This window comes from Aquarana catesbeiana, linkage group LG07 (genome assembly GCF_042186555.1).
Source record: "Aquarana catesbeiana isolate 2022-GZ linkage group LG07, ASM4218655v1, whole genome shotgun sequence".
Taxonomy (NCBI): Eukaryota; Metazoa; Chordata; class Amphibia; order Anura; family Ranidae; genus Aquarana; species Aquarana catesbeiana.
In genome coordinates this window covers 156,968,123-157,256,480 of record NC_133330.1, presented here as the reverse complement: position 1 = coordinate 157,256,480, position 288,358 = coordinate 156,968,123, and the positions used below count along the sequence as shown (strand labels likewise).

Genomic DNA, 288,358 nt, shown 5'->3' with positions numbered 1-288,358 from the left:
AAGTCGACCAGGTGGTTGTCCATTCCTTTTAGATGGTCTGTGGATATTGACTTCAGGTTTCTCTCGGCCCAAAAAAAGATGGCACTCGTTAGTCTGATTAAGGATGGATATCTTGTTCCCCTTGCTTGTTTAAATAAGAAACTACCACACTGTCTGAGAGGACTTGTACGTGGTGACTTTTCAGCTCTCTGGCAAATGCCTTTAGCTCTTCCCAGATCGCCTATAACTCCCTCCAGTTGGCTGATCTTTGGGACTGCACTTTCTCCCAGCACCCTTGGGCTACTCTTGACCCCCAGTGGGCCCCCCAGTCCAAAGCACTGTCGTCCATGGTGATACGGACGGACACTGGAAGAGACTATAATAGACCCCGCACAAGGTTCTCTTCGTCCCTCCACTACCACAGACACCTCCTGGTCTTTGGAGATAGGTGAAGGGCCGTGTCCAGCGAATCCTATGCTCCGTCCCAGCTGTTCAGGATATTGGCCTGGAGACACCTGAAATGGGCCCTTGCCCATGGTACTGCAGGGATTGTTACATAGTTACATAGCACGTAACTATGTAACAATCCCTGCAGTACCATGGGCACGGGCCCATTTCAGGTGTCTCCAGGTCAATATCCTGAACAGCTGGGACGGAGCGCAGGAATCGCTGGACACGACCTTCCGACCTTTGTTGCTGCCAGGAAACCCAGACCCGACATAGCTGAGCGGAGGGAATCTGCCAGATTGTTTTGAAAAAAGGCTGCAGTCGCCGTCACCTTTTTTACCCTCTCCTCTGTGAGATAGATCTTCTGCGTCACTGGGTTCACCAAGAAACCTAAGTACTGTAAGACCTGTGTCAGGGTTAGGTTCGACTTCTCCCTGTTTATCAACCACCCTAGTTTTCTTAGAAAGGAAATGGCCACCCGCAGATCTCCTTGTAATTGGAGCGCGGAGGGTGCAAAAAATAAAAGGTCGTCTAATTATAGAATGACTGATATCCCTTTCAGCCTCAAGGGCCAGTGCCTCCGCCAGGATTTTCGTAAAAATCCTGGGGGATGAGGACAGGTCGAATGGTAGCGCCCTGAATTGAAAATGTCAGACCTGCCTTCCCCACTGAATTGCCACCCTCAAAAATGTTTGAGATTCCTCGTGGATCGGGACGTGTAAATAGGCGTCCCTCAGATCGAGGGAGGCCATTAAACCATCTGGGGGAAGAATTGACTTCACCGAAAAGATTGTTTCCATCCGAAACTTCTTGTAGGTCACCCAGTTGTTTAGTGACTTCAAATTCAATATTAGGCGGAATTTGCCCAACAGTTTTCTTACTACAAAAATGTGAGAGTAGAAACCATGGTTACTTCTTGCTGTGGCACTGGGATAAGAACCTGCTGGTCTACCAAGTCGCCAATTTGTGACAACAGGGCTGAGGAACCCTGGGAAGCGTGGTTACGAACGTCCTTGCGGGCAGAGTGCCCTTGAACTGAATTCAATAGCCTTCCCTGATTATACTCAGTATAAATGTATTTGGGGTAGTCTTTTCCCACTGTGGGAGGAACTGCCCCAATCTCCCTCCCACAGGAACCAAGTCACTGGGATTTGGTGGTTTTCTTAGGAGAGGAATACAGGAGGACACCTTTCTGTTTTCCCCTTCCCCACTGTTTTTTAGAGGTTGACCCTTTGTGGTCTGCCCCTGAGATGGCCCTTGTCTTTGGGGACGAAAAAAACATTTCCCTGGGGCTTTTTTACTTCTAATAGGGAAAGCCTTTTTCTTGTCGAGAACTGCGTAAACCTCTATTTGGGATTTTTAAGGCAATGAAAAATATAAACTTATATATAAAAATACGTTTATTATACATATAAATTTAATTACATAAATACAATTAAATAGATAGATAGGACTTGATCATGATATCACATTGCAAAATTGTTTAAAAAGGTGCATTGCATAAAGAAAAAAGAAAAATTGGAAGAGAGTGATACATCATACTACACAGTACAATCCCCACAGACAGAAAACCGTGGCGTTGAGTAGTAGAATTCCAACGCGTTTCAACATGCTTATTTCAAAGAAAGTCTTCTTCAGGGAAATGTATCACAATCTAAAGAAATTCAAGACAACAATGTTATGAACTGTGTGGGACTATATACATATCTCCCATATAGTATGGCTACCACACCACTTACATCCTCCAAATGCACTTCGTGGGTAAATGGTATTTCCAGTGTCAAGGCGAGAGGTCTTAATCCTCCATTAGCTAGAACTGTCCTATGTCCTCTACAAGACAGCTGGATATAAAATTACAATCCCAGTACTGGCGTTCCCAGCATCAAGTATTTTTTTTTTTTTTTTTTTAATTCCACTTCAGCGAAAATTTTTCTGAGAGACGTTGTATCAACTTTGGAGATCAAAATGTATCCCCTCTCATTTTTCACATCATTGTGGCTTAATTTAAGCTTATCTTTAATAATTTTCCAAACATATATTTAATTTATCTGATTACAAAAAAACTTTAAAATATGTGACTACCACAATTCCCTGTCCCTTCTTTGTCCCCCTATAAGTTATCCCCAACTGCCCACCCTCCCCTCTCTTGTATCTGGTTTGCTTCTTCACATAATCCATATCATTTTAGCTCAATGCCTAATCCTTCTTTCATCTTATCTAAATATGTATCCGAGGTTTTATATAATTTCCATCCCTCCCAGAGACTATTACACTTGTTATTTCCTCTCTCTCTGCTTCTCAGCAGATCCATTTTACAATAATAATCTATTTTCTCGAACCATTCTCTTATATCTGGTTTTCCACTTTTTAGCCAATATTTTGGAATCAAACTCTTTGCAGCATTCAGGAGTCTCGGGACCATTGATCTCATATATTGTTTCTTTGTTTTTTTATGCTCATGAAACAAGCAGGTCCATATATTTTGTTCCATTCTCTCACCAGTTATTTCCCCTATATTTTTTAGAACTTCTTGCCAATAATCCGCTATTATTGGACATTCCCACCATAGATGTGTCATCGTTGCTCTTTGACCACATTTTCTCCAACACAGGGGTGATTTTTCTTGCTGGTATCTGTGGGTTCTTACTGGTGTCAAGTACCATCTTGCTACCAGCTTGTAGTTCATTTCAATGGTCCTCATATCCCAGGCATTATTGTATCCCATTTCTATCATTTTTTCTACTCTCTGGTCTTCAAATTTTAAATTAATTTCTCTCTCCCATTGTTTTATGTACTCAGGTCTTCCTTGTCCATCTAAATCAGATAGTATACCATATATTCTTGATATTCCATTTTTCAGTGGTGTTTTATTGAAACAGAGTTTTTCCAAAGGATTTAATTTCCCTTCTTCTCTGAGTGGATGTGGTATTGTGTTTACTAAGTGTCTTAATTGGCAATGATTCCATTCACTCATCCTCCACCCGTTAATTTCTTATAATTCCAGTCGTGTTTTGATCCTACCATTTATAGTGATATCCTTCAGTTGTGGATTACTTATTCCTTTTCCTGCAAATATTTCCTTCCCTGGAGTAAAGAAATTCGTTCCTGTCAGTGCTAATAACGGTGAATTGTATCTCAATTCACTCTTCAAGTGTACTGTATCCCAAATTTTGAAAACATTTTTAGTTATTTCGTGAGTTTCCGGGTCCATTACTCTAAACTTTCGTGGTATCCATATATTTTTGTGCAGTGTGGTTTTACTTATTGTGTTTTCCATTTCTACCCACTTTTTTTCACTATTTCCATTTGTCCACTCAATCATTCCTGTCAAAACTATTGCTTTGTAGTACCTACTTATGTCTGGAGTAGCTAATCCTCCGTGCTCTCTTTTCCTTGTGATTTGTGCAAATTTAATTCTCGTTTTTTTATTAAACCAAATATACTTTAACAATATTGTTTTAATTATTTTGAAAAAAACTCTGTGGAATCCTTACTGGCAACATCTGAAATTTGTAAATTATTTTTGGAAGGACCATCATTTTAAACATATTTACTCTTCCAATCCATGAAAGTGGTTGTATACTAATTTTTTTTATTTCTTCCTTAACCTCGTTGATTAGTGGGATATAATTTGCCGAATAGATTTTTTTAACCCTTGGGGTTAAATTAATTCCAAGATATTTTAGTTCTTTTACCCAAGTAAATGAAAATTCCTTTTGAAGAGACAGAACTTCCCTTTTCTCCAATCCGATATTTAATATTTCTTTTTTTATTGGGTTTATTTTGAAGTTTGACAATTCCCCATATTCTTTTATTTCTTTCAATATGTTTGGCAGTGTCACTCTTGGATTAGTTACATACATCAAGATGTCATCCGTGTATGCCACGATTTTTTGTTCTTTTTCTCCAATTCTCACCCCTCTTACATCTTGGTTGTTGCAAATTGTCGCTAGGAATGGTTCCAATGCCAGTACATAAAGTAATGGAGAAAGCGGGCAGCCTTGCCGTGTTCTATTCTGCATCACGATCAGAGAGAGTCTACCATTCACCTTTACCATTGCTGTTGGACCGTTATATAAATTTGTTACCCACTTCATCATTTTTGGTCCTAGTCCCAGATGGCGCAACGTGTCCATCATGAATCCCCAGTCTACCCTGTCAAATGCTTTTTCTGCATCTATTGACAGGAATAGAGCTGGGGATCCATTTTGCCCACTCCTGTGTAACATCAGTATTTTTTTTAAGCTATTGTCCCTTCCTTCTCTCCCCGGTACAAATCCAGTCTGGTCAGGATTAATCCAATGTGGGATTCGTTTTTTTTATTCTGGTGGCTAAAATTTTAGCATACAATTTTGTGTTCGCGTTCAACAAAGCAATAGGTCTGTAGCTTGAGCAGTTGGTTCTATCTTTCCCTTCCTTGGGTAATATTGTAATATGGGCTAATAGCGACTCTTGTCTTATTTCTTCTTCATCGCCTATGTTATTCAGATATTCTTGTAGCTTAGGGATCAGTTGTTCTTGAAATTTTTTATAGTATTTGACCGTGAACCTGTCTGGTCCTGGGCTTTTTCCTGCAAGAGTTTCTTTTAATGCCTGTTTTATCTCTTCTTGCGTTATTTTTTTTTCCAGCTCTTTTAATTGCTCAAGTTTTATTTTTGGTAAATTTGCTTTTTTTAAATAGTCTTGTATCTTCTTTTTTCTTATATCTTCCTCTATCTGTATTTCCTGTCTTTTTATCACATATAGTGAGCTGAAATATTTTTGAAATGTGGATGCGATATCTGTTGTCTTATTTACCACTTCTCCTTTCTCATTTTTAATCTTCTCGATAAAATTTAAAGACTTCTTTTTTTTATCATATTTGCAAGGTATTTTCCTGGTTTGTTGTCCCATTTGAATCTCTCTTGCAAGACTCTGTTATATTCCCTCCTTTCTTCTTGTTCCATCCATTCCTTTAGTTGATCTCTTTTTTGAATTAAAGGGGTTGTAAAGGTAAAAATTTTTTCACCTTAATGCATTCTATGCATTAAGGTGAAAAAACTTTTGACAATACCGCCGCCCCCAGCCCCCCCGTTTTACTTACCTGACGCCTCGAATCTTCGCTGCTCGTTCTCGTCATCTTCATTGCAGCTCAGCCTGGTTGCTGATTGGCTGCAGTGGATGGATTGAAAGCAGCGCAGCCATTGGCTCGCGCTGCTGTCAATCACATCCGATGACGCGGCGCGCCGGGGGGCGGGGCCGAGCGATACAGCGAGCGGCTATAGCCGCCGGCTGTATCACGGGAGCGTGCCCGCAAGCACTCACCACCATGCGGGAGCTCGCATTAAGGTGGTTAATGCTTGCGGGGAGGAGCTGAAACAGCCGCCAAGGGACCCCAGAAGACCAGGTTCGGGGCCACTCTGTGCAGAACGAGCTGCACAGTGAAGGTAAGTATAACATGTTTGTTATTTTTAAAAAAAAAAATAATTACCTTTACAACCCCTTTAATAACCGGTATATTTCATTGTCTGGTTGCTTTTTGTGGCTTTGCTCCAGTTCATATATTTCCTTTATAGTTTGTAGCGTATTTTTTCTTCTTTCCTGCATTTTTCCCACCCCAATAGCTATTAATTTACCCCTAATGACGGCTTTATGTGCCTCCTAAATTGTTGCTTTTGATAACTCTGGGGTGTCATTTTCCTTAAAATATCTTTTAATCTCTTCTATTATGATTTTTTCCGTCTCGCTGTCTTTGATTATCTCTTCATTTATTCTCCATGGGCCTTTCTCAGAGAATTCTCCTTGCATTTTGATTTTCAGCATTACTGGGCTATGAACCGAGGCTATTATTATTCCTATTTTTGTTTCTACTATTTCTTCCAAGTTTCTATGTTCGACCATGATGTAATCCAGCCTGGAGTATACTCCATGTACAGTTGAATAAAAAGTGTAATCTTTTGTACTTGGATGTTGTATTCGCCACGGATCAATTAGTTGATATTCATATAATTTTCTTTTTAATTTCTTTAGTTGTCTTACTTCTCTGTCTATTGCTGTGGAGGTACTATCCATTCTATGGTCCATGCTGAAGTTAAAGTCTCCAGCCAATATTAATTTGCCTTGTTTAAATTCCATTAAGACTTTTAATATATCTATCGGATATTTTTTGGGGTTTGTATTATGGCAGTCAACATTGGCAAGTGTATATTTTGCCCCCTGTATGGAACCTGTAAGAAAGAGGAAGCATCCCTCAGGGTCCACTTTTCTTCGTTCTATTTGAAAACGTAAATTTTTCCCTAATCCAATAGCCACCCCTTTAGCCCTTCTTATTGGTGAGTCTCCATAATACCATGTTGGTATGCTTCTTGAATAAATTTTAGTGTTTGAGTTTTGAGTAATGTGTGTCTCCTGCAGGAATATTATTTCCGCCTTGCTTTTATCTAGTTCTCGAAGAATTATGTTTCTCTTCCCTGGGGAGTTTAATCCTCGGACATTATAAGACAAAATTTTTATGCTATTCATATTTTCCATTTTTTTCCCCTTCTCCCTTCTCCTTTGAACCCCCGCGTCCTCCCAGGATCCCCCCCGCCGGTCCGAACAATGGACAGGGAGGGGGGACCCCCGAGCCGACGCGCGAGGAATCCCTGACCTTATTCCAAGGTAATTGAGCACTATAACAACCTATGCAAACCAGACCCCTCCCTCCCTCTCCCCTCCCCATCCCCTCCATACCCCCTCTCCCTCCCTCCCTCCCACCCCCCCGTCATCCCTGGTGTGGATGCTTTGACCCCATGGTCTCCAGAGCAGAGAGCACTTTTGTTTTACGGGGCTCAGCCTTGCCCCCTCTGCTCTACTAGGTCTGAGGTGGATATCTATAAGACGCACTGAGCCCTTCTCTCCTGTACTCAGGAAGGGTGGCCCCCTGACCACACCGTGAATCCCTATCTCCCCTCCCCGCCTCTGACTTATTTTATTTATTGATTAGCCTCTTTTTCTATTTCTCTTTTCATTCTCCCTTCCCCACAGCCCCCCCCCCCACTTTAGAGGCTATACATCTTATCTTTATAGACTTTAGCGCTGCTTTTCAAACGCTTATTTCAAACGCTACTTTTCAAACGCTTATTTCCTTTAGGACTATACTTCAAGAGTTCTATTCCTAGAGCTTAATTACAATTGAAGATCAACTCGTGACGCTGTTAGTTCTTGTCTGTTTGCTTTCTTGCCAATTTCTGGTAGTGGGATTTCTAATTTATTGCAAAAGTCCGGTATCTCTTCTATAAATCTTAGTCTAGCACTTCTTCCATTTTTCTTTGCTATCAGGCATGCTGGGAAGACCCAGTTATATTGAATTTCCTGCTCTTGAAGAATATTCAATAGGGGTCTTAACGTCCTTCTCCTTCTTAACGTTTCTTGGGACAGATCTTGAAAAAATTTGTATCCTAGCTTCTGCATATTCAATTGGTGGTTTTCTCTTCAGGTTCATCCAAATCTGATTTTTTTTCTCCCATCTTTTAGATCGGATTATTAGATCTCTTGGTGTCTCCGTTGGGAGCCCTAGGGGTCTTCTTAGTCGATGTGCTCTTTCTATTCTTATTATATTGGATTCTTCCTTTCCTAGAATAGAGTTGAAAAGTTGTTCATTTTTCCTATTAGATTTTCTACTTGTTCTGATTCAGTAAGGCCACGGATTCTCAGGTTTTTCCTTCTTTCTCTGTTTTCTTGGTTTTCTATTTTATAGGATTCTTCCTGTTGTTCCTTTTTTAATGTCTTTATTTCCCCTTTCAACTCTTTTATCATTTTTAAGTGCAAGTCTACTTTAGTCTCCACTTCTTCCACTCTTGAGAGAATATGTCCCATGTATTTATGTAATGTTGTCATCTCTGCCTTCAGGGAATTTTCAATAGCCGCAAACATTTTTTCCATGTCGGATTTTGTTGGTAACTGCAGTGCGTGTTGGCCTTCCTCCCTTCCTCCCTCTTCTCCCTCCATTTCTAGTTCTTGTTCCATTCTAGGTTCTGAAAGATGACTAGTTTCCGCTACTGTCTTATTCTGACCCTTTTTCTCCTTTTTATCCTTCTCCTTTATATCTGTCTGTCGGCCCTTTATACCCGGTTGTCTTTCTCCTTCCCCATTTCCTTGCAATACATATCTATTCATGGGACCAGGATTAGGGCCTAAACTTGCCCTGGGTGATTTGGCTACTGCTCCCGCACTTCTTGTCACTTTACCCCTCATCCCCTCAATTGAACAGGAAGAAAACCTCCAACCGCCACAAAAAAAAAAAAAACAGTCCCCTTCACCCCAGAGTCGTCTAGTCAATTATTTTAGCCGACAGTCTCTGGTCTTTATCCTTAGGTCACTCTATTGGAAGAGACAGCTCTTTATACAAAAAAAAAAAGAGATATATCCCAACATTCTATAGCATTCTATAGCAAACCGCAGCTTTCAATGGCGAACAAGAAATATCTTTCACTTTCTCATATGATAATAAGCGGTGAAATGTATATGTTTCAGTCCTTTTGTAAAAACTTAATTCATTTTGATGTATTCCATTAGCCCATTCTCTTCTCTTCCTTCCTTCCTTCCCTTCTCTTCTATGGATTCTTCCCTTTTAATATTGCAAGGTTACAAAATTACAATCTCCCGGTCTATTTTAAAAGTTTCTCTTTTCTCTGCCTTTACTTTCTCTTTCAAATTTCTCCTCCACCTCTTTCTTCTGCTTTCTCACTTCTTCTTCCTGCCTTCTCCTTTAACCACAAATACTTTATTTACTCATTATTTATTTCATTCTTTGCTCCTCACCTTTTTCCCTTTTTTTTTTTTTTTTATTCCCAGCACTTTTTTCACCACTTACTTGTTTTTCTCCCCCTTATTTTCAAACAAGACCAGTGAAAATAATGAGAGCATACTTATCTTATGGCAGTCAGGGGAAATTCAGAGGAGATACTGATAGGAGACACAAAAAAAGTCCGTCCACCAACACTTGCCGTTTACGATCCCGCTGCCTCCTCCGTGTGCTCAGGTCGAATGTTTCCGGGTCTATTTGGGACCTCTCGGGGCTACTCGCTGTCCTCTCTCTCACTTACCCGCTTATTTTCCGACCGCCGAATGCTTCTGATTGCCGTGAGCTCCACGTAGCCTGGCACAGCTCCACAGCCGGCAGCCGCCGACAGCGTCGCGAACGGACAGTCAGCGCCTCTAGCCACCGCCGATGGGGTGCGGGATCTCAGTCCCTCTTGCTCTCTCTCTCTCTTCAATCAGGTAGGGACATCCAGCTTGCAGAGTGATGTATAGAGGGAAGTAGAAGGAAGTAGGACAGCAAACACTGTAGGGGGGTAGGTGGGGGAAAGGCTGCTAATGCTCCTTCATCGGCTTGTCTTCCATCGCAGAGGCTGAGGGATAGATCGTGGACTCCTCACGGCGTGCAGTGCAGCGCCATTACCAGACTCCTCCCTCCAGCGCGCCTCCCTATGCTATTTTCCCCAGCAGCAAGTATTTGATAGCTGTATAAAGCAGGGTGAAAAAAGGGGGTAATGAGAAAAAAGACAAAAAACCATGATAAGGAAATTCTAGTATATAAATCCCAAATAGGTACACTTACTTGTAACAGGGAATATAAATCCAATCAACCCGGAGCAGTCTGCACATCCTGATAGCCCTCGGCTGATAACTGAGGGAAGGAGTGACACCATTTGCCGTCCCTGGTGTTCTTTTAAATAATGTGGGCGGGAATGGGCCGCTGCGTCAGCCAATGACCAGACGCGACCCAAAACCACAGCAAACAGGGCAATCCAGTGTGATGACGCTGTGCGTCCCATAACACAGACCACCGCTGCTGACACAGCGTATGCGCGTCATGGTGATGTGCGTCGCGGAGACGCACAGCAGACATGATGGGCAGGCCGCCATGATGAAAAAGGGCCGCGCCCATAGATGGAAACACCGGGATGGGTGACTCCGCGTCAAATCAAACACTAAAGGCGCGGTAGACGCGGTGTCACCATCCAAGAGGGCAGCACCCCCCACCCCATAGATGGAATAAGTAGTGGCCCAAATGTCCGTTTGACAGGATAATACATCCTGGTCAGCGGTGCGGCCTGGGGAAAGGTGGCTGGTGGAAGCAACCGGGGGGGTTTTCACAAATCCTGGGGCCTGTAGCACTTAATAGGGCTATCCCACTTAACCACTCGGGGGACACCCAGGTTGGGGAAGGCATAACCAAGGACTAATAACCCCCGACACAGGGTGCCCCTGCTCGAAACATAATTTCAAGCATTGGAGTAAAATTGCAGCGTTGTGCAAACAGGACACCGCGGCCCCCCTGTGTCGGGTAGGGGTAGGACAGATAGGGTAGATACCCTTCCCCACTGGGAAAACCAATGGGAAGAAATCATCTCACCCCCGCACCGGGAACCCTAGAGATGCATGGAGGATGACCTGGATGGGAGATAAAACAAACTACTGATTAGTGGCCATGATGGTCACTGAAAAGTAAAATAATGAAAAAGTGAGATAAATATATCAAATAGACAATAATAGTACTCCTTAAAACTCCACTTGAAATTGGCCTGAAGGACATATGGCCAGATCAAGTGGTGATGAGACACCAAAAAACCACACACACACATATATATATACAGATATATATACAGATATCTAAAAACCCTTGAAGTAATATATCTCATGTCTCAATACTTATTAGCAACCCAGGGGTTCACAAAGGAACCCCATGGGGCAGAGAGGTCAGAAAAATTATAGGGGTATTTAAGGCACATAAACATGGACATAGTCAGGGGGGACGAAAGATGACCTTTAGTCGGTTTTACCCGAACTAAAGCCATCCAAAAAGGGCCTAAAACCCTCTGTTTCATTTAAACCAGGGGGGGTGGTGGCCTTAAGGTATCTGATCCAGCGCATTTCTCGCTGGAGCAGAACCTTGTTCCAGTCACCCCCCCCGATTTGTATATGGAGTCTGTCCAGGACTGTAAAGTTAACATTGGGCATCCTGTAGTTGTGTTGTCTGGCTACATGCCTACCAAGTGGTAGGTAAAGATTGCCAATGCCCATGCTATGCATGTGTTTTTCAACTCTTTTGCCAAATTCTTGCCAGGTCATTCTGACATAGAAGGCCCCACATTGGCACTGCATAAGGTACATGACTCCCTGTGTCCTACAATTGGCAAAGTGACATAGCTGGAAATTCCTCCTCCCAATAACTCCGCACTGTGAGCAAGACCCACAGGGGTAAGTACCCCAGGTTTTACAGGGGTCTCTTCTTGCACTTCCCTTGTATTCACTCTGTGTGAGCATGTTCCCGATTAGGGATGAGCCGAACACCCCCCTGTTCGGTTCGCACCAGAACATGCGAACAGGCAATAAATTTGTTCGAACACGCGAACACCGTTAAAGTCTATGGGACACGAACATGAATAATCAAAAGTGCTAATTTTAAAGGCTTATATGCAAGTTATTGTCATAAAAAGAGTTTGGGGACCTGGGTCCTGCCCCAGGGGACATGGATCAATGCAAAAAAAAAGTTTTAAAAACGGACGTTTTTTCGGGAGCAGTGATTTTAATAATGCTTAAAGTCAAACAATAAAAGTGTAATATTCCTTTAAATTTCGTACCTGGGGGGTGTCTATAGTATGCCTGTAAAGGGGCGCATGTTTCCCGTGTTTAGAACAGTCTGACAGCAAAATGACATTTCAAAGGAAAAAAAGTCATTTAAAACTACTCGCGGCTATAATGAATTGCCGGTCCGACAATACACATAAAAGTTCATTGATAAAAACGGCATGGGAATTCCCCACAGGGGAACCCCGAACCAAAATTTAAAAAAAAAAATGATGTGGGGGGGTCCCCCTAGATTCAATACCAGGCCCTTCAGGTCTGGTATGGATATTAAGGGGAACCCCGGCCAAAATTAAAAAAAAAATTGGTGTGGGGTACCCCAAAAATCCATACCAGACCCTTATCCGAGCACGCAACCTGGCAGGCCGCAGGAAAAGAGGGGGGGACGAGAGAGCGCCAGGCCACATGCCCTCAACATTAGGAGGGTGCTTTGGGTTAGCTCACCAAAGCACCTTGTCCCCATGTTGATGGGGACAAGGGCCTCATCCCCACAACCCTTGCCCGGTGGTTGTGGGGGTCTGCAGGCAGGGGGCTTATCGGAATCTGGAAGCCCCCTTTAACAAGGGGATCCCCAGATCCCGGCCCTCCCCCCTGTGTGAAATGGTAAGGGGGTACTACCCCAAAAAAAGTCAAAAATGTTAAAAACGACAAGAGACAGTTTTTGACAATTCCTTTATTTAAATGCTTCTTATTTCTTCTATTTTCTATCTTCTATGTTCTATCTTCCTTCGGTTTCTTCCTCCATCTTCTTCTTCTTCTGGTTCTTGTTCTTCTGGTTCTTCTTGTTCTTCATCCGATCTTCTCATCCGGCATCTTCCTCAGCGGCGCCTTCTTCACTTCATCTTCTTTCCTCGGGCCGCTCCGCATTCACGATTGGATGGGAGGCTCCTGCTTTGTGACACTTCTCCTCTTCTGACGGTTCTTAAATAACAGAGGGCGGGTGACCCCCGCCCCCCTCTGACGTCATGGGGAATGCCACAGGGAAGTCCCCGTGCGTCAGAGGGGGCGAGGTCACCTGCCCTCCATTATTTAAGAACCGACAGAAGAGGAGAAGCGTCACACAGCGGGAGTCTCCCATCCAATCGTGGATGCGGAGCGGCCCGAGGAAAGAAGATGGAGTGAAGAAGGTACCGCTGAGGAAGATACCGGACGAGAAGACCGGATGAAGAACCAGAAGAACAAGAAGAACCAGAAGAACAAGAACCAGAAGAAGAAGAAGATGGAGGAAGAAACCAAAGGAAGATAGAAGATAGAAGAAAGAAGAAAGAAGAAAGAAGATAGAAGATAGAAGAAAGAAGAAGCATTTAAATAAAGGAATTGTCAAAAACTGTCTCTTGTCATTTTTAACATTTTTGACATTTTTTTGTGAAATGGTAGGGGTACTTTTGTACCCCCTTACCATTTCACACAGGGGGGAGGGCCTGGGATCTGGGGGTTCCCTTGTTAAAGGGGCTTTCAGATTCCAATACGCCCCCCGCCCGCAGACCCCCACAACCACCGGGCAAGGGTTGTGGGGATGAGGCCCTTGTCCCCATCAACATGGGGACAAAGTGTTTTAGGGGGCTACCCCCAAAGCACAATGTTGAGGGCATGTGGCCTGGTACGGTTCAGGAGGGGGGCGCTCTCTCGTCCCCCCTCTTTTCCTGCGGCCTGCCAGGTTGCGCGCTCGGATAAGGGTCTGGTATGGATTTTTGGGGGTACCCACACCATTTTTTTTTTAATTTTGGCGCGGGGTTCCCCTTAAAATCCATACCAGACCTGAATGGTCTGGTATAGATTTTGAGGGGGACCACACGCCAATTTTTTTTTAAATTTTGGCTGGGGTTCCCCTTAATATCAATGCCAGACCTGAAGGGCCTGGTATGAAATTTAGGGGGACCCACCACATAATTTTTTTTAACATTTTGGTTCGGGGTTCCCCTGTGGGGAATTCCCATGCCGTTTTTATCAATGAACTTTTATGTGTATTGTCGGACCGGCAATTCATTATAGCCGCGAGTAGTTTTAAATGATTTTTTTTCCTTTGAAATGTCATTTTGCTGTCAGACTGTTCTAAACACGGGAAACATGCGCCCCTTTACAGGCATACTATAGACACCCCCCAGGTACGAAATTTAAAGGAATATTACACTTTTATTGTTTGATTTTAAGCATTATTAAAATCACTGCTCCCGAAAAAACGTCCGTTTTTAAAACTTTTTTTTTGCATTGATCCATGTCCCCTGGGGCAGGACCCGGGTCCCCAAACACTTTTTATGACAATACCATGCATATAAGCCTCTAAAATTAGCACTTTAGGGCAGGTCACCGTCGATGTGGAATCACTTTACAATAGCATCCCGCATGAAGCAGGAATTGTTGCCATTGAACGGGTCCTTAAGCAACGGGCTACCACGGTTTGGAAGTTCAATGCTTTTGTGCTCCAGATGTTAGAATTCATTCTGAAGCATAACACCTTTTTGTTCAAGGGCTCCCACTTCCTGTGCACCCTCATACGCCAACCTGTACCTGGGGGAGTGGGAGAAGGATTTCTTACTGGGAGAAAGGTCATCTATCTACTCTCGCCACATTTGCATGTGGCAGAGATACATAGATGACATATTTATTATCTGGGATGGTCCAGAAACTGAACTCAGAGATTGTCTAAGTTGTATGAACCAAAATAGTTTCAACCTCTTCTTTACCATGACATACGACTCCGAAGAGGTCAACTTTTTGGATATTACCATTTCCAAAGACCATATCGGAGGACTCTCGAGTAGGCTATACAGAAAGGAGACAGCTGGTAACACGTTGCTACATGCAGACAGCTTCCATCCAGAGCCACTCAAGAAATCTATTCCATTCAGTCAGTTCTTGAGGCTTAAAAGGAACTGCAGCACATACGAAGATTTCCAACGAGAGTCTGACGAACTCACTACCAGACTAATGGATAGAGGGTATACAAAATCAGCTCTGAAAAAGGCCTTTAATCGTGTTAAAAACACAGACAGACGAAATTTAATTTTCAAAACAAAAAATCCAAGAAAAGAGGACACAATGACCAGAATCATTATGAGATTCTCCAATGAACATAACAAGATAAGGAAAATCATCTCCAAGCATTGGCCAATCCTCATGGAGGATCCTATCTTGGGTAGTTTGGTTACATCTAGGCCCCAAATCACATATAAAAAATCAGGTTCCATCGGGAACATGCTCACACAGAGTAAATACAAGGGAAGTGCAAGAAGAGACCCCTGTAAAACCTGGGGTACTTACCCCTGTGGGTCTTGCTCACAGTGTGGAGTTATTGGGAAGAGGACCACATTGTTATTGCCCAATGGGGAGAATTTCCAGCTACGTCACTTTGCCAATTGTAGGACACAGGGAGTCATGTACCTTATGCAATGCCAATGTGGGGCCTTCTATGTCGGAAGGACCCGGCAAGAATTTGGCAAAAGAGTTGAAAAACACATGCATAGCATGGGCATTGGCAATCTTTACCTACCACTTGGTAGGCATGTAGCCAGACAACACAACTACAGGATGCCCAATGTTAACGTTACAGTCCTGGACAGACTCCATATACCAATCAGGGAGGGTGACTGGAACAAGGTTCTGCTCCAGCGAGAAATGGATCAGATACCTTAGAGCCACCACCCCCCTGGTTAAATGAAACAGAGAGTTTTAGGCCCTTTTTGGATGGCTTTAGTTCGGGTAAAACCAACTAAAGGTCATATTTTGTCCCCTCTTACTATGTCCATGTTCATGTGCCTTAAATACCCCTATAATTTTTCTGACCTCTCTGCCCCATGTCTCATCACCACTTGATCTGGCCATATGTTCTTCAGGCCAATTTCAAGTGGAGTTTTAAGGAGTACTATTATTGTCTACTTGATATATTTATCTCACTTTTTCATTATTGTACTTTTCAGTGAACATCATGGCCACTAATCAGTAGTTTGTTTTATCTCGCATCCAGGTCATCCTCCATGCATCTCTAGGGTTCCCGGTGTGGGGGTGAGATGATTTCCTCCTGTTGGTTTCCCCAGTGGGGAAGGGTATCTACCCTATCTGTCCTATCCCTACCTGACACAGGGGGGCCGCGGTGTCCTGTTTGCACGCCGCTGCAATTTTACCCCAATGCCTGTAATTATGTTTTGAGCAGGGGCACCCTGTGTCGGGGGTTATAAGTCCTTGGTTATGCCTTCCCCACCTAGGGTGTCCCCCGAGTGGTTAAGTGGGATAGCCCTATTAAGTGCTACAGGCCCCAGGATTTGTGAAAACCCCCCCGGTTGCTTCCACCAGCCACCTTTCCCCAGGCCGCACCGCTGACCAGGATGTATTATCCTGTCAAACGGACATTTGGGCCACTACTTATTCCATCTATGGGGTGGGGGGTGCTGCCCTCTTGGATGGTGACAGCGCGTCTACCGCGCCTTTGGCGTTTGATTTGATGCAGAGTTACCCATCCCGGTGTTTCCATCTATGGGCGCGGCCCTTTTTCATCATGGCGGCCTGCCCATCATGTCTGCACGTTGCCGCAACACGCATGTGCTGTGTCAACGGCGGCGGTCTGTGTTATGGGACGCACAGCGTCATCATGCTGGATTGCCCTGTTTGCTGTGGTTTTGGGTCGCATTGCGTCATTGGCTGAAGCAGCGGCCCATTCCCGCCCACATTATTTAAAAGGACGCCAGGGACGGCAAATGGCGTCACTCCTTCCCTCGGTTATCAGCCGAGGGCTATCAGGGTGTGCAGACTGCTCCGGTTTGATTGGATTTATATTCCCTGTTACAAGTAAGTGTACCTATGTGGGATTTATATACTAGAATAGGAGAAGGGGGTCTTATTACCTCCTTTTCCTTATCATGGTTTTTTGTCTTTTTTCTCATTACCCCCTTTTTTCACCCTGCTTTATACAGCTATCAAATACTTGATGCTGGGAACGCCAATACTGGGATTGTAATTTTATATCCAGCTGTCTTGTAGAGGATATAGGACAGTTCTAGCCAATGGAGGATTAAGACCTCTCGCCTTGACACTGGAAATACCATTTACCCACGAAGTGCATTTGGAGGATGTAAGCGGTGTGGTAGCCATACTATATGGGAGATATGTATATAGTCTCACACAGTTCATAACATTGTTGTCTTGATTTTCTTTAGATTGTGATACATTTCCCTGAAGAAGACTTTCTTTGAAATAAGCATGTTGAAACGCGTTGGAATTCTACTACTCGACGCCACGGTTTTCTGTCTGTGGTGATTGTATTGTGTAGTGTGATGTATCACTCTCTTCCAATTTTTCTTTTTTCTTTATGCAATGCACCTTTTTAAACAATTTTGCAATGTGATATCATGATCAAGTCCTATCTATCTATTTAATTGTATTTATGTACTTAAATTTATATGTATAATAAACTTATTTTTATTTAAGTTTATAGTTTTCATTGCCTTAAAAATCCCAAATAGAGGTTTACGCAGTTCTCTTTAAGTATATACGGGATGATGGCAATGACACATCCATACCACTTGGGTCAATTATATTTTTGCCTTTTCTTGTCTGCAGTACGGTCTATAACTTTTTCTAGATCCTGCCCAAACAAGAGGTCTCCTTCAAATGTGATGCCACACAGCCTAACCTTTTGAGGCTGGGCTCCCCGACCAGGATTTTAACCATATAGCCCTACGAGAGGAATATATGAGGGCAGCGGTCTTTGCCGATAGCATGACCGACTCAGCAGATGTGTCTGCCATATAACCCGCCGCTTTGTGCAGCATGGGAAGGGAATAAAGACTTTCCTTCCTGGAGGTCCCACTTTACAAATGGCCTTGTAATTGGTCCAGCCAGACCTCCAAATTACGAACCACTATTGTTGTAGCCATTGCTGGTTTTGGATTTGTCATGGCTACTTCCCATGATCTTTTCAGCAGTACCTCCATCCTCTTGTCCATAGGTTCCCTAAGGACACCTCAAAGGCGAGGTCCATCGATTTGGCGCACTGGGAAAAGGCTGCGTCCACTTTGGGCACTTTGTTCCAAATACAGGCGGAATTCTCACTGAAAAGGAATCTCCTCTTCAGACTTTTTGGAAAAAAATCGTTTTTTCTCCAGTTCTTCACAGTGTGCTGTGTACCGAAAATACCCTGTTTTGGTCTTCTTTCGGGGTCTGATACATCTGGTCATGTAGGGACAAGGAGGCCTGCTCTTCTTTGATCTCTAGCATCTCGTAGATCACCCCAATAAGGCATCCACCTCCTCGAGTGAGAGCCTGTACCTAGGTGAACTTGTCCCTTGGCTCGAAATATCTTTGGATGATGCCGTCTCACTTGGCTCAACACCAGAAATCAATTCCTTGCATGCCCCCATTGCTTCCTTGTAAACCAATTTATCAATGCAGGTTTTACAAAGGGGTTTGTTCCACCCTTCCCTAAATTTGTTCATACATGACAGAAACCTCTTCTTCCCCCCTGACCTCTCTGGTTCTTTGTACTGAGCCTGAGATAAGAGAGGAGAGAAGAGAAGGGAGGCAAAAGGAAGGGAAAAAAACAAATACAAGCTGCCGTCAGAAAAAAAATCTTAGCCATTCAGTGGGTGTATACCTTCACCAAAACCTATGTGCACCCCCACCAGCGCTGACAGGATTCACGTGACTCTTTAGCCCGGATCCCGTCTCGAAGAGGGGGGGCTACAAAAAAGGGCTACATTTGAGTCCATCACCCCCCCAGCCCTGTAGGACATAGACACCCCAGTGTCCGCCTACCTGAGCTTGGCCGGCACCACTGCTACCTGGTTCAGCTGGATCCATGCTGTCCTCTGTTCCTTGCTGGAGCATCGCACTGTGGATCAGAATTGTCCTGTGGCTGGAGTTCTTTTAAAAGAACCGCCATGGCTCCGGTGTCCACCCGGAACCGGAAGTGGTGCGCCGGAAGTCCCTGCCCTCCTCCTGTGTCCTCACCCACCCGGACTCACGCCGGGATACCATAGTATCCGGCCAGCCATGCGGGGAAAGCCAGCCCTCCCCGGGCTATACTGGAGGAGGATGCTGGTACCAGCTCCTCTGCAGCCTGACCGGGGGACCCAGATGCCTGCCACCTTTCCCAGGTACTTTTTAGACCCCTTCCCCTTCTCCCATAGGCAGCTCCAAGGCTCAGGGGAAAGAGAGCTCAATCCATCCTTTTAAGGATCTGAATGGTGTTTCCTGCCTCCGGAGGTAGGGTCTATCTCTCTAGTGCTGTCCTGGACAGACGACTAGAGAAAATCAATATATGGTGCTGCGCTCCAAAATTAAAGTGCTACAGTATTAAATATAAAGTACTATATGTACTAGATCATATTCATGTGGAAATAATCATTAAATACATACATAAAAAGACAATGCATAATGAATCTACTATGCTAAATAATAAATGAGTGATAAGTATTCCATGTGAAATAGATAAAAAATTCCTTCAATATAGTGCGTGCACCAAAGACAATATAAATATATACGTAATGAAGTGCAAGTGCCAAAAAAGTTCACAGTGAATAGTATCTTCAAAGAAGGTGCTGGTGTTTAGAGTGCTGGATTTCAACTAGCATAAGTGACGATGTGACTTGGGTGATCCTTTTCTTCAGTGCAATTCCACCTAAAGGTGCAGTGGCTCCTTACCTTATCACTGTAAGGGAACAGCTTAAGAATAGCCAGGGGTTATCCAGATTCTAGGGTTCTGAAAACGATCTCCCTAAGTATTTCTTTATCAGTTACGATCTGTATGGAGCCTGGTGAATACTTCTTATATATATATGTGTTTTCTTTCTCTGGATAATTAGCAGTAGAATTCCTCTCAGGACAGCGCATCAGCAGATGGAGAAAGAAGGAAAAACAGGGGGACCCCAATAGTGAAGTATGTAGAACTAGTGTTTATTTTTTGACAGCAAACAATAGAGTACTCACATGAAGCAGTTTAAAACAAGATGAGACATAAACGAGCAGTGAGCTCGCGGCCTAACGTCACTTCCGGTGCCCGTCTATTGTGATGCTTATTGTCACGATCACGTGACTTCATCAGGGAATACATATGAGCACTGGAAGTGTCCTTAAATAGGTTTATTATAATGTGTTGACGAGCGGACATTTTCTTGAAGTCCTACCATTAAAAAAAAGTAGCGGCCATTTTCTAGTAGATGTTCCTAAGACTACAACAGCGACCATTTTCCTGTAGCTCATAATATGCAAACGGAAATGGCTGCAATAATTCTAGTGCAAAGCTTAAAACAAGTATTAAACACACAATCTGTGATGGAATAGATGTAGTTCTGATGTTAAATGTTGATAGAATAGCCAGTATCGCAGCAAGTGTAATATGGTCAGAGAAAAATGATTTCTTTTTTTTTATCCAAAAAGAAGATTTTTATTGAAAATTAAACACGTACAGTCCAAAGATCTACAGTCAAGTCATGTTTCAGCAAATGTATACGTTTCCACGTACCATGAGAACAGTGCCTCTGCGTTATTTATTTAATTTCCGTTCTAATACATTCACCATCACCAAATACCATACAACCAAATTCAAGTTCCACAGTGCCCCCTGCCCACTTTTCTGCATCAGCCCGACCCGCCCTTCTTAATCTAGAGTTGGTTCAGAGTGTATAATACATTTAGCCTGCACTGAGTCTCAAGAGTCTATCCATGACTAGGTCCTCCGGAGCCAGTCCCGGGGTTCCCAGCCATGGCTCCCACAGTTTTTGAATTTATTCAAGCATTACGTATGCTGGTATATAACTTTCTCTATTCACAATGTGTTACCTAGTTCAGTAATCCATTCCTTAACCGAAGGGGGTGACTCAGACCTCCAATGTAGCATTATCAATTTGCGAGCCATAAAAAGGGCCCTAGTGAGGGCTTCTCTGGTGAGAGGTTCCCACTCTAATTCGTCTAGCAGATTCAGAATACAGTGTCTAGGGTCCAAAGGGTCTGACACCTGAAACACTGTGTTCAAACTGTCTGTCACCCCCTTCCAATATACATGCAGTTTGGAGCAACGCCAGGGCATATGTATCAACTCCCCATGGTCCCTTTTGCATCTAGTACACATAGGTGTGGGTAACAGTCCAATGGTATGCAGCCTGTGAGGCGTGTATTATACTCTCAGAAGTGTATATAGTTGTGTCAACCTTTGTGTCACGTTCAAGGAACATATGGCTACTGACTGTAGGTCTTCCTCCCACTGAACCTCATCTAGGGGTCCTACGCCCACTACCCATTTTCTTTTAACTGTAAGGGGGTGTTTTGCTAGGTACTTACAGGGTAATGTATTATAGCTCTGGAAGATAAATCCTTTAGATGTCTCCGCTGTCTTAAGCTGAAAGAGAATGGGTGTAGAGTCCACCTGCCACTCAGAGGTCTTCGATTGGGCTATGAAAGCATGTCTGAGTTGCATGTAGTAAAACTGCATTTGTGTTGGTAACCTATATGTCTCCCTCAGGGTTTCAAAAGGCAGTAATTTTCCATTTCTAATAATTTGCGTCAGGTAGAAAATCTCAACAAGCCAGTTTTCCACAAAAGTAGTGGGGTCTTTGCCTTCAGACTTCTCGGGGAGACCGACAATGCGAACGTTGTTTCTGCATAAGCGATTTTCAGTATCCTCTGCTCTGTTATACGTGTCTTGGGCCATGCGGTGTGCTGCTCTGGCTTCTCGTGCAAGTGGTCTCTATGTCACTATGTCAGTTGTCCTCTATGTCACTCACTCTGCTCTCAACTGCTGTTGCTCTTTCTCTAACCTTTTGCAGGTCTTGTCTGAGAAATTACATCTCTCCTCTAAGGCCCCCAAGCTGATCTTTCATGATATTGACTGTAGCTGTCAACAGACAGTCGCCAGTCTGCCTGTGTAGACATGCCTGCATCTTCCCCTCTATTTGCTGCCCCTCACAGCCATAGCCCCAGAGCCTTGTAATTTCTGGGTGTAGTATAGCATATCTCTATACTGCTCCTTATCCGGTGGCTTCCGGGCTTTCCTGCTGCCTTCTCTGGGCTTGTCTGCTGTCCGCGGAGTGCATTGTGCCAGGGTCGCCGCGGCGGCGGCGCCATCTTGGGAGTCTGGTCCCGCCATCTCCAATGGGCCTCGGAGGGTCTTCCCCTGTGTGCAGAGTGCTGGCGGTGCTGGGTCTCAGTAGCCAGCTGGGGAGCCGAAAAAAACCGGGTCAAGGATGCCGGGGAAGGATCGATGGACGGATCAGGTAGGAGCTGTGAGAAGTGCGTCCTCTCACATGCCGGTCTTGGCCACGCCCCCGAGAAAAATGATTTCTAAATGTAAACCTATCTTTCAATGTGAACAATGGGCGAGGTAAAAAGTGCTGGGGACACCGAAAATGATGTCATTGCCTCAACATATCCCACACATACATACAGCGATGCCTAGGTAGATAGGTATGAGAGAAATATAACATATCGCATCCATAGAAAAAGAGGAGTAAAACAAATCTTAAATGAATATATTAAAATCTAAGAATATTTGTAGATAAAATTTTAACCCTAAAATTACTTAAAAATATTCTCTTAAAAATCACTTTTAAAACAGTTAAGGTCGAATTCAATATTCAATCCCCAAGGTGCAAAAGTGTCCTTTGGATAGCTGTCACCACCACAGTTGGCTTTACAATATTCCGAACGGCCAATTGATGTATCTGCGACTACACCCAAAGAAATGACTTTTTAGCCAAGCTTAGTTTTAAGCTTTGCACTAGAATTATTGCAGCCGTTTCCATTTGCTTATTATGAGCTACAGGAAAACGGCCGCGGTTGTAGTCTTAGGAACACCTACTAGAAAATGGCCACTATATTTTTTTTATGGTAGGACTTCAAGAAAATGACCACCTGTCAACACATTATAATAAACCTATTTAAGGACACTTCCAGTGCTCATATGTATGCCTGATGAAGTCACATGATCGTGACGATATGTGTCGGAATAGATGGGCACTGGAAGTGACATTAGGCCGCGAGCTCGCTGCTCCTTTATGTTTCATCTTGTTTCAAACTGCTTCATGTGAGTACTTTATTGTTTGCTGTCAAAAAATAAACACTAGTTCTACATACTTCACTATTGGGGTCCCCCGTTTTTCCTTCTTTCTCCATCTGCTAATGCGCTGTCCTGAGAGGAATTCTACTGCTAATTATCCAGAGAAAGAAAACACATATATAAGAAGTATTCACCAGGCTCCATACAGATCGTAACTGATAAGAACATACTTAGGGAGATCATTTTCAGAACCCTAGAATCTGGATAACCCCTGGCTATTCTTACGCTGTTACCTTACAGCGGTAAGGTAAGGAGCCACTGCACCTTTAGGTGGAATCAGGCCTGGATTTACTCCCTTTGCCGCCCCAAGGCCGGGTCCTTCAATGCCGCCCCCCCCCACCCCCACACACACACCACCATTCACGTCCTTTATCAATGACTGCTACAATAGATCAATTAAAAACATATCTCCACACACGAGAACACTGAAAATAACTGGCTTTAATTGTGCAGACTGAAAATACTTCAGGGTAAGTGCGCGAGGGGTAAGGATTTTTCGCTGGCAATTTTTCGGGGCAATGGCTGGTGTTAGTGCTTCAATCATCCCCAGCACCATGGTTGGTATGGTTTCAGGATGATTGAAACACATTATTTCTATTATTACATTGTAATATAAAATGAAATAGTTCAACTCACCATAATGCAGAATCATTGGGAGCCCTGAGCGTGTCACTAGCCACCATCGCTTGTCACTTGCCACTATGCCTGCCACCAGATGAGGATGTCACTTGCCACTATGCCTGCCACCAGATGGAGATGTCACTTGCCACTATGCCTGCCACCAGATGGAGATGTCACTTGCCACCATGCCTGCCACCAGATGGAGATGTCACTTGCCACTATGCCTGCCACCAGATGGAGATGTCACTTGCCACACTGCCTGCCACCAGATGGAGATGTCACTTGCCACGCTGCCTGCCACCAGATGGGAATGTCACTTGCCACGATACCTGCCACCAGATGGGGATGTCACTTGCCACGCTGCCTGCCACCAGATGGGGATGTCACTTGCCACGCTGCCTGCCACCAGGTGGAGATGTCACTTGCCACGCTGCCTGCCACCAGATGGGGATGTCACTTGCCATGCTGCCTGCCACCAGATGGGGATGTCACTTGCCACGCTGCCTGCCACCAGATGGAGATGTCACTTGCCACGCTGCCTGCCACCAGATGGGGATGTCACTTGCCACTATGCCTGCCACCAGATGGGGATGTCACTTGCCACGCTGCCTGCTAGCATCTTGGAGATTGCCACAGTTACCTGGCTGCCACTCAAAAAATAGCAGAGATGATGTCACGCTCTCTCTTCTGGGTCATGGCTGCACCTCTGTGTAGAGCAGCCTTTGCGGCCCTGTAAGTAGGCCTGGCCTCGGTGGCCTTGTGGGAAATCCGGCCCTGGGTGGAATTGCACTGAAGAAAAGGATCACCCAAGTCACATCGTCACTTATGCTAGTTGAAATCCAGCACTCTAAACATAAGCACCTTCTTTGAAGATACTATTCACTGTGAACTTTTTTGGCACTTGCACTTCATTACGTATATATTTATATTTTCTTTGGTGCACGCACTATATTGAAGGAATTTTTTATCTATTTCACATGGAATGCTTATCACTCATTTATTATTTAGCATAGTAGATTAATTATGCATTGTCTTTTTATGTATGTATTTAATGATTATTTCCACATGAATATGATCTAGTATTTAATACTGTAGCACTTTAAATTTGGGGGCCTAGTCATACTGAATAAAAAAGACTATGAGGACGAAATGGAAAATCTACTTAAAGCGGAGAACATCTATAAGAAACTCAAAGGGAACCCTAAATTGCAATATGAAAAGAAGTTGAAGGCTTTCGTAAAAAAGGGGAAAGATAAAGGAATATTAAACAAGAAAGGAGCTGGATATCTTCTACCAGAATCCACGAAGACCCCTGTGATATATTACATTCCGAAGATTCACAAGAGGATAGAAAAGCCGCCAGGAATACCAATTATTAGCGGGATCAACTCACTCTTCTCTCGCCTAGGATAGTACCTTGACCAATTCTTGAAACCATTGATACAAAAATGGAGATCATACCTTAGAGACAGCACCCAAATAATAACAGAACTCCAAAACATCACCGGGATTGAGAATTGCTACTTGCAAATTGGATATATTCTCGAGGGCCTCCAACTAGCTATGGAAAGTAACTTTTTCTGGTATGGAAGAAATGATTATGTTCAAATGAAAGTGGTGGCCATGGGGGCACGTTATGCCCCCAGTGTGGCCAACCATTTTATGAATATGTGGGAGGAAAAATAAATCTATGGCAAAAAAATACCCCAAATTAAACTGTACCAACAAATTGACTATCTAGATTTACAAATATTTAAGGAGGAAAGTGATCTATACACAAAAACATTTTTTAAAACCACGACCGCAGCGGGTATTTACCAACTTCAAGTTGGTACCACCCAAAGTGGAAAGGGAACATTCCCAAAGGCCAATTGATGAGATTGTGAAGAAACTGCCATAAACTAGAAGACTATGAAGCACAAGCTGATATTATGAGAACAAGATTCCAAGAAAAAGGTTATCAGGAAAAGAATCTAGTCAAATTGAAAACTCAGGTAAAGAAAATGGATAGGAACATGCTATTGGTTAAGAAAGATAACAGGAGAAAGCAGGAAAACTACATGGATGTGGCATACATTACTAGGTTTAATACCCAATATCAATCAATAGAACATATAATTAGAAAGTACTGGCCCATCCTGAAAGAAGACAGAATCCTATCCAGGATCCTACCAAAAAAAAAACACATTTGTGTATAGAAGAGCTCCCACACTCAGAAACCACATAGTTCATAACGTAATCAATCCCCCAAGACCTGTAAAACTATTTTCAGGAATGAAAGGATTCTACAGGTGCCAAAAATGTCTCCCATGCAGAGTAAGCAAAAAGCAGCCACGGAACAAAGAGTCATTCAAATCTAGGGTCAACAACAAGGAGTACTAAATAAAAGAGTTGATCACATGTAACAGTACCCATGTCACCTAAGTTGTTGAGTGCCCCTGTCACCTCCAATATGTGGGCAGGACCAACCGCCCTCTATGTGTGAGGATCAGGGAGCATATCAACAACATAAGGAAAGGGTTCCCGAAACATAGCCTTTCAAGGCATTTTAAGGAAGTACATGACAGGGACCCCACAGGACTGATTTTCTATAGGATAGATCAAACTAATGATCACTGGAAAGGCAGCAATAAAAAAGTCCTTGTCTTACAGAATGAGACAAGGTGGATAAATAGGTGGAGTCCCTGGTACTGGGGGGCCTTAACCTGGACATTGACCTCAACTGTTTTATATCAAACTTCTGAATATGATTATTATTATCATTATCCTTTACCCTATATCCACTTCCAAGCATAAAATTATAAAAATGTTTATTATTTTCTCTGAAACATCAGTGCCCAGTATCATAGCATACCCGAGATAAGATAGACAGGGTAGTGAAACCTTTTGTTTCTATCTATGAGTTTTCTTATAAGAGAAGAGTGAAGGTTTAAGAGTACTTGGTGACCACACTGGAGGGGTGGGAACCACGTATGATAATCTAAGGTCATATATTGAAATATACTGCTTTTATCTATTTGCAAAGTAAGTTTAAACCAACACCATACAAAATTAAAATGAAAGTAATAAACTAAAAAACACTAATATAGTATTATCTCAGAATATATTAAAACATACTGAGTAATGGAGGGTGCATTACTCCATTCCAGTACTACTGTAAGATTCTTTCCAGTATTAATATTGTTTTGAAATTGAATATGTATATCATGTATGTTTACTGGATAATATCTGATTTGTAACTAAGAGCGGGGTTGCGGGAGGTTGTTCTAAATTTGACCACCGGGGGGCGTTTTGGGGGTGGGAGTAACCAGGGTTGTAAAACGATCAGTATAGGTAAATACAAATGATGATTGTAACAACACTTTGTGATACAAAGGGAGTAACCTAGCAACCATAGGAAGCTAACATTAAGGGTGTATAGAGGAAACCTGTGGGCATCAGCTATTCCCAATTCTAAACCCGCCCCCATAAGGGTGGACCCTGCAGACCGCTTGCTATAACTAAACGTGAGGTGTACCAAGATGGCACCGCCTCAGACGACGTCCTATGATGAAACGCGTAAGTCGGAGCTTGGTACGCACTCACGTCACTTCCGGTTTGCGAAGTTCTGGTCCGTGGAACGCACACCGTCTGGAGCTTATTGTCAGCAACCAGGATATGTCAGCTGTTACACCTGTAACGGCACGGTATATTTGCCTTTAGTAAATCAACCTCCCCATCTCCACAGCTGGACCTCAGCTGCCAAATTTTAAAGGTTTGCTACAGGGTTAATCCTTTGTTACACCTAGAAGTTTTCAGCCTATTTTAGTGCTCCAGCACTGTAAAGTTGCCGCACAGGGTTTCCACAGCTAAACCTTATCTGCCATATTTCTAATGTTTGCTGCAGTGTAAACCCTGAATTAACTCTGTGAGTTTGTGGCTAATTTGTGCCCTGACCCTGTAAAGGTTCAGCCAGTATTTTTACTGACCCTGTAAAGTTCCCACAAAATATTTTTCCAGCTGTATCGAAAACCCTGTGCTGTACCTCGATGTTTAAGGCTAATGGGCTCCATTGGCAAAGCGGTATCTTACCACATCTGAGTATGCGGTAAGATACCGCACAGCATTTTTCAAAACGTTTTTTGGCATTCACTTAAAAACGCTACTAAAATATCACATGGATTATTTCATGAAGTCTGTATTTTATAAGCCTGCACTAATTTACCGGAGGTGGTAGCTGGCCTTCCTAACACTGTAAGTAGTTGATTGTTAAGGAGCAGGCGGCCGCCACATCCTTAACAACTGATGAGTCATTAGCTGTCAGCGTGCCCTAATGCAACGCATGTTAAAACATGAAGAGGCACATATGTGTTAATGCAAAACAACAGGACATCAAGGTCTAAATGATCCCTCCACACCACAATTACCATAATGTTCAACAATGCACTTTATATGCATTGCAGCCCAAAGCATTTTCCATTGTCCTGCAACATACAGTATCTCACAAAAGTAACGTATATTGTCCCACAAGATGCCAAATCTCTGCACAGGATGAGAGTGCAATTGTCACATTCTGGTGGCAGCAGTCGGATCCGAGAGTACTGCTGTAATAGTCGCCATAACTTATTCACCATGGAATGTGTCAGCGCAGAAGTTGTTTGGTAAAGAACAAAATAGGAGGTATGAAAGTTGGGTAACCATCCTGTTCTAGTTGTAGTCCATTGCTTTTGTGTAGGAAGGTCTGCATGTGTGTTGTTCTTGCAAATTACGATGGCTGAAAGTGTGAATTGCTGAAGTAGGGATGTTAAAACATCATTATAGGTGATAACTTCTACAAATAGAAATATGGCTGTACTATGGGGTCACCAGTACACTTGCCGTGGCTCACAGCAGGAGTCCAGTGCGTCCTGTTCATGGATTCAGGTGCGAATCAGGTCTGAATTTCTGCCTGAATTCACACCTTATTTCGGAGTCAGTGGCGCACAGGACCCTTTCCAAATGTGGACCACCGCCACCTAGGAGGTGTGTGAACTCCCCCCAATGAGGGCCGGTCACACTCTCCTGTCATGTGAATTGCATTCGGGAAAACCCGCATTCAATTTGCATAAGTGTGAACCCAGCCTCAGAGGAAAAACACCAATTCTTTGGTTCAGGTATGTGGATGATACGTGGGTCAAGGTTAGAGCATCAGAAATACAAACTTTTAGTGAATATGCAATAAAAAAAAATGGTTTACTTGAGAAGAAGCACCAAATAACAAATGTGTGTTCACCTACAGTATCTCACAAAAGTGAGATACACCCCTCACATTTTTGTAAATATTTTATTATATCTTTTCATGTGACTACTCTGAAGAAATTACACTTTGCTACAATGTAAAGTAGTGAGTGTACAGCTTGATTACCAGTGTAAATTTGCTGTCTCCTCAAAATAACTCAATAACTCAACAGCTATTAATGTCTAAACCGCTGGCAAGAAAAGTGAGTACACCCCTAAGTAAAAATGTCCTAATTGGGCCCAAAGTGTAAATATTTTGTGTGGCCACCATTATTTTCCAGCACTGCCTTAACCCTCTTGGGCATGGAGTTCACCAGAGCTTCACAGGTTGCCACTGGAGTCCTCTTCCACTCCTCTATGAGGACATCACTGAGCTGGTGGATGTTAGAGACCTTGCACTCCTCCACCTTCCATTTGAGGATGCCCCACAGATGCTCAATAGGGTTTAGGTCTGGAGACATGCTTGGCCAGTCCATCACCTTTACCCTCAGCTTCTTTAGCAAGGCAGTGGTTATCCTGGAGGTGTGTTTAGGGTCGTTATTATGTTGGAATACTGCCCTGCGGCCCATTTTTTGGAGGGAGGGGATCATGCTCTGCTTCAGTATGTCACAGTACATGTTGGCATTCATGGTTCCTTCAATGAACTGTAGCTCTCCAGTGTCTGCAGCACTTATGCAGCCCCAGACCATGACACTCCCACCACCATGCTTGACTGTAGACAAGACACACTTGTCTTTGTACTCCTCACCTGGTTGCCGCCACACACACTTGACACCATCTGAACCAAATAATTTTATCTTGGTCTCATCAGACCACAGGACATGGTTCCAGTAATCCACGTCCTTATGCCCCGTACACACGGTCGGATTTTCCGATGGAAAATGTCCGATCGGAGCGTGTTGTCGGAAATTCCGACCGTGTGTGGGCTCCATCGGACATTTTCCATCGGATTTTCCGACACACAAAGTTGGAGAGCAGGAGATAAACTTTTCCGACAACAAAATCCGTTGTCGGAAATTCCGATCGTGTGTACACAAATCCAACGGACAAAGTGCCACGCATGCTCAGAATAAATAAAGAGATGAAAGCTATTGGCCACTGCCCCGTTTATAGACCCGATGTACGTGTTTTACGCCACCGCGTTCAGAACGATCGGATTTTCCAACAACTTTGTGTGACCGTGTGTATGCAAGACAAGTTTGAGCCAACATCCGTCGGAAAAAATCCTAGGATTTTGTTGTCGGAATGTCCGAACAAAGTCTGACCGTGTGTACGGGGCATTAGTCTTCAGCAAACTGTTTGTTGGCTTTCTTGTGCATCATCTTTAGAATAGGCTTCCTTCTGGGACGACAGCAATGAAGACCAATTTGATGCAGTGTGCCACGTATGGTCTGAGCACTGACAGGCTAACCCCCCACCCCTTCAACCTCTGCAGCAATGCTGGCAGCACTCATACATCTATTTCCCAAAGACAATTTCTGGATATGACGCTAAGCACGTGCACTCAACTTCTTTGGTCAACCATGGCGAGGCCTGTTCTGAGTGGAATCTGTCCTGTTAAACCGCTGTATGGTCTTGGCCACCATGCTGCAGCTCAGTTTCAGGGTCTTGGCTATAGCCTAGGCCATCTCTATGTTGAGCAACAATTCTTTTTTTCAGATCCTCAGAGTTCTTTGCCATGAGGTGCCATGTTGAACTTCCAGTGACCAGTATTAGAGCGTGAGAGCGATAACACCAAATTTAACACACCTGCTCCCCATTCACACCTAAGACCTTGTAACACTAATGAGTCACATGACACCGGGGAGGGGAAATGGCTAATTGGGCCCAATTTGGACATTTTCACTTAGGGGTGTACTCACTTTTGTTACCAGCGGTTTAGACATTAATGGCTGTGTGTTGAGTTATTTTGAGGGGACAGCAAATTTACACTGTTATACAAGCTGTACACTCACTACTTTACAATGTAGCAAAGTGTAATTTCTTCAGTGTTGTCAAATGAAAAGATATAGTAAAATATTTACAAAAATGTAAGGGGTGTACTCACTTTTTGTGAAATACGGTACCTATGCTATAACACACCACAATGCATATATGCAAAAATGCTCTGTGCTTTACTGTGTGTTCTGAAAAAGTGAGTAGGCCCTAAACTATTGTGCAATGAGACCCTTTTAAAATGAATGGGCTGTCTTAGGTCTCATGCACAAAGGCCCATACACTGTGAAAAAAAAATACACTGTAAAAAAAAACAAATCCATTTTTTCTGTGCACAGGAGTCACAGGTGCTTCCTACAGCCACCAGTACAAATCAATGACAAGATGCGGCTGTACGCTAATAAACGTATATCCAGTTGTATATATTTCTTACAGGTATACATGCATACACGTTCAAATATACACTCCTGGATGCAGCCTGTCTATGTTTAGGAGCATACATCTGTTCATGTATGCATGTATATGATCGGATCTGTGTTTACCAATGTACAGCCATATCCTGTGATTGATTTCTACAGGCAGCTGTAAGCAAAACCTGTGACTCCTGGGCTTAGAAATATGGCCATTTTTTTCACAATGTATGGCCCTACCTGCCCCTGTGCATAAGCCCCAACACAAAGCACTTACACTAAAGCTGTCCATACATAAGTGGAAATTTGGCTGGTTCAGCAGGGGCCAGTCGAATTTCCATCCATGTATAGGCTTGCTGGTTATACAACCAGCCTGTCAGGTATTTCCCCAAATGATCAGGGCCGCCAGTCCTCACACCTGCTATCGTGCATCCAGGACAGAACTCCTCCGTGTGTTGTAAGGGGATCCCTCCAGCACCTGGCCCCAGGCCCGAAATCACCCCCCAGACTAGGGGGTACCCACAAGGAACACCGACAGCCTCCTCAGCACTCAATCTCCAGGTTCCTTCCAATTGCCCCCTGCTGGCATGACTCAAAGTATTTAAAGCAGAGCGCCACCCAAAAGAGGAAGCTCTGCTTGTTTGCCTCCTCCCTCCACTGCCACATTTGGCACCTTTCAGGGGGGGTACCTGCTTTTGACAGGTACCCGCTCCCACTTCCGGCTGACTTTGCTGCAGCGAACAAATTTAGGAGTTTGGCCCCCTCCTCCTTCCCTCACTGCCGGGCCATTCACAAAGTGTGCAGCAGGGAACTGGCTGTGAAGCAGTAAGGCTGGTTTCCCTTAACTGAGATGGCTACAGCAGCCCCCGAGAGCCAATTGAAAAATCGCCCTGGGTGTAGACACCGCTGGGTTCGTGGACAGGTAAGTGTCCTAAAATTAAAACTCAGCAGCTAAAGTATTTGTAGCTGCTGACTTTTAATTTTTTCTGAAGGAGCCCGGAACGCTGCTTTAAGAGGTGCCCACCCCCTGCCAGCCCACTTGCTGGGGATTGGCTGGGGCCCTCAATACTGCAGGCAGCTCCTCCTAACCTCCCACCCATTCTTCTGGAAGCTTCTCCAAAGTTCCATCAAGTAGGGGGTGTGGCCTGACACTGATGTGAGCAGGTGTGAGTGACTCATCTCAGGCTCCTTCATCCTAATAGCTGACCGATGTGTTTGTGTGGCATGTCCAGGGATCGAGCGGATGGTTGCCGGCAATACAGTACGGTGCAATGTGGAGTGGTGATCCGGGAGCTGGAGGCTGGGAGGTCAGTGGTGGCATGGAGTGCTGTTCGTCCTGCCTAGTCCGCCTGTACTGCTGGGTCCCCTGTGGCTGTCTGTGCCTGCCCGAGAGGCGGAGGAGTGGTCGGCTAGCCGAGACTGCTCGACTGGGATAAGAGTGTACCAACAACCCGGAGGCCTCTCTCGGCTCCTGTTGGCTTATCGCAGCTCCAGTCAGACTTTCTCGGCCATAGTCAGACATTATTGGCCTCCATCGGTTTATCCTGGATCCTGTATGCTGGCCCTGGTTCTGGGTAGACACACTGAACTTTGTTAAGTGTCTCAGCATTGTCAGCCATTTCAGTCTGTTGGTGAAGGCTAGCTGATCCCCTGTAGCATAGCTCCCAGCAGTCCCTGATTTCGAGGGACTGTCCCTGATTTGGAGCAATGTCCCTGATTTGGAGCAATGTCCCTCTGTCCCTCTTTCCTCCTCATTTGTCCCTCAATTTGGTCTGATCTATATAGCTGTATATAAAATGAACTTTTTAACTTTCAAAAAGTGTTTACCAGTGCTAAACCTTTTATCTAAATTCTAAATTGCTGCATCTGTCAATTTTAAAAGCCAATATAAAGGAAAAGTAGTGGTGGTAATAGCACTTGTGGATTTAATTAACCTTTTTTTAAAATTGTTTTCCCTTTAAGGGGGTGGCAGGGGGCATGTCCTATGCATACATACGTTTGCTAGTAGGTGTCCCTCATTCTTATCTCAAAATGTTGGGAGGTATGCCTATTGGACCTCTCCTGGCCATCCCTATATGACAACTGGCGGCACAGATAAGAAAACTTTTTTTTTTTTTTTAGAAAAATCTCTGGAACATTGTATTGTGAGATAAAGGAGGGAGAGGAATTGTTGTTTAGTGCAGGGGGAGTGGAGAGAGGAAAAAAAAAAAAATATATATATATATATATATATATATATATATATATATATATATATATTTGAAGCCTTAGTGAGGGGAATCTTTACCCCTATTGTTTTCCCTAAACAGGAAATAATGATGAGAAAAGAGGGGGACACAACAGCAGCACAGGATGTCACTATCTCACAATCGCAAAGGGTGGCTAAGGAAAAAAGTAAGGAAGCGGCAGCTAAACTGGGGAAATTGGCCCATAATCCATCTCAGAACACTGGGAAGGGACAACAACTAAAATTACCCTCATCACCCTCTTTGGCTCTAAGGGGATAAAGCCCACATAGTAAACCTGCCAAAACAGTGTCAGCACCCTGCACTGCAACTATAGCAGGACCACATGATCTCTCTACCCGGAAAATTGCATTGGCAGAGGAACCATCCTTGAGAGAAGTATTGTTGGCGGTCAATGGGTGTAAATTTGCCTTGTCAGAAATGACAGACTAACTGAAGGGCATTAAAGGAAATGTAATTTGTAATGCATGATCTACAAAAAGTGCATGAGCGCACTATGGAATTGGAGGGCAGAGTAAGTTGAGTTGAAGATGTATTAACACCTATGAAGCAGGAGATTGAACTTTTAAAGGGGACAGTCGAAAGGCAGAATGATAGATTGGAAGATTTAGAAAATCGGCTAAGGAGAAACAGCATATGACTAGTGGGTCTACCGGAGAGGAGTGAAGGAAACAATATGAGGGACTTTTTGGAAAAATGGATCCCAGAGGTTTTTGGGAAAGAGGAACTCTCTCCATTATTTGCATTAGAAAGGGCTCATAGAGTCCCGTTGAGAACCCCTCCTTCGGGTGGGATACCAAGACCTGTACTAAAGGAAACTTCTTTTTTTTTTAAGTATAGAGAAACAATATTGCAGAAGGCAAGAGAAATAAAGGACGTAAGACTTATTGATGTGAAAATGTAATTCTTTCTGGACTTCTCTGCAGAGGTACAGAGGAGGAGGGTGAAGTTTGTAGATATCAAGAGGCGTCTGCGGCAGTTAAAAATGCAATATGCTATGTTATATCTGTCATGACTGAAATTTGTGGCAAATGGTGCTGTTCATTTGTTTGATGCACCTGCTGCAGCCGCCTCTTGGTTGGAAAGAAATGAGCAGGCTATATAACATCAATCAAGGCCAGGTAAAATCTTTGAAATAGAGACACATGGTTTTTCTTTTTTTTCTGAATAGGAGCATCAGACTGGAGTTACAAGTTAGAAGGTGTGATTGTTTTGAAAGTCACAAGTGTTTAGGCACTGACACATGGTATTTTTATTAGGAAGACACTTTGATATTCACACAGGAAGTCTATGGGGTCACAATTTTATACCCCTTTTGGGGGGGGAGTCAGGATGGGGGCAAGGGAAGGGAGAGGAGGGAAAAAAAGGAGAAAAAAGGAAAGGAAGAAGAAAACAGACACAGTTACTTTGATGCGGAAAAGATACAGTGGAATTTAAATATGAGTGCACAGCGGGAAAATCATTCAACAAAATTAAAGTGTTACTAAACCCACAACAGTAAAATCAGTCTGTACATGCAGCATAGCATGCTTGTTAAACTCACTGTGGAACCTAAGAGGTTAATCCTCTGTATTGTGTAAAAAGGCTGTTTTATCCTGTATGCATAGATCCTCCCCCTTCTGCACTGTCTATCTGGGGAAGGCCAGCTAACACAGGCAGAGTAGCCGACCTACACATGCTCAGTTGTGTCTTTTATGCTGAAGAGAACAGTTACTTGTTCTCAGAGATAGCCAGGTCACATGATATTGACATCACACATTTGGGCGTGTATACAGGCTGCAGTGGAGATCTTCTCCACTGGGGAAACTCTGCAGTTTATCATGTAACCGTGGTATACAGATCATCCAAAAAGGTATATAGTGGCAGTATTTTATTGTAAAAAGGAGATTTATAAGCTGTGGGCACTGTGGGGTGGCGGATGAACTAATTTAATTTTACTGGGTTTAGTAACACTTTAAGGATACTGGATACAAAACACATGGGTTGGGTTAAAGGAACACGCCCCTTACTTACACAGGGTTGTTCACAATAGGCACATTAAAGGATCACTAAAGATGTGATGTGGTCTTCTGGGGTCCCTTGGCGGCTGTCTCGGCTCCCCCCCATGACTCAACACCTTCATGCGAGCTCCCTCGCATGGTGTTGAGTGCTTGCTGGCGCGCTCCCGTGATACAGCCGGTGGCCATAGCCACTCACTGTATCACTCGGCCCCGCCCCCTGGCGCGCCGCGTCATTGGATGTAATTGACAGCCGCGCAAGCCAATGGCTGCGCTGCTTTCAATCCATCCACTGTAACCAGTCAACGGCCAGGCTAAATGGCGAAGAGGATGTCGTGGGCGAGCACAGGACTTTTGAGGGGTCAGGTAAGTAAAATGGAGGGGCTGGGTGGGCCGGTATTGTCGGATGTTTTTTCACCTTAATGCATAGAATGCATTAAGGTGAAAAAACTTTTACCTTTACAACCCCTTTAATTAAATTTTTTTTGAGTAAAAATGAATGGAGGAGTGACGATTTGTTCATGGAATGTGAGGGGATTGGGTGATTCATTAAAAAAAGTTCTATTTAGGTATGCTTCAACTTTTGGAGTATCTGTCCTTTGCCTACAGGATATACATTTAACAAAAGAAACAGTTTCACGGCTAAGATGTAAAGGATACTCTCATCAATAACATTCAGTGTATACATCGTATTCAAGAGGAATGAGTGTAGCGGTGCCCCCGTAGGGTCTCTGAGTATAGTAGTTCCACCTATCACCCTGCTCAGCCAGACATTCACTTCCAGTCACACATTGCCAGACAATGAACAGTCCATACACTTATTTTTGTTGTTTTTATTGAGGAGATTTAACTTGGATGGGGAAAAGGGACATAAGATGCCCAGATAATCGATCTTGTTAGATTGAACAAACAATTTTGGATCTATATTGGCAGTCTCTAAAGCTCCTTACTCCTCCAGCACATTATTTGAGTCAACTCCACTCTCTCTACTGTGCAATCCTAGATTCCTGTCGCAGTTAGCACATGGTTAGGCCTCACTCTGAATACAATTGCAATAAAAAGTATGTGAACCCTTTTGGAATGATATGGATTTCTGCACAAATTGGTCATAAAATGTGACCTGATCTTCATCTAAGTCACAACAATAGACAATCACAGTCTGCTTAAACTAATAACACACAAAGAATTAAATGTTACCATGTTTTTATTGAACACACCATGTAAACATTCACAGTGCAGGTGGAAAATGTATGTGAATCCCTAGACTAATGAGATCTCTAAGAGCTAATTGGAGTGAGGTGTCAGCCAACTGGAGTCCAATCAATGAGATGAGATCGGAGGTGATGGTTACAGCTGCCCTGCCCTATAAAAAACACACACCAGTTCTGGGTTTGCTTTTCACAAGAAGCATTGCCTGATGTGAATGATGCCTCGCACAAAAGAGCTCTCAGAAGACCTACGATTAAGAATTGTTGACTTGCATAAAGCTGGAAAGGGTTATAAAAGTATTTCCAAAAGCCTTGCTGTTCATCAGTCCACGGTAAGACAAACTGTCTATAAATGGAGAATGAGGTGAAGAAGAATCCTAGAGTGTCAGCTAAAGACTTACAAAAGTCTCTGGCATATGCTAACATCCCTGTTAGCGAATCTACGATACATAAGACACTAAACAAAAAAAACAATCAACAACAGAATGTCTTAAACAGAAGAAAATACGCCTTCTGGAGTGGCCCAGTCAGAGTCCTGACCTCAACCTGATTGAGATGCTGTGGCATGACCTCAAGAAAGCGATTCACACCAGACATCCGAAAAATATTGCTGAACTGAAACAGTTCTGTAAAGAAGAATGGTTAAGAATTACTCCTGACCATTGTGCACATCTGATCTGCAACTACAGGAAATGTTTGGTTGAAGTTATTGTTGCCAAAGGAGGTTCAACCAGTTATTAAATCCAAGGGTTCACATACTTTTTCCACCTGTACTGTGAATGTTTACATGGTGTGTTCAATAAAAACATGGTAACATTTAATTCTTTGTGTGTTATTAGTTTAAGCAGACTGTGATTGTCTATTGTTGTGATGAAGATCAGATCACATTTTATGACCAATTTGTGCAGAAATCCATATCATTCCAAAAGGGTTCACATACTTTTTATTGCAACTGTAAGTCCCAACTGTTCAATATCCGCCATTTGCTGGCAGGGGTCTGCAGTCCCCTTTGGTGTAGCAACCAATAGCGATGAAAAAGTACTTTTGTGCTAACTGTAGCTTGGTGGACTACTAAACCCTCCTGGCTGCAGCAACTTGACTCTAACACCAGCGACATCACAGTTGCTCCCTCTGGCTTCACATCCACTCTTGGCATGTCTCTCCCAGAGCTTTTCACTGTGCCTGTCACTCACCGACCCCGGAATGGATCCCTCCCAGTGACTTTCCTGGAAATGCTCCCCGTTGTCCTCTTCCTCCTCCTGTTCAGGACACCCCTAGATAGCATTGTTTGAAGGGGTTCCTTCCCAGCTCCCGAGCTCCAGGCCAAAGGTCAGCCCCCCCCCCAGAAAGGGGGCTTTCTCCAAGGCCAGCCTAACACTCCATCACTAGTTCTTCCACCCGAACAACTCCTCCCCAGCAGGCTGACCATGAGTATATATAGGAGGCCTGTCCCCTGCCAATCCTAGTTAGGGATTGGTCAGGGCTCCCAGATACACTCCATGCCACTCCAATCCTCTGCCCTGCCTCTTTTCCAGAACCTTTCAGAAACAGAGGAGGCGCCAGAGAGATGAAGTGCATGTCAGTCACCTGCTGCTACTCTCAAAACCACTCCCAGCCCCAAGATCAAAACAAACAGGCCTAGCTCACAGCTAGGCCTTCCTAAATTTACCTGCACTGGCTGTCAAAAAAAACACAACACCTACCTCTAGCAACCTACCTAAGGTAGAGGGTGCTACACTAGCATCTTAATACATAGATCAATGAAGTTCTCCTGTAGGCAAATAAGGATAGATGGTGAGGGACGATACATATTTACATATTGTGTGCTGGCAGAGATGCTATGTACACTTATGAATGTGTATGTCCCTCCCCCTTTTAATTCAGAAGTAATTAAACATTTATTGGAATTTATGGCCGATAAACCAAGGGTACCAGTCCTGATAGTAGGGGATTCTAATATGGTGATGAACACTCAGGTGGATAAGTTCCCTCCGGGAAAGAGATCTGGGCAGAGTCCACACACGTCACTGTATAGGATATTTAACCACTTCAGCCCGGGAAGGATTTGCCCCCTTAATGACCAGGCCATTTTTTGCGATAAGGCACTGCATCACTTTAATGGTAATAGACATTAAATATGAGGCTAGAGGATTGTTGGACCAAATGGTGGGAGGGGAGAGAATGGAGAGTGAAACCATTTTGGTTACAGTTGATTACCCCCAAAAAACATATGATAGACACACGTCGGGAATTTCTGGGGCATAATAGAACAACAGCTACACAGGGCTTAGTTTGGGATACCCTTAAAGACTATCTAAGATGAATTATAATTCAACAAATCTCTAAGAGGAAAAAAATCTATTAAGGACTGGGTAATGAACGCAATGAGGAAAGTGACTGAAATAGAAAGTGTATATGCAGAAGACCTATCACAAGCTAATTTAGCTAAATGGACTGAAGCACAACAGATATATTGAACGTTAACTTTAAAAAAATCTGAAAATAGAAGGTTCTTTCTGAAGCAGGCCCACTATGAGGCGGGAGAAAATACCGGACACGTGCTGGCCCTTCTGGCAAAGTCTCAAAGTACTACCACAACTGCTTTAATGTCCATTAAGACTCATGCTGGAGGGGGTCACCATGTGTCCATCGGAAATAGGGAATGCCTTCAAAGAGTATTACTCTGATTTATACAAGTCTAAGGTAGGAGAGATAGAGAAATAGGAGAATTTTTCCAGGGTCTAACTATCACACACCTCTCAGAGCAAGTTAGGACATTGTTGGAATTACCCATTACCATTGAAGAACTATAGGAAGCAGTGTTGGATTCAGCTAACCATGAAACACCAGGGCCAGATGGATTACCAAATGAAATCTATAGGGAATATGGGGAGATAATGCTACCAGAGCTATTACAGGTATTAAACGAGGCAATGGAAAGGAAAAAAAACAGAATCTACGACAGAAGCTACGATCATAATAATTCCAAAAGAAGGGAAAGACCCTGTTCAACCTGCATCTTATAGACCAACCTCTCTGCTTTGTGTAGACGTTAAACTACTGGCAAAAGTTCTAGCCAGTAGATTAAGTAAAATAATTCATACTATAATGTATCCCGATCAGTATGGATTTAATCCTGGCAGATCAACATCGCTGAATATAAGGAGATTATTCCTAAATTTACAAATACCAGTAGAGAAGATGGGATCAAGTGTTGTATTGCCCCTCGATGCTATCAAAGCATTTGACAGCATTGAGTGGCATTATTTGTGGTCAGTGCTGTCAGCCTTTAACATTGGTCCTGTCTTTACAAAATTTCTCGCTGTTCCGGGGCACAAGGCAGGGGTGCCCACTGTTGCCCCTGCTTTTTGCCCTGGCGGTGGAACCCTTGGCCATAGCCATGAGAACAGCGGGAGGTGTAAGAGGCTTTAGGAGAGGGGCAGATGGAGAAAAGATTTTGCTTTATGCGGATGATATACTTTTGTTTTTGGGAGATGCAAATCACTTGCTAACTGCAGTGATGGATATTATAAAAAGATTTGGCATGTTCTCTGGGCTTTCCATCAGCTGGGAGAAATCTGTTCTCCTTCGGGTTTATGGATTGGAACAAAAGCTGTCTGAGAGTGCTAGACATCTGCAGGTAGTGGAGACTTTCAAATATTTGGGAATAAATATTACAGTAAACCCTAAGCTGTATATTCAAAAAAACTTAGAGCCCCTACTAAATTTTAGCCCCTAAATAAAATCTTAAGCGAGCGTGGCGTAAATCTAAATCCCTACAAGACCTTACCCTCTACAAATCTGCCCTTCTCAAATACAACTCCTGCCTCCACACTGCCAAACAAACCTACTACAACACTCTCATCAAAACCATCTCATCCAAACCTTGTCAACTCTTTACTACCCTTAATTCCTTACTTCACCCCCCACTGCCCCCACCCACCAACTTGCTGACTGCTCAGGAGATTGCTAACCATTTCAAAAGCAAAATCGACACAATTCGCAAAGAGATATCCAGCATCCAACTTCCTCCCCTACCCAACACATCAGGTCCAATACTGCACTCAATAATTTCCTCCTTCTGCCCTGTTACCACCGAGGAAGTTGATAAACTCCTCTCCATGGCCCACCTCACCACCGGTCCCCTGGACCCTGTCCATTCACAATTACTGAGACCACCTTCCTGCTCTATCCTAAACTCCCTAACCCACATCTTCAACTTCTCCCTCTCCTCTGGCACATCTCCCTCCCCATTCAAACATGCACTGGTTACACCCATAGTTAAAAAAACCTCACTAGACCCACCTGTTTGAATAATTTAAGACCCATCTCTCTGCTCCCATTTGCCTCCAAGCTCATCGAACGCCTTGTCCATGACCCAATGAGTTGCTACCTCACTCACAACAACCTTCTCGACCCCCTACAGTCCGGCTTCCGCCCACAACATTCCACTGAAACTGCCTTACTAAAACTCACCAATGACCTACTAACTGCTAAAACCAATGGCCAGTATTCCATACTCATACCCTTGGACCTCTCTGCTGCCTTCGACACAGTTTACCACCTGCTCCTCTTCAGCAAACTCCACTCCCTTGGCCTCCGTGATTCTGTGTTATCCTGGTTCTCCTCCTACCTATCTCAGTTCACTTGCAGTGTCACTTACAACTCCATCTTCTCCGCTCCTCTTCCTCTTTCTGTTGGGTACCCCAAGGCTCTGTCCTTGGATCCCTCCTATTCTCTCTCTATACCTCTTCCCTGGGCCAGTTGATAACCTCCCATGGCTTCCAATACCACCTCTACGCTGACGACACCCAGATGTATATCTCCACTCCTGAACTCACCCCCTCGATCTCCTCCACGGATCTCAAACCTACTGAATGTCATATCAGTATGGATGTCACACCGCTATCTCAAACTCAATCTTTCTAAAACTGAGCTTGTTATATTTCCTCCTTCCCAGTCCCCCCCCCCCCATGATTTTACCATTAAGATCAACAGCACAACCATTGGTCCCTCCACAGATGCCAGGGTGCTGGGTGTAATCCTTGACTCTGACCTCTCCTTCAACCCTCACATCCAATCACTGGCTAAATCTTGCCGCCTTAACCTCTGCAACTTCTCCAGAATTCGACCCTTCCTTACTAACAACACCACAAAGCAACTTATTCACTCCTTGGTTATTCCCGCCTCGACTACTGCAACGCTCTCCTTAATGGCCTACCCTTACGCAGGCTATCCCCCTTCAGTCTATTATGAATACTGCTGCTAGACTAATACTCCTCATTAACCGATCCATGACTGCTGCTCCTCTCTGCCAAGCCCTTCACTGGCTTCCCCTACCTCACCGTATAAAAATCAGAATACTAACCACAACATACAAGGCCATCCACAACATAGCCCCCAGCTACATCATCAACCTCATCTGCAGATATCACCCAAATCGTCCCCTCCACTCCTCCCAGGACCTCCTGCTTTCTAGCTCCCTTGTTACCTCCTCCCATGCTCGCCTTCAGGACTTCTCCAGAGCCTCTTCCATCCTCTGGAACTCCCTGCCCCGGTATGTTCGAACAGCCCCTAACCTGTCTACCTTTAAGCGATCCCTGAAAACGTATTTATTCAGGGAAGCCTATCCCACACCCACCTAAGAAGTGTACCCGATCCATCCCCATCAAATCATCCCCCGCAGCTATTACCTTCTGTACCACCACCCCCTCCCTTAGAATGTAAGCTCTACAAGCAGGAACCTTCTGTCCCTTCTGTATTCTGGGGTCCATGGCCGCCATACTTGTACAGCGCTGTTTTTACAAGACGTACATGTGAGTGTATTTCTTATTTTCATAAATTTTGATACTTGTTTTACGAAATTACGCTATGTGGCCTTTTTCCTCCTTGCTTTATATCATCACCATCTACTCCTCAATATTACCCTGAGGGACACACAAGTCCATGGCTTACCTCTAGATGTCCATCCTCACCATCTTTTCGGAACATCTACCATCACCCACCACCCAAGCCTTATTTGACCCATTTGGGTGTATGCCCTCTTGGGTCCACGAGTTCTGGTAAGCCTTCTCAAGTTCGGTGGCGGTGTGCTTTTCCTATTTTCACTTTTGATGTCACACATCTGAATTGTTTTTCACACGAAGTCACTACATTTATATGGACTGTTAATCTTTACGAGTCTTTTAAATATTGAGGACTTTTTCTTGTTTTTTCTCAGTTGGTGTTTCATTACCAGTTGGACTTCATTGTCCTTATATTGAACTTTTTTTATGTCAAGGTCCTTGCCAAGATCCTAGCTAACCGCCTTAACACAGTTTTTCTTTTCCTTATACATGAGGATAAAGCGGGTTTCATGCCGGGCAGGAATACCTCCTTTAATTTGAGGAGACTATTCATCAATCTGCAGACACAACATGACAATACAGGTACTAGAATGATAGTTGCACTAGATACAGCAAAGGCATTCGACTCCGTTGAATGGACCTATCTTTGGACATGCTTGGAATGATTCAGTATAGGACCTAGGTTTATAAAGTGGGTTCAACTACTATACCAGAGTCCTTAGTGGCCAGGGTTGTAGCGAATGGCTGGGCATCTGATCAGTTTCCCCTTACCAGAGGCACACGTCAGGGGTGTCCCCTCTCCCTCTTATTATACGCACTGGCAGCAGATCCTCTATCGGTGTCCTTGCGGTCCAACCCAGATATTGCAGGACTTTGGATAGGGCCCATAACAGAGACAGTCAGCACCTATGCCGATGACACATTGTTATACATTGACGGATTGACAGACGCACTCCAAAAGGCCTTAGCCACGATAGAACGATTTGGCTCCTTTTCAGGACTAAAAATCAACTGGGACAAATCACACATACTTCCACTAGATAGTTTCCCAGAGACCCGGGTGCAAGCTCAACTCCCTCTACAGAGAGTTGATCGTATTAAATATTTGGGTATACACGTTATCAGGACACCAGCGGACTACGTTAGACTAAATGTACAACCTCTCTTTGAGATGCTCAAGCACAAGACTCAAATTTGGGCCAGATTGCCGTTGGGGGTCATGGGGCGCATTAACCTTGTTAAAATGGTGTTGCTACCCAAAATCTTATATATACTCTGGCATTCCCCGGTATATCTGGTGCTTAGGCACTTCAAGGCGATGGATGTTATCCTTAAAACATTCATATGGGGGAAAAGTAGGCATAAACTTCCATGGCACAAATTGAAGAACCCTACTGATTTGGGAGGAACAGCACTACCTGACCTCAATATGTATTATATAGCAGCACAACTATCTCAACTGTTCCATATTGAGAAAACTGATAGAGCAAGATTCTTAACCTTTCTTTGCCCCAAATGGTCGAACGCAAAATCTTAACTTAACCAAAGATAGAATGTCTCTATTACATCACTACAGACGTATCTGGGACATATTGACCAAAATGCAATCACCATCACTACATGAACACACTCCCCTTTGGTTTAAGCTTGACCTACTAGAGTTTCGCTCCTTACCAGACTCTGAACTATGGAGATCCAGGGGCATATACTATCTGTGCCACTTGATCTCCAATGGTGATCTAAAACAATTCAACATGCTAAGAGACGAATTTGGACTCCCGACCTCGACATCTTTTCGTTATCTTCAGCTTCGTAACGCTTTCAGAACGCAATTCTCAGCGGGTTTTACCCCACTTGAAGTGAACCCCTTTGTGGCTGTAATATGTAGCTCAGATCCTAAAAAACTAATATCTACATTCTACAATATGTTGCTCACGCCCTCAGTGAGTAGGTCCGCTTATGCACTAAAGGGTAGGTGGAAGGAAAATGTTAGGGCGCTAGAAGACGAGGAATGGAGTGAAGCACTAGACCATTGCAAACTGGTATCTCCCAAATTGTCAGACTGCCTCACACAGCTATACATCACCCATTGGGCATACCTTACCTCAACTAGAGTGTCAAGGTACAGACAGGACCAAACCACCAACTGTCCTATGTGCATTCACGCTTCAGGCACATTCTACCATCTGATCTGGGATTGTCCCAGGATACAAGATTTTTGGGCACAACTAGTCCAATTCTTTCACAACACCATGGGCTCCCCCATCACACTAAACCCCAAACCGTGCCTACTAGGCATATACCCAGAACCAGGCATCAACAAATTAATTAAGATATTCCTAAATGAAATGCTGTTCTCTGCTAGGAAAACCATAGCGAAACAGTGGATGAGGCCTACCACACCTGAGTTTACAATGTGGCTATGGGAAGTAAATAATGGTTTAAAGTACAAAAAAATAATATATCAACATAGAGGTTGTCCTTCCAAATATGATAAAATTTGGGATAAGTGGTTACAAGCCCCGGAGACTATATAGTGAAGCCCCCCCTATACTTGTTCTTGTATACAAATTGCTGTGTTCCTAATATCACTCTCAGTGGAGTGGGAACCATGAGAAGGTTGCATATCTGCTGTACCATGCAAACTATGTTTCTATATTTTCTGCCATATTGTCCTGAATTACTTAACCCCCTATCATCTCTAACTGTAATTCCCTTTTTACATGGGATGCCTTTTTCCCATTTTGCCTCTGGATGTAATTATTGTCACTCTTATTGACATTTACTGTGATAATGTTCTTATTGTATACTTTTTTGACTGTATCAATAAAAGCCGGTTAAATGAAAAAAAATAAATAATTGGAAGCAGAGGGGAGTAGTAAGACTATCGCAATTATATGTAACGAAGGCGCTAAAGTCATTTCAGGAGGGGGCGTGGCCTGGACAGCAATGTGAGAGGACGTGTGTGACCGGAGCTCCGCTTGTGGCGATCCTTCTACCCTCATCCTGCACCTAAAATCGGCCTGTAACTCACCCAAACTCTGTATATCGGCGGCGCAGACATACCGGATCATGTCCCCTCCAAAGAGAAACACCGCTGCCTCCTCTTCCCTGGATAGATACCGGAGGATGGAGCGGGACACAGAGGAGCAAGATGGCGCCGCGCCAGCAACACACGCGGCACCCCCCTCAGATCCAACAGAAGACGGAACAGCTAAGGTACTGGAAGCTATTTCACTATGCCAGACTACCCTAACGTCTAAAATTGAGGAAGTTAAGGTGGACATATCTCTTATTAGACATGATATGACTAAACTAAGGGAGAGGGTCACTGAAGCTGAGACCAGGATAGGGCGGGCGGAGGACATTTTACATCCTTTGCAGCATTCTTATGAGGACTTGCAGAGACAGATGCAGCAACTTGCACAGAAGCATGATGACCTTGAGAACCGGTCTCGCAGATCCAATCTGCGATTTATTGGCCTGCCTGAGGGCGCGGAGGGTGCAGACCCTGCCACCTTCCTGGAGAAAATCCTGATAAACGCATATGGCAGAGATACCTTCTCTACTACTTTTGTGGTGGAGCGCGCTCACCGCATGCCGGCACCCCGTACCTTTATTGCAAAACTACTGAACTTTAAAGATCGTGACGCTGTACTTCGAATGGCCAGGCTCAAGGGCAACATTCCCTTTCAATCTGGATTCATATCAGCATTCCCGGATTTCTCTGCTGAGGTGCAGAGGCAGCGAGCACGTTTCACAGAGGTCAAACGTCGCCTACGTGCACACCACATTAAATATGCAATGCTGTTTCCAGCTCGCCTCCGTGTGGTTGGAGAAGATCGAGTGCACTTTTTTGAGGATCCTGCTATGGCCTCGGAATGGATAGATCAACAGGATGCTGCAAGAAATCGCCCAGCATGATAGCCCTATCGCCCTAATACTGATGTAAGTGCCTTCTTTTATTCTACAAGGACGTTTCCCTACCTCACCTATTATACCCACCGTCCTTTACCACATAAGACCCGCCTACACAACACCACCGCATGATCAGGAATACTTTGAATCTACAATGACTAAAGCCCAACACCTACATGCTACTTGGTCCCCCGGCCCAAAGTTGTTCTGATTGGACTTCCGTCACCATGACTTTCCAATTTTCAGAACGTCCGTTAGCCCATATTCAGGGCCGCCAAATTAACCTCAATAGATGGTTTTTGCAGCGGACATGTTGCAGTTGGTGTCGACACATAGTCTGGAACATGGAACTGATCGTCTCTTCCCATCGCTAAACCATCTCACCCAGACACAGGGGGTGCTTCAAGACCACACCATAACCCTGGACACCTCTCCTCATTTTTTTCTTTTTCCCCTTTTTTTTTGGTGAAAATACTTTAAGTTTTGATGCCACAGCGGAGCATAGGCTCAGGTTAATGCGACATACCCACGGTAATGGGTCGCAGAGGTTACACGTTCTCCATTGCTGGATTTCTATCCAGAATCTGTTCGCACCCAAAGGTTGCTGGTTATACCGCCACCGACGTTGCCAAATAGGCTCCTGCTGGTGGGGGCACGTTCAAAAGTGCAATACTTTTTTTTCTTGATTGCTACATGCGATTAATTTTTTGTCGCTGCACTAGTTTTGGGATGCATACCCCAGTCAAGTTTGGGAGGCTGAGGGTAGGGAGGGGGGTAGAGGGTAATGTTAAGTTAAGAAACATGTTTAATGTTATTTCATGTCTCAGGATGCTAATACATAGTTGTTTCCCTGCAAGGAAGGGGACAGAGTTATGTCTACCATGGTGCGGAGTGTGGTGGGGTGCATGCCCCCACAATATTTCACATTCATCCTTCCAATATTTGCCAATAGAGCATTATGGCTAATGTAAAATTTCTCTCCTGGAACGTCTGGGGGCTCCGGGATAAAATCAAACGCACAGCGATATTTAATATACTCAGGTCATACAGAGCGGACATTATAGTCCTCGTAGAAACGCATGCCACAGGACAACTTCAACGAGCGTCGAAGCGCCCCTGGATTGGCTGGGCGTTCCACTCCACCCACACTCTGTACTCCCGGGGAATTTTAATTCTCATAGCTAAAACTACCCCATTTGCAATAATATCGGTACGTACAGACCTACAGGGCAGATATATTTTCTTACACTGCACACTTAATGGAATACAGTACTTATTAATGGCATTTTATATCCCTCCCCCATACAATTCCACCTTAATCACAGAGGGATTATTATATATGACACAACACCCCAACATCCAAAGTATTTGGTTAGGGGACTTCAATATGGTACTTAACCCCCGTAAAGACAGACTACAAACACATCCAAACCCCCACCCCCCTGATACCACTAGATTTGGGCGCACACTAAGGGAATTTTCACTAACTGACACTTGGAGATACAAATATCCCAATACCACGTTATACTCCTGTTTTTCGGCGACACATTCTACTATGTCCCGGATCGATCTCATCCTAATATCAGACACCCTAATTCCCCTACTAACTGACTCAGGTTACCACACCAGATCCCGTTCAGACCACGCCCCATGCTGGGCCACGTTAAAGCTAGCCCCGAATAGTGGCCCCCCGTACCTGGCGCCTACACCCTTTTTGGCTGGCTACACTAAAGGACCAAGAGGACATTCACAGTGAATGGAAATACTACTTTAATACCAATAGGGACACAGCCCCTGTGGGTATGGGAAACATTTAAACTCCATGCACGCACTATGTTATCTTCCCGGATAAATAGAGCCAAAACCTCCTCCAAAGCTATATTGTGCCAGGCCTCTGACAAATTGGACTTGATCACTAGGGAGTTCCAAAATGATACTTCACAGGAAAGGGCGTCTGCACTCAAGCTCCAAACCCACCTTGTAGACCAGTTACACTTTGAAAAAGCTAAACAAAAACTTTTCTTTGTGAAGCAACGGATTTTTGAACAAGGTGAACGTGCGGGCAAATTATTAGCATACCTTGCTCGTCAGGATATGAGTCCACCAGTGGTGGTTACACTCCTTGGGCCAAACTCTGTCACATACTCAGACCCTCCAACAGTGGCAAAAGCCTTTCAAACATACTTTATGGACCTATACTCCTCGAAAGTACAAGTCACTACACAAGAGACCCAGACCTTTCTTAAAGACATCCCCTTTCCCCAATTGTCAGAATCTCAGGTCACTGAGCTAGAGGCCCCCCTTAACTTGGATGAAATAGCACTCGCCATAGCATCTCTGGCACCAGCAAAAGCCCCTGGAGGCGATGGTTTACCACTCGACTTTTACGCAGCCTACTCGGAAACTCTTATCCCCGAATTATTACTGCTGTTTAACCATATATTTGAAACCGAGACCCTACCTGAATCCCTTCGTCAAGCAGTAATCATAGTGATTCCCAAACCAGGCAAGGACCCCCACCACCTAGAATCCTACCGCCCAATCTCGCTCCTCCAAGCGGACATTAAAATACTAGCCAAAATTTTGTCCATGCGTCTTAACCAAAGTATTCTCTCCTTAATAAATTCGGATCAAACGGGGTTCATGCCTGGCATGAATACAGCCATGAACTTACGACGATTATACATGAACATTCAAGCTGATCATGAGAACGTGGGAGACAGGGCGGTGGTGGCGTTAGACGCCGCAAAAGCTTTTGATTCGGTGGAATGGGGGTACCTGTGGGAATGCCTTAAGGGGTTCGGATTCGGGCCCAAGTTTATTAAATGGGTAAAATTACTATACTACTCCCCCTTGGCTAGAGTGGTAGTTAATGGGCACACATCCGACCCCTTCCCCCTGGGATGCGGAACCAGACAGGGATGCCCGTTGTCCCCTCTACTCTATGCCCTGGCTGTGGAACCCCTGGCCATTTCACTCAGGTTAAGCCCAAATGTACGAGGACTGACCAAGGGACCCCTAACAGAAAAACTGAGTTTATATGCCGACGATATACTTCTATATCTAGAGGACACTGGCCCTTCTCTTCAAAGAGTTCTTGATATTATCGGGGAATTTGGGAAGCATTCAGGGCTAAATATGAACTGGTCCAAATCACAGATTCTCCCCCTTGACCACTCACCTCCCTCCCATCATGCGGCCTCCCTTCCACTACAAAGAGTGGCCTCAATTAAATATCTGGGCGTGACTATTACAAGAGATCTCCGTGAATTTATAGTAAATAACATCGAACCACTCTTCCCCCTTCTAAAATCTCGCACACAATCCTGGGCCAGGCTTCCTCTAGGAGTAATGGGGAGAATTAATTTATTTAAAATGGTACTTCTGCCAAAACTTTTGTACATATTTTGGAACTCCCCGGTGCTAATCCCACTAGAGATCTTTAAAAAGATGGATCAAATCATCAACTCTTTCATATGGGGGTCTAACAGGCACAAACTTGCTTGGAACACGATTAAAAATCCAACCTCGTCAGGTGGAGCGGCCATACCAGATCTACACACCTATTATATAGCTGCACAGCTTTCACATTTCTATCATATCCACAAGACTGATGAACTTAGATATCAAACATTGGTATGTGAAAGACCAAATGATAATATGCACTCCCCACTACAAGTCCTATTTAGGAATGTGAGCAGGAGACGAACAAATAAGGTACGGCACCCACTGTTACACCAGCATTGCTATGTATGGGGAAAAGCGATCAAAATGTCCAGTACCGACTTTTTCCACTCACACACACCCTTATGGCACAATCCCCTTCTGAGGGAACTACTGATCTTACAGGGGGCTAACAGGTGGGCTGCAAGGGGCATAGTGTTCCTCTTCCAGGTTATCACTATATTTGGGGTAAGACACTTCCAACCATTCTGCGAAGAGTTTGACCTTCCCTCTACTATGCAATTTAGCTATTTGCAACTAAAACACGCGCTTCAGGCGCAATTTACAAACGGCTTTCCCAATTCACAAACGCTCCCACTGATGGACATCATCACAGGCTCCTCTCCAGAAAAACTTATATCCAACCTGTACACCGCATTACGTACTAGAACCACTGCCAGAATAGTAGATATAGCAAAATTCAAATGGGAGGCAGACCTTGGCCAAATAGACAACACTGATTGGGAAAATATATTGGAAAATGTACGGAAAACCTCACCTAAATTATCCGAACGCCTGACTCAACTGTACATTATTCATAAGTCTTATCTCACACCTGCCAGAATAGCCAAATTCTCTCCAAGCCAGAATCTAAATTGCCCAAGATGTCTAGGCACTCCATGTTCCTTTTTCCACTTGATCTGGTCATGCCCAGTAATAACTGAATACTGGACGCAGATTATAAAATTCCTCCACGACCATATGGGTTCACCACTACAACTAGACCCCAGGCCGTGCTTACTGGGTCTACTCCCAGACACCTTGTCCAGGCCTCTGGAAACACTCCTCAGTGAAACACTGTTTAGTGCTAGGAAACTAATTGGCAAACACTGGTTGAGAACCACCTCTCCTTCTGTCCAGGACTGGTTGAGAGAGGTAAATGCGTCCCTGCCATATAAAAAAGTACTCTACATACACAGGGGTTGTCCTAAAAAGTACCATAAGATATGGAGCGCATGGCTAACCAACGATAATACCTGTACTACATGATCACTAATGTATAGCTGCAAGATTATGGAGGCTACGGTTTTCATTATTCTAGGAAGGTATTTTGGGGAAATGTCTAGTTTAATATGAACATTACAATGTAAATGGCTAACCTAGTTACAATGTCCAAGCTATGCACATACTAGCACCTCCTTAGTCCGGTGTAAACAATGATGGAAAAGCAAGTTAGAATATATGTAATGCTCATAACCATTGATGCTGCTGACATGAAACGTTTCTTTTATTTGTATGATGTGCTTTTTGACAACAATAAACATGTTCTTTTCAAAAAAAAAAAAAAAAAAGTCATTTCAGGAGCTAAAAGAGGAATTTGGGTTTTCAAATAATAATTTTTACCAGTACTTTCAGTTAAGACATGCATTAACAACACAATTTAAAGAAAAGAGGTTAGAATGGAGCAGAGCCTTCTTGCTGAGAATGGTTGGTAGATGCCACTTCCTTAAAAGGTCTGACCTCAAAAACTGTATAAAAATATAAGTTTAAAAATATTGGAAAAGGACTCTTAACTCCTTTTGGGAGGAAGATGTGGTTGAGTTAACAGATGCCCAATGGAATGGGATAGTAACTTCAATAGATCTGTTGTTCCTCTCAGCAGTCCAGAAACTTACACAACTTTACATAATTCACAGAGCATATTACACGCCAAAAAGATTATCTTGGTTTTGGAGACGTCAAGACGTCAAGATGCATCTTTTCCCAGGTCTAGAGCTGCAGTTGGGGATTTGATCCATGTGCTCTGGAGGTGCCCCAAGCTATATAGATATTGGGAAGGGGTGTTGAGTAAAATAAACTCAGTATTTGGATTAGAGCTATGAATGGAACCAATAATATGTATATTGGGATATATGGGGCAAAATGTGGAAACAGTGTCTACACGAATAGCAGTCTTGAGAAGCCCATATCTGGCTAGGAAGAAGATTACTTGGAAGTGGATAAAGCCCAGGCCACGCTCTATAATGGATTGGCTGAGAACAGTCAATAACACAATAATAAGGGAAAAACTAGCCTATATAAGAAGGGGAGGCATGGATTGATACCCCAGGACTGGTACCAGAATTTGAGAACATATAGAAAGGCTGTGGCTGTATTATACTAATTTTAACAGTAAAATAGGAAGGGGGTTGGGGAGGGGGAGATGGTAGGGGAGGGGGGGTTGGTGAGTGTAATCTAGATGTATGTATTTATGGGAATGGATTTGTTGTTTTTGTATGGAAATTTTTGCATATTGAAAAAAAGTAGAATAAAAATGAATTGAATTAAATAAATAAAAAAAGGTTCCAGCAAGTAGGGGGAGGTACCAGAGGTGCTGCCTGATTGAGTCATCCAACCTCCCTGAGTCACTCACCCTGACCAGATTCAACCCAGCCTGGCAAAAATTTTCCTACACTACAAAACTATGTACACCTAGCACTCTACACTAGAGGGTGCTACACTCCTTTCCTCCAGACTATACATATTAAAGTGGTTGTAAAGGCAGAAGGTTTTTTATCTTAATGCATTCTATGCATTAAGATAAAAAACCTTCTGTGTGCAGCAGCCCCTCTAATACTTATCTGAACCCCATCTTGATCCAGCTTTGTTGCAGGAGTGTTTCGGCTGCCTGGGACTTCCCTCCTCATTGGTTGAGACAGCACCGCAGTGCCATTGGCTCCCGCTGCTGCCAATCAAAGTCAGTAAGCCAATGAGGAGAGAAAGAAGGCCCGAGACGGGCCACAGCTCTGTGTCTGAATGGACAGAAGGAGCTGTGGCTCAGCTCATGTGCCCCATAGCAAACTGCTTGCTGTGGGTGCAGTCAACAGGAGGGAGGGGCCAGGAGCAACGAAGAGGGACCCGAGAAGAGCAGGATCTGGGCTGATCTGTGCAAAACCACTACACAGGGCAGGTAAGTATAGCATGCTTGTTATTTTTAACCCCCCAAAAAAAAACAGAGACTTTAGTATTACTTTAACCCTTATACACACTGGCCGAATGTCGGGAGACATGTCGGTTAAAAAAAATGGCCTACATTCGGCCTGTGTGTATGTCGATCTGTCTGACAGTAGCTGGCCGTTTGACCAGCTTCTGTCGGACGAGCATGCTCAGCCAATGGCAGAGAGAGCGCTGATCAGAGTGTTCAGGCAAGGGGGCGTCCCCCTGTCAGAAAAAAACAGCTCAGCAAGGGAGATTGCTGTACTAACGTAAAATGGTTAGTGCAGCGACTCTGACTGGAGCTAATTTTTTTTTTCGGTTGAACAAAACTTGTAGAGTGTACCAGGCATTAAACACATTGAACTGAAGTTCCACTGCTTTGACGAATCTTCCATTAATGCCAAATCATGTTCAATGTTACAGATACCTCCAGGGTTATCAATAGGGATGAGCCAAACCCCCCCCCCGGTTCGGTTTGCATCCAGAACATGCGAACGGACCGAATGTTTGCGCGAACATTCGAACACCGTTAAAGTCTATGGGACTCGAACGTGTGAAATCAGAAGTGCGAATTTTAAAGGCTAATATGCAAGTTATTGTCCTAAAAAGGGTTTGGGGACCCGGGTCCTGCCCCAGGGACATGTATCAATGCAAAGGAAAGTTTTAAAAACTGCCTTTTTTCTGGAGCAGTGATTTTAATGATGCTTAAAATGAAAAAATAAAAGTGAAATATTAATTTAAATATCGTAACTGGGGGGTGTCTATATTATGCCTGTAAAGTGGCGCGTGTTTACCTGCACAAAATGACATTTCTAAAGGAATAAAAGTCATTTAAAACTGCTTGTGGCTATAATGTAATGTTGGGTCTCGGCAATATGGATGAAAATGATTGAAAATTAAAATTATTGAGAAAAACGGCATGGGTAACCACCCCAGCCCATTACCAGGCCCTTTGGGTCTTGTATGGATATTAAGGGTAACCCACCACCCAAATTAAAAAAAGAAAAGGCGTGGGGCCCCCAGGCCCTATATACTCTGAACAGCAGTATACAGGCGGTCCCCGGGTTACAAACAAGATAGGGACTGTAGGTTTGTTAAGTTGAATCTGTTTGTAATTTGGAACAGGTACATTTTTTAAATGTAACTCCAGCCAAAAAATCTATTTTTAAGCTTTTTGGATAACATAGGGAAGGGTTATCATCACCCCTGTAACATTTGTTTTTCTGTCTGTGCCCCTGTTCAGAAGATTTCACCTCACTTTCTGTCCCAATGACAATTGGATTTTGAAAATTTGGGGTTTTTCGGGAAACAAGGATTGGTGATAAAGCATCAATGGAGACACCTTTTTCCCATATTAACTCTTAAAGGAGAGAATTTCCCTTCCTAGAGGTAGATCTCCTCTCACTTCCTCTTGTCTCCCTCCATTTGTAAGGAGTTGTTTGTAAGTCGGATGTTTGAAAGTAGGGGACCGCCTGTATATACTATACGGCCTGCCCTATATACTCTGCAGAAATTTGGGCCTTAGGTGTTGGTGGTACCAGAACACTGTAAGCCCTCACAGTTACTCTTGGTGGGCGCTAGAACGGACCCTGTTGTGAAATATTATATCAAGAATTGTAATTACATGCCCCTGTTGAACAGGGGCAGAAAAATTGGGCCTATAGTGGTGGTGGTGGTGCCACAACACTGTAAGCCCTCACAGTTACTCTTGGTGGGCGCTGGAACAGGCCCTGCTGTGAAATATTATATCAAGAATTGTAATTACATGCCCCTGTTAAACAGGGGCAGAAAAATTGGGCCTATAGTGGTGGTGGTGCTGCCACAACACTGTAAGCCCTCACAGTTACTCTTGGTGGGCGCTAGAACGGGCCCTGCTGTGAAATATTATATCAAGAATTGTAATTACATGCCCCTGTTGAACAGGGTCAGAAAAATTAGGCCTTAGGCAGGGGTGGTGGTGCCACAACACTGTAACCCCTCACAGATTCTGTTGAGCGCAGGAACGAGCCCTGCTGTGAAATATTAGATAAAAAATTGTAATTACGCGCCCCTGTTAAACAGGGGCAGAAAAATTGGGCCTTAGGCGGTGGTGGTGACACAACACTGTAAAGCCTCACAGATACTCTATTTGAGCGCAGGAACGAGCCCTGCTGCAAAATATTACAGCAAACATTGTAATTACATGCCCCTGTTAAACAGGGGCAGAAAAATTGGGCTTTAGGCACTGGTGGTGGTGCCCAGAACCAAAAATGTTCTTAGAAGCTATTAACATGAACATTGAGGAGGAATAGGATAGTCACTCGGCATAACAGGATAGTCACTCAGCATCAGCATAGCAGTCTTCAAGGAATCTGACATTCATAAAAAAATTAATCGGTTACATCAGCATCAGGTGCTTGGTAGCTGGTGATCCAAGACTGATTAATTTTTATGAAGGTGAGCCGATCAACCGAGTCTGTGGATAGGCGCACTCTGTGAACGGTTACAAAGCCTCCAGCAGCACTGAATGTGCGTTCAGATAGAACACTGGATGCAGGACAGGCCAGTAGCTCAATTGCATACTGTGCAAGCTCTGGCCAGTGATCCATCCTCAAGACCCAGAACCCAGTGGATTTTCGGTTGGAAAGGTCTCCAAGTCTGATCTTGCCCCAAGGTATTCCTGCACCATGTAAATCAGACGCTGGCGATGGTTGCTGGAACCGATCAGACCTTGGGGCTGCAGACTAAAAAATTGTCTGAACGCATCGGTCAGACGGCCACCTTCTCCACCACTCCTTCTGTGACTGACCAAAGCCTCAGCAACACGTTGCCCAGGAGGACCAGGAAATTGCAACCTCCCAGGCTCTGGAAACGCATTGCACAAACCTTTCTGCAAGGCCTCCCGAAGATGTTTCATCCTCTGCTCCCTCTGCGAAGGCTGGATAAGTTCCGCAACCTTACCCTTGTAACGTGGATCAAGAAGGGTTGCCAGCCAGTACCTCTCCTTGATATCACGAATCCGAGGGTCCTTTCGCAGGCTTTGCAGCATCAGGGAGGCCATGCAGCGTAGGTTTGCTGAGGCATTCGGTCTGGAGTCCTCTGGGTCACTAAGGACGACATGATCTGCAGCCACCTCCTCCGAGCCACATACAAGTCCATGGGTTTCTGGAGACTGAAAAAGATCCCTTGAAGACTGCTGCTGATGCTGAGTGCCAGGCTCCACCTCCATGCTGACACAATCCTCTTCCTCCTCCTCTTCCTGTGTGATAGGCAGGCCTGCAGGAATACTGTCTGGATAAAGGGGGCCTTGAGAGGTAAGGAAGTCCTCCTCTTCCTCCCTCTGTTCTGCCTCAAGTGCCTTGTCCATTATTCCACGCAGCGTGTGCTCCAACAGGAAGACAAGAGGGACAGTATCACTGATGCATGCACTGTCACTGCTCACCATCCTCGTGGCCTCCTCAAATGGTGACAGAACAATGCATGCATCCTTGATCATTAGCCACTGGCGTGACGAAAAAAAGCCAAACTCCCCTGACCCTGTCCAGGTGCCATACTCGCACAAGTACTCATTGATGGCCCTCTGCTGCATGTGCAGCCGCGGCAGCATTGCCAACGTTGAGTTCCACCTGTGGGCATGTCAGAGATGAGGCGGCTCTTGGGCAGGTTGCAGTTATTCTGAAGGTCAGCATTATATGACCGGCGGAAATGCCCACAGACTTTTCTGGCCTGCCTCAAGAGATCCTGTAAGTCCAGGTACCTGCACAAGAACTGCTGCACCACCAAATTAAGGACGTGAGCTAAACGGGGAACATGGGTCAAGTGTCCCTGTCGGAGGGTGGAGAGGAGGTTGGTGCCATTGTCGCAAACCACCATTCCTGCCTGAAACTGGCGTGGCGTCAACCACCTCTGAACCTGCCCCTGCAGAGCTGCCAGAATTTCTGCCCCAGTGTGGCTCCTGTCCCCTAAGCAGACGAACTCAAGAACCGCATGGCATCTTTTTGCCTGAGTGCTTGCGTAGCCCCTAGAACACCTACGTAGCACCGCTGGTTCCGAGGACAAATCTGCACAGGAAGAGGCCATAGAGGAAGAAGAAGAGGAGGGGTTGGAGGAGAGAGGTGTGGCAGAATCACCACTACCAGCATTTTGGAGGCATGGTGGTGGAACAAGCTCCAACATTACTGCACCCTGTCCTGCATCCTTCCCAGCTGCCAGCTGGGTTACCCAGTGCGCCGTGAAAGAAAGGTAATATCCCTGTCCATGCCTGCTGGACCATGAGTCAGCGGTAATATGCACCTTACTGCTGACCGCCCTGTCCAACAAGGCCAAGACATTGCCTTCCACATGCCGGTGGAGAGCCGGAATGGCCTTGCCTTCCGAGAAAAAAAATGGCGTTTGGGAACCCGCACATTCCACAAATTCTCAAAAGGGGGCAGAGTCTACCGGCTGAAAAGGCAGCAGTTGGAGTGCTAGCAATTTAGCCAAACTAGCATTCAGCCTCTAAGCATGTGGGACCGAATTTCTTTTGACGGTTTAGCAACTGGGGTAGGGAAATTTGCCTGCTACAATTGGATTTAGGTGTACCGCTAGCAGATTGCCCGCAAGTGCTTGGGACACCTAATTCTACACCTTCATTCCTCTCAGTGCAGGTCTCTGAGAGGACTGAAGGTATAGTGGGGTTGGAGATCCCAGCTGATAAGGAGCAAGGAGAGGTCCGCCTTGTTCTTTGGTGTGGGTCTTTTAAGTACTGTTGCCAACGGACTGCATGGGAGCTCGACATATGTCTGGTCAAGCATGTGGTGCCCATCTCAAAAAAGGCCCACACCAAAGAACTTTTGAAAAACCGCGCAGAGTCAGCAGCGCCCTGCACATGCGGAGCTCTGTGGTGTGATGCAATCGGTTGGCTGTCCTTAAGCTGGCCCCTGGAGGGCATCCTGCCTCGTTGGAGATGTGCCGTCTCCTCCTCCTCTCTTCTATCAGGCACCCACGTAGCGTCAGTGACCTCATCATCCCCTCCCTCCTCGCTACTGAAGCAAACCTGGCAGTATGCTGCAGCTGGGGGAACATGACTGCTAGTTTCTTGTCCTTCTTGGGCACCCTTTGTCTCTGGGCTTACATTACTGCCTTCATCCTCAACCTGGGTACCAACATCGGAGCCTTCAAAACGCTGCGCATCCTCCTGCAGCATGTACCCGGCACTGTGGTCGAACAGTTCGGTTGACTCCTCAGGACATGATGGTGGGGCTAGGGAAGGAGTGACTGGTGCCATTGAGCCGATGGAATAGGCCACTTTGGCAGCTGCATTGACAGCCAAACTTGTCCTAGCCTGGGCGACAGAGGATGAGGAGGATGAGGACGGCTTTGTGATCCACTCTACCATATCTTCTGCATGTTGTGGCTCAACACAGCCAGCTGTCGAAAAAAAGGACAAGCGCGCTGCACAGTCACGTGCTGAGGATGCACCGTGTCCATGACCAGCAATGCTGGCTGTAGACACAGAGCCTGCTTGCCCTCTTTTAGTGGCCTGTGAGCATCTGCCTTTCCTTGGTGGCCTTCCAGACATGCTGTAAAATTGGATTAGCAAAACACCACCTGAAGTTTACTAGAAAAATTACTCCAGTAATGGCTTGCAGTCAGGTATAGGCTTGGCTAGACTAGAATGCAGTGGATATATATGTAGGAGACTGTATAAATATCTTTACGCACTGCAGATCACTGAATCACCTGCCTGCCTGCCTGCCTGAAAGTGTTGTTGAAAACGTACACCAGGAATGGCCTGTAGTCAGGTATATGCTTGGCTAGACTAGAATGCAGTGGATATATATGAAGGAGACTGTTTATATATCTTTATGCACTGCAGATCACTGAATCACCTGCCTGGCCTGCCTGCCTAAAAGTGTCTTTGAATACGTACACCAGGAATGGCCTATAGTCAGGTATAGGCTTGGCTAGACTAGAATGCAGTGGATATACAGTCTGGTCCATAAATATTGGGACATCGACACAATTCTAATCTTTTTGGCTCTATACACCACCACAATGGATTTGAAATGAAACGAACAAGATGTGCTTTAACTGCAGACTTTCAGCTTTAATTTGAGGGTATTTACATCCAAATCAGGTGAACGGTGAAGGAATTACAACAGTTTGCATATGTGCCTCCCACTTTTTAAGGGACCAAAAGTAATTGGACAGATTAACAATCATCCATCAAACTTTCACTTTTTAATACTTGGTTACAAATCCTTTGCAGTCAATTACAGCCTGAAGTCTGGAACGCATAGACATCACCAGACGCTGGGTTTCATCCCTGGTGATGCTCTGCCAGGCCTCTACTGCAACTGTCTTCAGTTCCTCCTTGTTCTTGTGGCATTTTCCCTTCAGTTTTTTCTTGAGCAAGTGAAATGCATGCTCAATCGGATTCAGGTCGGGTGATTGACTTGGCCATTGCATACCATTTCTCTTCTTTCCCTTAAAAAACTCTTTGGTTGCTTTCACAGTATGCTTCGGGTCATTGTCCATCTGTACTGTGAAGCGCTGTCCAATGAGTTCTGAAGCATTTTGATGAATATGAGCAGATAATATTACCTGAAACACTTCAGAATTCATCCTGCTGCTTTTGTCAGCAGTCACATCATCAATAAATACAAGAGAACCAGTTCCATTGGCAGCCATACATGTCCATGCCATGACACTACCACCACCATGCTTCACTGATGAAGTGGTATGCTTTGGATCATGAGCAGTTCCTTTACTTCTCCATACTCTTCTCTTCCCATCACTCTGGTACAAGTTGATCTTGGTCTCATCTGTCCAAAGGATGTTGTTCCAGAACTGTGAAAGCTTTTTTAGATGTTGTTTGGTAAACTCTAATCTGGCCTTCCTGTTTTTGAGGCTCACCAATGGTTTACATCTTGTGGTGAACCCTCTGTATTCACTCTGGTGAAGTCTTCTCTTGATTGTTGACTTTGACACACATACACCTACTTCCTGGAGGGTGTTCTTGATCTGGCCAACTGTTGTGAAGGGTGTTTTCTTCACCAGGGAAAGAATTCTTCGGTCATCCACCACAGTAGTTTTCCGTAGTCTTCCGGGTCTTTTGGTGTTGCTGAGCTCACCGGTGCGTTCTTTCTTTTTAATGATGTTCCAAACAATTGATTTGGCCACACCTAATGTTTTTGCTATCTCTCTGATGGGTTTTTTTTGTTTTTTTAGCCTAATGATGGCTTGCTTCACTGATAGTGACAGCTCTTTGGATCTCATATTGAGAGTTGACAGCAACAGATTCCAAATGCAAATAGCACACTTGAAATGAACTCTGGACCTTTTATCTGCTCCTTGTAATTGGGATAATGAGGGAATAACACACACCTGGCCATGGAACAGCTGAGCAGCCACTTGTCCCATTACTTTTGGTCCCTTAAAAAGTGGGAGGCACATATACAAACTGTTGTAATTTCTACACCTTTCACCTGATTTGAATGTAAATACCCTCAAATTAAAGCTGAAAGTCTGCAGTTAAAGCACATCTTGTTCGTTTCAAGTAAAATTCATTGTGGTGGTGTATAGAGCCAAAAAGATTAGAACTGTGATGCTGTCCCAATATTTATGGACCTCACTGTATATGTAGGAGACAGTATATATATTTTATGCACTGCAGATCACTGAATCACCTGCCTGCCTGAAAGTGTATTTGAAAACATACACCAGCAAGGGCCTGCAGTCAGATATAGGCTTGGCTAGACTGGAATGCAGTGGATATATATATGTAGGAGACTGTATATATATTTTATGCACTGCAGATCACTGAATCACCTGCCTGGCTGCCTGCCTGAAAGTGTATTTGAATAGGTACACCAGGAACGGTCTGCAGTGAGATCTAGCTAAACTGGATACAGTGTTTATATATATATATATATATATATATATATATACAAAGCCGGGATATATATATATATATATATATATATATATATATATATATATATATATATATATATATACATACATACATATACTAAATACACTGCAGCTAACTGAATAAACTGCCTGCCTGAAGTATATTAGAGACAGTACACCAGGAAGGTCTGCATTAAATACACTGCAGCTAACTGAATCAACTGCCTGCTTAAAGTATATTAGGAACAGTACAGCAGGAACAGTCTGCAGTAATCTCTAGCTAAACTGGATACAGTGTGTGTATATATATATATATATATATATATATATATATATATATATATATATATTATATATACAAAGCCGGGATAGCTCACAGTTGGTGGAGAAGCAGGGGCAGTTTTTTTTTAAGGCGAGCATGGAGGAGATACTGAGACAGCTGGCTCTAGCAAATGCAAATCAGCAGCAGACAAATGCGGGTTTGCAAAAGAGCAAAAGAGCCTTGCAGATCAACAACAGAGCCTTGCAGCCCAGCAGCAGACAAATGCAACTTTGCAGCAGAGTCTGGAAGCTCAGCAGAAAGCTCACCTGCAGAGTCTGGAAGCTCAGCAACAAACCCAGCAGCAATCTGAGGCCCGCTTCATAGACCTGTTACAAAAGCAAGAGCAGAGACTCCAACAACAAATGGAGACATTAATGCAGCAACATCCACAGACCAGTGAGGCAAGTGGTTCTACTAATACCGCATCCTTTGGTGTGAGCCGTTTACTGACAAAAATGACTGGAGAGGATGATCCGGAGGTGTTTTTGACTACATTTGAAAGGACTGCTGAAAGGGAAAAGTGGCCTAAGGAGCAGTGGGCTGGACTGGTGGCCCCTCTGTTAACGGGGAAATCGCAGAAAGCCTATTATGACCTAGAGCCTGACCAAGCAAAAGACTATGTGGTGCTAAAAACGGAAATATTGGCACGGTTGGGTGTTACCCTGGCCGTCCGGGCTCAGCGTGTACATAACTGGACTTTCCGGCTTGGAAACCCCCCCAGGTCTCAAATGTATGATCTCATTCACCTGAGCAGGAAGTGGCTTCAGCCAGAGACTTTGACTGCACCAAACATTGTGGAACCTGTTGTTATGGATCATTTCCTGAGAGCTCTTCCTACTGCCATCCAAAAGTGGGTAAGCCATGGAGACCCAGAAACTGCAGATAAGCTTATGGATCTGGTTGAGATGTACTTGGCTACAGAGAACCTGACCGCCTCTTCCAGGGACTCACGGACTTTCCACCCTAAGACCAGACCATCCCCAGTGGCGGGTAAGATGACTCCAAGGGGTGAGGGTGGAGAGAGTGAGAGGGTGGGAGTTCTACCTAAAGTCTGGCGGGAGTAGCCGGGGAAGCCAAGGCCGCAAGAGGCAGCGAAAAAGATTATTTGCTACCGCTACCGGCAAGTGGGACATATTGCAGCCAATTACCCAGTTGTGGATGAACCTATGCAATGTGACTTTATAAGGGACAGACGTCAGTCGCTGTTTGCGACAGTTGCATGCACTGCCATTCGGGGACCTGAGAAACATTTATGTAAAATGTGTATTAATGGTAGAAATGTGGTTGTGTTGCTGGATTCAGGTAGCCTGGTGACATTGATAAAAGCTGAATTAGTTACTACAGAGGTCTCTGGGAATAACAAGGTGGCTGTTGTTTGTGTGCATGGGGACACCCGAGAGTATCCTGTGACTACAGTGGTTTTTGAGACCACCAAAGGTAACCTCTCTCATCAGGTGGGATTGGTGTCTCACTTACCACATGATGCCATTGTGGGAAGGGGTTTTCCAAAGTTCTGGGAACTCTGGGATTGTCCTGAGCCCCCCACTTCTGCCCCTATAGACCAGGAAGATGATGACCAGAATTCCTCTGAGAGTGGTGAGGAGTCTCCAGAATTCCCCTTAGTCAGTATTGGCGGGAGAAACTGGGGAGGAGCCAACATCCTCAGATGAAAACATGCCGTCCGTGGAGTTTTCGGATCTCGAGGTTCACAGGGAAAATTTTTCCACAGAACAGTTAAAAGACCCCACCCTAATAAAGGCTCGGGAAAATGTGGTGAAAATAGATGGCGTGTTAGTGAACCCAGATAAGACTTGCACTTACGCGTACTTCACTGTGGAAAGGGATCTGTTGTATCGAGTGGCTCAAAGGGCAGAAGAAACCATTGAGCAACTTGTGGTGCCCAAACCTTACAGGAAGCTGGTGTTAGAATTGGCCCATGGGCACATTCTTGGAGGTCATCTGGGGACAGAGAAAATCAGAGAGAGAGTATTGCAGAGATTCTATTGGCCTGGGGTCATGAAGGAAACAGAAAATTACTGTTCCTCCTGCCCTGTGTGTCAGAAATCGGCACCTATGCCACATTTCCGTAACCCGCTGGTATCTCTTCCTATCATTGAGGTCCCCTTTGAGAGGATCGCAATGGATTTGGTAGGTCCGATAATGAAGTCCGCTAGGGGGCATCAGTACATTTTAGTTATATTGGACTATGCCACCCGTTATCCGGAAGCGATTCCTCTTCAAAATACCTCGGCCAAAAGAACTCTCTTGTTTTTAGCCACGTGGGTATTTGTAAGAAACTGCTTACGGACCAAGGTGCACCCTTTATGTCCCGGGTTATGAAAGAACTATGCAAGTTGTTCAAAGTGACACAATTACATACATCTGTGTATCATCCCCAAACAGATGGGTTGGTTGAAAGATTCAACAAAACCCTAAAACAAATGTTAAAGAAGGTGGTGGATAAAGATGGAAAGAATTGGGACTGTCTAATACCATATTTGATGTTTGCCATTAGAGAGATACCCCAATCCTCTATGGGTTTCTCACCCTTTGAGTTACTCTATGGGAGACACCCAAGAGGGCTGTTGGATATCCCCAAGGAAACTTGGGAAAATGAGAGTTCTCCCCACAGGAGTGTGTTTGAGCATGTCGCCCTGATGCAAGATAGAATTGCACAGGTAATGCCAATCGTAAAGGAACATTTGGCCCAAGCGCAGTTAGCACAGCAGAGAGTGTACAACTCTACAGCAAAGACCCGTACTTTTTCCCTGGGGGATAGGGTATTGGTGCTAGTCCCTACGGTTGAAAGCAAATTCTTGGCCAAATGGCAAGGTCCATATGAAATAATTGAAAAAGTGGGTGAGGTAAACTACAGGGTCAGACAGCCAGGAAGGCGAAAGCCAGAACAGATGTATCACGTCAATCTGCTGAAAGCCTGGAGAGTAGGGATGAGCCGAACACCCCCCTGTTCGGTTCGCACCAGAACATGCGAACAGGAAAAAAGTTCGCTCGAACACGCGAACACCGTTAAAGTCTATGGGACACGAACATGAATAATCAAAAGTGCTAATTTTAAAGGCTTATATGCAAGTTATTGTCATAAAAAGTGTTTGGGGACCTGGGTCCTGCCCCAGGGGACATGGATCAATGCAAAAAAAAGTTTTAAAAACGGCCGTTTTTTCAGGAGCAGTGATTTTAATAATGCTTAAAGTCAAACAATAAAAGTGTAATATCCCTTTAAATTTCGTACCTGGGGGGTGTCTATAGTATGCCTGTAAAGGGGCGCATGTTTCCTGTGTTTAGAACAGTCTGACAGCAAAATGACATTTGGAAGGAAAAAACACATTTAAAACTACCCGCGGCTATTGCATTGCCGACAATACACATAGAAGTTCATTGATAAAAACGGCATGGGAATTCCCTCCAGGGAAACCCCGAACCAAAATTAAAAAAAAAAAAAATGACGTGGGGGGGTCCCCCTAAATTCCATACCAGGCCCTTCAGGTCTGGTATGGATATTAAGGGGAACCCCGGCCAAAATTTAAAAAAAAAATGACGTGGGGTTCCCCCTAAATTCCATACCAGACCCTTCAGGTCTGGTATGGATTTTAAGGGGAACCCCGCGCCAAAAAAAAAAAAAAAAACGGCGTGGGGTTCCCCCAAAAATCCATACCAGACCCTTATCCGAGCACGCAACCTGGCAGGCCGCAGGAAAAGAGGGGGGGACGAGAGTGCGGCCCCCCCCCCTCCTGAACCGTACCAGGCCACATGCCCTCAACATTGGGAGGGTGCTTTGGGGTAGCCCCCCAAAACACCTTGTCCCCATGTTGATGAGGACAAGGGCCTCATCCCCACAACCGTGGCCGGTGGTTGTGGGGGTCTGCGGGCGGGGGGCTTATCGGAATCTGGAAGCCCCCTTTAACAAGGGGACCCCCAGATCCCGGCCCCCCCCCTGTGTGAAATGGTAAGGGGGTACTTACCCCTACCATTTCACTAAAAAACTGTCAAAATAGTTAAAAATGACAAGAGACAGTTTTTGACAATTCCTTTATTTAAATGCTTCTTCTATCTTCCTTCATCTTCTTCTTCTTCTGGTTCTTCTGACTCTTCTGGTTCTTCCTCCGGCGTTCTCGTCCAGCATCTTCTCCGCGGCGTCTTCTATCTTCTTCTCCTCGGGCCGCTCCGCACCCATGGCATTGGGGGGGAGGCTCCCGCTCTTCTCTTCATCTTCTTCTTCATCCTCTTCTCTTCTTCATCTTCTTCATCTTCATCTTCTCTTCTTTTCTTCTGCGGGCCGCTCCGCATCCATGCATGGAGGGAGGCTCCCGCTGTGTGACGGCGTCTCCTCGTCTGACGGTTCTTAAATAACGGGGGGCGGGGCCACCCGGTGACCCCGCCCCCTCTGACGCACGGTGACTTGACGGGACTTCCCTGTGACGTCACGGGGAATGCCACAGGGAAGTCCCGTCATGTCCCGTGCGTCAGAGGGGGGCGGGGTCACCGGGTGGCCCCGCCCCCGTTGTTTAAGAACCGTCAGACGAGGAGACGCCGTCTCACAGCGGGAGCCTCCCTCCATGCATGGATGCGGAGCGGCCCGCAGAAGAAAAGAAGAGAAGATGAAGATGAAGAAGATGAAGAAGAGAAGAGGATGAAGAAGAAGATGAAGAGAAGAGCGGGAGCCTCCCCTCATGCCATGGGTGCGGAGCGGCCCGAGGAGAAGAAGATAGAAGACGCCGCGGAGAAGATGCTGGACGAGAACGCCGGAGGAAGAACCAGAAGAGCCAGAAGAACCAGAAGAAGATGAAGGAAGATAGAAGAAGCATTTAAATAAAGGAATTGTCAAAAACTGTCTCTTGTCATTTTTAACTATTTTGACAGTTTTTTAGTGAAATGGTAGGGGTAAGTACCCCCTTACCATTTCACACAGGGGGGGGGCCGGGATCTGGGGGTCCCCTTGTTAAAGGGGGCTTCCAGATTCCGATAAGCCCCCCGCCCGCAGACCCCCACAACCACCGGCCACGGTTGTGGGGATGAGGCCCTTGTCCTCATCAACATGGGGACAAGGTGTTTTGGGGGGCTACCCCAAAGCACCCTCCCAATGTTGAGGGCATGTGGCCTGGTACGGTTCAGGAGGGGGGGGGCCGCACTCTCGTCCCCCCCTCTTTTCCTGCGGCCTGCCAGGTTGCGTGCTCGGATAAGGGTCTGGTATGGATTTTTGGGGGAACCCCACAACGTTTTTTTTTTTTTTTTTGGTGCGGGGTTCCCCTTAAAATCCATACCAGACCTGAAGGGTCTGGTATGGAATTTAGGGGGAACCCCACGTCATTTTTTTTTTTTAATTTTGGCCGGGGTTCCCCTTAATATCCATACCAGACCTGAAGGGCCTGGTATGGAATTTAGGGGGACCCCCCCACGTCATTTTTTTTTTTTTTAATTTTGGTTCGGGGTTTCCCTGGGGGGAATTCCCATGCCGTTTTTATCAATGAACTTCTATGTGTATTGTCGGCAATGCAATAGCCGCGGGTAGTTTTAAATGTGTTTTTTCCTTCCAAATGTCATTTTGCTGTCAGACTGTTCTAAACACGGGAAACATGCGCCCCTTTACAGGCATACTATAGACACCCCCCAGGTACGAAATTTAAAGGGATATTACACTTTTATTGTTTGACTTTAAGCATTATTAAAATCACTGCTCCTGAAAAAACGTCCGTTTTTAAAACTTTTTTTTGCATTGATACATGTCCCCTGGGGCAGGACCCAGGTCCCCAAACACTTTTTATGACAATAACTTGCATATAAGCCTTTAAAATTAGCACTTTTGATTTCTCCCATAGACTTTTAAAGGGTGTTCCGCGGCATTCGAATTTGCCGCGAACACCCCAAATTGTTCGGTGTTCGGCGAACTTGCGAACAGCTAATGTTCGAGTCGAACATGAGTTCGACTCGAACTCGAAGCTCATCCCTACTGGAGAGATAGGGAATCCCTAGTTGCAGAGACTTTGTCACCGGTCCAGTCTGATTGCTTAGTTCCTGAGGTTGGAATCGCAGTCACCTTATCGAAACCCCAACAACAGGAGGTTAAAGAGTTTGTACTTCGCAACAAAGAGATTTTCTCTGAGCTGCTGGGACATACATCTGGCGTAGAGCATGATATTATCACCCCGCCAGGAGAAAGGGTAAAACTAAAACCTTATAGAATACCAGAGGCCCGACGGGAAGCAATACGTGGGGAGGTTCAAAGGATGCTGGAATTGGGTGTGATAGAGGAGTCCCAGAGTGACTGGTCCAGTCCTATCGTACTAGTGCCCAAACCTGATGGGAGCTGGCGATTTTGTAACGAGTTGGCCAAGGAGAAAACTGCATTTGTAACCCCAGATGGGGCGTTCCAATATAAGAAAATGCCATTTGGGTTACAGAATGCACCGGCAACATTTCAGTGGAAAATGGACAAGATTCTGAGGCCCCATCAGAAGTATGCTGCAGCTTACCTGGATGATGTGATTATCCATAGCACAGATTGGGTTTCACATCTGCCAAAAGTGCAAGCAGTCTTAGACTCTATCCAGGAAGCTGGGTTTACGGCCAAACCAAAGAAGTGTACCACTGGACAAGAGGAGGCCAAATATCTTGGGTACACTATTGGGAGGGGAGTGATAAAACCCCAAGTCAATAAATTTGAGGCCATACAGAGCTGGCCTTGTCCCAACAGCAAGAAGCAGGTACGAGCCTTTCTGGGAATCGCTGGCTATTATCGGCGATTCATTCCCCATTTTGCTTCTCAGGCTGTGCCCCTCACCAACCTGACAAAAGGGAAAGAGTTTGTTATGGTTAAATGGTCCCCAGAGGCTGAAGCAGCATTCCAGTCCTTAAAAACAGCCTTATGTAGCCAGCCAGTGTTGTACTCACCAGACTTTTCTAAGGATTTTGTTGTACAAACTGATGCATCAGGCGTTGGGTTAGGAGCAGTTTTGTCCCAGGTCTGGAACGGGGAAGAGCACCCGGTCATTTACCTCAGCAGGAAATTGAAGTCCCATGAGGTAAATTACGCCACGATTGAGAAGGAGTGTTTAGCGGTGAAGTGCGCTCTAGATTCCCTTCGGTACTATCTGCTAGGTAGGCACTTTGACCTGGTTACGGATCACGCTCCTTTAAAATGGATGGCTCAAAACAAGGAGACCAATAGAAGGGTAAATAGGTGGTTCCTGGCCCTACAGGAACTTTACAGTAAAGCATCGCCCTGAGGTTAAAATGGGGAATGTGGATGCTTTGTCTCGGGTACATGCGTGCCTGACTGCATGTGTTCCAACCCCAAGGTTGAAACAAGAGGGGGGGGTATGTGACAGCAGGCAGGTAAAATCACATGGTTGTATCCAGGATGGAAAATATGTATGCCCTAGATTCAGGCTTTATGCTGACTTATACCACTAGGGGGGAGTGCTGGGAGTCCTGCAGGGGAAGCGTTAATGAGCCCAGCTAAAGTAAGTGGGCTCATTAAGACCTATAGAAAACACCCCAGCATTCTTAGGGAGATGCTGCATCCTGGAACCAGTTCTGTATTTGTGTAGACTGGGCAGTGTGGTATCTGTCCTGTGCGGTGAGTCAACGCCTGTGTGGCAAACTTCTGAAATAGGGACTGGGGCAGCATAAGGCTGCACCTAGTTGTTAGATATGGAATCTACGTGTGTAGTAAGCGGTCAAGCTGACCAGGATTTCTTTTCATGTTTCTCTTTGTTTTGCTGTTATTTTTCAATGCATATAGTCTAAATAAACCGCACCTTTATTTTTTTTTTCACCTATAACGCTGTCTGCTGTGCCTGATTTTGTGTGGTGAACCCATCCAGGGGGTCACACACACCCGCTGCAGAGCTAACCCCTCACAATATATATATATATATATATATATATATATACACACATATACAAAGCCGGGATGTATGTGTGTATATATATATATATATATATATATATATATATATATATATATATATACACTAAATACACTGCAGCTAACTGAATGTATATTAGAAACAGTACAGCAGGAACGATCTGCAGTGAGATCTAGCTAACTGAATAAACTGCCTGCTCTAAGTAAATGAAATGACACACACTCTCTCTATCCACCAGCAACACACTACACAAGGCCGACGTGCAGGCGGCCTTATATAGTGTGGGGCATGGACCCTGCCTTTGGCCAATTATGGCTCTCTTTGCTGACGGCGCTGTGATTAGCCAAAGCATGGGGGTTTTAGTGCATGCTTGGCCAATCATCAGCCACCAATGCACTGCGATTACGCAGTGCATTATGAGGCGTGACGCGCCGCTCAAATTAGGCACCAACGCCCCATATTGTTCGATTTTCATTGAACAGCCGATGTTCGAGTCAAACTTCTGTTCGACTCAAACTCGAAGCTCATCCCTAGTTATCAACCCTAATACACACCTTTGTATCATCAGCAAAACAATAATGATCATCCATTTACTGTACATCCGCCCATATCCATGTCTATTCTGTAAAAGGATCAAGGCTGTGTCCTTTTCCGTTTAGATGGATTAAAACAGATGTAAATGAATGCTGCCCGTTTACATCCATTGAGTTTATGTCCATTTTCAGGCATGAAACATTTTTTTTTTTTTTTTTGTATAATCTTTATTTTAAAGATATTTCCGTGAAAAACATACAGAAAGACATTGCATAACAGTTAATACACATGAAGTATGTACGATTTACATAGGAGGGTGTTATGTGTCACATGAATGTACATAATACCTAGGATCTTACACATGTCAGGGGCAATATTGTAGGGGGATATTTATTGTCATCTAATCAATACTTATAAGTTCACACAACCATGGATCACCCCTATTGCACTCAGATGGTGGATCCCTGAACAAGACTATAACCATCAGTCAACTGTATGGGTTTAACTGGAACCCATAGTACCTAAGACCAGGCCGAACGCCAAGTCATCAATCTTGATGCAAACCATAACGTACTGTAATTATTCTTTTAATAAAAATAAGAATATAAAAAAAAAAATAAGAACAAAGGAAAAAAGAAAAGGAAATGTTACACCTCCTGTCATATTCAACCATATTGAACCGCTCTGGGCCTGCTAGTGCTCGTCTGTGCATCAGCCACCTATTGATAGTTACTTCAATATCTGTCAATATCAACCTCAAGACGCAAGGATCAATGGGGGCTCTGTATCTGAGAAGATCCTGTGACTGGCATCTTCCCCTGACTGGTATAGTGCATCCATGTGGCCCATATTGAATAAAATTTTTCGTATTTGTCTTTACACTTCGCCATCCATTCCTCTGCAGCCATAATATTATCAACCAACCCTATCCATTCGGTACGTGTGGGTATTTGAGGCTTTTTCCAATGTATAGGGATCAGCCTTCGGGCTGCATTAAGTAAATGTGGTAAGATTGACTTTCGATACTGGCCGAGAGGAATGGTAGGGAAGTGCAATAAGGATTCCAGTGGTGAGTCTGGAAGCTCCACATCCAAAATGAGTTTAATTTGAGCATGTATGTCTAACCAAAATGGTCGTAATTTGGGGCATTCCCACCAAATGTGGAGGAATGAACCCCGAAGCCCGCAATCCCTCCAGCATGCGGCGGAGAGAGACGGATAGATCTTAGTGAGCTTAGAGGGAACCCTGTACCACCTGGTTAAAACCTTATAGCTGTTCTCCTGCATTTTGGTGTCAACTGTGCTCGAGTGGGTAAGGCGGAAAAGATGATCTAGTTGGGGTTCTGTAAAGGTGTGGTTAAGGTCTTTCTCCCACTCCCTAATAAATCCCAATTTTTCCTCTTCCTGTGAAGATTGTAGTAGCTCATATAACACTGAGATTGCATGGGGGTGATAGAGGATGACATGCATAAACGTTCAAAGGGCGATGCCACCGTGGGAGAACGAACCCCCTGTGGTAATCTATCAAGAAAGTGTTTAAGCTGTCTATATCGCCATTCGTCCATTGGGAATGGGCCGAATATTTCCCTTAAGCCTGGTCAGCCTGGTCAGCACTGCCCGCATGTAAGTCCAATCAACCCTATCGAATGCCTTCTCGGCATCGGTAGAAAGCAAGAGACGGGGATGTGCTGTGGTCCATGACTCTGCCCAGTGTATCAGTTGGAGTGCTCTATTGGAGTTGTCCCTGGCTTCCCTACCCATTATGAATCCCGTCTCATCAGGGTGTATAAGTGACGGAAGGATCGGTTTGAGTCTATTGGCCAGAATTTTTGCGAGAATTTTGACATCGGTGTTTAAAAGGGATATCGGCCTATAGCTCCCTGGCATGGTATGATCTTTCCCTTCTTTTGGAAGGACTGTGATATGCGCCATCAGAGCTTCCTTAGGCATCACCGTACCGGAAGCCAAAGCCGTAAAATAGGCACACATGGGTTCCGAGAGTACTTCTTTTTTTTTAAAGGTAACTTTTTTATTGTTTTTATAAACAGTAACAATAATTGTTATGCAGGTTTACAGATCACAGCAAATGTTGCATTATTCAAGGTTCAATACAGTGGACAAGCACACAAACTGACATCATGCAGTAGTACATATAACACATTTCACAATACATTACATTGTCGGTATCAAATGTTAGGTGCTGGGAATTACATTATCACAACCAGTATTGTGTTCTCTCATTAAGCAGGGGGTATGGTACTCTCTGAACTCACCCATGAGTTCCAGATTTTAGTGAATTTTTTGGGGCATCCCCTTGCCTCATATGTCAGCTTATATAATGGTATAGCTTGGTTGACAATAGTGAGCCAGAGTTTCATGGTCGGGACCACGCTAGATTTCCAATGCATAGTTATTGTTTTTTTAGCATAGAACATCACTATACGTATGAATGATTGAACATGTTTGGATAACTCTTCATCATCAATATATCCCAACAGACATCTAAGAGGATTACAGATATTTGGTATATTGGCTATAGTGCTGATAAAGGCCGTAACCTCTGACCAAAATTGCCGTATCGGCGCGCATTCCCATATTAAATGGAAGAACGTGCCCTCAGCCGCCCCGCATCGAGGGCATAAGGAGTTGGGTGCTCTCTTCAGTTTAAATAATATTTGTGGAGTGAAGTAAGCTCTGTATAATAACTTGGTCTGGATTACTTTATCTCTAGAAGAGATGACAGAGGGGACCTGTACGGGTAAAATTTCCCCCCAAATCTCCTCCGTCAGCTCAGGTATGTCCAATTTCCACTTATGTTGAGTAGCATTAAGTCTGGCAGTAGTGGAGTGCAGCAAAGTCTTATAATAGGACGATATAAGTTTGTCATGAGAAGGGTCGGTCAGTAGAAGCTCAAGTTGTGAGGGTTGCATCTCCGTATTGCGAAGCCCAAATTGTGCCGCTGCAGTATGTCTGATCTGTAAATAATGGAAATATGCCGTGTGTGGGAGCCCAAAATCCCTCTGAAATTCCACAAAGGATCGGAATGTGTTATCTAAAAACAGGTGTGCTATAGTTTTAACCCCTTTCTTCGCCCAATATCCCCCGTCAGTTCTCTGGTTAAATTCTGGTAAATTTGGATTTCCCCATAATGGAGCGTTAGGAGACAAGACAGCTCTAGAGCTAGGGGGTAGTAGTTTAGATATTTTAAATATCTGTAGCGTCATGGCTAGAACCTTTACTCCCTCTCTCCCCCTTAGTGACATGCGGTGTATTAGATTTTGAAGGGATTCATATGAAGTGAGGATGGCTGCCTCAAGGGCAGTAGCCGCATTGTTGGCCTCTGGGAAGAACCACCAATGGGCATGTGCCAATTGTGAGGCAATATAATAAGTTTGGAGACATGGTAGCGCCAATCCCCCCTCTAGGGTGGGCAATTGTAGGGTATGTTTGGCAATCCTCACCACACCGCCCCTCCATATAAATTGGGTGATTATAGAGTCTATTTCCTTAAATTTGGCTTTTGTTATATAGATTGGTGAGTTGCCTAGAACGTAAAGGAATCTCGGGAGGTAAATCATTTTAAAGATATTTATTCTTCCTAGGAGCGTCAGTGGAAGATTATTCCAGGTTTTTAATGTGTTTTTTAATCTACTAATGAGGGGATCTAGATTAGTCTTGGCATAGGAAGAGATAGGTTGTTCAATCAGGACCCCTAAATATCTAAAGCTATGGACTATTTGTACTGGGCAATCGTGAGGTAGTCTTACTGGAGTCTCTCGATCAATCTGGAACAATAAGGATTTATCCCAGTTGACCTGAAAGCCTGAGAAAAGGCCAAACCGCCGGATGATTTCCAGCAGGGCTGGGAGTGACGACTGGGGGTCCTCCAAATATATCAACATATCGTCCGCATACAAGGACACTTTTTCTTCTAGGCCCCCAGTCGTCAGTCCCTTAACTTCCCCACTGGATCTCACCAATGCTGCCAGGGGTTCTATTGCTATTGCGAACAGGAGTGGTGACAGTGGACACCCTTGTCTTGTACCTCTCTTTATCTGAAAAGCTTTTGATACGGATGCATTTACTCTCAGTCTAGCAATAGGCTCGGAGTAAAGGAGGCGCACCCACTTTATAAAAGTAGGGCCAAACCCAAATTTGGCTAGAACTTCAAAAAGATATGGCCATTCAACTGAATCAAAGGCCTTGTGAGCATCTAAGGCCAGAACAGCTCGGGTACCAGTTTTATCGTGGATTGCTTGCAGATTAGTATACAGTCTACGTAGATTGATAGAGGTTGACCTTCCAGGTATGAATCCTGTTTGATCCGCCCCCACAATGGTTGTAATCACCGCATTCAATCGTTTAGCAAGTACTTTAGCTAAAATTTTAACGTCAGTGTTAATAAGTGAGATTGGTCGTTATGATTCGCATAAGAGGTGGTCTTTATGTGGCTTGGGGATTAATACTATCAGTGCTTCTGACATGGAGGGTGGCAATCGACCTGTTTTAATGGCAAAATTATACATCCTTAACAAATGAGGTATTAGTAGGTCCCTAAAGTGCATGTACCACTCAATAGGAAATCCATCAAGGCCTGGAGTTTTGTGTCTAGCAAAGGATTGTATTGCATCTCCTATTTCATCTACCGTCAATGGGGCGTCAAGTGTGACTGTCTGAAGCTCTGTTAATTTGGGGAGTGAAATTTCCGAGAGGTAATCGTCTAGTTCCACTATTGTATAGTGAGCTCTAGTTGTGTATAGGGTGGAATAGAACTCGACAAACGCTTCCATAATATCTTTGCTCTGTTCCACCACTATGCCCGCTGAATTTTTAATTCTGGGAATATTGCATGATTGGTATTCTGGTCTGGCTAGGTATGCTAATAACCGACTATTTTTATCTCCGAATTCGAATATACGTTGGCTCTGGTATAGGAGTTTTTTTTGTGTACGTTCCACTAATACCAAGTCCAGCTCTCTAGCCCTGTGTCGCCAAGTGGCGTATGTCGCAGAGGTAGGGTTATCAGAGTACGCAATCTCCGCGTCCCTGAGCCCACCCTCCGCGTCCACTAGTCTGGATTGTGATGCCCTGCGGGCCTGCCCAATCGCGGCTGCAAAGGAACCACGAGTGGTGGCCTTAAAGGCATCCCAGACCATCAGGGTGTCTGCACTATGTTTGTTATTTACCCAGTAAATTTTCATGTCGGCTGTACTCTGGTCCACCACGGCCTGATCCTCCAACCAGAGCGGGCTTAGTCTCCACACTCTGTACGAGGAGGGTGCGTCAAAGGCCAGGTCCACCATCAAAGGTGAGTGGTCCGACAATGCCCTAGGTAGATACTTAATTCCTGTTATTAAATGAAGTATATTAGAAGAAACCAGACATAGATCAATTCGTGATAGGGTATTATGGGAATCAGATTGACACGAATATTCCCTCACACCAGCATGCTTCCATCTCCAGGCCTCCACCAGGTCAAATTGAGTTAGATAGGATCCTAAGGGCGTTGGGGGCATTGTAGAACATCGGAATCTGTCCATAGAGTTATCTAGCACTGTATTATAATCCCCCGCTATGATTAGTGGGCCTTCAGCAATTTCGAGTATTGTTCCCATCACCTTTTCAAAAAATTTCCTCGTAAAGGGTGGCGGGATATAGATATTTATCATCGTATATGGTTTACCTAGAAATTCCATTACCAAGATGACAAAACAGCCATTTGGGTCAATTTTAATGCGTTTAATGGAGATTGGTGTTGATTTGGCAATGAGAATAGACGTCCCCCTGGCAAAGGAAGAATAGGTGGAGTGTAGAGCATAAGCTATTTTAGCTCTTTTAAGGGCCATAACTCTGGAGCCCTGGAGATGGGTTTCCTGGAGAAGGATCACATGCGGCCTGTGGCGTGCCAAGTAATCAAACATCACTGAACGCTTTATCTTAGAATTAAGCCCCCGAACATTCCATGATATCAGACGTAGAGTATTCATTTTTGAGTGTAATACATAAGATTGCGCGACCACCTCCCGAGGCACTCTAGAGCCACCCATCGTGTGGGACTCCAGGCTCCCCGAGAGGCGGGGGCGCAATTCCGAAAGCTTGTTTGAAAAATTTGCATATTATTCAGTACGTATACCTGAGCACCTTGATAATTTGTCTGATCCACAAACCTGCAAACATGTATCATAGAGTAGTAATAAGCATGTAACCATGGCATAAACGATGCCAACACCCAAAAGGTTTTCCAACCCTCCCATCCCACCCTAACCCTCCCGGCTCCCATATCCCAACTCATGAGAGCTTTGTACCCTAAATTGAAACTGCGTAGCAGGGGGTGTTTAGAACAGTCTCGTGGTCACCCTCCCGGGATATCACTAATCAGGGGGAGATTGTGAACACGAGCTACCACCCGTGCAAACTTCCCGGGCAGAATATTCGTCAGCCCGGCCTTAACAAAATATTCCTTTGGATGATGATAGAAATGTTTCAGTTCCGGCCCGCCTAACTGTAACCAGATTGGTCAGCCTGTAGAAGGATACTAATAGTTCCATCATGGGACGTACAGCATTGAACAGTTGTCTTGAACAGTTGTCTTCCTTCAGGTGGATAAGTGTTAGTATGGGAATGTCATTGTCCTGGGGTTTATTTGTAATCTTCATTGTGAGTATTAAAGATTAGTAGCTCAAAGGATGTCAATGAACAAAGAGCTCTGCTGTCATTGAACAATAGGGGGATGTATTGGTCATCGGGGGGGTGATCTCCGCGGCAGGTTCTTTTGTTCAAAAGGTCCCAGTGCGTCTGCCCAGTGAGCCGCTTCTTTCGGATCAGTGAAGAAATGGGCTTTGCCCTGATGAATGACCCGAAGGCGTGCAGGATACAGCATGCTGTATGGTAGTTGTAGATCACGTAAACGCTTCTTGACCGCTAGGAAAGTGGCACGCTGTTTCTGTGTGGCTACCGAGAAGTCAGGGAAGATGGTGATGCCGTTACCGTTGAAGAGTATATTCCCCTTCTCCCTGGCCGCTCTGATGATGGCTTCTCTATCCCTGAAATGCAGCATCTTAATGAGCATAGCGCGTGGGGGGGCCCCAGGGGGTAAGGGGCGCAATGGAACCCTATGGGCCCTCTCGATGGCAAACATGGTGGAAAATACATTGGCGCCAAATACTGACATCAGCCATTGCTCCATAAACTTTTCTGGGGCCTTGCCCTCTGCCCCTTCTGGAAAGCCTAGGAAGCGGAGGTTGTTGCGTCTTAGACGGTCTTCCATATCTGTAAGCTTATCAGCCATATAATCTTGGGCCTGGCGCAACTCCCTTACAGATCCCTGCAAAGGGCGCGTGTCATCCTCTAAATCTCCTATGCGCTGTTCCGCATTGTGCACTCTATGTCTCAGGTTTTGTACATCATGTTTCAGGAATGATAGATCAGTTTTAATTGAGTCCATCTGTGTGGTAAGGGAAGCATGGCTGTGTTGTATGGCCTCCATGATTTGTGAGAGAGAGGGTTCTGCAGGGCCTGCAGCCGTATCAGCATTAGGATCAGACACTGAGTCTCTGTCCTCTGGGGAGGGGGATAGCAGGGGGTCTTCAGGGCTGCTGCCAGGGATATATTGTGACTCACCCTTCCCTCGATGCTGCTGGATTATCAAAGAGGTGGATGGCTGACCTTGCTTCTGAGCGTGGAGCCGGCCGGCGCCATTTTGCTGCGGCGGGCATGGCTGTGATGGCGGACCGAGTCTCGAGGTTTCCTCCATGGCCGGACCGTATTTCACCATGATCAGAGGTGCTCTGGAGTCCTGGGAGGTTAATGAGCTGAAGGATGGTTGTGGATGGCGGCCGGGCTGGCAGGATGGCTGAAGGATCTGAGTGAGACGGACGGAGCTCAGGCTCTGCACGTCTTCACATCCCGGTCGTTGGCCACGCCCCTCCGAGAGTACTTCTGAGTACTTCTTATAGTATGCGTTAGTATAGCCATCAGGACCCGGGCTTTTCCCATTGGGGAGGTCTTTAATCACAGTCTTAATTTCCAAAAGGGAGATAGGTATATCCAGCTGTTTACTAATGGAAGCCGCCAGCTGCGGGCATTGGGCTTCTGTGAGGTATTGTGCAATGCGGTCAATCCGTTGGGTATCCGTTAGACCAGATACTGTGTTCGGGAGGTGATATAGCTGAGCATAGTATTCTTTAAAGGCGTGGGCTATTCTTGAGGCGTGCACAACCGGTGCGCCTGTTGTTGAAGTCAGTTTGTGTACATGGCCTGAGACCCGTTGGGGCCTGAGAGCTCTCGCCAATAGTCGCCCACACTTATTACCAAATACATAGAATTTGTGTGCTACATGCCTCATTCGTGTCCTGATCCTAGCATCCAGCAATCTGGATAAATCTTGCCTGAGGGCCTGCAATTCTGAAGTTACCGTAGGGGTTATATGTCGTTTGTGTATCAGTTCTGTTTTTTGAATCTTCTTTAATAGGTCCTGCAATTCCCCTTCTCTAGCCCTCTTTAATCTCGATCCCTGAGATATTAGCTCCCCTCAGATAACCGTTTTATGTCCTTCCCATACCGAGCCCATGCCCACCTCGCCTGTTTTATTCTCAGCAAAGTATAGAGAGATGGCATCTAGCACCTGTTTGTGTGCTACCGCATCATCCAAAATGCATTCATTTAGGCGCCAGCTCCACGTCCGAGCTTCCGCGGACAAGGGCCGCAGGGAGATGAAGACCGGAGCGTGGTCCGACAGTGTGATGGAGCCAATTGAAGCACCGGACAGGGAGTCCAGGGAGTATTGATCCATTAGTAGTAGGTCTATACGAGTGTAGACATTGTGTGTAGCTGAGAAGTAGCTATAGTCTCTATCTACTGGGTGTAATAGTCTCCAGCAGTCTACTAGATGGTGTGCTTGTAGTGATTTCCTGAAGTGTTTCAGAAAGGCAAAGGAGTGGGCCGAGCGACTAGAAGAAGTGTCTATCTGTGGGTCAGGACTGACGTTAAAATCTCCTCCCATTATAAGTTGGCCTAGGCATGAAACATTTTTGTTTATTCTTTTGTCACCTATGATTGGTTTCTGCAACAATGACAAAAAAAAAAAAAAAAAATATGATGCAAAAAGAGATATAGACTGAACTGAGCTGAAGTGCAAACTGATTTAAAACGGAGTTCCAGCCTCTACAAAAAAAGAAATTAGCTACAAATAATGTACAGTATCTCGCAAAAGTGAGTACACCTCTCACATTTTTGTAAATATTTTATTATATCTTTTCATGTAACAACACTTGAATGTAAAGTAGTGAGTGTACAGAGTGTATAACAGTGTAAATTTGCTGTTCCCTCAAAACAACTCAATACAAAGCCATTAATGCCTAAACCGCTGGCAACAAAAGTGAGTATACCCCAAAGTGAAAATGTCCAAATTGGGCCCAGTTAGCCATTTTCCCTCCCCGGTTTCATGTGACTCATTAGTGTTACAAGGTCTCAGGTGTGAATGGGGAGCAGGTGTGTTAAATTTGGTGTTATTACTCTCATGCAGGTCACTGGAAGTTCAACATGGCACCTCATGGCAAAGAACAGGACAGAATTAAAATTAGACTTGAGAAACTTAACATTAATAAATCACCGGGACCAGATGGCTTGCATCCGAGGGTACTTAGGGAACTCAGTCAAGTGATTGCCAGACCGTTGTTCCTAATTTTTACAGTCTACTGACTGGAATGGTACCAGCTGATTGGAAAAAAGCCAATGTAGCACCAATATTTAAAAAGGGCCCAAAATACATACCTGGGAATTACAGACCAGTTAGCCTAACATCAATAGTATGCAAACTCTTGGAGGGGATGATAAGGGACTATATACAAGATTTTAGTAATGAGAACGGTATCATTAGCAGTAATCAGCATGGATTCATGAAGAATCGTTCTTGCCAAACCAATCTACTAACCTTCTATGAGGAGGTGAGTTGCCATCTAGATAAAGGAAGGCCCGCAGACATGGTGTATCTGGATTTTGCAAAAGCATTTGACACAGTTCCCCATAAACGTTTACTGTACAAAATAAGGTCCCTTGGCATGGACCATAGGGTGAGTACATGGATTGAAAACTGGCTACAAGGGCGAGTTCAGAGGGTGGTGATAAATGGGGTGTACTCGGAATGGTCAGGGGTGGGTAGTGGGGTTCCCCAGGGTTCTGTGCTGGGACCAATCCTATTTAATTTGTTCATAAATGACCTGGAGGATGGTATAAACAGTTTAATCTCTGTATTTGCAGACGATACTAAGCTAAGCAGGGCAATAACTTCTCCGCAGGATGTGGAAACCTTGCAAAAAGATCTGAACAAATTAATGGGGTGGGCAACTACATGGCAAATGAGGTTGAATGTAAAATAATGCATTTGGGTGGCAAAAATATGAATGCAACCTATACACTGGGGGGAGAACCTCTGGGGGAATCTAGGATGGAAAAGGACCTGGGGGTCCCAGTAGATGATAGGCTCAGCAATGGCATGCAATGCCAAGCTTCTGCTAACAAAGCAAACAGAATATTGGCATGCATTAAAAAGGGGATCAACTCCAGAGATAAAACGATAATTCTCCCACTCTACAAGACTCTGGTCCGGCTGTACCTAGAGTATGCTGTCCAGTTCTAGAGTATGCTGTCAAGGAACGAGTACAAAGAAGGGCAACAAAGCTAATAAAGGGTCTGGAGGATCTTAGTTATGAGGAAAGGTTGCGAGCACTGAACGTATTCTCTCTGGAGAGGAGACGCTTGAGAGGGGATATGATTTCAATATACAAATACCGTACTGGTGGCCCTACAATAGAAATAAAACTTTTTCGCAGAAGAGAGTTTAACAAGACTAGTGGCCACTCATTAAAATTAGAAGAAAAGGGGTTTAGCCTTAAACTATGTAGAGGGTTCTTTACTGCAAGAGCGGCAAGGATATGGAATTCCCTTCCACAGGCGGTGGTCTCAGCGGGGAGCATCGATAGCTTCAAGAAACTATTAGATAAGCACCTGAATGACCACAACATACAGGGATATACAATGTAATACTGACACATAATCACACATAGGTTGGACTTGATAGACTTGTGTCTTTTTTCAACCTCACCTACTATGTAACTATGTAACTCTCTGAGGATCTGAAAAAAAGAATTGTTGCTCTACATAAAGATGGCCTAGGCTATAAGAAGATTGCTAAGACCCTGAAACTGAGCTACAGCATGGTGGCCAAGACCATACAGCGGTTTAACAGGACAGGTTCCACTTATAACTGGTCTCGCCATGATTGACCAAAGAAGTTGAGTGCAGGTGCTCAGCGTCATATCCAGAGGTTGTCTTTGGGAAATAGATGTATGAGCGCTGCCAGCATTGCTTCAGAGGTTGAAGGGGTGGGTGGTCAGCCTGTCAGTGTTCGGACCATACGCCGCACACTGCATCTAATTGGTCTGCATGGCTTTCATCCCAGAAGGAAGCCTCTTCTAAAGATGATGCACAAGAAAGCCCACAAACAGTCCAGGCCACTGCCATTAATAAACAGTCTAAAATAACCACGTTTGTTAATTGTAACACCAGGTATCTGGTCTATATTATTACATGCAAACTATGTCATATACAATATTTCGGGCGTACTACATGCAGATTGCGTAATCGCCTTTATGATCATCTGTATGACATACAGAAAGACGATAATACCAATGTAGCTAAGCATTGGAATATGGCACACCAGTAGGACATCTCTAGCTTAGGGATCCAGGTAGTTGAGAAGATAGTCATGTCAGCCAGAGGAGAAGACAAGTTTAGAATGTTATGCAGGAGAGAGGTATATTGGATTTTCTTTTTCAATAACATAAAGCCGGGGGGTATGAATCATGAATGGGATATTTCCAATTTTTACGAGTAGCACTATTTGTTTACCTAAGATTCTGACATTTTAGGCCCAGATATTCATGAGAATGTAGTGGCATTCAAAAAACATCTATTAGTCGTCTTGTCAATATATTGTTTGTCATTGGATTGGTCATCGGATTGGTTAGACTCTCTGGCTTTTGGTTTACTTTGTTTTAAGTAACATCCAAATGGGGACATCAGCCACATGATTTCAGGATAGATAGACAGACAGATGGTGTTTAAAGATCTGGGAAACTATTCTTTTTTGAATAACCATGTTCATTAAAGTCTCTTTATTCTCTTACTGGTCTTAGTTTTCATATGAAATGTATGTCTTGAAATGTGCTTTGTATGTCTATATGAAGTAAAATGTTTATCCACATCAAATTAAGATTATTACAATTATAATTACAGTGTTAATGATTGTAGTTTTGGGTTGCATATTCATTTGGTAACATCAAGCCAAAAGATAAAGACAGCTTTTCTGTTGTGCTGTGCTCTGAGAGTTCCGTTTATCTGCAGGAGTTTTAGAACAATTGTTAAGGGTCTTTTCCCTCATTTATGTATGCGTGAGAGTAATATTTCTACAATTTTTTCTCTTCTTTATGTACATACATGTTTTGAAGACTCTCACGTCAGGGTTCTCTGTCTAGAAACTCCCCAGATATTTCATCAAGGAATATATATATACATATATGTTCACATTCATTGAAAGTTTTTAAATGCCATTTTGTTCTTAAAATGACTTTTTAGGTGGGATGCTTTCCACTAGTTTAGGTTTTCATCATGTAATGTGTTGATTACCGTTGAAAATTAGGCTTACAATTTTTTTTTTTTTTTTCTGTGATTGCTTTATTCTTTTGCCTCAAGGAGCCATTTTGATGTCCATACAGAGGAGAAGCTCATCTGGCTCACTTTAACACTATTTGAGAGCATCACATCACCTGCAGTGGGTGTATACGACTTTCAATCAAGCCAATTTTTGGTGTTGTCTGTATATGCATATATATGTCTTTGTCAGTTTTTTAAAACCTAGCCATGAGTAAGTGCCTGCCTTGACTGTGTGAAATGCGTTAGCGGTTTTTATCCTTGTTGTATGGATTAATATCAATAAAGAATTTATATTTAATCGGAGTGCGGCCATCCGGACTTTTGTTCTGTTCTTTTCTTGAAAAAAAGAATTGTTGCTCTACATAAAGATGGCCTAGGCTATAAGAAGATTGCCAAGACCCTGAAATGAGCTGCAGCATGGTGGCCAAGACCATACAGCAGTTTAACAGGACAGGTTCCACTTAGAACAGGCCTCGCCATAGTCGAACAAAGAAGTTGAGTGCACGTGCTCAGCGTCATATCCAGAGGTTGTCTTTGGGAAATAGATGTATGAGTGCTGCCAGCATTGCTGCAGAGGTTGAAGGGGTGGGGGGTCAGCCTGTCAGTGTTCAGACCATATGCCGCACACTGCATCTAAATGGTCTGCATTGCTGTCATCCCAGAAGGAATCCCCTTCTAAAGGTGATGCACAAGAAAGCCCACAAACAGTTTGAAGACAAGCAGACTAAGGACATGGATTACTGGAACCATATCCTGTGTTCTGATGAGACCAAGATAAGCGTATTTGGTTCAGATGGTGTCAAGCGTGTGTGGCGGCAACCAGGTGAGGAGTACAAAGACAAGTGTGTCTTGCCTACAGTCAAGCATGGTGGTGGGAGTGTCATGGTCTGGGGCTGCATGAGTGCTGCCGGAACTGGGAGAACAGTTCATCGAGAGAACCATGAATGCCAACATGTACTGTGACTAGCGTTGTCATGATACCGATACTACTATCGTATCGGGACCGATACCGAGCATTTGCGCAAGTACTTTTACTTGCGCAAATACTCCCGATGCCTAGTCCGATACCTGGGAGAGATTAGGCGACCCGGCGCAATCGGAAGTCAGCGAGCAGAACAACGGAAGCTCCGTGTCGATGTCAGCAGTTGCACATCCCGACGCCCATCTTGGTACACCCTGCACTTGGCCGCAGTAAGCCAGCAGCGGACATCTTGTTACACCCAACCCATATAGTTTGGGCTGGGTGTAACAGGATGGCCGCTGCTGCTTTTATGCGGCAGAGTGCAAGAAATACCAAGATGGGCGTCGCAGCCAGCCTTTCCTCTCATGGCATTTCAGTGCCCATAAATGCCACCTATCAGTGCCCAATGCCCATAAGTGCTGCCTATCAATGCCATCTATCAGTGCCAGCCAACTATCAGTGCCAAAAATCAGTGCTGCATATCAGTACCCATCGGGGCCACCTAATCCTATCAGAGCTCATCAGTGCTGCTTAATCAGTGCCACCTATCAGTGCTGCATATCAGTGCCACCTAATCTGTATTGTGCTTTGAAAACTGTCACATGACATTAAAAAAAAAGTATCGGTACTTGTACTCGGTCTTAAAGAAGTGGTATCGGGACAACCCTAACTGTGACATACTGACGCAGAGCATGATCCCCTCCCTTTGGAGACCGGGCCGCAGGGCAGTATTCCAATGAGATTATGACCCCAAACACACCCCCAAGACAACCACTGCCTTGCTAAATAAGCTGAGGGTAAAGGTGATGGACTGGCCAAGCATGTCTCCAGACCTAAACCCTATTGAGCATCTGTAGGGCATCCTTAAATGGAAGGTGGAGGAGCGCAAGGTTTCTAACATCCACCAGCTCCATGATGTCATCATGGAGGAGTGGAAGAGGACTCCAGTGGCAACCTGTGAAGCTCTGGTGAACTCCATGCCCAAGAGGGTTAAGGCAGTGCTGGAAAATAATGGTGACCACACAAAATATTGACACTTTGGGCCCAATTTGCACATTTTCACTTAGGGGTGTACTTACTTTTGTTGCAAGCGGTTTAGACATTAATGGCTGTGTGTTAAGTTATTTTGAGGGGACAGCAAGTTTACACGGTTATACAAGCTGTACACTCACTACTTTACATTGTAGCAAAGTGTCATTTCTTCAGTGTTATCACGTGAAAAGATAGAATAAAATATTTACAAAAATGTGAGGGGTCTACTCACTTTTGTGAGATACTGTAGCTGCTGACTTTTAATATAAAGGACACTTACCTGTCTAGGGATCCCGCGATTTTGGCCCCCCTGAAGCCGTTTCGTCTATCGGCTTGGGTGCAGGCACTGCCATTGCAAGTAAGGGAAACCGGTAGTGAAGCCTTCAGGCTTCACTGCTGGTTTCCTGTTGCGCAGGGCTTTCTGAATGGCCCCGTCATCTTTTGGGACACACACACATGTCCCAGAAGGCAGCGGGGGGGGGGGGGGGGGCGTTTCAGATGCGGAAATGATGTACCTTGTCGCAATTGCGTTAGCACAGAAGTACACATTTATACACTTCAAAGCATACAAAACAAATAGAAAAAAAATATATCAAGAAACGAGGAAACGAGTGGTCTTTTGTTTATGACCTACGTGTATTTTCGCTTTAAACTGAACTGAAAACAGATGTGTGAGAGTCGGTTCACACTGAGGCAGCACGACTTGCAGCGCGACTGCCTCAGGCGACCTGCACACGACTTCATCGGCGACTTGCAAAACGACTTCTGTATAGAGGCCAATGCAAGTCGCCCCCAAAGTAGTACAGGAACCTTTTTCTGAGTCGTTCCTATTAGAACAATTCCATTGTACAGAATGGAGCGCGACTTGTCAGACGTCTAAGTCGCCTGACAAGTTGCCCCAGTGTGAACCGAGTCTAAACCGAATCCACTTTTTTTAAGGAAAAAACGTGACTGAATGGATGATGCCTGTGTGAAATGACTCTTATGCCCCATTCACACCTGAGCGTAGCAGTTTAGAGCATTTTTTAGATGTTTTGTCGTGCATATCTGTGCGTTTTCATGCAGCGTTTTTGAGCTTTGGTGTTTTTTTTAATTAGCCAATAGGAAAAATGATCATCTGTGTCAACATTTGTTGCTATGTTTTTAGATTTTTTCATCTGCTTCCTGAGTGAATATGCTCCAAAAACACCCAAATCTGCACGATTTGAGCGACAAAAAAGGGTCCAGAACTTGTTTGAGCTTTAGGCGTTGGGTTTCAGGCAACTTGGAGTAGAATTGTAAACAATCTCTAAAGAGAATAATGGATTTTTTTCTTCTCAAGCGTTTTGTAGTTTCAGGCTTCAAGCTACAAAAGCACTCAGGTGTGAATGGGGCATTAGGTCTCGAAAGTTAGGCCATAACATCGGGTATATTTTCATGCCTGGGATTCCAGGCACCTATACACATGAATGTTGTACATTGGTACTTGCGTACATACGTACTTCCAGAACAAAGACTTTCCACTCTGAAGAATAAGTCTGTACACTAAACGTGGCTTTCCACAAATCCTGGTATAAAGCCCATACAGCCAGTCATGTCTATAGGTGGCTGTTTGCAGCACCTGGGCTTCTCAGGCACACAAATACACCCCATTTTACGTTGTTTGCAGCCTAGCACACAAGGGATATCATATGCATTACAGAACATGGCATTGTGGTGTTAATGGGCCCTAAAAAGAGAAGCATCAATCCTATGAGAAAGCCTCAGAGCCCCCTAATAAGGATTCCGGCTTCAAGTCACGTGCTTTTTCTAAATCCCCCAAACCGCCCGCTTCTATTGTTGGGAATGACCAATTAGCACCAAAGGCACAAGCCCGGCTAACTCTGGATGCCCGGCCCACGGTGAGGGGGGGGGAGGTCCCTTCCCTTGCTCTGCTGTGACGTCGTTTCCGGCCCCCTAGTGCCCAAGCTACACACAGTTGCAGGAAGAAACAACAGCCGCCATTTTGTTTGTGTGTGAGGGATGGTTTCCGGGCTTGAAATGTATACGTACTGCGGTGCCTTTCCACTCACGAAAGATTAACAGAACAGTACGTGTGTGTTCTTTTAATCCACCTCGGAGCCGAATTGTGAGAGAAGAGAGGCCAGGGGAGATTGCAGAGCGCCATTCTCCTGCGGTAAGTCCTGGGACTGCCATCGTCCCTGGGAGCGATCCTTCTCCCTCTTCTGGCCATCCTCCTACATTGAAGCCATGTAAGGCCCCCAGATTGCAGGCAGACAACTTCCCCTGGCGATTGGACGATGCAATCAGTGAGCGGGGACTGGAGCCGGAGGATGAGCCGCTACTGTGCGCCGAGCTCAGCTCTGTCACCATCATAGACCCCAGGGAGCCATCCGCGGAATGGTGATGTACAGAGAGCTCTGCCATCTTCCTCACAGCTATTAATCTACGTGAAGGGGGGACATCGCCTGGCCTCAGGATCGTGCTGACAAAAGCCGAGCCCGTCCTTTTCTTAATGAGGCCTCTCATCGATGAACTGCACATAGAATCTGCTCTGTCCGGGAATACATGGTGCTCAATGGAAGGCTGTTTCTAGGGATCTGGAGTGCTGATCGTAAGAAAACGTCATGGCCGAAAATCTGCTCGATTCTGGGCCTCCTTCGGCCAAGAAGCCCAAGATGTCTTCTCCTGCTCTGTCTTCCAGTGATGGGCCAGGTAATATTGACCTATTGATGAACATCTTTTTGTGTATGGGGGGGGGGTGATTACAGGCCTTGCACATGATTGCTCTATATATACATCTAGTACATAGTCTATGACATGACATTTACAACGAGTAATATATTAAATCTGCAGCAGATGTGAATGGCAACCAATCAGCTTCTAGTTTCTGCTTTTTCAGTTATTCTATGAAAATGAGAGATAGAAGCTGATTGGTTCCTATGCACAGTTGAGTTTTGATAAAGTCCCCACAACGCCTTCATATCTGATGTTCAGTGGATCTGTCTGTTTGCACATCTTCTAAAGTCTCCACATATGACAAGCGCTATGTCAGGCTTATTTCTGTTCATACTATAAAGATTTTTTTTTTATTATTGATCACCCATATTCATAAAGGATTGGGCATTATCAGTACAACTGAATGAAAGCATCAATGTTTGATCCTGTATCTCCGAGATTTCAGAAGTGTGGTTTCTTTGTAGTCATTTTGTCTCTGTATTACTAGGCCATCAAGGAGAATGCTTTGTTTTGGTTAATCTTCCGAGTTAGTTTTTCTCAAAATGAAAGGCAATCAATGGAGGGAGCATGACACTGTCATTTGGCTTTGCAGTGGCATTTTGGTAAGGGATCTAATGGATTCCCTAACCAAATCTTCCATGATGTGTGCTCTTTTTCAGTTATTCAGAGCCAGACATGTCTAAAATGTCTTTATAACAGTGGTATTTGTAGTGCATAATCCTTTTCACTGGGGATTCTGCCTCTGTTTTCAGTGAAAGCTCAGTACTGAGAGCAGAGCCTGGATCTGTGTGATCAGCCCTGACCAGCTGCTTGTAACACACGATTCATGGCCCTGACCAGCTTCTCCTAGAACTGGACTTAGCCCTTTTCTATTGTGGGTTATTGTAACTTTCCCTTTTCTCTGCTGTAGATTTTTGTCATTATATGTGAATGTAGCAGGGAAGCATATCTGACCCCTTCCAGACATCTGTACTGCAATACTGATACAGCACACCTTTTTCACTCACTAGTGTGCACAGCCATTAAGGGACATTTTATCATCTGTCTGTTCTCGTTCCTTCTTAAAGTGACCCTGTCATCAGACTCCTGTATTAAAATAACAAAAAAAAAATCTGTGCTTGTCTTGGAATATCTCTACTTCACTGCTCGCTGGCTACTGCAGGAGTAACTAACTGCCACTTTTACTGGACTTGCTCTGGTAAAGGAAGCTGAAAAATAACAGACCTGCTGGCCGGATCACCAGGTAATACTGTTACAGGGCAGACTCAGAAAAACTAAGAATGCTCTGGTAATTCTAGTGACAGGCTGTTTCATATGTCATTTTTTTTATTGTGGCTACAGTGTCACTTTAAGTTTGATGCAAATGGCTGCACCATTATTTTACAGATTGTTGAAAAGGGTTGCATAATTATTGTATGGCATACAAAACTGAGACTACTATATTTTCTATAGGTGATTTTTTTTTTTTTTTTTTTTGCAATCTGATATACATCTTTATTACATTTTCAATGTGCTTTTGAACATGTGTTTGAATAGTTGGCCTGGGAATTTAACCACTGGTGAAGGTATGTTTATAAATATGGCGGACAAGTGGTTAAATCCAGCAGCTGTGAACCCGATACTGGCTTAAAAAGAGAAGTATGGGATTTAAAAAAAAAAAAAAGTATGCTCACCTAGGTAGATTCAGCACAGCTCTCAGCATTCTGTGAGCAAAGAGCCAGGGACTGTCAGTCACGGCTCTCTGCTCTGCCCCTCCAGCCCTCACTGGAGTACAGGGCTGTGGAGGGGGCGGGAGAGGCTGGCCCAGGCTCTTAGTGGATCGCTGAGAGTATGAGCCAGGCTTCTGGGCAGATCCTGATCATATGATTGGGATCTTTTCAGAGCTTGGACTGGCTCTGTGACGTCAGGCCTCTGCCAGCTTAAAACGGACCACAGGAGTGCACAATGAACTGCACTCCTGTGATACATAAACGTACAGCCAAAATAACTTTGGCTATACTCCTTTTTTACAAGGTGGAGAAGGGCTTTCTGATAAGTTATTGGGCTCTCAAAAGGGTGCCCCCCACCAGTGGTGCCAGTGGCTCTTGCAGTGTTTCCTGTTCCACCGAGGAGCCTATACCATGGGAAACTGCTTCCATGGAGTAGGCAACAGGAACTCCATGTAGTACGTCACCTCCAGGTATCCGCTCTTCCTTTTTTTTTTTTTCTTGGTTAATGTAAGCTATTCCAGCATAATCTGTGCTGCGTTGGAGGGCAGGGCAGACATTCAGTGTCTCCATAAAGAGGACCTGCTTACACTATTGCATAAGGGTCTTGTTAGCCCTATTGTGGTGGCAAAGTAATAAAGTGTTTAAAAATGGAATGAAATAAATATGATTAATTTAAAGCACCCCTCTAATTTCTGCACACACCCCATATAAAAAGCTCAACGTAGGGCAAGCACATGTATGTAATCAATAATTGCACCATACATGTGAGGTATCATTGCGAATGTCGGCGTGGGAGCCAAAATTCTAGGGCCGTAGCCCACAGTGGGCTTTAAAGAGGAAGTAAACCCTGATGGGTTTTACTTCCTCTTTGTTTCCCTGCAAATGTAAAGCATAATGGGCTACTATGCATCGCATAGTAGCCCATTATGTGTCACTTACCTGACACAGGAGCCTGCGATGTCACCTCTGTCTCCTCTTCCACGTAGCGTCCATCTTCCTTCCGAATATCGCGGCTCCGGCGCTGTGATTGGCCGGAGCTGCGATGATGTCACTTCCGCACATGCACGCAGAAGCCGCCACTAACGGCACTATCACTGTTAGAAACGGCACGCTCAGTACGCCTGCACGCCGTTGGGGGGGGGGGGGGGGGGGGGCGGGGGGGGGGGTACCTGGGGGGGCGGTCACTGCCAGGTGTTTTTCACTTTTAATGCATAGGATGCATTAAGGTGAAAAAACATGAGGGTTTACAAACCCTTTAATAAAGAGAGGAAAAAAAAAAACCTGTTATACATACCTGCTCTGTGCAGTGGTTTTGCACAAAGCAACCCAGATCCTCCTTTTCTTGAGTTCCCCGCCAGCGCTCTTGGCTCCTCCCTAGTGTCCCAGAGCAAGCAGCTTACAATGGGGGCACCCAAACAGGCTTGTTGACTAGCTGCGGCTCTGCGTCTCCATTCACACACAGCCGTGGCTCGGCCCTGCCCCCTCTCTCTCCTAATTGGCTTACTGGCTGTCTCAACCAATGAGCTGAGAGTCCCTTGGGGGGTGGGGGGGGGGGAGGCGGTAATGCTGCACAGAATGAATGAAGGTAAAATAAACCTTGGGAATTTACAACCACTTTAATAGGTGCTCAACATGAAAATATTTGGGATATGAGGGACGTCAGCTGACAGCAGGCTTTAGCCCACTCTTGGCTAAAAACCGGACACAGGAGTGCAGAACGAACTGTACACATGTGATCCATTGGAGACGTAGGGCCAAAAAAGCTTTGGCCTTCTCCTTTTAACACCAAAAAAATGATTATGCAAGAAGGACTTGTCAGTGACCTAAAATCAGCACCCTTACATTTTTTTTTTTTTTTTTTTTTAACCATTAACCCCTAAAGGCTTAAAATAGTATATAACGCACGAAAAAATAGAATTGGGATAGAGGGGACTTTTAAGGTGGCAAAACGAATAAAGCTAGAACATGTATAGTAAAGTTTTCTAGTACATTGTTTAAAAAAAAAAATAACAGTCTTAGTGAGAACTTTAAGATTCAACAAAATTATTCAAGGAACAAAAACTTTTTATTCTCGTTATTGAATAACGTTTTTGTACGGTGATACATTATATCCTTGAATAATTTTGTTGGATCTTTAAAGTTGTTTGTTAACCCGAAAAAAAAAAAAAAATCAGATTCTGGTCCCTTAAAGCAGATTACACAGCACAGTGCTTGTGCTGTGTAATCTGCCCCCTCTAAACTGTAAAAAAAAAAAAAAAAAAAAAAAAAACCTACCCAGATCTGCCACTTCCTGCATGCCCCTCTCTAAACTGACCACGATAACCAGGGCTACTCAGCCCTGAGCACCGTGGTCAAAGTGCGTACCTCCGTCAGACGTAGCTGTCCTCTCTGCTCTTCTCTCACCCCCCTCCTTCCTACATGTCAGCGTCTTCTTTGTCTGTCTCTGACTCGTCCCCCCGCCGTTACTATTAAAAATAAAAATCCTAAAATTGTCATTGCCAGCCCCTCTATTAGAGGCTGGCATACCACAGTATCTAAGTCCTTTGTAAAAACGACCACTCTATTTACCTCTTTAGAGCGGTCTTCAGGCCAGTCACGTGACTCGCGGCCACTTTACAGCTCCGAGACATCGCTTCTGCGGGAGGTCACGTGATCTCCTCGGCTGATGTCAGATGACGGCATTACTAATGCCTGCCAGATGTCTCCTTAACAGTGATGCCCATCCGTCCCACCCATAAGTACCCATCAGTGCCCGTCTGTGAGGGAGAAGACTTACTTTTTTACAAAATTTTATAACAGAAACAAAGAAAACCTTTTATTTTTTTATATTTTATTTTTTTCAAAATATTTTTTTTTTTTTTTTATTTGTTGCCTAAAAAATAACCCCAGCAGTGATCAAATGGCGCCAAAAGAAAGCTCTATTTGTGGCAACAAAATGATAAAAAATGTGTTTGGGTACAGTTTAACATCACCGCGCAATTGTCGTTCAAAGTGCGACAGCTGAAAATTGGCTTGGGCAGGAAAGGGGTGTAAGTGCTTGCTATTGAAGTGGTTAAAGTGTAGCTTGGTTTACAACCACCACTTGTACCTACAGGAAAGCTTATACTAAGGCTTACCTGTAGGTACTGTAAAGATCTCCTAAACCTGCATGATTTAGGAGATATTTACCATATACCCTCGCGCCAGTGTCATCAGCGCATGCGCACTGAAGAAACTGCCCGCTCGTGTTGTTTCTTCAGCAGCCGTGCCGTGACTGGCAGATCCCACGCGCGTGTGCGGGAGTGACGTCATCACGGCTCAGGCCAATCGCAGCACTGGAGCACACAAACCTGGAAGTAACTCCGGGAGACATGTCGCCGGTCACATCGGTGTGCGGGGCCACTGCAACAGCTTCAATCTAAGGTAATACTGGCTCATTATGCCTTTGTTTTACAGCAGGCATGTCCAAAGTCCATCCCGCGGCCCACTGGTAATTTGTGTGTGTGTGTGTCTATATATAGATAGAGATATATATATATATATCTCTATCTATCTCTATCTATCTCTATCCGTATTTATCGTTCTGGGAGGGATGAGTGCCGTCGGATTACATACAGGAGAATCTCCTGTTTGCTCGGCGGCCTCTATAATAAGAAGTCCCGTCTCCTGGGCTGGCATTGGATGACTGTTCTGTCTATTGTAGGAGGCGGGACTTTGTATTAAAGAGGCCACTGAGTAAACAGGAGATTCTCTGTTGACACTTGTCCCGCCCCCCCTCCCTGTCCCCTCTGAGGCTGCAGATGGGCAGCAATCAGGCTGCACTTACGGCAATGGTGAGGCTGCATTCAGTTCATGTCAGTGGTGGGGCTGCACTGATGGGCACTGACCCTTCACAGTTCTTTATTTAAAATGTAATTATTTTCCTACAACTTCCCTCTTAAAGTGAAAGTGTGTGTTATACTCCGATAAATACTGTATATCCAAATAACACGCCCAAGCTCATCCTTAGACTCTTCACCACACACAGCCACAAAGGCAAGAGAATTATTGTTGGGCAGTGTATTAGTTAATTTGCATTTAATTTTAATGGTTCAAAGAATGTCAGGCAAAATGGTCAGCCCTCACGCATGTTCACTTCATCAAATCTGGCCCTCTTTGAAAAAAGTTTGCACACCCCTGTCTTACAGGGTTTGTGATTGTTTTTTTTTGTTTTTTTTCAGGCTTGCAACCGCTTTAAGGTCTATAGTAAATATCATTTGTTAATGGTATTTGGTACTATTGACAAATCTTATTTAGAGGATAAGCTCACCTTTTTACAAAAAAATAATGTACCTTTTTTTTTTTTTTTTTTTTTGCCGCTGCGTATTTGGAAAGGGTCAGGGACTTTTTTTTTTTTTTTTAAATGCAAAACTGCTTTTTTTTGGTTCAATATACTTTAATGGAGAAGCTGCAAAAAAGCATGTACAGTAATGAGTTTTTGCAGCAATTTGTTTTTTTTGTTTTTTTTTTATCTGCCCAACAACAAATTGGCCAAAAACGCAAATCGCGTGTGCAAAAATCAAAACGCAGAGCCAAAAGCACAGCAGAATTAGAGCATTATGCTGGCCACACAGATCAATTTTCAGACGAGAATATTCAGATGAAAAATCTTTGTACAGTCGCTGAATGAAAGAATGTTTTGAAATTTTCACTTGTTTTTAACGTTCTGTTTTTAAAACGAATGAAATTTCTGAACGAAAACCACATACACTGTCTGAAAATTCCTTTGACCAAGAAGTTTTCTATTTCCAAATATGCCATCACTGTGGTTGAAAATGAACGTCGATTTGACCCCACTAACGGTTAGAAAATCGAACGAACGTTCTGAAAATGGCGACTTTTTTTTTTTTTTAAGGAAAACGTTTGTTTTTACATAAAAAAAAATTGATCTCTAAATCTGATGTTCACCAGATTCACCCTTTTAATAGTATATACAGTATATCTCTCCTAATAGTTTATACAGTATATCTCTTCTAATAGTATATACTATTAGAGGAGGTATACTGTATATCTCTTCTGTCTGTTCTCAGAATGGATTAGATATTTTGCTCCCTAAATATATAGTTGGTTATTTATATTTACTATTGTATAGAGATATTTAAGAATAAATTTCCTTTTTTTTAAGACTTTACACAGTAACTAAATTATACGCCACACTTTTTTAAAGGTTTTTAACCGATTAATCGAAAAAATAATCGGCCAACTAATTGATTATGAAAATAATCATTAGTTTGCAGCCCTAGTTTAGATTAAAGTATATTCATGTTTGTATGTGGCATGTTTGTTTCGATACCACATGTCTTCCAATTGGTGTATACAGAAGATTCTTCTTTTTTTTTTTTTTTTTTCTAATATAGGAAATGTGATCGTATATTCTACGCCAAAAATTGTGCATGGTTTTTCCAACATGGAAGGCCTCACATTTGCAGAACATAGAACACAGATATAAATTACCCCTTCTCTCTGGCAATCCACATAGTGCCTCATCTTATACCTAGAACCATTTGCTAGCCTCAAAACTGGACCTTCTAGGGTGGGCAGTAATCGTAGGACCCACTTTTTATGTTCCTTTTTCTACTTTGGAAATCCCTCATTTTATTCTCAAAGTGGCTGCGGACCAAATGATCCTAAACTATTTGCGCACTTTTACCCCCTTCCTGCCTAAGCCAATTTTCAGCTTTTAGCGCTGTCGCACTTTGAATGACAATTTTTTCATACAAAACATTTTCTTTTGGTGGTATTGGATCCCCACTGTTTTTATTTTTTTTTTTTTTTCATTTGTTTGCTGCTAAACAAAAGAAAAAAGACCAAACGTTTTGGGGAAAAGAAATTAAAAATGTCATAGTTTGTTAAATTTTGTAAACGGGTGATTTTTCTCATGCATTGATGGGTGGAACTGATGGGACTGCACTGATAAACAGGATTTCAACTAAAAAAACTGCCCTTGGAAAATATAGTGAATGAAAATGATTAAATAATGCTGTTATCACAAAGTGATAATCTGCTGCAAGATATTTTATTACAGACCAAGTCACATAATTATAAAACCAATATTGAACTAAAAAAAATCGGTATTGGTACTTATACTCGATCTTCAAGTGGTTTCGGTGTAGCCCTAATAGAGGCATTATATTAAACAATGAAACTAGTCAGGAAGCCATTCGTTTTGTTACCTCCACCTTTTTAAAATCTACTGATAGGAATGCGTTTATTCTGGGAGATAGCTGCCATCATTGGCCATGGCTAAAGGCAGTTCCCAAGGGACAATATTTGCGGTTAAGACTTAATTGCACAGAAATCAATGAAAATGGGGCACAGGCATTGTGCCTGAGGTCTGGTTCACACTGCTGCGATGTCAGAGTTCGGATGTGATTCGCACCGCACTGCAAATCACATGCGATTTCAGCCATGCAAATCGTATGGCTGAATTCGCATCAAACTCGCACAGTACCCTTTTTTTTTTTTTTTTTTTTTTTTTTCCGCAGCAGAATTGATTTGCATAGGTGTGATTCCTGTCTGAGTTTGCAGATCGCACTGCGATATGCGAACTGATTTGGGAGTGTCATTAACTTTTAACTGACACTCCCAGCAGTTTGCATAGGGCAGTGTGAACTGCCTCCGGAAAACCTGTTCCTGGTGGAACCCGCAGTGGATTCGCAGGGTTCCTGCATCGCAGCAGTGTGAACCGACCCTTAAGAAATTTGTGGAAAAAGGTTATTCAATAGATTTACTTAAAGCGGTTGTGTACCTGCTGACACTTTTTTTTTTTTTTTTTTACCCCTGTAAGGCAAAAGGCATAATGAGCTAGTATGCACCGCATACTAGCTCATTATGAAATACTTACCTTAGAACGAGGCGCCGGTATCTTACCTGGTCCATGCCGAGGTAGCTGACATGTTGCCTCGGCGTGTCTTCCGGGTATCGCGGCTCCATTGCTGTGAGTGGCTGGAGCCGCGATGTCATCACTCCCGCGCATGCGCACGGGAGATTTCTTTCCCGGCAAGGTCCGGCATCTGCTGGGCCTTCAGCCGAGAATCCCCTGTGCGCATGCGCCACTGCAGTCAGTGGCTCATAGCAAGGGGAATATCTCCTAAACCGTACAGGTATAGGAGAGATTTATTTTTTTACCTACAGGTAAGCCTTATTATAGGCTTACCTGTAGCTAAAAGTTAAAAAATAGACTATACAAACCCCTTTAAAGCGGAGTTCTGGCCACAATTTTTAAAAATAATTTTTTCAGGCATCCCATCATAATGGATTAATAACCAAAATAAAGTTTATATATGTTTGCTAGTGGATCTGAATTGTATCCCTATATACTATATATATTATATATGTGTATATATGTATGTATATTTAGGAAAATCCTTTTCTGGCCATTGCCATGATGATGGGGCATGTGAAGCCCAATCGCAACCTCTTCCTGGATTTGCGATTGAGAGGTGCATGCTGGGTAACCAGCATATGCACCTCTCAATATCGCGCATGCAAGATGCTCCGCCGGCTGTAGCGCCGATTGTTTAGAAGTAGTTGCCATTACGGTCAGTGACAGAGGAAGGTCCCGCCCCGTTATGGCAATATAGATGTGATCTGCCTTAAATCGCATAATTTCCTGTCGGGGAAACAACAACGTAATTTTTGCTCACAGTACAGCCCACTGACTCCTAGGAAACGATGACTCACATTTCCCAGGAGCACAGGCGAGGGAGAAAGTGATGCGGAGTGCCACAGACCTGGAAGTGGCAGATTAGGAGCCACTACATAACAGGGTGTTTTTGGTGAGTTAAAAAAAATGTTTTACTTAAAATAACAAACATGTTATACTTACCTGCTCTGTGCAAGGGTCTTGCACAAAGCGGCTCGATCCCCCTTTTCTGGAGTCTCCCGGTGGCGCTCCTGGCCCCTCCTCTTCAGTAAGTGCCCCCAGAGCCGCTTTCCATGGGGGCACTCGTTCTGGCTCGCTACTGAGTCCTGCTGCTGCATCCATTGAGACAGACAGCAGGACTAGGCCCTGCCCCTGGCACCTGTGTCTTTGGATTTGTTTGTTTTGACAGCAATGGCTCCTGCTGCTATCAATCTGTCCAATGAGGACCCGAGAGTGGCTGGAGCTGCTGGGCTTGTTCTCGTTGCTGGAACGATCAGACTCAGTTAAGTAAAAGGGGAGCTCTGGGGGGCAGCTGCAGCACAGAAGGTTTTTCACCATAATGCGTAGAATGCATTAAGGTGAAAAACTTTGAGCCTTTATGACTCCTTTAATAGTACAGCCATCTCTGTTCAAGAGATGGCTAGGGATACCTTGCTGGTGGAGAGATCTAGAGGTAGAAACTGCCGACACTATGTCCATACCCTTTTATTACTTTCTTTTCCACACAACATCATGATGTTAAACCTCTCATCTGCAAACATTGGCATCTGTTTCGAAATGATAGTTTTAGGTTCTGTGCTGCCAGAGAAACCTCAGGTTGGTTTAAAGGGGTGCCCTCTTTGAGAAATAGGGTGGCACCTAATCTACATAATACACCTAATAAGGAGCTCTTAGTTTTTTCAGAACCTCACTAGTCTTTATCAAAGTAATAGATGGCCGGTGTTTTCCTTTATGGATGTAGAAACGAGAGATCTGATGCATTCATATCAATGAGTACCTCCCGTGCTTTAAAAATTAAACCCTTCATTACATGTTTCACAGAGGGCGTTTACCTACTCCAATGCCCCTGTGGCTTACAGTACATGGGCAGAACTAAGCGACCCCTATATGTGAGATTAATTGAACATATAAATATTAGGAATGGGTTCATGAATCACTCAGTCTCTAAACAGTTCTTACCACTTACAACATATTATCTAAACAGTATGATATCAACCCAGTAGGGACCGCTCCAATACCATTTTTTTGGGTGCGATTTATAAATATACCCACATTGGAGAGGAAGTTTTCTAGTAAGAGAAATCTCCAAATTAGAGATGAAATGGATTCATTTTCAAGTTACGCTCCCTATGGGTTAAATGTAGATGTTGAATTCAACGCATTTATTAACAACTCCATATGGATAATGTTCTTGTTCTGGCTAAGTTATGGGAATGAATGGTGTGACCCATATTTATTATTCAAAATGATTTACTATGAGACTCACATTCATTATCAATATAATGTGTGATTTTGAGATGTATCTATTAAAGAAAATTCACATATTGTATTGTGTTGATAATGGAAGTAACGTTTAAATTTTGATATATAAAGTCTCTTCATGACTCTTGGTTTTTTTAAAATGAGTCAGATTAAGTTTGTATTCTGAGTTTTAATCTTTGCTCCATATTGGAGTTTTATAGATGTTTTAACTATACATTTCTATATTTATGCTCTAGATGGCAATAGTCTAGTTTTTGCATTTCCTTAAAGTGGTTGTAAACTCTGTTACACCACTTTTACCTACAGACAAGCCTAAACTTGGAGATATTCAGTATATGCGTGGCTGCCGTCATTGGCGCACGGAAGAAACGGGCCACTGCTGGTGCTGTATCTTCAGTAGCCGTTCCGTAACCGGTGACTCATGCGCGGGAGTGACATCGCAACTCCGGCCAATCAGAGTGCCGGAGCCATGAACCCGGTAGTAACTCCAGGGAAGGATGACGGCCGTGTACTCCGAGTGATGACACAGATTAAGGGCAACGTTCTGAGGTAAGTATTTCATAATGAGCTAGTATGCAATGCAATGCATACTAGCTCATTATGCCTTTTGTCTTGCAGGGTGTTTGTTTTTTTCACCCCTGAGGTTTACAACCTCTTTTAAGCTGCACATTTTATTTTCATTAGAGGATGGCAGCAGCATAGTTAAGGTGTCCCTCAGAGCCCATTCACACAGGGGCAACTTTGGATCCGACTTCAAGTCGCCCCAAGTCGCCTCAAGTCGCGCTACACGAAAAAATCAATGTAAGTGAATGGATCTGTCTTAATGCACACTACTGCAGTCGCTCCGACTTCAGAAAAGGTTCCTGTACTACTTCAATCCGACTTGAAGGCAACTTGTACCCATTGATTTCAATGGAAGTTGCCTCCAAGTCTGATCACTGTTCATACTGAGGCAACTTTACAGGAAGCAGAAAAGAAACAGAAAATAATTTCCTCCACTAAACAGCCAGCCCCCTCCTTCTCACACACAGCTGATAAGCTCTGATTGGCCACTTGTAAAGTTCCCTGTGCTGGAGGCGACTTCAAGTTGTGTTGTAAGTTGCCCCAAGACGTGCTGTGATTCATACTCAAGTCGTTTCCAAATTGCCTCCCAAAGTTGTGCTGGAAGTCGTGTTGCCCCTGTGTGAATGGGCTCTTAGGGTGGATTTGATTTAAATGAAGTAAATTTAAATTATTTTTAAAGCCCAACTGTCATCTCTGTCCCACAGCGGCTCCTCCTACCTGCTGTTGACTCACTGACAGTCCCATTAACTTTAATGGGACGGCTGGGGATGCGGCAGTGACACAATAAGGTGATGGACGTGACGGCAGCTGGTGAGTCTATGCCCGCTAATGGGCGCTGCCATGATGGATCTGAAATGACAGGTGCTCTTTAAATGTAAGGACTTATTCTTGCTGGTAGTTTCTTTAAAAATTGAAAACAAAATGAAGGATTCCTATTTAGAACAATAAGCTGTCAGGTTCGTAAAACAGCGATATTAGAACCGATTCAATCATACAGTTTATAATGTACATAGATTTGCAAAACAATGGGATAAAGGAATATTCCTGAACTTTGTTTTATCTCATGGTTACTGTGAAATTGTCTGAATGCATCAATCCAGTGCACGTTATCTCAGCTTGCAGAGCTTGGATTCATTGAATGAGTTTACCAAAGATGTAAATATTGCAGAATATGCAGCCTCATGTTACATAACTATGCTCCATTTTATGTGGAATAAACTCAATTATTAATGTAGCTTAAATAGAAAATTATCTTTCTTTAAATAGCTTTTTATTCCAAAAACATTTTATTAAAAAAAATTGATTAAAAAATAAAAAAAATTTTATTTGAATAAAAAGCAAAACCGATTTAAAAAAAAAAAAAAAAAAAAATTGATTTTTATCCACCCTCGTGTCCCCACATAAGAGATTTGGCGGACTTCCGGTCTAGTCCATTTCAATATGTGGATATTAAATATAATTTTTGGAATTTAATTTTCGTCTTGGAGGGATCATCATTACTTTTACGGCTAGGCATTCTTCTTTTTTAGCCCCATTTCAGATTTTGGTGCTCCGTATTGCAGTTTTTATAGATGTTTTAGATATACATTTTGGTATTCATCCTCTAGATGGCAGTAGTTTTGATTTTCAAACTACTGCCATCTAGAGGGCAGCAGCATATTTTGGATGTCCCCACATAAGAGATTTGGCTGACTTCCAGTGTGGTCCATTTCAATATGTGGATATTAAATCCATTTTTTTATTACGGCTGGATCAATTTTAATTTATCCATAACTCAATTTGACTTTTGATTGGTAACATCTACATTTTAAAATTGATGTTCTTATATAATTTAACTGTAATATTTTCTGGCACTGCCGGGTGGAAGTTTAAACAAAATTTTCTTATTTTTGGATAAGCATTCTAGCAGTGGCCCTTAGAGGGCAGTTTTCCTTATAGCTTGGTAATTTTTGGCTAATTTCCTGTTCGTCAGGGCAACCTGAGTGTGAACTAGCTAGATTATAACTTTTATGCAATAAGGGTAATGGAGCCCTTTCACACTGGGGCGGTTTGCAGGCGCTATTGTGCTAATAATAGCGCCTGCAAACCGACCCGAAAGTGCCGCTGCCTTAATTCCAGTGTGAAAGCCCTGAGGGCTTTCACACTGGAGCGATGCGCTGGCAGGACGGTAAAAAAAAGTCCTGCTAGCAGCATCTTCGGAACGGTGAAGGAGCGGAGTGTATACCGTTCCTGCCCATTGAAATCAATGGGACGGCGCGGCTATATCGCCGGCAAAGCGCCTCTTTTTCAAAAATTCATGAAGAGTAGATATTTAATTTATACAAACTTTTACAAATCTGGTTCTGAGAATTATTTCACCATAAATATGTGGGTGTTTTTATATTCACTATATAACATGTGGATGCTTTATAAGCAGTCAAAGCACAACTGTTGATGTTTTGGATATGTGCATTTATTTTGAGTTCAATATTGGTTTTAACTGCTAATCAGTGTCCCTTTAACACAAGCCAGTTATTGGCTTTCTTCCTTCTGTTAGCGTGAGGAGAAAAAAAGCTGATAACCGGCTTGTGTTGACATCTGTGATCAGTTGCCATTGGACATAGCTGATCACGTGGTAAAGGGGCACTGTGATTTGGCCCTTTACCCTGATCTGTGACGAGCCGAGTCCTTCTGACTTGGCAATCGCAAATCGAAGCGCTATCACGGGAGTATGTCAATAGATGCTTCCCGGCGAAGTAAGCCCACGCTGTAGCAGTCATTTGGCTATAGCGTGGGTGGCAACAGGTTAATTGACTTTTAGATCTTTTTATATATGATCTCTGGATAGTTCTTTATGTATTTTCAACAATGGGGTCAATGGTAACCCCTAAACCAGCAAATGTTGGCTAGAAAATGTGTGTGTGGTGTGTGTTTTTTGCTTTGTATGCCTTTTCTGAGTAGAGGTGCACCGAATGGAAATTTTGATACCGAAAATGCAGGACACAGTTGGCCGAAAACTGACAAAAAAAATAAAATGGAAAAAAAAAGAATATTGATTTCATGCATTTACATTGGGGTGGATAAAAATTGTGTGTGTGTGTTTTTTTTTTTTTTTTTTTTTTTATCAAATTAATTTTAATAAAATGCTTTTGGAGTAAAAATCTTTCTAAAGATAGTTTTCTCTTTAGGATACATTCATAATTTAGTTTATTCAGCATGAAATGGAGCTTAGTTATGTAGCATGAGGCTGTATATTCTGCAATAATTACATTTTTGGTAAACTCATTCAATGAATGCAAGCTGAGATAACATGCATTGCATTGATGCATTCACACAATGATGAGCATGGTGTGCTTTTTACTTTTTTTATTTATTTTTATTTTTTTCACTGCCCTTTTAAGAAAGGAAGACAAAAATCTTATCACTTTTATTGCTGTCAGAAGGAATGTAAACATCCCTTGTGACAGGTACTCTTTATGGAGGGATCTGAGGTATATAAGACCACAAATCCCTCCTTTGCACTTGAAAGCATTCAAAACTCTGAGTTTGGCTGTTTTGAATGCTGTAATTTTTATTTTTTTTTAAAATTGGCGCCTTTTAAGTTTTTAGTAAACCGGAAGTGATGTAATGACTAGACCTGCTTCCTGGCTTCGTTCGGGTCTCCGGCCAGCCAACAGGCCGGGAGAGCTGCGGGAGCCAAGAAAGCCGACCAAGGTTAAGTTGGCCAGGTGTACGTGAATTCATCACGTGCTCTAACGAACCGGACATTTATCGGCAGCGGACCGGAGCTTGACGACCCCCTGGTGTAAAGCATCACAGCCTCGGAAGAGCTACCACTAATAGCCTTCTGCTCTACTCTCTCTCATGCAGTGTACCTATCAAATGCCAAGTAATATAACCAGGGGTTCGGCAGAGCCAGGCCACCATCATCTTTAGGGCGTTGCAGATGTTCTAGCTTTATTCTGGGGGTCCAAATTAAAGTACAGAATAGGGAGTTAACTATCCTGAAAATCCCTTTTAAATTTTATGTCCCTTGCGCTTCATTGTGGTGTTAAAAAATCTTTCCTGGTACATTTTTGGTTAGTTAAAAAAAACCCCATCTACCTGTTGAAATGCATTGAAAATGAAAATTCATCAAAGCACCCGTACTACGTTTAGGGTGTACACAAGTCACATGATCTATGGAGAACACACCATAAGCACAGTAAGATCGTGACAAAATCGTATGCGTTTTCGGTGCCATTATTGACACTTTTTTTTCTCTTATTGGCAAAATGCAGATAGCACTATTTTCGCCCAATATGTTTCGGCCGCCGAAATTTTGGTGCATCTCTATTTCTGAGAGTTTTTGTATAGCCTCTTTTTAAGGCCCCTTTCACATGGAGAGGATCCACTGGACAGACTCCGCCAGCTCAGCAAGGAATCGCTCTGTTGATCCCCCGCTAAGCAGGCGGATGACAGGTCCGTCTCTGCTCACTGTGCAGGGATGGACCTGTCAGAGCTCCGCTGTTCTCTATGGCGAGATCGGTTGAAAAATGCACAGCCTGTCTGTTTTCATCTGATCCGCTGGACAGATGGCAAACGTCTGTTTTGAGCTGATCTTGCCGGATCAGATGGTAGGCAGGTGTCAGCGGACACCTCTTCGCTGATATACGCCTGCCCTTAGTCAATGGGTGGCCCATTCGGATCCGCCTGAAAAACGGACAGGCGGATCTGAGCGGGCCGATCGTGTGAAGGGGGGCCTAAGGAGCCTGTACCTTTTTTTTAATTTATAATTGCTGTGGGCAAGCAGCAGGGTTTAGAGCCGACGATTGGCTCTCTTGTAAAGGCAATCCGAGCAGCTATCTAGCTGCTGGATCGCTTTTAAATGCAGTGGGAGGGGACAAATGTGTTCCTGTGATCAAATGCTTTTAAGAGCGGAGGAGGGATATGGGGTCTTGGTTACCCCAGACCTCTCCATAAAGAGTACCTTGCACAAATGAATGGGCTGCCATGCCCACACAAGTGTGAATGGGGGTTGAAGTGGTTAAAGTTAAAACACAAGAAATTTGCATTATTTTACTTGTGCATTCAAGGTTGGGTGTTTTTTATTGTGCAAAAATAATTTTAAATGGTTTCCAATAAAGTGTATTTTCTCTTTTTTGTTTTAGATTTTGGATCATTTTTTGACTTGGAACAAGATCTTCCTGATGAACTAATTAGCTCAAATGAGTTTGGCCTGAGCAATGGTGGCGATATTAATCAAAGTCACATGAGCCCAGGGATTGTACCTGATGCAGCTGCTAAGCATAAACAACTCTCTGAACTTTTACGAGGCGGAAGTACTGCGAACATGGTTATGGGTCTTGGGCAGCAAGTGTCCCAGGCTAGCTCTGGTATGGGGTTTCTGAACAGTATGGTTAAAAGTCCAGTGACTCAGCCAGGAATGTCATCACCAGCTTTGAACATTGGAGGTAATGGAGCCAATTCAGTTGGTCCCTCTCAAACGTTAAATTCCTCAACAGCGGGAATGATGCTCTCTATGAACAACCCAATAGCGCAGCCTAGAATCGGCATGAATTCAGGGATAATCACAGGTGGAAATGGTCAAAACATGACACAAGGACAAATAATGAATGGATCTCTGGGCATTGGAAGACATCAGTCTGGTGTGCCATATCATAATCAAGGAATGGGAAACTTTAGTAACCTTTTAGGAGAGACACTGCAACAAAGTGGACCACAGATGGGGGGCCAACCAGGAGCAAGAAGTCCTCAGGCAACAGCCATAAACAAGGTTAGTAGCATAGTTTAAGCCTATAATAGTTTTATGACTTATTGTATTTTAAATACTTTTTGGTGCTATGCTACAATAACAAAAATGTAGGATGTCCTTTTGTCTGTTTCCAAAAAAATTTGAGATGCTTGTGTGCCCAAATGTAAAGAGTCAAAAATTGTGCTGCCCATGGTAATGCAAAATTTTTCTTTGTGCATAAATTCTCCTTTCATAGAGAATGCATTTTTGACATTGTTTACTTCTGTGTGATCTGATTGGTCACATGGTACCTGGGCCAATCACAGTACCCTCTACCATGTGATCCAGATCACCTTCCCAGAGTATTAGTGACACTGCTCTGGTCAAAGTATGTGTAAAGGAAAAAAAAAAAAAGTATTTTTAATATTTTTTTTTTTTTTTTTCACACATGGTCACTAGTCAGTATCTCTGATCACATCACACCAGTCATATGACGCTGGACTGCACTGGTGACATGTTAAAAAAAAAAAAAAAATTGAGAAAAACAAATTTTTGTTTCTTCATATTTTAAAAAAATTGTAATAAAATTACAACTTCAAAAAACCCATTATGGCTCTTACTAAATACCTTGGACTGTCTTCTTTCCAAAAAAGGGGTCATTTTTTTGGACTGTCCCGGCATTTTAGGGCCTCACGACATAGGCTTGTCAGTACATCAGGACTGATCAATTTGAAATGTATACCATAGTTTTTAAACTCTGTTTGCAGAAAAGTGTATGTGTGTCTGTCTGGGTTTTTTTTTTCCTCAATTGGTATTTTCGTTTATGGCAAAAATGAAAAAGCTCTGTTCGTAAAAAAATAAAAGGTACATTTTAAATTTGGGTTACAGTGTTGCTTGACCGAGCAATTTCCAGTTTAAGTAGCACAGTGCTGAATAGCAAAAAAATGGCCTGGTCCTGAAGAGACCAGGACCTGACCTGTAGGAGGTCAAGTGGTTAAGGTCAACAGGAATTGGGTAGATTTCTTGTACACTAAAAAGCTAGAAAAACTAGGCATTTTCAGCCTACAGGTCTCAATGCAATATAATTAAGATCAGTGTATAGGAACTTGGAAGGCTAATCATTCGTTGACCATTTGGACACTCAAGCAATTTAAAATAAGTTTCCTAAATGCAATGCATCTAAGATGCATATCAATATACATCAATAGAGCGTGTATTCTAGTGTGAACATCTTTTAACAATTGTGGCATACACTTTTGTGCATGAATAAAGAATTTTGATATTTGCATTGATAATTCTAGAGACTGCTAGAAAAATATCCTTAAAAAAATAGCGATCTTTTGCCCTTTTTTGGAGTCTGTGGAATTTTTTCCATTCCTAGCTTTTCAATTTAAATAACATGGTTTTTATTTTTTGCATTATTTGGGACTTAATTTTTATCTATTTAATTTGTTTTTCTCTTCCTAGCTTGGAATAATGAACAATTCCAATCCATATGGGGCATCGTATGGACAGAATTCATGTCCACAGGAGGGAACTACAGGGATTAGTTTGCAAATGCAGAACAAAGCTGCTCTACGGAATGTTTCAGAGTTTTCACTGGAAAAGAAACCTGGAACTAGCTTGACAAACATGGTGAGTATAACAGAGCTGGTAGAGGAAACCTATAGTGGGGAAATGAGAGGATTGCTATTGCTGACCTCTCCCTTAAAAACAAAAAAATACTAGTTTCCTGGCTTCCATAATAATGGATTCAGGACTTTGAGTCACTCAACTGGAGGAAATAAGAAGGTTTTAGATATCCTTATATTAATTTACAGTCTGAGCAATGAAATTACATTACCAGTAAGTCATTTTGCTAGGTTAATTTAAGCATGAATAATGTAGAAGATACCATGTAAATGGAAAGTATTCACAGCGCTTCACTTTTTTCACATTTTACAGCCTTATTCCAAAATTGTTTCAATTCATTATTTTCCCTAAAATTCTACAAACAATACCCCATAATGACAATGTAAAAGAAGATTGTTTTGAAATCTTTGCAAATTTATTGAAAAAAAAAAAAAATCACATGTGCATCCTGTTTCCACTGATCGTCCTTGAGATGTTTCTACAACTTGATTGGAGTCAACCTGTGGTAAATTCAGTTGATTAGACATGATTTGGAAAGGCACACACCTGTCTATATAAGGCCCCACAGTTTAACAGTGCATGTCAGGACACAAACCAAGCCATTAAATCCAAGGAATTGTCTGTAGACCTGAAGCTCTGTGAATATTTTTCGGATGCACCATATGTTTGAAAAATTACATCATGGTGCACTTTCCAGGTCTTTATTAATACACAGAGCATCGGCCCAGCTCGGGTGCCCCTGTAGCAAGCTGCTTGCTGTGTGTGCACTCAACAGGAGGGAGGAGCCAGGAGCACCGAAGAGGGACCCGAGAAGAGGAGGATCTGGGCTGCTCTGTGCAAAACCACTACACAGAGCAGGTAAGTATAACATGTTTGTAACGTCTGTTATTTAAAAAAAAAAAAAAAAACACTTTGAGAAGTCAAAAGTTCCTTGTTATACGTAGATTAAATAACTATAATCTTGTAATGGGGCAGGGGTATGGCGTTAAAAAATCTTTCAATTTATGTATGTTAAAAATATTTTAATGCATATTGCATGGTTCTTCCTCCCGTGCAGTTTCTGTCACTTTTAAAATTTGTGCGGATTTGCTGGGCAAAGCCATATTGTTGATACTCGGGTGAATGAGTTCTGGGAGCGAATTAAAGGAGAAGTCCAGCCTGAGCTCGTTTGGCTGGGCTTCTCCTATGGGTCACAGGAGTGCAAATCGTTTTGCACTCCTGTGACCCGTTTTCAGCAGAGAGCGGTCTGGATCCGCCAGGTGCCTGGACTGATAGCCGTCTCGGCCTCTCAGCGAGACGCTGAAACAGCCACTCACCGCCCCTTAACAGCTCAGCTCTCTAGTGAGCGTGGAGCAGAAGAGGCGGCGGGCTGGCATTAGAGCTGCACGATTAATTGTCAAGAATCGTTATCGCAATCTTGACTAAAGTGTTTCCCAATTCTTTCTAAGCAAAGAATTCTCTCTGCTCTTCTGATGCCACAGCCCTCAAAAGAAAGGAAGGAAAAAAAGGGCAGTCTGCCAAGAATCAAAACATTCCTTATCAGTTGAACTTAAGTATAAACATTGTAACAATTTGTCAATGGACTAGACTTCTATGTAAGTGAAAAAAGTTTAACCACTCAAACAGTAAACCTTTTTCTTTTTCGTACATCACGGGACAGAGAGCCACAGTATTTACTGATGGGTTATATAGGCACCACTAGGTGATGGCACACCCTAGACAGGAAGTTTAGCCCCCTATTTAATCCCTCCCCTTACTGGGAGTACCTCAGTTTTTTCGCCAGTGTCTGAGGTGTTGGTCACGAGTAAAGATGTGCTGTGCTGAGCTCCGCTGGAATATTCCGAATTGTATGGTATCCGGGCCTCGTGTCCGAAGAAACAAGGTTTTACCTGTAACACTTCCCTTTTTAGAGAGCTGGACCCCGGAATCCAGTATCTGTTTTTTTTTTTCAGCCATATTCCTGGCGGGGTGCTTTACAAGCCCAGAGCTGCGGATCCCCTGATAAAAAGGGGGCCCTAGTCCCTGAAGGTTTTTCTAAATGGAGCCCACCGTTAGAAGTGAAGATTGGTTCTGCTCCCACAGAACCCTGCAGCTGGATAAGGTAAGGGAGATTCCTAAGGAATTTTTCTAATTCTTGTGGGTTTTCTCCTTTAAGTAAATGTATGCAATGCCTAAAGTTGCCACCGGGGGCTGTCAAGAGCAGTACCTTTCCATGCTTGTCAGTCTCGTCTCTGTGTCACAAGCTGCATGCTCCTCCAAGCCATGCTCCAGGTGGGATGAGGGAAGGGGGGGGGGTTTCTTTTCAGGAATGTCCCCCCACAGCTTCCTTTATGCTAGAAACCAAAGGGCAGTCGGCGGTATGCACACCACCTCCCGCCTCTCATTACGGCGGCTCTCCATCCACCGGCCCTCCTCCGCCCCAGCCTCCCCTCCATGTGCGATCCCATCGGGATCGTAGCCCTCTGCTCGCATGGGAAAAGCTGTCTTTTTTTGAAAAAGGGGGGTGCGGAAGGGGTGGTCGGAGGAGGGGGGCGGAGCTTTAGCTCGAAGTTGGCGTGGTCTAACGCACACAACGCGGGCTATACAAAGCTATGAAGTGCACTCTTTTGCAGGTGCACACAGCTCAAGGAGGGACACAGAGCAGACAGGGGCATGTGAGTGTTGGTGACACAGGCATTCCCAGGCAACATCAGACTGAGCCTTGATAGCGGCAGTTGCTGGACTATATTGCTCAGCAGCGGGTGCATTTCTGGTAGTACCTCTGCATTTTTGTGCTTGGCACTATGGGCAGAAAGGGAGGTACAAATACCCCGAGGAATAGGGGCTCAAAGGGATCTCCCTCAGGCTCTGAGGACCCCCCCTCTGCAGCACCATCTCCCCCTGAAGGACCTAAGGAGGCTGGTCAGAGTGAACCATTAGGGGCTGCAACTGCTTCTGGCATTTTAGCCCCTGTATATATTACTCAGGAGGTTATTTCCTCAACCATAAATGGATTAGAGGAAAGATTCATGGCCTTAATTGCATCTTCACAAAGTGGAAGAAAACGCATTAGGTCTCCGTCTACCACCCAGGACTCTCAAACAGAGGAACTCGGAGACGAATCCCCCTCAGAGGACCGGGATGAGACTGATAAATCCTCTTCTGAGGAATCAAGTGGGGAAGGACCCTCTTCAGCTTCACAGGATGAGAAATTGCTGGTGCAATCACTTGCTGGAATGGTCCACTCCACATTTGTTACCCGTAACTGAGTCGGTTGAAAAACCCACGTCTTGTTTGGGTTCACTGAAGCCTCCTCAAACTGCGCATGCCTTTCATGTTCATTTCTTGCTGGAAAAGCTTATTTATTCTGAGTGGGATCACCCAGATAAACATTTTTTCCCTCCTAAAAAGTTTTCAACATTTTATCCTATGGAGGAAAAATTCACAAAGATGTGGGGTATACCCGCAATTGACACCGCTATATCTGTGAATAAAAGTATGACTTGTCCTGTTGTCAATGCTCAAATGCTTAGGGATCCAACTGATAAAAAATTGGAATTCACGTTTTTTCCTTGACAGGTTCAGTAGCTCAACCTGCAGTGGCAGCAATTGGGGTATGTCTGTCCTTGAGAGACCACTTGAAGCAGGTGCTCAAGGTTTTCCGTGAACAGCAGGCCCGGGAGTTAGCCAAGGCGGCTTTGTGTTTTGCAGTTGACGCAATCAGATTCTATCCTTCAGACCTCTCGCCTTATGCTTGGGTTGGTGCATATGCGTAGAATCTTATGGTTGAAAAACTGGTCAGCTGAAACGCCTCCTGGCTGGGTTTCCCTTCTGTGGTGCAAGGCTGTTTGGGGAGGATTTGGACATTTCTATCCAAAAAATCTCAAAGTACCCCTTTGCCAATTAAGAAAAGGAGTAAACATCCCTCATTTAAATTGGCTCTTTCTCCAGTGCCAGGGGCATCAGCCTCCAGGCAGTTGCGACGGTCTCCACCTTCAGGTTCAAGAGGTAAAACTCAGAGTCAACCACAGGGACAAAAGAAGTCTTTGGGGAGAAAATCTACAACACAGAACGCTAAAGCCTCTTTATGAAGGGGCTCCCCCACTCGTTCGAGTGGGGGGAAGACTGCTACAGTTCTCAAGGGTCTGGCAGGAGGTTTTTCAGGACAGATGGGTGGTCTCCACAATAACTCTAGGCTACAAACTAGAGTTCAGAGAATTCCCGTCTCCTCGTTTCCTCAGATCAAATGTTCCCAAAGACCCAGAGAAAAAGAAGTCTCTCTTTCGAGCGTTGGAGCGACTTTTGTTGCAAAAAGTAATCATGGTGGTTCCCATGCAAGAGCAGGGATTGGGGTTTTATTGAAACCTTTTCACTGTGCCAAAACCAGATGGAAATGTCAGACCCATCCTAGATCTCAAAGATCTAAACCGGTTCCTAAAAATTTGATCTTTTCGCATGGAATCAATCTGATCAGTAGTCTCCATCCTACAAGGTGGAGAACTTCTGGCATCAATAGACATCAAGGATGTATACCCGCATGTACCTATTTTCCCTGCTCATCAGAAATATCTGCGTTTCAAAGTGGAAAAAAGCGTGATTTTCAGTTTGTAGCTCTGCCTTTCGGTCTAGCTACTGCACCTCAGGTGTTCACAAAGGTCCTGGCTCCTCCTCTGGCCAGATTAAGGGCCCAAGGTATAACGGTTATAGCGTACCTAGATGACCTGCTCTTAATAGACCAGTCGATAGCCCGCTTAGACCAAGGCTTGGTCACCACAGTCAACTACCTGGAATACCTAGGTTGGGTCCTCAACCTAGAGAAGTCTTCTTTAAAACCAGTAAGAAGGCTAGAGTACTTGGGTCTGGCCATAGACACAACCCAGAAGAGGGTGTTTTTACATCGGTGCCATAAAGGAGCTGGTTCAGGTAGTCAGGGCAAAGAAGGGTCCTTCTATTCGCCTTTGTATGAGGTTGTTGGGAAAGATGGTGGATTCATTCGAAGCGGTTCCCTATGCTCAGTTTCATTCTAGACTGCGGCAAAACAGTGTCCTGTCTGCCTGGACAAGAAAGTCCAGGCACTAGATTTTCCAATGCGCTTGTCACCATAAGTGCGTCAGAGCCTCAGTTGGTGGTTGGAATCTGCAGAAAGGGAAATCCTTTTTACCAGTTACCTGGAAGGTGTTAACAGATGCCAGCCTTTTGGGTTGGGGAGCAGTTCTGGAGGAGACTGTCCAAGGGAAATGGTCGGAAACCAAGAGGACCTTGCCCATCAACATTCTAGAGATTCGTGTGGCGTACGTAGCCCTAAAGGCCTGGACTTTCAGATTGCAGGGTTGTCTTGTCAGGATCCAATCCGACAATGCCACAGCAGTGGCTTATATCAATCACCAAGGGGGCACCAGGAGTGAATGTAGATCTGTTTGCGTCTAGGATCGACAACTTTATGTCAAGAACAAGGGATCCACTTGCATGTGGGACAGATGCGTTGGTGACCCCGTGGCATCAGTTCTCACTGATTTATGCATTCCCTCCTATTCTCCCTCCTATTCTGCTGCTACCACGATTCTTCGCAGAATCGAACAGGAAAAGAAGTCGGTGCTTCTAGTGGCCCAGAAGATCTTGGTATGCAGAAATTGTGAATATGGCGGTACGGTCCCCATGGACCCTACCACCACGTCCAAACCTGCTATCGCAGGAACCGGTGTTCCATCCTACCTTACAAAGGCTAAATTTAACGGTTTGGCTATTGAAACCCACATTCTGAAGAGTCGTGGGCTTTCAGGCCTAGTAATTTCTACCTTGATTAATGCAAGGAAGCCAGCTTCCAGAGTCATTTATTATAGTCTGGAAGGCATATGTCTCCTGGTGTGAATCCAGGGGTTGGCATCCCAGAAAGTATGTCATAGGGCGAATCCTTGCTAATGGGGTTAGAGATGAAGGTGGCCTTGAGTACTATCAAGGGCCAGGTCTTGGTCCTTGGTTGATATTGTTTCAACGTCCACTTGCTTCGCATTATTTGATCTGAAGCTTTATGCAAGTGGTAACGCGGCTTAATCCACTGGTTAGAGCTCCCCTGAACCCCTAGGACTTGAATTTAGTTCTGTCCACATTATAGAAACAGCCTTTTGAGCCGATACGACACATTCCCTTGATCCTTTTGACAAGGAAGCTAATTTTTCTCTTAGCCATTTCTCCTGCAAGAAGGGTATCAGAATTGGCGGCTCTTTTTTGTAAAGAGCCATATTTAATTATTCATAAGGATAGAGTAGTACTGCGTCCACATCCTAGCTTTCTACCGTAGGTGGTTTCAGGTTTTCATCTAAACCAGGATATTGTTCTGCCTTCATTTTTTCCAGATCCCTGTTCTACGGAAAAGTCCACTACATTCTCTGGATGTAGTGAGAGTGGTCAAAACTTATTTGGAAGATACTGCTCAGATTCGCAAAACGGGTGTTTTGTTTGTGTTGCGTGAGGGTCCTAAAAAAGGACAGGCAGAGTCGAAATCTACCATTGCTAAGTGTATTCGACAGGTAATTGTTCAAGCTGATGGTTTGAAGAGGAAAGTTCCACCTTTTCAAATCAAAGCGTACTCCACAAGGGCTGTTAGTGCTTCATGGGCAGTGCATCACCAGGCCTCCATGGCTCAAATCGGCCGCAACTTGGTCTTCAGTCCATACATTCACCAGATTCTATCAGGTGGATGTGAGAAGACATGAGGATATCGCCTTTGGGCACAGTGTGCTCCAGGCAGCGGTACAAGGTCCTCAGGTCTGATTGCACCCTACTTTTGTTGTGTCTCCCTCCCCTCGGATAGCATTGCTCTGGGACATCCCATCAGTAAAAACTGTGGCTCTGTGTCCCGTGATGTACTCGAAGAAAAGGATTTTACAGGTAAGCTGACATTTGTTGGTTTTCAAGTTAAAATCTTTTTTTTTTTTTTTTTTGCTAGAAAATTTACTTAGAACCCCCAAACATATATATATATATATATATATATATATATATATATATATATATATATATATATATATATATATATATATATATATATATATATATATATATATATGACACCCTAGAGAATAAAATGGCGTTTGCAATATTTTTATGTCGCACTGTATTTGCGCAGCGGTTTTTTCAATTACATTTTTTTTGGAAAAAAATACTTTAATGAATAAAATAAAAAAAAAAAACCTAACCAGTAAAGTTAGCCCATTTTTTTGTATGTGAAAGATTTTACGTCGTGAGAGAATCGTGATCTTTTTATTCTAAGCAAAAAAATTGTGATTCTCATTTTGTCCAGAATCGCCATTCCTCTCCATTTTCCTCCTGCAGCTGCTGAATGCTGGAGGGAGAAGAGGAGAAGAAGCAGGCATTCAGTGGCTGCAGGAGGAAAATGAAGAGGAACGATCCTGTGTTTGCACATCCTGTCCGGGTGTAAAAAACCAAATGTGACCAGAAGGCCTCACGGGCCCCCTGGAGCATGGGGTGGGGTTGTCATTGCAACCCTGACACTATGCCAGTAGGCCAAATATATTTTTCATGGGCAAAGATCCTGTGGTCTTCTCTACTTCATCTAATCTAATGTTAGAACCAAACAATGATCTATCATAATCAGAGAGTGGGTAGTGGCAAAGTTTCTAGTGATTCAAGGGCATCGCATTTCACAGAATTTGTTCATAGAAGACTAATGACTTTAACACTAACCTATGTTGTGGTTTTTTCCTAACCCTTCAGGATCAACAGTCATCTGCTCAGATTCCCCAAGCCAACATTGTTTCTGCTAGCCCTCAAAGTATGGGTCCTAGTGCTCAACAAGGAATAGGTTCTGGAGCACCTACAGCAGATCCAGAAAAGCGAAAGCTGATCCAGCAGCAATTAGTTCTTTTATTACATGCTCATAAGTGCCAGAGAAGAGAACAAGCCAGTGGTGAGGTGCGCCAGTGCAACTTACCTCATTGTCGTACCATGAAGAATGTGCTGAACCACATGACCCACTGCCAGGCTGGAAAAACATGCCAAGGTATGTGTTTTTTTTTTTTTTTATCTGATTCCTTTATGTGAAATGTTTACTTTTTTTTTTTTTTTTTTCTTCCTTGTCTTCACTTTAATTATGCTTCTTTTAAGTATCCGAGCATTATACCATACAAATAAACAAATTCAATACACTACTGAAATCACGAATGCATAAAATCACGTCAGGGAGAGAACAATAACCTTCTCAAAACACGCGTGTATATTCCTTATGAATCATGACCAACTCATATTACAGGAAGGCCTATTACAGAAGGGGCAGGCCTAAAAGCTGCATTGACTCTGCAACTGAAGGAGCTTAGGCCAGAAGGTCCGGTGTCAGAGTTCCTGTAACCTTAGCCCGGGTTCACACCATAATTCGCTGCGGACCGCACAGGAGCGCTGTGCGTCCCTGTTCACCTTTCAGGGACTAATCAGGGCCGATTCTATGCCTGAATTCGGCCCTGAAACGCAGCCAAAGACGCACAGCAGCCGCCCCGGAGATATGTGAACCGGCTCCATAGGGAGCCAGTCACATTCTCCTGCTATGCGAATTAGATGTGCGGAAACGCACATCTAATTCGCATAGGTGTGAACCCGGGCTTAAGGAGATATATCCACAAGGTGGCATGTGTGTTTTACAATGTAGCTGGATCCCTGGAGTTCAGCTTTAAATTCATTATTGAACTATGAAATTGTCAGTGTTCCTGTGCTCCACTAGATGGCATTGAAAACGAATCTGTATATTTGTATAAAGAGTCAAAATGTAGTCATGCTGCCAGACCCAACTCCAAAGCGGCTGTGATGCAAATTATGGCACATTTAGTATGGGAAGCACATCTTACTCCTTGTATAAAAATAAATGAAAAGTTGTAAAATGTAAAGCAAGTTCATAGTGTCTCTTTATTGTGTGTGTGTTTTTTTTTTTTTTTTTTTTTTAATTTTAATATATGCTCCGATTATAATCTTGTGATGCCATAGTTGAAAAATGCTGTTTTGTATGTACGTGTCTGACAGGGGTTTTGATTTCAACATATTTTGTTTTTGTTGTGGTTTTAGTTGCACACTGTGCCTCTTCACGCCAGATAATTTCTCACTGGAAGAACTGTACACGACATGACTGTCCCGTTTGTTTACCGCTGAAGAATGCTGGGGATAAGCGTAACCAGCAATGTATGTACATGTTAGTTATATTGTTTGTTGTACCAGTACGTAGCAGAAAAGTTGTGCATTTCCTCCCAGAGTTATGAAAGATTGTATGGTTGTGCACTGCGTACGTCCTAGGTGGATGTTTTTCATATAAAAGTGCAATTCCTTTTTAAAAGACCTTATCCACAAGGCTGATGTTTACTATTAAAAATTAGTTTTTTAATAAATTAAAATGTAAGAATTGGTAAAGCTTTGGGAAACAATACATCACCTTCCTAAAACTGAACTGCAAGAAAGTACTCTATGTGCAGAGTTTATTGTATTGGTGAACTACATAAACCTGGAGACTGCCATGTGTACCGCTCACTTATAGAAGTAAATAGGGCTGCAGTATTTGAGTGCACTGGGAAAGGTTGCTGGTCGGCACATTTTCTTTGCAAGATGTGTGGCACTGGGCAGGGGTATTTTAGTAAAGTTAGCTGGAACAGGAAGGAAGGGAAGTATTTTACTGGTTGGGCTGCACTCAGAAGGGGTGGTGTTTTGGTTACTTAAAGGGCAACAAATATTAAGTTGTACTTAAATGTCAAAGCGAAAACAGATCTTTGGACAGTGAGTTAAGTGGACCTAAACACAAAATAACTTCTAGATCATACAGTACTGTTCTGTGTATACCCATGGTATTCATAGACATTGGGTTCTGTGTTGCCACCTTCAGGTGATTGGACACAGACTCCTACCTCACAAGAACATGCATAGGTCTCTTATTCCATGGGCTGCCACCTCTAGTCAAAGAAAGGGCTTTTTCCATTCTCCCCAGGACACCAACCTCTAAACTATGACTTCCTTTAGTCACAAGCCCTGGCCTGCCAGTCTTCCCAGAAGCCATATCCACAGTGAAGGGGTGCCCCACTCTTTAGAGCTAGGAGACAACTGTTGGTGTTTGCCTGTTTCACTCCAGAGCTTTTCAGTCAAACATCCTCAAGATGTGCAACAAGCAGATCCTGACCTTGGACTGCCCGGTGCTTCTGTCCAGTCAATTGAAGATCTCCAGCCCTGCTCTGGATTTGAGAAAACTATTCATTGGCAGGAACATGGTAATAGCAGATACGAGTCTTAGAAGCTTGGGCAGTGTTTACAACTCTTTGGCTGTCCAGGGGACCTGGTATCAAAAGAAGTCAAAACTACCCATCAGCATTCTTTAACTAAGGTTTTCCTTTTCTAATATTGGACCTTCCTTACACCAGGGCACCAGAAGCCTAGCAGCTGTAAGAGAGATGGGTCCAATACTGTCATGGGAAGAATATACATTCCAGCTCTCTCAACCATCCACATTTTGGGAGTGGACAGTTGGCAGGCAGGTTTCTTAAGTAGTCAATTCCTAGACACGAAGTGGACTCTGCATCCTGAAATCTTTTAAAACCTCTGGGGGTGCCTAGGTTCAAAAACAAATCCGTAGCCAAGACCTGGGATCCGCTAGCCTTCACAGTAGATGCTGGTGATTCCTCAGCTGGTTTATACCTTTCCTCTGAACATCCTTCTCTGACTGCGACACAAAATGGGGGATGAAAAGGTGCTGCAAATTCTCATTGCACTAAATTGTCCCAAAAGAATGTGGTGCCCAGGAATTCTAGTGGACGAGCCCTGGCCTTTTCTAAACACAAGACTTAGTCCTAGGCCCCCTGTTCTTTTCGGCTTCAGTCAGTGGCTTTAACCGCCAGTGGCTTGAAACTCAAGTCCTACAGGACAGAGGTGCCTGATTTAGTTATTCCTGTTTTACACAGAGCATGGACATTTAACCCCTGTACAATTTACCAGTGCACATAGAAGGCCTTCTTTGCATGATGTGAAGACAGTAGGCTTACCTCAAGGGAACCTTCTACCACTCTTATTTTGGCTTGTCTTCAGTGGTCTTGACCAGTGTCTGTCCTCAAGTACCCTCAAGGGATAGGTATCTACCTTACCCATCCAATTTCAGAAACCTCTTGACTTGCAATCCCTTATCGGGACTTTCCTACAGGGAGTTGCTCATACAATTCTCCCAATTCAATCTCCCATGTCACCTCAAAGGTCCCAGCCTTGTTCTACCTGTTCTTCAGAGGCCCCCTTTGGAAGACCTCATCCTTAAGGTTGCTATCTTTGTTCCCATCATGTCTGTAAGGCATGTTTCTGAGCAGCTCTCTTATAAAGAGCCATTTCTTGTTGTGGACAAGGTGGTTTTGAAGCCCAAACCTTCCTTCTTACCTAAGGTGGTCTCCTTTCGGTGAGGAGCTCCTTACTTCTTCCTTCCTCTCTTCTGCTTCAAAACATGACCAGGACATTTCCTTACATTGTTTAGATGTGTTGGACTGTCAGTCTACTTTCTATTCTACTGTCAGAACTCCTCTCCAAGGGGTATGCCTTTAAGGAAAAGGTTCCTTCCTTTCATTTCATCAGGGCTCTTAATGGCTCTAGAAAATTTTAACCTGTGAATTTCTAATCTTTTAGTTAAGGACCGGACGCAGGCCCCTCCCCTCTGAGCCTTAAATGCTCTTTATTGTCTGCTAAAAACTGAAGCAACACAGAGAATTGTTTATATGGGTACTTTCTAGGAGCACACATTTTTGCCAGTGTTCAAATACCTGAAGGTTGCAGCTTCTAACCCATGGTCTGTGACACTGTTTTCTCAATGTAAAACAACCCCAACCCTGTACACTCTGATCTGAGAGTGCAATGTTAATTTCTGTATACCAACAGGAGGAAGAGAGCAAAGCCCACACCTGCTACCAGTTCTCTCCTCCTATCTCTGCCCTTGTTGTCAAAACAGAAAAAGCTTTGTGGGCTGCCTGCCCGCGTTATACCAACCAATGACTTCATTGGTTGCTAAGGACTAATCTGGCAGCCCACACAGCTTTTTGTTTTCAAAGTTAACACCGTGCACTCTAGGATCAGAGTGTGCAGTGCTTATTGCCCCCTATCTCCTCCCCAGACTGCTCCTGTCCTGGCGGTAAGGGTTGGTAATCGAACCCTGTACAATCCTGCTTTTTTTTTTTTTTTTAACAGAAAAATTTTATTAAACAAATCAGCATTACAGTACAAGAACTTAGTACAGTCATTATGGTGAGAATAATTACAGTGGGATTTACCCTAAAACAATAACTACTGTTTATCAGTTGTTCCAGATGTGCACTCAACAGAATTTTCACTTAACCATAGTTCTCATGGCTTGTGTCATCTTAAAAATTCTTGGATAATATGAAGTAAATAACCCAGTATTCAATCAATCCTAATAGGGGCGGCGGGGGGGAGGGGAGGGAGGAGGAAGGAAGACGGGGGGGGGGGGGGGAAGGGAGGAAAAGGAAGGGGGTGAAGAGAAACGGGTATAAGAAGAATAGACTTGAGATGCAGGATGTCCTCTCCTATGTTTCGTGTCTTACTTATGGGATAGGGGGTTCGGGGTCCCCAGAAGCGTCCATCCAGGACGACCAAATTTTGTCAAACTTCCCTGGACATTGCCTGCTTTTGTACGTCAGTCTATAGAGGGGAAGTACCTTGTTCACCGACCTTATCCATGAGGCCAGGGTAGGAGGCTCCTCCAGTTTCCATCGCAGTAGAATTTCCCGCCTAGCATAGTACAATGCGAAGGTTAGACACAGTTTATCATACCTATCACCCTCAACATCCTCCAGATGACTGAGCAGTAGTATTTGAGGGTCAACCGGCAAGTCTGAACCTATGACATTGCCCAATGTGGAGGCAACTGCTGACCAAAAGGGTCTTAGTTTGGAGCAAGACCAGACCATATGCCAGAAAGTACCCACCTCCTGTCTGCATCTCTGACAGTTGGGATCTCTTTGGTGGTATATGCGCGCCAGTCTCTGTGGGGTAAAATACGCTCTGTGTAGGAACTTAAATGGTATGAACCTATCCCTTGCAGCGATCATAGAAGGAATGTAGGAGATTAAACACTCCTTCCACTCCTCTTAGTCCAAAGAGGGAATATCAATCTTCCATTTTTTTCCCAGGTTTTGGTTAGTTTTGCATCATATTCCACCGTAAGGTATAAATATATTGTTGAGAGAGGCTTTCCCATCACGCTGGAGGTCAGGAGCCTTTCAATGGAGTCCGGTTCCAGAGTGAGGGGGGCAGGGAACTGAGCCTCAAAGGTGTGCTTCAGCTGCCAGTATCTAAATTGGAAGGAGGATGGGATAGCAAAGGATTGCCTCAGGGCTTGGAAAGTCATAAGCCTGCCATCTTTAACTATATGTTTTAATGTGAGAATTCCCTTTTTTGCCCAGAGAGAGGGGTCCGGTATAGTGTAAAAGTGGGAGAGTAGAGGGTTACCCCATAGGGGCATGTGGGGTGAAATGTGGTTGGGTTTCCTATAGATTTTCCTAGCCTCCTGCCATACCCTCACAGTGGTCCGCATCGAAGTCGTCATGGACAAACTGGCCCTAAGACCGCGAAACGGGAGATTGCTAAGGGCAGCAAAGGAACCCAGGATGGCTGCCACAATCCTGCTTTTACAGCATTCTGTATTATGTCCTGTATCCCCTCGATTGATGGTCAGTGGCAATGAAATGTACCTCCCTGCATTGGCAGTCAGTGCAGTGAGATTTAACCATCTCAAGTGTGAGGTCATGAAATGTAATCCCTTAGCGATTGGTGGTCCAGTGTTTTAAGTGCCTCACTGCCTCCCTCCAGGATGATGTTGGGCATTTGTATTGTTTGGGCAGAGATCAGTCCGCCAAACAGTAGCAATATGCCAGTGCCAACATCCCACTGCCACTTGGCAATGTCCAAATTGGATTCTGCAGAACAGCCTGCAAGACACGGACGGGGTTCAAAATCCCGGCCCTGCTGCAGAATCTGAGACACTTGGTAATTATCCCTAATGGCAGACTGCTTCACTGTGTGCCAGAGGTGCTATGCTGCTAATAGGGTGGTACGTAACTTCTACCAAAAGGGAAGCACAGAGCGGGACCAGGAGGTGATGGCATACACTAATATATATTTATAGATATAGATATATAGATATAGATTTTATGAATGTTCTTCTCTTGCAATCACACAATTGAATACAATTCCTATAATTGAAAACTGGATATACAGATTAATGTTAATGGATAAAACTGCTCATTACGTTTTAATAATAGCAATGTTTCTTTACAGCTTTGTTTGGTAGCCCACCACTACCTGTAGGAGCTACAGGGACTGTGAGTACCGCTGGCAATGTTAACCAACAGTCAACACCCTCCATTAATTCTAATAGCCAGATTGATCCTAGTTCTATTGAAAGGGCTTATGCAGCTCTGGGATTACCATATCAGGGGAACCAGATGCAGTCCCAATCCCATACACAAGCTAAGGGCCCTCATCCAGGGCAGTCAACCCAGAGCGTTCGCTCTATGAACTCATTAAGTAAGTATTTTTACTTCTGAATTTGAAATGTAATTGAAAAGCCTAAATTTAATTTCCTGTGATTGAACCCCTTTTCCCCTTTTGTGCTACCAGTAGTAAGCAGGCATCTTAAAATTTGGCTCTTTGGAGATCTGCATACCATTTCTTTTTTAGAATAAGTTTCTTAATTGCACAATACAAAACACAGGCATAGTATTGGACAACTGGTATGTATGCTGATACTTTCAAGTTATTAGACACTGGCAATGCAGGGCTGTAAGGAACTTGGATAGTAGCTTCTGCTGCTCTCTGATTTTGTGGGGGCACAGGCTTTCAATACGTTCTGACATCCACACTCTGAGGCTACTCACCATAAGGCTTTTAATACCTTCCACTGCAGCTATGTTACACCGTTGGACCCCCCTCACTGTTATTTCAGATCTCAAATAAAGTGGGAATGGAGCAAAAGGGCTCTGCGGTGCCCTTTCTGCCAATGCCCCGCCCCCCTTTTTTTTTTTTTCCTGCCTAAGCAAGGAGGAGTTCCCTTCCATGGTAGAATTTAATAAAAATCTCTTCCCTGTGGGAGACGTTGGGCCACAGGAGCTAGAAACTCCAATTTCCTCATCTAGCGCCCTGCTTTAGGAGGAGGGGGAAGAGAAGGCAGCATGTTAATCTCTTTAAAATCTGAGGATTCCACACAGGGGCAACTTGCTGTTATCTCTTCCAAATTCAGGGGCATCATTTCTGCTCAGTTGAACACCTGCTTAAAGCTGGAGTCCCTGGTGTCTGGCCACAAATTATTATTATGGAATCCAGGGCTTCCCAAATTACCTCAGGCCTTTCTTATGCACTCTATAGTTGAGGTGGCCTTTTAGTGATTGGCTACACCTTGAAGGGATTTACCTTCCCCCTAGCGGTTTGCTTAGCAATACTAAATTTAGGAGGGTTTTGCAAATTGATGAATCATTTGAACTCTTGGCGATGGTTTGAGGTGTTGCTCACCCCTTTATTTTTGTATTGCTTTTAGACATCCCAGTTTTCTAAAGGCTAGTCCTGTGTTCTATACTGTACATTTAACCACTTTAGCCCTGGAAGATTTGGCTGCTCAATGACCAGGCCATTTTTTGCGATACGGCACTGTGTTGCTTTAACTGCTTGCCGACCAGCACACGCCGATGTACGTCGGCAGAATGGCACTGGCAGGCAAATGGGGTTACAGGTACGTCCCCTTTAAGGTGTCGTGAGCACGTGTGCTCCGCTGGAGGCGCCTGCCACGGTCTCCGTGACCGCGGGTCCCGCGGACTCTATGTCCGCCGGGTGCCTGTGATTGTGTCACGGAGAGGCAGAACGGGGAGATGCTTATGTAAACAAAGTGTTCTCCGTTCTGCCTAGTGACAGGACAGTGATCTACTGCTCTCTTTAATCGAGAGCAGTGATCACTGTCCTGTGTGTTCAAGCCCAGCCCCCTCACAGTTAGAATCACTCCCTAGGACACACTTAACCCCTTCACTGCCCCCTAGTGGTTAACCCCTTCAATGCCAGTGTCATTTACACTGTAATCAATGATACACTGATCGCATTATTATTCAGGATTTATATAGCGCCAACAGTTTACGTAGCGCTTTACAACTTGAGGGTAGACAGTAGAAATACAATACAATACAAATGTGTCAAAAATGTCCCATGTGTCCGCCATAATGTCGCAGTCCTAATAAAAATCGCAGTTCGCTGCCATTACTAATAAAAATGCCATAAAACTATCCCTTATTTTATAGACGCTATACATTTTACGCAGACCAATCAATATACGCTTATTGCGATATTTACCAAAAATATGTAGAATACATATCAGCCTAAACTGAGGAAAAAAATAGTTTTTTATATATTTTTGGGGGATATTTATTATAGCAAAAAGTAAAAAATACTGCGTGTTTTTTTTTTTTTTTTCTTCAAAATTGTCGCTCTTTTTTGTTTATAGCGCGAGAAATAAAAAACGCAGAGGCAATCAAATACCACCAAAAGAAAGCTCTATTTGTGGGAAAAAAAGACGTCAATTTTGTTTCAGTACAGCGTCGCACGTCCGCGCTATTTTGTTTCAGTAAATCGACGCAGTGCCGAATCGCAAAAAAGTGCTCTGGTCGGGAAGGGGGTAAAATCTTCCGTGGTTTAAGTGGTTAATCGACAAGTGCGCGGTCGTGCGATGCTGTACCCAAAGAAAATTGACGTCCTTTTTTTCCCCACAAATAGAGCTTTCTTTTGGCGGTATTTGATCACCTGTGTGGTTTTTATTTTTTGCGCTAAACAAAAAGACAATTTTGAAAAAACACTTTTTTTTTACTTTTTTTTTTTTTTTGCTTTAATAAATATCCCAAGTTGGGGAAAAAAAAATAAAAATTAACTTCAGTTTAGGCCGATATGTATTCTACATATTTTTGGTAAAAAAAATCACAATAAGCGTATATTGATTGGTTTGCACAAAACTTATAGCGTCTACCAAATAGGGGATAGATCTATAGAATTTTTATTATTTTTTTACTAGTAATGGCGGTGATCTGCGATTTTCATCAGGACTACGATATTGCGGCGGATGCATCAGACACTTTTGACACATTTTTGTGACCAGTGACAATTATACAGCGATCAGTGCTATAAAAATGCACTGATTACTGTGTAAATGTCACTGTCAGGGAAGGGGTGATCAAGGGGTTAACTGTGTTCCCTAGTGTGTGTTCTAACTGTGGGGGGATGGGACTGACTAGGAGGAGAGAGATCGATCGGTGTTCATACTTGGTATGAACACATGATCTGTCTCCTCTCCCCTGGGAAAACCTGGATCTCGCTCTGTCACAAGCGATCGCGGGCGCCCGGCGGGCATCGCGCCCGCCGAGCACTCTCATCAGCTCTGGTGGAGAGCCACGGGCGTGTGCCTCCGGCGGTGCGCGCCCTCTAGTGGTCAAAAAGCGAAGCAACGTAAGGTAATGTCGTTTCGCCCAGGGGAGCCAACTTGCCACAGTACAACTATAAACAAGCGGAGCTTCCCCTTTTGGGTGGAGCTCCACTTTAAGATGCTCGGAAATAGTCTCTCAAATCAAAAACCCTTTCTATTTTTTTAACCCTGTTGTATTGAAAACTGATCCCAGGTCCCTTCTTAAGGTGGACTTGATTTAAAAAATGTAATGTTTGCTTATGTTATCAAGAAATGTTAATTATACCCAAAGAGTGTATGCCTCCTGAAAATTGCCTGGGCATTCCTGTGCCTATGGCCTCATTGCTTTATATTTGCAGGCACTACTGTGCTGCTCCTTGTTTTTCTTGGAACTCTGACAAGGGGGATCAAAACCCTATCTGTACCAAGTTGGCCACCTTCACACAGACTCTTAGTGCAGAACAAGGCATTAAGTAATGGGGAGAAGAACAGCTGTGAAAGCCCACAGGCAATGCTGGTGAATAGTTCTTTGCCCCTGCTTGCCTTTTTTGGCACTAATTCCATAGTTTAGTTCCTCTTTATGGTGGCATTCTAATTTCAGAGTTCTCAGGGTAACTTGTCACCTGTTGTGTAGCAAACTATTAAATGATGAAGAAATTGGCTTACATAAATTACGCATTGGAAGGTTTGCATTGCCGTTTGGATGTTTCCAATGCCTTCAGCTAGAGGCTTTAATTGTAGTGTTCTTGGGCTCATGCCCAGGCGGCATGCAACCTTCTTTTCCCACCGTGCCAAGCCACAAGGCCATGAACTTGTATTCCCTGTTCGTTTGTATAAACGTACTGCTTCGGCTTTGGCCACTGGTTGAGCAGAAAGAACTGGTGCCTCTCCTGAGCAGATCTGTAAAACGGCTATGTGGCCCAGCCTTTTTTTTTTCCACAACTATCGATGGGATATTCTTTTACTTTCAGTCCAATCTATTGAGCAGGAAGTCCTCCATGTGGCTGTTCCACCCAATGTAAATTTTTGGTCCTCTTCTGGTGATTTCCTGAAAGATTACTAGGAAAAATAAGTTTTGCTTGTCAGGTTAAATATTTAAGAATTTCATTTTTTTTTTTTTTTTTCATTCTTATCAGTTTGTTTTCTTCTTACTTTTGTGCAGATGTAAATTCAATGGATGTCAATGGTGGAATTGATGTGCAGAGCTCTAATTTGCTTCCTGATTCTGTGCTACATTTAGGCATTAACTCTCAAAAGTAAGTTTTAAAATGGCTGCTGTGTGAACAGTGTTTTTAAATAAAATCAACAAAGGAGGGATGCAATGTCAATTAAAATGATAAAGTTTTATCTATAATTTACATGCATTACAAAAAATCTTTACATTCCAGCTCATCAAGCAAGCAAGCAAGCTTTCAAGCTGCCATGCCATAATTATGGCTTGAGAAAACATAGTTGCCTGAAAACTTGCTTGCCTAGCTGCAATGTGATTTTTGTAATGTACTTGGAATAAAAATAAAGTTTTTGCATTATGATGGGCGTCACATCCCTAGGTTTATTATAGAGCAATAAATGACATGGAGATTGTTTTGAAGCAGATAATCCTTTTGTAAGATTTTGCCCCTTTCACACTGGTGGAGTCCACCAGCGGATCCGCCTGCTCAGCAGGGGATCACTCCGCTGATCCCCAATGAGTAGGTGGATGAAGGGGTCCATGTTCACTTTGCTGATGCAGAGTGGACACGGACACCGCTCATTGTTCTCTATGGGGCTGTCGGATGGAAACAGACTGTCGGAGTGAATGCTGCGCAAGTGGGTCAAGTGTGGAACTATGGCATGTGACGTTTTCCCCTGAACGAGAGAGCCACCCTGCTGCCGTCATTTGTCTATACGGCGAGTGGGAGGTGGTTTAACTAATATAAATTACCATAAACCGTTGCTATGCTTTCACTACTTTTGTGTTTTCACAAGTCAGTAGGTTTTTCTAAGACAAGAAATTTTAATTCATGTATGTATTAAAGAAGTGTTCATAAATTGTAGTTTCAGAGTGTTTGATAAATTTAGCACAGAGTTGCCAATGCTTATTATCTTTCATGTCTGCATTGTTTTAGCTCTATGATTGGTGATGGTGGGAGTACTTCCAAATTAGGATCAATTCCAGTTGCAAATCCACCGTCTAATGTTGGAGGCCGGAAACCCTGGCATGAGGATATTACCCAGGACCTAAGAAACCATCTTGTTCATAAACTGTAAGCAGTGAATGCCTTTAATTCAATCCTTGTTAAAATTGTTGCAGCAGCAAAGCGGAGTTCCACCCGTTTTCGTGTTTAATAAAAGTCAGCGGCTACAAAAAGTGTAGCTGCTGACATTTAATAAACACACACTCGCCTGTCCAGCGATGCGGCCGCCCAAAGCCTCGCTTTCTCTCCCTTTCCCCTGTGGCACCGGCATCACTATTGTGGGCACCCGGCTGTGACAGCTTGCGGCTTCACAGATGGGTGCGCATGCGCGAGTTGGGCTGCGCATGCTGAATGGCCGTGCAATCTTCTGGGACCTGTGATATGTCCCAGAAGATTGCAGGGAGGGAGGGGCAGCCTAGATGTCCCAGGCAGAAGTGGGAGCTGGGTACACTCGGCGCCCCCCCCCCCCCAAAAAAAAAAAATATGTGGCATGTCAGAGGCTCAGGATTGCTTTAAGCGAAAGTTCCACTTTTGGGTTCAACTCCACTTCAAGCATATAATCAAAGCATTAAACCTGAAGAACTGAAGTACAGTTACATGTACAAATTTATATTTTAAAATCTGGGAAGAGTATAAGAGGTTATTTGTTCACATTAAAGCGGAACTTCGGTCATGTTTTCAACTTTCCAGCTATTAAATCTTCTGCCCTTGTTTTAACTTTGGATTGTAAAAATTTTTTTCTTCTGCCAGTAAATACCTTTTACAGCCCTTTTACAGCCCACTTCCCGTTTCTTGTTTGGTAAAAAGCCTAGGCTTATGACCCTCCATGCACAGCTCTCTCTCGCGCGCGCGCGCGCTCTTTCTCTCTCCGCGCTCTTTCTCTCTCCGCGCTCTTTCTCTCTCCGCGCTCTCTCTCTCTCTCCGCGCGCTCTCTCTCCGCGCGCTCGCTCTCTCTCTCTCCGCGCGCTCTCTCTCTCTCTCTCGCTCTCTCTCTCTCTCTCGCGCGCGCACTCTCTCTCGCTCTCTCTCTCTCGCGCACTCTCTCTCGCTCTCTCTCTCTCGCGCGCTCTCTCTCGCGCGCGCGCTCTCTCTCTCTCTCGCGCGCTCTCGTGCTCTCTCTCTCTCGTGAGAGTTTCCCGGGGGGGTGAGTAATAAGAGGGCCAACGAGGGCTGCAGAGCTGGAGGTGTGCTTCTGTGTAAATCCAGGAAGTGACAGGCAGCAGCTAAAATGGTTGCAGCCAGACTTCAGTGGAGGGAGATTTCTGCAGCATATTTGGCAAGTATAGAATCTGTGCGTAGATATAGATGTTTTTATATACAAACTATTTGAGCAGACTGCAGTTTCGCTATAACCTTGCAATTGCAGTGTGAGGCTTACACACTACCAATCCCCATCCTTATGAATTGAAAATTGCTACAGAATTATGCTGCTTGTTGGAGGGTAAATATTGCCTCCATGTTTACCTGCAAAGGTTTGTAAAAATGTATTTTTTTTTTTTTGTGGTGTGTTTTTTTTTTTTTTTTTTTTGTATTGCCTGTATTTTACTGATGCACAGATTTAACTCCTGGATCTTCACCAGGGTATAAATGAAGCAGTTAGTCACGGATGCTCTAAATTTATCTTAGCAGGCCCAAGAGTTAAGGGAATTCTAAGAGCATATCGTTTTTTACCTGAGCATTTACTGGGGTCTCATTTATCTAGACCTCTAGCTATATATGCCTTGTTACTAGAAGAATTGGCACTAAACAGTTCAAAGCTACAACTCCACCCAGTGGCTATGCGCCTGGGCACAATGCGTAAGCCCAGTTTAATTTAGCTTGGTGTCATTAGGCAGTGAGACATCTCTCTACAGTTCTGCTGGATCAAGACACTGAAAAATCATACAGAATGATCTACCACCAGCTGTTAAAAAGAATCTATCAACAGCTGCTGACCCCAGAAAATGTAAATTTTAATCATACAGTACGGAACATAGGTGTTCAGATACCATGGGTTATACTTCTATGCAGACTACCTTCAGTTTATTGGACACTGGAAAAAACATGCTGGAGTCAGCCCTAGAGTGTAACTCTGTCCATTCAGTGCCCCCATTCAGTGTCCTTAGGTAATGAACCTATTTGTCTTCTGGAGCAGTACTTTTCTTTCATTCTTTTATTTTCATCATTCAGTTTTTTTTCTCTGAAGCTTCTTTCAAGATTTGACTGCTTACTGCCCTGGGCATTTTCCGGCTCAGTTATCATTGATGTGTACCTTGCGGACCGTACACAGACACCAGTATTCGGGGCCAGCCTGTAATTTAATCTACGGGGTACAAGATCCTGCATTAGGTGCTCACCTTGGAATGTAAAGAAACTTGTGTAAGTTAGTCACAGGGTGCTATGTAGGTCCAGGGCTGTGGTTCATTTCTATGGATCCCAGACTCTGGAGACCCCTTCAGCGGTATGCCCTCCGTGACTGGCGAAGACTCAACCCTTAGTAGGCCCAGTGCATCAGTAAAGCAGGACAGGTTTTCCCAGTATGTTGGCACCAGTTCCTGAATTTTAACCACTTGCCTACTGGGCACTTTTACCCCCTTCCTGCCCAGGCCAATTTTCAGCTTTCAGTGCTGTCACACTTTGAATGACAACTGTGCAATCATGCAACGCTGTACCCATATGAAATTTTTATAATTTTTTTTTCACACAAATAGAGCTTTCTCTTGGTAGTATTTAATCACCACTGGGGTTTTTATTTTTTTGCTAAACAAACAAAAATGACAGAAAAAAATAAAAATCTTTGCAAACAGGTGATTTTTCTCCACTGATGTGCGCTGATGAGGCGGCAAAGATAGATGGCACTGGTGGAGCTGCATGGATAATGAGTGCCGATGTCCTTTTAACATAAGCCAGTTATCGGCTTTCTTCTCTCCTCATGTTGCTGAAAAAGAAACTGATAACTGGCTTTTGTTTACATCCTGTGATCGGCTGTCATTGGACACAGCTGATCATGTGGTAAAGGGCTGATGTGATTGGCTCTTTACCCCGAACAAGATCAGCTGAGTCCAAAGAGACTCGCCCATCACAGGAGAACGTGCATGGGCGCCCTCCTGGCAAACTAAGCCCATAGGCAGGAAGTAGTTAATAACACAGTACGCATTGTGTAGTACGCTATGCAGTTTACACTTCACTTTTTGTCTCTTGGTAGGAGCATTTTCTCTCCTATACAAACACCTCAGAAGGATGGGCTAATTCTCGCACCACCTGGATTATGCATTCATGCCCATCTTTTCCACTGAATGGCACACAGTATGTTGCTGCACTCCTGCTGCAATCTTCTACAAAAAGACAGCCACAGGGACACAGACATCACCTGGGGTTATAGTGACTCCTATTTCCTAGCAATCAAATTTCATCCATTCTCGCCTGCATTCTATGAATACCCCACTGGGGATCCCCTCACCTAGCAGTGGTGGATCACAGGCACAAGCATATATGTCCAATATGAGGCAATATGAGACTCCTCCCCTTCATGTCATACCAGCGTGACGCTGGATTGGTCTCGTCGGTAGCGCTGGGAACATACACACTTCTCATCTGTTGCAGGCTATTTTTGCCACCAGCACACTTTGAGTACTATGCACTATCTCCTTGATCGTGGTTTTTTCAGCTTTTCAGATTGGAGCCCCTGTTTCACTTGTTAACTGGATGTGCATGTCTTTGGAAATTACACCGATGTTCCCTGTCTCATCACGGACCCCACCTCACAATTGTGCTAATCCCTTGTGCTCTGGTTCACATACCTCCACATGCTGCTAACATCCAAGCTATACAGAGGGACGCCCTACTACTAGCTGGACACCCGGATATAGTCCATTACGTGCCTGTTTTTTTACCATCTGTTACGCTGCTCAGAGGGATGCTTCATTGTTAGCCGCACACCCGGATTTGGGTTCACATAAGTGCCTGTTGTGCTTGCAATGTGGTAAGCGCATATTTTAGGTGGTGGAGGATCACTGTGAGGGGTGTTTTTATTTCCTACCTTTCCACACTGGCTTTCATGGAGAGCTATCGGGGGACTCTTCCCATCTCCATAGAAGATTCTCTGGATTTCTGAGTTCATGGACTTTGCTATCATTTTTGTACATTCATGATTTGATGTAATTTGATGTTTTCACATATATTTTCAATTTATTTTGCATTGATTGATTTTCTTTCTCGAACATCACGGGACACAGAGCCACAGTAATTACTGATGGGTTATATAGGTATCACTGGTGATTGGACACTGGCACACCCTATCAGGAAGTTCAACCCCCTATATAATCCCTCCCCCTTGCAGGGATACCTCAGTTTTTACGCCAGTGTCTTAGGTGATGGACGTGTAAAGATGTCCTGTGCTGAGCTCCAAAGGGAATATCCTAAGATCCTATACTGGGGCAAGCCAGGCGAACCGGATCCATTCAAAGTGTCTTTTCATGGCCGAATTGAATGGTACCCGGGCCTCGTGTCCGAAGAAACGAGGTTTTACCCGTAATGCTTCTCTTTTTAGAGAGCTGGACCCCGCAGATCAGAATATGGCTTTAAACTTCCTAATTTCTGGCGAGGTGCTTTACGGTCCCAGAACTGTTGGATCCCCCTACTGATGGGGGCCCCAGTCTCTGACGGTTTTTTCAAACGGAGCCCACCGTGAGAGGTGAAGATTGGGTCTGTGTAAACAGCATAAAAAGACGAAACAAAAAATACTCTTGCGCACTGGTGTGTTGGCTAAAAAAGTCCCAAGAGTTCAAGAAGGACTATGGATTTCGGCTTTGCTGCTCTCAAAGGATGGGATTGTCCTAGTGTTAAAAGAAAAGAAGAAAAAAGAGCGCACCAGCCTAGTGCATTATCCTTGACAGATTTATTTAATTAAAAACAAGATAAAAACTACTCACAAAAGTCGTCGAAAAAATCGCATAGTAATCGCACAGAGGCGATTATTCCAGTGGTAGCAGTTTTCCAGGTCCCAGGAAGGAGGCATACGGACTACTGCTGGCTAACGCGTTTCGAAGGTAACCCTTCTTCATCAGAGCCTTAGTAGTGTTGATCTCATGCTGGCTTTTTATACACATGTCAAACTAAAACAGACTGATCAGGTTGGTTCTAGGGCTCCTCCCTTAATTGATGGGCGGTCCTCTAGGGAGGGTGAATCTTGGCTCGGTTATCATTATTAAAGGGCCATTACATATTGATTTATTAATTTATTTTATTTTATTTGTTGGTTCGCTTCCATTTCCATTATTATTGTTATTGCTAATGAAATTTATCCAACCCATAGCAAGTAAGCTGAAAGGGTCATGCCAATAGTTATCTATAGACAGGCCAAAGGCATCCCAGAGAATCTGCTCATCTTCCCTCACATCCATAAATCATACAGATGATAGAGAGCAATATACAGTGTTCAGGGGTTTAGAAGTTTGAAATAGGGGTGTACCTTATTGTATGTGGATCCGATGGCATCTCCTCTGCTTGAGTGCGTTGTCTCTATAGGGGCTGTGTCTGTGTGGGCTACCATTGCTGACAAGTCCTGACTATTAGCACATTCCTATGCCCTGTGGGACCAGGTGGAACGCACGCCGCTAGTTCACTTCCGGGTTGCGGTCCACAGGGCGGAAGTGCGGTCGTGATGTCACATCCCGTGCGCCCTTCGGCGCCTGGGATATGACTCAATATGGTAAACAGTGGCCTCCATTTTGCCGTAGGCGCAGATAGAGGCCAAAGTCAGACCGATAACGTCTGACTTCAGGCTAGAAGGAGAGGGGCTGATTAAAATGAGTCTATAAATACAATAAATGAAAATAATGTGTAATAGTATGTAATAATGATAGGGGAATTTGAAGGGGACCAGGGGAGGGGAGTTGTTAGAAAATCTGGTCTGGAACAGTAGCTAGAGGTGGCAATGCTCAGAACATGTGTATTTAGAAGCCAGCAGGAGACACACTAAAATTTATATTAAAAAGTAGTCAAATACATACAATATACATTCTATACAAATATATATATACATATATAGAAAGTAAAAACCTTATACACATCCATCGCATATACATATATGTGCATACTGTGGACCGCAACCCGGAAGTGAACTAGCGGCGTGCGTTCCACCCGGTCCCACAGGGCATAGGAATGTGCTAATAGTCAGGACTTGTCAGCAATGGTAGCCCACACAGACACAGCCCCTATAGAGACAACGCACTCAAGCAGAGGAGATGCCATCGGATCCACATACAATAAGGTACACCCCTATTTCAAACTTCTAAACCCCTGAACACTGTATATTGCTCTCTATCATCTGTATGATTTATGGATGTGAGGGAAGATGAGCAGATTCTCTGGGATGCCTTTGGCCTGTCTATAGATAACTATTGGCATGACCCTTTCAGCTTACTTGCTATGGGTTGGATAAATTTCATTAGCAATAACAATAATAATGGAAATGGAAGCGAACCAACTAATTAAATAAAATAAAATAAATTAATAAATCAATATGTAATGGCCCTTTAATAATGATAACCGAGCCAAGATTCACCCTCCCTAGAGGACCGCCCATCAATTAAGGGAGGAGCCCTAGAACCAACCTGATCAGTCTGTTTTAGTTTGACATGTGTATAAAAAGCCAGCATGAGATCAACACTACTAAGGCTCTGATGAAGAAGGGTTACCTTCGAAACGCGTTAGCCAGCAGTAGTCCGTATGCCTCCTTCCTGGGACCTGGAAAACTGCTACCACTGGAATAATCGCCTCTGTGCGATTACTATGCGATTTTTTTTCTTCGACTTTTGTGAGTAGTTTTTATCTTGTTTTTAATTAAATAAATCTGTCAAGGATAATGCACTAGGCTGGTGCGCTCTCTTTTTTCTTCTTTTCTGTGTAAACAGCACCCTGCGGCTGGATAAGGTAAGAGGAGATTCCACAGAATTTTTGAGTTCTAGTGGCTTTTCTCCTTTAAGGTAAATGCATGCTATGCCTATTGTGACCACCGGGGGCTGCCAAGAGCACAAACCTACACATGCTGACTGACTGTCTCAGGTGTTCAGTGCTGATTATGTCCCAGCATCTCAAAGCAGGCTGCAAGCAGGTAAGGTGGAAAGGGGGATTTCTCATGTTTGAATGTTCCCCCCAGGCTAGAGAGGGGCCACAGGGGTCTAGAAAGTGGTTATACCACCCGGGCTCTGCGGCCTAATGGCCACCATCTCTGAAGATAGCCGTTCAGGCAGATCTTGTTACCAGTCTCCCTCCCCCCCCCATCCCCAGCCTTTTCTCCAGAAACATGATAGGAGAGTCGGCAGCGCGGGAAGCGCTCGTTTTTTTCAAAACTCGAGGGGGGGGGGGGCGGTAAAGGAGCGGGCGGGATGTCAGCACAGAGTGTTTAGACTCCCACTCAGGCCAGCTGCAGGCTATTAGAGGCACTCTGTACAGGTGCACTCAGCCTTCTGAGAGACACAGAGCTGACGGTCGCATGTAAGGTGGGACACAGGCATTCTCCTAGGCAGCATTTACTGAAGTAACACCAGACTGAGCATTGGGTAGCAAGGCTTTTAGCCAGACTACATCGCTCAGCGGGCAGTGTTCATTTGTATACCTCACACCTTGTTGCTTTGCACTATGGGTAGAAGAGGTTCAAGCACCCCAGGAACCAGAGACACTAGGGGATCTCGTTCAGGTTCTGAGGGCCCCCTGTCGGCAGCATCCTCCCCCCCCCTAAAAGATGGGCCAGGGACGGCTAGCCAGGGAGAGCCATCGGGGTCAGGGGCTACACCTGCTTCTGGCACTTCAGCCCCTGTATATATTACACGAGGTTTTTTCCTCAACCATTAATGGTCTAGAGGAAAGATTAATGGCCTTGATTACGTCTTCACTCAGTGGAAGAAAACGCACTAGGCATTCCTCTGTTCCCCAGGACCCTCAGACAGAGGAGCTCTGGGATAAAGGAGATGAATCCCTTTCAGAGGATCGGGATGGGATGGATGATTCCTCTTCGGAGGATTCAGGTGGAGAAGGACCCTCTGCGAATTCCCAAGAGGAGAAAGTCTTAGTGCAGATCCTCACTGGATTGGTCCGCTCCACATTTAAGTTGCCCATACCTGAAACTGCTAAAGAATCCTCTTCTGCTTTGGGGTCACTGAAACCTTTCCAAGCAGCACATGCTTTTCCTGTTCATACTTTACTTGAAAAGCTTATTTATTCTGAGTGGGATCACCCAGACAAACGTTTTTTTCCGCCGAGAAAGTTTTCAACACTTTATCCGATGGAAGAAAAGTTTATTAAAATGTGGGGAATACCGGCTATTGATGCCGCCATTTCCTCCGTAAATAATAGCCTGACTTGTCCTGTAGACAATGCTCAGATGCTCAGGGATCCTGTAGATAAAAGGATGGAATCCCTATTGAAGGATGTTTTCTCCTTAGCAGGATCAGTGGCCCAACCTGCAGTAGCAACGATTGGAGTCTGTCAATACTTAAGAGACCATGTTAAGCAGGTCATCAACGTATTACCTGAACAGCAGGCCCAGGGGTTTGCTAACCTTCCAGCGGCCTTATGCTTTGTGGTTGACGCCATTAGAGATTCTATCGTGCAAACCTCCCGTCTTTCACTGGGGTTGGTGCATATACGTAGAATCCTATGGTTGAAAAATTGGTCAACCGAAGCACCATGTAAGAAGCTACTGGCTGGGTTTCCATTTCGTGGTGCAAGGTTGTTTGGAGAGGACTTGGATAACTATATCAAGAGAATCTCTTGTGGGAAAAGCACTCTCTTACCTGTCAAGAAGAAGAGTAAGCGTCCCTCTTTCAAACGGACTCTTTCCCCAGCGCCGGGGGCTTCAGCCTCCAGGCAGTCTCGACGGCCGCCTCCATCGGGGTCCAGAGACAAGAGTCAACCCCATGGACAAAAGAAGTCCTGGGGAAAGAAGCCTACTAGGCAAAACACTAAGACCTCTGCATGAGGGGGCGCCCCCGCTCACTCGAGTGGGGGGAAGACTGCGACAGTTCTCAGAACTCTGGCAGGAGGACTTCCAGGACAGATGGGTAATCTCCACTGTAACCTTAGGGTACAAGCTGGAGTTTCAGGAATTCCCTTCTCCTCGGTTCCTCAGATCAAATGTTCCCAGAGACCCAGAGAAGAAGCAGTTGCTCCTTCTAGCGTTAGAGCGACTTTTGTCGCAGGAGGTCATTATGATAGTTCCCGCAAAGGACCAGGGATTGGGCTTCTATTCCAACCTTTTTACGGTCCAAAAGCCAAATGGGGATGTCAGGCCCATTTTGGACTTAAGGGATCTGAACCGATTCCTAAGGATTCAATCCTTCCGCATGGAATCAATTCGAACAGTAGTTCCCACCCTGCAGGGAGGAGAATTTCTGGCATCAATAGACATCAGAGATGCATATCTGCATGTGCCCATTTTTCCTGCTCATCAGAAGTTTCTGCGCTTCGAGGTAGGAGGGCGCCATTTCCAGTTTGTGGCTCTGCCTTTTGGGATAGCCACTGCACCTCGAGTGTTCACAAAGATCTTGGCTCCTCCTCTGGCCAGATTAAGGGCTCAGGGTATAGCTGTCTTAGCATACCTAGACGACCTGCTCTTGATAGACCGGTCGGTAGCCTCTTTGAATGGAAACTTGAGGACCACGGTCAGGTATCTAGAACATCTGGGTTGGATCCTCAACTTAGAAAAGTCTTTCCTAAAACCAGTAAGAAGACTGGAGTATTTAGGTCTGATTATAGATACAAGCCAGGAGAAAATATTTCTACCCCAGGCAAAGATCACTGCTTTGAGAGAGCTGATTCTGACAGTAAGGACCAAGAAGGGTCCCTCAGTCCGCCTTTGTATGAGGCTACTAGGGAAGATGGTGTCTTCATTCGAAGCAGTTCCCTATGCTCAGTTTCACTCAAGAATGCTGCAACACAGTATTCTGTCGACCTGGAACAAGAAGGTTCAGGCATTAGACTTTCCGATGCACCTGTCGCATGCGGTGCGTCAGAGCCTCAATTGGTGGCTCATACCCGAAAACCTGCAGAAGGGGAAATCCTTTCTACCGGTTACCTGGACGGTGGTAACAACAGATGCCAGTCTGTCAGGTTGGGGAGCAGTTCTGGAACAGGCTGCGGTCCAAGGGGTATGGTCCAAGACAGAGAGGACCTTACCCATCAACATTCTGGAGATCCGGGCGATACATCTAGCTCTAAAAGCCTGGACTATCAGGCTACAGGGTTGTCCGGTCAGGATCCAGTCCGACAATGCCACAGCAGTGGCTTATGTCAATCATCAGGGAGGCACCCGGAGCCGAGCTGCTCAAAAAGAGGTGAACCAGATCTTAGTCTGGGCAGAGATGCATGTGCCATGCATATCGGCAGTTTTCATCCCGGGAATAGAGAATTGGCAGGCGGACTATCTAAGTCGCCAGCAGTTACTTCCAGGGGAATGGTCTCTGCATCCCGACGTCTTTTGGGCCATATGCCAAAGATGGGGGGTTCCAGATGTAGATCTCTTTGCATCCCGATTCAACAAAAAGATAGACAGATTTGTGGCAAGGACAAAAGATCCTCTTGCATGCGGGACGGATGCGTTGGTGGTTCCGTGGCATCGGTTCTCACTGATTTACGCATTCCCGCCTATTCTGCTACTACCACGACTCCTTCGCAGGATCAGGCAGGAAAGGAAGTCGGTACTTCTGGTGGCCCCCGCTTGGCCCAGAAGGACTTGGTATGCAGAAATAGTAAGGATGACGGTGCGTTCCCCGTGGACCCTACCGGTACGCCCAGACCTGTTATCTCAGGGTCCAGTGTTCCATCCTGCCTTACAAACGCTAAATTTGACGGTTTGGCTATTGAGACCCACGTTCTGAAGAGTCGTGGGCTCTCAGGTCCTGTCATATCTACCTTGATTAATGCAAGGAAGCCAGCTTCCAGGATGATTTATCATAGAGTCTGGAAGGCTTATATAACCTGGTGTGAATCCAGAGGTTGGCATCCCAGGAAATATGTCATAGGTAGAATCCTTGATTTTCTACAGATGGGATTAGAGATGAAGCTGGCCTTGAGTACCATCAAGGGCCAGGTTTCTGCTTTATCAGTATTATTTCAGCGGCCACTTGCTTCGCATTCTTTGGTCCGAAACTTTATGCAGGGGGTGATGCATCTTAATCCTCCGGTTAAAGCGCCCCTAAACCCCTGGGACTTGAATTTGGTCCTGGCTGTGTTACAGAAACAGCCTTTTGAACCAATAAGTCAGATTCCTTTTGGTCTTGTTGACAAGGAAATTAATTTTTCTGGTGGCCATCTCTTCTGCTAGAAGAGTATCAGTATTAGCAGCTCTTTCCTATCCCTGTTCTCCGGAAGAGAGATCTCTACATTCGTTTGATGTAGTAAGAGCAGTTAAGGCCTATCTAGGGGCAACTACTCAGATCCGCAAGACGGATGTTTTGTTTGTGCTGCCAGAGGGTCCCAATAGAGGACAGGCAGCGTCAAAAGCTACCATTTCTAAATGGATTCGACAGTTGATCATTCAAGCTTACGGTTTGAAACAGAAGATTCCTCCGTTTCAGATCAGGACACATTCCACAAGGGCTATTGGTGCTTCTTGGGCAGTGCATCACCGGGCCTCTATGGCTCAAATCTGCAAGGCCGCAACCTGGTCTTCAGTTCATACATTCACCAGATTCTATCAGGTGGATGTGAGAAGGCATGAGGATATCGCCTTTGGGCGTAGTGTGCTGCAGGCAGCGGTACAGGGTCCTCAGGTCTGATTGCACCCTACTTGGTCGTGGTTCCCCCCCCTCAGGTAGCATTGCTCTGGGACATCCCATCAGTAATTACTGTGGCTCTGTGTCCCGTGATGTTCGAGAAAGAAAATAGGATTTTTAAAACAGCTTACCTGTAAAATCCTTTTCTTTCGAAGGACATCACGGGACACAGAGGTCCCGCCCCTCTTCTAATACACTATATTGCTTGGCTACAAAACTGAGGTATCCCTGCAAGGGGGAGGGATTATATAGGGGGTTGAACTTCCTGATAGGGTGTGCCAGTGTCCAATCACCAGTGATACCTATATAACCCATCAGTAATTACTGTGGCTCTGTGTCCCGTGATGTCCTTCGAAAGAAAAGGATTTTACAGGTAAGCTGTTTTAAAAATCCTATTTTTATGCACTTTTCATCTATGGTATAGCGCATTTTTTTCTTTGTTTTTTTTTTTTTGTTATATTGTGAATATCTCACAGTTGAACTGCTGCTTTTTAGGGGGCTTTTTTACGATAGCGCAGTGATTTTTTGTTTTTTTCCCAATATGAGGCATGGCCTCAAAAAAACCGACAGCTGTTGAGAATTTCAGGCAACCAGATGTTACCAGGTTACTGTAAGCTGCAAGTGTCAAACTGGCAGCCATCCAGCTGTTGTGGAACTACAAGTCTCATGAGGCATTGCGAAGCTGACAGTTACAAGCATGATGGAACTTGTAGTTCCGCAACAGCTGGGGGGCCGCCAGTTTGACACCCCTGCTGTAAGCGATCAGTAGAAACCGACCAGAGACCATGCTTCAGAAGCTGGAACAGCAGAGGGATGGTGCTTCCTTCAGGTTAAAGAATGGGGAAGAGCTCAGAGCATACATGGCACTCCAGTCAGTGGCTGATCTCAGCTTTAACCCCTTCCACAGCATAATCAGTAATGGTAGGAAGGTTCCTAATGGTGCAAATAGTGACACAGCTCCTGGTGCATCAGCCTGACAGCCTTGCTTGCTAAGGGAGTCTTCAGAGAATGGAGTGATCCTGCGGCAACCTGGAGAGTGCTTTAATGCTAAGTTTGTAAAGTGCTGTAATGCAGAGCCCAGTGACTCATTTAAGGCTAGCCCCACATGTTCAGTCCAAAGGTGTCCAGATATGACTTCTAAAGGTAGTGCTTTAAAAAAGGGAAAAAAAATACGCTGATCCCAGATAGCGGCTATAGAGTCCATCTCAAGCAGCGATGTTGCAAGGAATCTTGAGTGAAGTTGCCAAGGAAAAAATTCCACAAAGCAAGGAGATCAGGCAACAAAGTTTATTAATTTTTTCGACAATCATCTAGCCTCCAAGGATACTACCAAAATTGAGGCATGCTTGATAAAAGGTGGGGTCATATGGGGTGGCTTACCTGCTGACCTCCAGTAGGTGTCTTATGCAGCCCTTGCTGCATTCCTAGAAGCTATCAGTTCTTGTAATGCAAAGCGGTGTATGAATAAAGGACACGAAAGGTCTGCCTCTTCCATTTGTAGGATACTTCTATGAATGGAGCAGTGAGGTGGAAGGAGAGGGCATAGTAGGCATTTTTGATGAGTGTCTGTGACAGGTGGAGCTACTCCTATTAACCCTCAGCGCACCAGACTCTCACACCTGGGGGGAAAGAATGGGGGGGTTTGGGTATGTTTTTGCAGAGAAATTGAAGTTTTCAAGGAACAGAGCAGACGCCTGTGCATGGCACTTTATTCATTCATGTAAAAACTGTCCCTAATAACCAAAATAAGCTGGCTGCTCGCCCAGTAAAATCACCTTTTATTTCAGCAAGTTCACAAAAACATGTCCAAAAACACAAGTAGAGGGGAACAGCATCACCAACTAACGCGTTTCATGCTTCCTTAGCACTTAGTTATAGCACTGTCCCTGGTGCTGATTTAAAACCTAAAATAATTACCTAAACTTCAATTTTAATAGATTAGTGTTTCAAAGTACAATACCTCAAATGTAGGAATTGGGGAGTATCACTATTGCTCACCCACTGAATTTAACTTATAAAATGTTTTTCTCTTTTATATCAAGTGTTCAAGCCATATTTCCAACACCTGATCCAGCAGCGCTGAAAGACCGACGAATGGAGAACCTTGTAGCATATGCTCGGAAAGTGGAAGGCGACATGTATGAATCTGCTAATAGCAGGGTAAGGCACTATAGAGTCTCTTTTTGTGCTGTAATCTTATTTTTCCTTTATTTTGGTTTAATGGCCCGCTATATATTGTTTTTTTCCTTTATTTTGTTTTTTACATTATATTCATGGTTGTACAAAAAAAAAAAAGAAAGCTCAAATGTTTCAACACAACGGTATTGGGGGAGAGCTTACAGAGTAATTGTCCTAATAACGTATTGATGACTCTAAACAATCCAATTATAAAAACCCTGCAGGAGAGCCCAACCTGATGAGACATCCAGTAACAGATCAACTCCCAGGGACTGGGTCCTACTTTCACCAAAGAACCCTGAATAATTTTCCACTAAAGAGGAGAAAAAAAGGGAGGAAAGAAAAGGAAAACGGGGAAAGAGAAGAGGCAAAGTAAATTAGTTTATGGTGCTGTGCTCATTACTCCTGGAAACTGGGAGCAACTGGGCAACCTGGGAGGGAGCAAACATAGAAGGAAAATTTTAGGATAGAGGGGAAAATTTGCATTGAGCAGACACTGGAAAAGGTCCTGGACTAGCTGCCAATATGTTAGTATCAGCAGTATCAGTGCAATAAAGTGCCTCGAGGGGTATATGGCATGAAGACAAGAGAGTCGGATACCAAAAGAATAAGATTTTGTGTTCTTGTAAAGGGAGCAAATTAAACTCTTAGCAGCTTTGGACCATATAACCTGCCACATCTCTAAGAATAATTCTTCCCCGGATCAAGGTTTTTTACCTTCATGCATTCTAAGCATGAAGGTTAAAAAAAAACTTTCTTTGTGCAGCAGCCCTCCCTAATACTTACCTGAGCACGATCTTTCTCCAGCGATCTGCACGAGAGCCTGGGTTCTCTGGGGTCTCCCTTTTCCTATGGCTGAGACAGGAGCAGGAGTCATTGGATCCCATTGCTGTCAATCACAGCCAGTAAGCCAATGAGGAGTGAGGGGCAGGGCAGAGCCATGGCTCTGTGTGTGAATTGACAGAGCAGCAGCTCGGGAGCAAGCCTGCCTGGTTGCCCCCATAGCAAGCTGCTTTCTCTGGGGGCAGTTGACGGGGGGAGGGGCCAGGAGCACTGGCCGGTCAATGGAGATGAGGAGGATCGGGGCTGTTCTGGGCAAGACCACTGCACAGGGCAGGTAATAACATGTTTTTTTAATGTAAAAAAAAATTCAAAGCTTTAATATCACTTTAAGAACAAAACTCCAAAACCTCTAAGTGGAATGAAAAAAATACAGGCATAACAGGTGTATTGTTTTAATAGGGTTTTGCTTTTAATTTGTTTGCGGTTTCCTAATCATTGTTTTTATATTTTTTTTTCAGGCTGAATACTACCATTTACTTGCAGAGAAAATATATAAAATACAAAAAGAGCTTGAAGAAAAACGGCGCAATCGGATGCAGAAGCAGTTAGTTCCTAGTGCTTCAGGCATGTCTTCTACACCTGTTAATTTTGGCCTGAGTGTGGCCCCAACACAGTCTGTCGTATCTACTAGTAAGTTTTGTGTTTTCTGCTTGCTTTTGGTGTCAAGAATATTAAAAAGCATCAGTAGCTTACTATATTTTAGCACACTCTCACCTATGCGTTATTGTAACCTTGCGTTACTGCAATACATGCCAACAGTATGCTATAATGTGTGGCAGTGCCATTAATTTCAAATAGCACCCCAGTGTACTAATACAATGGTGATCAAAGCTCCTACACTGCAGACATGCATTGTGGGGTGCTGCATTGGAAAAAAAAAAAAAAAAATCAGATAAGCCACCAGTTGATACGTTTTGAAATGTGTGTGTATAAAATAGAGATATATAGATATATCTATAGATCTCTCTCTCTCTCTCTCTCTATCTCTATATATATATATATATATATATATATATATATATATATATATATATATATATATATATATATATATATATAATCTCTATCTCTACACATTTCTATAACTTTCACACGAACCAATAAATATATACGTATTGGGATGACTAAAGACATAGCAAAAAATGGCTTGGTCATGAAGGGGGTAAAACCTTTTAGGCTTGGTTCACACTGGAACCAGCTGCGGCTCGCACGGGAACGCTGTGCGTTCCCATTCTCTGGTTCAGGGCCGAATCTTTGCCTGAATTCGGCCCTGAAACTGAGCTAAAGACGCACAGCGTTTCTATACAGTGTGCTCCGCGGCCTCCCCGGAGATATGTGAACCGGCTCCATAGAGAGCTGGTCACATTCTCCTGCTATGCAAAACCCGCATCCAATTCGCATAGGTGTGAACCCAGCCTTAGAGCTGAGGTGGTTAAAATGCAACTGCTCCTGTGAACTTTGATGCAGAAGACAAAAATGTGGAACTTCGATACACATTTAGTGAGACCAGCACATTTGTACACCAAACACAACTTTTAAAAGATCGAGAGTCAAGCGCATATGCACACAAGGCTGACTCATCAGAAGTGGTCTTCTCCACCCACTATAATCAGCAATTCAATAGTATCAAGCGCATTATTCCTAGATATTTACGTATTTTGCATGAAGATCCTAGCTACAAGATAGCCTTGGCACAAGGAGTCAAATATGTAGCCAGGAAGGCTCTGACTTGGCAACATTATTCCTCCCAGCCTATTCATTTCAGAGAGATCCGGTTGGATTTGGTTATGCACAACTCGTCGTACTAGTTGCAATGGCAGTTCTTATGAGATAAGACAACTTGCCAAACAAAATTATTTAGATTATGTTGTTGTATTGAGTGTTATATTTAATATGTGGGCAGAACAACCAGGCAGTTGTGTGACAGACTGCGAGATCACATTTCTAATATCAGATCTGACAAAGACACCGCTATCGCCATACACTTTAGGTCACAACGTCGTTCAGATACATGAGTGATTAACGTTCAGGTCATTTAAAAAGTCGATTGTCCCATCAGATGGGAAGATTGCTTCTCTTTTCTCTGTAAGAGAAGTCTAATTTTTCAGCTTGACACACACAATTCAATAGAACTAAATTATGAGTTTAATTCCTAGTCCCCTTTTTTTGGAAGTATAATTTTTCATTTTTCATTTTTGCTTTTTGCACTTTTTTTCTCAGTATTTATGCATGTTTTCCTTCATTGCCTTCCCCTATGATGCCTGCTTGAATAGCATGACGATAAGTGCTTTTAATATAAACTTTTTTTGATGCTGGGTGTTTCCCCTACTTTTACATCTACTTAATTTTAGCTTTGTTAATAAAGTACAAAGCTGTGCGTTGTTTTTTTTTTTTTTTTTTTTTTTTTGGAATGGCTGTTTCTCCCAAATAATACATTTCATGCAATCTTGTAGTTAATTATGGTGGAATATATTTAATGAATTTTATTAAATTTTTTTTTTTTTGTATGTGCTAAATTTTTTTCTCTTTATTTTTTCATTGGAAAATCGCCATCAAAATTTGTTTACATCAATGTCAGGAGACAGCTGTCTTTTTTTTTTTTTTTTTTTTTAAAGCTCTTTTAACCTTGCTTTTATGTGTTTTCTTAATTTTATGTTCTACGTATGGCTGATAATGCATAGAGAGAATTGTCTTAATTAGAGGTCGACCGATATATCGGCCGGCCAGCCTTGCATCAGGCGCAAGGCTGGGAAAGATTTCAAGGCTGAGGCTGTTCACATTCCTCTCCTCCCGCTGAGCTAGTGGTGTGCGATCTCTCTCATTACCCCCGTGCTTTACTGCTTTATGGATCATGCATAAGACAGTCAGTACCCATACATTCCTATGAGACACCAAATTTTTTGCCAGCAGAGCACCCTAAGCGGCACTACAGTTGGTTACAAGGTATTGTGCAATTAGAGACAGTTGCGTTATACAGACTCCTACAAGAGGACTTTAACACTCACAAACAATGACATCCAGGTATAACACTCTCCACATGTCTCCGTTTTTTGCCAGTGTCCTAGGACTTTTTTTTTTTTTTCTCGCGGTAGAAATATATATATATATATATATATATCAAAATATATCTATATCTATATCTATATCTAGATATATAGATATATATCTATATATCTATATATAGATATATATCTATATATCTATATCTATATATAGATATAGATCTATATATAGATATATATGTATATCTATATATATATCTATATATATCTATAGATATATAGAGATATATATATATATATATATATATATATATATATATATATATATATATATATATATCTTTAGCAATAGCTTTGGAGGCTTTACTTGGACCCCACTGGACTGGATGTGTGGAGCCTGTCTGGAATGTGGCTATTCAGGGGCACTGGGCTGTGCATGTGGAGCATTAGCCACAGAGTGCTTTCCAGTTCCAGAGCTGTGGCACAGGCTCTGAAGACTCAATTATGTATGAGTCAAGCATTGGGCGCTACTATATTTATTAAAGCCATTGTTATCTCTCTTTTTCTTTTGATGTCAATGGAAAGGGCTAAAACGATCAGGTTAAGTGATGTGCCACTATTTTGAGTATTGAGAGTGTGCACTCCACCTGAGTTATCACCTTTGTACCATTGCGTCTGTCCTCAAGAGACTCTGTTAGTCCTTTCTGAAGTAGTCCCGCTAGCTCATGATCCACTAACATTTCCAGGAAGACCTGCAGTGCTTCCCTTGAAAGGTCCTAACACCGACAGCATGGAACATTTCTGTCACTTGAGTCTCAATTCCTATGAGTAATCCCCTTTTTTTTTTTTTTTTGATGTGGCCCTTCCTCGGCTTTATCCTGGGAGGAATCCACCATAGTTATACAAGGGTTTAAAGGCCATTTGTGCCCACAGAGTAGTCGCATTTATAAATGTTAGGTTATTTCTACAAGCTTGTTTTCTCTGGCAGGCCCGGCTTTGTTACCTGCCATGGCTGTCAAACTTTAGGGAAATTGACTAAATCCCATGAAAAGAAATCCAGCTTTCATCACCAATACCCTGTTTGTAGAGCATTTCAGGCTTATGCTGACAGCTCTACAGTACTGTTTAGATAAGTTGGTGAATATTAAAGAAATTTTCATCCCAAAAAGTTTGCTGTGGGAAGGCTCCTGGCCTTTATTCAATAAGGCCTGAATCGCCATTTGGCTCAGGGTACCATCAAGGAGCAAATCTCTGCACTTGTAATCTTATTTCAGAGACTGCTAGCCTCTCATTCTTTAATACTTTTCTATAGGGTGTCTATAATGTAGCTTCCCCTTTACAGCCACCTGTGACTTCCCTTTGAACCTGTCAGAAATATTTCCATTTCCACCCTTCCTCAAATGGTTTACTTCCTTGTTGCCAGCAAAATAATTTCTGGTCTTATACAGGGTTAAGATGGTGTTGAGACCCAAAGGGGGGTTGATTTACTAAACCTGGAGAGTGCAAAATCTGGTGCAGCTCTGCATAGGCTTCCATTTTTTTGCAATTTTTTTTTGTCAAAGCTTAACCGCTTCCTGACCGCCCCACGCAGATATACTGCGGCAGAAGGGCACGTACAGGCAGATTAACGTACCTGTACGTGGCCCTTTAAGAGGCGGCTTGCGTGCGCCGGAGGCTCCGTGACCGCGGGTCCCGCGTACTCGATGTCCGCAGGGATACTCGCGATCGTCTCACGGTGAGGAAAAATGGGGAGATGCTAATGTAAACAAGCATCTCCCCGTTCTGCCTAATGACATTGTCACTGATCACAGCTCCCTGTAATCGGGAGCGGTGATCAGTGTTGTGTCACACACAGCCCCCCCACCCCCACAGTTAGAATCACTCCCTAGGACATACTTAACCCCTACAGTGCCACCTAGTGGTTAACCTCTTCACCGCCAGTCACATTTACATAGTAATCAATGCATTTTTAATAGCACTGATCGCTGTCCAAAAATCGCGCCAAAAGTGTCCCATGTGTCTGCCATAATGTCGCAGTCACGATAAAAATTGCTGATCGCCGCCATTACTAGTTAAAAAAAAAAAAAAAATAATAATTAAAATTGCCATAAAACTATCCCCTTGTAGACGCTATAACTTTTGCGCAAACCAATCAATAAACGCTTATTGCGATTGTTTTTTTTTTTTCCCCAAAAAATATGTAGAAGAATATGAATCGGCCTAAACTGAGGAAAAAAATGTTGTTTTTTATATATTTTTTGGGGATATTTACTATAGCAAAATGTGAAAAAAAGCGTTTGTTTTTTTCCCCCCAAAATTGTCGCTATTTTTTGTTTATAGTGCAAAAAAAAAAAAAAAAAAACAGAGGTGATCAAATACCACCAAAAGAAGGCTCTATTTGTGGGAAAAAAAGGACGTTCAAATTTGTTTGGGAGCCACATCGCACGACCGTGCAATTGTCAGTTAAAGCGACGCAGTGCCGAATCGCAAAAAGTGCTCTGGTCTTTGGCCAGCCAAATGGTTCGGGGCCTAACTGGTTAATTGAGCAAGTTGACTTTAGAGGCTGGCTACCCATGCACAGCAGCACCCGATTTTGCACTCTACAGTTTTAGTAAATCAACCCCAGGGTTTCTTTGTTCCTAAAGGTGGTTTTGGCCTTTTACCTTTTTTTCCCAGGACATTCTTCTTCCATCTGTCTAGCTGCAGTACTTGGGAGATATCCCTTCATGGTCTGGATATTTTGTGCAGTGGGTGTTTATCTTGTAGCTACTGCTTTCATTAGAAGAGCTAACCCTTTGTTATTCTTGATGGCTTCTGTAAAGGGAAAGCAGCTTCTCATGCAACCATTTCTCAGTGGTTTAGCCAAATACTTGATCAAGCCTATGGTCTGTAACGGTCCAGTTCTACCCCTCTCCTGTCTAAGCTCACTCGGCTGGATCTGTCAGTACTTCTTGGGCTTTCTCAGCATCCGACTACTGTTTCTTGGATTTGAAAGGCTGTCATCTGGTCTTCTCTTCTCACCTTTTTAAGTTTTCTACTAGGTGGATGTTCAAGCCTCATTGGATGCCAGCTTCAAGTGTAAAGTTCTTCATGCATGTGGTATGTGGGCCTGTTTTGTTATTGTTGCCCACCCCTCAGCTGGACTGTTTTTGGACCTGTCAATTGTCAGTCTCTCAGTATATAAGAAGTAAAATGGATGTTGTCTATTTACAGCAAAATCTGTTTTGTGGAGTTCATTGAGGGACACCGGTCCTACCCCTCTGCTTTTGATTACATCTAATACTGTCTGGTCATCCTTCTTTTTTGCATTTGTTTTCTTATTTTAGTTTACACTTGGTTGTGTTAGCAGCAACCTTCTGCAATACTTGCTATACTGTATCTATAGGGAGCGACATTGTCCCTTTTTAGTATGGCAAGTGTGTTAGGACTACAGAACCCATCCTCTTTTCTTTATCGTACATCATGAGACACAGAGCCTTAAGTAATAACTTAATGGTTGTCTGTTAATTCAGCAAATCCTGCGGCGGGGAGAAGGTAAGGGAAGAAACGTAGGAACTAAAGTCCACCTATGCTTTCTTCTTTAAGGTAAAGAAATCTGCCAAATGCTTTCTTTTCTCCCCCCTGAAGGGACCGGAGGGTTAGGGGGTCCCGTGATACTATTACTGTTGTTTGTTCTTTGCTTGCTGTTGACAGGCTCTGCCCTCCCCCCATTCGTGTTGGGACCCGAAAGCTGCCGCACACGAGCGCAGGAACAGTTTTATAAAAATTAAACGGGGGTGGGACATTGCCGCAGCGCCGTGCAACGTCCATGAGGACGCAGGGCAGGCAATGTTAATAAAAACATGGCTGGGATAGTCTCTCCTTGGCTGAAGAGGAGGAAGAAAGCAGTCTGGACACAGGAGCTGTGGGACACGTGAGGGTTGCAAAAACTGGCATTTCTGTTACAGGAAGGACTTTTTTCCCAGCACTAGGCTGAACTTAATAGTGGCTTTACTGTCATGACTATGTTCAGCGATTAAGTACAATTGAATAGTGCCTCTGTTTTTGTGCTTGCCAAAAAAGACACCACAAAGACCAAAAAGGTACCAAAGTTTTCACCCCCAGGCGCTAGCATCTCGAGTCACATTTTCACGCTGTCATCCTCGCCAGAATTACCAATTATGCCAAGCCAGGGTGAGCCATTGGAACAAATTGATGGCGCAACTGCTTCTCACATCTCAGCCCCTGTATATGTGACTGAAGTTGTCCTTTCCTCCACTCTGCAGAGTCTGGAAGGAAGATTAGCGGTTTTAATTGCATCCTCCATTCAAATTGATAGGAAGCGTGCTAGACCCCCCTCCCCCACTTCAGACCCTTTGCAAGGGGAACCGTGGGCACAGGATGAGGTATTGTCTCAGGCGATCAGGAGGAAAAACAAACCGATGATTCCTCTGCAGAGGAAACAGCGGTAGATGAACCTTTTTCAGCCTCACAATCTGAGAAATTGCTGATACCATCTTACGGAGATGGTTCGTTCGACTTTCATGCTACCCCTAACGGAGTCTCCTGAAAGCTCAGTTTCTTCCTTGGGCTCCTTAAAACCCTCACAGCCTTTGCATGCATTTCTTGTCCATGCATTACTAGGACAGCTTATTTTTTTCTGGATGGGATCACCCAGATAAGCAAGTACCAGCAGTTGACGCTGTGATTTCCACCATGAATAAAAGCCTAACTTGTCCAGTAGACAATGCACAGATGCTTAAGGATCCAACAGATAAAAGGTTGGAATTCCTGTTAAAATCTACTTTTTCCTTGGCAGGTGCCGTTACCCAGCCTGCAGTCCCTGCAATAGGCGTCTGTCAAGCCCTAAAGGACCAATTTTGACAGGCCCTTAAAAGAGGTTCCTGCACAACAAGCCCGGGAATTGGCTGAACTACCAAAAGCATTATGCTTTGCCAGAGATACCATTAAAGATTTGATTCACCAGGCATCCTGCCTTACGCTTATGCTAGTACATATGCGTAGAATCCTGTGGTTAAAAAAATTAGTCAGCTGAAACACCATGTAAAAACCGGGTTCCCTTTTCACGGGGAGCTATTTGTGGAAGATTTGGACAAATATATCCAAACAATTTTTAGTGGGAAAAGTACGCTTTTGCCACTCCAAAGAAAGTATAAACATCCTTCATTTAAACAGGCTCTTTCCCCTGTGCCAGGGGCTTCCGCCTCTAGGCAGTGGCGACGGCCTCCGTCATCAGACTCTAGAGGAAAACCTCAGGGTCAGACCCAGGCTCAAAAGAAGTCCTGGGGCCGGAAACCTGCAATGCAGATCCAAAAGCCTCATGAAGAGGCAACCCCCCTCACCAAGGTGGGGGGAAGACATCTGCAGTTTTCAGAAGTCTGGCAAGAGGAAATTCAGAACAGAGATCAGTCGTTGGCTCGTTTGGTGTAAAGGGTACGCATTACAACCAGTTACCTGGAAAGTTTGGGTTGGATTCTCAACCTAGAGAAATTTTTCTTAGTACCACTAAAAAGGATGGAGTACTTGGGTCTGATCATAGACACAGCCCAGGAAAAGGTGTTCGTGCCTCAGGCAAAGATCAACTCCATAAGAGAGCTGGTGCGGATGGTCAGGTCAAAAGGCGATCCCTCCATTCGCTTTTGCATGAGGTTGCTAGGAAACATGGTGGCTTTATTCAAAGCAGTTCCCTATGCCCAGGTCCATTCAAGACTGTTGCAAAACAGTATCCTGTCTACTTGGAACAAAACAATTTAAGCTTAAGACTTGCCAATGCGGCTGTCCCCAAGAGTGTCCCAAAGCCTCAGTTGGTGGTTACTAACTCAGAATCTGCTGAAAGGAAAAATCCTTCAGACCAGTTATCTGGAAAGTGGTAACGACAGATGCCAGCCTTGCAGGCTGGGGAGCAGTACTAGAGAAGACAACTGTCCAGGGACAGTGCTCAAGAACCAAATATCCTAGAGATTCGGGCAGTGCGTCTGGCTCTGAAGGCCTGGACGTCCAGGTTACGGGATTGTCCTGTCAGGATTCAATCCGACAATGCCACAGCTGTGGCCTATATCAATCACCAAGGGGGCACCAAGAGTCTCTCAGCACAGAGAGAGGTGAACCATATTCTAACGTGGGCAGAAAGCAATGTTCTGTGCCGGCAGTCTTCATTCCGGGAGTAGAGAATTGGCAGGCAGACTACTTGAGTGGCCAGCCGTTATTCCCAGGGGAATGGTCTCTTCACCCCGACATATTTTGGGCTGTTTGCCAAAGATGGGGGACTCCGGACGTAGATCTTCTAGCGTCCAGGTTCAACATGAAGTTAGTCAACTTTGTGTCCAGAACAAGGGATCCACTTGCATGCAGAACGGATGCGTTGGTGACCCTGTGGGATCAGTTCTCACTGATCTATGCATTTCCCCCTATTCAGTCGCTGCCTTGACTTCTTTGCAGGATCAAGCTGGAAAGAATGCCGGTATTTCTGGTAGCACCAGCATGGCCCAGAAGGTCATGGTATGCAGAAATTGTAAAGATGGCAGTGGAGGGTCCATGGTCCCTCCCACTATGGCCAGATCTGCTCTCACATGGACCGATTTTCCATCCTACCTTACGGTCTCTAAATTTAACGGCTTGACTATTGAGACCCACGTTCTGAAGAAACGTGAGCTTTCCGGGTCAGTTATCTCTACCCTGATGCAAGGAAGCCAACTTCCAGCACTATATATTATAGGGTCTGGAGGGCTTATGTTTCCTGGTGTGAATCCAAGAGTTGGCACCCTCTGAGATATATCATAGGCAGAATTCTCTCCTTTCTACAGTTAGGGGTAGAAATTAAATTTGCCTTGAGTACTGTTAAAGGCAAAGTCTCAGCTTTATCGGTCTTATTTCAAAGACCGCTTGCTACACATTCTTTAGTCCGGGGTTTTATGCAAGGGGTGATGCTGCTAAATCCGCCAGTCAAACCTCCCTTGAACCCTAGGGATTTGAACTTAGTTTTGTATGTTAAAAAAAAACCAGCCATTTAAACAAACAGAACATAACATATTCCTCTAGTCCTTCTGACGAGGAAGTTTAGTATTTTTGGTTGCTATATCCTCAGCAAGGAGGGTTTCCGAAAAGGGTTGCTTTTTCTTGTAAAGAACCATATTTGATTATTCAGGAGGACAGGTTGGTGTTACGCCCTCGTCCAAACTTTTTGCCAAAAGTGGTTTCAGGTTTTCACCTGAACCAAGATATTGTCCTGCCATCGTTTTTTCCAAAACCATGTTCCAGGGAAGAAAAGTCACTACCTTGTCTTGATGTGGTGAGAGCAGTGAAAATCTATTTAAAGACAACTGCTCAGATTCGTAAGACTGATGTCTTATTTATTCTGCCAGAGGGTCCTAAGAAAGGACAGGCAGCATTGAAATCCACTGTCGCTAGGTGGATTCGGCAAGTTATAATTCAAACTTATAATTTAAGAGGTAAGATTCCCCCTTGTCAAGTTAAGGCGCACTCTACCAGGTGGGTTAGCGCTTCTTGGGCAGTGCGTCACCAGGCCTCCATGGCTCAGATCTGTAAGGCCACAACTTGGTCTTCAGTGCATACATTCACAAAATGTTATCAGGTGGATGTAAGGAACTATTTTGCACATATCAAACAGATCACATAATGTTTTAAATGTATATTCTATAGAACAAAATCAATTTAAATATGTGAAGTACATTGATAGCGTTTTATATACAAACCCTAATCGTACTGAGAGCTAGGTAATCAGATTCTGTTTGCAAATGTGCTCACAACTGATTTTATTTGTTGCTTTTCCGTTTATTGTTCAATCAACAGTCTAGGAAATGGTTATCTTTTTGCATTTTTCTAGTTGGATTTATATTTTGGCTTTGCCGTTTAATATATTTTGATATGTTAACATTGATTTGTGATTGCAGTTTAAACACAGAACTTGTTTATTTTAGTAAATTATTTTTCCTCCTTTACTTTATGCAGATGGTCCAGTCCCAGATCAAAACATTCTACGATCTGCTGTTCAAAACCAAATGATTAATACTATGCCAAGCCAGCAAGGTAAGACGTTAACTGCCATCCTGTGAAAGTGGATACAATTGAAACAATTGGCATATTCGAACATCTTTTCAAAGTGATCATTTAAGCATAAACAGCAGTGATTGGCTACTGGTTGTTGGTTGGGACCAGCTATTTAGCAGCTACATGAACATCAACTGTACGTTCGGAAACAGACAAAAAAATAAGTTTCATCATTTTGGACACGGTTTTGTCTAATGCAAACAATGTGTGAAATGCACGTGTCTTGTTTTATGAGGTGCATTTTAGTAATAGCTAGCTGAGACTAAATTGCTGCAGACACTATAGGTTTGTTGGACATGATTTTTACCTTTTCATTACAACAAACTGTTTTTGAAGAAGATAAATCTAAAATATGACTTGTATATTTACCGAAGTGTAGAAGTACAAATTTACACTATAGGACTTTATAGGTGCCAAAAACAGGAGAAAAAACATTTTTTTTTCTTTTTTTACATTTAAAAAAAGCATAGCATTTAAAAAATGTTCTTTAAAATACATGATTGGAGTACAGGAGACACAGACACTAGCATCAAGAGACATGTTGGGGGCATATGTGGGCTATTGGTCCCTGGAATGTGACAAATAGGAAATGCAAGGAACTATAAAATTAGGTTTTCATCTGACTATATCATACTTTTTGAAGATGTGGATTAGTTTATTTCAGTGAACCTTTGATAACAAGCATACTTAACTCATGGAAATGTTATGTTCAATGGATGGTGGCCTAGCCCTTCTTTTCCCATTGGGTCCCCCACGCAGGATGATCTTGGCTCGGCTTGCGATGCCAACAACTTTAAATGTGACTTTGATTGTTACTATATTATCTCTGCCTTCTGAAGCCAAGCACAAAACACGCTGAAGTTTGCAATCTCTACCTCCTCTCATACATTTGAACCAAGGATGGTGACTGTGTACCCTAAATTCGTAACAACATGAACCGTATACAAATTGTGTTTGTTGGGTAGTGCCCAAGGTTTAGGTACAATTAGCTAATTGGGCATGGGTGGTCTATTGCAACTATTGTACAAAAAATTATTTTATTCTTTCTATGAGAATTCCTCATGGTTTTAAAAATAACATTTGTATAATTAAATACTTTTTGTTTTAAACATGAAGTACTACACATGAAGTGTAGTCCTAGACCATGGGTAATGTGACACTACCTTCAGGGTATTGGTCGCTGGTAAAAGCTTTGTTGGGGAATGCCCCTTTAGAGTACCTTCATAACCCCATTACTGTTTTTGTGCTAGTGTCCTTAGTTGATGGACCTCTTCTCCTGGAAGTTTCTGCACCAATTTTTTTTATTCCTTTTCGTTACTTTGACACTTCTGTCAAGATCCAACTACTTACTGCCTCGGGGCTCTCCAGGAGATTTAACTGGTTGCCTTCAATGCTCATCTTGGGAACCGTACCCAGACTCTGCATCAGTGGGGCTGGCCTGTAATATTTGATTTGGCCACTAGATCCTGTGTTCTTCACCCAAATTAGCACGTGGTGCAGTGATCGTAGTTAGCCACAGGGTGCTATATAGGTCCAAGGCTGGGGTCCATTCCTATGGCACACAGACCCTTCATGGGTATGGCCACAAAGGCAGGTGAAGGTCACCTCTCAGACCTCCAGCATAGCTAAGATATGACTTGGTTTCCCTGTAAAATAGAAATGTTTTACATTTGGGGATTTATTTCACTTAGTGTGTTTTCCAACATTTAAATGTCTGCTACATTTACTTTTTGAATTTGAAAGAATTAGTATGCTTTTTAAACACTAAAAGATTTTTTTTCCCTGGTTTTTGGCACTTTCATATTGTAAAGTTGTACTTCTGCACATAGTGTATGCTACCCGAACATTTCAGATTCCTGATTTGTGCATGTTGCACCGTGTACTTGTTTTTAAAAGTATCCTGTTCTCTTTGTATTTCTTTCTATTTGTGTGAAATCCTTGGTGTTCCTGCCAGTCTCACTGCTTTCCTATTTCCAACTGACCACACTAATGCATAGAAACACATCCATCCCAGCATGGTCAGTTTTCTGGCTGTTCTGGGAGCACAGCCTGCTTGTCCTGCAATGGCCAAGATTTGTGCTGACATGCCTCTCTGCACAGCTCTTCACTGGGAAGATCAGTGTATTGCTCTTGCTTGTCGTCCTGCAGTCTTCACCCCACCTCTCTAAGTCCATTATGGATCTGAGAAAAGAGGTTATGTGAAGGTAGTATAGGTATAATTTATATGCACAAAGGTTTTGCCTTGCATTTCTATTTTAAACTGAAAGGGTTGTTTTAGAAGGTGAGGGTTTACATATACTTTATGGCTAAAACAGAATTCTCTGCCACTAGGTTTGCTTTATTACTTAGGTTATTGCCAGACACAGCTGAAAACGCTCTTTCTGCTGTTTCATCTCTGGCCACCTGCCACTGTGGCACCACTTCTGTTTTCCCAGAGGTTGGTCCTTCTGTGAGATACTTCCCACCTGTTCCACATTTTCCTGAGGCTTCTGCCCTCTAGGAACGCAGTTCTCTTTCCCTACCTGAGCCCATTCTCCCAGCGATATTGAGGTTTGTTGGTCTCTTTTGGGCATGAAGCATCCCCCCCCCCCTTTTTTTTTTTTTTTTTTCTTCTTCTTTCTCTTTCATAGGTTGGGGGATTACCACCTGATCTCTTTTCATTTTTTTAAAGCAGTTTTTTTGCCAGGTGGCTGTTTGGGCCTCTGCTGTTGCATGCTTTGGCCTCCGGGTGCATTTTATTTCAGGCCTATCCCCTGAAATAGGACCTTACCCAGGAGTCGGTTCCTTTTTTTCAAAGGTGTCATTTTCATACCTTCTACATGAATTGCAGTGGGGTTCAGGTAGCACTACTTTTATTTATATATTTTTTGTTTCATGGGGTTGTCACGATAAGAAATTGTAGCCTTAACACTTGGTTTCCTTTTTGGACACAGGAATGAGCCAGTTTGGGCAGTCCGGTATGCCTTTGCAGTCAATGATCCAAAGGCAGCAGGCACCAATATCACAGCAGACAGGACAGTCTGCACCTATGAATCAGGTTGGTTAATAGAAGAAACATCTGAAATATTTTAAATGTTTGCTGTTTCAATCCAGTTGTAAACAGGATACTCTGTAATACAGTGCATGTAACATTTTCCTTTGGCTCTGGTCAGGCATTTATAATATTGCTAAAGGCAATTTTTTTTTTTTTTTTTTTTATAGTCTTGGAGTGATTTTAGAATATCTTTAGGGCGTTTTTCAAATGTGTGTTTTTTTTTTTTTTTTTTGCTGTCTGTGCCCCCCTATTGGGACAATTCACTCTCTCTATTTTTAAGGTTAACGATTATCACTGAAGGTGAAAAAAAATCCCAAATTTTGGGATGTGCCCAGAACAGGAATTAGAGGGGAAATCTTCCAATAAGGATGCTAATTCTGGTGACAACCAGAGATTGCCTCACTTTAGAGTGACTTCCACTTACTTCCTGTTTCATGTATGGGGCAGGAAGTGAAGTCTCTCCAATGAGAGACAGCAGAAAAATCCTGACAAGGGTTATAACCTCCTTGACTTAAAGTAAAAGGTAAAAGTTTTTTTTCTTCATTTCAGATCAAGACAAATGCATTGAACAATCAAATGTGTTTTTTTTTCTTTCTTGTGTGTGTTTGTTTTTGTGTTTTTTGTTTTTTTTTTTTGTTTTTGTTTTTTTTCATGGTACTAGAAAGTGCAGAATGTAGTTATGACCAGAAATAATCTATAAATGTATTGGAATCTTGCTGTTTTCATACATTTTTAAATTGGGCAAATTTTAGTTTTATAGCTGTAACTTCTGATTCCTTTTTAGTTGGGATTTCCTCAGTCAGCATGTGCGTCTCAGGTTCCTCAGAATCGTTTTGTGTCCCCAAATCAATTTCAGGTGTCCTCTTCTGTGTTGAACACTGTGGGTCTGAACTCTTCTGGCATGCCCATGCCTCAATCTGTGAGTCAGAATCCCCCTGCACAGGTAAGACTAGTTATATATAAGTCATTTTGGTAGTTGAAGTTTTTTTTTTTCTTTCATTTAATAAAATGTGTTCATATGCATTTCATTTCAGGGGCAGAACTCTCCTCGTTCTGTGAGTTCTCCAGTGGTACCTCAGGAGTCAGTTGAGAATCCACACGAAAGTCGTGTGCAGACACCGGTCCATCATAATTTATCCCCAGCTCCAAGCCGTACCCCAAGCCGTACACCAACCCCCCAACTTACATCTCCAGGGATGGCTACATCTCATGCATTGATACCTACTGAACATGTGTCAACTGCTGCATCTTTGAAGCAAATACAGAGCAATGAGAGCCCTTCTCCACCCCAAGTAACACCACCATTAGCAGGAGCTTCATCTGTTGAGCAGTCATTTACTGCATCACCTCAACAGTTAACACAAGCACCATTGTCTCGGCCTCCATCACAATCAAGTTTGTCAACACCTGTCTCAACTCCTGCACCACCACCACCGTTGCCACCACCAAAACACCTGCACTCAAGCCCTCTGGTAAGTATTTTCTGCATTTTTAGCTATCTGTCTATCTAGCAATAATACAAAGTTGTTGCAGTATGTAATGACTCCACCAGCGTTGGCTGTTTTGCAGACCTTTAAAATAAGAAATTAACTCCAGAAAAATGTCGGGAAGTAGGCAGGCAGACAACTGAGTTGCCAGTTATGTCTGTCGTCACCTGCAGCTAAAATTTACGTTACTAACTTACTATGCCTTGTTCTGCATTTTTACATCTGGGTTCCTATCAGAGTCCCCCCCCCCCCCCCCCCTTATATTAGGGGTCTTCATAGGTCTCCCCTCTCCTTACATTAGGGTTTCCATGAGAGTGCCCACGTCGGGTTCCCCTCTTTTGAACGTAATCCTCAGTCAGTGCACATTGGGAACAGGGTCACCATCAGGGGCCTCTCTGCTGACCTTAATCCTCAATTAGTGCACCCTAGTCAAGTCAGCCAGATACAATCTTGTAGCTAGTTGTAGTTTGGATACCCGCGTATAAGTAATCTTGATGGCTTTTACACACCAAAGGATTTCATTGGTCGCTAAAACGGTTTACTTAATGTCGCATACATTGTTTCATTTTCTACTTTTGCAGACAAATTTGAAAATAACTCCACTGTGTTTGTTTTCCCATTCACACAGTATTTGAATAAACATTTTTAAACTTTTTTGAATATTTGTTTGGAGCAGGCTTCTGGGCAAAACTGCAGGTTACTCTGAACAATTTCACAGTGATACTGTCCCCACTGACAAAGAGCAATACGGTAATCTTTTCTTTGTTGACAGATAATGCAAGAAGCCCATCTTCTGAATCTTTAAAATATAACTAAAGGCAAAACTTCTTTTTTGTTTTGGTTAGAGTGGAAAGGAAACTGTCAGGGTTTTATTTCTGTCTGTGCACCTATTGGGAACATTCACCCACCCTCTGTATTTGTCCTGTTTACCCTTATCGCCAAAAGTGACAAAAAGAGTTCTCACCAGGGCAGGAATAGAGGGGCAATCTTCCAATGAGAACACTAGTTTCCATAAACCTGGTGACAACGGATTCCCTCACTTCGAAGGAATTTCCTCTGACTTCCTCTTTTGTCTGTGACAGGAAGTGAAGGTAAACGGGACACAGAAGGCAAAAAATTACTGGGTTTGTAATTCTTTCTTTACTCAATTCAAAATGGGGGGGGGGGGGGTGTTGCCTTTCAGTTCTACTTTAAAGTGATACTAAAGTCTTGTTTATTATTTTTAAAGGAAAAAAAAAAAAAAGTTATACTTACCTGCTCTGTAAATGGTTTTGCACAGAGCAGCCGGATCCTCCTCTTCTCGGGTACCTCTTCGCTGCTCCTGGCCCCTCCCTCCCTGTCGATTTCCCCCACAACAAGCGGCTTGCTATGGGGGCACCTAAACCGAACCGCAGCTTTGTCCATTCAGACATGGAGCTGCGGTTTGGCATTGCCCCCTCTCTCTCCTGATTGGCTGACTGTGACAGCAGAGGGCGCTAATAGCACCACTACTGTGTCTCAGCCAATCGCGAGGGAGAGTTCCGGACAACCAAAGCACTCGTGTACACCGAGAATGAGGCTCAGGTGAGTATGAGGGGGGCTGCTACACACAGAAGGTTTTTTTTATCTTAATGCATTAAGATAAAGTCTTCTGCCTTTAAAACCACTTTAACCCTCTGTTAAAGTAGACTGTGTTCAAATCTAATTTACAATGGATATTGAAATCTGCCAGCACAGTACAGACCAAATAACATCTTGTGGACTGCTGCATGCACATATACGGCGACAGGCCAGATGCTTTGCGCTGTATCTCTCCCACACGTTTGTGATCTGGTATTTCCGGGTAGGAGGGCACGGCGTCCTATCTGTACTGTCATTCGCTACAGCACATGTCAGTTAGCAGGTATCAGTCAATGATTTATGGCCAAGAGCTGCTGATCGGCTTAGCGAATCGCAGTACAGAGCCCTGTTTACTAACACCACAAGGCTCTGTACATGGAGCAGAGATGGGGCCGTTTTTAAAAAAAAAAATGTTTCCATTTTATTCATTCACTAAATTAAATGACCTAACATAAAGTAACCTTTTCGCTGGCAGATACGTTTTTGCGTTTTTTTTTTTTTTTTTGTTTTGTTTTTTTTTTTTTTTTTTTGCAAATGTTTAAAAAAATTGTTTTAGGCCTGAAGATTACACAACCCCCCCCCCCCCAACCATTATATATTTTCTGAAAGCAGACACCATAGAGAATAAAATAGTGGTAGTACCAATTTTTTATGTAACACGCTATTTCTGGCATACCACACTATGCAAGTCATTTCTAAAAGCGAGCATTGTAAATGCCTATTTAAAGCTATCTTCAGGCCGGTCACGTGACTCGCGGCCGCTTTACAGCTCCGAGACACGTCTTCTGCGGGAGGGGCCGAGATCTCCCTCTGACTTCAACCAAGGAGATCACTTGGCCTCCAATAGAGTAAATCGGTTTAACTGCCTGGAATGCAACTTTAGCCTGTCATGAGGATACGGTAATGCTGATCAGGTGAGCTGCAACGTCATGGTCATGTAAACACTGGCATTCAAAAAGAAAAGCTAGGTAATTGAACATCATGACTTGTTGATTTCATAGTTTCCTAAAGCAAATGGAAGCATGGGTTTGTCCAGCCCTAACTAAAGTATCAGCAGCATTTGCTTGCATGTATAGAAAATCTATCGGGCATTTCTTGTCTACTAATTTAACTGTATTTGTCTGACAGCATTTGGAGTCTACACCTGTTTTGGAATGCTCTGGATCCAGCCCATCAACAGCTAATAGCCCTGATAACAGTTCACAGCAAAATGCCCCTGAGCATCCTCAGCAAGATGTTAATATGGAAATTAAACAAGAAGAAGTAGAACCAGAAACTGTAGAAGCACCTCCTGAGGAGAAGTCAGAAGTGAGTTATTGCAATACCTGGACTGCCCTTGTCTATCAATAGTAACTATAATTATGTAAGCGCATGGAAGAGTATACACCTGGTGCTTTTATTGATTCCAAATTGAACATACTCTTATGCTAGGGGTTGTAAATTCAGAAAGGTTTTTTTTTTTTATCTTCCATGTATTCTACGCATTAAGATGAAAAGCCTTCTGTGTTCAGCAGCCGCCCTCAGCCCCCTGCAATACCTACCAGAGCCCTATCTCTGACCAGCGATGTCCATGAGTGTCTCGGCTGTCCGAGGCGCTCCCTCCCGATTGGCTGAGACGCAGCAGCGGCGCCATTGGCTGTCAATCAAAAAGTCAGTTAGCCAATCAGGAGAGAGTGGAGGCCGGGCCACAGACCCATGAATGGACACAGGGAGCTGTGACTCGGTTAGGCTGCCCTCATAGCAAGCTGTTTGCTGTGGGGGCACTCAACAGGAGGGAGGGGCCAGATGCAAATCCACTGCATAGAGCAGATAAGTATAGCATGTTTGATATTTTTATGGAAAAAAAAGAGGCTTTACAATCATTTTACCAGCTTGTTTGAGCGACAGTCATCACTCCCATTAGGTAAGCTGTTACCATTAGGTAAGCTGGTTGCCTTTTTTTTTCTTCTTGCAGTTCCACTTTCAGTTTAATTCTCTGCCTTTATAGTGTGTACCCAAATATTTTTTTATAGTAAGATGCTATCCGTTTAGACACAATGAGAAGATATCAAAACTGGAGCAACCAGAATCAAAGCAGATGTGCATGGTAGCCAATCCGCTTCTAGCTTATTCAGTTATACTTTGAAAAGGAAGCATAGAAACCATTCGACTGCACAGCTGCTTCAGATTCTGACTACTCTAGTTTTGATAAATTCTTCTCACACGCTTTTGAGTTCCCAACAGTTCACTATTTGAAGGGTTCAGCCAAACCTGTATATCTGGGTGGGAAGAGAGACTGTGCTTCAGTCAAAAAGACACTATCCCCTATTTTAAATGTTCTAGACAAAAAATAGGAAGCAAAACCCCAGATCACCGAAACCAGACACTGGAGTAAGGGGATGTAAGAGCATCATAACGCATAAAACTAAAGCGATATTAAAAAGACAAGTTATCTTTCTTAGTACATAGAATTATTATCGTGTTTAAAATTTAGTCCATCTCTACTTAATAGATGTAAATGACATAAACTGTTATAGAGCCTAGTGGACTGAGGTGTTTCGCATAGATTCTTCTTCAGGGTCCACACGCTCTCCTTATCAAAAAAATCTATACCACACATTATTACATATTCCAATTATACATAATAGATTCCATTGTAGAGAAGTACCCAGAAAAAGAAAAATATATTTTTCCAAACGTCCCAAGGGATCATACAAGATTGTCAAAAAACACTTGAGGGGAGGGCAGTGAAGACAGAGTGCATTATCACACCTAAAAACGAATTGTTGAAAAGCCAACTAGTACTGCCAAAATGTATAAAGTTGTGTGTCGATAAGTAATAGGGATCTATAATTCAATAAACCGTAAAACAAAATGTATTACTTTTGAAAGTAACTCATCAGCCAAACCTGAAGCTTTCTGTTTACAGCCTTCTGGGACAGGTTATGTTTCTTTGCTCATGCAAAAATTAGAAATAAAAACTATGTGCAACTGGTTCTCATACTTTTATCATTATTTTAAAACTGAATGTGGAGAAATAGATGGTAAGCTCTAAAGAGCAGGGCCCTCTGATTCCTCTCGTCTTGTAATTGTACTGTCTGCCCTCATTTTGTAAAGCCCCTCGCAAACGGTTGGCACTAAATAAATCCTGTATAATAATGTTAACCTAAAAGTTTATGCTCAGGCTGTGTTAGTTGTTAATGAGACAAAACCCTATGCTAATCTGTCCTATAAATTGGCAAGAACTGCCCCCATTCCCCCCACCCCCCAAACAAGGTTGATGGTAGCAAAGCTGTGCTGTAAATATTTATTTTATATAACAGGTTAAAGCTGAAGTTGACTGCAAGTCTGAAGTCATGGATTGTGCAGAAAAGAACAGTATAGCTTCAGATGTAAAAGAGGAAGAAGAAAAACCAGACATACCTGCTCCACAGTGTTCTCCTGCAGGGGAGTCTAAAGTAAAGGGTAAGACTCTTCTTTTCAACTACTATCCTTTTTTTCTTTTTTTTTTTTTTTTTTTTATTAGCGTTCTTAACCGCTTTACTAACCCCCTTTCCCGACCAGGGCATTTTTTTTGCTATTCGGTACTGTGCAACTTTAACTGGTAATTGCGCAGTGATGCAACACTGCCCAAGCGAAATGAATGTTTGTTTCACACAAATAGAGCTTTCTTTCGGTGGTATTTGATCACCACTGGATCTAACCGAAAAAAAGAATATATTTTCTACTTTCTGTTGGGGTCATTTGGGGGGTGTTTTGTACCATCCTGGTATTTCAGGGCCTCTGAAACTGTGATGGGTAGTAAGGAAAGAACACCATTTAAAAGCCTAAAGATGCTTATTGGCTTTTGGGGTCTTGTACATGGCTAGACTTCCAAAAATTCTCTCACATGTGGTATCCCTATACTCAGGAGTAGTAGAATGGTGTTTTGGGTTGTAATTCCACATATACCCATGACATGTGTAAGCAATATCTTATTAAAGTGACAACTTGGTGTTTAAAAAAAAAAAAAAAATTTCAAAAACTTGTGGCAAAAAATGAAAATCTTCCATGCTCTCAACATGCCTCTCAGCTTAATACATTGGGGTGTCTCTTTTCCAAAAAGCTGTTTGAACTGCCCTGCCATTTTATACCCAACATTAGAAGCTTATGCCACACATCAACCACTAGCCTTATGCCCACATGGGGGTCTACCGGTGCAACCCCAGATCCCTCTGGTTGAATGGGGCCTCGACCCCTTAGGATCTCTTAGGATTTTTCTTTCTATCTATTTTCTTAAATGTCTGGTCCAGCTGATACCTGGGTATGCAGAGTATCACAGGAAACAGAGGTCCCTGCCTACAATGTAGCCCACGGTCTGTTTTCTACCAGTCATACATGCAATTGCACATATGTAATTGGTATAATTATGCAAACTAGCTTTCTAGTCCGTTTTTAAAATGGAGGCAACCCAGGTAAACAACTGCTAACCAGCACCATGCTGCCCCTTTCTGTGCTTACTAATATGGACTATCTGTATGCATTTGAGTTTAACCTGTTTAATAACAAGGCTATAGCAAGAATGTAGGACTTTTTAGGGAACAAAAATCTAGGTGAAGTAATTACTAAAGAAAAAAATCACTTTATTCTAAACATCGCTAAAATCAAGCATTTGCCATTACTTAAAGCGGGGTTTCACTCAAATTTTTAACTTAATCGTACCCCCTTCAGTTAATTGCATAGATGTTCAAATGCCGCACAAAATTTTTTTATCGCGGTAATTACCTTTATATTGTACTTTATTGTGGCACTTCCTGTCTCTCCTCCCATGGGAGTAGGCATGTTTATTGCCTTTCCCCGGCGCCGCACTGTCTCCTGGGAGCTTAGTATCAGGCTTCCCAAGATTCAGTGCGGAAACAATGATCATGCGTATGAACAGCATTCACCGCATCCAGGAAATCAATGCTTGTGGGCTTCACATGCCCACAAGCAAGATGGAAACAGCCAGCATCACATTTTTAAAGTTATTCTTCAGTACGAAAACAGACAGAGGCAGAAATATTACACCCAAACTGTGAGTATTATTTTGGGATTAGCAAAGTGTCTCAATGACCTAAAAAAAAAAAAAAAAGATTGGTCGCCGGACTTCCACTTTAAAGTGGTTGTAAATGCAGAAGGTTTTTTTATCTTGATGCATTCTATGGATTAAGATAAAAAGCCTTCTGTGTGCAGCAGCCCCCCTAATACTCACCTGAACCTTATCTCTATCCAGCGAGTGCCTCTGCCGTTCGGGACTCTCCCTCCTAATTGGAATTCTTAGTAGAATCCCGCTGCTTTCAAAGGCAAGAGAGGGGGCGGGGCCGAGCCACAGCTCCATGTCTGAATGAATACACTGAGCTGTACCTGGGCTCGGGTGCCGCTATAGCTGAGGGAGGGGCGAGGAGCTGCAGCCAGAGACCTGAGAAGAGGATGTTTCGGGCTTCCCTGTGCAAGGCCACTACACAGGGCAGGTAAGTATATGTTTGTTATTTTATTGGGGGGAAAAAAAGACTTTACAATCACTTTAAGAAATGTGTATATGTACTGTATATAGTAATATGCCCATACCATACATATACCACAACAGAGAGGTTTTTACGTTTCAACAACAATCGTCTGCATAAATATTCAGTGTTTTTGCCTCTATATATTGTCAAAATATTGGTCACTTTATCACTGAAGCGGGGGAGGTATATAATATTCAATGCATTTCCTGGACCAAAGGTCTGCTTCCTCAGGATACGCAAGGGAGCTCATATATATTAATACAAATATATCAAGTACCCTGACACATACATATATGTAAAGGCCCAAAAAAGACTCTTAGTAGAATAGCATATTATCATAATTTGTTCATAAAACAGAAGTATTTTGGCTGTGACCATCCAAAAAATCCTAAAGAGGAATTTGCAGTCAGCAGCTGGGGATCATGCACATCTACAGTGGGTATAGGAAATAATCGTCTCCATTCAAAATGGCATTCTGTTGCTTTGCAAGCTGAAATGAAGACAGACACAGTTTTTTTTTTTTTTTTTTTTTTTTTTTTTTTTTTTTTTTTTTTTTGGTTTTATCCAGCTGTATTTACTAGTGCAACTTATAACATCCAAGTGAACAACGTATAATGCCAACATGTCAGAAACAAATTCAAAAACAGAATTATGGAGTTGAAAAAAGGATTGCCTCTATTATGTCAGTATTTTGTTGAACCACGTTTTTGCTTTAATTACAGCCTTTAGTCTGATTTTCAAGTTTAAAGTCTGGGCTCTGACTAAGCCATGCAAGGGCATTCACTTTTCTAAGAGAAAAGGGTGGGACTTTAAATGAATTGCGTGAATGCTCAGAAACAAAATCAATGAACAACTAGGAAAATTTATTCAATTCATAAAAATATAACATGCATAAAATAAATATATATCAATCATAAATGGAAAGAAATATTAGCAATAATAGCAGCAATTATACATGATTATATGACTGCAAAAATTCTCCATGGTACATCAATTGGATATTATTAACACAACCATATAATAAAGAATGTACACCAAAGGCCTCCAAAAGGTTCAGAATAAAGATTAGAGATGCATGACGCTGGTAAAAACGCGACCGTGGTAGCTCTACGCGTTTCGTGGCTGTTGTGCCACTCGTCAGGAGCAAGCGCGTATCTTATCTAGGATAGGAAATAGAAAATTGGTCTGGTAAATGTGTATATGAAACAGAGGTGGGGTGATAAAGAAGCCCCACACAAAGTACATGCTTACGCATTCTGGTTTGTAGAGTGATGGCAAAAAGCCATACATCGCCCGACCATCGGAGGCGCCACCCCCCGGGAGCTGAGATGGACGAATCGACGGGGGGCAGCCCACAAGGCGCCATCCAGGGCAGGCATGATCCCCCGAGGCAGAACCTGCGGTGAAAGGTGAAAGTTTAAAGAAGAAATTGCAAGACTATCAAGGAATAGAGAGCAGTGTGAAAGGGGGCCCTTCCGGGAGCTGCGACGTGCCTGTCGGCTCCTCCCCCCTCCCCCTCCCCTCCCCCCTCCCCTCCCCCTCCCCCCCTCCCCTCCCCCTCCCCCCCTCCCCCTCCACGTCGGCGTCACGCACTCCCCATCTGACGTGCGCGTCCTTAGGACGCTTACACGCCAGATTGGATGGTATTCATCACGCACATCACGGGGATGAGGCACTGACATCGGCGGGTCGGGTGGTCAGTACCCGATCCGCGTTGCCGTCTGCCCCTCTCCTGGATTTGCGGCGTGACGTTGGTGGGCGGTCCCCGTGGTGGCGCCTATATGGGCGTAGCCTCGGCGGCGCTGGCTCTCGAGGCTTTCATTTCACTGGATGTCACGTTCGTTTGGGGATTGCTACTGCTTTCTTCCCTTCACACTGCTCCACTCTGCACGCCAGGTATCCTTTTTTCCGTCATGTCCTCTCATGCTTTGTCCATTCCTCCTTCTCTATATCTCCACTTTGGGTATTTGGTCTTTCCTCTTTTCCATCCTCAGCCCTTTTTTTCAGGTGTGTCAATCTAGATTTCTCTTTAACCCCCACATGGGTTTAACTTCTTTCTGGGGCAGTATCACTCCTACATTCCCACTTTCACACTGCTCTCTATTCTTTGGTAGTCTTGCAATTTCTTCTTTAAACTTTCACCTTTCACCGCAGGTTCTGCCTCGGGGGATCATGCCTGCCCTGGATGGCGCCTTGTGGGCTGCCCCCCGTCTATTCGTCCATCTCAGCTCCCGGGGGGTGGCGCCTCCGATGGTCGGGCGATGTATGGCTTTTTGCCATCACTCTACAAACCAGAATGCGTAAGCATGTACTTTGTGTGGGGCTTCTTTATCACCCCACCTCTGTTTCATATACACATTTACCAGACCAATTTTCTATTTCCTATCCTAGATAAGATACGCGCTTGCTCCTGACGAGTGGCACAACAGCCACGAAACGCGTAGAGCTACCACGGTCGCGTTTTTACCAGCGTCATGCATCTCTAATCTTTATTCTGAACCTTTTGGAGGCCTTTGGTGTACATTCTTTATTATATGGTTGTGTTAATAATATCCAATTGATGTACCATGGAGAATTTTTGCATTCATATAATCATGTATAATTGCTGCTATTATTGCTAATATTTCTTTCCATTTATGATTGATCTATATTTATTTTATGCATGTTATATTTTTATGAATTGAAAAAATTTTCCTAGTTGTTCATTGATTTTGTTTCTGAGCAATCACGCAATTCATTTAAAGTCCCACCCTTTTCTCTTAGACTAGTACAGGGATGGAAACGCATGACCACATCAGGTCATGGTTTCATTTAAAGTCTCACGGGATATACAGTCCCAACCACTTTCTAATATTAGGGCATTCACTTTTTTCTCCTTCTGTGTTTGAATTATTTTTTTCTGACATGTTGGTGTTATCTTTCACTTGACTGTTATAAGTTGCACTAGTAAATACAGCTCGATGAAAAAAGTGTCCGTCTTTTTATTTCAAAATATAATTATTTTAAAGTGGGACGATTCTTGAGATAAGTGACCCTTATCTTGTATCACCTTAAAATGTAAATATTGTTAACCTGACAGGACCTCACCCCCTACAAATATGTATATGTGTATAGAGAGAGAGATAGATATATAGATGGATATTATTTTTTATTTATTTTTTCCTAAAAAGTCCTACTTTCTTGCCATTTTGTTTGTTCTATAAGTTGTTGGGATGTGGGAATGGTCACGTATTTATAGTTAGAGGTTGTAAACCTCTGGGAAAAAAACAAACCCTGCAAGACAAGGGCATAATGAGCTAGTATGGATCGCATACTAGCTCATTATGAAATACTTACCTTAGAACGATTACAGATGGATCGGCTTCGGCCCTCCGAGTACAGCGTAAACATCTTCCACTGGAGTTGCGCACAGGAGCCGCCGGTCACGGCACGACTCCTGAAGAAACGGCACCATCAGCCTGTTTCTTCAGTGAGCAAGTGACGTCGGCAGCAGTGCATATACTGAATATCTCCTAAACTGTGCAAGTTTAGGAGATATTTAAGTTACCTACAGGTAAGCCTTGTTATAGGTTTACCTGTAGGTAAACGTGGTGTAACAGGGTTTACAACTACTTTAATTAACCTATACTGCTCTATAAATTAACAAGAAAAAATCGCGCAATTTTTTTCTTGCTCGTTTATTTTTGTGCTTATCCCACTTTATTGCAGCTTGGGGATTCGTCCACCCTACTGATACAATTGATTAGCGCAGTTTTTTCTCTTTTCCATTGCTCTATAAATTGACAGGTACCCAGCTCCCACTTCCGGTCAAGCCGCCTAGGCGACAGCTCCTCTCCCTCTCGCACCGCCTAGGCGATGACTTCTCTCTCCTTGCAATCTTCTGGGACATGTCACAGGTCCCAGAAGATTGCTCGGCCGTTCAGGACAGCGCAGTGCGGCTCGCAAATGCGCAGTGCGCACCCAGCTGTGATGCCACAAGCTGTCACAGCCGGGTACCCACACTAGTGATGCAGATTAGAGGCAGCGGAGAGAACTGAGGCTTCAATTGTCCGCATCGCTGGACCTTTTAGGTGAGTGTGTGTATATTAAAATGGCTACATTTTTTGTAGCTGCTGACTTTTAATGAACTGAAAAATGAGCAAACTTATCAGCATAACATTACTAAAGCAGCATTTGCATGCTATTAGAAGCACAATAAGGTGTCTCCAGAATAGGGCAACATTGTTTGCTAAGCCCCCTAGGAGCTCTAATTATTGTGTGCTCTGTTATGTATTTGAATATTTGTGTTGGCTGCCTGTCGCAGTAATGGATCTGTAACAAGGTAAGGAACAAAATCTGTCTACAAGTACACTTTTTAAGCTTGCTAATGTTATTCTGATTGTTTCCATGTATATGTTTGTAGTTTTAACTTCTACTAATATTTATTTTTTTGGGGATAAGTTTTCAAACCGGAGGAGCTACGCCAAGCTCTCATGCCTACACTAGAGGTATTATACCGCCAAGATCCAGAATCTCTTCCATTTCGTCAACCCGTAGATCCTCAAATATTAGGAATCCCAGTAAGTGATTTGCTTGTATTCCTCTATTTTTTATGTAGAGATGGTAGAGGTGATTATTTTATTTTGTAACTGAAATCTTTCATTCAATTTAAGTGCAAAAGTGTTGAATGAGCTATAGTATGAAGTGATGTCAGGCTGCATTTTGGAGTCAACAAAGCATTGTTACAATGCACATGGTTTGATGGAAGGGATTAATATTTATGAGCTCATTCCAACCAGAGGTGTTGGAGAAAATTTTGTTTTCTAGCCCTCAGCAATATGGAGATTTAAATCTGAACTCCAGGCATACTCCAGACTCTATATGTAAGGGTCTGTTTTACTTGCTAAAAGTTGCACTTTTTTCCATTCAGTCCTGAGTATTACCCAGCTGTGCCACAGCATGCCAGGAGGCTGAAACCAATTAATAAATATATATATATATTGTGTGTATTATATATAAATATTCTCTATCTATATAAACCTCATATCAGATTTTATAATTATTTTTATAGATATTTTATTATATCTCATGTGACAACACGGAAGAGATTACACTTTACTACAATGTAAAGTAGTGAGTGTGCAGCTTGTATAACAGTGTAAAATTTTCTGTCCCCTCAAAATAACTCAACACACAGCCATTAATGTCTAAACTGCTGGCAGCAAAAGTGAAATGAAAATGTCCAAATTGGGCCCAATTAGCCATCTTCCCTCCCCGGTGTCACGTGACTTGTTAGTGTTACAGGGTCTCAAGTGTGAATGGGGAGCGGGTTTGTTAAATTTGGTGTTATCGCTCTCACTCTCTCTTGTCATTGTAAGTTCAACATGGCACCTCATGGCAAAAAACTCTGAGGAACTGAAAAAAGTATTGTTGCTCTACATAAAGATGGCATAGGCTATAAGAAGGTTGCCAAGACCCTGAAACTGAGCTGTAGCATGGTGGCCAAGACCATAGAGTGGTTTAACAGGACAGATTCCACTCAGAACAGGCCTCGCCATGATCAACCAAAAAAGTTGAGTGCACATGCTCAGCGTCATATCCAGAGGTTGTCTGTGGGAAATAAACATCTGAGTGATGCCAGCATTGCTGCAGAGATTGAAGGGGGTGGGGGTGGGGGGGATTCAGTCTGTCAGTGCTCAGACCATATGCCGCACACTGCATCAAATTGGTCTGCATGGCTGTTGTCCCAGAAGGAAGCCTCTTCTAAAGATGATGCACAAGAAACCCCGCAAACAGTTTGCTGAAGACAAGCAGACTAAGGACATGGATTACTGGAACCATGTCCCGTGGTCTGATGAGACCAAGATAAACTCATCTGGTTCAGATGGTGTCAAGTGTGTGGCGGCAACCAGGTGAGGAGTACAAAGACAAGTGTGTCTTGCCTACAGTCAAGCATGGTGGTGAATGAATGAATGAATGAATAATTTGTAAAGCGCTACAAATTGCGAACTGAATCGCCTCAAGGCGCTAGATGTATTCTCTGTGGCCAGCTTCTAGAAAAGGAAGGTCTTTAGTTTTTTCCTGAAGGCCTGGTGGTTTTCTTCCATGCGGAGGTTGGTTGGGAGAGCATTCCATAGTCGAGGTCCTTGGACTGCAAATCTACGTTCTCCCTTTGCTTTGTAGCGGTATTTGGGAATGAGGAGGAGGTTTTGGTTAGCTGATCGAAGACTGCGATTTGGTGTGTAGTGTTTTATTTTTTCCCGGAGATATTGCGGAGCGTTTCCTTGTATGCATTTATGGGTGAGGCAGAGGGTCTTGAATGTGATCCGATTCTTCACCGTTAGCCAATGTAGGCTTTTTAGGGATGGGGAGATGGATTCCCAGGGCTTTTTCCCTGTTAACAGCCTTGCCGCCGTGTTCTGCTGGTGGGAGTGTCGGGGTCTGGGGCTGCATGAGTGCTGCCAGCACTGGTGAGCTACAGTTTATTTAGGAACCATGAATGCCAACATGTACTGTGACATACTGAAGCAGAGCATGATCCCCCTCCCTGGGTCGCAGGGCAGTATTCCAACATAAAGATCCCAAACGCACCTCCAAGACGACCACTGCCTTGCTAAAGAAGCTGAGGGTAAAGGTGATGGACTGGCCAAGCATGTCTCCAGACCTAAACCCTATTGAGCATCTGTGGGGCATCCTCAAATGGAAGGTGGAGGAGCGCAAGGTCTCTAACATCCATTAGCTCCATGATGTCGTCATGAAAGAGTGGAAGAGGACTCCAGTGGCAACCTGTGAAGCTTTGGTGAACGCCATACCCAAGAGGGTTAAGGCAGTACTGGAAAATAATGGTGGCCACACAAAATATTGACACTTTGGTCCCAATTTGGACATTTTCACTTAGGGGTGTACTCACTTTTGTTGCCAGCGCTTTAGACATTAATGGCTGTGTGAGTTATTCTGACGGGACAGCAAAATTAGGCGCCTTTCACACGGACGGCTGTTCTGCTGCAGGTAAAAGCATATAATATGTTCTGTGAAATTCAAGACTCCAGACACTGCGATCAGCTACATTTGTACAGTTAGATTACATGCGTTTACATGCGGCTGCGTTTAGCTGCGTTTGGAACATTCTTGACATTTCAGATGTGCTTCCTGTTGCTTTTCTTTCTTTTTTGCCGCTGCTATCCGCAGGAGAAATAGTACACTGCGATTACCTGCAGTTATGTGAAGATAGCTGCGCTAAATCGCTCCTGGACGCAGTCAATTCTATTTTTTCTATCTGCACAGAACCGCATGTAACTAAATCGCAGCTAAACGCAGCGTGTGAATGGACCCATAGGAAAGCATTGTGTGCTTTTAGCTGCGGTAGAAAACTAGAAAATCCGCAGCTAAAAGCACCATTCTATCCGTCCGTGTGAAAGGGGCCTCAGTTATACAAGCCGTACACTCACTACTTTACATTGTAGCAAAGTGTAATTTCTTCAGTGTCACATGAAAAGGTATAATAATATATTTACAAAAATGTGAGGGGTGTACTCACTTTTGTGAGTTAATGTGTGTGTGTGTATGTGTGTGTGTATGTATGTATGTATGTATGTATATGTGTGTATATATATATATATATATATATATATATATATATATATATATATATATATATATATATATATATATATATATATATAATATGTGTGTGTGTATATTATTATATTATATTTTTATATGTATTATATTATGATGGCTTCACTATTTTCAATGTTTTATCCTCACCGGCATTTATCATGATTCAGGATGTTGCCTCTTCCTTTCAGGATTACTTTGAGATAGTCAAAACTCCAATGGATCTGTCAACTATTAAACGCAAACTGGATACAGGACAGTACCAGGAGCCATGGCAGTATGTGGAGGACATTTGGCTGATGTTCAACAATGCCTGGCTGTATAATCGAAAAACATCTCGCGTTTATAAGTACTGCTCAAAACTGGCTGAAGTATTTGAACAGGAGATTGACCCAGTCATGCAGAGCCTGGGCTATTGTTGTGGAAGAAAAGTGAGTTAGTCTTTTTTTTTTTTTTTTTTTTATCTTTCCTGTCAATTTTTTTTTTTTATCCAGTTTTTTTAAGTGATATAATCATTCAGATTTGTTGTAAGATATTGAAATAACTAGGAATTGATTTAAGGAGCATACCAATATTTTGGCCTCCTTACACAACTATAAACCTAACACAACTATAATTCTGTTCAGACTCCTTCACATATAGGAGCCCTGTAGACAGGCATACAACTTTATTTGAGAAAGGGACTTTTCTCTGACTTCTGTTTTTTTCTGGCCTGCCTTTTGCTTGCATGTTGGGTCGCAGAGTGAAAAGGCTTTGCTAAGCAAGTATGCTAGGGCCTTTATTGCAGAGCCAACATGCTCGATCCTGTTAAGCTTGTAGGGAGTTGGTCCAAACCAACAAATTTGTTTCAAGGCAACCTTAAAGACCATCCATTAATTATGCAGGTCTGGATCAGTACAAAACCCTGTGGTTTAAGATGTTTGCAATGTTGTTTAGACTTGCCAACCACTGTTTATTGCAAAATTTAACTAAACAATGCAATTAATATTTAGTCAATTCTTTTCACTGTAAATGACTGTGCAAACAATGTTTGTTGGAATAAAGAATAATTTACATGTCAACTTATGGCACACTTATTTGGGCAGCCACATGGCAAATGTAGTTCACTTTAGCTTAATATAAAGGTAGGCATCTGTGGGGTGAAAACCATCTTTCAGTCTTAAAGCGGGGTTCCACCCAAATTTTGAACAATATCTGTATGTATTCTCTTCCTTGCCTAGATGCTGACATGCCGTTTAAAAAAATTTAAATCGCCGCAATTACCTTTTATTTTTCTATTCTTCTTTGCACTTCCTGGTTCTCCTCCCGTGGGAGTAGGCGTGTTTCTAGCCTCTCCCAGACTCCTGGGAGCTAGTCTCAGGCTTCCCAGGATGTCACTGAGCATGTGCGGGAATGAGCGGTGAATGCTGGGAGCACAGCATTCACCACATCCAGGAAATAAATGCTTGTGGGCTTCAAATGCCCACAATGAAGATGGAAACCGCCTGCAGTGAATAATATAAGTTATTCTTTCCGACGAAATCTGACACAGGCGGACATATTACACACAATATGTGAGTATGTAATGCTGAGAAGAAAAGTTTGTGAATGAACTCAAAAAAAAAAAAAACTTTAGTTAGGTGGACCCTCGCTTTAAGCTGTGGTATTGCTGTAAGACCTATACCTATACGAATGGACCATTTGGTTTCTAAAAAAGTGTAACCACACTACCAATGTCCTGTCTGTGCTCTTTTTATCCTGCAAGCTGCCTTCCCAACCCCACAAGCTTCCATAACCTGGATCTCATTTTTATTTCTTCATCTTCCTGGTTTCTGCCATTGACTATAATATCACTTCAGGTGAAGTGAAAGTTTTTCTTGTTCATTAATGAACACACAAGGTCAAATACTGTTGGGTTTCACTGCTGCCTATAACAGGATTGGACAATGGCAAACAAATCTGTAGGCCAGCCCAGGATACTATCTCCGATTCCTAGCGTGCCTCAGCTTTTTGGTAGTTTCCCAGGAGGGTTGACATCTTCTTCTCAACTCCGCTGGCAAAAGGTCTAGCCTAAATTTTTTTGCTAACGATTTTTTTCCCTCTAATTTTATTTATTTTTTCAATTAAGATTCTTTGCTACATCATTACTTGAGCTTGTCTCTACGATTGCAGCTATGCCTTGATGTGCCTGGAGTGTCCTACAGGGCCCTTAATCTCTCTGCGTTGAGTAGGGCTTTTGCGAATGTTTTCACAGGGAACCTAAATGGTGTATACAGTTCTGTTCCCCCCCCCCCAAAAGAATTGTTTGCATGAAAACAGACTGGCTGCTCCTTGGGCTGTGATATACTGTAATAGCTTGTGCTATGTACAGTATGCAGTTACTTAAGGTCTCTCCTAAATGGTGGAGATGCAGCACTGTAGAGCTGCACAATTAATCGTCAAGAATCGTTATCGTGATTAATCGTCAAGAATCGTTATCGCAATCTTGACTAAAGTGTTTCACAATTCTTTCTATGCAAAGAATTCTCTCTGCTCTTCTGAAGCTACAGCCCTCAAAAGAAAGGAAGAGAAAAACTGAGCAGTCTGCTAAGAAACAAAACATTCTTTATCAGTTGAACTTAAGTATAAACACTGTAACAGTTTGTCAATGGAATAGACTTCCTGTGTAAGTGAAAAAAAGTTTAACCACTTAAACACTAAACCTTTTTCTGGCATTTGTTGGTTTCAAGCTAAAATCATTTTTTCTTTGCTAGAAAATTACTTAAAACCCCCAAACATATATATTTTTTTAGTAGACACCCTAGAGAATAAAATGGTGGTTGTTGCAATATTTTATGTCACACTGTATTTGCGCAGCAGTCTTTCAAATGCAATTTTTTTGGAAAAAATTACTTTAATGAATTAAAAAAAAAAATCTAACCAGTAAAGTTAGCCCTTTTTTTTTTTTTTTGTATAATGTGAAAGATTTTACGTTGCGAGAATTGTGAGAATCGTGATCTTTTTATTCTTAGCAAAAAAATTGTGATTCTCATTTTGCCCAGAATCGTGCAGCTCTACAGCACTGTGACTCTCTCTATATCTGGGAGGTAAAAGGAAGTCTTTGGTATTGCTGCCTAAACACAGCACTGCTTACTGTACATAGCATAAGGTAACTACAATATATTACAGTTTTTCCATGCCCAGAGTCCGTCTCTGAATTTTCTGGTGCTGGGGTTGATTCTGCATAGTCAGCCGAGGATGATGTTTGTGCCCTATCCTTCATGTTGGAAGGTGAACCTTTGGCCCAGTCTGAAGTCCTGAGCACTGTGGAACAGGTTTTCATTGAAGATATCTCTGCTTTGCTCCATTCAGCTTTCCGTCAACCCTAATTATGCTTCACTATATTGACATGGTATTGGGCAGGTGATGAGCGGTGCTCGGTTTCCTCCATACATAACGTTTAGAATTGAGGCCAAACAGTTCAATCTTGGTTTAATCTAGAGAGACTAGAGAATCTTGTTCCTCAGTCTGAGACTCCTTCAGATGCTTTTTGGCAAACCCCAAATGGGCTTTCGTGTGTTTTGCACAGGAAAGGCTTCTGTCTAGCCACTCTGCTATAAAGCCCAGATTGGTGGAGGGCTGCAGTGATGGTTGTCCTTCTGAAACTTTGTCACATCTGCACACAGGATCTGAAGCTCAGTCAGCGTGACCATCAGGTTCTTGGTCACCTTACTAATGCCCTTCTCCCCCGTTTGCTCAGTTTGGCTGGGCAACCAGCTCTTGGAAGAGTCCCGGTTGTGCCAAACGTCTTACATTTGAGAATTATGGAGGCCACTGCACTCTTTGCAACCTTCAGTGAAGCAGACATTTTTTGTAGTCTTGTTTGTAGTCAGATCTGTGCTCTGCAATAATCCTGTCTCTGTGCTCTGCAGGCAGTTCATTTGACCTAATGGTTTTTGCTCTGACGCAGTATGCATTGTCAGATATAAGGCCTTTTATAGAGAGTTATGTGCCTTTCCAGATCATGCCCAAACAATTTAATTTACCACAGGTGAACGCCAGTCAAGGTGTAAAAACCTCTCCGCAATGATCAAGAGAAATGGGAGTCACCTGGGCTAAATCTCAAGCGTTGTTGCAAAGGATCTGAATACTTATACCAATGTGATATTTCAGTTTTTCTTTTTTCATAAATTCAGACATTTCTAAAATGTCTGTTTTTACTTTGTCATTATGGGGTACTGAGTGTAGAAAAAAATGAATGTAAACTACTGTAGTATCAGGCTGCAACATAAAAAAATTGAAAAAAGTGAAGGGAGTCTAAATACTTTATGAATGCACTGTATCTAAATTACGTTGTCCTGTGATGTACACATTTCAAGTTCTTTAGACTTTAGGGCCTGGTTCACACCTATGCAGTTTGCATAGTCTAGGTGAATTTTGCGTTTAATACACATTTTAGATCCATGGAAGTCTATAGAACCTAAAACTAAAAAAGCCCTTTCCATAAAATGCAAAGATGTGAACGTGACCCATAGGAAACATGTTAAATGGACTGTAGTGTGTTTCTGCTAAACTGAAACCGCACTAAAGAATGCATAGGTGTGAACCAAGCCTAACTCCTCAGAAAACAGCAGCACCTAAATGCAGAAAGGTGCTTTATGGTTAAGTAAATTTTTTTACTTTTTATCTTCCCAGCTTGAATTTTCTCCACAAACTTTATGCTGCTATGGGAAACAGTTATGTACAATTCCACGTGATGCTACTTATTACAGTTACCAAAACAGGTAAGTGCATCCATATAACCAATGCAATGTATAGTTCTTTTCAATAGCCACTACCATTTCAGTGTTTTTGACACTGGTGTTTCTTAGGGATATAAAAAGCCAGTGGCAAATCAAAGTCCATAAAAAATTGAGTTTTTGTGTGGAGCTGGCAATTGTGGGTTACATTTTGCCAAGTGAATCCTAGTCCTGAAATTTTAAGATGAGAAAATGCTGAAAAACGTGCATTTGTAACATCTTAATATTTGGTTTATTAAGTGTCATTTCTCATCTCCCTCCTATGTAAGGCCCCTTTCATACGATCGGACCGTTCAGGTCCGCCTGTCAGTTTTGACGGCGGACCTGAACGGGCGCTCCATGTTAGTCTATGGAGCGTCGGATGTCAGCGGAGACATGTTCGCTGACATCCGATCCGCTGAAAAGCAGACGGATGGCTCTACGTCCAGGTCCGTCGCTATCGGATCGGGTGAGATCTGACAAAAACGGACATGGTGTCCGTTTTCGTCCGATCCCCCATAGGCGGCAGCGGGGCCTGACAAGCCCCTCCCCGCTCAGTGAGCAGAGAGGGACCTGTCATCCGCCGGCTCAGCGGAGATCAACGGAATGATCTCCCGCTGAGCCAGCGGACCGAGGCGGGTTCCGTGGAAACGGAGTCCGCCTCGTGTGAAAGGGGCCTAACACAAGTGATGCCTCTTAAAACTTGATACAAAGTGTTGGCACATATGAAGCTAAATGTGTTTTTATAATTACAGTCCTATAACAAGTTTACCATCTTGGAAGTTTCATGTTTTAGTGTCATAGAACATTAGATCATGTTGAATGTAACTTTTTTTTTTTTTTCATACTGATAAAAATGAAAGGCCATGAAAACCGATCTTTGCAAAGTGAAAATAGATTCTTACAAAGTGATTTAAAGCCTCTGTTCACACCAGTGCAATTGGTCATGCAATTTGACGTTCCAAGTCACACCCCATTGTCGGCAATGGAACCGTTCAAATTGCCACAAACCATGTAGCAGCAACTTTGAAAAAGGTTTTTGCACTACTTTTTGCCGATTTCATTGCGACTTGCATAGACTTCTGTTAAACAAAGTCGCAACCGCAATGATATCAGTCGCAAATCGCACTGATCTGCGGCTTTGAAATTGCGCTGAAGTAGCACAATTTCAAAGCTGCACCAGTGTGAACCAGAGCTAAATGTATTCTAATAAAGAAAAACACTAAATGACTGTGCACTCTTTTTAATATGGCATGCCTAAATTGTATCGCAATTAAAACCATGCGCTGCTTCTAGATCACATCCCAAATATAAACTCAATATGTGACAATTTCATATATATACAAAAAATCATGCATAAATCTAATATAAAGTGCTAGTGCAAAATCGTCATTAAATTGTTCATTAGTGCAAGTGTTAAGTCTTTAATATAAAGTATCCTCCAAATCTCAATAGGTACAATCCATATATTTCAAATGTAAGTTTTGTTTAAAGTGTAAGTAAACCCCCTTATTTTCTAGCCAAGGAAGCTGCCATCTTTGCCTCTGCTTAATCCACAACTGCCATGATGCTGCACATGTGATCAGTTATGACACCAGCCATTGGATGATTTGACCGTTTGGTTGAGAGCACAACCAATGGGAGTGTTACATTTCTGGCACGTGCCGGAAATGAAACTGTTTTATGGATGGGTTTACTTACGCTTTAAGAAGTGTGTTCACGTTGCTGTGCTCCCCGCCTTCACTCCCCAGTCACCAACAGTCAAAATCAGATGGGTATGTAGACATCTAAATATAGTTGGATAGGTAGGACTCCTCCGATTACCTGGTCCTCAGCCATGCATCTAGTTAATCGCATGAGATGTAATACAACGAGAGCTCTATAGCGTAAATCTGTAAAAATGTATTTAAAAGATATAAAAGCAATTACACTTACAAAAAGTTACGTTTTAAGCATTGGTAATGGTCGGAGCGCCACCATGGTGTGCGTACTGATTACCGGAAATTGTCACTACTTGTCCCTTGCTTGACGTGTTTCGCCCCTCCCACTGGGTGTCTTCAGAAGATCACCTGTATATAGTAATTGTGTATATATACTGTTTTGAAGTATAAATGCACATGTATCTGAAAGAGAAACTTCTAGTCGGTTAGTATTGTAACAACCTAAATTACAAAGACAAACCAATCCAAGCAACTCTGTCAAATGGTGTGAAAATAGCACAAGTTGGGATGGTTACAAGAAAATTTCCAAGTCACAGACTTTGCCTTGGAGTACAGTTAAATCAGCCATTGAGAAGTGGAGAGTGTATGCATGTAAATCTGCCAAGAACAGGTCATTCACCAAAAGTAAGTGATTGTGCAAGGAGAATAGTGATGGAGACCACCAAAAGACCTACGACCGCTCTGGATGAGCCACTGAGGATAAGCCGCAATTGCTGAAATTGCAGAGACAGGTGTCTCTGCTTTATGGAAGGATGACAAAAGCCACTAGTGACTAAATCCCACATGACCTCCCACCCACAGTTTGCTAGGATGCATGTTGGAGACGTAGAAATCTAGCTAAAAGACGATTGCACAGTCTGATAACCTCAACATTGAGCTTTATGAACTTCAAGCTAAACACCATTGTTGGGCAAAAGCCAAACACTGAAGAACATCACAAACTCACTGACCCCACTGAAACATGGAGGTGGTAGCATCATTCTGTGGGAATGCCTCCCCGCATCGGCTTCTAGAAGGTTTTTGTGGTTGGAAAGCATAGCACAAAATACAGAAAATTCCTGTATGAAAACCTGATGCAATCTGGTAGAAATCTGAGGCTTAGGAGATTGACACCAGGTTTAAAGGCAAAACTACACAAGAGTGGAGTTAAAATGGAGTTCTACCCAAAAATGGAACTTCCGCTTTAAGGGAGGTGACCCCCTGACATGCCACATTTGGCATGTCATTTTTTTGGGCGGGAAGCCGGTACCCTCTTTTTACAGGGTCCCAGCTCCCACTTCCTCATGTTCTGTGGCAATACAACATAAAAACTTCCAAGTGGCTAAATATTTTCTGTAGGAACTTTAGTCCAAATACATTTTGGTTATTTAATGAGTAATAATTTTGTTACAGTGAGCAGTTGACGTTGCATAACTTTCTAGATTTGAGCGCCAGCTTTTATTCATTGTTTAAAAATGCAAATTATATGCATATGCTGCTTTTTATCAATGTGAGCAATATGTTTAAGTTTTTTGTATTTTCTGTAGTGTGTGTGTGTGTGTGTGTGTGTGTGTGTGTGTGTGTGTGTGGATTTTGTGGCTTTTCACAGCATGGTGTCTTTTCAAGCAACCCTGCTTTGGCACTGCAACATCGCTAGCCTCATAAAATGATTTCTTCATTTTGTCATGATAAAATTGTACTTTCGATTTGCATCTTACTCCGCTGTTTTTCGGGGACCTGCTTTGATCAATGGTATCAAGTTATCTATATAAAACTGCCAGCTAAAAAAATGTATTTCACAAGAATCTTGTTTTAAAAGAAAGAAGAAAATAAAATAGTCTCATGGGCGGTTTTAATGCAATAATTGTAGGTAATCCAAATTGTTTTTAAGCAAGGCTGCGGAGTTGACCTCTGTTGTCATTTACCAGTATGAATAGGTAGCATACGGACTTCTTTATTTTATGTCCTCCTTGTACAGTCTATCATTGACCAAACTAACTTGACTTAAATTCAAACATAACAAACTTGATCAATAAGCATTTTTTTTCTATACCTTGGCTTTTTCTCTAATGTACTCTTGCACTGATTTTCAAAGTAATAGGCTTGTCATTGCATTGAATGCTTTTAACATTTTACTTCTATATAGATGATTAATGTATATGTATTTTTAAAGCTCACTTTACAGTGACTTTTTAAGTAGAAAGTAGAGTCCTCTTTAAGCGGAGCAAGAAGACAAACTATGCCTCTTCCTGAACCTTGTGGGTTAATTCGTTTTTGTTAAATCTTTCCTTTTATTTGCTGTGATTTTGCTGCTTGTAATCCCATTTCAAAAGAATCCTTTGCTAATCTGTGCTTTGCATTGGCTTTCTGCTTTGTGTTGTTTTGTCATGCTTCTGTTTGTCATGCCCCTCCCCCCCCCCCCTGCTTTCTTTCTCTGTTGTATGTATATTTCTTACCCTTCCCTATCCTTACTGTGGTGACTTTGATTGCCGTGAATTTCAAACAAAACTCGCGTCTTAAAAAAATCAAAATTACCCTGGCATGTGACTTGGCTTGATGACCACCTGCGCAAACCCTGTGTCTCTCCTGCAACGTCCTCTGATGACCTCCCGTTTTCACGTGGTTCGGCTGTGGTTGCATGAACGAACAGTTCACCCAAATATGGCCTTCTCGCTGATAGGTACCACTTCTGTGAAAAGTGCTTCAACGAGATCCAAGGGGAGAGTGTATCTCTTGGTGATGACCCAACACAGCCACAGACGTAAGTATCATTTTATGAATTACATTTGTTGTGCAGTAGCATATATCCTGTGCCTGTGTTTCAATAGTTCACCTCTATGGATTCTTTGTCGTGGCATTTGCAGAGGTATTTTCTTTCCTTGATTTGGTTATATTTGCTATATTTTCCTAGGGTATTTTGTACAAAAATCTTTTGTTTCAGTAAATTTGTTAATTGAACGCACATAGTGTTTTTGAATATGCTTTTGTTAGGACGAGCAACATTATATTGTATATTTTTAGTCTGCTATATACAATATTAGAAGTTACATGTGAATTTGTAATATTTACTATGTGTATCCAGCAGGTGGTGTCTGCTGATTTTCCTCAGTGATTTAAAGTGGTAGTAGACGCTGTTATATAACTTCTACCTACAGGTAAGCCAATAACAAGGCTTACCTGTAGGTACAGTGAATTTCTCTACTACACTTGCGGTGTTTAGGAGATATTTACGCTTAAAGCAGCCGCTGCTCTAAATCCTGAGTGAGGGGCCGTGACTCCTATGCACATGCACTGGAGTAATGCCAACGCAGCCCGGCCCCTCAACCAGCTGGAGCCTGAAAAACCGGTAGGAAGACAGGGTTAGCGCCAACAGCAATGACCCTGGAGGGCTTTGTTTAAAGGCAAGTCTGTCATAATGTGCTAGTATGCAGCAAATACTATCCCATTATGGCTTAAAATGGCCAGGGACCCACTTATTTTTATTTCAAATGATAAGTTCACTTAAAAATAAATAAAAATGCACAAATTGTTTTTGCAGGTAAAAAAAAAATGTGCATTTTTTTATTTTTTGTTGCAGGAGACTGTAAAGCATTGCACCAGCGATCAGCAGATCGCAGCTACCATGCAGGACTCCTGAAGATCTGTCACTGTATCAGCTTGCTTGTACCTCGTACAAGAAGGCCGATACATTCTGAAGGGAAATTAACTACCACGGCGCTCACAGCGCCCATAGCGCCATGGTAGTTCATTGAAATCTACAAGCCGATGGGCTGCAAAAGGCTGCCAGATCTTGTCATTTTTTTCGCATGTACAGGACTCTGTGAATGAGTAACACGACTGGGCCCTCCTTGGAGTGTTTGATGGGATCCCCTTACTCTGTGATACGAATGGCACGCAGGAGCACGGCGGCAAGAGCAGTTGGTCTATATGATGCCTTTTACTTGAGAATCTGACGTGCAGAAGAAAACCCTTCTTGTGCACACGCTCAAGCATGACCAATACAGCCACCTATTACGCGGTTGGACTTTTTGATAGGTTAGAGATTTTGGCAGAGCACCGCCCCCTGAACAAGACATTGAACTGAAAGGGGCATCCCACAACCTTGTGAAATGCATGCAGTTGCAGTACACTAGTGTGGGATTCAATTGGGGTTAAATTGGGCAGTGAGAAGGTAATGCGACACTCGTGCTAAGGGCTGGTGTAAAACTGATTTGATTAAAGTTATCATAAAAGGAAGAGGGGGATTGCAATCAAACTAAAGACTACAGCAGACCGTAAACGTTAAGACTTCTCTCGATCAGCCCTGCTTGACAAATCTGTAGTGCCAGCTATTGACAGCTGGCACCTGTGGCTGTGAGAATACCAGAACTGTCCCTGTATATGATTTGGCATTGTGCGGTCAAACATTTTATGCCCAGCTGCTTTGATCAGTTGATAGAAAAATCATCTTTTGTCGAGCTGAGCCTCCCACAGAATAAATTTCAGCTAATTCAGCAGGACAAAATTAAATTAGTGTATGGCCAGCATAAGCAAAGGGTTTTTCTTTAGACTTTGAAAAGAGACAACTGTAGTAAATTACTATATTTTCTGTGGTTTTTTTTTTTTTTGTTTGTTTTATTCATTTGGGGGTGTCTGCATTCACATACTATATTCACACATTCGTAGATGATGTTTAACATGGTAAATGCAGATTTTATTTTTACATTTTTCTCAGTATGTGTACAAAAGTGTGGTGCTAATACAGACAAACTGTGGCAAAAATTTGTGATCATCTCGCATGAACACCAACTAGAAAACTCCTTTCTTCTTCTCCAGCTCTGGAGGTTGTTTATTCCAACCGTGGATTCATTTATATATGTAATTTTTATCTGTGTGCTCTTTACAGTAAGTTTTCTGATTTTGTTTGCTTTTCATTCACTTTAGTACCATCAACAAAGAACAATTTTCCAAACAGAAAAATGACACTCTGGAACCAGAACAGTATGTATTTATTACAAGATTTTGTTGCTTTTAGGTATTTTTATGTTTGTGTGTATATATAGTCTTTCTCACTATATCTATATATACCCTGTTTCCCCAAAAATAAGACCTAGCGTGATTGTCGGTGATGGCTGCAATATAAGCCCTACCCCCCAAATAAGCTCTACTCTGTTTCCCCGAAAATAAGCCCTACCCTGAAAATAAGACCTACAAGGACTTTAACTAGGGCTTAATATATATATTAGTGTGTGTATTTTTTTTCCCCTTTCCTCCCCTGCCCTTTATTTATTTATTTATTTATTTATTTATTTTTTTAGAACCTCATTCTGGCCCCAAAGGCCCTTAGAATCCCATTTCAAACTTAGATTATAATGCTATATATATAATATGTGTGTGTGTGTGTGTGTGTGTTAGTTGCACATAAATAATAATTTGTGATGCTGCATTTTATTTTAGGTTTGTGGACTGCTTAGACTGTGGTCGGAAAATGCACCAAATTTGTGTTCTTCATAATGACACAATCTGGCCAACTGGGTAAACCTTCTTCCTTTTTTTTTGGTTTGTTTTTATGCTGTCTTAAAACCAGTTTAGTTTAAATGAATTCAAGATGTGTTTAGTTTACAGAATAGTTGACAAGCTGTTTTTCAAATGAGCAGATCCAATTGAATACTAAAATCCAACCCGTATATTTCAGAAAAGCACATTTGATGGCCTTCTGTGGCCTTATGGACCCGACGTGTTTCCAGTGTCTGGGTTCAAAATGTTTTGTCCACTTGGAATATCTGGGCTTAATCCTGGAAATGGCTTTGGCATGAGTTTTCCACATGCTGTGGAAAGGACAGATGCCAGCCTGTAGGCTGGGAAGGAGTCCTTGACTCCTGTCAGTTTAGGGACATGGTCGTCAGAGGAAGTCCGGATGCTGATCAATGTTCTGGAGCTCAGGGCGATTCTTGCCCTTCAGCACTGAACCTCCTGTTTTGGGGACTACCAGTCAGGATCTAATCAAACAATACTTCGGCACTTCATAGGTATTTCACCAACTTTGTCTTCAGTGGGGAACACCAGACTTGTATCCAACTGTGTCCAGACTCCACCGCAATCTGGACAGGCTTATGGCCAAGTCAAGGGATCTTCAAAGTAGATGCCCTAGTCACTTCTTTAGAATCGGTACAACCTGATTAATGACCCCTCAAGCTCCTGCATCATCTGCTTTAGGGAATATAGAGGGAAGGCATTCCAGTGATTCTCATTGCACTGAACTAGCCTAGGAGGGCATCGAACTCCGACATAGACTCCTAGCAGACTGTTTGTGGGCTCTACCGAACTGTCCCTACTGGCTCTTTCAAGGTCCCATTTGCTAACCTGTTTCCTGGTCGCTGGTTTTGACAGCTTGGGTGCTAAAGGACAGGGATCTTGCGAACTCTATGAATCTCATTTCACTGACCAGAAAACTCTCACCATACGTGAAAAGCATGTGAAAAGCATACTTTGGGGGGGGGGGGGGGGGGGAGCTTTATCCTAGGAAATGCTTTGTGGCAAAGGTTTTATCATTCCTTCAGTCAGGACTGGACAAGTCCTTAGCACTGAGCACTAATAAAGGAAGAACAGGTTGCCTGTAGATACACAGTTGTTAGGTGGATTTGACAAGTCATTCAGGCATATGACCTGAAAGGCAGGGTTTTCCCCCTTTCCTGTAAAGGGTTACTCCCCCTGAAGTGTTGGTGCCTCACAGGCTTTTCAACATCAGGCCTCTGTTCCCTAAGTCTGTTTGGCAGCCACCTGGTCTTCTGCTCTTACAGTCGCAAAGTTTTAACAGGTGGATGTTCAGGCCTCTGCTGATGCAAACCTTGGTCGGAAAGTCCTGCAGTGTGCCCTGTGAGGGTTTTCAGTTTTTCCTCCTCTTGTTCTGTTCAGAGGATTGTTCCTGTTGGGCCTATTTACTGTTGTTGCTTGCCCCTTATGGGATTGCTTTTGGACACCCCAGTATTCTAAGAATAAACTTCCGTGTGTCTTGTACAAATAAGAAAACAGTTTTTGACAGTAAGTAAGAGGAAATACTCATCTGTTGTCATCTTTGAGCAAACTGTCATTTAGGCCTTTGAGCTGCAGACAGTCCCAAGTTTTCTTTGTCCTTTTTTTTTTTTTTTTTTTTTTTTTTTAGGCCTGTTAGGATTTGTTCGCTGTGTTGCCAACCCCCCCCCCCCCCCCCCCCTCCCCTCTCTCTCTGTTTATGATTATGTTCTCAGTATTTCTTTGCTACCGATTTGAGGCGTTTTTTTGTTTTTTTGGTTTTTTTATTTATATATCGATAGATAGATAGATTGAAATAAATATATTTATATATATATATCTCTGTGTCCAATCCACCTGTGGCAATAGAACCTGAAAGAATTCATGTTTTACAGAAAGTACAAAAATACGATTTTTAAGCTTAAGATATTTTGAAATGGACAGCACATATAAAAAAAAAATGCCTTTTTTGGCATTCATTAAAAAAATCTTTCTGTGCAAGATGTACATGTAGGTAAATATACAGTTGTTTGAGGCTATTTTTGTTTCTCTAAACAGACAGTTTTTTGTTTAACTGTAGTTTTGTTTGCGATCGTTGCCTGAAGAAAAGTGGCCAAACCAGAAAAGAGAACAAATTTTCAGCAAAACGTGAGTGCCTTTTGGATTATTAATTGAATCAATTCTCAAATATTGAAATATACTAATTTAAGCTATTAAACTTTTTCAACAGGACTTCCTACTACAAGATTGGGTACATTTTTGGAGAATCGTGTGAATGATTTTCTACGAAGACAGGCTAATCCCGAGGCTGGAGAAGTTTCTGTGCGTGTTGTCCACGTCTCTGACAAAACTGTGGAAGTGAAACCTGGCATGAAAGCCAAGTAAGTAAAGCATTGAGGCCAGATACATCCAGGCAACTAGCATTTCAAAACCTCAGCCATAGCAACCTGTATGTGTTCTCTTAGTACAGGTGTGCTTTCATATTTCTTTTCTTTTTTTTTAACTTATTTTTTCAATGAAGCCTCCTGCTTTTATATGTTTGCTATGTCATTGCTGATATGGTAATCACATGCTTGCAAGCCAGTGTGATTGAGAACCCAAGCTGTCAGCTATTAAAGTGGGGTTCCACTTAAATTTTTAACTTCATCTTCCCCCCCTTCAGTTAATCGCATAGATGTTCAAATGCCGCAGGAAAAAATTTTTATCGCTGTAATTACCTTTTATACTGTACTTTATTCTGGCACTTCCTGTCTCCCTACCGGGCGTGTTTATTGCCTTTTCCCCTGCGCCACACTGTCTCCTGGGAGCTTAGTGTCAGGCTTCCCAAGATTCAGTGCGGAACGCCGCCCTGCTAAAAAATTTTTTTTTTCCACCACAACGGGGCGGGAACTGCCGACGCCCGTTGTGGTGGCAACCCGGAATTTTACGGCGCTGCTCGCTGTAAACAGTGAGCATGCGCGGGAACGAGAGGTGAATGCTGGGAGCTCAGCATTCACCGCATCCCGGAAATCAATGCTTGTGGGCTTCACATGCCCACAAGCAAGATGGAAACGGCCAGCATCACATTTTATAAGTTCTTCTTCAGTACGAAAACAGACAGAGGCGGAAATAATATAATCAAATTGTGAGTATTATTTTGGGATTAGCAAAGTGTCTCAATGACCTAAAAAGAAAAAAAAAAAAAAAAAAGATTGATCGCCGGACTCCCGCTTTAACTGGTCATCAAGCTGGGGTATGTTAATAAACAGATTGTGAGTGAAAAGGCATTCAACCTTCATTTTTTATTTACTTTTTCCACATGGCTTTAAAAGATTGCTTCGGCCATACTTATCCTGTGGGTCACAGGAGTTTTCTTAATTCTGCACTCCTGCGACCCAGATTCAGCTGACATCAGGCTGAAGCCCTCTGTCAACTGACGTCACAGAGCTGGTTTAGGCTCTGCAGGGATCCCAGCAATGTCAGGTTTCATCCAGATGTCTGACCGGCAGCTGGCTTAGCCTCTTAGTGCTTAGCTGAGAGGCTGAGCCAGCTGCTCCTGCCGCCTCCACAGCCCCGCACTCCAGTGAGCGCTGGAGGGGCAGAGCAGAGAGGCGGTGACTGACAGTCCCTTAGAGTGTATGTCCAGCCAGAAACCTATTTTAGATAAAGTGGGGAATAGTTAGAGCCACTGTTTTTACTGCTTTCATTAGAGAGATTTCTCCTCAATTACTGTACTGGTTACTACAAGTTCACGAGACCGGAAACGAGGCCTCAAAAGATCTCTAATGTAACAAAGAGGAAAATAAAAATGCTTTTTCGAGTAGGCTGAAGCTAGAACCCTAGTCAATGTTTTAAAGTCCCTGTTTCACATTTCCCCCTCATCAGCTGGTGAAACCTTAGGCACAAAGACCGTAAGCAAGAGGAAGGCAATGCAACAAAGCCACTGGTAAAACAGATGAGTTCTAATTCTTTCATGCTCTATTTTAAACTTGAGTACAGACCAGGAGCAAAGCTTGAGGAGCTATCTGTTGACATTAGCAAAGCAATACCACTACTACCAATACACTTTGTTTTGTAGCAAGGAAAAGGGTTCAGTAAGGATGTATCACTGCATTTGCATAATTCATGTGAAATTAAAAACATCCCAGTTTTTAATCTTTTGCATTAAAAAAAAAAAAATTACATTCTGTTTTCCTTTGTTGATTTCAGGTTTGTGGATACAGGAGAAATGGCGGAGTCTTTCCCTTACCGTACAAAGGCCCTTTTTGCTTTTGAAGAAGTTGATGGTGTTGAGTTGTGCTTTTTTGGCATGCATGTACAGGAGTATGGGTCGGACTGCCCACCACCCAACCAGAGGTAGGTGTACAGTTTATCATTATTCTCATTTCACATAACTTATCTCAATTCCATATGACTATATGCTATTATTTCCACCTCCTAGGCGTGTATACATCTCTTACCTGGATAGTGTTCACTTTTTTCAACCAAAGTGCTTGAGGACAGCAGTCTACCATGAGATTTTAATTGGATACCTTGAATATGTTAAGAAACTTGGGTAAGTGGTGTATTTTTTTTAAAGCAGGGAGCAACTGTACAGTATAACATGGATACATGCAGCCAAAAAAATTGGATGCAGTGTGCCCATAGCATTACCACACTAAGTCTTGGTTTTTCTGATTAACATTAACCCCCTGTAAACACTTTTTTATTTATTTTTTTTAACCTGATGTTCTTGCCAGCGAGTCTGTTAGAGGGTTGAGACAAACCATTTAACACTGACAAGGGTGCTAACAACGGTCTGCTTTTATTCACTTAAAGTGGCACCAAAGTCTGCAATACTTATCTTCGCTCATTACAAACAGAAATTTTCCCAGCATGCTTACCAGCTAGCCTGCAACAAAACCAAATTGGCCCTGTCTATTAGCAATGCAACAGTGGTTTTAGCTGCACACATTTGTAAATATTTGTTAATATTATGTGAACGCCACAGTGCCTCACCAAGGCTCCTTTGTATGCTGTGGTCCTAACCCTAAAAAGGTTTTGAGAGTCTTCCAAATTGGAGCACATTTAGCAACGGATACATTAAGGGCAGGTTAGCCCGGTGGGAGCCCACTTCTCAAAGGCACAGGAACACATTGGACACCCAGCAAAAGCACTATTGCAGCTTAAGCTATCCAATGTGTCCCTATGTCAAATTCAGTCAACAAGCTGTACAGATAAGTGACAACCACCTCAATCTTTAACTAGTTTTTACAGTAAGGTGCACATGAAAGAGGCTTTGCACATAACAGCATAAAGTTTCCTAGCACACTTACAAGCTAGCCTGCAACAGACCCAAATTGGCCCTGTCTAACAGTTTGCGTTAAAACAGGTTTTAGTTGCACGTGTTTTATTTTTTTTCTTTTCAACTTCCTTTTATGTCCCAAGCTGGTCTCGCAAAATTGGCAGTTAGAGAGTTGAGACAAATCATTTAACGCTAACTAGGGAGCTAACAATGGTCTGCTTTTATTCATTTAGTGAAACTAAAGTCTGCAATACTTTACTTTTACATTAGCTTCAACAGTCTGCAAGGTCCCTCACCAGCATCTTTTTCCCAGCGGCAGTTTTCGGCCATCTTCATTGCCAATGTGGGATGGCACAATTCTTGTACATGCACAGGAGTTCAGTCATCCAAGCACAGGCACCGTGCTAGAAAGTACACTGAGCTGCGCCTGTTAAAACAGGAGACAACATAATGCCTTCCAGCCACCTGTCAAAAGAGCTTTCACACCTGTATCCTCCCTATGAACTAGGGCAGTTTTTAAAGTAATGCTATGGACCCACTGTATTGACAATATTTTTGTCATTACTCAAGATAGTCAGTCAGTCAGTCCTTCTTTTTTTTTTTTTCTTAGCCACAAACCTTCCTACACCTGCTATTTAGAACAGTCAACTACGAAGCCTGTAAACAACCTCCTAGGATTTTAGAGTCTTCCTAATAATGTACCTTTTTAAAAGAAAATGTATTGATAAATGGTCTGCGCACTATGGATGCTCCAGTGATTCACCTTAAAGACTAAGTGCACTTTTAATTAAAAAATAGTGCACATATTTTTGCAGATAAAAAAAGTGCATCTATTCTTTTTTAAAAGAAGCCTGCAAAAGTATTGTACCCACAATGAATAGATTCACCGTTTCAAAATCTGACTGGGTGCAGGGAGAAGAACCCCCTCTTGCTGTCACACTGAGGGGCTGAGCAGCTGAACAAGAACATGTTACACCCTAAATATGGGTGTAACATGTTCTAAAAAGGTGAACTTGTCCTTTTAACAAGCATACAACCAACAGGTTGTTATGAGCTTTCCCGAGTTCTCTGACAGGCCTCCCTACTTAGATTTCTGTTTGCATTAACTGGAGTCACCCTTCATTCTCGATTGTGGCTGACTTTGATTTGTGAAGCTTGTCCCTAGAGCTAAAACCTTGAAATAGACGTCTCTATTACAAGGACGAACCCTTGTATCCTGGACCATTTAAAAAAAAAAATGTGTAGAGCGTTGTGCTTCAGCTGTGATGGCCTCTTTCAAACATATAAGCTTGTGTTTCACTTGGAGGTCATGTCCTTACATATGTTAAGGGCAATTTGGCTGCTCACCTGGGATGCAGAGGATGCATCCTAGGAATCTGATCTGAAGGAAAGATCTGATCCACTTGCTCTTTATGGGAAGTTTTCTCTGCTTTGGAGCCTGTCATTAGCGATGCCACTGGTGGTCAGAGTGTACTTCTGTCTCAAAGCAGGAGATCTGTCAATGGAGTGGAAGAACTTATACTTTACTACTGCAATAGTACCTCATAGGAAGACAGAGCCGATTTACCACTAATGCTGCAGATCTTATTGCCAGTGATCCACCTACCATTTTGCTCAGCATGTGAAGGGTTGCACCCTCACTTACATACATATATATATGTATGTGTGTATGCTCTGTCTTATTAAATTTTGCCTTAAACAATAAATCAAATTTCTGAGTAACTTTAAATGAAATGTATGCATGCAGCTGTTCTAGGCCAAGGAGCATTGTTTGTCATACATAAGATCAAAAGTGCTGGTGTAATCAACCAATCGGATTGCTTTACATTCTAGTCAATGGGGAGAAGGTGTATATTATTGAAAGTTATGATAGGAGAACTGGAAACTCTGGAGGCTTCTGATTATTGTATTACTTTACATATAATCTGGTGAACTTGTCATCTTTTGCTGGATCCAATATTTGCTAACTCGCTGGAAAGAACCAAGTTGCTGTGGGAAAGTCGTTTTGGATTGGAGAAGTTTGCGTTCTATACCTGCAGGCACACTTATGTTTCCACTTCAATACTAATAATTGCACTAAATTATTAGTCTTCATTCATAATTACAACACTCCTCTTTTTGAACCTGGTGTCGTACACCAATTTGGGTCACGGTTTATCATTCCTGCCTACCCTTTTATGCAGGTGTTTTTGATTGCTCTGCCCTCTCCTTCAGGAGTATTCAGGCTTAGAACCCTTCATTATTTTCCAGTTTCTGGGTATGTTGCTTTACTTTTTTTTTTTTTTTTTTTTTTTATCCATGACTTTCTCCTCTTATTAGTTGTCTTATTTGGTAACATCCCTTTTTATCATGGACCTCTCCTTCCCTGAATTCAAGGGCTAGGAGTGTTCAGCTTTTTAAAACGTTGGCGGTTTTTTCTTTGACAATGCTATATCTGTTTTCATTTCTTTCCCTGAAGTCAAGGGTTAGGTATCCTAGCAATTTTCCTTAAGTGGTGTTTATCAGGTGGCCAGGTCCAGGAATCTCATGTCCTTTGTGGTGAATACTTTGGGCCCCATTCAGATTGGTGCATTCCCTCAGTGCTCTCCTAATTGCTCAGCAAGATAGGGTAAGAACAGATTCTGGTGATCCGGGATCCTAGGAAAACAGACTTACACAGAATCCTGGCAGATAAGTCTTGGCTTCTTCCAAATAGGCTAAACTTCCAGAAACAGGGCCCTCTGTTCCATCCTGCTTCAGTTGCTGGCTTTAAAGGCATGGTTTTTGAAACCCAGGTCCTAAACGATAAGGGCAGTGCTGACTCTGTCATTCCCAACTTGCACAATATGAGAGAATAAATCTATCCTCCACTACAACATCTTGTGTCTCTCTGGAAGCTGATTCTCATATTTTGTTTTTCAAAAACCTCCCTTTAAACCAGTTTGAGATATCCTTTGGCTTGAGGCATCTCCAGAGTAGGTGGTCATTGCCTCTGTCAGGTGTGTCTCTGAATTCGTGGCCTTTTGTTGTCTTGGATAGAAACAAGATGATCCTGTGACCTGAGTCCTCCTTCCTCCCCAAGGCAGTCTCTTCCTTTCATCTCAATGAGGATATTGTCCTGCCTCGAAACTAGGCAAGAAGATTTTAAACCACTGCCTGGATATGGTCAGAACCATTGGGCTCTGCTTTGACTTACCGGGTGAATTCCAAATCTTGGAGTAAGCTAAACGACATAGGTCCTCCTTACTTGCTACAGAACTGGAGACCCAAGGAGTGGGTGGGCATATATGTGGGTGCAGTGGGGACGGTCCCAGCAAAGCTTTTGCCAGTATCCAATCATTTGATGGTAGTTTCATATAACCTGTGGTGTATGACTTCCTGTCCTGTACGTCAAAATATGGAATTTCAGTTACATTTAGAAAACATTTCCTAGCTTGCAAGTTATATTTGACTAGCTTTACAAATATATCCTCAATAACATGGCAAGGTTTTCCAACATTTCTACACAGGTACACAACTGGACATATCTGGGCTTGTCCTCCCAGTGAAGGAGATGACTACATTTTCCATTGCCATCCTCTCGATCAGAAAATCCCAAAGCCCAAGCGTTTGCAGGAATGGTATAAGAAAATGTTGGATAAAGCTGTTTCAGAACGTATTGTCCATGACTACAAGGTAACTATGGATTGTTTTTGTGAGGGCTTAGAAGCCACTAACTTCTCTGTATTGTCATAATTTTGTAATACTTTTAAGTAGCACTAAAGGCAAAACTTTTTATCCCTATGGATAAGGGAGGATTATAACCCCAGTCTGGTGTTTTTGCCATCTCTGTTCCATTGTAAAGGATTTCCCACTTCCTATCCTATAGCTAAAACAGGAAGCAAGTGAAAATCCCATCCAAAATGAGGGCATCCCTGGTTGTCATCAATGTCACCAGAACTATTGTCCCCATTGGAAGATTTCCCCTCAGTTACTTTCCCAGCGACAAGCCAAAATTTTGGCTTTTCTTTTACTTTAAATGATGTTACAGGACAAATAGAGGGTGATTTTTCCCTAACTGGGCACAGACTGCAAGAAGAACCCAAGAGGTTATAACCCCTCTCTACTCTGTCCAAAAATAAAAAAAAAATACATTTTGGGTATACAACATATACAGGTATTAATAAAATATTTCAGAACCCTGATGTTATGACTTTTTAAAAGTGAGTGGTCATTTAAATTTGGATGAAAAACTGTCCACAATATAAAAAATATCTATAATTTTTACAAGCTCAAATTTGTATAATGGTCATAAAATTCCGCCATTAAAATCACAAGCTTTTAATATTTGAATGTAATTCCAAAAGTTGTTTAGTCTTTTTAACTAAGCTGCGGTCCTTCAAGAGGAGCTCCAGTCTGTAGAAAAAAAAAGAAAACAAATTAAGTCAGTAGCTACACATACTGCAACTGCTGACTTTTAATATAAGGACACGTACCTGTCAAGGGATCCCGCAATGTCAGCACCCCAAGCCGATTCATCTATTAGCTTCAGGTGCATTGTCAGCGAGGGAAACCAACGGTGAAGGTTTCCTACTGTGCATGTGCGAGTCGCGCTTCACTTTCTGAATAGTCCCGCCACCCTCTGGGACCTGTGTGTCTGTCCCGGAAGGAGAAGGAGCCGGAAATGTTGTAGGTTGCCGATCCCCGATCTTACCCGAAAGTGTGAGCGGTACCTGTCAAAACTATGTACCTGGGGTGCCCCCCCCAAAAAAAAAAATTGCCAAATGCAGCAGTGGAAAGGGGAGTGGGGGGTGTGAACAAGCAGAGATTGCCCTTTTGGGTGGAGCTTTCTAAGTGAAATACCATTTGATCATGCCATGAAGGACCTTATTCAAGGTGACAACTGTCTCCACAAGTCTACTTCTGCATCTTCACCCATGCTTCTTATGGAGATTACAGGCAGCTGTGCGGACACACATTGTGCAGGTATGATCCACCCATGTCACTGTGAGGAAGGTGGTGCAAAACAGCTGATGCTGCAGAGTGCGCATATAGACAGAAAGTGACTGAACAAGGTTGCAGAAGATCACCATCACTGGGTTTAACAAAAGGTGTACATTGCTTTTTATGAAAAAAGGCAATTGTTTGATACATAGTGCTTTAGAAAATTACATGTCTTCTAGTACAGGTTTATAACTTTAAATGGCTGGACCTTCTTAAAGCCTAGCTACAGATCAGTTTATAACCACTGAATTTGCAGTTACGCAATAGAGTAATCAGAGTATAAAAGAACAGGTTGTGCAAAGCCAGAGTTGTATATTACCCTTGCACAAACCTAAATTTAAGTGCTTGTTCACACTTGCCGTCATTTCTAACGCTCAACAAACGCTCCTATAGCGTTTGTATGGCGTTGGTATGGGCGTTAGACAAGAGTCATTGAGCTTTAGTATGTGCATTAGACAGGCATTTTACAAGCATTAATGAGGAGTTATAAATGCTCCCCAAATGCCCCTATAGGCAATTTTGAAGCGTTTTTTACAAGCGTTAAAACGGCTCCACAAATGCCTATTCCATTGTAGTAAATGAACTAATCTTAACGCCCCGCAAGCACTCCGCAACTGCCTGCTAGAGCATTTGCGAGGTACTACCATAGACTTCAAAGGGAGGCGTTGAAAGGCTTCAAATACCTCCTGGCTCGACATGAGGCTTCAATTTTGAAGCGACGCTAGCGCTTAGCGTGAACAGCATGTGCTGTCTATTGAATCTTGTGCATAGGCGTTTGAGGGGCCTTTTTAACGCCTGCTCTTAATGCCAGTATGAACTCAGCCTAAAGCTGGCCATACACCTATAGATTATCTGCAGATTTTCTATGGTTAGATGGAAAAAGTGGGAGATTCCTCCATCCACACAGTTCAACGAACATGGAGAGATCTGTTGCACTTTTTCTATCTAACCATAGAAAATCCGCAGATAATCTATAGGTGTATGGCCAGCTTTAGGCTCCATTCACACTAGCGCGTTTTTTGATGCATTTTGCATTTTGCAGAAATGCATGGGAATTTTTTAACATGGGTTCCTATGGAACATGTTCACATCAATGCTTTTTTGTATCTCTGCGTTTTTGGAAAGGGTCGGGGACTTTTTTTCATGCAAAAAGCAGCGTTTTGCATGTAATGGATTTCAATGGACAAGCATCAAAAACACAAGTGCACCGTTTTTGCACCGTTTTTGCACCGTTTTTGGTGCATTTTTGCCGTTTTTTTTTTTTTTTTTTTTGTAATTTTTTTTTAAGACTAAAAAAAAAATGAAAAAAAAAAAAACGCAAATCGTGGCAAAAACGCCGCAAAAACGCTGCTCAAAAACGTGCCAAGCATGAAAAAAAAACCTCCAAAAACGCTCAAAAGCAACATGCATAGGTGTGAATCGAGCCTAAGAGACAAAATGCACAGAAGTTGTTTTCTTTAATTTTAGCCAATACTGTTGTGGCAAACTGTAGAAAGTAATATAGTCTGCCCTCCAAAACTTTGCCTCATAATGAGGGCCCAGTAACTATTTTGGTAACCTATGCACTTCAGTACAATATTGTGTTTTGCAGAATGCTAATTTCGAATGGGCTCCAAGCCAGGAGAAATAACTCCTGCTCTACTTTTCACTGCTGAGCACTGCAGCACACATGTACAGTGCATCCGGAAAGTGTTCAGAGCGCTTCACTTTTTCCACATTTTGTTATGTTACAGCCTTATTCCAAAATGGATTAAATTAATTATTTTCCTCCAATATTGTACAAACCATACCCTATAATGACAACATGAAAAAAGTTGTTTTGAAATCTTTGCAAATTTATTTTAAAAAAAAACGTGTACATAAATAAGTATTCACAGCCTTTGCCATGACACTCAAAGTGGAGTTCAGGTGCATCCTGTTTCCACTGATCATCCTTAAGATGTTTCTACAACTTGATTGGAGTCCACCTGTGGTAAAGTCAGTTGCTGTAGCACAGATTGTGTTCTGTGTGCGTTGCAGAGTAATGCCTCTTGCACACTAAGAATATCGGGCGAACCTTTTTCCTACAATTTTCTGATATTGTGTACACAACTTTCGACAACCGATTCCAAATGAAAAGGGACAAACGCCAAAATTTTTCTTGAACAGAAAGACCGATTTTCATGTAATGTGTACTGTTTTCGTACAATTTTTGTACGAGAAATATCGGATCCGAAAGACTGCATGTGATCAGAAATAATAAATACAAAAAAATCCTTTTGCGTACGAGAATATCCGTACATTATTTCCTTCCTCAGTTCCGACTTGCTGTGAAACATCGAGAAAAAACGCCAGATCGCTCGCCTATTTTTCTTATGTATATGGGACATTAGTCATATACACAAATTGTTGCAGTGTGCTGTAGTAAAGGGCACGTTTCCACTGCACAGTGTGTAAATGGACCCTAAGATTCCCAGATAATGAGGCATCATAGATTGTTGGTTTTTTTTTTTTTTTTTGGTTTTTGTTTTTTATTAAAATGTAACATTGTTTTGTGTATTTTATGTTCTTTTTTTCAGGACATCTTCAAACAGGCAACAGAAGACAGGCTTACTAGTGCCAAGGAGTTGCCCTACTTTGAAGGAGATTTCTGGCCAAATGTATTGGAGGAGAGTATCAAAGAATTGGAGCAAGAAGAGGAAGAAAGAAAGAGAGAGGAAAATACTGTCAATGATGAAAGTGTTGAGGTGATGATTTAGATTGAATAATTTACTTATTTCTTAGTATTCGCTTAAATAGACATAATTAAAATTGTATACTATAGCATAAGCTTGATTAATCATCAGTGAGATTCAATTTACTGTTTGCCAAAAAAGGATTGTTATTTTCAGTAGGAATAAGCAGATTTAATTTTCGAAGTTGTGAAAAATGTGCATGGTTCACTTCACAGCAAGGTTTGCCTGGTCCATAATCTGTATAGGGTGCTGAAACACATGCAATTTTGGAGTTGTGGGAGTGAAGGTCCTCACCATAATGGCTTAGGATGCAGTTTACCTACCTTGTGCAGAAGCACGTCGGCAAGAGGGAAGGGCATAGGCACTTTCCCCATATAGGAGCCTAGCACAAAAAATATTGTTTTAATCAGATTGCTAACAATATTGTCTATAGGGTTTCACTTTGTTGAATGTAAAGGGCACAATATTATCTATAAAATATATATATTTGCACTAAGTTTGGAAAGCAAGTGTGGGAAGATAATTAAAGGTATTGATTATTATATAGCAACTGTTATATTTTGCTATTTAGGGCATGTATGTATATAAGAAGAATTACAAACATCGTATCATTTTTACATTGTTCCTGTTTGGAGATATACACCATATATACCAAAGCTGGCCAATGCCGCTGAAAGCCTATGCAATATTTTTTTCTTGGTGACTATGGTCCCAGTTGCCTTGAGATCATTGACAAGATTCTCCCGTCTAGTTCTGGGCTGATTCCTCACCGTTCTTATGATCAATGAAAGTCCACAAGGTGAGATCTTGCATGGAGCCCCAGACCGAGAGAGATTGACAGTATTTTTGTGTTTCTTCCATTTGGGATTATTCGCACCAGCTGTTGTCACCCTCTAACTAAGCCCCATGCCAATATAAGTAGTGACACACCGTGCACCCAGCATTAGAGCAGGGGAGAGAATCGAGTAAACTTTGGAAGAACAGAGGGAGAAAACCCAGCCGAGGCAGAAGAAAGTGGACAGAGGGAGAAGAACCGGAGAGGGCTAAAAGAAGTCTGAAGCGACGCCAGAGCTGCCTTAATAAATTACTTTTAAAAACCTGCACTGCGTTTTATTGACACGTTTTTTTTTTTTTTTTTTAGGTGAATTGGTAGGGGTACGATGTACCCCATACTCATTCACACAGGTTGGGGGGCTGGGATCTGGGGCTCCCCTTGTTAAAGGGGGCTTCCAGATTCTGATAAGGAAAATTAACATTAATCTATTTTTTGATACGTGCAGTTGCTATATCAGGCTAATATGTAATAAAAATTAAAACTGCCAAAAAAAATTTTCGCCAAGGTCTTTGCTTTAAGGAAATATATAACCTGTTTGGATTTTAATTCATCATCGTACCTCAAATACGCATTAATGGTTGGGGAAAATAAAGCAAAATAAGCTCTGCCAGCAAAGGGGTTAGGGTGCATTCACACCTGTAAATGTACCCATCACTACATGCAAGAACCACAAGGGGGGATTCCTAGCGATTAGCTGCAGGAGGAAGCCCCATTAAAAGCAATGAGAGGCTGCTGGCCCCAGCATCTAATCACGGCCACTCACATGTAATTGCTCATTGTGTGCGTCCAGCAGCAATCATTGCAGGTAATTGCTGGTTGTGCGGACAGGCACGGAACACTATCAACCTGTAATTGAATTGTACAGGGCTTGGCAACCACAGCTAGCCACTCAGAGGGCAAAAACAGCTGCAGGTGTTAACAGATTCCTGCTGCTGTCATCCACATTGGGGCTAGTCGCCCATGCGTATATAGCCTAAAAATTCCAGTGTCTGATTTTTTATTTTTTTTTCTTCCCCCTCCCAAGTTTATAAAAACTTAAGCCGTTTTGGTTTGGCATGGTTGAAATTATTAGACATTTTTTTTCATTTGCTGTTTCTAAAAAAAAAACTTTCTTGTCTCCTCTTTATTAATCTATGCATGACAGGTTGGAAAAGGTGATAGCAAGAATGCAAAGAAAAAAAACAACAAAAAGACCAGTAAAAACAAAAGCAGTCTGAGCAGAGGGAACAAGAAGAAACCTGGTATGCCTAATGTTTCCAATGACTTGTCACAAAAGCTTTACGCCACAATGGAAAAACACAAAGAGGTAAGTGGTTTAGAATGCAGTCTGTATGAAATTATAACAATGAAGTTGAATTTGCAAAGATGGGAGCTCAGAGATTGTGTGAAATTAGTTCTAGTTGGTAATTCATTAATTAAAAAATCACTTTGGTTGTTTAAAATAAAAATTAAAGTGTTCTTTTTAAATCCTGGTTTTCCAGTCATGAAGGTCCTGTTTCAGAGGTTTTCTTTAAGGGTGACAATGCTTTGTCCCTTCACATATTTGTTTTCTTGCATTGACACCCTGTGACATGCTTTCCCAGTTGAGACTACAGTCAACACATATTGCAAATGCATGTTCTGCTCTTGTACCCATTGGCAATTCTACCCTGAGAAATGATGAGCAATCAGTCTCTTGAAAAGTGTATGTAGATTGGAAATGGCTGTAAGAGAGCATTGATATACAATATAGGTGAAAATGTCATTAGAGTTTAGGTGATCTGACTGTATATAAGCTCTTTTGTACTATCTAGATCTGCAGCACTCACCTTACATGGTTATATGGTCTGTCATACCTTTATCAAAGTTCCTTAAAGTGATTGTAAAGACAGAAGGTTTTTTATCTTAATGCATTCTATGCATTAAGATAAAAAGCCTTTCTGTGTGCAGCAGCCCCCCTAATACTTACCTAAGCTTCATCTCTATCCAGCGATGTCCACAAGTTCCCTTGGCTGTCCGGGACTCTCCCTCCCGATTGGCTGAGACGCAGCAGCTGCACCATTGACTCCCGCTGTGGTCAGTTAGCCAATCAGTAGAGGGGGGGGCGGGGCCGAACTGCAGCTTCGTGTTTAAATGGATACACAGAGCTGCAGCTCGGCTCAGGTGCCCCCATAGTGAGCTGCTTGCTGTGTGGGCACTCGACAGGAGGGAGGGGCCAGGACCAGCGAAGAGGGACCTTTAGAACAGAAGGATCCAGGCTGCCCTGTGCAAATCCACTGCACAGAGCAGGTAAGTATAACATGTTTGTGTGTGTTTTTTTTTTATTTTTTTTTTGTATCAACAAAGCTTTACTATCTCACTTTAAGAGCTCTGTCAGCATTTTGTATTTGTGTAATGAGGAATTTTATTGTGCTGTAGCTCCCTGTGCATACCTGACTGTTCTCTTTTTCTAGGTATTCTAAATAAACAATTATATAAAAATAGAATTTAGATGTACTTAAAAGGCTATATGGATTCTTAACACTCAAAATGCTTTCCTATTTTCAGGTCTTTTTTGTTATCCGTTTAATTGCTGGGCCTGCTGCCAACTCCCTGCCCCCTGTCATAGAACCAGATCCCTTAATTCAATGTGACCTAATGGATGGACGTGATGCCTTTCTAACTCTTGCAAGGGACAAACACTTGGAATTCTCCTCCATGCGTAGATCTAAATGGTCTACTATGAGCATGCTAGTGGAACTTCATACCCAAGGCCAAGACCGATTTGTCTACACTTGTAATGAGTGCAAACACCATGTAGAGACAAGATGGCACTGCACAGTATGTGAGGTAAATATATCCATAATTTAGTTTTTCCTTCCAAGAATTATAATTGTGTTTAATAGTAATGCAATTGAAACCATCTTATACTTCAGACAATTTGCATAATTATTGTATTTCCGAAATGTAAGTATAGTTTTGATATTGGGACTTTTGTTTCATGTTCTAATGCACAATTTTCTCTTCCTCTGTTCAGGATTATGATTTGTGCATCACGTGTTATACTACAAAGACCCATGAACACAGAATGGAAAAACTTGGTCTTGGCTTGGATGACGAGAGTAGCAACCAGCAGGCGGCAGCAACACAAAGCCCTGGAGATTCCCGTAGGCTAAGTATTCAACGCTGTATCCAGTCCCTGGTTCATGCTTGCCAGTGTCGCAATGCCAATTGCTCCCTGCCATCATGTCAGAAGATGAAGAGAGTGGTACAGCATACAAAGGGCTGTAAACGCAAAACAAATGGAGGATGCCCGATATGCAAGCAACTTATAGCACTTTGTTGCTACCATGCCAAACACTGCCAGGAGAACAAATGTCCTGTGCCCTTCTGCCTCAACATAAAACATAAGCTTCGACAGCAGCAATTGCAACATAGGCTTCAACAGGCACAAATGTTACGCAGACGTATGGCTAGCATGCAAAGAACAGGGGTAGTAGGTGTTCAGCAAAGTCTTCCTTCTCCAAATTCAACTGGTCCAACAACACCAACTGGACAGCAGCCCCCCATCCCCATATCACATACTCCTCAATCACAATCTCAGCCTCAACAACTTCCTTGTAATAACTTGCCACCTTATGGTATGCAACATGCTCATTCCTCCAGCTGTATGTCACAGGGCAATCCAACTGCACAAGTAACACCACCGACATCCCAGGCAGGATCAGTGCAGCAGCCTGGTCCCCCTCCAGCTGCTGTGGAGATGGCTATGCAGATTCAAAGGGCAGCAGAAACTCAAAGACAAATGGCAAAGTCACAACTTTACCCACCCCCAATGTCAAACTCTCACCAAATGCAGCCCATGAATGCCATGCAGTCTACAGGGATAAGCACACAAGGAATACGAGGACCAATTCTCATGGATTCTGGGATGAGACCTACAGGAATGGCACAGCCACACCAGCCTTCATTACCCCAACAACTACCAAGGGTACAAAGTAGACCTCAAGTGATGCCGCATAGCATGCAGAGACCACCTGTAATGCCTGTACAGCAAGGACAACAAATGAACATTACTCTGCAGGGTAGTATGGGTCAGATCCCTGCAGCAAGCCAGGGAAAACAAAGTTCCTTGCCACAAGCTGCAGTTCTTCGTAATTTGCGGTCCCCTAGTTCCCCAATGCAGCAGCAACAGGTACTTAAAATACTGCACTCAAATCCACAGCTATTAGCTGCTTTTATAAAACAAAGAGCAGCTAAATATGCCAGCACCCAGGTCCTACAGAGTGCTGGGAATATGCCCGGGATGCCCTCCCAAGGAAATCTTCCACATGTCATGCACCCCAATGCAAACATGCAAAGTGTGAGTCCCATGCAGGCAGTTGGACAACGGACATCTATGCCACAGCAGCCTCAGGCTCCTCAGCCACAGACTCTTCAACCTCCATCATCTCAACAGACCATAGCAGGGTTGAATTCACAGGGCCAACCAATGAATATGAACCATGCCGGAATATCACAGCAATTTCGCGAGCTTCTGATCAGACGACAGCAAATGATGCAGCAACAGCAGGGATCTGGTGCTGGGATGATAAATCACAACCAGTTTCAGCAACATCAAGTCATGAGTGGGTATACACAACAGCAGCGCATTCAACATCATATGCAAATGCAACAAGGTAGTATTGGACAGATAAGCCAGTTACCACAGGGAATGTTAAGTGAGGCGAACAGCAGCTTGCAGACTTTTAATCAGCGAATTCTGCACCAACAAGTGGGACCTTCAGCACAACAGAACCTCATGAGTCCACAGCAACATATGTTGGGTCAAGCTCAGTCTCCCCATTTACAGGGCCAGCAGCTCCCACCTTCATTAAGTAATCAAGTTCGTTCTCCTCAACCAGTGTCCTCCCCCCGATCCCAGCCGCCTCACTCTAGTCCCTCACCTTGTATGCAACCCCAGCCCTCTCCCCACAATGTTTCCCCACAGGCAAACTCTCCTCATACAAGCATTGTAGTTGGGCAGGGGAACCCTGTGGATCAAGGGCATTATGGGAGCCCAGATCGCACAACCATGTTGTCGCAATTATCTGGTCTTCACGGAGGGGGCATATCTGACTTGGGTTTAAATCCAGATAACCCGGACCTTAATCCCAGCCTTTCACAGAGTACACTAGACATCCACTAAGAACAGTATGAAAATAGTAAAATACGATTCTTCTTTACTTGGACAAAAGACTATAACAAATCTAGAAATAAAAGTTTATTTTCTTCTCATACTGACTTTTTATACTAAAGAACAGCTGTTTCAGTACTGGGAATTTGGAAGGGTGAGTGGTAATGTAGGATTTGTAAATATTTTTTTAGAATATATATATATATATAAATATATATAATTTTTTGTATTATTAAAAGACTCTGATGTATAAAGACCTGCAGAGTGTGGGGAGGGACATATATTAATATTCATGTTTTTGTTATTATAATTATTGCAAAGAGAATATATTTTCAGTGGCTGGGCCAGCCTCATGACCTCTTCTTTTTTTTTTTTTTTCCCCCTCTGCTAAGGATACACAGTGCATTTCCCCATTATTTCAGATGACTTCATCTGTGGTTTTTTTTTTTTTTGTGTGTTTTACTGTTTTTTATTTTTGTCTTCTCTTTTTAACGTTTTTTTCTTTTTTTTTTTAATTAAAAATGTCTTATTTTTATTTGAGGATTGATGTCTTTGTGTTGTCCGGTCTTTATCCATGTTTTGTGTCAACATGTTGGCTTTTGTATTTAATCCATGTTGTGGTAAATATTTTCATCACCCACTAAATATTGCTGCATTCACCAACTTTTGATCTGCTGTGGCCATGCTGCACATATATTACTTCTTCTTTATTATTTTTATTTTTTTTTTACTTCCTGTGTATGTATATGTGTGTGTGTGTGTATATGTGTGTATGTGTATATATATATATATATATATATATATATATATATATATATGTGTGTGTGTGTGTATATATATATATATATATATATATATAAAAAATGAAAGAAGCCAAAAACTGTTATATACATTTTTTCAAGCAATCTTCAAAGTGTTCATGAGCCACAGCAGGAAGGTTTTTTTTGTTTTTTGTTTGTTTTTTTTTTTTTGTTTTGTTTTTTCCCCATCTTGGTGGTGATGTTTGTCCTTGCATTGGGCAAGCAATAGTTTAATTTCTTGTTAATGGCATGTGATGAAAGAGAGCTGTGCTGCAAGTAGAAATCCTCAGGGGAAGGTTAAATGCTGTTTAAATCTGAAGACTACAATCTTGGCAGGTACAAGGCTTATTAGGAATGTTCATTCACACTTTGGCCTTGCACATCCTACTAAAGAACCCCATAAAATGCTTTGCTTATTTATGCAGTCTTTAATGGTAATATGTCCACATCTTTCAGATGGGCTAAATGCTTTCAACTCCAGCTAAAGGTGTTTTTTTTTTTGTTTGTTTTTTTTTTTCATTTTTGGATAGATTAGGGAAGAATTCAAATCTTGTCAGGTATTCATTACTGTCTGTGTCCCTGTTATGGAGAGGTCCAATCTGTTGTTTTTTTTTTTTTTTTTTTTTTTTTCTTGGCAAGCATTGTCAATCGAACTGGGAGTAGTGGGAAAAACCAGAGGCACAGGTGTAGAATCTGTTATGACAACAACTCTCAAGTAGAATTTCCCCTCATATTGGGGAGACAACCTTTGCACTTTCTGACATGTTTCTGGAAGATAAATTTAAGGGAGAGCTCTCTGATGGGGACATGGAAAGAAAGAAATAAAATCCTGACAGAGGGTTAAACTCTTCTCCACTGTAGCCTCATCCTATATAAAAATAAGTCTCTGGAATTCCACCTTTAATAACGATGTATGTGTGTGAGCTAGAGAGCGAGAGATAGATATATCTATCTATTCGTGTGCGTGCGCTATATCACAAACTCTCTGACTCCAAGAAGTAGCTTAAAGGAGTATGATGTGAGAATTTTAATGCTAGCTTCCTCTGGTATCCTGATTGACTGTCCTTGTTAAACAGGTAAAATGGGCCAGTCTCTGTCACCCTCCCATCTGATAATGTGGTGTAAATTATGCATTGAAAATGGGGTCTCCTAAACTTTAAATCACTGTACATATTGTTGAAATTTGTTTATTACTTATGTATAAATAAACTGTGTGAGACAGACAAGATGTGGCGTTGTAGCAGTGAAAGTTTTATTTTATTTTTTTTTTTTTTGCACTGGCTAATGCATGTATAAGACACTGTTTCAGCTGGACATTTTAGGAATAATTTGTGTACCCCTGGATAGTGATTCTCTACTGAGTTGCAAAACTATGCTACTCTGGGGATACTGTAGTGTACACCATAATGTTGGTCAATCTTAACCATAATGTTGGTCAAAATCTTGTCAATTTTCTGCACATGACTCAGACTCTCATGGGTGTTTCTATGCAAATATCTTTTTGAAAGTTCTTGTTGCACAGCTGCGAAAGTGTGCGGCAATCTCTACTCAAATTTTATGCCCTAGAGAAGTCTGTATTCACCTAAAGTAGGCCAGCAACACTCTGCAGAATACGATTTTAGTTAGAAAATACTTTGTGGTTCCATACACTGCCTAGTATCCAGGGGGTAGCAGAAGTTATCGAGTTAATGCAGAGATCTGATTTGTATGGTCTGTTTCACTTGTATGAAATCCACTGTTTCATTAGACGGTTTACTTTGCTGCCCACAACTAGATGTTAGTTTTCTTCCAAGCAATTGATTTTCACATGATCTGCTCCAATATATAAAGTAAGATAAAATATTTTTAACTACTTCTGCATCATGCTTTGGAGATAATGGAGCATGGTTATTTTGCAGGTGTCGAAGTAGCTGTGTGTAGAAGCATGTCCAGGGAACTGGTCCACATTAATGTCAAGAGACCCAGTCCTTTGAAGATGCTGAAATCTCTTGTTGGCAGTCGGCAAACTATAAATAGTCTGTATGTGTGGATTTCCTAAAGCCAGCCATACATGGATGGAGGTTCAGCAGGAGCCTGTCTGATAAATGCTGCTCGGTCAGCACTGTTGGCTACAGCTAGCTATAGCCGACAGTGCTGATTGGTGCATTCTGCGGGTGCTCAGCAGGAGTGATTCCCCAATCCCTATCAAGTGTGTGGATGGGGGAATTGAAAAGAAACAACAGAGTAATTATGTTCTGTGTAACAAGTGGGACTTGACCATCATGAAATAAAGTAAGTTTAGATATGTCTTTCTAAGTATGCATAGATCTTGGGAGTGCTCGAGCCTTTGAAATACATTGGCTATTTCATTTCATGTTTCCCCAGCTCGGAGTATTAATAATCTTCTTGAACTCAGTGTGGTGCTATTCTTGTTCACTACTTCCAGATTCAATCCAAGGGGCCAGTGAAGGTTCCCTGACTTATTATAACTGGCTAACCAAAGGCTCATTGAAGATTTTGCCTTTGACCGTATTGGATCCAATTGGCGTAACATTCAGCTATTCACATCCATACCTTTTTAGAATTTTAATTTTGTATGTCACATTCCATGCAAAAAACAATGAACCACATTTGTGGAGTTGAAAATTATATTACCTAGAGTTTCCTGATGTGCACAGGGGGAAACAATGTCCATGACTTCTGAGCTTGGCAGAACGGATCAAGGAAGAGGTCATAGAGCTTGCACACTTCCTGGGCAATACATTGTGCTTAATGGTTAAACCAGGATGCTCATAAACCCTTCTGTGCAGTTTCTTTATTTGGGGTACAGAAATCCTCTGCAGAAATGAACATTGGTTAATAAAGGAAACAGGCTCAACGCTTGCTAGCATACAAAAAAGAAAAAAAAAACCTTTAATATTCATTAGGGGACACAGGGTTAATTCTGATACAAAATGGTTGTACTGCTGCTTAGTCTTACCTAACTCTACCAAGCATGACTCCTCCCCTTATTCACAAAGGCATTTTCTGCAACCATGTCATGAATTATTTTTGGCAAATCACCTCCACGATAGCTTTCAAGGGATGCTAACATGCTTCTTGATATTCTGCTTCAGAGTCTGTCTCTTATTTGCCTGCAGCTGCTTCTGTGCATTCAGCTGAGATCAAGGAGGATAGTAAACTGTCCTTTTTAGATAAATGGTTTTGCCTGAGAAACCTTGGTTGGTTTACAATGCTTCTAAGCTTGAAGGGTTACTTCACTTTTGTGAAACAAAAATAGCAAATAAAATAATATATTGTATACATTTTTAACACAAGCCATAATGTAATTCAATGTTATTTAGAAAATAATAACTTTTCCAATTTGCTGCACTGTAATTTTCTGTAAAATTCATTGCAATATGGTAGGCTGGGGGTGTTCTGTACACAGTTGGTGTACAGAATACCTCCAGAAATGTCATTTTCTGCTTGGGTGAAGAACTCTGCATGAAGTCCAGTTTTAGGCATCCTCTGTAACAGAAATGTCATTTTTTGGTGAGATACAGTGCCTTGAAAAAGTATTCATACCCCCTGAAATTTTCCACATTTTCTCATGTTACAACTAAAAACGTACATATATTTTTGGTGACCAACACAAAGGGGCACATAATTGTGAAGTGGAAGGAAACTGATAAATGGTTTTCAAAATATTTTACAAATATCTGAAAAGTGTGTCATGCATTTGTATTTAGCCCCCCTGAGTCAATACTTTGTAAAACCACCTTTCACTGCAATTACAGCTACAAGTCTTTTGGGGTATGTCTCTACCAGTTTTGCACATCTTAGTTACATTCTTTGCAATATAGCTCAAGCTCTGTCAGATTGGATGGAGAGGGTCCATGAACAGCAATTTTTAAATCTCAATTGGATTTAGGTCTGGACCATTCTAACGCATGAATATGGTTTGATCTAAACCAGTGATCTCCAAGCTACGGCCCTTCAGCTGTTGCAGAACTACATGTCCCATGAATCATTGTAAAACTCTGACATTCAGACATGGCTAGGCATGATGGGAATTGTAGTTCCTGAGCAACTGGAGGGCCATCGTTTGGAGACCCCGATCTAAACCATTCCATTGTAGCTCTGGCTGTATGTTTAAGGTTATTGTCCTGCTGGAAGGTGAACCTCTGCTCCAGTCCCAAGTCTTTTGCAGACTCTAACAGGTTTTCTTCTAAGATTGCCCTGTATTTGACTCCATTCATCTTCCCATCAACTCTGACCAGCTTCCCTGACCCTGCTGAAGAAAAGAATCCCCACAACATGATGCTGCCACCACTATGTTTAATGGTGGGGATGGTGTGTTCAGGGTGATGTACAGTGTTAGTTTTCCACCACGCATAGCATTTTGCTTTAAGGCTCTGTTTCAATTACTGCGAGTTGTGCAACCTGACACGTGACGTCGCATGACAAGTCAAGATCCATTTATTTTAATGGTCCCCGTTCTAATTGGTGCAACTCCAAAAAAGGTTTTTATACTACTTTTTTCCGACTTCAGTGCAACTTGTTCTCCCATGGTTCTCACCAGTCGCATGACCGCATCAAAATTCCATTGAAAAGTCACACTGTAAATAGCGCGACTTTGGGGTTGCAATAGTGGAAGCCTAGCCTTAGGCCAAAAAGTAAAATGTTGGTCTCATTTGACCAGAGCACTTTCTCCCACATGTTTGCTGTGTCCTCCACTTGGTTTCTTGAAAACAGGACTTCTTATGGCTTTCTTTCAACAATGACTTTCTTCTTGCCACTCTTCCATAAAGACTAGATTTGCTGAGTGCATGACTAATAATTGACATGTGGACAGATTCTCCCACCTCGCTGTGGATCTCTGCAGCTCCTGCAATGTTACCATGGGCCTCTTGGCTACTTCTCTGATTAATGCTCTCCTTGCCTTTCCTCTCAGTTTAGATGGACAGCCATGTCTTGGTAGGTTTGCAGTTGTGCCATACTCTTTCCATTTTCAGATGATGGATTGAACAGTGCTCTGTGAGATGTTCAAAGCTAGGGATTTTTTTTATATAACCTAACCCTGCTTTAAACTTCTCCAACATTGTCCCTGACCTGTCTGGTGTGTTCCTTGACCTTCATGATGCTGTTTGTTCGCCAAAGTTCTCTAACAAACCTCTGAGGACTTCACAGAACAGCTATATTTATACTGAGATTAAATTGCACATAGGTGGACACTCTTTACCAATTAGGTGACTTCTGAAGGCAATTGGTTCCACTATATTTTAGGGGTTTAAGAGTAAAGGGGGCTGAATACAAATGCATGCCACAATTTTCAGATATTTGTCAAAAATTTTGAAAACCATTCATTTTCCTTCCACTTCACAATTATGTGCCACTTTGTGTTGGTCTATCACATAGAATCCCCAAAAAATACATTTACGTTTTTGGTTGTAACATGACAAAATGTGGAAAATTTCAAGGGGTATGAACACTTTTTCAAGGCACTGTACTTCAGGGGTTAATCAATTTGACATTGGTCACTGAGTGGAGTTGTATATGTTTTGAAGTTCTTTTTTTTTTTCCCACAAATGGAGCTTTCTTTTGGTGGCATTTGATCACCTCTGCGGTTTTTATTTTTTGCGCTATAAACAAAAAAAGTGGCAATTTGGGGGGGAAAAAAAGCAATTTTTTTTACTTTTTGCTATAATAAATCTCCCCAAAAATATATTAAAAAAAATGTTTTTTGAGTCAGTTTAGGCCGATATGTATTCTTCTACATATTTTTGGTAAAAAAAATTCGCAATAAGTGTATATTTGTTTGCGCAAAAGTTATAGCGTATACAAAATAGTGGATAGGTTTAATTTTTTTTTTTTTTTTTTTTATTGGTAATGGCGGTGATCTGTGATTTTTTTTTTTTTTTTTTTTTATTGGTAATGGCGGTGATCTGTGATTTTTTTTTTTTTTTTTTTTTTTTTTTTTTTTTTTTTTTTTTTTGTAACTGCAACATTACGGCGGACACTTTTGACACTAGTTGGACTGGTCCCAAGACCACTGTCATTTATACAGCGATCAGTGCTATAAAAATGCACTGATTACTGTGCAGATGACACTGGCAGGGAAGGGGTTAGGTACTAGGAGGGATCAAGAGGTTAAGTATGTCCTAGGGAGTGATTCTAACTGGGGGGGGGGGGGGGGGCGGCTACCACTTACAACATGACAGCGATCACTGCTTCCGATGACCGCAGTTGATCCCTGTCATGTGACTAGGCAGAACGGGGAAATGCCTTGTTTACATAGGCATCTCCCTGTTCTTCCGCTCTGTGACACGATCGTGGGATACCGGCGGACATAGAGCCTGCAGGACTGCTGTACGTGCGCCCACTCACTAGCCCTGCAAATTAAAAGGGACATATAAGTACGCCCATTTGCCCACTGCTGCCATTGTGCCGACGTATATCGGCATGCAGCATTCGGTATGTGGTTAAGGATACCATTCCCTTCTTATTAATGCAGTGCATACCTGTCTAGAACTGGAGCAACCTACATCTGAATTTTACAAGGTTACTAGTTTGGGCCAGTCGCCATACAAATCTGAACAAGGCATTTACTCCCCCAAGGCATGTTACAGAGCAGTACTATGTTGAAGAGTTAAGCAGTGGATATGTCAATTTCCTGACTTAGACTGACAGTCCCTGCTGAGGACGTTCTAGTGTTGTGTTTTTAAAAGTCTGGGTACCCTTAAGGCCCTAAGGCCTTGTTTTCTTAATTGCACAGTACAGGCCAAAGGCTTTCATTAATCAAGGCCATTGGTTATATGCTGCCACCTGCAGGTGAAGACACTATCCATCAAGGTTGTTAGGACAGAACATATAACCCCTCCCAATCCCAGCAATCATCATTTGTTTGGCTGGTGTTCTTAGGCTATTGATGACTTTCTGTTGAGAGCAGGTTTCTTACAGATTATGATTCAACCTGGAAGATTGAGAAGACTACACTCTGTTCTTCACATGGAGAGGTCCTTTTACCACCTCGCTGCATCTAAACCCACAGCAGCTAATTCTTGTAGGTTTCAGATCTCTCTGCCTTCGGCAGTCTCTCAAGAAACTTAACCTAGACACAGGGATTGCCTGTAATGCCTCTGGCACTTGACTCTGCATTTGATGCTTACCCTTGGAACAGGGAGGTGCAGTTAGCTGCAATGTGCTCCACCGATCCAGGGCAGTGGCAGTCCACAGCAGAATGACTCTGACCCTGAAGGACCTCTCTGTCTCTGGTGTGCAGAGACAGTTTGTAAGAAATGTCTTGAAATTATTCTGGTTAAAAAAAACACAATGTCCAAAAAAAAAAAAAACTTGTGCAGGAACATGAGTTCCAGCTATGCAGAGATGGGAACAGGGCCTGATAGCTGAGTGTCTCCTTCCATTCTCTCCTATGTACTTGTATAAAGCTGGCCATACACTATACATTCTGATTGTACAGTCGCTGTACAATTTTCTTTAGATTACCAAAACTATGGAATAGGGGGATGCACCTGCACAGCCTGTATCAAATCAGGCAGACTTGTACACTATCTAGCTGATCATAGATCTAAATTAGATTGTAGAACGGAAAATTGAATTAATACTTAACGTAATTTTCCTTTCCTGACGAGCTCCATGGCAGCACAGCTGGGTATAGGCTCTACCCCCACCTCCACCCCCCCATGCCTCCAGGACTTAATTGATATAAATTTGAGCTCACCTACAGCCTTGGCGTTCTGTAACTAGTCCTACCAAGCTGGGTGGGATCTGTGCTGCCATGGAGCTCGTCAGGAAAGGAAAATTCCGTTAAGTATTTGAATTCAATTTTCCATTTTCCTGACGGCTCCATGTCAGCACAGCTGGGAACTAACTAGCCAAAACAGGGGAGGGATCATGCTACACACTCCTCAATTCTGACTAAAAAAAACAGAAGCCAGGATACCTCTGCCAAACTCAACTGTCATTAAGCCATTAATATGAACATTTTGGTGCCCATGTAGCTGCCTTGCAGATCATTTCAGACACTCTGCCTGCTGCCACTCTTAAGGTCGAGACCCTTCTAGTGAAGGGTGTAGTGATTCTCCTGGCATGGCAAACCCTTTCAACTTGTAGGCCAAGGAGATGAACTTTACCAACCAAGAGGCAATAATCTTGCTGGAAGCCGTAAAATCATTGTGTGTTCCACCTGGAATGACAAACGAATGCTCTGACTTCCTGATGGCAGAAGTCTCCTTGATTTAACATTTTAAAGCTTGGCCCACATCCAATGGGCTAATTTCTTGAGTACTCCCCAAAAGGAACATAGGACAACCTCTTGTGTGATGTGGACTCTGAAGGTCATTTCAGGCACAAAATTCAAGCATTGGCATGAGTACCACCCTGTCTTGGAAGTACGCCAGTATGGGTTCTTTAAACCCCAAGGCCACCAATGCTGACTCTCTTATGGCTGATGTTATTGTCACCAGTAAAGCAATTTTCAGTGAGAGGTACCACAGGGTGCATCAGACTGCATCTGCAGCAATAACATCCAACAGCAATGGGAGATCCCATTTCGGAAATAATTTGAGGTTTCAACCAATTTGCATCCTGAAAAACAGTATAATTAGGTGTTGGATGCCCACTGTATGCCGGTGATGGCAGAGATATCCGAAATGTGTGCCTATAGCATACTTACGCATACTAAATCAAGCCACGCCTGCAGGCATTTCAGAACAGACTTCTGAAGAGTCCAGCGTAAAATCCTGATCAGTAATAATACTGGGAAATTTATGCCATATTCTACTATAGGTGCGGTTAGCGCAGGCCTTTCTTGTTTTTGTAAAAGTTTTTACATTGTTCACAAAGCATTCAAATCCATTAGCCTCTGCCTCTCTAGACCCAGGCCATCAGCCTGAGCCTGTCGGATGCTGGATGAATGGGACTGTGGAGAAGATTTGATCTTACATAAAGAGGGAGTCAATCCTTGACACTTATAAGGATGAGCAAAGGGTACCAAGGGCCCTTTGACCAATCTGGGATCATCACCAGAACTGTCACCTTCACCCGCCACAGCCTCAGCTGGAAGCTGAGAATCAGAGGGAGCAGCAGTTAGGCATAAGCTGTCTTGGAGAGCCACTCTGCCCTTAGCACCTCCACCCCGATTGCTTGCGGATTCTGGGCCCTGGAATTGAACTTCAGCAGCTGGGTGTTGACTGGGGATGTGAGCGGTCTACCTATGGAAGAAAAATGCCATGTTCCGTTAGTTCTAGAAAGTCTTGCAGTAGTCTGGATCATTCATTGTCGTCCAGACTTGTCCTGGACAAATAGTTTGCCTGAAGATTCTTCTGACCAGGCACATAGGCCGCAGATAGTTGCAGAAGATTGACTTGAACAGATTCTAGAATTAGAGAAACCTCCTTCAGAAGAGAGAGACTGAATCTTGTTTCCAGATGTAGGCCACAGTCGTTGGGCTGTCCCACTTTACAAGGACAGGCTTACCCTGGAACATTGCAGACGATTTACTTTCTTCAACCATAAGTTTAGGCCGCTGGTCCAGAAACCCAACTTGAACTGGAGCGAGAGTTAAACTGAGCCTACCTGAGCTGCTGGAGTGAGGCAATTTCTATGGCTCAATCTGAGATGCGAAGGGTGAAAGATCTTCAAATATGGCCTAAAATGCTTGCCTTAATGGACCACGTGTCAATCACCAAAGCTGTACCTATGTCCACAGAGGAGACACATTGTTCCACCCATACATGCCTTTGGGGCACTTTCCCAAAATAACACAAAGCATCCTGACGTGGCACTCTTTACTGACTTCTTGGTTTATATGTTGGATTCCCAGTTGTTTCTGGACTCCCAGCCAGAAATTCTAACCTCTCTAGAGTGAGTGTGAGGGTGGAAACCGACTCTTGAGTTTTTCGGTCTCCTTTAACTCAGCAGATATTCATCTTGAGGCAGGAAAGCAAACTGACCACTATTAAATTTAGGCTTGACCTTCTACGATCAAGCAAAATGCAGTGATAGCGTTTGGCCTTGAAGGCCACAACATCATCTGATGGGTAAGGACATGTATATGACCAATCCCACAAGGGACACACACTGACCAGAGGGGTGATCCCAACCCCTGGACATCTTTCAGTTCAAAAGGGCATAACTTTCACATCCTGCTGTGACAACGTACTCCAATCTTGTAGAACGAGCACTTGATCCATCCACCATAAGGGAATTGTCAAGCTGTCCTCTGGAGGTACTTCAAATACTTCCAAAGCTTCACTTCTATTTAAAGGCATTTCACCAACCTTACCAATCTGGACAAAGATCGTCCCCATCTTCCTGTTTAGAAGAGACTGAAGAGGTTTAATTGGCTTGAGAAGGCCCTGAATAGAAGACTGGACATTGCCAGAATAGATGGCCCTTGCAGAAGAGGAATTCAATTCCTTTAGAGTGTCTTGACCATATGTTTAATTGTGACAACTTGGTCACCATCATCTTAATCACAGCCTGCCTGAACAAAGTAGAAATCACATGTTCGTTCACCTTTTTTTGGGAAGAAGCTGATAAGTGTTAATTTGCCTGAGGAGGTTCTGAGACTACTCATTGGCACCATATATGACCCTTTCACAGAGTGAGTGGAAGCTACTCCTTTAGAGTGTATTGACCACATGCTTAATGAATGTGACCACCGGTTAGGTGTCGTCATCTTTATCCTTGGTTGCTTGAACAAGGCAAGGCAGTCATGCTCGTCTGTCTTCTCTGTGGAAGAATCTGAAGCCGATTGCTTGCCTGGGAAGGCTTGGAGACTGCTCAGTAACCTTTTCACAGGGTGAGTGGAAACACTGCTTTAGAGTGTATTGACCACAGCCTTAATGAATGTGACAACCTATTAAGTGTCGTCTTCCTTATTCTTGGTTGCTTGAACAAAAGCAGAATTATGCAGTCATGTCCATTCGGAAAATGGGCTGTTTCACCTGGTATGGCTAGGCAACTTCTTATTGCCAGAGCAGATAACCCTTTCAAAGGGTGAGCAGAAACCACCCCTTTAGAGTGTATAGACAATGTGTTTATTGAATGTGACATCCTATTAGGTGTCATCCTTATGCCTGGCTTTTTGAGCCAGTGGGATACATACTGTCATGCCCATCCGTGTATTCCTCTTATAGGGATGTTTTGCTTGGGAAAGCTGTGAGACTGCTCCTTGCCAGAGAATTCAACCCCTTCACAGGGTAAGTGGGAAAAACTCCTTTGAATGTTTTGGCCACTTTCTTAATAAATAAGACCTGTTGGGTATCATCCATCCTCCTCTCTGGTTGCTTAATCAAAGCAAGATTCACACAGTCATGTTCCTCCACATCTTCCCCTTTGGAGAGTCTGAAGAGCCTGAGTTGCCTGGGAAGGCTATTAGACTGTTTATTGCCAGAACATATAACCATATAAAAGCAAGACTCATACAGCCACGTTCATTCACGTCTTCTTTATTCAAGCGGCTGAAGAGGACTGTGCTCTGAGACTGGTAATTACCAATAGATAACCTTTCCACAGGGAAGTTTAACGCCGTTTAACAAACCAGCCCATAAATTTATTAAATGCACTAAAATAGTTTGCGTAATAGACAAACCCTAAAGGGTGAACCACTGCTAGAGGGAGACTGAAGCCTCCATCTACAGCCCTGATTCATCAGGAGGTTAATGAGCTAAAACTTTCCCTGACAGAAATCAGGACATCATGAAAAAGTTTGTTCAGAACAGTACCAAAAAGGTAGAATTTTTCAACAGAATTACAATATTCTGCAATGTACACAAACCAAGGGAATTCTAGACATCATAAGCATGCTTCTCCCTCTTTTGATGAAAAACTGGAGAGCATGTAGAAATATAAAAGGATATCCCATATCTCAACAGGCTATAGCTGGCTCCAGTAGCCATCCACAGGTGACTCCTCTACCTTCTCTGAAAATGCTGCTCTTTTGAGGGGGTTGGCACAATAGTAAAGCAAACATGAGAAGCCATGGTTCTTGCCATGTGTGAACAGACAAAGTATTACTTTGTGTACCTGTTATGCAGAGTACTCCCTGTGGAGGAGCTCAGGCTATGCATAGAGGCTGCAGGGAGCAAGGCACCACAATACCCAGCAATGCAACATTCATTTGGATACAAAGCATTTTTCACATTTGGCTCACCCAACCTCCGTCATCCGACCGAATACACTGGCACAGTGTGGGTGCACGTGCATAGGGGAGACTCTGCCAACACCGCTGCCCACTTTGCATGAACCCAGCGGACCCCAGACAAGGCTGTTAGCCCTGATAAAAGCCACCCCAAGGACCAGCAGCGGGGCTCCCTGGATTATGGGTCATTTAGCTGAGACACCAGGGACTGCGTCCAGTCTAATCCACACATGGACGGACGGACGGCCAGCCCTTTAGACCAGCCAGGTTCAGGAGCACACCTAGGTCCTGCGCACAGGAGGAAAAAAGAACGGTAAGGCTGTAGGTGGGTTCAAATTTATGAGCCAAGTCCTGAAGGCATGGGGGGGGCGGAGCCGATACCCAGCTGTGCTGACATGGAGCCATCAGGAAAATCAGATTGTATAGTGTAGAGAAGTGGGTGGAAATAAAACGGGCAGTGGTATAGTAATGAGGGAGGTGTGGTCCACACACAAGTGAACAAGCCCTATTCTGTGAGGCAGTGCATGATGGGATCAGAAGCTTCATGATCTACAGGAAGGGATTAAATGAAAACTTTTTTTTTTAATTTCAAACCGAGAGCTGAAAAATTAAAGCTGCCATGGACTAGGTAATTGAGGGATAAGTAAATTGGGATGAAAAATTGAAAAGTTCTTCTATTTATTATGAAAAGTGAAATTCTGCCTGAAAAGGTGAACTTGGCCAATAAACAGAATTGGTCCTAGGACAGAGCCTTGGGTTTACCCCATTTACAACTCTTGACCATTCAGAAAATATGCCTTTAAACACTTGACCGCCGGAAGATTTATACCCCTTTATGACAAGCCACTTTTTGCGATACGGCACTGCGTTACTTTGACAATTGCGCAGTCATGCAATGCTGTACCCATATAAAATGTATGTCCTTTTTTCTCCACAAATATAGCTTTCTTTTGGTGTTTAATCGCTGTTTTTTTTATTTTTTGCGCTATTAAAAAAAATGCAGACAATTTACAAAAAACTTTTTTTACTTTCTGCTCTAAAACATATCCAAATAATTAAAAAAAATCGAATTTCTTCATAAATTTAGGCAGAATATGTATTCTGCTACATGTTTTTGGTAAAGGAAAGAAAATCCCATAAGCGTTTATCGATTACACAAACGTTAAAGCGAGTACAAACGGTATATAATTATGTAATTTATTTATTTTTTTATACTAGTAATGGCGGCGATCATCAACTTATTGCGATCGACAATCGGACACTGATACTTTGCGGGAATCAGTGACACTAATACAGTGATCAGTGCTTAAAAAAAAAATGCACTGACACTAGCTGGGAAGGGGTTAAACATCTAGGGCGATCAAAGGGTTAAATGTGTGCCTAGCCAGTGTTTGAGTACTGTATGTGCTGCTTCTACTAGGGGAAGAGATGGATTTCTAGCTTTGCAGGAACACAGAATCCATCCCTTCCCCCCCTGTCAAAACGGCAATCTGCCTTGTTTACATAGGCAGATCACCGTTCTGTGTTTACCGATGATCGCGGTTGCCGGAGTATATCAAGTACCCGGCACTTGCAGATTGGCTTCTGCTGTGAAGAATCACAGCAGATGCGGCTCATGTGCCCCTGGAGATGCAGAATCAAGTATATATACATGTGCACACAGCTGCCGCCCTGTAGCAGTAAAACTGCTATAGGGTGCTCGGCAAGTGGTTAATCACGGCCAAAGGGCCTTAATTTGTAGATTAAGTGTTTATGGGGTACTGTATCAAATTCCTTGGTGAAACCTAGATACACTATGTCCACAGGCCTTCCTCTATTCATATTACCGCTCACCTCCTCATAGATTGTTAAAAGGTTGGTCTGGCAAGAACAGTCTCATAAATCCATATTCTAAAAGGGCTGGATAGTGGGAAAGCCAAAAGGCACTACATTCCTTGATACAAAAACCTCTACATTCATGTTAAAGCTGGGTTTTAAGGTGCCAGTACATTCAAACAGACTACATAAGTAGATTAAAAAAAAAAAGCATTTTTTTTTAAGACAATAAATTAAAAGGACCATAAAATCAGAGACATTCATATCCATATTTCCTAATTAACCACTGGGCACCTAAAGGAGAAGTCCAGCCAAAACTCGTTTGGCTGTACTTCTATGGATCACAGGAGTGCAGTTTGTTTTGCACTCCTGTGACCCGTTTTCAGCAGAGAGCGGCCTGAAGTCCTCTCTCTGCTGACTTCACAGAAATCGGTCCAGGCACTGCATCATCCTGACAATGGGAGGCTGGATCCGCCAGGTGCCTGACACTCATCTCAGCCTCTCAGCAAGCTCCACCCCCCCCCCTCAGCTCAGTGCTCCAATGAGCGAGGAGGGAGCAGAGCGGAGAGCTACTGATTGACAGTCAGCAGCTCTCTACTCGGGGAGCTGTGTGAACCGAACCATCAGCGATGTTTGATCGCTTGGTTCTCAGTGCAGAGGTGCCAGAGAACAGATGCAGCATTGGACCAATGCATCCACCTAGGTAAGTATGAAACTGAAAAAAAAAAAAATCCCTTCTCTTTTAAACCCCCTTCCTAACCAGGCCAATTTTCAGCTTTCAGTGCACTCACATTTTGAATGACAATTACTCAGTCATGCAACACTGTACCCATATGAAATTTTTGTCTTTTTTTCACACAGTTTTGTATTCACCGCTGTTTTTTTTTTTTTATTGTGCTATAAATAAAAAAAGACCAAAAATTTTGTAAAACAGATTAAAAGTATTTTTCTTTGTTTCTGTTATAAAACTTTGCAAATTAGTAATGTTTCTTCATAAATTTGGCCAAAAATTATACTGCTACATATCTTTGGTAAAAATAACCCAAATAAGTGCATATTATTTGATCTTTGTGAAAGTTAGTCTACAAGCTCTGGTGCCAATCATTGAAAATTAAACACAGGCTGTCAGTACATCAGGTATCTAATTTCTTGAGACCCAAACAAGCCAGGACAGTACAAATAACCCCAAAATGAACCCTTTTTAGCAAGTCGACAGTCTGATGTATTTAGTAAGAGGCATGGTGAGTTTTTTGAAGTTGTCATTTTTCCCCACAATGCTTTGAAAAATTAAGATATTTTTTTTTCACAAAATTGTCATAATAACATGTTATTTCTCACACACATCATATGCATACTTGCAATTACACCCCAAATTACATTCTGCTACTTCTGAGTATGGTGATACCACATGTGTGAGACTTTTACACAGAAGAAACAAGGAAAGGGCTCTGAATATGTATCAATATAGCATTTAGTATAAAAAACAATATCCACTCACTTGAAAGACTGCACATCTGCGTTCAAGCATGTCTCTGGATTGGAAGAGAGGAGGGGGACTGCAGGTCTCAGCAAGTCCATATGCAGCTGGCAGCACATCAAATCTAATAAGGATGGTGTGAGGTGGTGGGGCACAGCGGTTTCTCCTTAACCTCATCCAAGTGGCACACCGAGCAGAGATCAGGTCACTACTGAGATCGTCTAGCCAGGTGTGGGTTCCGGGAGTGAGGGAAGTGGGACGCCCGGTCCTGTCACAGGCTGTGCCGCGATATGTGTTCGGCTCGTCTGGCATCCAAGGTATGGCGATATGACACGGCCGTGTGAGGGGAGCCAGAACGAGGCTTGGCAAGCACAGCAGAGAGTGGCGCAGGGCCGTGACGTCACAAATGTGTGACACGTTTCCGAGTATTAACGCTATGGATGGAAAACATAGCAGCACTCCTTTTTCAAGCATGAGTAACTTTTACACAGCCTGGCTACATACAAGAGCCCAACATGCAAGGAGCACCATCAGGCGTTCTAGGGACATAAATTACACACATCATTTCTAGACTACCTCTAACACTTTTGAAGGTCCTGGAGCACCAGGACAGTGGAAACGCCCAAAAAATGTCCCCACGTTGGAAAGTAAACCCCCCCCCCCCCCCCAACGTATATTCTATGAGGCATAATGAGTCTCTTGAACATGTCGTTTTTTTTTTTTTTTTTCCAACAAGTTTTTGGAAAATGTGTAAAGAAAATGAAAACGCTTTTTTTTTTTTTTTTTTTCCCCATAAAGTTGTCCATTTATAAGATATTTCACATAGCATGTACATAGCAGAAATTACGCCACAAAATATATTCTGCTACTCCTGAGGATGGCGATACCACTTGTGTGAGACTTTTACACAGTCTGGCCACATACAGAGGCCTGACATGCAGGGAGCACCATCAGGTGTTCTAGGGACATACATTTCAGATCTAATTTGATTACCTGTTACACTTTTGTGAGGCATTGATGGACACTGTAGTGGCATAGATGTGGCACAGATGAGCCAGGGATAGAGCATGAATAAGGATGTATGTGGATGGATGAGCCAGGGATGGAGCATGAATGTGGATGGATGAGCCAGGGATGGAGCATGGATGAGGCAAGGATGGAGCATGGCTGAGCATGAATGTGGATGGATGAGTCAGGGGTGGGTACAGATGAGCGGTGTGGTCACTTCAGATCCAGCCGACACCGCTGCTGCACTGGCTACCTCCTTTCTTCACATGCTGTACTGATCGGCGTGAGGGGAGGAACCGTACCGTACATGCTCCGCTTTGTTTACAAGTGACCACTCTGTCATTGAGTGATCACGTGGTGAAGGGTCGATGTCCTTGGCCCTTTACCCCGATCCGTGACATGCCGGGTCTGGGAGACCCGACTGTCAGGGACATTCCCAGGTGCACAATCCTGGGAGGACATGGTATGCCCTCCCAGAATTATCCGACCGCACTGTAGCCGTCATTCGACTATGGCCCGGTCGGCAATTGGCTAAACAGCCTCAGGTAATGACTTCTATATTCTTTGCCTTAATTGGCTTCATAAAGAATGGGTTTACTACCAAAGGCAAAACTACCGTGAAAGTTAAACATATAGTATAAGAAGAAATAAATGCATGAATTTGTGAATGTATACATCATGCATGTGACCACTAGGTCGCAGATTTGTTCTTACCACCAAAAGGTCTCCACACACACTCCATGCTATGTACCAAACTGGGGGACTCCCAGTAGGAGAAACAAAAGATTCCCTAATTTGCACTTTGAAATGGGTCCAGGGCAATATAGGGTGAACTACAGAGGAGGCAAAACGACCTAAATAAAATGGTTTTAAAAGAAAATACACAGTACTATGGAAACGTTTTAGGCACGGGGCGAAGAAATGCTTTAAAGCAAGAATGATTTCAAAAATATATTTTATTTTTTTTTATTTACCGTTTTTTTTTTTTTTGTATTAATTCATCTTTTTTATTATTTTTTTCTCTTTTACAAAAATGACAAACAAATAACAAACAAATATAGGAGATCAAAGCATAAACATATCCTTCAATATCTCCACATTTACATACATATCTATCACTAATATATGATGGTACGAGAGGTGGGTGGGGGGGCTACGAGAGGAGGAAAGAAACAGTGTGTTAGTGCAAAAAAAAAAAAACCCGGGAGGGAAGGCCATAAAATATCTTTTGGTTCTTCCTTGTGTTTCCCAAGTGCTATATCCCTACTTGATTATGTGTATTTGTTATACCCTTGTGGTTTTCCGTTTCGTGTAAGAAAAAAACAAAAAGGAGCCCGAGGGGTAAGTTATGGGCGGATAATCTGCCTCCAACAGTCCTCGTGTGTAAATACTGTGTTCTATCAAAATTACGTGATTATGTTCTATGTGTATCCCTACCTTAATGTATTTAGGAGGATCCTCTGGATCCTTCACTTCACCCTCCTTTATATTCTCTAAAGACTGTGCAATTTAGTTGTGTGTCTCCCCTAATAGTTATCTCTCCTCCCCACCCCCCAGCAAAACATCAAACACATATTCACACCACATATTCCTAAAAAAGTTGTGGTTCAGTTCTCATTTATTTACCTTATATCAAGTGCACTTTTGAGAGGAATGAGCACATGCTGCAACATCCGAGGTTTAATTTTCTCCCCCCCCCCCCCCCCAAGGGCAACAAGGGGACTCTGGAAGAGCGGTCAAGATTCACCACCTAGTATATTTTAATCTTTATCTATCTCTGGGCAATAGTGCTTCCAGCCTGCCCATATATTTTTGAATTTTTATTGTTTGGTTTATCTCATGCACCCATTTTTCAGCGTCCATTATTAATACATCTATCTCTCTCTTCCATTGCGGTAGAGTGGGACATGCGGTCTGCTTCCAGTACCTAGGTGTTAGCATTTTTGCTGCATTTAGCAAGTGTGGTATAACACTTTTTTTTTTTATATGATTTAATGGATCCAGGTGTCCCATGGAAAAAGACATGCAGAGGTGTCATCTCTAGGGACTTTACAGTCATCCTCCCTTTCCATAGTGCCACTCCCTCCCAAAATACCCTAATCTTTGGGCAGTACCACCATATATGGAGGAATGTACCCTTATCTTTGCACCCCCTCCAGCAGTGCTCATCAGCTGTCGGGTATATCTGTGCTAATCTGGCTGGAGTCCGATACCATCTAACCATAAACTTGTATGATATTTCTTGTATTGCTGAGTTTATAGATGTAGAGTGCATTAATTCCATTAGTTTTTTTTCTGTGTTTGGCTAAATGTGCAACTTGATTGTTTCTCCCATTCTTTGATAAAATAGGGGGTTGTACTACTTTGTCCGCTGAGAACTAGTTTATAAATTTGAGATAATAAGTGACTAGACTTTGCCATTTTCATACACATTCTCTCAAATGTCATTCGGGAACTCGGGGGTCTTACTCGAGGTTCTAATTTTTTAAAGAAGTCCCTCATTTGATAATATCTCCACCCAGAAATAGGCATGTCCCCTTGAGATGATACCAGCTCCGTTAAAGAGGGTAGGCTTCCTAATGGGGCATAGCTTAAGCACATTGTATTCCCCTCTGAGCCCCAAGGGCCTAGTGCTCCCTTTTCTTCCCCGGGGGGAACCAAGGGTATCCACCTAATGGAGCTAGCGGTGATGTACGGGGGGCATATTTCCCATTTTTATTCATTCTATCCCAAACTGCTAACGTGTTCTGTGTTAATGGAGACGTCCAGTTTGATAACCCCCTACTCGTAGCTTGTATCCATGAGGCTCCTGCTAAATTTCTGCCCACCATACTTTTCCTCTACCGAGACCCATACTTTGTTTGGGGAATCATGGCACCAGTTTAGAATACGTACCAAAGACATTGCTCTATAATAGGGATGAGCTGTACACCCCCCCGGTTCGGTTCGCACCAGAACCTGCGAACGGACCTAAAGTTCGCGCAAACTTTAGAACCCCATTAAAGTCTATGGGACTCGAACGTTCAAAATCAAAAGTGCTAATTTTAACCACTTGCTTACAGGGCACTTAAACCCCCCTCCTATCCAGACCAATTTTTAGCTTTCAGCGCTAACGCATTTTGATGTTAGGTGGCACTGTGGGCACTGTTAGGTGGCACTTTTGGGTGGCACTGATGAGGAATGTGTTGTGCTTCCACTTCGGGACCGATGTCCCTGACATCTGAGCCGGTGATCGGCTTTTTTCTCTACTCACGCTGTCAGCGCGAGTAAAAAAAAAAAACGATTACCGATCTTCCTGTTTACATCATGTGATCAGCTGTCATTGGCTGACAGCTGATCACATGGTAAGGGGCCGGGACCGGCCCCTTACTCAGATCGGTGATCAGCCGAGTCTCAGTGACTCGGTGATCACAGCGCGCCCGGCAGGGAGCGTGCACAGGGGAGGACGTCATATGACGTCCTCCCGGGAATGCAGGTCCGCGCTGTGGCCGTCATTCGGCCATAGCGCGGATGTCTAGTGGTTAAAGGCTAATACGCAAGTTATTGTCCTAAAAAGGAATTGGGGACCCGGGTCCTGCCCCAGGGGACATGTATCAATGCAAAAAAAAGATTTAAAAACTGCAGTTTTTTCGGGAGCAGTGATTTTAATGATGCTTAAAGTGAAAAAAAAATGAAATATTCCTTTAAATATCGTACCTGGGGGGGGTGTCTATAGTATGCCTATTAAGTGGTGCGTGTTTCCCCTGCTTAGAACAGTCCCTGCACAAAATTACATTTTTAAAGGAATAAAAACGGAAAATTGTATACTCACCTTTCCGTAATTTTCCTTTCCTGACGCATCCCCATGGCAGCACACACTGGGTTGTGACTCCCCACAACCTGACAGGATTGGTTAGCTATAAATTTGAAGGAGAGGCACCCCACTTCATTCTCTGTAACTATCATCCTAAAGAAGGGGTGGGATGCTGTGTGCTGCCATGGGGATGCGCCAGGAAAGGAAAATTACGGAAAGGTGAGTATACAGTTTTCCGTTTTTCTGTCGCATCATGGCAGCACACACTGGGAAATAACTCGCCAGTCGGGTGGGTGCAAGTTAAAGTAGTAGTGTTTATTATGTAGCTGAAGAATTGGCTCGAACAACGGCTCTTCCAAAATCTACTGTTGATAACTGAGCCAAATCCACTCTATAGTGGGACATGAAAGTATGCCTGGAGGACCAGGTAGCTGCCCTGCTCTGCAATACGCTGCCCATGAAGCTGCCACTGCCCTTGTTGAATGAGCCCTGATGCCTCCGGGTACCGGCAGATTCTGACTGTCTGATTGTCTTGACCAACCAAGATGTGATGGTGCGGGATGATGCCATCTGGCCTCTTCTCCCCCCATGGGGAGTCACTAATAGACTTTGAGTCTTCCTGAAAGAGACTGTGGCTGATAGATAATTTTTAATAGTAGTCTTAACATCCAAAGCATGTGGTTGACCTTGATTATCCGTAAATGATGGAAGATTGATTTCTTGATTGTAATGGAAGGACGATGACACCTTTTTGGAGTGAATTTTTCTAAGGGTTTCAGTACCACCCTGTCTAGGTAAAAGACCATGTATGGCTCTGAAATCATTAACGCCTGTATTTCCGAAACTCTTTTAGCAGAAGTGATAGCTATAAGAAATGTTAGTTTTAAAGTTAAGTTCCATAGTGTGATTGAATCAGCTGGATGGAAAGGAGACTCCGATAGGGTTTTCAGGACTATCGATAAAACCCATACTGAGAAAGTCGGTCGTCTTGGAGGCCTGATCTTGACACACGCTCTTCTAAATTGTATAAGAAGAGGTTGATTGGCCCACTTGACATCCGTCTTAGCTGAAAGAGCTGAAACCTGTATTTTGAGTGTACTTGAATTGAGCCCTCTGGATAAACCTGCTTGAAGGAGTTCCAAAACTTGTGGCACTTCCGGAGATAAAGGGTCCCAACCATTCTGCTGGGCCATTGACATGAACTTGTCCCATATTCTGTCATAAGTGACATTAGTTGTGTATTTCCTAGCCTGGAGTAATGTTGAAACGACCTCCTGTGAGCAACCTTGCTCTAGGAACCTAATCCTCTCAACATCCAGACCATCAGATGGAGCTTCTCTGGGGCTGGATGGAGGAACTGACCTTGGTGAAGAAGATGTTGTGATAATGGAAGAGGTAGTGGGTCCCCCAGACTGAGCTGTAGCAAACGTCGTCGTAAACCAAGGCCTCCTGGGCCAAAAAGGAATGATCACTATCACTGATGCCGAATCTCCTGAGCTTCGATAGGAACCTCGCAATCAAAGGCGTTGGAAATATGTACTCCAATTGGAAGTTCCACTGATGAAGGCAGTCCACTCCCTCCGCAGATGGGTATACCGCTCTCAAAAGGAACCCCTGACACTTTGTGTTTGAGGGTGTTGCTGCCAGATCGATTTCCGGAATTCCCCAAGTTTGGGTCAGGAGATTGAAGACTTGTAGGTTCAGGGACCATTCGTTGTTTGATAAGAACTCCCTGCTCAAACAGTCGGCTAGCAGGTTCTGAGCTGCTGGGACACAGAGAGCTCGCAGATCTAATAGAAATATCTGAGCCCTTTCTAGGATGGGAAGGACTTCCTCCAACAATGTAGTGCTTCTGGTACCTCCTTGTCTCTGTAGACAGATTCTTGCTGAAAGATATCTTGCTGCCATTAGCCTCCTTATCTTCTGTAATAAGGGCCCTATCTTTTCCTGAGGTATGCTGACTTTAATAACGTGTCGAGTTCCGCCCCTAAGAAAGTCATATTTTGAGTGGGCTGAAGACTGCTCTTTTTCCAATTGATCAACCACCCGAAACTTTGAAGCGTGTTGATCAGTATATCTCGATGAAGAATCAGTGTTTCTCTCTTAAGAACGCGATCACAGGAAGAAGAGTCTTGGTAAATGTCCTGGGAGCGGAGGAGATACAGAACGGGAGACACTGAAAATGGAAATGATGGTTGACCGAGAATCGCAGATACTTTTGAAAAGCAGGGTGTATGGGCACGTGAAGATAAGCATACAATAACTCTACGGAAAGAATCCAATCTCCTAAGTTTACAGCTAACAAAATTGATTGGAGGCTCTCCATTTTGAAAGCTTCTACTTGAATGCTTTTGTTGAGTCCCTTTAGGTTCATAACAGGCCGTAAGTCGCCTGTCTTTTTCCTTACCAGGAATAGAGGGGAGTAATACCCCCTTCCTCTTTGGGAAATTGGAACTTCCAATATTGCCCCCTTCATTACTAGCTCCACCACATACTTGAGCAGTAATCTCCTCTTGATTGGAGATGGCAGTCTGGTTGACTGAAAATGGTTTTTTTGGTGTTTCTTCTATAAACTTCCATCTGTGACCATACTTTACTGTGGACAGTGTGCACGCGTCCTTTATGTGTTCCGTCCATACCTGCTCGAGTCTTTTTGAGTCTGGCTCCCACTCTCTCAGGTAGGATGGGTGCACCCTCAAAAAGACTTCTGGTTTTCCCCTGACAAGGTGGTCTTAGACTTCTGAAGTCTCAAACAGATGATTGTGGATTCTTCCAATTCCTTTTGAATTCTCTACCTGGTCTGTATGTCTTTGCCTCCCTGTAATCTCTCCAGGAGATTGCGTTTGAAGGTAGGACCCTTCTGTGGTTTGGGACGCCAGTCAGAAAGAATCAGGCCCGACTTTCCCCCTGTTACTTTGGCGATTGCCAAATCCAACTTTGATCCAAAGAGAAATTGAAAAGGGGCATTGAGGCCATTGTGTAGGCCTCAGGGACTTTTAACGGTGCTGAGGTCAATGATATACAGAGCGTATAGTAAAATGATATTTTATTTAAACAATCTCATTAAAAGAAACAGACATTGGCAAAAGACAATATACAAAACACAAAAAAAGGGGGGTAATTCTTTGATACAGAAATTAATACCACTTTCTCAACATGTTTCGCTTTTCTAAGCTTCTTCAGGAGATATATTGTGATATTAGAGTCAACTATGGAAAATAGAAAAAAATATATATATGTAAACAATAAAAGTAAATGTCTGCTTATACATCATACAGTCATAATATTTAAATATAGACAATGTACTAAATGAAAAAATACAAAAAGTAGGCAAATCTGTACATATATGTATATGTAGATATCATATATTGAGGTATAATGTATGTAACATACGGTATGTATCAGAATGAAAAAAAAAAAAAAAAAAAAAAAATTTTATTATTGTATAATCATAATTTGACTTATAAAAGTCTTACCTGTAGAAAAAGATATAATTAAAAAAAAAAGGGGGGGTTTTTTTGCGATGGCAAATGTTTTCTCCTCAGTCCCCACCTCACTGTAAAGGCATGCAGAGAGGAATAAAATCCCTAAAGATAAAGAATTCTCTAAAAAGAGAAAGATTGAATCAGTAAATATGAATGAGGTCAATTTAACCAGAGTCCACTTGTCAGTGGCATTGTATATAAGGGTAAAAAGAAATCAAAAAAATACCTCTTGTAGAATCAATTTAAAAATGACAAAAAGCTACATCCAAAGGATGATAGATAGCGAAATTGCTGAAAATATAAGGGAACGGTTCTTGTGTTGCAGTGGAGTGGCAGTCAAGAAGGGGGCAGTATACAGGGCAGGAACGTCCATACACAGCTAATGGATGAGCTAGACCTGGAAGTGTAACTGCAAACTCTCACAGGGAACCTGAAGGGTATAAACATAGTAAGGAGATATATCTAAGTATCATATATACTGGAATGGATCGTTGCTAAAAAGGAAAAATGGCTAAAAAAAACTTACTGTTGATAATCAGAATTTTGTGGAACAAAATTGCCCGTCAGGAGAGTCCATCTGCCCAGCGCATTAAGCAGAGAAGTGACAGAAGTTGGCGGGGAAAAAAAGCCCAGCTTTTAAACCTCTCCAGCGTGACAACGTCTGACTCATCGTCACGCTGCGGACCGAAAGAGACACCTGCGCGCGTTTCCGATTCCTATTCAGAGAGCAACGTAAGCGACGTCCGGTACTACAGGCCGACCCGCGGCCATCTTGGGAAATCCTGTGCCCTGAGTCTAATACTATGGAGGCTCACAGGGCTCAAAAAAGTAAAAATTTGAGTTATAAATGGTAAATAATGACGCGGTCAGAGTAAGTGGCCTCTGATATAGCGTAGCTGTCACACGGCCATATTTGGAAAACCTATGCCCTGGGTTTTGCACTAAGGGGTCCCAAGGACAGTGACAAAGATATTATAGCATAATGATGCCATGTGTATAGATGAATCGGAAACGAAAAAAGCAGCACTTGGTGTCCAATAGCGGGCAACAAAGCAATCAAAACATTGATTAGGAAATGATTAGCTAAGTGCCCCGGGTGTCCGTGCATACCTAAGAATATGGAGGAAAGGAGACCGAGGACAAAACATGAGCTCATACCATACTCAAAATCAAAAAATATATGGTGACAAAAAAATGTAAGTTGATAGTTAATGAATTAGTCCGTCAATCAATTACATAAATCAGTTATATACGAATAACAAAAAAACAAAAAACAAAAATTGTAAATTATAAGAAAGGTTTGTAACTCAAGGCATCATTCAGGCCAGGATATTTTAAAGCATTGAGGGTGACAATCCACCTGGTTTCACGTTGTAACAAGATTTTATCATAATCACCCCCTCTTTCATTTGGGGGGACATGTTCCAAAGCATAGAAGTGCATCATCCTATCATCAAATTGGTGATGGAGACCCATATGTCGGCTTATGGGGGTTTCCATCTTTTTTTTAAGGACTAGAGAGACATGGTCTCTAATCCGATGGAAGAAAGGACGTTTGGTTTTCCCCACATAGTATGCATTGCATTCGCATGTCATTATATAAACCACGCCTATGGATTGGCATGTAGCTTGAAAATTGGGATTATACAACTGACCATTGGGGAGAGTGATATTGCGAGACGCATAGATATATCTGCAGAAGTCACATTTGTGGCAAGGTTTGGTGCCCTTATTCTTGGTATGGGTTGTAGATGGTGGGGCATAATGACTATGGACTATATGGTCTTTAATTGATCGGGATCGTCAGTACGTAATCTCGGGATGGTCTTTAAGATGTTTGGACACCCTGGGGTCTCCCATCAGCAAATACCAGTGCTTTTGCAGCAATTCACGCATTTGCCGATGTTGTTCGGAGAAGGTGGTAATCATTCTCAGGCCTGGGGCTGATTTTGGTTTTGTGGGTCTATAGATTAGTTGACTACGCTGGCTTCTTTTGGCTCTAAGGTAGGCTCTTTTTAAACATTTGTTACTGTAGCCACGTGTCTTGAGACGTTCCCTCAGTGCCCTGGCCTCGGATTCAAAATGGACATTCTCACTGCAGTTTCTCCTTAATCTTAGATACTGTCCATAGGGAACATTGTTGATGAGTGGTTGGGGATGGGAGCTGGCAGCATGCAGGAGTGAGTTTCCCGCTGATGCTTTTCGAAAAAGGGTAGTTCCTATGGTTCTATCCGGGTTGATGAAGAGAGTAACATCCAGGAACGTTAAAGTGGTTTGACTTGCTTCCATGGTGAAGGTTAAGTTATAGGGATTGGTTTTCAGACCCTCAAAAAAGCACGAGAGATCTTCTCTGCTTCCAGTCCATATTAGGAACACATCATCAATATATCGTTTCCATATTGATATGTTTTCCGTCAGGTTTTGCAAATCTTCCCTAAAGAAAAGGCTCTGCTCCCACTCCCCCAAGTACAGGTTCGCATAGGTGGGGGCGCATCTGGTCCCCATAGCGACCCCCTGCACCTGGAGGTAGTGGGAGCGAGCAAACAAAAAAATATTGTTCATGAGGATGAACCTCAGGAGATCCAAAATGAAGTTCCTATAGGTCTCGGGGACATCCCCATCTCGAGAGATGAAGCCCTCCACAACTGCCACCCCCAATTCATGGGGAATGGAGTTGTAGAGGGCCTCCACATCCAGAGCTACAAGTCATGCTCCCCTTGGGATGGTCAAACCATCCAAAACTCTAAGAAGTTCACTGGTATCTTGTAAATAAGATGTCAAACCCTCCACATGCGGTCTGAGAAATTCATCTATCAATTGGCTAGCATTTTCCGTAAGGGATCCGTTTCCGGACACGATCGGTCTGCCAGGGGGGTTGTTTAAATCCTTATGTACCTTGGGAAGGGCGTACAGTGTGGGAATCCGAGGACAGGGCACATTAAGAAACTCCCATGTCGATTTTGTGATTAGGCCCTGATGGTAGGCGGTCCCAATCAACTTTCTATAACGTATGGTCATGTTGGTAACATGCGTCTCTGAGACTTTCTTATACCAGTCTCGGTTTTGTAAAAGGCGTAAGACCATAGATTCATATTGTTCGGTGGTCATCACTACTAAATTGCCTCCTTTATCTGATGGCTTAACCACCAGACGGGAATCCAACTGCAGTGACTTTAAAGCCAGTTTTTGTTGGCTTGTAAGATTTGATTGTTTTATGCCCTTCCATTTTGTCCTACAAATGTCCTCAGTGACCTGATGGACAAAGGCCCACACATTGGGATTGCCCTGTGGTGTGGGAAAAGTTTTGGATTTCGGTTTGTACTCCCTGGGAGTAAAAGGCACAACTGGATAGGAAGCACTAGACTCATGATCAGGAAAGCCATCCTGATCAAGAGTTTGGGCTTCCAAAAGGTCTGTCTCGTCTATATGACCCTCGTCCCAAAGCTCCATGAGCTCTTCCATTGCTTTGATTTCATTCAGTGTGATGTTTTCCACTGCAGATTGAGGTGGTGTTGTATCAGATTGTGCGGATTTATCGAAAATAATGCGAAGCATTAGTTTGCGAGCAAATAAGTTGAGATCTTTGATAAGTTCAAACTGATCGATTTTCTGTGTTGGACAGAAGGTCAATCCTAACTCCAAGACAGAAAACTGATCAGCACTGAGGGGAATGGAAGGTAAATTTATTATTTCGAATTTTTGGCCTGTTTTTGGAGACCCTCCGCGATGGTCATCTTTTTCGATTCGTGTACCGGTTGTGTGAAGATCGGAGCCGGACGAAAATCCGACTGGTTTGAATCGTTGGTGTAATTGCTTGAAGGTGCCGAAGTTGGGGATGGTGAAGTGCTCGCATGGGTATTAGGGAAAGTGTCCCGATGTGCCAGTGCGTGTGAGGTGTTGGATTTGGCCGTAGTGGCTCTCGTGTGAATTGGTGTGCGATTTGTGTTTGGGTGTCGCTTACTTGACCCCGTAGGTGCGTGGGTATTGCCATTGGTGCGTATTTTGGAGGATCAAGAGTCCTTGGAGCTTTCCGGTGCCTGTGAAGAGAGGGAGGAAGCAGAAGAGGTGTCAGAATCATTAGGTTCGGAGGGGGCGTCTCTAAAGGTTCGCGTTCTAGCATTTCGTCTCTTGCTTGTTTTGGTCTGTGTCCAAGCATAAGCCTGATTGTTATCGTATGACACTTTATCTCTTAGAAATTTCTTTTCTTTAGTTTTTAAGATTTCAGCTACATAGGTCTCTATGTGCGTTTTGAGGGTTCCCTCACGGTTAGAGAAAAGCTCACTTGAAACAATCAGGCTATTTTCAGCGTATAGCTTTTCTATTTCCTTATCTAGAGAGGCCAATTCTTCGTCATAATAACCACATAATAGTTTCATCATTCTCATGGAGCATGATTGGAGATTGGTCTCCCAATTAATTCTAAAGTTTGATTCCAATTTGCTCACTGTGGGAAAAATCTGGATTCTCAACCCCCAAGGGGCAATTTGATCGTCCAAATATTTCGAGAAATACCATTTGTTCCAATACACTCTTGCCTTCTTCTCCAGCATCCGCTGGAGACGAAGGAAAAAGCGGTCCATGGATAAGCCACCTCCAGTGGCATTGTGGGATTTATGGATCTGATCCATAAAACCCTCAAAGGCGTTACCGCAATGGTGGGCCTTTTTTTTTTTTAATTATATCTTTTTCTACAGGTAAGACTTTTATAAGTCAAATTATGATTATACAATAATAAAAAAATCATCCAGTATATATGATACTTAGATATATCTCCTTACTATGTTTATACCCTTCAGGTTCCCTGTGAGAGTTTGCAGTTACACTTCCAGGTCTAGCTCATCCATTAGCTGTGTATGGACGTTCCTGCCCTGTATACTGCCCCCTTCTTGACTGCCACTCCACTGCAACACAAGAACCGTTCCCTTATATTTTCAGCAATTTCGCTATCTATCATCCTTTGGATGTAACTTTTTGTCATTTTTAAATTGATTCTACAAGAGGTATTTTTTTGATTTCTTTTTACCCTTATATACAATGCCACTGACAAGTGGACTCTGGTTAAATTGACCTCATTCATATTTACTGATTCAATCTTTCTCTTTTTAGAGAATTCTTTATCTTTAGGGATTTTATTCCTCTCTGCATGCCTTTACAGTGAGGTGGGGACTGAGGAGAAAACATTTGCCATCGCAAAAAAACCCCCCTTTTTTTTTTAATTATATCTTTTTCTACAGGTAAGACTTTTATAAGTCAAATTATGATTATACAATAATAAAAATTTTTTTTTTTTTTTTCATTCTGATACATACCGTATGTTACATACATTATACCTCAATATATGATATCTACATATACATATATGTACAGATTTGCTTACTTTTTGTATTTTTTCATTTAGTACATTGTCTATATTTAAATATTATGACTGTATGATGTATAAGCAGACATTTACTTTTATTGTTTACATATATATATTTTTTTCTATTTTCCATAGTTGACTCTAATATCACAATATATCTCCTGAAGAAGCTTCGGAAAGCGAAACATGTTGAGAAAGTGGTATTAATTTCTGTATCAAAGAATTACCCCCCTTTTTTTGTGTTTTGTATATTGTCTTTTGCCAATGTCTGTTTCTTTTAATGAGATTGTTTAAATAAAATATCATTTTACTATACGCTCTGTATATCATTGACCTCAGCACCGTTAAAAGTCCCTGAGGCCTACACAATGGCCTCAATGCCCCTTTTCAATTTCTAAATTTACTATTTGGGATGTGGTGCTTCTGAATTTTCCTCTTTTCCGAATTTTTTTATCTAATTGAACCTTGAGGTGTTACCCACCTTTCACCCTTAGGAATTTGAGGAATTTCAAAATTAAATGTATTTATGTATTACTATCTACTATATTGATTGATTTATACTTAATGATTTAGATTTTTCTGCAACAATATATTAATTTTCTTTTTTGTTTTGCTTTGTTTTGTGTTTCCTCTTGGTTTTCATAATGGCCCACCATTGCGGTAACGCCTTTGAGGGTTTTATGGATCAGATCCATAAATCCCAGAATGCCACTGGAGGTGGCTTATCCATGGACCGCTTTTTCCTTCGTCTCCAGCGGATGCTGGAGAAGAAGGCAAGAGTGTATTGGAACAAATGGTATTTCTCGAAATATTTGGACGATCAAATTGCCCCTTGGGGGTTGAGAATCCAGATTTTTCCCACAGTGAGCAAATTGGAATCAAACTTTAGAATTAATTGGGAGACCAATCTCCAATCATGCTCCATGAGAATGATGGAACTATTATGTGGTTATTATGACGAAGAATTGGCCTCTCTAGATAAGGAAATAGAAAAGCTATACGCTGAAAATAGCCTGATTGTTTCACGTGAGCTTTTCTCTAACCGTGAGGGAACCCTCAAAACGCACATAGAGACCTATGTAGCTGAAATCTTAAAAACTAAAGAAAAGAAATTTCTAAGAGATAAAGTGTCATACGATAACAATCAGGCTTATGCTTGGACACAGACCAAAACAAGCAAGAGACGAAATGCTAGAACGCGAACCTTTAGAGACGCCCCCTCCGAACCTAATGATTCTGACACCTCTTCTGCTTCCTCCCTCTCTTCACAGGCACCGGAAAGCTCCAAGGACTCTGGATCCTCCAAAATACGCACCAATGGCAATACCCACGCACCTACGGGGTCAAGTAAGCGACACCCAAACACAAATCGCACACCAATTCACACGAGAGCCACTACGGCCAAATCCAACACCTCACACGCACTGGCACATCGGGACATTTTCCCTAATACCCATGCGAGCACTTCACCATCCCCAACTTCGGCACCTTCAACCAATTACACCAACGATTCAAACCAGTCGGATTTTCGTCCGGCTCCGATCTTCACACAACCGGTACACGAATCGAAAAAGATGACCATCGCGGAGGGTCTCCAAAAACAGGCCAAAAATTCGAAATAATAAATTTATCTTCCATTCCCCTCAGTGCTGATCAGTTTTCTGTCTTGGAGTTAGGATTGACCTTCTGTCCAACACAGAAAATCGATCAGTTTGAACTTATCAAAGATCTCAACTTATTTGCTCGCAAACTAATGCTTCGCATTATTTTCGATAAATCCGCACAATCTGATACAACACCACCTCAATCTGCAGTGGAAAACATCACACTGAATGAAATCAAAGCAATGGAAGAGCTCATGGAGCTTTGGGACGAGGGTCATATAGACGAGACAGACCTTTTGGAAGCCCAAACTCTTGATCAGGATGGCTTTCCTGATCATGAGTCTAGTGCTTCCTATCCAGTTGTGCCTTTTACTCCCAGGGAGTACAAACCGAAATCCAAAACTTTTCCCACACCACAGGGCAATCCCAATGTGTGGGCCTTTGTCCATCAGGTCACTGAGGACATTTGTAGGACAAAATGGAAGGGCATAAAACAATCAAATCTTACAAGCCAACAAAAACTGGCTTTAAAGTCACTGCAGTTGGGGGGGCGTGGCCGGATGTGATCGCGGCAAGAAGTGTCTTCCCGGAGCTCCGGTGGCCATCCGTTCTAGAATCCTGTTTTATGCCTGACCGCCTAAACATCACTCCCTCCAAGTGTGACCAAGATCTGGGGGAAGGGAAGAGGAACGAAACGATGCCCTCCTCATCATCGAAGAAGCAGGGCAAACAGCATTCCCAGCCGCCGTCAGGTGAGAGGCAGCTGCGCTCCAAAGAGAGCATGGCGTCTAGCTCCGCCCACGCCATCTTGGTTCCTGTGTCAGCAGCACAGCGCGCTCAGACACACACAGGGAAGATGGCACAGCGTGAGTCCCCCACAAGAAAAGCTCCGGAGATCCCTGCCATGCCATCACAGGAGATAGAGGTAGATACAGATGCCATCACAGGGCCCATCCTGGAAGCCATAGCGGCCTCAAAAACGGAACTGGTCAGTCGCATAGATTGTTTGGCGTCAGAGTGTAACCTTATACGCCATGATTTAGATAAAATCAGGGGCAGGTTGACGACGGCGGAGGATCGAATCTCCGAGGTGGAGGATGCCTCTCACACGCAAGGCTCACAATTAAATGAGCTGAAAGATATGGTCCGGGCGTTACAGCGTAGAGCAGATGACGCGGAAGATCGCCAACGCAGAAATAACGTAAGAGTGGTGGGACTCCCTGAGGGGGTGGAGGGGTCAACCCCATCAACTTTTGCAGAACAATTCTTTAAATCGTTATTATCACTGGGTGACCTCCCCCCAACCTATGTGGCGGAGAGAGCACACAGAGTCCCCACAGGAGCAAGGCCATCTGGGGCTCCACCTCGCCCGTTCCTGGTACGGTTCCTGAATTACAAGGACAGAGACATGTTGTTAGCCGAAGCAAGGAAACATCAGGATCTCAAGTATGAAAACGCACGTATAATGCTGTTTCCTGATTTCTCAGCGGAGACACAGCGCAGACGGAGATCCTTCACGGAGGTCAAGAGAAGGCTCAGAGAAATGGAGTTGAAATACAGCATGTTGTACCCAAGTCGTCTTCGGGTCCAATTCAAAGGCTCGGTAAAGTTCTTTGACACACCGCAAGAAGCGTGCGACTGGCTGGACACGAATCCATAAAGCTTTTTCCAGGCAAGATGACAACTGTAAGCTGAGTTTTCTTCATTGTTTGCTTTTCTTTCCTTTTTTCTTCATTTTTATTACCTCAGGAGCAGCCTTAATCACTTATTTCTGGTGGTCTGGTGGCGTTATTAATCAGACTGCTATGTCTGCATGGGGTTTGTTGGCTCTACAGAAGCACTGAATCAATATCAGGGTATATTATTTTTTTTTTTTTTTTTTTCACAGTCTGCGATTAAACCCCTCAGCAAGATCATTTCTTCTTCTTATTTTTTTCTTTATTTTTTTTTTTTCTCTTAATCTAGAGCTTTGAGACCCACATATGGTACAGGCTGTTTCTTGATATTTTTCTTCTTTTTCTTCTCCCACGTTAGGGAGTACTATGGCAATTTACATTGTGCAGGGAATCAACACAAATTCTCTATGTCCGCACAATTGAGTTACCTGCTAGTCTCATTAGAATAAATGGTCAGGTGTAAGTTCTCACCTTAAACGGACTGGTGCCGGAATTCCGGTGAAGTCATCGGATTTTTCAACAAATGCCGAACTTTCGATTCACAGGGTGGAACTCTCTCAAGTTGGTTTGTTATCGGGATCAAGCTACATACTGGACAATTTTTCTTTTTTTTTTCTTTTTGGGTCTAAAATTTTTGTTTTGGTTAAATATAGGTTCCGGTATGATAGCAGGGGGGGTTCTGTTAGACCACTGCCACGGGTCTTTTTCAATATATGCATGTAAGTCTGCACTAATACACGGGTCATCATTTGAAGTGTGGTTGCTAAATTTATCTTGTTTGCTACTTAACCTGAAGATATTATGGTCTGATGTGTTCTCCAATGGATAGCATAATCAAAATTATGTCATGGAACGTAAGGGGTTTAAATAATAAGTTTAAAAGAGCAGCAGTTTTTCACTGTATTAGACAAACGAAACCACATATCGTCCTCCTGCAGGAGACACACTTGGAGGGTAGCAAAATTTTGTCTCTATGCAAACATTGGATCCAAAGGACGATACACTCCACATACTCAACGTACGCAAGAGGTGTATCTATTTTGATAAGTAAAACAATAGCCTGTACGATCCATCAGGTGATTTCTGATCCGGGGGGTCGATATGTGGTGGTTTCTCTGGAAGTGTGTAATCAAAAATTTCTACTGGTGAATATTTACTTGCCTCCACCCTTTCAAGTCAAACTTCTATATGATTTGATGGTGCAATTGGCTCCATTTCTTCATATGCCTATGCTCCTTATGGGAGACTATAACGCCATTCTGGACGGGGTGTTGGACTCCTCTAATGCCGCTAGGGCGGCATCGGTGGATCTCTGCTCCTGGGCAGCCATGGCGGGTATGACGGAAATCTGGAGATGGAAACATCCGGGTACCGTTTCATATTCCCACCTTTCCGCCACACACAAATCCTCGGCAAGGATTGATTTAGCTTTTGGAAATGACCTCCTTCTAAAACATGTCTTTGCCTCGGAATATCTATCAGGAGGGGTCTCTGATCATAACCCCCTTTTGATTACACTTGCCTTTCCCTCGGGTATAAAAAAAAAAGGGGGTTGGAAACTATCTCCAGGGTGGCTGTTGGAGGAGCAGGTATATGCCCAGGTACAAAAGTCGATAGACATATATTGGAAAGCCAATGAGGGCTCAGTTACCCCCCCAGCGGAGTGGGATGCCTTCAAAACAGTGGTGAGGGGGGAATGCATTTCTGCGATCGGGTCGGCCAGAAGGGATCAGACATATGAGGGTGAGTCCCTCCTAGCCAAGGAACGAGAGGCTGCACAACTGTATGCAGATTCTCCTTCGGAGGACAAGTATCTATCCTTGCTGGATTCTAGACGTTCCATTGACATACATTTTAAAACTCTGGCTTATAATGAGATAAGACAGAGGGAGGAGACCATTTTCGCTGAGGGGGATAAAAATGGTAAGCTTCTGGCCAACCTGGTAGCAGAAAAAAAGACACCGGTTAATATTCCAGTAGTAAAAGGAGAAAATGGGAACCTGATTACTGAACCAACAGCTATCCTGGAAGAGTTTGTAGGGTTTTATACACGGTTGTATTCGCCCCTGCCTCCTTATGACCAAATAGAGTTGACTGAGCTGTTGCAGAGTCTCTCTATGCCTAAACTGTCAGATGAAGATACTGCAGCTCTGGAGGAACCAATCTCTGTCCTAGAGGTGGAGGCAGCCATATTAGCATTCCCCCCAAAAAAGGCACCGGGTCCCGATGGGTTTCCTGCAGACTTTTACAAGTCGTACTCATCCCAACTGGCTCCGAGACTGACAAAACTCTTTAGGTATTGTTGGGAACAGGGATCTTTGCCGGATTCAATGATGGAGGCATATATGGTGCTCCTCTTGAAGCCAGAAAAGGACCCCCAAGAATGTTCCTCGTATAGACCTATTGCTTTGTTAAATATGGATCTGAAGATTCTGGCAAAAGTTCTAGCATCTCGGGTTGCAAAGATTATCTCTACTGTGGTAGATATCGACCAAACGGGTTTTATGCCTGGTATGTCCACAGACACAAACCTGAGAAGATTGTTCACACATCTCCAACTAGACACCTCTGAGACACCGGCCAAGGTCGTGGTCTCCATAGACATAGAGAAAGCATTTGACACGGTGGATTGGTCATATATGCGCGAGGTTCTGAGATTTATGGGGTTTGGCCCCAATTTCGGTCGATGGATAGAGATGCTATACAAGGCTCCCCGGACAGCAATTAGGTTGGGGTTAACAGTTTCAGAATTCTTCAATATTGGGAGGGGCACTAGGCAGGGGTGTCCGCTCTCCCCATTTATTTTTGCATTGATGATGGAACCTATTGCTAGGGCACTGAGGCAATCTGGTGAGGTAGGGGGGATTCAAGTGGGATCAATTAATGAGTGCGTAGCACTGTATGCGGATGACTTATTACTATTCTTAAAGGATCCGGGGCCTTCTCTTAAAGCAGCTCTTAAAATTTTGGATAAATTTGCCACGTATTCAGGATTACGAGTGAATTGGACCAAGTCATCTATATTACCACTTGGACCGGAGGCACAGGCCAGGCGGGATGATAATCTTCCACTGAGGTGGGTTTCCTCTATCACGTATTTAGGGGTTAAAATAACGAAAAATATTCAGGATTATATGAAGCTGAATCTCCTTCCTTTGGTGACCAGGTTAAAACAAAAAACGCAAATATGGCAAAAGTTACCCCTCTCGTTAATGGGAAGAGTGAGTCTGATAAAGATGAAATTTTTATCAGTCATATTATATTTTTTACGTCACTCTCCCACTTGGATCTCTAGGGCCTTCTGTTCCACCCTTGATGGAATAATAGGATCCTTTATCTGGTACCCAAAGTCACCCAGAATAAATATAAAAACTTTACAAGAACCGTGGGGACGGGGAGGGTTGGCTCTCCCGGACTGGCACAAATACTATCTGGCAGGTCAGATGGTGTTTGCCAGACGCTGGCTGATGGCGGATGCTGGAGACTCTGCTACAGTACTGGAGGCGGCGCACATGGGCTCATATGAAGGCCTGAGACTGGCCCTATACAGAGGTTCAAAATCAATTTTTCCTATAACAGTGTCAATGAAAGCCACCATGAGAGCTTGGGATGTTGCTACTACCCTGGTCTCACCTAGTTACCTGGGAGTCTCACCATCAACACCGTTATGGTTTAACCCAAATTTAGAGCACTTTTGCTCCATCCCGGATCCTATAATATGGGCAGAAAAGGGCATTAAAATACTGAAAGATATAACACGGGAGGGAGAACTTCTACCCTTTGATCAGCTCAAAGAAAGACATAGTCTCCCGAATTATACATTTTTCCGATACTTACAGCTGCGCCATGCGTTCAGGGCGCAGTTTGGTGACAGAAGGGTGGAATGTCTCCCCTCGCCACTTGAGGGCATTCTAACGGAGAAAGAATTAACTAAACCGTTATCAACAATATATAAAGTCCTTTTTAAGGAAACTCCAAAGGGGATATCCAGATGCAGAGAGAAATGGGAGATGGAGATTCCTGATATTCAGGGAGAAGATTGGGATGATATGTGGGACCACCCGTTTAAGCATTTAGTGTCAGCCAGGGATCGGTTAATCCATTTAAATTTTTGCATCGAATCTATCTCACCCCGGCCAGGCTTTCGCGCATATATTCATCAATAGACGGCAAATGTTGGAGATGTGTGCACTCTCCGGCAGAGGCCGAGCACATATTCTGGGGATGTCCAACCATTCAAAACTTCTGGTCAGAGGTCACGGGTTGTCTGTCAGAGGTACTTAGTATCCCAGTACCACTATCGCCCAGGGTATGTCTGATTGGTTTAGTGGAAGAGGTGGTACCCTCTTTAGCACATCGCACACTTTTGAACATAGGGCTATTTTATGCCAGAAAAGCCATACTGTTGCGATGGAAAAGCACAGCTGCACCCACAATATCCTTTTGGAAGGGTTTGGTAAACTCAGTAATCCCTTTGTATAAAGCTACATATAGAGCCAGAGGTTGTCCTAAAAAATTTACTAAGGTATGGCAAGCATGGTTAGACTCATCGGAAACGGTGGGCTAAACTTACTAAATATACTTTGATAGAGGTGTTTTAACTGAGTTAAAAGGGAAACTGTCAAGATAACTGTTATATTGTTATGCCTCAGAGGTTATTGCTTTCTGACATACCTCTACAGACAGTAAAAAATGTATAAACTATAATGGTAGAAGATAGTGCATGATCACATGGCAAATATATCTAGACTTGCATTACAAATAAAACCTTTAGGTCGTGGCAGTGGTTGGGTTGGGGAGGGAGGGAGGGAGGGAGGGAGGGAAGGGGGGTAGTTGAACTATGTTAGTTCTTAAGGTTTGGACCCTGCGTGGTCATATCGAGGACGGGTACGTTGCCCGTCTGGTCTGTGTTAATATAAATGTAAATGTATAGTTTTGTCTGTGCAAAATTTAATAAAAAGATTGTTTAAAAAAAAAAAAAAAAAGTCACTGCAGTTGGATTCCCGTCTGGTGGTTAAGCCATCAGATAAAGGAGGCAATTTAGTAGTGATGACCACCGAACAATATGAATCTATGGTCTTACGCCTTTTACAAAACCGAGACTGGTATAAAAGTCTCAGAGACGCATGTTACCAACATGACCATACGTTATAGAAAGTTGATTGGGACCGCCTACCATCAGGGCCTAATCACAAAATCGACATGGGAGTTTCTTAATGTGCCCTGTCCTCGGATTCCCACACTGTACGCCCTTCCCAAGGTACATAAGGATTTAAACAACCCCCCTGGCAGACCGATCGTGTCCGGAAACGGATCCCTTACGGAAAATGCTAGCCAATTGATAGATGAATTTCTCAGACCGCATGTGGAGGGTTTGACATCTTATTTACAAGATACCAGTGAACTTCTTAGAGTTTTGGATAGTTTGACCATCCCAAGGGGAGCATGGCTTGTAGCTCTGGATGTGGAGGCCCTCTACAACTTCATTCCCCATGAATTGGGGGTGGCAGTTGTGGAGAGCTTCATCTCTCGAGATGGGGATGTCCCCGAGACCTATAGGAACTTCATTTTGGATCTCCTGAGGTTCATCCTCATGAACAATATTTTTTTGTTTGCTCGCTCCCACTACCTCCAGGTGCAGGGGGTCGCTATGGGGACCAGATGCGCCCCCACCTATGCGAACCTGTACTTGGGGGAGTGGGAGCAGAGCCTTTTCTTTAGGGAAGATTTGCAAAACCTGACGGAAAACATATCAATATGGAAACGATATATTGATGATGTGTTCCTAATATGGACTGGAAGCAGAGAAGATCTCTCGTGCTTTTTTGAGGGTCTGAAAACCAATCCCTATAACTTAACCTTCACCATGGAAGCAAGTCAAACCACTTTAACGTTCCTGGATGTTACTCTCTTCATCAACCCGGATAGAACCATAGGAACTACCCTTTTTCGAAAAGCATCAGCGGGAAACTCACTCCTGCATGCTGCCAGCTCCCATCCCCAACCACTCATCAACAATGTTCCCTATGGACAGTATCTAAGATTAAGGAGAAACTGCAGTGAGAATGTCCATTTTGAATCCGAGGCCAGGGCACTGAGGGAACGTCTCAAGACACATGGCTACAGTAACAAATGTTTAAAAAGAGCCTACCTTAGAGCCAAAAGAAGCCAGCGTAGTCAACTAATCTATAGACCCACAAAACCAAAATCAGCCCCAGGCCTGAGAATGATTACCACCTTCTCCGGACAACATCGGAAAATGCGTGAATTGCTGCAAAAGCACTGGTATTTGCTGATGGGAGACCCCAGGGTGTCCAAACATCTTAAAGACCATCCCGAGATTACGTACCGACGATCCCGATCAATTAAAGACCATATAGTCCATAGTCATTATGCCCCACCATCTACAACCCATACCAAGAATAAGGGCACCAAACCTTGCCACAAATGTGACTTCTGCAGATATATCTATGCGTCTCGCAATATCACTCTCCCCAATGGTCAGTTGTATAATCCCAATTTTCAAGCTACATGCCAATCCATAGGCGTGGTTTATATAATGACATGCGAATGCAATGCATACTATGTGGGGAAAACCAAACGTCCTTTCTTCCATCGGATTAGAGACCATGTCTCTCTAGTCCTTAAAAAAAAGATGGAAACCCCCATAAGCCGACATATGGGTCTCCATCACCAATTTGATGATAGGATGATGCACTTCTATGCTTTGGAACATGTCCCCCCAAATGAAAGAGGGGGTGATTATGATAAAATCTTGTTACAACGTGAAACCAGGTGGATTGTCACCCTCAATGCTTTAAAATATCCTGGCCTGAATGATGCCTTGAGTTACAAACCTTTCTTATAATTTACAATTTTTGTTTTTTTTTTTTTTTTTTTTTGTTATTCGTATATAACTGATTTATGTAATTGATTGACGGACTAATTCATTAACTATCAACTTACATTTTTTTGTCACCATATATTTTTTGATTTTGAGTATGGTATGAGCTCATGTTTTGTCCTCGGTCTCCTTTCCTCCATATTCTTAGGTATGCACGGACACCCGGGGCACTTAGCTAATCATTTCCTAATCAATGTTTTGATTGCTTTGTTGCCCGCTATTGGACACCAAGTGCTGCTTTTTTCGTTTCCGATTCATCTATACACATGGTATCATTATGCTATAATATCTTTGTCACTGTCCTTGGGACCCCTTAGTGCAAAACCCAGGGCATAGGTTTTCCAAATATGGCCGTGTGACAGCTACGCTATATCAGAGGCCACTTACTCTGACCGCGTCATTATTTACCATTTATAACTCAAATTTTTACTTTTTTGAGCCCTGTGAGCCTCCATAGTATTAGACTCAGGGCACAGGATTTCCCAAGATGGCCGCGGGTCGGCCTGTAGTACCGGACGTCGCTTACGTTGCTCTCTGAATAGGAATCGGAAACGCGCGCAGGTGTCTCTTTCAGTCCGCAGTGTGACGATGAGTCAGACGTCGTCACGCTGGAGAGGTTTAAAAGCTGGGCTTTTTTTCCCCGCCAACTTCTGTCACTTCTCTGCTTAATGCGCTGGGCAGATGGACTCTCCTGACGGGCAATTTTGTTCCACAAAATTCTGATTATCAACAGTAAGTTTTTTTTAGCCATTTTTCCTTTTTAGCAACGATCCATTCCAGTATATATGATACTTAGATATATCTCCTTACTATGTTTATACCCTTCAGGTTCCCTGTGAGAGTTTGCAGTTACACTTCCAGGTCTAGCTCATCCATTAGCTGTGTATGGACGTTCCTGCCCTGTATACTGCCCCCTTCTTGACTGCCACTCCACTGCAACACAAGAACCGTTCCCTTATATTTTCAGCAATTTCGCTATCTATCATCCTTTGGATGTAACTTTTTGTCATTTTTAAATTGATTCTACAAGAGGTATTTTTTTGATTTCTTTTTACCCTTATATACAATGCCACTGACAAGTGGACTCTGGTTAAATTGACCTCATTCATATTTACTGATTCAATCTTTCTCTTTTTAGAGAATTCTTTATCTTTAGGGATTTTATTCCTCTCTGCATGCCTTTACAGTGAGGTGGGGACTGAGGAGAAAACATTTGCCATCGCAAAAAAAAACCCCCTTTTTTTTTTAATTATATCTTTTTCTACAGGTAAGACTTTTATAAGTCAAATTATGATTATACAATAATAAAATTTTTTTTTTTTTTTTTTTTCATTCTGATACATACCGTATGTTACATACCGTATGTTACATACATTATACCTCAATATATGATATCTACATATACATATATGTACAGATTTGCTTACTTTTTGTATTTTTTCATTTAGTACATTGTCTATATTTAAATATTATGACTGTATGATGTATAAGCAGACATTTACTTTTATTGTTTACATATATATATTTTTTTCTATTTTCCATAGTTGACTCTAATATCACAATATATCTCCTGAAGAAGCTTAGGAAAGCGAAACATGTTGAGAAAGTGGTATTAATTTCTGTATCAAAGAATTACCCCCCTTTTTTTGTGTTTTGTATATTGTCTTTTGCCAATGTCTGTTTCTTTTAATGAGATTGTTTAAATAAAATATCATTTTACTATACGCTCTGTATATCATTGACCTCAGCACCGTTAAAAGTCCCTGAGGCCTACACAATGGCCTCAATGCCCCTTTTCAATTTCTAAATTTACTATTTGGGATGTGGTGCTTCTGAATTTTCCTCTTTTCCGAATTTTTTTATCTATTTGATCCAAAGAGGTTAACTCCATTATAAGGGATCTTGCACCAGTTATGCCGCGTACACACGGGCGGACTTTTCGACCGGACTGGTCCGACAAACTTTCCAGCGGACTTCCGACAGACTTTCTAACGAACGGACCAAAGTCCGACGGATTCGTACGCGATGACGTACACCGGACTGAAATAAGGAAGTTGATAGCCAGTAGCCAATAGCTGCCCTAGCGTCAGTTTTTGTCCGTCGGACTAGCATACAGATGAGTGGATTTCTGGGTCCGGCGGAGTTACGATGTAAAGATTTGAAACATGTTCCAAATCTAAAGTCCGTCAGATTTGCGACAGGAAAAGTCCGCTGAAGGTCCGGTGAAGCCCACACACGATCGGATTGTCTGCCGGATTTGGTCCGTCGGCGTCTGTCAGACCAGTCCGGTCAAAGTCCGACCGTGTGTACGCCCCATAAGACTTTGATGCAGCATCCGCCACCCATGGCTTCAGCCATAGAGCTCTTCTGGCCGTAACTGATGCCACCATAGCCCTGGCAGAGGAACGAATTACATCCACTGCAGCTTTTGTCACAAAATCACCTGCCAGTTTCAATTCTTGAAGAGAACTGATTATCTTCTCCTGGTCAGCCCCCTCACAAACAGATTTCTCTATATTGGCAGACCAACCAGAAATCGCTTTTTCTACTGCAGCTGATGCCATCGCAGGTTTACATGCGCCACCTGCTGTGCAATATGCTTTTTTTCATGTCTTGATCGATTTTTCGATCCAACATGTCCCAGAAAGTTACTGCATCCTCTATGGGTAAAGTAACGTGTCTTGCAAGTCGCATCAAGGAAGCATTGACCAACGGTGGATGGGATAGCGAATTCACCTTTTTGTTCTTTCAAAGGATACAGTTTAGTAAATATATTATTCAGATTAGCTCTCTTGTCCATTCTCTCCCACTCATCCTTGATGAGATCTTCCACTTCCTCGATAAAGGGAAAGGACTCTGGTTCCCTCTATAGATTAGGGAAGTACTTCCGAACCTTGCGAGGGGTCTCTTTCGCCTCCTCCCATCCTATGGCTTCCTTCACTGACTATATGAAGGGCTCCACTAGAGTAAAGTCAAATCCAGTAGCGGTCTCTGCCTCAACATTGTCGGAATCTGAATCCGAATCTATGGGCGGATTCTGAGCTACGGAAGATGTGCTCGGGCCGGCCAGGTCTTGTTCAGGAAGTGATGTCTCCAGGATAGTCTCCTGTACAGACTCTATGATGAAGTCAGTCACCTCTCTTACAACAGATTCCTTTTCTCTGGTTGCTTCATTGAAGCATGCCTGGCAGGCCAATTTGTCTGGCAAAGCTGGAGCTCCGCACACCCAGCAAGCGTTTGCTGCAGGGCGGGTATGATAGCTCCTTTCGTGACAGGGAGAAGGTGACCACCTATATGAGCGACTCCAGGGTGAGCGAATATAATGAGTGGCTGCGACCAGAGTGACGATGGCGAGATGAAGATCTTGAGCGACTTCTCCTAGATCTCCCATGACTCGAAGTATGACTGGAGCATCTGTGATGCTTGGAATTGATAGATTTATCCATGGAAGGGCTACCAGAAATCGCATGATTAGCGAATATGCACTCTTTTCTCTCCTTCATACCTACCATGAATGCTGGCACCTCTTACCTCGTATGATGAGGATGGTCTGCTTGGGCAGTGGCTTCCATGAAAACAGTGCACCAGAAGACAGTATCTAGAAAGCATACAGTATAGGATTGCACGAGTAGTCACAGACATAAAAAGATCTCTTATTAGCACAAGCAAAAGAGATGTGGACTTACCTGAGACTGAGGGCAGCAAAAATGCCAAGGAAAATCCTTTTGTAATATGTAGCCATCAGCATAAACTTACAGATTACAAGGCTTTTTAAATTCCCCTCCTCCGTCGCGCCGGAAATGACATCACCACACATGTGCAGTAGTGCTATGTAGTCCCGGGCGCCATCTTGGAGACAGGCATAAGTTCCAGTAGTATGATCTCACTTCCTCCGGCCCCTGTGCAGAGAGCTGATGAGGACACTGCAGCCATCTTGGAGATTTCCCTTGCCTGTGGAACTTTAGAGCCCAGCAGAACTTTAAAACACACAAAAATGAAAGGAAACAACACACTTACAGGAGTGGAGACAGGTAGGAAGCCACTGTGATTTTTTTTAAGCTTCTTTAAAGCTTGTATGTGCCAGAAATCCTTGCCCCTGAGACCACCAGAGTGGGGCTCTCTCCATAAAGACTCCTTTAGAGGCTGAACAGGAGAGACTTCCAGCCAGGAGAGGCTAACCTGGTGGGGCGAATAAGGTAAGGGTGCAAAGTCTTGTCTTTCCAATCTTGTCAGATGAGAAAAAAAAAGAGAATGAAGTGAGGTGACTCTCCTTCAAATTTATAGCTAACCAATCCTATCAAGTTGTGGGGGCGGAGTCACAACCCAGTGTGTGCTGCCATGATGCGTCAGGAAAGTCATTTAAAACTACTTGCGGCTTTAATTTAATGTCGGATCCCGGCAATATGGATGAAAATCAGTGAGACAAACGGCATGGGTACCCCCCCCCAGTCCATTACCAGGCCCTTTGAGTCTTGTATGTATATTAAGGGGAACCCCGCACCCAAATTAAAAAAAGGGAAAGACGTGGGGCTCCCAGGCCCTATATACTCTGAACAGCAGTATACAGGCGGTGCAAACAAGACGGGGACTGTAGGTTTGTTGTTAAGTAGAATCTGTTTGTAATTTTGAACTGGTACATTTTTAAAGTGTAGCTCCAGCCAAAAAATTTATTTTTAAGCTTTTTGGAAAATATAGGGAAGGGTTATCACCCCTGTAACATTTGTTTTGCTGTCTGTGCACCTCTTCAGAAGATTTCACCTCACTTTCTGTCTCAATGACAAATGTTTTTTGAAAATTTGGGGTTTTTAGTGAAACAAGGATTGGTGATAAAGCATCAGTGAAGAGGAGACACGTTTTTCCCATATTAACTCTTACAGGAGAGAATTTCTCTTCCTAGGGGTAGATTTCAGCTCACTTCCTGTTGTCTCCTTCCGTTTGCAAGTAGGAGTCATTTGTAAGTTGGATGTTTTGAAAGTAGGGGCCTACCCTATATACTCTGCAGAAATTGAGGCCTTAGGTGTTGGTGTTGCCACAACACTGTAATGCCCCGTACACACGGTCGGATTTTCTGATGGAAAATGTCCGATCGGAGCGTGTTGTCGGAAATTCCGACCGTGTGTGGGCTCCATCGGACATTTTCCATTGGATTTTCCGACACACAAAGTTGGACAGCAGGAGATAAAATTTTCCGACAACAAAATCCGATCGCGTCAATTCCGACCGTGTGTGGCCTGTTCCGACGCACAAAGTGCCACGCATGCTCAGAAGAAATTCCGAGACGGGACAGCTCGTTCTGGTAAACTTAGCGTTCGCAATGGATACAGCACTTTCGTCACGCTGCAATGTTAAAAATGGTTTAATACAGCGCACTCTCTTCTTCTTTATAATGTGACAAGAATTAAGTAGTTTTGCTGCTCATATTCACACACACTTCTCACAAACTTTTATTTGTGTTTTTTTTAGTGGGATTCCCTGAATATATTGTTATTAGTTGTCACATCTGACAGTTTTATATTATTTTTTTATTTTTTTATTTTTTTGGATTTTCAGCCTTTTTTTTTTCTTTAATGTTTGGATTTTTTCCAAGGCTGATCTTTGTTCAATGTTATTTTTATTTTTACTCCAGAATATTTTTGGGTGTGTTTTGTGTGTCAAATTACCCCAACACCATTGATATCTTTTATTATTTAATCTCAAGGAGATTGTTTGGTGTTGGTGTCCCTTGTTCATTTCACATTGTATATTTGAAATGTACCTGAATCCTCACAAACAAACTGTCCTTTTTGAAGTAAAACACATAGGAGAGTATAATTTAAAACAAAAATCCTTTATTAAGGGATCAGAACCAAACAAAGAAGAAGGCAACACTGGATCAACAGGAGAAATTAGCGAAGCCTGGGACCCCCACGGCAGACATCGATTCTTCAACATCAAAATTGGTGGCCTGAGGAGTCCATATGTAAGGGAGGGCAGTCTGGTCCAGAATTCGCAGAGATCCGGATAGCAGCAGATGACATCTGTGTCCCCAGGCTGTGGTACCACAAGAGGCTGCATCTTTTGGCCGACAAGACTGAACCCAGGGCAATCACTGTCTGGTCTTCCTTCCACGCTTCCTTCCGGACTGTGGCTGTGCAGTTGGAGATGTGGCAGGAGGAGGAGTAGGACCTGGAGGAGGACCTGGAGGAGGACTGGGGGGACCTGGAGGAGAGGGAGGAGGAGGAGGACCTGCAGGAGGAGGAGGAGGACCATCACAAAGGTATGTCTGAGGTGTCATTTGGCCCCTCATACCTTTCTCAAGAGCCTCCAATATGAGGGCCTCACACATGACTTGTTGGCCCTCCTCCATCCTCTGCATTTTATATGCAATTAAGGCAGCAATGTTCTCCTCCATGGTGTGGGGTGCTCCCAGGACCTCTGTAGCCCTCCAAAAGAATCCTATAGCAGCCTCTTCTAGGGCACTCCTCCTACTGCCACTTTCTCTTTTCAGGGGGGGTGGAGGGACCTGCAGATCAGCCAGCCGGCTCGGCCCGGCCACCTCCTGGCTGAGACATCCCTGTGTATGAAAAAGAGACATGGTTGTAATGTTTTGCTTCATCAATCCCAATCCTAAATTAGTACTCCCAACTAACATCTAGTTAACATCATTGATTGGACAAGCAGAAATATTTAGAGGAATGCTATACCTGGCTCAACCTGGGCTCCTCCACATGTGGCCTGGAAGGCCCAGGTTGGGCGTCAGAAGCCTCAGCCGGGGGGAAGGAAGACTGGAGAGGGATGGCCTGGGTTCAGTCTGGCCTGCCAGAAAATGCAGCCTGTCGTAGTACAACATCCTGGGGACATAGATGTCATCTGCTGCTCCGGATCTCTGTGAATCCAGGACTTTCTTGCGCTCCCTTAGATATGTGCTCCTCAGGCAACCAATTAATATCTTTAAATAGGTGATGTCTGCCGTGGGGATCACCTGCGTCACAATTTCACACAATTGCACCAGTGCTGCCTTCCTCTTTGTTTGGTTCTTGAAATGGGGGTGGTTAATTTCCCACAGACAGGGCAGCTCCCATAACATATCTATGAATACTGACATGAAGTCATTATCTTTGAGTAGCATATCCATGTTCACTGCAAGACACAACACAAGACAAAGCCTAATGTCAGACAAAACTCTCCTAATCTTGTTACAATATAGGCCTCAATCTAGAAGCAGTATAGGCACAAGTTTGTCTCTTACCTTCGCTCTTACGATCGGCGCGTCCAATGCTCCTTCCTCCACTCACAGATCGTAAGTAATACGCACGCGTGTTACGCTTTATACACACTGCACATGCGTGTAACTCCGCCCGCCCCTGACGTTCTTTCTAGTCTATTCCCCGCCCCTTTTCGTTTGGCACAGTGGGTGAAGAGCACATGGCGGAGTTAGAACAGGTGCATGCTAATTCTAGCAACGAGGAGGAGACGTCCCGATCCAGAAGGAGACGTTTTAAGGCCACAAATATGTCCTTTGGGGAGATGTTGGAGATGGTCGACATCATGAAGTCCGACTATGACGGAAAGTATGGGCCTTACCCCAACCCCAACATCAGAAAGGCCAAGATCATGGCTCAAGTGGTCAAAAGCCTTCACAGGAATTTCGGGGTACGAAGATCTAAAGATCAGCTCAGGAAGCAGTGGTCGGACCTGAAGTTGAGAGAGCCAGAGCAGTACCGAAAGATGCGGAGAGTGCTGCAAAAAAGTAAGTAGTTGTGCTGTGTTCCTATTCTTTCTGTCTTTATTACGTTCGTGCTGCTCCATATGCTTTTATTAATTGTAACGTTTAAAAGGGCAACTTTAATGTTCATGGGCCCATTATTCGTTCGTATCAAACATTTTTCTTTCGGCCTCTAGAACACCATTGTTTAGGCCATATGCATTTTCCCACATTTTTTTTGGGCCTACTTGGATGCCAAATATTTGTTTGTGTAGATGGGTTTGTTACTAGAATGAAATGCAAACTAGATTGTGTGTAAGGAGAGGACACTGAGCAGCTGTTTTCACATCTGGACACTGGAGCACTAGTGTGGGACACAAGAACACCATTTTTATTAGGGGGCCACACAGGGGCTCCAGTGTATACTATAGGGGGGTCTCCATCTGTGAAGCTTGTACTAAACAGGTAAAGTATTGCAGCTTGACAAAGGGCAATAAAAAAAATACATCTTGGAACTCGGCTAAAATAGACAATTGTACCCCACTTCCGAGCAATGTTTCCTATTTCTAGTTCTGCCATCAAATATCTGTGTGCTAAATATACCATTTTTGTTTTACATAGGGGATAAAAGACTCGGAGGACACCCCTCATCCGAGGAGACCAGAGACCCCCCACCTCTGGAAGAAGGGGAACTTACACCAACACAAGCTGAGCAGGAGGATGAAGAAGATGTGGTGGAGATTGGCACCACAACAGGTGAGTGTCTGCGACCACAGGCTCAGGTAAAAGAGATGGATGGTGGCAGATTTTTGAGACCTGTTTTTTTTTTCTTTATCTCTTTTTAGGTGATCGTGATGTGAGGGATAGAGAACGCTTTACTTCAGAAAGTGCCCAGATCCTGATCGGGGAGATCATGGGGTGTAATGCCGAACTGCAAAACATCCAGCAAAAAATCCATGATGTTATTAAAAAAAATAATAACATCATTGATGTTTTGGGGCGAATTTAAAACCCCACAAAATCACTTTTTGTATTGTGGTTCAATCTTTTAAATTTTTTTGCAATGTTTTGAAAAGCCAAATTTGGAGGATGCACACATTGTGCCAACATGTGCTATCTGCCATCACTGGAGATCAATGGACGCGTTTTGGGGGTGCAACACCTTCCTCAATTATAAAGTCGCGTTGAGGAAGGGCTTGCTCCCCCAAAACACATCCCTTGATCCCCCCTGATGGCAGATAGCACATGTTGACATTGGGAAATTGGTGTGCATCTTCCAAATTTGGCTTTTCCAGGGGTGATTTCCCCCCATCTGAACGCTATATCAAACCCAGTTCCTAAATACTGATGTCTGATATAGCCTTCAGGTTTTACCTAATGTGAACTTTGTAAGTTCAAGTTTTTTGGCTTTCTTGTTGGTTTTACACAGGCCTGTTTTATCTGAAATGGACATTTCAATTTTTGATAATGCTACTGCAAAAATTGTTATACAACTAACATGTTGGTTTGTTTTAAAAACCTTTGGTAAATGCACATGTGATTGTGCAGGTATAAAAAAGTGGCTTACTCAAGAATGTGTGGATTATTGTCTCAACACTACAACACTTTTGGGGTGATGTAATAGCTGTTTTATGCAAAAGTGGGGGTTATTTCCTAAGGGCAAATCCTCTTTGCACTACAAGTGCAGTTTCAGTGCAGTTGCAAGTGCACTTGTAGTGAAATGTGTTTTTGCATTTAGGAAATAACAGCCAACAGTGCTTTGTATAAGGTTACCCAATCACGACATTTTCTGCACTCAAAACATTTCTGTCAGGGTCAGCTAAAACAAACACAAGCAGTAAATGTCCACAAAGATTTTCTTTTTTTTTTTTTTTATTTTAAAAAGGCTTCACATATTGTCTGGCATATTGATAGCCCCCCTACCCGCAAAGAACTCCAGGTAGCGTAACCGGACATCACGGGCACTCAGGGAGGGCAAGCCAGGACGGCCACTTTCAAGCGCCGTCAGTGTGGTTTGATGTAGGATTCCGGCCTCAGGCCCAACTGAGCCAGCATAGTTGGCCGAATGTTTCCGTAAAAAGTTATGGAGAACACAGCACGCAAGTATTATATGGTTCAGTTTATACTCTGCCATATGGATAGGTGTCAGAAATAGGCGGAACCGGCTGGCCAGGATTCCAAATGTGTTCTCCACCACTCTTCGGGCTCTGGCCAGCCGGTAATTAAAAACCCTCTGTTCCGGGGTGAGGGTCCTCATCGGGAATGGCCGCATCAGGTGGTCCCCCAGCGCAAATGCTTCATCAGCAACGAACACAAATGGGAGTCCTTCCACATTGTCCTCTGGATCTGGCAAGTCCAAGCTGCCATTCTGGAGACGCCTGTAGAACTCCGTCTGGGCGATGACTCCACCATTGGACATCCGGCCATTCTTCCCCACGTCCACATACAAGAAGTCGTAATTAGCCGACACCACCGCCAACATCACTATACTATTAAACCCCTTGTAATTATAATAGTACGACCCCGAGTTGGGTGGTGGGACGATGTGGACGTGTTTCCCATCAATTGCCCCTCCGCAGTTAGGAAAGTCCCACCGCTGGGCAAAGTGGGAGGCCACAGTCTGCCATTCCTGTGGCGTGGAAGGAAACTGTTGAGGAAAAAACAATAAACATTACTATTTTTACTCTGAAACATGGCAAGCAGATTAGACACAAACATTATGGGGCAACCTCCAGATAGCATTTATTAAGGGGAATTTAACAAGGCCAAAGTATAAGGTACACCTATCATATCCCCCCCCCCCTCATGGGCCATTTCTAACATTATGGGGTGTGTGGAAATCTTGGACAGGTAACCCTCTTCACTTCATTGAGAGATGAATGCCTAAATAATGGGTCTTACTTGGAACAGCCCCTCCTTAGTTACACTATTGGCAGCCCACTGAACAGGTAAGAAGTGTCATAATACAAAGATATAAATACACACTGTACACATTTGAGGACATTTGAACATTCTGCTATTACCCATCAAGATAATAATAGGATACAAAAACTTTAAACAGTACCATTGGAAAGTATACAGGCAGGCCCTTGCACTACATGCTTTAGGTAATTCAGCCATAAATCTGACCACAAAAGAGATGGGTATAGTGTGTATGGGTTTGGCAAAGTCAGCAGATAGATGATTGAGGATAGAGAATTGGGATCAGCTGACTTAGCAGTTGGGGGAGGGAGGGTTACTAAAAAATATTTGGGGACACCACAAAAAAAAGCCTCTGGCACTCTGCCTGAATTTAAATCTAAAATAACATTACCAAACATTTTAGGGGGTGTTTGGGGTAAAGCACTACTATGGAGCTGATAAAATACATTGTTAAGTGACTACATGAGGTGAATATAGGGCAGGAGACACCATGCTGGGGAGGTTATTGAAGGGCAAATATGTATGAAGGACCTTAAATAATACATAAAAATCCAGCATGCATGAGGACAAAGGGGACATTCACAGCATATTACAAGCATGGTAATTAGGGAATGAGGAAAAAAATACAATATATTATCAAACATTAAAGACAATAAAATGTGATATAAAAGGATAAAAATCTTACCTTCATATACTCCTTCTGCAGGACCTGTATGATGGCAGAACAGGTCTCTGGGATAATGATCCCCAGAGCCTGGGGGGAGATGCCTATCGAGAACTTCAAGTCCTGCAGACTTCTCCCTGTGGGCAAATACCGCAGGGTAGCGACCAGCCTCTGCTCCGGAGTGATGGCTTGCCTCATGCAGGTATCCTGCCTGCTGATATAGGGGGTCAGCGAAGCCAACAAACGGTGAAACACGGGGTCCGTCATCTTGAGAAAGTTCCTGAAATCATCAGGATTATTCTCACGGATCTCACGGAGCAAAGGCATATGACAGAACTGGTCACGCTGAAGCAACCAATTCTTGGTCCATGAACTCCTCCCCACCCTGTTCATGGACTGGACTTGTGTCAAGGTCAGGACCCCAACACCAAGCCCCCGCACAGCACGAACTCTACGAGGAGTACGCATACGAAACATGGCTAGAAAACGGTCGGCTGCTCAGAACGAAGTAACAGAACGCACTGAAGAACAGCAAGGCCTGTGAAGAGCGACCTGAAAAACAGCAACGAGCAGGCAAGATCACACAGAAAACTCTGATACGAACTGACTGCACGCACTGAAGAGCAGATACAAACCCACAAGCACAAACTGAACGGCAGAAAACGATCTGAAAGCCACGAGTCTGAAAAAGCGCGAATCGTCTCTTACCAAACTTTTACTAACACGAGATTAGCAAAAGGAGCCCAAAGGGTGCCGCGCTTGGTTCTGAACCGGCCTTTTCTAGTCTCGTCGTACGTGGTGTACGTGACCGCGTGGTTTGCGATCGGAAATTCCGACAACTTTGTGCGACCGTGTGTAGGCAAAACAAGTTTGAGCCAACATCCGTCGGAAAAAATCCTAGGATTTTGTTGTCGCAATGTCCGACCGTGTTTACGCCCTATAAGTCCTCACAGTTACTCTTGGTGGGCGCAGGAATGGGTTCTGCTGTGAAATATTAGATCAAGAATTGTAATTACATGTCCCTGTTGAACAGGGGCAAAAAAATTGGGCCTTAGGCACTGGTGCCACAACACTGCAACCCCTCACAGATGCTATAGTTGGAGCGCAGGAATGAGCCCTGCTGCAAAGTATTGCATCAAAAATTATAATTACACGCCAGTTAAACGGGCTGAAAAATTGGGCGCTGGTGCCACAACACTGCAACCCCTCACAGATACTCTAGTTGGAGCGCAGGAATGAGCCCTGCTGCAAAGTATTGCATCAAAAATTGTAATTAGACACCTGAAAAATTGGGTTCTTACAAGCTATCAGCATGAAAATTGAGGAAGAAGAGGATTGTCACTCAGCATCAGCATAGGCAGTCTTGAAGGGATCTCACATTTAAAAAAAAATCAATCGGTTACATCAGCATCAGGTGCTTGGTAGCTGGTGATCCAAGACTGATTCATTTTTATGAAGGTCAGCTGATCGACCGATTCGGTGGATAGGCGCACCCTGTGATTGATTACAAAGCATCCAGCAGCACTGACTGTGCGTTCCAAAAGAATGCTGGATGCAGGACAGGCCAGTAGCTCAATTGCATACTGTTCAAGCTCTGGCCAGTGATCCATCCTTAAGCCAGTAACCCAGAGAATTTTCTGTGGGAAAGGTGTCCAAGTCTGATCTTGCCCCTAGGTACTCTTGCACCATGTGAATCAGACGCTGGCGATGGTTGCTGGAACCAATCAGACCTTGGGGCTGCGGACTAAAAAATTGTCTGAACGCATCGGTCAGGCGGCCACTTTCTCCACCGCTCTTTCTGTGACTGACCGAAGCCTCAGCAACACGTTGTCCAGGAGGACCAGGAAATTGTAACCTCCCGGGCTCTGGAAATGCGTTGCACAAACCTTTCTGCAAGGCCTTCCGAAGATGTTTCTCCCTCTGCGACGGCAAGATAAGGTCCACAACCTTACCCTTGTAATGTGGATCAAAGATGGTTGCCAGCCAGTAATCATCCCTCCCCTTGATACCACGAATATGAGGATCCTTCTGCTGGCTTTGCAGGATCAGGGAGGCCATGCAGCGTAGGTTTGCTGAGGCATTTGGTCCAGAGTCCTCTGGGTCACTAAGAACGACATGATCTGCAGCCACGTACAAGTCCATGGGTTTCTTCGGACTGTAAATGATCCCTTGAAGACTGCTGCTGATGCTGAGTGCCAGGCTCCACCTCCATGCTGACGCAATCCTCCTCCTCCTCCTCGTCCTCTTCCTGTGTGACCGGCGGGCATGCAGGAACACTGGATAAAGGGGGCCTTGAGAGGTAAGGAAGTCCTCCTCTTCCTCCCTCTCTTCTGCCTCAAGTGCCCTGTCCATTATTCCATGCAGCGTGTGTTCCAACAGGTGGACAAGAGGGACAGTATCACTGATGCACTGTCACTGCTCACCATCCTCGTGGCCTCCTCAAATGGTGACAGGACAGTGCATGCATCCCTGATCATAGCCCACTGGCATGGGGGAAAAAAAAACAAGGTCACCTGACCCTGTCCTGGTGCCATAGTCGCATAGGTACTCATTGATGGCCCTCTGCTGTGTGTGCAGACGTTGCAGCATGGCCAACGTTGAGTTCCACCTGGTGGGCATGTCACAGATTAGGCGGTTCTTGGGCAGGTTAAATGCCTTTCGGAGGTCAGCCAGCCAAGCACTGGCATTATATGACCTGCGGAAATGCACAAAGACTTTCCTGGGCTGCCTCAGGACATCCTGTAAGTCCGGGTACCTGCCCAAGAACTGCTGCACCACCAAGTTAAGGACGTGAGCCAAACAGGGCACATGGGTCAGTTGTCCCTGTCGGAGGGTGGAGAGGAGGTTAGTGCCATTTTCGCAAACCACCATACCTGGCTTAAGCTGGCGTGGCGTCAACCACCTCTGAACCTGCCCCTGCAGAGCTGACAGAATCTCTGCCCCAGTGTGGCTCCTGTCCCCCAAGCACACCAGCTCAAGCACCGCATGGCATTTTTTTGCCTGCGTGCTTGCGTAGCCCCTTGAACGCCTACGGAGCATTGCTGATTCCGAGGACAAATCAGCACAGGAAGAGGCCATGGAGGAAGAAGAGGAGGGGGTGGAGGAGAGAGGTGTGGCAGAATCACCACTAGTAGAATTTTGGAGGCATGGTGGCGGAACAACCTCCAACACTACTGCACCCTGTCCTGCATCCTTCCCAGCTGCCAGAAGAGTCACCCAATGCGCGGTGAAAGATAGGTAACATCCCTGTCCATGCCTGCTGGACCATGAGTCAGCAGTAATATTCACCTTACCGCTGACCGCCCTGTCCAGTGAGGCCAAGACATTGCCTTCCACATGCCGGTAGAGAGCCGGAATCGCCTTCCGTGAGAAAAAGTGGCGTTTGGGAACCTGCCACTGAGGAACCGCACATTCCACAAACTCACAGAAGGAGGCAGAGTCTACCAACTAAAAAGGCAGCAGTTGAAGTGCTAGCAATTTAGCAAAGCTAGCATTCAACCGCTGGGCATGTGGATGGCTGGGAGCAAACTTCTTTCGGCGGTGCAGCAGCTGGGGCAGGGAAATTTGCCTGGTACAATCTGACGTCAGTGTACCGATAGCAGATTGCCCGCAAGTACTTGGCTGTGACACACCTAATTCATTCCTCTCAGTGCAAGTTTCAGAGAGGACTGAAGGTATAGTGGGGTTGGAGATCCCAACTGATGAGGAGCAGAGGAGAGGTCCGCTTTGTTCTTTGGTGTGGGTCTTTTAGGTACGCTTGCCAACTAACTGCATGGCAGGTCAACGTATGTCTGGTCAAGCATGTGGTGCCCAAGCGGGTGATGTTTTGGCCATGCGAGATACGCTTGAGACATATGTTGCAAATAGCGGTGGGATCTGATGCACTTGGCCCACACCAAAGAACTTTTGGAATAACGCACAGAGACAGCAGCCCCCTGCACAGGCGGAGCTCTGCAGTGTTATGCAGTCGGTGTGCTGCCCTTAAGCTGGCCCCTGGAGGGCATCCTGCCTCATTGGAGATGTGCCTCCTCCTCCCCCTCCTCCTCCTCCTCTCTCCTATCAGGCACCCACGTGGAGTCAGTGACCCCCTCATCCCCTCCCTCCTCATCACTGGAGCAAACCTGGCAGTATGCTGCAGCTGGGGGAACATGACTACCAGATTGCTGTCCTTCTTGGGCACCCCCTCTCTCTGGGCTCACGTTACTGCCTTCCTGTAGCTGGGTACCATAATCGGAGCCTTCAAAACGCTGGGCATCCTCCTGGGGCATGTACCAAACACTGTGGTCAAACAGTTCAGGAGACTCTTCAGGAGGACATGGTGGGACTAGGGAAGGAGTGACTGATGCCATTGAGCCGAGGGAAGAGGCCGCGTTGGCGGACAAGCATGTCCCACGGCCATGTGTTGAGGATGCACCGTCTCCACGACCAGCACTGTTGCCTCTAGACACAGAGCCTGCTTGCCCTCTTTTATTGGTTGTGACTGCCTCTCCTTGGCCTTCCAGACATACTAATGGCCTGCAGTGAGATGTAGCTGCACAAAGCTGGGATGTATATATATACTGATACTGCAGCTAGCAGAATCAACTGCCTGCCTGTAGTGTTATTAGTATGAGAACACCAGCAATTGTCTTCAGGTAGCTTCAGGTGCACACTGTGTAGAGGACGCACTACACTAACTGTAAATACTGCAGCTGCCTGCCTGTGGTACTAATAGGATCAGAAGAACACCACCAATTTTCTTCAGGTAGCTGTAAAAACGCCTGCCTGTCAGTAGGAAGAGAATAACAGGAATGGATCTAGGTAAACTCAATACAGTGTGTGTGTGTGTGTGTGTATATATGTATGTATGTATGTATATATAACACCTAGGATGCATATATATATACAATACACTGTAAGTACAGCTAACTGACTCGCCTGCCTACCCTATCTAACGTAAATCAAATGACACTGTCTCTCTGTCTACCTCTCCGCCGCTGCAACACACTACACAAGGCCGCCACGCAGGCGGCCTTATATAGTGTGGGGCGTTTACTAAAACTCCTGAGCCATAATTGGCCAAAGCCACCCTGGCTTTGGCCAATTACGGCTCTCTGTACAGACGGCGCTGTGATTGGTCAAGCATGCGGGTCATAGTGCATGCTTGGCCAATCATCAGCCAGCAATGCACTGCAGTGAATTATGGGCCGTGACGCTCCATTCGAATTTGTCGCGAATGGCCTATAACGTTCGCAATTCGACAAATGGTCGAACAGGCGATGTTCGAGTCGAACATGGATTTGACTCGAACTTGAAGCTCATCCCTACTCTGTAATACAGGGCAATGTCTGGCAACCCATTTCCTCCTTCCTCCTTCCTTCTTGTTTCTGCGCAATATGTCATATGCTATCCTAGGGTTTCCGTCATTCCATATAAAAGATGCAAACATTTTACGTATTCTTTTGAAAAAAACCTGGGGTAGTGATATTGGTACGGTGTACAGAATATATATTATTCTAGGTATTATATTCATTTTCAGTGTGTTTATCCTTCCGAACCAAGTCAATGAGTAACCTTTCCATCTATTCAGATCTTTAGTTATTTCTGTTAATAGGGATCTATAATTAAGTTCATATAGAGATTTTGCATCTGCCGTGATATGTACTCCTAGATAATACAGTGATTCCTTATTCCAAATAAACGGAAAGTTATTTTTCATAGACATGGCCATTGCTGGTGGTACATGACTAGGTAATATTATGGATTTCTCCATGTTTATTTTAAAGTTAGATAATATTCCATATCTCTGAACCTCCACCATCAGTGCCGCTATTGATTCCTTTGGCTCAGAAAGGTAGAATAGTAAATCATCAGCATATGCTGATACCTTATGTTCTTTAGAGCCTATACTAACCCCTTTTTATTCCTTCCCATGCCATCATCCGCTCCCCTATACCTATTGCTTTCAAAACTTCCATCATAAAGGCCCAGTCCACTCTATCAAATGCCTTTTCGGCATCTATTGATAGTACTGTTCTGGGTGACTTATCCGGTCCATTCTGCATCCAATGAAGTACATGCAGGGATCATATGGTGTCATCTTTGGTTTCGCGGCCCTTCATGAAGCCCGTTTGGTCAAAATGGACTAATTGTGTTACCTCATCCTGTACTCTGATTAATGTGTGTGAATGCGCTACTCCCATATTACCACCACTTACAATGTTCATTTTCTGTTTTTCCAAACAATCACTTATAGGTATTATCATGTGCTTTAAGTCAAACCAAAATGAAACATATATTATCCAATACATAAAGAGTCCTTCAAAAGTGCTGCAAAATCCTTTATCAATTGTTGTGACTGACATGCTCCTATGTTCCTTCAGTAATCATATGTGACTTAGTGAGACACCTCCACCATTCAGATTGGCCACTCACCAGATGCTTATTTAAAGATGCGCCTTTGGTTCATTCAAGGGATAACCACTCCACCTAAGTAACATACGCTATGATCGTTTTTTGTCCCTATGCTTTTATATGAGGAACACTAGAGTCCAAGTGTAGCCGGTGAGGAGTGTTACTTAGGTGGAGTGGTTATCCCTTGAATGAACCAAAGGCGCATCTTTAAATAAGCATCTGGTGAGTGGCCAATCTGAATGGTGGAGGTGTCTCACTAAGTCACATATGATTACTGAAGGAACATAGGAGCACGTCAGTCACAACAATTGATAAAGGATTTTGCAGCACTTTTGAAGATCTCTTTATGTATTGGATAATTTATGTTTAATTTTGGTTTGACTTAAAGCACATGATAATACTTATAAGTGATTGTTTGTAAAAACAGAAAAAGAACATTGTAAGTGGTGGTAATATGGGAGTAGCGCATTCACACACATTAATCAGCATTTCCAGCCCATCTCAATGAAGGGTCTTTTTTTGAATGCAGCAACTTTGACACATACACTTTTAAGGGACTTTTTTAAGGGTCTTGGAGGAAGTAGTGGTTTTGCGCCGGTGACACACACACATTAACTCATCCTGTACTCTGGTTGCTATGATTTTTGCCATTAATTTGGTATCTGAATTAAGAAGGGATATAGGTTTATAATTTGCACAATACTGTGGGTCCTTCCCAGGTTTCGGCAAAACTGTTACGTATGCGAGCAATGCTTCCGGGGGCAAGGGATTAGAGGCTGTAATTTTATTAAGGTAACTGCATAAAGGTGTTACTAAAATATGGGCAAACTTCTTAAAATATACATTTGTTAATCCGTCTGGCCCTGGGCTTTTCCCCATCGGCAAATTCTCTATTGCTTTGCTTAATTCCTCTGTAGTTATTGACCCTTCTAATTTCTCTATGATCCTAGGGGGAAACACTGGTATTGTGGATTTCCTAATGTATTCTCTCATCTCTTCTACCCTCCCCCTGTCCTCCGCCCAGCGGGAGGTGGGTTGAATATCATACAGTTCCTTATAAAAATGTTGAAATTCCGCAGCTATGGATTTAGTATTCCTTACTTGTTTGTTCACTCGAATACCAGGAACATGGGAAAGTTCTTGCTTTTTTTTTTTTTAGTTGTCTAGCTAATAATCGGCCACATTTATTCCCAAGCTCATAGAATCGATGTGCTGAGAATCTACATTTGTCCCTGGCCCTTCTGTCCAGGTACCTGGAGAGCTCTGCCCTTAATATCTCCAGCCGCCTGGCATCTCCAGGGTCACGGATAGTCTTGTGTTTAGTCTCCAACTCATGTATTTTTTCCAGCTGGTCTTCTATCTCTTTCCTTTTTTTTTTTTTCTTTTGACTCATACACCATGCGCTATTAGTTCTCCTCTAATTACCACCTTATGAGCCTCCCACACTGTTTGATATAAATACACCTGGGGAAGTATCAGAGCAAAGTATTCTACCACCAAGGCAGGATGGGGGGGCGTGACCGGATGGATGGGTGTGTGCGGCGCTGTGTGATGGAGTGAGCAGGGACGCTGTGTTGCTCTCCCCACCCCTTGCTCCACTCCTCCGTATAGCTCGGCGCTTGCCCTGTCAGTATACCCTGACCTGGATGGAAGCCAACGGAAGCCCTGGGCACCCGGCCATCTTCCTGTCCTCTCCCTAGCTCCCCGCACTGCTGTCGGGCGGTGCGGAGGGAAGACATCTGTCCTTCAGCCGCAAGTGGAAGCTCGGGACCGCCCGGAACCACAGAGCGGGGGGGGCGAAAGGCGTCCGGTCATACTCGGGACCACGCAGGACTCCACAGCGGATCACTACAGTGGATCATTACCCGGAGAATCACAGGTGGAGGGGTACGGTAAGTGATCTGGAGCACATAAATCCATGCTGCATAGCAGGTAACATTCAGGCCAATAAGGGCAAACCAGAAGTACATGCCAGCGGTGTTGCCCGGTATTATCCATATTGCATTCTATATAAAGTTAAGAGGACGGTATCTGATACGGTTACAGGAGGGGAAAAGGACTTTGCATTAAGCTACATGGCCCAGGGAGGGGTTCGATGGACTGTGAGTCTGCGGATATCTCTGGAGGGGTGACTGGAGAGATGTTCAGCAGTACTGGTATGCTAGTAGGCCCTGGCCATCAGGGTGAAAATACCCCCCATGTAACATCTTGAGTTCATGTCGATCAGGAAGCCTTGTATCTCTATAGACCCCCCTCAGGGGATTCATCTATATCATAGATATACTGCTTAATGAAGGCTCAGTAGATTGGGGGACACTGGGTGGGTATGGTGAGCGGCTCAGTATCAACAGTGTTAACAGGGCGTCCTATCTATTAGGCGACAGATACCCTCCGCTGCAATTTCCGGAGTCCATGTTAACCGGGGGGCAAACTGCCTGGCGGCACCTTTATCGGAGACACTGTGCTACTGAGCAGGGGGCATATTGTGTGTATCCCCATTTGGTATAAATAGTGGAGCATACTAAGGAAATAACCTATAGTACATATAGTACTTGCATCCTGGTTCCTCTTCTCCTCTACACTCCACCTGTATACAAGTGCAGTACGGGTGCTTAGCACAAGGTTAAGAAACGTACAATGCAGAACCTGCGATCTGCTAAAGACAAAAACCTGCAACTCTCAGCAGCAGCGTCAGCGGCCGCAAAGTTAGAGCAATATGCTCATGCCTCAGCTGTGACCCCTCCAAAGAAGGGGGCACAATCAAAAACACATCAGGGGGGGATCCCCGATAGGAAAAGCCAGGGTCAGCAGCAAGCTATGCCAATAGGTGGTTCTCAGGCGACCCAATCATCCAAAACCCATAATCCAAAAGATTTGGGGTCAAATGATCAAAATATAAATGTAAACACGGAGACTAGTACTGACCCAACCATGCCCTCAGAGAAAGAACCAACACTTACAGATGTATTTATGGCAGTAGGGGTGTGTAACTCCTCACTTAAGGAACTCTGCGAGCAGATGAGGGGAGTAAAAGCGGACCTGTTATTGGTCAGGCAAGACCTTCAGAAAACCGCTGAGAGAACAACAGCCCTGGAAGAAAGAGTAGGCCTGCTGGAGGACGATTTACCTTCACTGATCAAAGAAATGAAGCTACTGAAGGAGCAGCTATCCAGACAAGCTTCCAAATTAGATGAAATTGAGAACAGGAGCCGAAGGGATAATGTGAGATTGGTGGGACTCCCGGAAAAAAGCGAGGGTCTTGATCCGCCCGAATTTATTGAAAAGTGGTTGGTGGATTTATTTGGGAGAGAATCATTTTTAGCTTCTTTTTCAGTTATAAGGGCCCATAGGGTGCCCTTCAGAGCTCCTCCAGCAGGGGGATTCCCCAGACCTTTGCTCATAAGGTTTCTTAACTATAGAGACAAAGTGGTGCTGCTTCGAAAGATTAGAGAGGCAGGGACTGTTTTTTTCAAGGAGGCCAGAGTTTCTTTCTATGCCGACTTCTCACCGGACTTGCAGAAAAGAAGGGCAGAGTTCATCCAATCAAAACGCACCTTACAAAAACTTAATCTCCCTTATGCCCTTCTGTACCCGGCAAAATTACGTGTATCAGCTCTGGGGGGAACTCTGTTTTTTGATTCCCCTCTTGGGGTGGAGAAGTGGCTGGAGGAGAATAGAGAAAAAATTATAAATCCAGTATAATGGTATGGGAGATATAGATGGCTTAGGAAATTTTCTTTTTGTTATGTGGGGGGTGGGGGGGGGGGGGTTGCACAGGCGTTGGAGAGGAGAAGTGAATGGGGAAGGACTATGGTATGAAGCGGATGGTAGTAGCTGGAGTTAGATGGGTAATGGTCACGGCTAACCCCCAGGGGGTTCACCTAGGTAGGTGGTGGGAGGGGGGTTGGAGGGCGGTGGGGAGGGGGAGAGGGGTTGGGAGGGGTAGTTTGTTTGAAAACATCTACACAGAAAATCTACACATTTGTGGAAAATACCTGGGTTGGAACCAGGGATTCATATTTAGATATACACTTAGACACAATGACAGGCAACTGGCTCTTAAAAATATTATACACATGTTTAAAGCTCACAATTATATTAAGTTAGAATTATTATGGTTTTTTGGTTTTCACATGTGGTACGCAAGGTGTAAAACACACTTAATAGTAACTAAATTAAGTCCTGGCAGTAGGTTTTGTATGGGCTATTTTCTGTTTCTCCACTTTATCTCTTTAAATAATGTCGGATGCAGGCTGAAATGGTGAATGTCGGATCCTGGAATGTTAGAGGACTAGGGACCCCTCTTAAAAAGCTGGCAGTGCTCTCTGTGTTGGAGAATTATGGGGTAGACCTGGTTTGTCTGCAGGAAACCCACCTCACCAGGGATACAATACAATCTTTACAGATGCATAAATTTCAACACCAATACCATGCGGTTCACTCTTCTTACAGTAGGGGGGTGAGTATCTTGGTGAGAACTGGGGTTAAATTTTCCTGCAGGCAAACCAGGATTGATGAAATGGGTCGATACATTTTTCTATTTTGCTCTATCAATAGTGTTATGTATGTACTGGCAAACATATATACCCCCCCCCCTTTTAATTTAGATGTCATGCTTAAGTTAAATGAATTCCTGATAGATAAAAAGGAAGTTCCTATCATAGTAATAGGAGACTTTAATGAGGTTCTAGACAGAAAGTTGGACCGCTTCCCGATGAGAACCTCTTCGGAGTATACCGCTAAGAGCCGTCTGAGCCAGTTTATGGACGAAGTGGGGCTGGTGGACCTATGGCGGGTGCGGAACCCGGGGGTGCTTCAATACTTATGTAGCTCAGCGTCACACTCAACCCTCTCGAGGATAGACATGGCCCTGGGGAATGATAGAACACTCCAGCTAATAGGCAAGATTATGTATGGACCAAGAGGGGTTTCAGACCATTCTCCCATAGTAGTCTCACTGAAGGTAGGGGGAGATAGCCCCCGGAAGGAATGGGGAATAAGTTCACATTGGTTTGAGGTAATTAGGAAGGAGAATGGAATTCTACCTGCATTGAGGGAGTTTGTAGGTTTCAACCAGGGAACAGTGACATCTGTTGTACTTTGGGATGCTTGCAAAGCCTTCCTTAGGGGGATTTTAAGGGTTTGGCTGAGCGACCCTTGATGCAATACGACACCTCATCCCGGTAATTTGAAAATTAGTTTGGGGGGGGGCCAAAGAAATGGGGATTATGACGGTGCCAAGAGAAACAGGATACAATAGTTCAGAATAAAAATGGCCCGCTGCGGCCATTGTCCACGGGTCCCTGTATCCCAGGAGGATATTGGCGTTGCCTCTGTCATCATTTGCCCCTTATCTGAGATACATTCTAGCTGTATGGACACCCAAGGGCACTGTTTCTTCCGGTGCCCGTCTCTGCCATGGCGTACTGGCCTAAATTCCTCCTCCAGGTATCCTTGCTGCTTAATGTGGCATTGTATACTGCGCGGTGCCCGTGTGGTGTGTTTACACATCACCATGGACACCACCGCTGTGCTTTCTGGACCTTGTAGGACCGGATCGACAGCGAGCGGCGCATGCGCAGTGGCCGCTTTTGTCCGCTCACGCGCGCGGTGACGTCAGACGCCGCTCGTGTGAGGGGGACATAAGAGCGCCAGCATCCCAGGCCATTAGACACGCCAGGGAATCACAGGACTCGGTAACACGCTATGCAGCACCATTGAGTAAGTACCCCTTTGCTTTGATGATCGCTTTCCTTCACTTTTCTTCATTTTGGACTTTATTGAGCTGATGGTACATATATCTTTATCCCCCAGTGTGTTCTGATCGGCGTCTCTATTGGCCCCAGTTTGGCTCCCTTAGCCATAGCTTTCCATTCCAGTTAGCACACTTGGTGAGTGTAATCTATTTATATTTTGACTTACCACCCACTTGCATTGCAACCATTGTTGCTTACCAACACATTTTTAAATAGTAGTACTTGGTATACTTAATTTCTTTTTTCTTCCTTTTACTTACCATTTCAGTGACGAGAAAACCCCCCCCCCCCTCCCCTTTTTTTCTGTGGAACTATTCCTAATATTGGTTGTTTTTCCGATGTCCTGCTTTCCAACTTGACTAATTTACATGTAAGTAAAATTAGAGACTATGTTAGTCCATTCTCAAATTGTTTACTTCAACTGAGTTGTGCCCTTTGGGCCCCTTCTGCATTAACTTTGCGTGTATATATTTCTTTAGGCATATTCTCCGTCAGGTCTCTCTTATTGTCCCCTGCAGCTACCTATTTCGGTCTCTAGCTTTGGGGCTTTTGCTTCGGAGGCACGTAGTATTTATCCCTGGCGATTTGCAGGTAATACATTCTTAGTCAGTTTTGGGGCATCTGTGGCACCTATGGTGTGTGGGAGGGCTTCTAGAGGCCATATTTGGGTGATGGGACATATCTCCCCTAGACGGCTCGCAAACATATGGTGATATCTGTATATTCATATCAATCTTTATTTCAAACGCATCAACTGTGCATAAACATCCATTGACTGCTGTATTTTTCTTCATAGAAAACACTGTAGCCTTTCTAGGTATCAAACAACTGTCCTTGAAGAAGCCAAAACCGGCGAAACATGTCGGACATCTGAATACCTATTCACAGAACTGGCCGCTATAAACATCAGGCCAAGGGACGTGAAATAATTTCTGCTACAGAATTGATTTTAGAATCTTTTTGCACACCTCATTTATGTGACTGTTATGTCTAAATTTTATTGGATAATGTTAAATAAATAAATAGTAATTTTTTTATTCTGAACTATTGTATCCTGTTTCTCTTGGCACCGTCATAATCCCCATTTCTTTGGCCCCCCCCCAAACTAATTTTCAAATTACCGGGATGAGGTGTCGTATTGCATCAAGGGTCGCTCAGCCAAACCCTTAATTTTGAAGGCTTTCTTGATTTCTATCTTGAAATCTTAGTGTTTTAATACACTTACCCTAGGCCGAGCTTTCCCTTTCACATATATGTCTGTGCCAAGACAAGCATTTTCCTGTTTTTTAATTTATGTTTATTTTGATCATCTGTCTTTTGAAGATTGTAAGTGATATATTATACTCTAGTGCAATTTAGGCTAATATCAATTGTCTCTCAAAGAAAATTTCCTTTTTGCTGTTTCTTTTGAAATCATGGCCGATTTCTGTGGGGAAGGTTGGGAGGACCTTATGACTAGAATCCAAACGACTCATACTACCTCGAATGTCCCAGATGCTGAATTAGATAAATATTTCATTAGATTCCAACGGCTGCTAGAGAAGAAGGTTCGTGTCTATTGGCACAAGGCCTATTTCGAAAAATATGTTGACAATAAGATTGTCCCTTGGGGCCTAAGAATTCAAACATTCCCCAATATTAAAAAAATCAATGACCCCTTAAAAAAGGCTTGGGAAGAGAATTTACAAATGTGCTCCTTCAATATGATTTGCATGCTCTGTGAGGAGTATGACAAGGAACTGGAGTTGCTTGACATCTCCATCAATGAATGGCTTACAGACCGAGCTGCTGATGTGTCCTCCCCAAGGTTTGCCCAAAGGGAGAAGGATCTCCGCGCTCACCTTGAGGACTACACAATAGACATAATCAATGCGAAAGAAAACAAATTCTTACGGGACAAACTTGCCCATACAAATGGTTATGCTTATAGATGGGATGGCAATATTCCTAAAAAACCCTTCACTAGACCAAATTCTGACAATGTGCCTAAAAATAACACTGAAATTCCTAACGTTTTTTCCACTTCTTTTTCCTCCAGTTCAGCCACCACCTACCGTGAATTTTCACAAGACGGAATTCCTAAAAAAAGAAAGAATGAACTACCCACCTCCTCTACAGACTCTATTCGACGCACTTTTGGAACCACTAATTCGGCTAAGCCCCTTGGGGCTCGCCCTAAAACTACGAGCACTTCCACCCCACTTGCACGAGCACTACCACGGCCACCTCTCACTTCCTCTCGCACTGTACAGCCGGCACTCCCCACGACCACTCCTGCAACACTTGCGCTCCCTGCTCCTATCGGAAGACGGGTAAGTGAACCCAGCTTGACTACTATGTTTCCTACAGCCTCCCAGGCTATTGACCCTAAGTTGGCTCCTATTTTTTTATCCCAAGCTTTGGACTCAACACAGAGTCCAACAATTTAGCACCTACTGCTTCCAAATCACAGGGGAATTTGGATTTAGATGTGGTGAATCTTTCCTCCTTTCCTTTAAGTAAACACCAGATAAAAGTCTTACAACTAGGCCTTACGTTCTGTCCCTCAGCGGCCTTTGACAAATTTCAATTTATCAAGGATATACAACTATTTGCAAGAAAGCTAATGTTTAAGGTGATTTTTGATAAATCTAATACTAATCAGACAGCAGATTCAGTATCTGAAAACACTGCCCCCACATTAGCCGAAATTCAGGCTATCGAAGACCTACTCACTCTCCTTGAAGAAGGTGACACAGAGGATGAATGTCTATGGGAATCTGACAACCATGGCATTGTGGCCTCTGGAGTGTCTTTTCCCCCTCCGTTATCTTTTAAACCTAAATCTACGAATTTTCCCAATCTTTCTGCAAACCCCAATATTTGGGCCTTTGTGGAACAGATTAGCAGAACCATAAAGGATATGGATTTTCCTGCTTTACATTCCTCCAATTTATCTGGTGCCAAAAAACGGGCCCTCAAATCCTTGCAAGACCATGGCGGCTTGGTTATAAAACCCGCTGATAAAGGCGGCAATGTGGTTGTCATGGATGTTGCGGCATATGAGGTCATGTGCCGCAACATCCTTGACAACCATGACTGGTATAGACCTATCTCACGTACACTTGTTGAAAACTACACTTCTGAATACTATGAGCTCATCTTTTCTGCCTACCAAAAGGGAACCATAGACATTAACACCTGGAAGTTTCTTAATGTTCACAATCCAAGAATACCTACTTTCTACGCTCTGCCCAAGTTGCATAAGTCGCTAAAAACCCCCCCCGGACGTCCGATTGTGTCAGGGTGCCAAAGTTTGACAGAAAATGCTAGTGCCCTTGTGGACAAGTATTTAAACCCACATGTACATGCCCTTCCTTCTTATTTTCAGGACACGGTGCACCTCCTGCGTATTCTCGGGGACTTGCAGGTTCCACAGGAAACGTGGCTGGTTGCACTGGATGTCGAGAGCCTTTACAATACAATACCCCACAATCTCGGCATTGAGGTTATTTCCAAAATGTTGGAGGACAGAGGGCCTAAATTCAAGGCATATAATGATTTTGTGATTGACCTTTTACGTTTTATCCTAACACGGAACCATTTTTTATTTGGTACTTCCCACTTCCTCCAGGTGCAAGGCGTGGCCATGGGCACGAAATGTGCACCATCCTACGCCAATTTGTACCTGGGGGGGTGGGAAAAAGACCTGTTTTCCAATCATCTCCTGGCTGATTTCCTGTGCCACGTCATTTCGTGGCACAGGTATATCGACGATATCATCTTCTTCTGGTCTGGTACTCGTGAAGATCTTATGAGATTCGTAGAGACAATGGCGGTCAATTCATACAATCTCAAGTTTACTATGGAGTGTAGCCAGACAAGAATCACTTTTCTTGATCTGGAAATACGAGTCGATTCCCATGGAAACATCTCTTCGTCCCTGTACCGCAAAAAAACGTCAGGGAATACTATCTTGCATGCTAACAGTGCTCATCCTAAACCATTGCTAAATAGCATCCCCTATAGTCAATATTTGCGGATTAAACGGAACTGTACGGACGAGGAAGATTTTCTCTCGGCCGCACAGGACCTATATGAAAGATTAAAAAGAAGAGGTTACAGCCAGAAATTGTTGAAACAATCTTTCAACAAAGTAAAAAAATTAGATCGGAAAAAATTGTTGTATAATACCAAAAAGAAGGATTCCTCTCAGCCGGTTCGACTTATTACTCAATTTTCCCAACATCATAATGAGGTGAGGAATATTCTCCAACAATACTGGCCCCTTCTTACAGCGGATCACACTATTAAAAAATACATTCAACCTCAACCCCAAATTACGTACCGTCGCTCTCCCTCGTTACGTGACAAAGTCATAACAAGCCATCATGCACCCAAATCAGAATTTTCTTCATCTGTGACTGGCACTTTTCCATGCGGTCACTGTGATATATGCGAGTTCATTTACGACGTACGTGAAAAACTGCTTCCGAATGGCCAAAGATATAAAATCAAACACAAAGTTACCTGCCAAACCACGGGCATAGTCTATTTGGCTACCTGTACTTGTGGTAGTTACTATGTGGGTAAAACTAAACGTCAGTTCTGTGTCAGGATTCCTGATCACATCAAACCTTTATATAAGGGTAAAATTTCTACATCTATCAACCGACATATAGCAGTACACCATGACTTTAATCCCCATGTTGTGGGATTTACAGCATTGGAACACATCCCTACACACGTTAGGGGTGGAGACATCGATCAAAAATTACTACAACTGGAAACTAAGTGGATACATATCCTGGATGCCACTAGACACCCAGGACTTAACGAAGGCATCAGCTTTAAGCCATTTTTATAGGTGGGCTGCTTCCCTCCCATTATTTATCCCCTCCCCCCCCCCCTCATCCCCTCCATTTTTTCCCTCCATCCCTGTACCCTTCCCCTCTGCCTCCCCTTCCTTAGTGTGGGTGACACAGCCCACCTTAAAATCATGACTTTTTTCACTATTTACTTATATCTATGTATATTATTGTTATGCTTTGTCACAGGTTCTTCCCCAGCTAGTTCCTTCCCTCTTACAGATGGGTCCTGATGGATCAAGTTATGGCATCCTTTATTCTCTTATCCATCTACATTGTCTCCCTTGATGTTACCCTTTTATACTTAAACAAACAGATTTATCTATTATTTGAATACTCTCAGTATTGCATCTGTGTACATATTTTGATCCATGCTGTTATAGTATAAGTTGTTCCCAATGTTGCTGATATCTCTGTGTTATTTACAGGCATGTTAATTTGCGAGCCGTCTGGGCGATCTATGTGGGTACTTGCCGGGGACTATGATGTTTTTCCTATCCCTTCATTCCTCTTAGCCTTGTGTGCGGGCGCCCTTTCCTAATCGTCCCTTGGTCCCCGGTCTGTCCCCATTAACCTTTATCCCATTGTGTCCCAGTTGCACCCCGCCCTTGTGGCTGCCTCTCTGTCCCTTTTCAGACTGTCACCCGCTGCGGCCATTGTCCACGAGTCCCTGTATCCCAGGAGGATATTGGCGTTGCCTCTGTCATCATTTGCCCCTTATCTGAGATACATTCTAGCTGTATGGACACCCAAGGGCACTGTTTCTTCCGGTGCCCGTCTCTGCCATGGCGTACTGGCCTAAATTCCTCCTCCAGGTATCCTTGCTGCTTAATGTGGCATTGTATACTGCGCGGTGCCCGTGTGGTGTGTTTACACATCACCATGGACACCACCGCTGTGCTTTCTGGACCTTGTAGGACCGGATCGACAGCGAGCGGCGCATGCGCAGTGGCCGCTTTTGTCCGCTCACGCGCGCGGTGACGTCAGACGCCGCTCGTGTGAGGGGGACATAAGAGCGCCGGCATCCCAGGCCATTAGACACGCCAGGGAATCACAGGACTCGGTAACACGCTATGCAGCACCATTGAGTAAGTACCCCTTTGCTTTGATGATCGCTTTCCTTCACTTTTCTTCATTTTGGACTTTATTGAGCTGATGGTACATATATCTTTATCCCCCAGTGTGTTCTGATCGGCGTCTCTATTGGCCCCAGTTTGGCTCCCTTAGCCATAGCTTTCCATTCCAGTTAGCACACTTGGTGAGTGTAATCTATTTATATTTTGACTTACCACCCACTTGCATTGCAACCATTGTTGCTTACCAACACATTTTTAAATAGTAGTACTTGGTATACTTAATTTCTTTTTTCTTCCTTTTACTTACCATTTCAGTGACGAGAAACCCCCCCCCCTCCCCTTTTTTTCTGTGGAACTATTCCTAATATTGGTTGTTTTTCCGATGTCCTGCTTTCCAACTTGACTAATTTACATGTAAGTAAAATTAGAGACTATGTTAGTCCATTCTCAAATTGTTTACTTCAACTGAGTTGTGCCCTTTGGGCCCCTTCTGCATTAACTTTGCGTGTATATATTTCTTTAGGCATATTCTCCGTCAGGTCTCTCTTATTGTCCCCTGCAGCTACCTATTTCGGTCTCTAGCTTTGGGGCTTTTGCTTCGGAGGCACGTAGTATTTATCCCTGGCGATTTGCAGGTAATACATTCTTAGATAGTCAGTTTTGGGGCATCTGTGGCACCTATGGTGTGTGGGAGGGCTTCTAGAGGCCATATTTGGGTGATGGGACATATCTCCCCTAGACGGCTCGCAAACATATGGTGATATCTGTATATTCATATCAATCTTTATTTCAAACGCATCAACTGTGCATAAACATCCATTGACTGCTGTATTTTTCTTCATAGAAAACACTGTAGCCTTTCTAGGTATCAAACAACTGTCCTTGAAGAAGCCAAAACCGGCAAAACATGTCGGACATCTGAATACCTATTCACAGAACTGGCCGCTATAAACATCAGGCCAAGGGACGTGAAATAATTTCTGCTACAGAATTGATTTTAGAATCTTTTTGCACACCTCATTTATGTGACTGTTATGTCTAAATTTTATTGGATAATGTTAAATAAATAAATAGTAATTTTTTTATTCTGAACTAGTGTATCCTGTTTCTCTTGGCACCGTCATAATCCCCATTTCTTTGGCCCCCCCCAAACTAACCTTCCTTAGGGGGGTTTTGATACAGCAGATGGCCAAATTTAATAAAGAAGAGAGGCGGGAGGTAGAGAACTCATTAAGGGATGCAATAGAGGCTGAAAACAACTTTATAAGAGACCCAACCCCTGAAAAGGAAAAGATTTGGCAAGAGAAACAACGGGGGTACAAACAGATTACTATGCAGAAGGCTGAGACTAGGCGGCTCCTCCAATGCCAGGTATCTTTGGTGGAAGGTGAGAGAGTGGGAAGAGTGCTAGCACAGTTGGTGAAATCTAATAAGGCCCCATCAACGGTCCTCGCTATCAGAACGAAAAATGGAGAGATTATCTCAAGCTCCCCAAAAATAGTGCAAACTTTCAGAGACTACTATAAAAAGATGTACACTTCTCAGAAAAAAAGTAAAGAGATAGAGATGGAGGACTTCTTGGGAAAGCTATCAATCCCGATCCTATCGCAGGAGGAAAAGGATTTGTTGGAATCCCCAATAACAACTACAGAATTACAAGCAATTAGAAGCATGGCGTGTCTTAAATCGCCTGGCCCCGATGGAATACCAATCGAGGCCTATAGGCACCTTGGGGAGGTGCTAGTCCCTGAACTACTGAAGGCTCTGGGGGATGCTTATGAGGGGGGGCGTCTGCCTGCATCAATGCTAGAAGCAACAATCATAGTACTGCAGAAAGAGGGGAAAGATCCCCTCGACATGGCTGCTTATAGGCCAATCTCCCTAATATGTACAGATGCTAAAATCCTGGCCAAGGTCTTGGCTGCCAGATTGAGCAGAGTCATACATAAATTAATACATGAGGACCAGGCGGGATTTATGGCCAATCGATCTACAAGCCTAAACATTAGAAGGGCCTTCTTGAACTTACAGTCTCCTATGGAAAATGAGAGCTCAAGAGCCTTGCTGACCCTAGATATTTCCAAAGCTTTCGATAGTGTCGAGTGGGATTACATGTGGTATGTGTTGGGAAAGTTTGGTTTAGGTCCATCCTTTATTGGATGGATTAAGATGCTTTATAACAGTCCTAAGGCAAGAGTAAAAATAAACAATGAATTGAGAGAGGGACAAGACAGGGGTGTCCATTGTCTCCTTTGCTTTTTGCTCTGGTAATGGAGCCCCTGGCTATGTCTATTAGAGTGAGTCATGAGATAAAGGGGTTCCAGAGGGGGTCGATTGAGGAAAGAATTGCGCTATACGCAGACAACATTTTGTTATTTTTAGACGATAGTAAGAGTTCAGTGGCAGGCGAAATGAGAATAGTGGAGGAATTTGGCAGTTTTTCCGGCCTGGAAATAAATTGGGAGAAATCTGAGCTTCTACCGCTAGACCCCTTAGGAGCACCAACCGTACCTGGACTATCCCAGGTGGCAATCGTGGAAGCACTGAAGTACTTGGGAATTGTCCTAACGAAGGATCCCAACCAATATACTAATAAGAATTTAGTACCTCTTCTGGCCAAATTTAAACAAAAGATAAGCATTTGGAGACGCCTCCCCCTATCAGTAGCAGGAAGATGCAGTCTGATAAAAATGATCTGGATGCCTCAGCTGCTGTACGTACGTAAAGGGTGGGAGGCTGGTTATATTAAAAAGCTAAGACAGCTACTCAGGTAATACTCTTAAAGAATTCTCCGAGCTGACTAGGGAATTTAGGATCCCTCAGAGCTCCCTGTTCCTTTACCAGCAGATAGAACATGCTCTCAGGGCCCAATTTGGTGATCAGCCCCCGGGTTGGGTGGAAATGCCCCTTGTCCGTCAGCTACTACAAGTAGTACCCACTAGGGGGCTAATAACTAAAATCTATGATCAACTAAGCAATTCAGAGAATAGAATAGGGATACTTCAGAAGGTAAGAGCTAAATGCGAAGAGGAACTGGGGGCAATTTCTAAGGAACAATGGAGGAGAATATTTGAGATGGCGCCCCTGGTGTCGGTATCCCCCTCGCAGAAGATTTCTCATCTGATGCTGCTTAATAGGGCCTATTATACTCCAAAATGGCTCTTTAGGTTTGGTAGAAGGCCTAATGATTGTTGCCCTAGGTGCCAGGAGTCTGGGGATCTCATCCATCCACTTTGGAGATGTCCCAAGCTATTCCGATACTGGGAGGGAGTAGCTAGCAGTTTGGGAGTTACCTACTGCACGTTAGTAAAGAGGGAGGCGGTGGAATGTATTTTGGGCTATAGAAGGGTAGAGGGGGAGAGGAGGTGTACTACTCAGGCAATCCTGAGGGGCTTATTTCAGGCTAGAAAAATGATAATGCTAAGGTGGCAATCAAAGGACCCCCCGACAGTGAATGATTGGATAGATACACTGGATGCCTCTGTTGGCAGGGAGAGATTGCAGTATATTTAAAAGGGGGAATCTTCAGGAATTTGACAAAATGTAGAAGCCATGGATGGATAAGGTGGCCTGCTTAAGGGGAAAGCTTGGAGTGTAAGGGACTAGGTTAATAGCCCAGATTTACATGCACTAGTGAAATACAGAACCGGTTGGTTACACGAAGAAATTTAGGGTTATTGGTGTTTTGATTTAGGTAGGTAACAATAGGAAACACTAAATTCTGTGTTTGGGTAGGATTTCGTATACAAAGGGTAGGGAATGGAGGGAGGTGGGAGTAGGGGGATGGGAAGGGGTGGGGAGTTATTATAAGTATTTAATAGTTCACTATTGGCCCTAATAAGGGGTTATGGGTGTGGGGACCCCATTAGCCCAGCTTCTTATAGGTGGTCTTCTCCTAGTTCTCTTTTATGGTTTTTTTGTTGTATATTTCTTTGTCATTTGCTTCTTCTCTACGCAGGGCTGCGAGTGCTAATGTCACACAGGGTATCCCTGGGTGGGAGAAATAGGATTTATATAACATGTTTGGCTCGAGCGGGGTTATTTAAGCAGCCGAGAATAAGTAGGTTAAGAACTCCTTTAGGAGGGTATTTAATAAAGCTGTATATAACTGTTAGTCTTATATTTGATAAAAGCAAGGAAAAAAAAAAAAAACACCAAGATGTGAATCTAAGTTGGTGACAATAAATGATTATTACGCTGATTAGGCCAGTTGGTGGCACTCGCTGATGTGGATAAAAAAAAAAAAGTATTCTACCAGTTTACGTTGTATATCCTCTGATATCTGTTTATCGTCCAGTAACAATTCATTTAACCTCCACGTCCGTTCCCGATGACCCGCAGATGCTGGTAAAATCACTGCCACAACCGGGGCATGATCTGAAATCGTTATTGGTTCGATAGTGACAGACCTCACCTATTCCAAATAATACTGGTCCACAGGGTCGAATCCAACCTGGAATAAACATGAGTTTTTGAGTAATAAATAAATGTAGAGATCGAAGGAGTTTTTTTACATGTTTAAGAGCTCTGAATGATAACTGTTTTTCCGGTTGTTGTATCTAGTTTGGTGTCTAAAATGATATTAAAATCCCCCCCCCCCAGAATCAAAAACCCCTCCCTGAATTTTTCTAGCAATCTCAGAGTCTTCACAAGAAAATTGACTGTGGGTGTTCAGAGCATATGTAGAGGCAAACGTGTAGCCTTGTCCATGCAGTATACCCTTAATAAAGAGAACTCCCCCCTCCGGATCCGTTTTCACAGATATGGAGGTCAGGGGGCACATTTTCCCAAAAGCTATCGATACCCCTCTTGCTCTCGCAATGGGTGATACTGCATGGAACCACTGGCTATATGGAAATAACGGTAACCTTGGTACAGATCCTAAAAAAAAAAATGTGTCTCCTGTAGGAAAGCAACATTCACGGCTTGATGACTCAGCTTCTGCCATAGACGGCCCCTTTTTTGGGGTGAACACAATCCCCTCACATTATAAGTCATAATTTTTAATGAGTTAGCCATTGCTTTATTCTAGATGGATATAAAACACTCTTAACCTGTTGCCGCATGTCTCATTTTCTTCTTCTCCAAGTGCACCCGCAAACAAATAAGAAATATCATACCAACCACAACCTGACACTTTACTTAGTAAAATGTAACAACGAACGATAGGGTGGGCCCATTTAGTTGCACCTTGCCCCTCCCGAACCCCCCACCCGCCTGCATTTTGCAGATTATCCAGTCCCTTTTACCGGGACCCACCTAATTGGAGAAAGACAAGAGAAGAAATAGAGAAAAAAAAGAAGGGGAAAGTTGGATCAAAGAAAAAGCGTCAAAGGATCAGGAGAAGAAAAAAAAAAGATAGGGTAGTGAATCTGGGATCTAATAGACCCCCCGGGCTTAACTTAATTCATATTAGATCTCGTTCTTGAGACCACACTTACAAAAAAAAAAGAGGAACCCAGTCAATGTATAGCCGGACATTTCTATATACTTGAGTCTTTCGTTGGCCTTTTCCTGAGACCAGAGTTCCGGACGTTGTATTGGGAATTTAGCATTAGCTATTCTCCAGTCCGGAAAGTCAGTTGGAGGAAGTTCTAATATTTCCAGGAACATTTTTAAATCATCTCTGGTTCAGAGTACCGCCGTTTCCCCATCTCTAGACGCTATTAGTCGAAAGGGGAACCCCCAGGGATACCTAATATCTGCTGCCTGCAAGGCTTCCAATAATGGCCGAACCATTCTACGCTGCATTAATGTGCGGCGAGATATGTCAGGGAACAAAAGGATCTGGGCTCCTTAATATTCAATTGTAGAAGTGTCCCATGAAATCCTCATTATTGTTTCTTTCATGGAATATTTATGCAATTTGCAAATCACGTCTCTTGGCTTATCATTATTCTGATTGCCATAAGATGTGACACGGTGGACTCTGTCCATTTCAACAGATTCAGGCGCAGATGTTCCCATAATTTGACAAAAAAACTTTTGTACCACTACCGGTAAGTCACTGCTATGGTATTTCTCAGGTAGGCCGCGTATACGTATGTTCTGGCGGCGGTCCCTATTCTTAAAATTGTCCAATTGGTCCCTGTAGTTATTCATTATTTCCTCGTATTTAATAGTATCTTGGACATCTGCTACAGCCTGTACAATCTCTTCTTGGCCATTTTCAATTACCTCCACTCTGTTTCCTACTGCCACCACCTCCTCCTTTAATTCTTCCACTGCTTGCTTGCATGATTTCTCTACTGTAGCTATTAGTTGCTGGATATCCGCCTTTGTGGGGAGTGCTTTTTTATGCTCTTTAATGTCCCATTCTATATTAATAATTTCTGACTCTATCCCACCTGGCCCATTCTATTTTGCTCTACAGTAGGAGATAGAGCAGGCGGTGTATTATTTGTTGCTGCTAGTGTTTTTTTCAAGCTTATGCATTGTGCTTCTAGCATGGATTCCCTCTTTGAGGTGCCGTCCTCTGGTCCTACATAGTCCTGGCTTCCCCCCATCAGGTCAGCTCGTTCTTCCTCTGGTGACTTACACCCCTTGTCAGTTATATGCTGGATATCCTCATTAACTACTAGAGTTTCTTTAGCTGGGGGTCTAAGCAGGTCCTGACCCCTGTTCTGTTGAGGTGTTTCCCAGTCTTGGTAGTCTGTCTTTACCACCCCTAGGGACACCATCCCTCCATACCTCCGGGGGTTTGTATTCCATCTCTCTGCTCCACATCCAGGGGATCGCCGCCTACCTTCCACTCTCCTCCTCCTCCTTCTGATGTCTGTAAGCCACGACCATGCAATGTAGGGCTTCGGTGCTGTGTATGCTCACCGTGATTTAGTGTTGGTGAGCCTCGTTCCACCTTCATGTGGCTGCCCAGGCTCCCATGTCTCTCGTCCTGGTTCCGGGCTGCTATGCCTGCTATTCGCTCCCCCTTTTGCGGCGTTGGGTAAGCTCTCAGCACACCAGCCAAGTTCCTGCTTCCGCCTTCAGCGGGTTGTAGTGCCACCCACCTTCATGCCGTCATCCCTGCTGTTCATGTCCTCCACTGCGCTCTGCTACTGGTGTGTTAAAGACTGTCAGTCATCAGCCGTACCGTGCAGTCGTCAAATAATGGATAGCCTGGGGGGTATGGAGGAGCTCTCACAACTCACATCTGCTCCTCATCACGCCCCGGTTTGACTACTGTCTGGCTTCAAACCAGCCTCAATTATTACACTTGCACAAAGTCAGGGCAGCATTGAGAACCGTAGACACATTGGTTGGCCAAGGAAACTTAACGCAGCAGATAAGACACATGATGCTTACTTCCTTTCGACAACAGAAGATGTCCAGTAGTGCCATTAGCACAAAACTGGCAGAAACCAGTGGGACCCAGGTACATCCATCTACTTTTATGAAGAAGTATGAACAGAAGTGGTCTTAATAGAAGAATTGCAGCCAAAAAGCCATACCTCCGACGTGGAAAGAAGACTAAGTGACAAAAAAGATGAAATATTTGGCTGTAGCTGGAGGCAGTATGTTCGACGAAGGGCTGGAGAGCTTTACATTGAGTGTCTGCAGACAACAGTGAATTAGGGAGGAGGTTTCTTGCAAGGTTGGTTGCTGCATTTCTGCAAATGGAGTTGGAGATTTGGTCAGGATCAATAGTGAAAGTCCTCGAATACAGGGAATGAAGCAGCATCCGCAAGTGACCAAAACGGCCAAAGCCACGGCAATTGAGATCAAACATGATGTGATGAGTCCAGTCCACTTACTGAACCATCCTTCAAGCCAGTTTGTGAATGGATCATTAATACCTGAGTTTTCTGCTAATTCATGCCATAGAGCAGTCAGTTATTCCAGGGCTCTGGTCACGGTCCCTCCAGGAGCTGTATTGTTAGGGATAAAGGTGCAACACATGCTACCAAACATTTTGCATACCCCTCCTCTTTCAGCTAGGACCATATCTAAGGCCATTCGGTTCTGCCATGCCTCTAGAGATGTGGGGGCCAACTGTTCTGCTAGGCCCTTCACAGCATCCCTAGTATAGTTTACAAATTGTTGTTGGTTATAGTGTATATAGTTAATCCAGTCAACATTTTTATTTATAGTCACCCACCAGAGAAGAGACTCAAACCCAGCTGTCACCTGATTCCTAGCCTTAAACTCATCCGGCACCCCGCGAGGAACCCCAATCTCATCTATGTAGATCTGAAAGTCAAATGACCCCTTGGGAGAAGAGTCCCTCCAATACCATTGGTGACTCTAGTCCACGGGTGTTCTAACAGGATCCTCAGGGGCATAGCCAGCTGGACCATAGCACAATCCCCATGGGCATTGGCCGGTATCCTAGCTCGCAGTTTCTTATCCCCACACATCCACCAGACATCAGCTCTCTGAATGTCATGTTCAACCCAGTCACCATTGCCCGTGTTCATCCTCTCCCTGCAGTAGTGATCGGGTAGTGACCCAAGATCCACCCCGCTACTGTTCCCTGGGAGTGCAAAACAAGTAAAGTTGCCCGGATAAGCAGTAACCGCCGGAGGTATCAGAGGTCTCTGTACTGGGGGAAACAACAAACTCAACGTGTGACAGGTAGAATTTGTTTCAGGTTTATAGCTCTTATTATAAAACCGCAACATACATTTTAAACCTTCTGGATCTGTATTGTGATCTAGAGGAAAAAGTGACGGTCTGGCTCCGGCACAAACTAAACAGTTTTTTCCTTTTTTAGAGTTTTAACCGTGTACCTCAACCATTCTAACCACTCATTTTTTTCTTGGTAACCTGTCTCCAAAACTTTGGCATCTTCTACTGTTGGGTTAGTAAATCTTAGTTTTACTCAGAACTTCTATTTTAGTATGGCTTTTTTCCCTTCTGTGTCTACCTTTTCCTGTTGTCTGGTTTTATTGGGTGGTCAACCTCGAGGAAAAATTTGCCTAAGAGTTCTGTTTCTGACACCCATGCTCCCATAGAATGTAACCACTGATCTTCCTTCCTTGGCTCCTTTAATGTTATCAATAATTGGTTAAAGTTCTCACTATGTGTGCAGGGGGAGTTGGCCGTTTCTGTAATTATGAGTTTTTCCTTTATTCCACTCTTTTTAGGCCCTGGTAGATTATACCCCCAATCTTGATGCACTGTGGTCCACAGGACCTGATCCCATGCTTGACATCCTGCCCTATTCCAGAGCCAGCAAATGTATTTATCTGCCCATAGAAGTCCGCTAGCCCCAGTTGTATCCCTGCAATCTGACAGAAGTCTACCAGTATAGTGCTAGTTATTCCCTCTATAAAGGTTAGATTTAATGCTTTTCCTGTTATTTTCCCAATCCAAAGGTTCCTCTGCTCTTCCATAAGGTATACCCTCTCTTATGGATGCCCCTCCTAGAGTCATCAGAAACCCAAGGATAATTACTGTCCCTTTCATCCTAACCAGCTACAGAGTTCCAGCGGATAGGGTAGGGGAGTTGGAAGGGGAGGGAGACTTCACCGGTTTGAGACAAGTCCCACCTTGTGTGAGACCTCCCTTTGTAGCCGGATTTTCTGTCTCTCTTGCATACAACTGGCCCTACTCTCCCTGTAAAACCTTTTTTGCAATGGGACTGGTGAATCCAGGTAGACCTCTCTGCAATCCTTATCGCAGTAGGGGAAGTTAGGAGGACTTTGAAAGGACCATCCCACCTTGGGGAGTACCAATGCTTTTTCTTACTTTCTTTATCGTACATCATGGGACACAGAGCCTTAAGTAATTACTTAATGGGTTATGGGCCACCTTGAGATGTTGACACTGGTTGTCAGAAACCATGAATCAGACCAAGACAGAAGTACAGTTAATCACGCTTGTTTATTAATAATAATAAAAAGGTAAACAGAGTAAGCGTAGTCAATACATATCCAGAGTTCAGTAACCAGATCTGGTAGTCAGCCAAAGCCAATGTCAGAGAGCCAGAGATCAACGTAGTAGTACAGCAAGTAGGATCAGGAGCCAGAAGGGACGTCAGCCAAGCAAGTCTTCAACAGGAACGCAGGAGAAAATCTCTGAGATGTGACCAAAGGCGAAGGCAGAGATGAAGTGAGCTGGACAGCTTTAAGTAGGCAGGACCGACGAGCAGATCATCAACAGCTGAGTCACCATGGAGAGAAAGGAACTGGCAATTAGCCAACAGCTGAGCGGCCAGCTCAGAGAAGGAAGGGTTGAGCCCAGCCCTGACAATACCCCCTCCTCAACGCCCCCCCCCTCGGAGGACCACCGGGCTTGAGGGGAAAACATCTATGGAAATCACAGAGGAGGACAGGGGCATGTACGTCCGAGGATAAGACCCAAGAGCGTTCCTCCAGACTGTACCCCTTCCAATGTACCAGGTACTGTATGCGCCCACAGAACCTACGGGAGTCAACAATGGATTGTACTTCATACTCCTCATGATTCTCAACCTGTATAGAGTGAGAACGTGGCACCGAGGTGGTAAAGCGGTTGCAGACCAAAGGTTTCAATAAGGAGACATGAAACACATTTGAGATTCGCATACTAGGAGGAAGGTCCAACTCATAAGCCACTGGGTTAATCCTGCGAAGGATACTGAAAGTCCCAATAAACCGAGGTTCGAACTTCAAAGAAGGAACACGAAGTCGGAGGTTGCGAGACGACAGCCAGACTCTGTCCCCAACCTGGTAGGCAGGTGCAGGCAGGCGCAGGCAGGCATCTGCGGTCAGCATGGAGTCTGTACCTATCGTTAACATATCGCAAAGTCTCCTGGACTTGTACCCAAGTGGAACGAAGACCACGGAGATTCTCCTCTAACGCAGGAATACTCTGCGGAACAAACGAGGCAGGCAAAGCTGAAGGTTGGAAACCATAGTTCGCCGTAAACGGGGACAAACGGGAAGCCGAATTCAAGTCACTATTGTGAGCAAACTCCGCCCATGATAAGAGGTCGGACCAGTTGTTATGGTCAGAAATATAGCAACGTAGGAATTGCTCCAAGGACTGATTGGCTCGTTCTGCTGCCCCATTAGACTGCGGGTGATACGCAGAGGAGAAAGCAAGCTGAATACCCAACTGTGCACAAAAGGCTCGCCAGAACCGAAACACAAACTGAATACCCCTGTCTGAGACAATCACCTTGGGTAGCCCATGTAAGCAGAAGATCCCCCGAGCAAAAATATAAGCCAGTTCCTTAGAAGTAGGCAACTTCTTGAGTGGAATACAATGCAACATTTTCAAGAACCGGTCAACCACCATAAGGATAACTGTGTTGCCCTTGGAGTTAGGTAACTCCACAATGAAATCCATAGACAGGTGGGTCTAGGGCCTCTCTCCATTGGGTATGGGTTGTAGGAGGCCCACTGGAAGGTGTCGTGGAGTCTTACTCTGAGCACACATGGAACAGGCAGCGACGAAGGCGGTTACATCAGCACGTAGACCAGGCCACCAGAATTGTTGGGAAATGGCCCAAAAGAGTTAATTCTTCCCAGGGTGGCCAGCAGTCTTGGGAGAATGGTAAATCTGGAGCACGGCAGTACGGAGACTCTTGAACAAAGCAGCGGTCACAAGGTATCTCAGGAGGAGCATCGACCTGAGCAGCAAGAATTTTGTCACCCAAAGGAAAAGTAAGACTGGTGCGATCCGCAGCCAGAATACGTTAAGGAGGAATCACAGGAACTGGAACCGACTCAATTTTGGAAGTGGAGGAAAATTGTTGTGACAAGCCGTCAGCCCTTACATTCTTAGTACCGGGTAAGAATGAGACAATGTAATTAAAACTCGACAAGAAAAGGGCCCATCACGCCCTTCTGGGAGAGAGGCGCTTAGCCTCAGACAAGAATGTGAGATTCTTATGGTCAGTAAGAATGAGAACCGGCACAGTGGTACCTTCAAGGAGATGTCTCCATTCTTTCAGGGCTAAAATGATCGCCAATAGCTCTCTGTCACCAATCTCGTAATCGCACTCTGCCGGTGACAATCTCTTGGAAAAGTAGCCACATGGATGCATAGCGCACTCAGAGTTGGGACGTTGAGACAGAAGGGCGCCAACTCCAGTCTTGGAAGCATCAACTTCTAGGATAAAAGGCAATGTAGGATCAAGGTGTGCCAACAAAGGAGCAGAAACAAAGGCAACCTTGAGACTCTCAAAGGCCTTAATGGACTCCGGAGACCAACTCTGTGGGTTGCCGTCTTTCCTGGTCATATCAGTCAGGGGCTTGACCAGAGACGAAAAGTTACGAATAAACTTCCGATAATAGTTGGCAAAGCCAAGAAAACGCTGCAGAGGACATAAGCCCATGGGTCGAAGCCACTCTAGGACCGCTGAAAGTTTCTCTGGGTCCATCAAAAAACCAGAAAAGAAGGAGGGCGCACCAACCTAGTGCATTACCACTGATAAACTTTAATGCAGCATAAAAACAGCAAAAATTATATTCACAAACGAGCTTATAAAACCAGCTTTAAAAGGGCACAAAAGCCCTTTTGCGCCCTTTTAAAGCTGGTTTTATAAGCTCGTTTGTGAGTATAATTTTTGCTGGTTTTATGCTGCATTAAAGTTTATCAGTGGTAATGCACTAGGTTGGTGCGCCCTCCTTCTTTTCTGTTTTTTTTCTAGCTTGAATACCCATTGTTCAAACGAGGGCTGCAAGACGCTAGGCATTACCTTTTTAGGTGGCTGCACCACATGTCTAGTTCATGGACACCTGAGCGCAGGAGAGATTTTTATTGTGTTTGCTTGATTCCATCAAAAAACCAGCAGTGGAAATGACATAGCCCAGGAATTTCACCTGTTCACAATGGAATTCGCACTTTTCCAATTTACAATAGAGATTGTTCTCTCGGCGCTGAAGCACACAACAGACATCTGTGTGGTGGCTCTCCAGGGACTTAGAAAATATGAGGATATCGCCGAGATAAACCACCATACATAACTGCAACAAATCTCGGAGGACATTGTTAATGAACTCCTGGAAAACTGCCGTAGCGTTACAAAGGTCAAAAGACATTACGAGATACTCATAATGACCTGATCTGGTATTAAACGCAGTTTTCCACTCGTCGCCCTCCTTAATCCTGACGAGATTGTATGCCCCTCTCAAATCGAGCTTCGTGAAAACCATTGCTCCCTTGAGGCGGTCAAATAACCCCGTAATCAACGGAATGGGATAGGCATTCCTAATCGTGAAACGATTGAGACCCCTATAATCGATACAAGGTCTCAGTTCACCACATTCTTCTTCACAGAAAAGAAACCAGCACTAGTAGGAGACGTGGATTTGCAGATGAAACCACGAGAGAGTGCGGCTGCAACATGCTCCTCCATGGCCTTATACTCCAAGACCAACAAAGGGTAAACCCGGCCACGAGGGGGAATGGCACCAGGTTGAAGGTCAATTGCGCAATCATACGACCGGTGTGGAGGCAAAGTACCGGCTTGACCTTTGTCAAAGACATCGCTAAAATCGCTGGACTCTTCGGGCAGGGAGGAGAGTGAAGAGGTGCACAGTGTCACGAATTCGCACGCCCACAGCGACTAACTGAGACGTGCGTTCCGTGACCGGGGTATGTGAGGAACTAAGGCAATAAGGGGGAACTTATACTGAGCATGTAAGACCGGCTGTGGTACTTTCACAGCCTGCACTACCTTTGGCCACCACTAGAGGGAGACTCCAATCCAGCTAGCTGACCACACACAGGCAGATACAAATATTACATACAATCTGGTACACTCTAAGGGTTGGGGAACAGTCTAGCAATTACTATACACTTCTAGGGTTCCTCCAGCTATCCTGCAAGCTTGAACCCCTGTGTTAATCACTGTCCCCACACCCACACACCAGACACACAATAAACGATAGCCTGCCACCACCCAACAGTTTGTCCGCAGACTGGTCTGCTGAGCCACCACACACACAGATCTGCGTCTGGCAGATCTGTTAGCTTACAATCTGCATGCAATCTGCCAACACACAGTGCAATTGCATACCGATTGGTACGTAACTTAAACCGAGTACTTAGGCACTAAAATACAACAACCTCTCCAGAGATATGAGTCCTAGCTTAGTACACAGAAGTCACTTATTAATTTTATCATTTAATATCCCGAAAGTGGGCAGTGCATATAAGATATGCAAATAAAAAGGATTTACCAAAAAAGATACAAAAAATGCAGAAAGACACACAAATTGGCAATTTGCTATGAAAATAAAAAGGGATAAAAACAGAAATAAACTTTACCAAGTAAGTCTATCCGTTAGTAGAAGCATACTGGAACATGTGGGAACTCCCCAGTTTCGAACTGGCTTCGTGGAAGAACAATGTCCATATCTCAGGCTACCCAATTTATTGAAATATGGATGTGGGCTGGACTTTAGCCCTTGGCCAATCAACCCTGGGGGGTGTTCCTGTCTCAGCCCACAAATGTTTTGTGTTCTGAAATGACCAGAGTCAAATTGGCCCAGAACGGCGCTGATTGCTGGGTCATGGATAGGATTTCTGATACCAGCGCATCAGTCCGATCGCAACAGTACCAATCACTGCCTGCCTGCCGCAATCAGGCGCCATATAGCGGTTTTGTGTGGTTCTCCAGGATTCCACACCTACTAAACATACAGAGTTACATGTACACGTAACCCATCACGTGTACGATCAAAAGGAATTATTTTCATCTCTCTGCTGTTAATATTTTAGCTTTTATGAGAGATAAAATAGGTTCCTTAGATCTCTTGATATTAATCAAAGCTTACAGACTGTCCGGAGCCTTGTGAATGCCTCCTGCAGATCTGTGTGGCCAAGATGACTAGCAGTTTTATTTGAGCCTCAGGAAGGTGGCGATCTATGTTTACTCTAATGGGAACTTTTATTGGCATCTAGGTGTCACTTCGATCCTAGAAAAAACTATCTCTGTCCTTTTCAAATGCTAATGAAAGAACATATGTGCATGACTGACATTGAATACTATATTTTTAATAACCCAGAATTAAACTACATCTACCATTATACTACTTCTACAGATCACACCACATCTTGTTAAGGCAAAACTATCCTACGCTTATATTTTTGTCACACACAGGACCTTGGCTACCTTCTGGAAGCATCTCTCACTGCACTGTGGTGACCAGGACAGAACCTCAGCATGAAGCCAATTAAAAGAAGGGTTGTGCCTCTGTAACCAAGAATAACCAATAACCAGCGGAAACTTAGGTGAGGAAATAACTTGGAATTAGATTATCTCATGGTGAAGGACCCCTACAGCCATGGACAACGGAACAGTCTCATGAGTCACATGGGCAGGTTGTAGAGGTCTCCTGTCAAGAGCCTCAATGGCAAGTGGAGTGTCGCGCAGCTGTAGCAGAATCGAGTGCTTTGATACAAAGGCAGCATCAATTAACAGGCCTGCAGCCCCAGAGTCGATTAGAGCCTGTATCTCGACGGATGACTCAGCCCAAGACAGTGTAACCGAAACCAGGGGCTTATCTTTCTGGGAAACTGGAGACAAAACAATGCCACCTAAGGTCTGTCCGTGACAGGACCTCAAGGTTCGGGCATTCCCTGGATGGATAGGACAAGACTTCAAAAAGTGACCAGCCTGGCCACAATAAAGGCACAATCTCTCCCTCCTCCTAAGGGCTCTCTCATCTGCAGAGAGGTGCGTGAAGCCCAAGTGCATGGGTTCATCTTCACAGACCGACTCAGTACCAGGAGGCATGGGAGGTGAGGGAGGCAAGGGTGGGACTGCAAAGCTCAGAGACAAATGTACAGGCTTGCGCCAGTGCTCCTTAAAAGAGAGTCTTTCTCTGAGTCTGGAGTCAATGAGGATGGCAAATGTGATCAACCTCTCCAGGTCAGTGGGTATATCTCGGGCTGCTATCTCATCCGTGATGTTATCTGAGAGACCATGAGAGAAGGCAGCCACGAGGGCCTCATTGTTCCAAGCAACCTCTGCTGCCAGAGTATGGAATTCAATGGCGTAATCGGCAACAGTTCTAGTACTTTGTTTTATGGACACGAGGCTCTTGGCAGCAGGAGCAGAGCGTGCGGGAATGTCAAATACCCTTTTGAAGGGAGCCACAAATTCTGGGTAACTCAGGAGCACGGGTTTTTGCGTCTCCCATAGAGGGTTTGCCCAGGCCAAGGCTCTCTCAGAAAGCAAAGATATCACGAAACCTACTTTGCTTCTGTCCGTGGGAAATGCCTGGGACAGCATCTCAAAGTATATCTCAACCTGGCTGAGAAACCTTCTGCATTGAACTGGATCACCCCCAAATCGCTGGGGAAGCGGAGCGGGACCAGACATGCCTCTTACAGAGGTAATACTCGAGGCGGGTGTCTGCACAGAGACTGGAGCAGCAGCAGGGACGGCCTGCAACACAGGTTGTACCAGAGCAGCCATAGTGGAAGATTCCAGGTTAGCTGTGCGACTCAGGAGCGTTTGTAACGCCAAGGCAAACTGATCCATGCTGTGATCCTGGTCATCCAATCTGGAAAAAATATTACCAACAAGTGGACTGACTGCATCTTCTGAATTCATGGCCTTCGCCTACTGTCAGAAACCATGAATCAGACCGAGACAGAAGTACAGTTAATCACACTTTTTTAATAATAATGATAATAAAAAGGTAAACAGAGTAAGCATAGTCAATACATCGCCAGAGTTCAGTAACCAGATTGGGTAGTCAGCCAAAGCCAATGTCAGAGAGCCGGAGATCAACGTAGTAATACAGCAAGCAGGATCAGGAGCCAGAAGGGACGTCAGCCAAGCAAGTCTTCAACAGGAACGCAGGAGAAAATCTCTGAGATGTGACCAAAGGCGAAAGCAGAGATGAAGTGAGCTGGACGGCTTTAAGTAGGCAGGACTGACGAGCAGATCATTAACAGCTGAGTCACTGTGAAGAGAAAGAAGCTGGCAATTAGCCGACAGCTGAGTGGCCAGCTCAGAGAAGGAAGGGCTGAGCCCAGCCCTGACACTGGTATACTCAATGAAGGAAGTTGACTCCCCTATATAACCCCTCCTCCTTCCAGGACTACCTCAGTTTTTTCGCTAGTGTCTAAGGTGTTGGTCACGAGTGAAGATGTGCTCTGAGGAGCTCCAGGAGAGGGATCCATGCTGGATTTAAAAAACCTCCACTACCGGATCCATCCACGCCACTGCGGCCACAGGATGGTACCCGGGCCTGGCATAGAATAACAAGGTTTTGCCTGTAACGCTTCTCTTTGAGGGCTGGACCCTAGGAAACCAGGACTTTTTGGTCTTGCTACATTACCTAAAGTTGTCCTGAGGGGTGCTATACAGGTCCAAAGGAGTGGAACCCCTATTAAAAGGGACCCGGTCTTTGAAGGTTTAACTACGCTGCCCGCCGTGATGGATGAAGTCTGGATCTGTCTGTTTTCAGCAGTATCCTGCAGTGAGGAAAAGGTAAAAGAAAAGCTTAGGAACTGCAAAGTCCACCTATGACTTTTCTTTCAATATGTAATATTGTAATGCCTTAAAGCTCCTCTAGAGGGAGTAAGAATGCATATACTCTGTCAATATGTG

At 43.4% G+C, this 288,358-nt stretch overlaps 1 protein-coding gene across 1 annotated transcript; it reads left to right on the top strand.

Annotated features, from left to right (window-relative positions):
• The first annotated feature begins 86,430 nt into the window (after positions 1-86,430).
• Positions 86,431-203,499, top strand: EP300 (E1A binding protein p300). The gene is made up of 31 exons (XM_073592762.1): positions 86,431-87,170; positions 103,742-104,367; positions 105,793-105,960; positions 113,671-113,956; positions 115,006-115,119; positions 120,244-120,492; positions 124,560-124,653; positions 125,506-125,643; positions 139,370-139,487; positions 140,807-140,978; positions 151,319-151,396; positions 154,351-154,454; positions 155,236-155,394; positions 155,486-155,923; positions 158,666-158,845; positions 160,840-160,981; positions 167,482-167,600; positions 170,829-171,068; positions 175,291-175,379; positions 179,754-179,834; positions 181,997-182,053; positions 182,510-182,587; positions 184,644-184,711; positions 184,794-184,944; positions 186,752-186,898; positions 186,984-187,097; positions 191,315-191,480; positions 195,347-195,514; positions 197,482-197,643; positions 198,864-199,145; positions 199,333-203,499. The coding sequence occupies exons 1-31, from the start codon at positions 87,083-87,085 to the stop codon at positions 201,481-201,483; spliced, it is 7,227 nt and encodes a 2,408-aa protein (XP_073448863.1). The 5' UTR covers positions 86,431-87,082; the 3' UTR covers positions 201,484-203,499.
• The last annotated feature ends 84,859 nt before the right edge of the window (positions 203,500-288,358 follow it).

Coding starts and splice junctions, on each gene's coding strand:
- EP300 (XM_073592762.1), top strand. CDS start 87,083: ATGGCCGAAAATCTGCTCGATTCTGGGCCTCCTTCGGCCAAGAAGCCC. Junction 104,368..105,792: donor AGGCAACAGCCATAAACAAG/GTTAGTAGCATA, acceptor TTCTCTTCCTAG/CTTGGAATAATGAACAATTC. Junction 187,098..191,314: donor GAATATGTTAAGAAACTTGG/GTAAGTGGTGTA, acceptor ATTTCTACACAG/GTACACAACTGGACATATCT.